Below are 278,315 nucleotides of genomic sequence, written 5' to 3'. Positions count from 1 at the left end.
GATCGTGTGGAGAGTGGATGAGGTTCTGGGGAAACACAGACATCCAAACGCAAACTACACAGAAGCCAGGCGGGGGTAAACACAACGACATGAAACAACGATCTCACAAACACAAGACGTGAGACAAGCCATTATATAGTGGATGAGTAATGAGTGGCAGATGTTGCTGATACAATTAACGGAGACACCCACAACCAATCAGTGCAGACCAACCGTGACAGTACCCCCCCCCCCCTCTAAGAACTCCTCCTGGAGTTCCCAGAAGGGCCTACCTGCTGATTGAATTCATCAATAAGGGAGTGATCCAATATGTCGCTAGCAGGTACCCAACTCCTCTCCTCCGGACCGTAACCTTCCCAGTCCACCAGATACTGGAATCCTTGTCCCCTCCGTCTCGAGTCCAGAATACGATTAACCGAATATGTCGGTTCCCCATCTACGAGACGCGGTGGCGGGGGAACCGGAGTAGGCGGATTAATACGTGCATAAAACACGGGTTTAATTTTGGACACATGAAAGGCGGGGTGTATCCTCTTGTACGCAGGAGGTAGTTTGAGGCAGACTGTCACCGGACTAATGATCTTGGTGATAGTGAACGGGCCGATAAATTTGGGAGCTAGTTTATTAGAAACGGATCGCAATGGAATGTTACTTGTAAAAAGACAGACTTTTTGACCAACGACGTAGACGGGAGGCTTTTACCGGTGGCGATCGGCCTTGGCCTTAGTGCGCTCCCTCACCCGGAGCAGAGTCTCACTGGCTCTGGTCCAGGTGTGGTGGCACCTCTGGATAAACGCGTGAGTGGAGGGGACCGCGACTTCAGATTCCAGACTGGGAAACACTGGTGGCTGGTACCCAACACTACACTGAAACGGAGAGAGGCCCGTAGCTGACACTGGCAACGAATTGTGGGCGTACTACACCATAGAGAGTTGTTGACTCCAGGAAGAAGGACGTCCTTTCTAAATCTTGGTTGGCTTGCTCAGATTGTCCGTTGCTTTGGGGATGATAACCCGACGACAAGCTAACTGACGCTCCTATTAACTTGCAAAACTCTTTCCAAAATTTGGATATGAACTGGGATCCCCTGTCTGAAACCACGTCTACCGGGAGGCCATGGAGCTGAAAGACGTTATCTAAAACAGTAACCACTGTCTCCTTGGCTGTCGGTAATTTGGGCAAGGAAATGAAATGTGCCGCCTTCGAGAACCGGTCCACTACAGTCAAAACGACTGTCATGCCATTAGAGGGCGGGAGGGCAGTAACAAAATATAGAGCGATATGTGACCAGGGTCTCGAAGGGACAGACAGCGGTTGAAGGAGCCCATCAGGAGGTCGGTTAGATGACTTACCACTGGCACAAACTGAACAAGCCAAAACAAAATCGCGGACGTCGCAAGCCATACGTGGCCAGCAGAATCGTTGTCTAACCAACCCATTAGTTCTACTTATCCCTGGATGAAAAGCCATGTTGGAACAATGACCTCACCGGACAACTTCGGACCTTAACTCCTCCGGCAACAAATAAGCGGTTCGGTGGGCAACCGGACAGAGGCGTTACCCCTTCTAAGGCCGTCTTGACCTTCGACTCGACCTCCCATACGAGTGCTGAGACTACTAATCTCTCAGGCAAAATACACTCGGGAGTAACGGGACGGGCGTAGGGATCAAAAAGACGTGACAAAGAATCGGGTTTAACATTTTTGGAACCCGGGAGGTACGATAGGGTAAATTCAAAACGGCCGAAAAAAAGTGCCCACCGAGCCTACCTGGAATTGAGTCTTTTAGCAGTTCTAATGTACTCTAAATTCTTATGATCGGTCCAAACAATAAAGGGAACCCCTGAACCCTCTAACCAGTGGCGCCACTCCTCCAATGCTAATTTGACCACCAACAACTCTCTATTGCCAATGTCATAATTACGTTCGGCAGGAGATAATCGATGAGAGAAAACATAGTCCTTGGGACCTCCGCCGTTCCCTCTCCCTCCAGGACAGCCGAGCTCGACCCATCTGCATGTGCTCGTGATCCTCGACAGAACCGATCGTGTTCTCTCGACTCAAGCGCCGCCTACTGGGAGAGAATGGAAGTCTGGAAGGACTGTGTTGGCGGCCCAGGCAATTAAACCTGGCCTCCACCCGCAACGCCAGGTCGATGAGTTCGTTGAGAGTAGGGGGCAGCTCGAGGAGGTAGATCTCCTGCTGAACACGGTCGGATAACCCATGCAGGAATCTATCCCACTGCGCCACCTCGTTCCACTGGCACGGGGCCGCCAGGGTACGGAACTCGATGGAATATTCGGTGACAGATGAATGTCCTTGTCGGAGTTCCGAGAGGCGATAGGCGGTCGCGGCCCGGTCGAAAACTCTCTTCATCTCGTCAGATAGGAGGTGGAACGAGGCACAGCACGGATGTTGATTTTCCCACACCGCCGTTCCCCATTAGGCAGCCTTGCCCGATAAAAGGGTGAGCGTGAACGCTACCTTGGATTCTTCTGTGGCGAAAGTGTGGGGCTGCAGGGCAAAATGCATAGAGCACTTGTTAAGGAATGTTCTGCAAAAAGTTGGCTCACCAGCGTAATTCTCCGGCGCCGGAAGTCGCGGCTCTAGCCGGAAGTGGTCCTGGGGAATCCCTGGGGAAACGGTCGGCGCAGGCGGCGCGATGGCCGCAGTGGGAGACGTGAGCTGATGGATCTGCTGGGTGAGCTCGGACACCTGTGCCACCAGTGCTTGGACAGCGCGTCCGGTGTTCGAGATGCTCTCCTGCTGCTGATCCATTCTCTTGACGCTGTGGTGCATGAAATCGGTGAGGGTGTTGGCTTTGACACCCAAGAAAACAGAGACTCACAGCGTGACATTACCCTCTCCTCCACGGAGCAGCTGCCAGATGCTCCACCCAAAACCAAGGGAAAACCAACAGACAAAGAAACTAGGAGGGAGGTGGAGCGGCGGAGGACTGGGGGGGGGGGGCGGAGGGCCAGATAACATGGTACACAAAGACAGGAGGACCAGGTAGAATGGGGAAACAGAGACAAGACAACCAGGTAAAATGGGGAAACAGAGACAAGACAACCAGGTAAAATGGGGAGACAGAGACAAGACAACCAGGTAAAATGGGGAGACAGAGAAAAGAGAAGTGCAACACAAAACAAGGAGTCCAGGAGGGTGGTGGACTGGCAGAGGATAAGGGGGAGGGACGGAGGGCCAGGTCCGAAGGAGGAAAAAGACAGAAAAAAAACAAAAGAAAACAAAAACATAAGTCCATGAAGGACATCGCGTGACACCCACCAGGGCGGAGCAGAAGACCACCACAACCATGTGGTCAGGGCGGATGACCCCCAGGGCGGAAGAGAAGACCACCACATCCTTGTGGTCGAGGTCAGAGTCCCCCAGGACAGAGCAAAAGACCACCACCACCATGTGGTCAAGGTGGAAGCCCCCCAGGGCAGAGCAGAAGACCACCACCTCCGTGTAGTCGGGACGGATGCCCCCCAGGGCGGAACAGAAGACCACCACGTCCTTATGGTCGAGAGCGATGTCTCCCAGGGCGGTGCAGAAGATCACCACAACCGTGTGGTCAGGGCGGAAGCCTCCCAGGCCGGAGCAGAAGACCACCACATCCTTGTGGAACGGGAACGGGAACTCAGAGGACGAGAAGGCAAGGGTAAGACTCGGGAGACGAGAACAAAGGTAACAAGAAGGGTAAGGACTCCATACAAACAACAGGGAAAGACAGGTATTTATAAGGAGAGTAATGACAATAGATCTTCTGCACCTGGTGCAATTAACTGGAGTGCAATTACTGTGAAGACAGGACCAGACTAGAGGAATTATAGTGCCTATGGTGAAGTGCCTAAGGAGAAGTGAGCTCACTAGTGGACACCCAAGAAAACAGATACTGACAGTGTGACATATTTCACCCAAAAATCTAAATCTAAATCTAAATTCGTCTGTTTCTTCCACAGAAAAGATTTGGAGAATTTAGCATTACATCACTTGTTCAAGAGTGGATGCTCTGCAGTGAATGGGTGCTGTCCAAATGAGTCCAAACAGCTGATAAAAACATCACAATTATACACAAGCAATCCAAAAGACTCCAATCCAATCAGCTAATGTATTTTGAAGTGAAAAGCACATTTGTAAGAAACAAAAACCCCATCATTATGACATTTTAGCTTTAAATCATCACTGCTGGACAAACGATCAGTCCATAATCCATAATAGCACTTCCTCCAGGGAAAAAAGTTAATTCCCTGGTGTCATCAAAATCCACCAACACATTTGTTAAGAGTTGTTTTGGATATTGTCGCTTGCAAATGGTGCTTTATCTGTGCAGATTTCTCTCCTGATTCAGATAAGATTTTTTTTCACAACAGATATGGTTTATGGACTTGTATTTTATCTGGCTAGAATTGTGTTTTGGTGCTCAGTCCCATCCTCTTTTAACAGGATTCTCAGAAAACGCTTACTGCACCATTAAGAGTTCAATGACCTCATGAAGAGCCTCTAAAACACTGCTCTCTTGTGCATTCATTGGAGAAGCAAAGTTAGCAGCCTGTGTCAGATTTGATTTCAGGATGGACTCATATGAACTTAAGTGACATTCAAATATGAAAAATAAACAGTGACTTTGATGATTTTTGTAAGCGTTATTAAACAGCTGTATACACAAAATAAATAACCACGATAACTTTTAATAGTTACAGTGTTAAATGGTCGCGCGTGTCAGGTGCGCTGTCCAAGCGCTCGTGCCCGTGTATTCTTGAGCACTCAGAGCGCGTTCTTGTGTTGGTCTCTAATGTGTAATATGTAATCTCTTACTTCCTTCCTATGAATACATATGCAAAAAAATTGGCCGATGCATTAATGTCTATATAGGCAAAACATTTTTTTTATATTTATGACGATATCGATATCGCACATGTCAGAAGCTGATGCTTGAGGTGAAGCCGATGACGTACAACTTCTGACATCAATATTTGCATCAGTATTTGCGTCCATCAATCACATTTACCAGAGACCCAGCGAAGAGAGACCAAGGGATTCACGAGAGCGATGCACTGTTTTATTACGCTGAGCTATAAAGAATAATTCGAAAATACACTAACAAACTTTTGAGCTTATTTATATATGAAGTTGTCTCACTGATTTTATAAAGAGGTTGTTTTTTGGCGCTTTTGAGAAACATGGACGATGGAGAAAACGAAGTGGAACCCTTGCCTCTCAGGCACAGATTGAAGGATTTTTTGCTTCGAGAGCAGAAACGGCAAAACGATGCCAAGTAAGTGCTCTAGATTCATCCGTGTTGACTCACAACTGAAAACCTTTTATATTGTTATTGTTTCATTGTGTTCAAAAACAATATAACTGTATTACATAATTCCAATTTGATGAAGTGCAACCTTTCTACAAACAGAAAATCAAAACATCAGATTTTAAAAAGTAGCTTATTTATTTATGAGAAGCATAAGTTCTGTTGTTTAATCAGTAACTGTGCCCGTGTTTTAGGGTGCAGGTGGACTTTTCCGTCGATCAGAATAGTTTCAAAGAACGCCTGCGCTTTTACTGCATCAAAAACCAAAGATCTAGTAGGCTATCGTTTTATCTCCCTTTACACTTCATTATCAGATCATATGTTTCCAATTATACGTTTCTTGTTTCCATAATACAAGGACCTCAGAACATTATACAAATATATTTTTATAATTTCACACTGATCTAAACTTAAATTTAGTTAATTGTGTTTTGTTCCATTTGTGTTCCAATAATTTTGTGTATCCTACTTGTTGAGTGCATGTTTTTATAGCGTATTACCATGTTTAAAAGGCTTTATAAACACAGTTGTTATATTTTTCAGGTCTCAGGGTTCGAGTGTTTTATCTTTCGCTCAAGGTGTTGAGCTGCATTTTGTATATATTCAGAGCGCTGACCGACACAGAAGATCAACATAAATGGTAGATTATTTTTATTGTTTGATGGACAGAATTTATAGTAAGAAGGCTCACTTTTAGTCATATGTGATGTTACCCTTAAGATTCTTCATCACTTCCTTGATTCACAGTGCATTTTTGAAAAGGCTTAAAGAAAAATGTGCTTAGGTCTATATTACAAAAAGTCTTGTTGGACTATGAGATACAGTAATGGGCTGAAAACGCAGCTCATAAAGTCATTATGCAGTCTCTAATTTATTGTCTCTAATTGCCAATCCACAGCTGAAGGGACAATGGAAATATAAGACTTCCTTTAAACATATATATGTGTGTGTGTGTGTGTGTGTGTGTGTGTGTAAAAAAAACTGGAAAAGGAATATATTGCTTCATCATGTAAAAGTAACCTTTGCTACATTTTTCTATTCAGTTTACATACTGCTATAAAAATGACTGGTCCATAATGATATTTGATATTTCTTGTCTCCTCATAGCTTGGGCTGCACATACAAAAATTATACCCTGCTTGAAATCAACTGGTATGTAGAGAAAATTCAAACTAAAATATAAAATCAATATCAATATAAAAAAGCTCTGATTTATTCACTTGCTCCATTTAAAAAGAAAAAAAAAAACCTTTATTTTTTCCAGGGCTTCAATTATTTGGGTTAAACGAAATCACTCGCTTTGGGCTGCACAGGTAGTCTTGCAGATAAATCTCATTTTTTAATTATTTTGTGTAAGGCTTGTTGTTGTGGAATTGATTTAAGGTTATTAATAATGGAATAATGATTGGTGTTTAGTGTATGGATGTATTAAAGAGTTATTTTCTTTAGGTGTCTGTTGCAGTCATATGTTTATTCATAAGAATCCTGCTGACATATCTACGATACAAGGTATGAATTTTTTTTAATAAAAAGTTTACATTTCCATTCAACTGCAAACTGCTTGTCCAACAGGATTTCCCAACATCCTTGTCTCCTGCTCTTAATCAGTGTTTGCCTGTTTGCTCTAATTTCATTGAGACTGAAATATTAGCCATGCAACATGATCAGGGTCAGAAACTATGGAGCCCTAGACATGACATGAACTTTTGTCAGTTCAGAAAATAAACAGAACAGATTGATAAATCATGCTCACGATGTAGCTACTTGAAATGAGGTTACAAGTTAGTAAATCGTTTCTAATTTTCATAGCTGTGATTCTTAACAATGACCTTAAAACAATGATGCACAATGAACAAACAATACGGGCAACCTACTGATATATTTTCCATGCAACTCTTGGTAACATCTGTGATCCTTCTGTATGTTTGTGGTCTCTCTAATGATATAGGGGAACATATGGCAGCAGGTACTTCAATTGGCGTTCATCTTGGAAATGATTAATACAGTGCCCTTTGTGATCGGAGTAAGTATATATCATTGGAAAACTGCTGACACAATATACAACTGAGAATAATAGTGCTGTGATGTTGGTACTGCCACTTCTGAACACAACTGTTTTCTATCTAGAGATTAGTCCAATCGATTTAATGCTTGTATTTTAACTTATACATAGTGTTAGAGATTTTCTAAGTATTTAACGTTGGCTTGTAACTTTTACAAGGATAAAACAGAAAAATTGTTAAATTGTGCAGCTTGGTAATGAGAGGTGTGTTTTTCTAAATGATTGGATTGTTGCCTGGTGGACAAATAAGTGAGCGAAAAACCCTTAATTTGAGGGACAGACTCAAGCCATATCCAGAAACCAGAATATCATTAAAACTCCTTTTGACTTGGGCTTATAATTAATCTCGTAAAATACAACATAGCAAAACCCTGGAAACCACCAGAACAGCCTAGCAACCACAATCAACTTCTTATCACCTATCCTGCCTGAACAACCTAGAAACCTCATAGCAATGCCCTGGAAATCACTCTGAACAACCTAGGAACCAAGAAACAACTGCAGGGCAACTGCCTATAACACCCTAGCATCCAGAAAGCACCTACTTAGCAATTATCCAAAACACCTTATCCAGTACATAGCAACACCCCGGCAACCATCCTGAACAACCTAGCAACCACAAAACAGCTCCCTGACAACTAAACAGAACAATTTAGCAACCACGTAGCAATGATTTGACAGCTACCTAGAAAACCCTAACAAAAACAAAGCAACTTCATTGTTTTTATATGGAACATTGAAGACAAGATGATTTTTGTAATGTAGAAATGTTTGAGTTCTGAAACTCACAGAATGTTTAAATAGTACTTTCAGCCCAAAAATCTTTTTTTTTTTTTTTTTTATTGAATGCCTTTTTTATGCTCATGTTTGTTCTTCCGAACTTAATTTGACTGACCTCTGTAGTAGTTTTACATATAACATGATTACATGTATTACTTTTGCATTTTGGTGAAATGCTTCCATTTTTAGTAAAGGTTTACTAAGTGATCTTTATTGTAACAGATTTTTTATCAACCTCTCCAAAACCTCTTCATCCCTGTGTTTCTGAACTGCTGGCTGGCAAAACGTGCTTTGGAAAACATGGTTGTGAGTATATATTTGGAAGAAACATTCATTTGTTATTCTGTAGTATTATTGGAATGTTGCAAATTGATCAGACTGTCTGCCTGTATAGAGAGGGACAGGTCATCTACAAATTCACATATATAGTATCTTTAATATATTTGCATCTTTTCTCTATGGCTGTCAGAATGATTTTCATCGTGCTATTCAGCGGACACAGTCAGCCATGTTCAATCAGCTCCTCATCCTCATCTCCACCATCATCTGCCTCATTTTCACTTTGTGAGTCAGTGATAATCCACTCATGTACACATTCACATATAAAGCACACACACATTAATATTCGACATTTCCTTTCAATCACAAACTGCTTGTCAAACAGGATTTCCCAACAACCGTGTCTCCTGGTCTTAACCAGTGTTTGCCTGTTTGCTCACATTTTTCTGAGACTGCAGAATTTGCCATGCAGCATGATCAGGGTCAGAAACTATGGAGCCCCAGAAATGACATGCAAGAAAAAAACTTATATTGTGACAATGAATGAACCACGATTCCCATGACTGACTAATACTTCAGCATGATTTACTAATTTGTTCACTCATCTTATAGACATATTTTGCTTCTGTTAGGAATAAAGTATGACAGGACTGTTACTGGGATGTAGTCTGTTCACAAAGATGGTGCAATAGGATATTCACAAATCACTCAGTGAACAAAACTGGATTAGTAAATCATTCATTGCTCACAGTGTAGCTACCTTAAACAAAGTAACAATTTAGTAAACTGTGCTCACAAATTAGTAAAATTAGTAAGTCGTGAGAAAAAAATGTTCATTCATGACCATGATATAAATATTTTTTCCCACGTCATATCTGGGGCTCTGTAAGAAACACTGAATTGCAGCTTATTTTTGTGGTTTCTGCTTTTGAAGAGAGAAGCACTTACTCACCACAAATGTACTTTTCCTCCCATGTTCACATCCTTATTAATCCATTATGTATTGCCAAGCTAATTGTAAAACAGAGTGGCTTTAAAAATTGTTTGGACACTTAGGGCTAGAATACACTGCACAAATAAAGGCATCACACACATGCAAACATTGTTTTTGTCGATCACCTCACAAATTGACAAAACTAAGTACAGGTGTAAACAGATAGTTGAAAATATTAGATTGGATTGTGTTGATATAGTAGATGCTCATGTTACTGAATGTGTTCAAAGAACCAATGAACTACTGGTCTACTGACCAAATTCTTAAACATTACGGGATGTGTTTTTGAAAAGCACTAGCCAGATGGGATTTAGACTTTGCTTGCTGAAATCAAAAGTTTGGTTTAAAGGCAAAAAATGTGAAAGTGCATCATTGTCTTACCAGTCCTGATTCTATCACAAACCCTCAGCCAGTGTTGTGCCTGAACGCGTTCATTGAACGATAGTTCATGAACTCGTTTATATTTTGGGTGAACGTGAACTGAACGTGCTGCATTACTGCCTGATGAACGTTACTGTGAACTCGTTCATTCTGGTGTCTGTGAACGGCACGCTCTCTCAGGTTGACTTCATTCAATAGGGTGCCAGATTTCTATAGAGCCTTCCAGACGAAAACCTGGCTAAAACACACCGTAAACGGGTCTTAATATGTAGCGGAAAAACACCCAATCTGGCAACACCAGCCACCAGTGTCGCACAGCCCTCCGCCGCTTGCGTGACGCGTCATCAAAAAAAAAAAGCATGGAGGCAACAGCAGCATGTAGCAAGAAGGCGTATGATCATTTAAAATAATTTTATGATGTTTATGACAAGCTCGGTGAGAATGGGAGACAAAGCATTAAAGCAACAATGGGGAAATGCTGTCCCCTCAATGCTAATGTAAACCCTGGTTGGATAAGGATTCAAAATTGGATATGAAGATGAAATCTGACGCATAGCTTCATTGTTAAAAGTGATAAAATAATTGCTGTCTGTGATTCTATATGGGCTGTTGCAATAATTTTGAAAAATAATAGCTCAAAGCAACATATGGAAAAAAAGAACTTAGTGAACTTAGTTCAAAATTTTGTAGTTTGAACTATGAACTGAACTAGTTCATTTTAAAATTTGTGAATTGAACTTTGAACTAGTTCATGTAGAAAGTGAACTCTCCCAACACTGCCCTCAGCATAGTTTTGCAGCTATCAGTGCAGGAATAAAAGTTTGCAGCAGTGGTGAAATTAAATCACTATATTCACATCTCAGTACCCCTCCATTAAGCTTAAAATCAAGAAAGCTAGTGTCGGTGTAAAGAAATGCCACCAAAACACAAGATATTAATTGCTCCTTTATTATTCTTTAAAAATATATTATTTTTGCTCTATTTTGCTTTTATTGGCAAATATTCACTCAGAGTTAGCAACTCATAGTGGTGCTTTGTTCTTGAATGATTCTGTATTTTTGAGCGAATCATTGTATTTTTGAGTCAATGACTATTCATAAAGCCAGTTCGAACAATCGGTTGAATTCATAATTTTATGATTCACTTATATAAACTTGTAATTTCTATAATGTAACTATAATGTAATTTCATTTTTCCTAACATTTCTACTAATTTCATTTCTATTTATGTAGATTTTTATATTTAGAACATTAATAACATTATTTTTTAATTGTAATTGAAGTTTTAATGGATTTTGATAAATGGTAATAAGGATTTTCATGATACTGATTTCATTTATTTGGTATAACGTGTATAGTGTTAATTAAGGTATATTAAGCAATTCAAAAGTATGTAACTATTTTTTATTAATAATTAAGAAAGGTGCACTTTTTTAGTTATTGGCACAGTAACACTGATGTAATGAGATCACAGACTTTAAAAATGGCTCAGCCAATCAGAATCAAGGACAAGAACTGTCCATTTTATAAAATGTGATTTTCTAAAATGTGTTGACACATCCAAGCTAAAAACTGGTGCAAATAACAAGGCAAAATTTGCAATGTTTTCCAGCCTTGAGCCTTACTTTAAACTGTCTGAATGTTTAAAATTAAGACTGTCATATGGAGGGTAGGGATGAACTCAATCGCAGACAGGATGCACAAAACACAGGATTTATTATGAACAAAAAGGGGAAAACAAAACCCACGAGGGGAAAAACAACGACTACGGCGGAGACTAAATAACTTAACAAGACTGGGTTGACACGATAAACAAAGACTCTTGACACAAGAACTCTTACTAAAGACAAACACTCACGGGTAATACAACGACTTCTTCAAAGGGTAACAATGATACAATATCTCATAAGGAAACAATGAACCGCACAGGACAGTGAACACAAGGGGATATAAATAGGAAGACTAATGAAGACACAACAGGTGGCACGGGTAAGGCAATCACGACAAAACTAGGATAACAAGGGGGCGGGGCAAGGGAACGAGACATACAAGCACATGGCCCAACAACCAGGCACACAAAACACGGGTCTGTCATGATCCTGCCTCAAGACTAGAAGAAAATCAATGACACGAGGGCAGAATCATGACAAAGACAAAAAGTATGGGAACTGTTTGAACTTGAAGAGAACTGATGTCATACACCACTAAAAAACACCAATCCCAAACACCCCTTGGTTAAAAGTCACTTGGTTGTCAACATATTGGAGGGTTTTTCTTTTATCTCAAGACTAAAGCACACTAATTGCTCTGTGGTCAAGTGTTCATCATTAGAAATCCACAGACAGCACTACATGATCACTATTACATTTCCAGTAAGTGCATCTTAATGCTTTTAGAGGAGATTTTCACAAGCTGTTTGCTCATCGACTTGGTGTCATTTGGAGAGCTAATGCAGACAGTCATAGCAAAAGATGAGTTATCTGTCATTTCCTGATTCCATCACTTTATGAGCATTTGCCACATAAGTCAATGTTTGAATATTTTACTAAGCAAAGGAGCTTGCTTATCTCACATATCTTCAAAGTGGATTTGTGCATCATGCACGTAATGTGTAACATAGTCATATGCACTGCAAAATGAATATTTGGTATTCCATTGTGGAATAAATATTTAAATTATTTTCCATAATGAGTAAATGAGTAAGTTTTAAACATACATTAATAGTTTAATAGTAATTAATATATTAATACATATATTACTGTAGTATATAGTCCCTCATGTGCTGCAAACTTAACATGGACTCCGTTGTGTTGTCTACTTTTGTTAATTTGTTCCTCTCTTTAGCATTTGTGGTGTGGAGCACTTGCAGCGTGCTGGGAAAAAACTCTCTGTTTTTGACTCTTTCTACTTCTGCATCGTGACATTCTCTACAGTGGGGTTTGGAGATGTACTTCCTGACATCTGGCCCTCCAAGTTACTGGTGGTTATTATGATATGTGTCGCTTTAGTAGTCCTGCCTATCCAGGTAAGCTTGACTTGATAGCTCACTTTGAAACAGAAATGAATGACTATTTTAGACTATATATAGCAAAATATACACTGTATGCTGGCTTATAAAATGTCATTTTGAACTGTAGGAAGTTTGAGTTCTGAAAGTAACTTTGTAGCTTTAACTGAACAAACAAAACCTAATATTCAAAACTTACTAGGGAATATGTGCAGCATAACTTGTAACATTGTGAATCACCAAAAGAAGTCTCCTTAACCATTTAAGCCCAGGACTTAAATGGTTAAGGTCAACCTACATAGTTTTTTGGGTGTGTTCCGCAGCATTGGCTCTAGTCGGACGTTGTTTTTGTTAGTTTTTTTGGGGGGACGGGGGGTCATGTAGATTGAGAATGTAGAATTGGTATCAGGCTATCAGTGAGAGAAAGAGCTAGTAATTGCAGGAGAATAATAGCAAAACAGCGATCAAGAAGTCAAGAAGGTAAAGACAGAAGGCTGTTCTAATTTGACAAATGTTCTAAATTTGTTGACTAAGTGTACGTGTGCGAATATATTAATGTTAAGTGGAGTGAAGAAAGTGATCAGCATAACTGATTCTCAAAATGGTAAGCATGCTCTGTTTACAGTTTGTGTATCTGCAGCCTGCAGAGTTGGTTTCCCTTTATGAATGATGAATATATATAAATATATTGATCGTTGCAAAGCAGCTTTACAGAAAATTTAAGTTTCTATATTATATTTAGGAATAGCTTATCAGTGGAGACTATCTCAAGTTGATGTCCATATGGCAGAAATGTACAGTAAAAATCAAGCAGTTAGTTAACGAGATCAAGGAGATGTTCCATGGATGGCTGGAATACTTCACTGCCAGTGGAAATCCCGTAAGGCATGTGCAAGAATCTAGACCTGCCAAAGGGTATCGGCTTAGATGATGCCTCATCTAAAGGGATTTGCCAAAGCCTGCATTTTGCTTCAAGGCTACTGAAAATCTTGGCAGCTGGCATCTATGGATCTATGCATATACTCATAGAGCCATCTTCCTTTTGGCAGTGACCATAGCAGGGTAATGGCTGGTTCCCAATTTAGTCATTCTCTCTAGCTCTGCCATGACTTTCTCCTTCAGTGCAATGGGAGCTTTCTTGGATGCACATACAGTGGCGGCTACTTACTCATCTAATCGCATGTGATAAACAACAGGCAGTTTTCCAAACACTGTGGTGCTAAACAGATGACTGAATTCCCATACCTATGGTTCTTGGTTCTGCACTGTATGCATATGTGGTCCTAACTGAATCAGACCCATTGCTATGCTGTGTTGCAATCCAAACAGTGGTCTTACTTTTTGACCTACATCATAGAATTTGATTTGGCCTTGTTCATGATCAGTCTAATGTTGTAGTGCCCTCAGTCTTGTTAGTTTGCCCACCATATGCAATGAGATTCACATTTTTAGCAGTGTTTATGTGAGCTGAGGGTACAATGAGGTGTAGCTGTTGGTTAGATAATGTTGGATTTGGCTCCTGTGTCCACTTTTAACTGGCCAAATTGTTTCAGATGCAATATTGTGAATATTTCACCTTTTTGAGAAACATCATCCAACATCTTCCAATAGAAAATGTCCTCAGGGGCATCCAGAGTTGTGTCCAATTAATTCACTTCGTTAGACTGAGTTTCTGAATTGTGCTGCAATTCACTTAGGATAGTAATCACGACTTTGAGACTGAGGGGCTGTTTTGTGTGATGGAGCCAATCTATAGCACTTTGCAAAGTGGTTCCATTAACTACTGTTGTTACATTGTTTATTGAAGCAATTGAATTTATAAAGGATGTGGTATCTGTTGCAACTGATGCAGTGATCTTGTATGGTACTCATACTTCAGCCTTGTGTTTCAGTTATTTTGTGCTCTTTTCAGATTGCTCATATACCAAACATATATTAATCTTGTGGAGCGGTTGTTTCCGAACACTGTCACATTTAATCCCACAAACCGTGCGGCCACGTATTAGCTCTAAAATTAAAGTTCCAAATTAACATTCATTTAAATAATAAAGTATTTTGAGTGTGTAAGTGTACGACTGAATGGACTCACCAGGCTTTTGGTTAGTTGTATTGAAGATGTGTCTGGCCATTATTATATTCATTCATTATTATATACATCTTTTGATGATCCTGGATCAACATTATTGTCCAAAAATATAAACTTAACCCAATTCCTACCCCTAAACCTAACCCTACCCAGGAAATAATAAACTGTTGTGGAAATGTTGTTAAAGAATGAGAGCTAATTCAGTGCATTATGGTGTTTTCTCTGTGTGCTGTGATGCACTAGTTTGAGGAGCTGGCCTACTTGTGGATGGAGCGGCAGAAGTCAGGAGGAGATTACAGCAAGCAAAGAACAGAATCCGAGAGACACGTGGTGCTGTGTGTCAGTTCAGTCAAACTCGACCTGCTGATGGATTTCCTAAATGAGTTTTATGCTCACCCCAGACTTCAGGTACATAGAAAAAAATAAAATATAGCTGCAAGCAGTAATCATAATTTTTTCACATTATAATGCCACCTATGATTTGATCTCCATAAAAGTTTGCGTGCTTCTTTAAAATCATGTTGCATTTTCTCACCTAATTTTGTTAATGTGATTTATGAAATTTGGACATTTTGGACGGTACCCAAGAACGTAATTGATGTAATCAGCGTTGTTTACTTTCGGGGGAAAATGCATTCATTAACGTAATCTGCATAATAAGCGTTGTTTGCGTTTAGGGGAGTGCTTGCAAATGCATTGTAATACTCTCTAAAATGGCGCAAGGGATAAATTGTTAATTTAGTTTTCTTTGCGCAAAAAAAAAGTTGAGCCACTGATGTCACATGGAATGTTTTACCGATGTATTTACTATGTTTCTGGACCTGGGAACATTTCACTTATGTTACTGTCTATGGAGGGTCAGATTTAATCTAAAATATCATAATTTATGTTCCAAAGATGAACTAAGGTCTTACAGGTTTGGAACGACATGAGGGTAATTAATTAATTACATGATTCAAATTTTGGGGTGAATTAACCCTTTAAATTATCAGGGCCCGGTTCACTGATAACGCTCACTCTTAGCGCCATAAGAAGACTAGAAGAAGACTAGAAAGATATATTTTACTAAAGATATATACTTACTAATCTTACTCTTACTAAAGTTGTTTATGTTCCTAAGTGTGTTCCTCGAAGTGTCCCTTAGGAAGCTTCTTAACATGCTGCCTTTTACGTCCGATGTTACAATGGCTCTGTCCTGAGTGAGGGTGCTGAATTAGTTGGCATCGATTGCTCAGGAATCGATTTTCCACTTCACGCAAAGGTGTATTATAGCGTTAAGAAAGATGGAAAGATACAGATGGTCGGGACGCAACGTCTCAAATGGCACCTAGCTTAGGCCGTAGCCCTCTCCCACGACCTTGATGAAGCTCTCTGTTTCAAAAAACCTTAGCGCTGCAAGCAGCTAGAATTCAGGGCTTAAAGCAAAATTAAGAGCAGCTCCATAATGGGGGATTTTTTTTGTATATATATAGCCACGTCAGGCAAAATGTCAAAAGGAATTAAGTTTTGCCAAAAAAAAACTGACATGGACTAAACGCTCCGCGGCCGGCGCCGTCTTTGATTCAATACAAGGACACGTTGGATCATTGCCATAGTTCGTCGTTTATTGGACACCACCATGCTTACCCATTTATAGATAGATTATCCATTTAGAGCAAAATTGTTTGGAAGATTTTCATTATCAAAAGTGATTGCCAGTTCGCTTTAATGACATTATGAAATAGCCTAGGCTAATTACCACCATATTAGTTCTGATACCAAATAAAGTAAACTTCATAAATAGGCCTGTATCCATTGCGAACATATTTTATTATCAGTCTTAAAATGTCAATTGTTGAGCCTCAACATTGTCAACATACCATAGTTTGACTTGTACTGTTGTCTTGAGCTCAAACAACGCTAAGAGAGAGCTTACGAATGGTCCAGACCAACCTTACAAAAGTGTGACTTACAGAAGATATACTTAGAGTACGAACGTGTCGGGAATCGTGCCATAAGGTTAAGAGAGAGGTTAAGGAATAGGTTAAGAACTACTTAGTGATAAGAACGTTTTGGGGAACCGGGCCCAGGTCATTTATCAGGTAACACAAAGTAGGTATTAATGTCTGTTAGTATTTTTAATTTGAGTCTTGACAAACTTCATTTATTCTACCTGTTTGATGTTGTTGTCTTCCAGGAGTACTATGTCATAATTCTTTGCCCAGCAGAGCAGGACGTGGCAGTGAGACGGGTGCTGCGGATCCCAATGTGGTCACATAGAGTCATATATCTGCAGGGCTCTGCCCTCAAAGATCAAGATCTGGTCAGAGCAAAGTGAGTTAAAGAAATTCACGCCTGTTTCCCATTCCACATCTACTCTGGGCTACTGCGGTGCAACTACTACCATATACAGAAATTATCATGATTTCAAGATTATCACATTTTAACACTTAAAAATGATTATAGAAATGGCAATGGCATAAGAAACTTAATTCAAGATGTATTCTCTGAGAACATGTCTTTTCATACAGGATGGATAACGCTGAGGCTTGCTTCATTCTTACCTGTCGCTGTGAGGAGGACCGCAATGCAGCAGTATGTATTACTGAAATTCTTCATCAAAAAGTGAAGAAATACATACTTATGTTTAAAACATTAGAAATTATTATCGTCTAGTAGTCGGTAAATGGATGGGACATATAGAATATATTTTTATTTATGATAATGTATATGAATATTCCACCTTTTATTACTAATTCGTTTCTTCTCAGGATTACCAGACCATCCTGAGGGCTTGGGCAGTGAAGGACTTTGCTCCAAGCTGCACTCTTTTCGTTCAGATTCTCAAACCAGAAAACAAATTTCATGTGAAATTTGCAGGTACTGTTAAATCTGTCTTTGTAATTGATTCCAGAACATTTCAAACAAATGCATCAAAAGACTTTGACACAGATCTTTTCTAACACAGTTGTACCATAATATTCCCCTTCAGATCATATTGTCTGTGAGGAAGAGTTTAAATATGCTATGCTGGCCCTAAACTGCATCTGTCCTGCGACGTCCACCTTCATCACCCTGCTGGTGCACACATCTCGAGGCCTGTGGGTACACCATCATCAATCCTTAAAGGAATAGTTCACCCAAAAATTATTTGGGGTCCTCTTTTTGTGTTAAAAAAACTACTAAAGTCACAAAGTGAAAAATTTGAGATGAAAAAGCATGGACAGTTATTTTTATTGCTTATGCATTTGTGGAAGTTACTCTTACAGATGCAAAATTCATTGGATTAAATAAGGGGGTGTTCACAAGAGACCATCCAGAAAACTTTGAATGTGTTATGGCCATTCATTTACATGACAGAGGCGATTTGGGGGCTTAAAAAATACAAGTTTTTGAATAGATAACGTTATCATCTCTGCGAGGAATTTGCAAGCACAACGAGGTTATATGCATGCATATTACATATTTGTGTAGTGTTTGTTACAGTGCCAACTACTGGCCTGGCATGCATAATACAGTGTTTTTAGTAATTTCTGCAGATCAGTGCGAAGAGGGATTGTTTTGAGGACGTTTGTACGTGAAACTTAGGCAAGGCATATCTTAACAAATGTTGTGCCTGTGTTGTTATTAGATTAGACATGCTTGGTTATCGTTGGCTCTGCTTTTTGACTGCGACCCTATGCTAATAAGTGCCGCTCTTGGTAAATCCATTGGTCATTATGAAAATATTGTGGCTGTCTCTGTGTTCTTTAATTTGCCAGTTGTCAGTAGATTAACCGCAGACTTTCCACTCCCATCAAAGATTGCGATCTCACACTAATTTGACCTGTTTAATCAATCTGGCCCTGAACTTTTGTTATTTACTCAACCTAATGTAATGGAAATAAAAATGTTATATATTGTATATTATGTGATGTGTGTATCTGTGCAGGGAGGGTCAGCACTCTCCTGAGGACTGGCACAGAATTTACGGAAAATGCTCAGGAAATGAAGTGTACAGCATTGTTCTGAAAGATAGCATCTTCTTTTCTGAGTATGAAGGAAAGAGCTTCACCTATGCCTCCTTTAATGCGTATAATAAGTGAGTATGAGATAAAAGCATATTTGAGAATTGCATTAAATGCCATAGTACAGTCAAAATGGCATTTGATTCCACAAAAATGGCCACTTCTCACCTCTGGACCAGAAATGTAATTTGTATAAATATCTCTCTCATTTGTAGGTATGGCATCTGTCTCATTGGAGTGTGTCCTGACAACACTAAGAAGAATATACTACTGAACCCAGGTCCTGAGCACATCATGAACCCCTTGGACGTGTGCTTCTACATCAGTCTCACCAAAGAGGAGAACACCTGCTTTAAATCTCAGACAGGCTGCAGAAACAGCCCCAAGACTCAACCTCCAACCTGCAGCGCTATTGCTAGCATGGGTCAGACAAATTAGCATTATATTAATTCAAAGATAGACACTGTAGATATCACAGCAATATCATTCAAAAGTTTGGGGTCGATACGTTTTGTAATGTGTTTGCAAGAAGTCTCTTATACTCAACAGGGCTGTCAACTTACTAAATGTCAAAAAGCACCATAATATTTTTCTCAGCCTTGTTCAGCATGAGGTTACAATCACAAGAGGTGTATTTCTAAATGCTATTGGACGAACAATTCTAATCATAATTTGAAAGTATCAGCAGACGAGAAGCATTTTTGAATTCTCCCAAAAACATGTGGATGAAAATGTAAAGTCATTCCATATTTTTGTCTAAAGATTTTTGTTTGTATTTCCTAAAGGTGCGGTGGCCATAGACCTGCAGGAAATAAGCATTGCGTCCAGTTTAGGTGCATCGCTCTCAAATGAAACTAACATGGTTCCTGTTCTAGAATTGCCTGATTCACCTTCGCTCCAGACTGCAAACCTGTTCAGCAATCAGTCAAAGTGTCCATGTCAGCCCAACACTGGAGATGAAGGCAGCAATGAGTAATTTCTGCCTTCACTGAGAGAGAAAATAATCTGTTTATGAAAGTTCCAAGTTCCAAACAGAAACACTGGACAATGTTGAGACTGAACTTTTTTTTTGGTCTTTTTTTTCAGTTATGTTAAGGGATATCCTCCAGATTTACCCTACATCGGAAGCTCACCGATACTTTGCCATTTACGGAAAAAGAAAACACCCAAATGTTGTATGAAGCTACAAAAGGTATCACATGATTACACTTTGGTGGACAGTATCTAAGTTATATGTAAGTCTACATATAATTAATTTATGTTGAAGCATATGTGTCCCCTCAGACATTTGAGTTTTTAGTCCAGTTTACAAAATGTTTCTTTGATAATTACAGTATGTTGCACAGTAACTGCAAGTAACAGTGTTATCTAAAATGATTATGCAGAATTTTGAGGTCAGTAGACTTAAATTTTTTTTAAAATAAATTACTACTATTTTTTTTATCAATATTAGAACTAATTCTGATGGACCATGTGACACAAAAATCCACAGAATATATTACATTTTAAATAAAATACATTCAGATAGAAAATAATTGTTTTAAATTGTAATAACATTTCACAATTATGCAGTTTTGACTATATTAAAAAAAATCTTTTGAATAGTAGCTTATGTTTTAAAAAAAATAGGTGCCTGGAGATCACTAGTTTTATGTTGAATTGTAATATTGCATTGCTTGATCATCTTATTGTAATTTCAGTTTTTGTCCAAGACCTGCTACCACAAAGACGAAGAAGATGTCAAAGCGTACGGTTTAAAGGACAAGCTCATCATTGTGTCTGCTGAGGCCACAGGAAATGGCCTGTACAACTTCATCCTGCCATTACGAGCCTCTTACAGACCAGAGAATGAACTGTGTCCCATCGTGCTGCTCTTGGAACAGGAGTAAACATCCTAATTTTACACTTCACCTTGTTCATTGGGCTTTACCAACTCTTCTTTCGTTGCCATTGTCCTGCAGTCTTGAAGTTATAGTCACATCTCCCCTGATGTCTACATAATATTGTGTTTCTGTGTGGATTGTCTTTGTTTTAGGCCAGACGCAGAGTTTCTTGAGACTGTCTGTTGGTTCCCAATGATCTATTACTTCCTTGGAACAATCGACAGGCAAGAGTCATTATTATGGAACGTTATCGTGTTTGTTTGTATTGTATTTTTGTATTTCTACCCATCCATCCATATATCTCCGTACAGTCTGGATGACCTGCTGCGTTGTGGCGTCTCTTTTGCTGCCAGTATGGTGGTTGTGGATAAGGAGAGCACCATGTTTGCTGAGGAAGACTATATGGCTGATGCAAAAACCATTATTAACGTCCAGACTCTGTTCAGGTTAGAGACTGCTCGAGATTTTGAGATTCTCCAAGGGTTAAATATATTTGTATATACCCATTTGTAATGATGAAGTTACGATTTAGTACATTTAAAATACATACATTCCTAAATCCAGTACTTCACATAAACACAAGTATGTGTATTTCCGTAAAGCACAACAAAAAAATAAAATAAAGTGCCCCATTATGCCATTTTTAAGGTTCATAATATGAACTTTTGTTTTCTCAAAATATGCATTAAATATTACCTTATTTTCCAGAGATTCTCAAAAGTTTTGTTTGAAGCAGTTCAAAGATTCACTCTCTCTAAACCCCTCCTTTCCGTGAGCCTGCTCTGCTCTGATTGGTCAGATGGCATAGTTCTGTATTAAGTGTACACATCTATTATTGATCATATTTACAGGTTGTGATTCAGTGGAGCAGCTGGTCCAAATAAACTGGATTCTGATCCATCTTTCAACAGCAGAAGTTTTGTGAATCCTGCGTTGAACTCTCTGAGATTAGAAAAGCAGTCGTCAGTAGAGTAACGTGTTTGTGGGCGGGGTCAAGTTGTTTGCGGCTGGCCAACATAGAACATACAAGGCACGCATTATGCAAATGTGTTACCCCGTGACTCGTTAGGCTGTAGAAAGTTGATTCTTAATTTTGGAAGACAATAACTTTATTTATCGTAAATTATTAGCTCTACAACTTTGCAGATCGTTAATATTCACATACAGCTACATTACACACTGCATGAAATGCATTATAGGAAATCTCATAATAGGGACAATAATTTAACATTTTCTTTAAAACTTTAAATTTGACGTTATTACAAAAAGCCCTTTTATTTTTACCCTGAAGTTGTACAAAACCTGTATGAGTCTCTTTCTTCTGTTGAACACAGAATAATATATTTTTAAAAATGTGGGTAACTAAACAGAAGTTGGATTTTTTTTATTTATTATGGCAGTCATTGGGGACCAGAAACTATTTGGTTAGCAACATTCTTTAAAATATCTTATTTTGTGTTCATCAGAAAAAAAAGGTTAAAGGGGGGGTGAAATGCTATTTCATGCATACTGAGTTTTTTACACTGTTAAAGAGTTGGATTCCCATGCTAAACATGGACAAAGTTTCAAAAATTAAGTTGTACGTTTGAAGGAGTATTTCTGTTCCAAAAATACTCCTTCTGGTTTGTCACAAGTTTCGGAAAGTTTTTTTCGAGTATGGCTCTGTGTGACGTTAGATGGAGTGGAATTTCCTTATATGGGTCCTAAGGGCACTTCTGCCGGAAGAGCGCACGCTCCCGTATAGCAGAGCACTGAGAGCACAGACATTCACTGATCAGAGCGAGAGCGTCGCGAAAAGTCACAAAAGAAGTGTGTTTTTGGTTGCCAGGGCAAGACCACCCTGCACAGATTACCAAAGAAAAAACAGCATTAAGGGACCAGTGGATGGAGTTTATTTTTACAGAGCATCAACGGAGTTGTGCAAGTGTTTGTGTTTGTTCCCTGCATTTCGAAGATGCTTGTTTTACAAACAAGACCCAGTTTGACGACGGATTTGCATATCGTTTATTTCTTAAGGATAATGCAGTCCCAACGAAAAAGGGTCACGATCGTGTGTTGGAACCGCAGGCGGTGAGTAAAACTGCTTCAAATATCTCTGCCTCCTTGTTAGTTCGTCCCCTCCCATCGGAGACCCGGGTTCGAGCCCCGCTCGGAGCGAGTCGTTGCTGCTGCTGCTCTCGTTCAGTTTCAGCCTCGGGATCTGATTCTGGATCATAAATATACGCTGAATCTGACTGTTAGCCATGGTTTGTTTTGGATGATGGTTTTTTTCCCTCACGGTAATGTCACAGCTTCCAAACGCTCTCAATGCAAAAGCCTACTCGCGCTCATGATTCTTTAGCTCCGCCCACACGTCACGCCTCCAGTCGGTCGTGTTTTTCCGGGAAAAATCGGTACAGACTATCTTTCTCTTATGAATATAATAAAACTAAAGACTTTTTGGAGTTAGGAAGGATGCAGTACTACTCTATAGGTACTCAAGATTAACATGATATTGAGTGAAAAAGAGCATTTTCACTTTCACCCCCCCCCTTGAGAAATATAGTCATGAAAGTACTCTCTTTAAGTGGCCTTTAATTTAATTGATATTTTACTATCTGAATTTTTTGTGCAAAAATATCTTAAACAAGGGTTTATTCAGATCAACTAAGAGCTCTTGTTTCTCAGAAGGGAATTGAAGATCTTAAATAACTGAAATTGCTGACTGCTCTGTAGGTTGCTCTCTGGCCTCAACATCATCACAGAGTTAACTCATCCCGCTAACATGAGATTCATGCAGTTCAGCGCCAAGGACTGTCACTCGCTGGCTTTCTCCAAACTAGAGAAGGTGAGCAGACATTATGGACATGCTTTTTTTTACTCTTATTAAACTAATCATAATATAATGCTTTGCCTTGATTAGTCAGTTTGGACCTGAATCTTCCTTTCCACATTTTTCCCCATGGCTTCACGGAGCAGAAAGAAAGAGAGAAAGGCTCAAACCTGTCCTTCATATTTCGCCTGCCCTTTGCAGCTGGTAGGGTGTTTAGCATTGGGATGCTGGACACACTTCTCTATCAGGTACTAAGAGCTGCTGCCTGTTGTGCTGAAATCATTTTTGCCTGTGCATCTGCCAATGACCACTAGATGACAACATTAGCAACTGGACTAGTAAGTCACACTGGACTATAAGTCGCATTTATTTAGAACCAATAGAAAACATTACCGTCTCCAGCCACGAGAGGGCACTCTATGTCTTCAGTGTAGACTACAGGAGAACTGAGCAGCATAGAGCGCCCTCTCGGAGCTGGAGACGGTAATGTTTTCTCTTGGTTCATTTCTCTCGGTTCATGTTAAATTAATTTATAGTCCTTAACTATAAATTAACTTAACTTATAGTCCGGAAAATATGGTACATTTTAAAATGACATTAAATATCAGAAAAGTAAACACTTCATTTAAACTGTAATGATTTTAAAACATTAAAACATGTTTTTGATCAAATAAATGAGCAAAAGAGACTCTCTCATAGGAGACTTTCAAAAACATGAAAAAGTCTTATCAACCCCAACCCCAAAATTTGTAAATGTTCATGCCTTTAAACTATCTGTCATTGTGCTAGAAGTGCGTCTGTCGTTTCAGTGTTTCGTTAAGGATTATATGATCACCATCACCAGACTACTGCTTGGACTGGAGAACACACCAAAATCTGGTTTTCTTTGTTCTGTAAGTGTGACGTTTAACATTAACACATTCCCCACATCCTCATCTAAATGACTTTTGTTAGATGCCTTTATTTCATGTTGTTTTAGTGTTAAAATATGGCATATTACATTTCAGATGAGCATCACAGAGGAGGACTTGTGCATCGAGACGTACGGCAGACTGTATGAAATGCTCTCGTCCACTGTAGGAGACATTCCCATCGGCATCTACAGGACTGAGTCTCAGACGCTTGAACCTCCTGAGGTTTCATTAACACTCAATCCATCCACAACACATGTACTGTACACGTTTAGATCAGGAGAAACAAGAGTTTTACTCAGTTATCACTTAATCATCAGTTATTTTGAATAACTCCAATAACACTTGATACATTTGTTTTCCATTTATACAGTAGATGAATAGAATGTTCAAAAGAACTGTGTTTTCTTTTTAAATAGAAACATTGTGAAACACTATAAATACCTTCATTGTCATTTTTGCATCAATTGAATGCATCCTTGAAGAATACAAGTATTTATTTATAATAAAAAAAAACTCCTGAATTTAGTTTCAAAGTTACTAATGTATGAAAGATTGTTTCTCGATAATGGTGTCTTTTAATCTCACAATTCTGATTTCTTTTCTCAGAACTGAGAGATAAAAACAAGCAATGTTGATTTAATTCATAGGGGGATAAAAATAAAAATCTCACAGTTTTGACATTTTCTTTCAAAAGCCGGTTTATATCACCCAGTTCGGACAGAAAAAAAGAAATAATTGTAAGATAAAAAGTTGCAACTATCTTTTAAAAAAAATTATTTACTAGCATAAATGGCCTTCCATATTAAGAAGGCTTGAAACTGTCTAATATCCAATTTTTCTACAAATGAGAGAAATTCAGGGAAATTGAGTTGGCACACATTATGTCTACAGTAGTTTTGGGACCAAAAGTTGGCTATTGCTAAATATTTTCCCATAGCTTGAAATTAAAAATTTGATTTTTTTTTCTCATTATAACATTGGTAACAAGGTTACATATAACGAAAATTGAGAAAATAAAAAATTTGATTCATTGCCATTTTTTTATTATTACTTTATAAATTAATAAACTAAATAACCAAAGTTCTTCAGATTAAGTGGTTAAAATGAAGTTGAAAATATGAAATTGGAAATATCAAGAAAGACAAGCCTTGGTTGTTTCCATCTAGACTCCACTATCCCAGATGTCAGACAAAGTGTCAGTCTTTGAGGAGGGAAAGGACCCAGAGGAGCAGCATCAGGCTCTTCACTGTGAATCGCCAGACATCCAGACTCATTCTCTGCGTCGAAGGAGCATGCAGTGGGCTTCCAATCTGCTGGGGCCGTGGCACGCTGAGCGAGATGCAGACAGACAGCAGCGCGGCGTCCTGCTCTCATGCTCCGAGAGACTGGAGCTCACAGAGCTGGTCAAGAAACGCATGCAGAACCTGGGGCTCTCCACACACGGATTCGGTGAGACGAATATTACAGTGAAATCATTTCAGAATTAATTAGGATGTTTTTTTAGAAAGCTTAGACATTTTATTTAAAGAACTCTGGAAGCAACAATTAACCCTTTACCACACCTGCTAATCACGGCAGAATGCAAAAAAAAAAATATATTGGCTATTTGATTACAATTGTATTCTGCATTTTTACATATTTCAAACATTTATTTTAAATGAATTGCAAACTCTAATGACTGAAATGCTCTAGAAGATTGCTGTTATATTATGAACATTTGTCTCTTAATCCAGATAAGATGAATAATAACCAGAGCAGTCACTCATACGCCTTGATCAACCCGTCACCAGATACAAAACTGGAGCTGAATGACATTGTGTAAGTGAAGCTGAATCTACTGTACTTCATAAGGAAGTTTCACTGAAGACAAAAAAAAAAAAACTAAGAAATTGTTATTTGTCATGTTACCGTATTTTCCGCACTATAAGGTGCACATAAATCCATAAACAATGCGCTCCGGATTATAAGGCGCACTTAAAAGCCTTTAATTTTCTCAAAAAACGACAGTGCGCCTTATAATCCGGAGCGCATTATTTATGCGTGCGGAAAATACGGTTTTACTTATTATAGTAGTTATAGTAGCTAGTTATAGTTTTTTTGCATTGTAATAGACACAGTTTTATTGTTATTAATTTATACATTTTTAAATAAATATCTATATACTTTATAATTAAATTAGAATTATACATACATTTTTTGGATAGCCTAAAACAGGTGCAACTGTGATGGAAAATACAGTCATAGTCAAAAATATCGGCACCCTTGGTAAATATGATCAAAGAAGGCTGTGAAAATCTCTATTGTTAATCCTTTTGATCTTTAAAAAAAAATTACAGAAAGCTAACCTTTCATTGAATAATAATGACTCATTGGACACAATTATTGGCACCCCTAGAAATTCTTATGAGTAAAATATCTCTGAAGTATATTCTCATTCATATTCACAATTTTGAGCACTCCGAGGTGATAATGAACATGAAATTATCCAACCATTGCTTCCTGTTTCACAGAAATATTAAGAGGAGGGAAAACAAAGCCCAAATTCCCTTAATCATCCATCACAACGAGAAAAACCAAAGAACATATTTCTGATGTGCACCAAAAGATAATTGAGCTTCACAAACTGGTGAAGTGGCTTTAAGAAAAGAGCTAGAGAAAATCCCCATTTCCACCATCAGGGCAATAATTAAGGCATTCCAATCAACAGAAAATTTTATGAATCTGCTTGAAAGAGGCCGTGTGTCTATATTGTCCTAATGTGCGATGAGGATGTCAGTTTGAGTGACTAAAGACTCTCCAAGGACCAAAGCTGGAGAACTGCAGAAAATAGTTGAGTCTCGGGGTTAGGAAACCTTTAAAAAAAACAAGTGTCAAACAGCACTTAATCACCACATGTTGTTTGGGAGGGTTTCATGAAAAATTATCCTAGCTCATCCAAAAACCATCCCTAGCATTTTCAGTTATCAGACATGACTGGAACTTTAAAAGGGACTGGCTTCTATGATCGGATGAAACTAAAAAATTAGCTTTTTAGCAGCAAACACTCAAGATGGATTTGGTGAACACAGAGATAAAAAGTATATATTATTGATATTTTTGGCCATGACTGTATGATTTAAAAAAAAAAGCTTTTTTGTTATGTATGTATATAATGTATATAATTATGTATATAATTCTATATATAATTCCACATGTGTTAATTCATAGTTTTGATGACTTCAGTGTGACTACAATTTTCATAGTCTTGAAAATAAAGAAAACTCTTTGAATGAGAAGGTGTGTCCAAACTTTTGGTCTGTACTGTATATATATATATATATATATATATATATATATATATATAGATGTATTATTCCAGTATGAGTATTTTTTCATGCTAATGTCAATTTGGAGGTGAAATTTAGTAAATTGTCATGAAAACAATGTCACTATGAAAAAAAAACTTTATCGTTTTAAAAAAGGCTTTCTTTTTTTTTTTAAATATAATTTCTATTTATTATATTTCTGTGTATTATCCATCGTTTTCGTAATGTCTGTCAAGACATGATAATCAATGGTAATTGCAGTACCATATGTGGCTGTGGTTTTTATGGGTTTATTTATTTATTTGGTTTCAGGTACATCATCCGTAAAGATCCTCTCTCATTAGAGCTGTACGATACTGACATCAAGAAAAGCTGGAGGAGTGATTCACAAATAAGAGAGAGGAACACAAAGAATCATCTGTGAATGAAGATCTGTTTGTCTTCACTGTGACATGAGTAAAGCTTGTTCTTCAGCATCAGGTTAAGCAGCTGCAAACCTTTAACGCAGTACCTATACATCGCTTAGAATAATGCATGTAAAGTCTCTACATTTAAAAGACAGAACAGTGCCAGTGTAACCCACCTACAAAGACCACAATAATATCTCTCAATAAATAAAAGCCTATCTAAATAAAAAAAAAAACTGGATGTTAACGATCACTTAAAAAGGAATATTTCACTCCAGAGTTACATTTGTGTCATTTTATTTGTTAAACCCACGTAGTTATTGTTCTGTGGAGCAAACAAGGATAATTTTGCCCATAGTTATAGATTAATCTTAAAGCAAGGTACTACAAAACAGGTACTACAGTGATTAGTATTGGTCTATCATAAACAATAAAAAGTATCATCTGATTGCTGTTCACTAATCAACTTGAAAAAAGCAAAAACAACATAACTACAAATTTGACAGCCTCAACAAAGTTTATTACACATCTAATGCTCAGAAAGACAGAGAGGGAGAGATAAAAGTAAACCAAATTCAACAACACATTTAGCACAATGCACAATGAAACATGAGGCTGAATATTTAATATGCAGATACTGCCACTAAGTGTGACTGGGGAGTTTTTAATGACAAGTGTGAAGTGTCCAGGACTAGTTTCTATCACATAAGAGAGAGAAAGAGAGAGTTCTTGCGCACTATGGCTGCCGTCGCATCGATGCTGCACACTGGTGGTGGATGCAGCAAAAATATAGTGCAAAAAATGATTCTTTAATTAATTAGAATTGTGATGTAAAAAGATCAAAATGAAGTCAACTATAAAATAAAAAGTTATATCTGTGAGATAAAAGGTCATTGATAACAAAAATGTTGAGCGTTTAAACTGACATCATAATTGGCAATAAAAGTATGATGAGATAAAACTTATAAGTATGACAAGTCTAAATTGATTCAATTATGACACAAAGTTGAAACTGACATGTAAAATTATGAGATAGTTGTTATGAGATAGAAGTTGTTAGGATTTGACCGTGGGGATATGAGGCAAAAGTGACACAGAAGCTTCTTGGAGTCGGGTGAAGGGGAGTTTTGTTGGCACACACACGTGGTAACAAACCCCAACACATGGTGTAAAAGTAACAAAATAATCAAAAAAAAAATAGAAATGTACAAAATATACACTTTATACAAAGTATTCACAAGCTAGTTCAGCTAAATCAATTGATTTGAACCCCATAAGCAAGAAAAAAGCTATTTACTCCGTATACAGACTACAAACACAAAGTCCTACAACAACCCACACTGACTAACTGTGTGGGAGCCATGTTATACTCTTAGCTCTGCCCCAGGATGGAACCATTCTGAAATTGGTAGGGGGCTTTCTCCTCTGGGTATAGAAACATACATACATACAAATCACTTGGCAACAAAATATACATTAATGAAAATAATTAAAAACTCACAATTCAACACACATATCAAACAACCATCAAGACTTTAAACACCAGAAACAATAAATTTTTGTACAGGCATGAGCTGGTGACCCATATTAGATTAGATTAAACTTTATTTTCACTGCACATGTAAGGTACGGGGCAAGGAAATGCAGTTAGCATCTAACCAGAAGTGCAATAAGCAGTAAGTATAGGATATACAAAGTCTTCAATATGTACAATAACTATACAGATAAGTATTATGGACATAATTTACAGATTTTAAATACTATCAGCATGATATACAGATAGGTGTACTATGAACATACCATACAGATGGATTTTATAAAAGTGTATGTACACTATTGACAGAACTATTAACATATGAACATCATTTACACTATTGCAATGGACAGTAAAGTGCATAGAAAACATTTCAGTGTGCAAATGGATTACTCCATGTTTCTGGATGAACAGACAATAGTGCAAGTAATAACAGGTTCACCATATGATGTCACAGCAAAATGGCTGCTCAGCATGGTAAATGTATAAAAGTCCCAGGTTGAATATTGCACAGGTTTGGTTCTGGAAAATGGAAACTGGTGAGTGTTTGCAATTTTTTGTGTGTTTAATGCCCAATAAATGATAGTAGATAGAGAACTTGTGTCTGTGGTTATTTCAATGTTTTATGGCAGATGATATGAAATGGTGCTTGGATCAGTTTGGTTGGAAAGTAACAACAGTGATCACTATAGATTAAACAACATAAAACATACTCATTAAACACAGATGCACAATACACTACGCCATTACAGATCCGTGTATCCATTTATATGCTGGCATTCGAATCATGCTTGATGTTAAAATGTTTGCCATGTATTAATGATTAACTGTGTATGAGGCTAGTCACAGTGCCTTAACCTAATCTTAAACTTTGACATTTCCTAACCCCTTCTGGTGACACTCCCTGTGGTGTCCTAGACAAAAAAGAATCAGGGCCAGATCTATAGGATACTTTAAATTGAAAGGGTTGTATTGGTAGAAACCACAATTTCCTGTAATACAGGCATTTGTGTTTTTCATTTGGTTTAGCCAAGTTAAGGCTCTTTGATCAGTCTCCAAGCTGAACTCTCTACCAATGAGGTAGTACCTAAAAGAGTCCAAGGCCTATTTAACTGCCAGGCACTCCTTCTCCATGGTTGAATACGGTGTTTCACGGGGAAGAAGCAATGGGTTGAAGCTGTATTTTTTAAGTGAGTTCAGTAAGTGCTAAAGCCCTTTTTAAAAAATTGGGGATAAATCTCCTGTACCACCCTACTAAGCCAAGAAAAGTTTGTACCTGCTTCCTGGTTGTAGGACGTACCGCTTGCTTGATGGCCTCGACTTTCCCCACCTGTGGGGGTATGACTCCATGTCCCTGCACATGACCAAGGTAACACACTTCCTGCTTGGCAATAGCACACTTGTCCGGACGAATGGTGAGTCTTGCTGTACAATGTTTCCTACAGATGTTGCAAATGGTCCTGCCAGGATGTACTGAAAATTATTACATCAAGATATGCTGCAGTGAAAGCCAAGAGGAGCTGATCAATCATCCTCTGGAAAGTTGCAGGTGCCCCATGAAATCTAAAAGGCAGAACCCTGAAATAATAGTGGCCAAATGGAGTTTTAAAAGCTGTCAGCTCTTTGCAGACTGGACTTAGTGGGACTTGCCAGTAACCTTTGCATAGGTCCAGTGTTGTGAGGAACTTTGCATTACCAAGTTTCTCAAGTAGTTCATCAACTCTTGGCATGGGGTAAGGATCAGATTTGCTTTCTGAATTGAGTTTTCTAAACTCAAGGCAGAATCTGAGAGACCCAACCTTCTTTGGTACAAGCACAATGGGGATGCTCCACTCACTAGATGATGACTATGACTTCCAGGTTCTGCATTAACGCCAACTCTTGCTTCATTGGTTGCCGTATGGCTTTTGGGTCTTTTAAATGAATGTGGTGTTGGACAAGGTCTGTTCTTCCAGGTTTGTCTAGGAACAGTTTGTCCGAGACGCATTCCAGTAGTCGTTGGCGTTGTTCAGTTGACAAATGTTGAAGGTCTAGGTGGCACTCACTTTGATGAACAGGTAAGTATTGCTCCTCTATTTTATCCTCTTCCTATACAACTCGAACAAAGAGCTCTTTCACAGCCTCTTGTGGTGAATGTGGCTGAGAGGAACATTCATGCCACTGTTTCAACATGTTAATCTAGATTGTCTGGATATGTTTTGCTTGCCTGGCTTGTCATTAGCTTCCCAGCTGTCCTTCAAGACATCCAGAGGACCTCTGACCTGTTGGGCAAAAAGCAGTTAGAAGGACGAAAACCTGGTGGATGCCTGGGGAAACAACAGCAGATAAGGTAACCATTGGTCCCAGTTTTTGCCGGACTCTGACACAAACGTTTTAAGCATGGATTTTAATGTTTGGTTAAATCTTTCGGATCAGATCTGCAAACCAATTCCTTCTTTTCTGCAGTCTGTATTCTTTTGAGACCCCTGTCTCACCTACACTTTCCTCAGTGAAAAATGGCATTTCTCTAAGGGTGCTCTGTACAGACTCTTTGGATGACTGGTTTACATTTTGTGGTTGAGCTCTAGTGACTACTCCACAACACGCTGTCTTCTGCACTAAATGTGCTAGAACTGGCATATCTGTACCTAGCAAAACTGGTTAGGCAAATTAGCTGTAATACCAACGTTCAAGTATGGTTGCTTGTTCACCTCTATACAAACGTCAGCAGTGGGTAAATCTGCTTTGTCCCCATGGACACAACATACCGAAACTGTGTCCTCAGAGCACAAATCTCTGGCTATTTACTGAGCCTGTACTAAGGTCCTTGTACAACCTGTGTCTACCAGGGCTGTAATTGGTTTTCCATTTAATAAAACTGTAATAGTGGGCTCTTTGGTGGAACTATTGTCAGTTGTAGGGGTGGGTCTGGGTACGTAACACAACCTTGCTGATTTAGGCTTTTTAAGTGGGCAATGTGTGCTAGTGTGACCTGGTTTATCCCAGTTATAACAGATAACATCAGTGTTGGGCTGGGTCGAATGTGTGTCTATGGGTGCTGTAGCTGTAGGTGGTGTGGGCTTAGGGTGGGTGGGATGTAATATCTGGGCTTGGCTATGAGAGTACAAACTTCCCCCTGACCCCTCAGACTTACCTCTTGCTGCTTGAAGGCTGACTGCATATCTGAAGTTCTCAGAGAATCCCTTACGAGCTGCAACACATGCTTCAACCAGTTTAGCTGCCTCTTCTGCTGTAACGGGATCTCTCCCTTTCACCCAAGTTTTCACCTCTGGATACAGCACACCCATATACTGCTCCAACACCATGGTGTCCATCAGGTCCCTCTTGCTGCTTTCATTAAACTTCACCCACATAGAGAACAAATCTTTTAGGCGGACATACAACTCCATCAGTGACTCGTTAGCAGGTGTGTTCAGTGTTCAAAATCTCAGTCTGTAGGTTTCTGCTTTGATTTCATATTTCTTGAGGATGTCTTCTTGACTCTCTCATAGTCAGAGGTATAGGCAGGTGACATGGCAACAAATGCATTTCTTGCATTGCCAGTGAGCAGGGGAACAAGATGAATAGCCCACTCTTCTTTCGGCCACTTGTATACTTCTGCCAGTCTCTCAAAAGTAGTAAGAAAATGTTCAATATTATAAGTGTCTTGCAACGTAGGCAACTGATGTATGTGATCAAAAACCTGAGCCACTGATCATCCAGAAGAGAGAGCTCCTTGTCAGGCAAGCTCCAGATTCATCTGCATCTAAGTGACTTGATGAGTGAGGACCTTGTACTACTGTTCCTGTTGAGCCGACTCTTTCTCTTACCTCTCATCCCTGTCCTTCTGATATTGTAGGAATGATTGAAACATTCCTGCCAGGGCTGCAAGGGTGGAATCAACCGTGGGGTTAAGGGTTAAGGGCTGCACTGGATCTCCACGTGTGTCACCTTGCTCTTCCTCCACATCAATGTCAAGCTGCTAGCTGACGTTTCCTCTTCACCTTTAAATGTTAACAAAATAAGCCAATGAATGTTGGCGTGCAAGATTGCCATCACGCATCCTGCCCCGCAGCGCCAGCATATAAGGAGAGCTCATATGGTCACACATTCAGTTTTTCGCTGATGAACTGTGATGGTGTGCCTCAGCCGTACAGCGGTGGTACATCAACTGTTGCGAGGGAACGTAACGTATCAATTCTAACCTTCAGGGAACAAGGGTTACCATACGTAACCAAGACTTTCCCTTTCAGTCAGTCACATTCAACGTTACGTCAGTGACCGACAAATTGGGATCCGTAAGAAAAACACCGCTATTGCTGATCCCCTCCAATGCCCTGCGAAAGCTGGCAAGTCCCCCCACACCAGTCAGGACAGATGATAGGACAGGGCCTAGGCAAAGGGACCTGCCATTGCTGTTCCATACAGTGCGATCTTTGTCCAGCACAGAAGTGAACTGGATGCCCCTGAACTTAAGAGGATACCAGGCGAACTGAATCGCATAGCCGAGTCTGATGGTTCTCGTGAGCCAGCAAGATGTCTGGAGAGTGCTTGCCAGGCCCCCAGGAACCAACCACTGTTTTACCCGTAGTGGTATACTGTCCAACCAGAGGACTGAATACACTGGATCATTGCTACACTCAGTTTAAGAATACCTACTGTATCAATGTAAAAACCTTCATTGTCACATGAAGGAGGAGACGGGAACTGGCAAACATTTAAATGAAACAAGCACAAAACACAACAGCCCATCGCTGACGACTGCTGTGCACAAGTAAAACCAAAACACAAAACCCAGTCCTGATCCTCTCTCTTCCTTCACGTAACTCCTCTTTTATCCTTCTGGATCTCTTCCGTGGGACTCGAGACCGGTGAGTGGCCCAGGTGTCCCTCATTTCCAATCACTCCACTGGCTGGCCTCGACCCATTCCCACGACTCTCGGCCCCGCACCCACTCATCACACCTACAAAGCTCACTCACTATAGGCTTTTGGCAAATCGGACCATGCCCCCATTTTCCTCACACCGGAAAATAAACAAAGGCTCATTCAAGAACCCCCAGTGCAGAGGTGGTGACGCGCTGGTCCGCCCACTCTGAAGCATGCTACAGGTGGCTCTTGATGATGTAGACTGGGACATGTTCTGAGCGATTTCCTCTGACATCAGCTAGTTCACGGATGTAGCATTAAGCTTTGTAAACACACTAGCAAAGCAAGCAACTGAAACAGTAACTATAAGAATCTTCTCATACCAGAAATCGTGGGTGGACAGAACAATCTGTGCTGCAGTAAACAAAGGCACTGCTGCGTACAACGCTGATCTCTCGTAGGGAAACATGAGCGAGGGGCCATGGATCAGCGTACAGCATATGTATGATTTCCATCAGCCAATATTTCCCTTAACCATCACGGAGCTACCAGTATAATTTTCAATCCCTCCTTCCTCACTCTGTAAAGGGCTGGGGATATCGACGAAGTTGATGGGAACACGTAAAGGAGAGTGAGAGGCACCAGCGCATCTATTCCCAGAGGCGCACTCTTTCAGAATAAAGAATAGAGGGCATTGAGCATTGTCCTCTGTCAACATGTGTAATGGGAGTGATCTTAAACCTCCCTGTGTTTATGTAAGCCACAACCACAGTGCTGTCCATTCTCACGAGAACATGATGATCTTTCAGAAAAGGGAGAAAATACTTAAATATGGTCAGCATTTCCAGGTAGTTTACATGACAGCTGACCTGTCCTGCCCCCATGAATTTTCTGTGTTTAATTTTAATTCCAGCTTCTGTATATGTTCTAGGACCATAGCTGTGTGATCTCTCGCTTTGTGCTTCAATTCACTAGCCAATCGTCTATGTAATTAGCAAGAATAAAAAAATTCCTGTGGGGTAGATATATTCTTATGTTAAAATATGCAACCTTCAAGTCAATTGGGGTAAACCAATCGCCTGAGCACAGTGTAGTTTGTATGAGCATTCTGAACTTAAGTTTTCTTCAGGATGAATTTGAAACATGGTAACAAAATGTATAGACTTGTGGCAAAAAAATATAAATAAATCCCGTGTCCAGGGACTATTATTCTTTTCCATTCATTGTTCATAGAGCTCATTAATTGTAGCGGTGCCTCAGGTGTTTAAATAGATTTTGTTATACATTTTACAGGTTCACACATACTCTGTCTGCAGTGCGTTTACAGTATGTGTATGCGGTGCAGAAGCAGCAACGAAAGTGCATTAATGTAACACGAATGACCATTAAAATAATGCATGAGTGCGAATCTCTCTGTTCGCACCTAGATTTCATTAATTTTTGCATTTTTTTTCTAACCTTTTACCGTGTGCAGTGTGAACGCTCTGATCTGTTAACATGGGCTCGGAAAAAAGGCACATCACAGACAGTGTGTGAACCTGGAGTTACGTAGGCATATGCCCAGTCTGTTCTGTTCTCACTTTAGGCACGTTGCATTCTGATTGGATCGGATAGCATATTGTGGGAGGTTAAGGCCGCAGAAAATCATGCTATAAAGCGATTTAGAATTCGTGCACGCTCAAATCGTGATTTTATGACTATTTCTATTAATTGCACAGCCCTAGAATGAACTGGCAATGAACAGAAAATAATTTGGGCTCGCACCGCTCAGCAAACCGGGAAAATCAGATCCAGTTAGAGCTCAGCAGTGGGTAGACAGTCAGCAGAGCAAGCAGTCAGGAGGGAACATGTTGACAGCCATTTATGTTCACCCTGTTTAGTCATTTATACATGTTTGAATTTATTGTGCCGTAGCATATGCAGCAAAGACATCTAGGATAAGTTGGTGGTTTATTCTTAAACCAATCAGCAAGCTCAAATAGTGGAAATAGTATTTATTTTTTGTCATTTAATTATATATATGAAATGATGTTATGTTATGACTTAAGGCCAATTTATAGCATACGCATTGACGTGTACCATACGTTGTACCCTTCGCCGTACCCTGAAGTGCACCTCCTTAAAAATGTAACTACGCGTCGCGACGACGCGGAATGCAAGATCTGTGATTGGTCGGCTTGGTAGTATCACGTTTCCTCCTACGGATTTCTGGAATGATCTTCTGCACCCTGGACCGGCCGCCATTTTTAAATTCCGAAATTAGTAATTTAACTAAAATTAACAGTTTTTGGACCTCAATAAGCTCCAGCTCCAACATGATCCGCTCTCTTTCAGTCGCCATTGTTCGTAGAAGCCCGTGAGGATCGAGGAATGTAAACACAGTGGAACCCGCTCGCTTCAACTAGCGTTTCGGCGGTGTAACTGTAGAGCAAAACAGACATACGCAGAAGTATAAATGCTCACGACGGCATCGCCTACGACGTACACTCGACGCAGAAGTATAAATTGGCCTTTAGACATTTTACATATATTAACAATATTATTTATTTTAATAGTAATTGGCGGCCCACCTGTACCACCACAACCCACTAGGGGGCCACGGACCACAGGTTGAAAACCAATGCCGTAGGTATTTGTTCAGTGCATGAAGATCTTATATGGGATGGAGAGTTCAAATCCCTTTTTTTTGGTATATCGAGTAAAAACCCATTGTGATCTTCCTCGGGTGGAACCACTCTTACTTCCCTTTTGTTCAACAGGGGACTAATCTATGATTAGAAAATTAACTAATCATACTCGCACCCGAGAATAAATTATTCCTTTGAACTGCAGTCTGTGACCACACTGAACTGCTGTCAGTACCCAACAGGACTGTGTGCATTCGGGTCAAATGTGTTTGTGGCCTGTATTGTTGATGTGCGAACACTTAGCACCCAAGACAAGAGTTTACGTGGCTCATCATGTATGCAGAAGCGATGACTTCCTGAGGTGGTGTTATGCTGTGTTCTGATTATGTGTTTTGCAACATTTGTTGAGGAAACAGCAAAAACTTTATGGAACTGTGAGCATGTAAAGTGCTTGTGACTAGTGGGTGGGTGTGCCTTTTACTTTCTCACCACCTGGTTGGATGAAGGGCTTGCTGATCCAGGTGCTGTAGCAGGTGGATCATTTTCCTGGTCAAGGCAGGTTCCCGCTCTGGTGGACCTCTCTGACATACTCCATTCACACGCGGTCTCTGCCTTGAAATGCGATAGCTGAGGGGTGGGCCAACTGTATGTAACCTGTGCAAAGGTCTGCCAAGGAGGTGAAGGGGGCGTAGGAGGCATCTTCCTTGCTCATCTCTTGTCTTCTCCTCGCTTTTGCATCCATGTTTTTGATTTAAATAGTTTAATTTTAACATTTGATGCAAAAACACAATAGCCTAAATTGAGCTTTGTGAAATTAACAGGCTGCATGAGAGTGATCATGGAATAGCATATAAAGCATTTCCAGTTATTTCTGTAAACAAAGCAGCGCTGCTCTAATAAATACTGCATTATACAGAGGCAACACGAAAAGAAAATACCATCTATACTTTTCTGAAGATATTCAAATAAATCTCCTCGACCAATTGTAATTGACTTAAATGGTTACATAATTTAATAAATTTTTAACCAGTTCAGGGTCCATCACATCCCTACTTAAAATAGGCTTTTCTGAAACTGAGGAAAAAAAAATACATCACAATTTTTTTATACTTTTTATTATAATTTTTTTTATAATAATCCACATTCAACAGAAATGTTTAAAAACAAACATTACTTTCAAACGCATTTATACAAAACCATCCAAAAAAAAAAAACCAGTGTACCCTTGTAGAAAACTGACTTTGACTTATGGAAGCAACTGCAATTTCCATTTCAAAAGTTCTTAGATGCAAGCAGAACTTGGGTTTCTGGGTTAAACTGGGTCAATCTCCAATATACTGCTGAATTAGAGAGCAAATTCACCATGAACAATCTTAAGTACAGATTTTATATAACCACAGAATTCTGGTTATTCATATGCCTGCAGGATCTGAACAAAGCCATCACTTCCTAAACCACAAGGCCTTACTCTAATTTTACTTACATTTACCATTCACATTTTTGCAGTAAATGTCAATGCACCACTCTACACTTCATAGAACAGAAGGCAGAATGCAGAAAAAAAAAAGAAAGGAACAAAGTGAATCTATAATAACGAGATTTAGACATAGCAGTCATTTTATTTATATCAACAGGTCACCATTTTCAATGGCTTTTTCATCCAGCTCATGTTTTACAAAAAACATATCAAATATCTCCTTTTGAATCTGACTTGATCACCAACTGCTTTACAATCGAAAAATACAAATCTACTGAGAAAACATGACAAGGACCAACCCAAAGATCCTAATTTCCTCTTGCCCGCCCTGACCTGCTCATCTACGCGTGTAGGAAGAGACAACAAATCATACTGGTGTCAGCAGAAAGTGAAGCGGATTGAATTCCTAAGTGCTTTCAGGAAGGCTGAGAGCATCAGGTGTCTAGTAGTACATCTTGACCGGTCTCTGGAGGGAGGGAAGATCTCAACAGTCTCGATATGCTGACCGGTGGATGGCCAGCAGTCTCAGAACCTCAGATGGGACTTGTGTTTGACCATGTATCTGTAGAGGAGATGTACAGATGATGAACTATACATGATTACTATAAGGGTTGAAAAATACATTCAGGTTCATAAATATAGGGACATCGACAATTATAATCTTTTTGGCTTTATACACCACCACAATGGATTTGAAATTAAACAAGATGTGCTTTAACTGAAGACTTTCAGCTTTAATTTGAGGGCATTTGCATCCGAATCAGGTGAATATACAGTTTGTATATGTGCCTCCCACTTTTTAAGGGACCAAAAGTAATGGGAGAGATTAATATCATAAATTGTTGCAAATCCTTTGCAGTCAATTACAGCCTTAAGTCTGGAAGACATCACCGGATCATCATCCCTGGTGATGCTTGTGATGGTTCCTGCTTGTTCTTGGGAAATGTTCCCTTCAGTTTTGTCTTCAGCAAGTGAAATGTATACTTAGTCAGATTCAGGTCAGGTGATTGACTTGGCCATTGCATAACATTCCACTTCTTTCCCTCAAAAAACTCTGGAGAGTGTTCTTGATCTGGCCAACTGTTGTGAAGGGGGTTTTCTTCACCAGGGAAAGAATTCTTCAGTCATCCACCACAGTTGTTTTCCATGGTCTTCGGGGTCTTTTGGTGTTGCTGAGCTCACCGGTGCGTTCTTTCTTTTTAAGAATGTTCCAAACAATTGATTTGGCCTCACCTAATGGTTTTGCCATGTCTCTGATGTTTTTTTTTTTTAGCCTAATGATGGCTCGCTTCACTGATAGTGACAGCTCTTTGGATCTCATATTGGGAGTTGACAGCAACAGAATCCAAATGCAAATAGCACATTTAAAAAACTCTGGACCTTTTATCTGCTCCTTGTAAATGGGATGAGGGAATAACACACACCTGGCCAAGGAACAGCTGACCAGCCAATTGTCCCATTACTTTTGGTCCCTTAAAAAGTGGGAGGCACATATACAAACTGTTGTACACCGTTCACCTGATTTGGATGTAAATACCCTCAAATTAAAGCTGAAAGTCTGCAGTTAAAGCACATCTTGTTTGTTTAAATTCAAATCCATTGTGGTGGTGTATAGAGCCAAACAGATTTGAATTGTGTCGGTGTCCCAATATTTAACCAGACTACCTTAAAATAGATTTATAAGTGGTTTAACTGAATTCCTGCACACTCAAGTACCTACTAAAGGCACCACGACTCAAGTTATATTTTAGCAGGAACTACAAAAAGGTTGGAAACATTTTCACATTATAAACTTGAAAGACACTATGCAGCGATCAAAAGCATCTTAAGCATATTTACACAGACCAAAAAACTCAAATTTGATTGAGAGAAAATAAAAAAAGTGGGCTACAGGTCAAGGCAAGATTCAATAAGATGTAAATGAATGCCTCTATTCTGCAACGATGGCAGTAAAGGCATGTTGTTTTCCATTTTACAAAAACGCTGCTTTAACTGTAAAGTTTCCTGGAAAAATAAAATGAAGCATATGAACTGTTTTAATTTGATAATCAGAAATGTTTCTTGAGCAGTAAATCGTCATATTAGAATGATTTCTGAAAGATCATGTGACGCTGAAAACTGGAGTAATGATGCTGAAAATCCAGCTTTGATTAAAGGAATAAAAGGTTTTCTATTTTCATACACACTAGCAGTCTTTTTTTTTTCACTTCTGCTCACCAATCCTGCATTTATTTGATCAGAAATACAGCAAAGGCAGAAATATTGTGAAATATTTGTACTATTTGAAATAACTGCTTTCTATTTGCATATATTGTAAAATGTAACTAATTTCTGTGATTTTAAAGCTATTTTTTCAGCATTATTAGTCCAGTCTTCAGTGTCACATGATCCTCCAGAAATCATTTTAATATTCTGATTTGCAGCTCAAAAAACATTACAATTTAAAATGGTTTAGTGATTTGTCAAGATTTTGATGACTAGAAAGATCAATATTTATCTGAAATATTGAAATTAAAAGCTTCTGTAACATTATACACTAGAGCATTCAAAAGCTCAGCGCCTGTATAGTCTTCCAGGTGCATCCAGTGTGTGCCATGCTAAAGGTAGACTGAAAAGTCACTGTTTGACAGACACAGAAGTTGCAATCCTGACCTGTCCAGTGTTTCCCAGAAGCGGAGGAAGACGGGCCGGTCCAGGTGTCGTTTGTGGTGGCTCAGCTCCAGCACAGTCACGTCCCACTTCTGTACGTTTGGGTCCATCCGTGCCTCGTCGTACTTCAGGTGAAAGGCTCGGACTAAATGAACATCAGCATGAATAAAACACACTCTTTCCTTTATGTAATCAATGTGGTGTATAGTAAATGTGCTGCGTCTCACTTTTGGCAAATATGTCCACGGGGGATCCATCAGGCAGAAGCCACGGCCAGCCCTTGAACTGCCAGGCAGGACCCTGGACAAACACTGCCACTACACGATCCCTGTGAACAAACAACAAGAATAATCAGTCATTTATGAGGTTTTGGAGGGGTGAAAGCATTGACAAAACAATGGCATTTAATTAAGATTCTTAAAATCACAACATAAATATTTTAGTCTATAGGTTTCAGTTGAGCATCACTAAGCATTACTCCTAGCACATCACAGCTATCAAATAATCATAATAAACTGTCTCTAATATTATACGTGTCTTAAAACCTCAAAAAGACTAATTAAACTTTAGAGCATGTCGCTAAAAATATACAGTTCATTACATATTCTTTATATTTTTACTTAACCAGTTGGGGGTGTCTTCATTATTTAAAGTATGTCTTAATAAATCTGTCATGAAAAGGTATTAACGCCACAGCTTAAATGTTTACATAAAAATACAATGAATTGTTCATTAAAAAAAAAAAAAAAAAAAGTGTATACAAAGATTGACTTAATGTGCAATTTAAATGTATACAACTCAGCTTAATTTGAGTGTTGATTATTTAAAAATACTGCTTTTATTGTTTTTGGCAAAAACAAAATTCACTACTCAATAGGTTTAAGAACGGATCTATCATTAACAATGAACCAGGCAAATCCTGTTGATAACACCATGCGTTTCAACTATAAATCACAGATAATGTACTAGAGGAGCTCACCAGTCCTGTGGGGCGAGTTTGAGCGGCTGGTCGATCACTCTGTAGGGTACTGTGACACTGATAGATGCACCACCAGGCTGAACCTGATCTTTACGTCTCTGCAGCAGAACCTCGTTGTCCCGCTGAATGCCCTGCTTCTTCTTATCCTCTGACGTGACAAACCTGACAAGAAAAAACTATTAACAGCCAGATAAAGAACACTTTATACTATGGCTGTGCAACTAATAATTAAAAAAACAAAAATTCTATAAGAGGCTACAAGTATTTTGTTTTAGTTGTAACCGTAATTTGTCATTTTCAAGCCATCCCGACTGAAGCAGCAACCTCACTGCAAGTTTTTTTTTATCTTCCACTCCGCTCCATCCACGTTAATAAAGATCACACTACAGCCACATGTTTAAACTCCAGCAGAGCTGCTTATTTCATCTTAAGAAATTAACTATTCTGTAAGAAAGCAAATTATAAAGCCAATGGAACTGCATTTTCAAGCACTTTATCCAAAATCCAAGCATTTTTCAAACCCTGAAAACACTGCATTAAAATTCAAGCATTTTCAACAATTTCTAGCACCTTTAACCTGTTAAATGTTAAACCACTAGGAGACTCTGAAAGCTTCTCTTTTGTTAAATTTATAAACTATTCATCTTACAAAATTGAAAAGATGGTTGGTGCATGCTTGGCCTAAACGCATGAAGTGTTTGAATTGACAATTTCAAAGCTGAGACTCTTATTCATTTTTATTGTTTCTTATAAAAAGTAACTAATCTCAGTTCATTATAGGATGCGAGGAGCACTACAAATAAAGTTTAGTGAAGTTGTTTGGTTTGGCAGACACTGCAGATTTTTTCATTAAAGCTATAATACCCTAACCAAGTGCATAAACCGGTTTAAGCTCCCCTTCAGGAAATCAAGCTCACAAACAGACTAATCATCTCACATTTCTGTTTATCACCATTTGTTGATTGTCAAAATCATATCATCAAGTCAATCTGTTGTTTTTACTTAACCATCTTCCTCGTTCCATTATAGTTCTGAAATGGATTTTCCCGAGACTATAGAGGAGGAAGTTCTGAAGAACATCTGATGCCCAAGAACAGCTGGTTTGACAACTTGCTCCTTTCATGTTGTCATAAGAATGGTTTCATTTCAGTTTGACAGAAAACACCTCCAACAATAATGAGGGATATGTGTTGTTTGATAAAAATAAATAATTAATTATTTATATTATATTATAGTAGTATTATTAGCACTTACTTGAGGTCCTGTAAGAGTTCCTTGGCATTGAGCATTGTGATTAAAGATGTTGTAGCTGCAGGGATGATGATAATGGGAGTTCTAGAACCTGGGAAAAAAAAAATTGTTAAAAATAAACTAGCTAACTGCAGGGATCTTGCAGTATGATAAATGAATAATAAAAAAAAAAACATTTTAAATTCTGGTTTTTACTCTGGATGTTCTAGTCAACTCTAATTAGAATATACCTTTAGACCAATACAAAGAAAGGATTTTTAGAAATCTTGTCCAACTGAAAAGTATGAGCATGTATAGCACTCAATACTTAGTTGGGCTCCTTTTGTCTGAATGACTGCAGCAGTGCGGCGTGGCATGGAGTCGATCAGTCTGTGGCACTGTTCAGGTGTTATGAAAGACCAGGTAACTCTGATAGTGGCCTTCAGCTCTTCTGCATTGTTGGGTCTGACATAACATCTGACTTTACCAATATTATTTGTTAAAAATTATGTAGGAAAAGTAATAGATCAATTTATGACAAGAGTGCACCCTCAGAAATCTACATTACAAAAGGAGCTTTGACCTTTGTTTAAAAAAAAAGACTTCCTCGTTGCCTTTTTCTCTATCACATTTTAGAAATCATCAGAAGTTATATATCACTTGAAAACATAAAATCTCAAAATTCATCCTTTAAAACCCATTTTAAAATCAGACATTGCATTACCATGTAAATGGCACATCAAAATCATGTTACAAAATGTTTTCAGTCATGAATTGTAAAAATGTAGGTTTGTATCATGCACATTCAAGTGTATCTTCAAAAAAGTGAGTGACAGTTAACAGGTTAAACCAGGTACTGGAAGCTTTGGCACTGTGTTCAAGTGCCAAGTCCTGTTGGAAAATGAAGTCTGCATCTCCATAAAGTTGGTCAGCAGCAGGAAGCATAAAGTACTCTAAAACTTCCTGGTATACAGCTGTGTTGACATTGGACCTCAGAAAACACGTCTTGCATATGTCTGTGTGGTTCTTGAAGCACTGACTCCAGCTGCAGTCCACTCTTTGTGAATCTCCCCCACATTTTTGAACGGGTTTTGTTTCACAATCCTCTACAGGGTGCGGTTATCCCTATTGCTTGTACACTTTTTTTTTTAACCACATCTTTTCCTCCCCTTCACCTGTCTATTACCTCTCTGTGAACAGCCAGCCTCGTTTGCAATGACCTTTTGTGGTCATATATATATATATAGTCATCTTTTAGATTACATACATTCACACTAGAGAAAGATGTATTAAATACTTACATTTTCCTGAATTCTGTCTCCATATCCTCATGTGCTTTTTTATTTTGTTATAAAAATAAAACAATTTGATATACATTTGTTAATGTTGTTAAAGACATACCTTTCTTTTGGTTAGGCGGTGGTCTTGCTTGAGAGACTAAAGACAAGAAAGAAATAAGTAAATAAAAGAAAAACACTCCATATATGGACACATTGTAAAAGAAAATTAGTAATAAGTTATACACATGCTACCACTATGAAAATTTGTAGTAATTAGATAAATATATTGGATATTTTATACGTCAAACTAAAATGACAGATGTGACGCATGATTATTTGTGCTTTCAAATGCCATCTCAAACTCAAAAGAACATTAATAGTTTATCAAGAAGTCAAAATAGTGTCAAAGCATTCTACAAGGGTTATTACCTTTCTGGACATGGACAGTATACCGTACATACATTTTCAATGGAGGGACAGAAAGCTCTCGGACTAAATCTAAAATATCTTAAACTGTGTTCCAAGGATAAACCGAGGTCTCACGGGTTTGGAACAACATGAGGGTGAGTCATTAGTGACATTTAAATTTTGGGGTGAACTAACCACTTAAGTGAGCGATTAGATGATGTTCAGATTATTTTCTATAAATACTCTTGATATTATGTGGTCAAGAAAAGGGTGAATGTGAAGTGAGTAATTTCTAACACCACTATTGTCAAATGGAATGATATCAAATATCAAAGTAGAAGAAATTACTTTAAATTACAAAACATAAGTGAAATAGGTTTAGCTCAGGAGCATAAATGGTTCTCATAGCCTGAAAAAACAAATCTTGTTGCAGTTATGGCTGCAAAAATGATTCCCCTTTTAAAAAGTTACAGAGAAATTAAATAACTAGGGATGCACGATATTATCGGATCAATATCGGAATTGGCCAACAATGGCTTCAAATATAAATATTGGCATCAGCCCGACATGAAAAATGACACTAAAATGTCTTGCCAATAAGGGGAATACACCAACTTGCATGGTCTCTTACTGATTAATATAGTTTATGTATAGTTATTTTCAAATCAACGTACTGTCATTACAAAATAACTTTATTATTGCTTATTTAATTCACAAACAAATAAGTTATTGTTAAAAACTAACCAAAATTAAAAATAATAATTGTTATCGGCATCAGCTATAGGTCAAAATGAGTTGAAAATTATCAGCATATCGGAAAGAAATCCAATATTGTGCGCATCCCTATAAATAAATATCTATAAGTGATAACATCATGTATGGAATATTTTAGCTGTATCGCATTACATAGAATAATTCTTTAAACTTCAAGGAGTTCATCCATACCTGGTCTGGGAACAGGCTGCAGAGCTGGTGTTTGGGCCTTTCTAGCAGATGCACCTTCCTACAGAAAAAAGAAATCCAGAGAAAATGCCCATGAATGACGATGGTGACTCAGGTGAGGAAGATGCATTTCAATTAGCCTAGTTCACAGGCCAATCTGTGACAATATACCCTTTCCCACTGCATACAACATATACACGCATATAAATGTATTATAGATTGGGGTGTCGAACTTAATAGTCTTTTCAGTGCATCACGATGCATATAAGGACCATTCGGTTATGCGTTCAGTAATAGACCATAAACCATTATAATGTAATGACGCTTTTCTGACGTCATTAGTCACGGTAGCATACATTAGGCGCATTCGCCTTGAAGTGCTGCTTCGCAGAATGACCAGGGTATGACATCAAGTACTGCAAGAGTGATAGAGCAGACGGATCCTTATGCTTTTGTGATTGATGTCATACACTCATCCTACGTGGCGCTGCTTAATATCAGACGTTCCTAATGGCAGAGGGAGGCGAGACGCAAGTCCAAGTAATAAAAGATCCAACTACTTTAAAAGTCGACATCTGGCCACATTTCGGCTTTTAAGAACAACTTGAAGACATAAGCTGTTTAAATCATGTCACGTACAATTAAATATGTAGGAGGCAGTGATGGGTAAATGAAGCCTTGTAAAACACTGAGGCTTTCCTTTGTTTTCGGGAAAATATTTAAAGCTTTGAGTCTCTCAAACCGTGGCATCTGGTGGTTCTTAAAAAAAAAAAAAAAAAAAAAAAAGAGAAAGATGCTCCGTAACGAGGCATCTACCAGTGATGTGCGGGTTAATGTATAAACAACCAGCACCCGAACAACATTTTCAACTAACCGACCGCAACTCGGACGGCAAAAAAAGAAAAAGAAAACTGTACCGACTCGCTTCCTGAACCACATTTTTTAAGGGTGTACTCACACTAGGCACGGTTGCCATGAACCGGGCCCGAGTACGATTGCCCCCCTCCCCACTCCCCCTCTGGCCTGCACTCACATATAGCGTTTCAGCATTCGTGCCGGAGCACGCTTACGTCATTATGGTGCGACGGTTTCGGGATAAACAGGAAGAGCGGCGCTCTCTGAACGCAATGGAGTACATCGCGGTGTTTTCTTTGTGGATAATTTTGTGTCGTTTGGTCCACAGCCCTCTCACAACCTGTTGTTAAACAGATGCGTCGCCTTAGTGGCGCGAAAATTTTCACGTAATCGCGCTGCTCGTATGAGGATGTTTGCAATGTACCAGCTGAAGTGCAGCAAGGACTTTGCAGTTTTTAGTTTTTATGCGTTTTGCACCTCTGCCGTAGACCAAAGCGACCCTTTCCCTGGCATGTTGGTTTTGGAGCGTCGCAAAACCGTGATGCAACGCGTCCTTTTCCGTGCTCCGGCACGGTTAGCGCTCACACTGCATGCGAACCGCGCCCGAGTCCAACTGAACCGTGCCCAATGTGAAATGATATGATAATCATAAAGAAGCAAGCTCATTTATTCTCTACACAAACACTGCTTCCAATGTCACACTAGCAGGAGGTAATACTACTAACTTACGAAACCAGGTCAGGTACAGACCATATGTATATATATATGACTGCTTGAAAGTAAAGACAAAATTGTACAAATGTGAAGTCAAATTGAAAATTGAGGACGCAGCGCATTTTAAATGCATTGCGATTATAGATAGATAGATATAAAATATAAAAGCACATGTGCAGCTCAAGTACAGCATGCAAATAAAACGTTTCACTGGCTAGGCCTTCAAGCACATGCAAATAATGTACTTTTGAGATTGCAAATAAGTGCAGTGTCTCGTGAGTGTAACTCTACCGCTGAATTGACATTTAATGTGAATGTGTCTCTCCAGTTGCTTGAGGTATATGTTGTGTTTTGTTAGTAAATGTTTTATTATATTGCTAGTGTTGCCTCCATTCGCTATTACATTACTTCATATATGCACCTGACACTGGTGTCACTTAGTTTTGTAACAAGAGCCCACACTTTCGTTTCACTCTTGCCGAAATAACTGACTCCACACACACACACACACACACACACACACACGTACCATTCAGTGAAGGGAAAGGATGAGCAGCAGCTTCCAATTTCCAATTTGTTAAAGATTCAATTTATTAAAACAAAATTAATGTAAGGTTTTTAACTAATTTTGTAAGGTTTGTGCCACTGCGGCTCTTAACTAACAGTACTGGTAATTACCAAAATAATTATAGCTTTCTATATTGGTTAGACCTGAAATATGCTTAAGCTTTTTAGTAATAGTAGTAAACTATTTTTAATGCTATAATTATTGTTATATGTGAAAGGCAGAAAAAAAATGGTCAAGTGCTTTAGTGTTTTTTTTATTCAGATACCCAATTAGTCAAAAAGTACATAATGCCAGCAAGCATACAAGCTGTTGTCTAAGGAGGCCATTTTTGTTATGTGAATAAATACGATTTAGTTTTCAGTTTATCAAGTCAAAATTACATAGAATTTGTAGAATTAAATTTTTTGACAGATTCCTAAAATTTGTGTTTCGCCTTATGAGAGGTGGTCTAATAAATTGATTAGCACTATATGTTTTCATAGCATTCAGTTGGCACATTTGTTTTAAGGACATTGGAAAATTTTTAGATAAATACTTAATAAATGCATTATACTAACTAAAACTACTACTTCCACATTCTGCCCAAACTCATATAGGTTTTATATTAATATTTTAGCATGCAATATAGAAAGATCTATCACACACACAACATACCTTTAAATTAAAATTAAATAAAACCACTTATTTTAAGAAACAAGAACATTTCATCAAATGAAACAATGATCATATAATAATTGTTTATAACAACTTACAATAACTTCATAGAGACATTTATATAAATCAATTTAGAAGAATCCTTATTAGGGTTACTAAAGTAATTCAGTCAATAACAGTGAGTGATTTTCTCTCTTTCTTTTGTTGCTTGATTAATATTAATGACACAGACAACAGCAACTTACTCAAGCTGCTGTCCCCTTAAAACTGAATGCTCTGGTTCATTATACGGATACACATCCGATATTCTACAAACTATTTTCATTCACTTAAAATGTAACCAAACGGGTACTTGTCAAACAGGGCAGTTCAGCATAATGTTGTGTATTCCTCCATTCATGCAACGTGACAGAGCTGAATTCAGTACTTGTACGCTGCGAGAGAAGCACTTTTCTGTGTGCATGATTCAGGTGTGCGCACTCAGAAAACAGTCTCACTTTGTCATTTACCTTATATCTGCTCTTCTCTTACTCCCAGATATTGACAATTTTTGAATGTTTTTTGAGAAGCGAGGCAAGTGTATGCTAGCTCATGTCCCGCTGGATAGATCAACAGACTGTTACAGTTCAAATGTGCGCATCTAAACTCCCAACCACACAGGAGATTAGTTCTGACAAGATCTCTTCCCAAACAGTCCCTACCAAACATTTTCTCATTTTTATTAATGAAAATGCCAATAGATTTCCGTCAGTTTGTCATTTTAAAATGAATTTTTATTCTTATCATCAGTTTAAAAAATTGATACATTTATGAAAATTGTTTAACGAAATTAACGCTGTTCCACACAAAACTTTGACTAACCCGATCCTACCGCTTGCCTATCATTCATCAACCTAAAATTTGAGCAAACATGATGCACTTTCTACCGTCTCGGTCTCTGTGAACTTGAGTCTGTGTGGACTCAATGTATATTTTGCCTTACAGCCTTTTAAAAACATCTATTGAGAGTAAAATGTCTACTTTCAAAAAAATAATAATAATAAATTCAAATGGAAAACAAATGGCCTATTCTCAGATTAATCTGTATGAAACATGCTTACAGGCGAGTCTACTACTCTGGAGATGACGAGTCAGAGTCGCCGAGTTCATCTTTTAATCCGAAAACAAAGAAAGCACTAGTTTAGCAAATTATTAATATGTTAATGCATTCTGCTTACGTTTTTTTTTTCCTGACTAACTCAATCATTACTTCTGCGGTCCACTGTGGCAAGCTTTATGTGTGTGCTTGAGCACTTAGGCTACATAGTCAATTAAAGGCTCATTATAATGTTTAAATGGTTTATTAATAAACAAGGTTAGTCGACTAATGCTTCAAATGAACGACAAGTCGACCAGAAAAATCCTTACTCGAGGGCCGCCCTAGTTTTGACACGGAATTCACAATTCGATTCTATTATTTTACACAAGATTGATATTCGAATTAAATTAAATTCAATATTGATTTAGGATAAATATCAGGAAAAGGGCATGGCAAATTTTCTCAAGGAAGAAAAAAAACAAACTAAATTTACATTTAAATGGTGGTTGTCACAACTTGACAGATTTATTCTAAAATGTTATATTGAAGAACAGTAACTTTGTTTCACATCAAGCTTATTGCAGTTTTTTGGATGGGAGGCCATCTGTTCATTATCTGACAGGCTAGACTAAATTGATTCTTTGGATTAATGAATCAATATCATTTCATAAAAATAAGAATCTATTAAAATTGAGAATTTTTTTTTCAACCCAGCCCTAGTTTTAATTAAAAGAAATACCAGTAAAATTTAACTTTCCATTTTTTGTTGATAATTCAAAACTTTGCATGCAAAAGAGATGTTTGAAATTAAGAACCCTAATATTTTGTGAATGTAAAGGACAATCAATTTCATATAGAAAGTGCGTCAGCAGCATAATAAGCCCCAGATACAGATCCCCTGTAAAGACCTTGTCTCAGACAACCACCAGGACAGGACCACAGGAAACAGATGATTCTTCTGCACAATCTGACTTTGCTGCAGCCTGGAATTGAACGACTGGTTTCGTCTGGTCAGAGGAAAACTGATCCCCCAACTTAGCCTGGTTTCTCCCAAGGTTTTTTTCTCCATTCTGTCACCGATGGAGTTTTCTTTGCTCAAGCAGGTCACATGAATGAAGGGGTGTGTGTGTTTGAAGATGTCAACAGGGCTGTGTTCACACCTTTCCCCAACTCCTTTATTTCTTAATGATCAGAAAAGCAGACCACAAAAAGGAAGCCGCACCCTTGCAGCCGATCATCACTGTATGTGAAAGAAGAACGAAAGTATACCAGAAATAGGAGTGGACTGCTTTGCCTAGCTCTGAATCGCGTTTCAGTTGATCTTGGCAACTGAAATAGTTAACCCAGGAAATGCCTAAAGCCAAGCTGGGAGAGATCATCATCTGTGAATTCTGCAGGAAGAGGAGCAGCAAATCAAAGAGATGAAAAGCAAAGGCTTGACAAATCATAGGAGTAGGAACACCCTACAGGCGTTATAAAATGGTACAATGGGAAAGCATACAGCTTATATTTGAAACCGTACTGACAAAACAAAACGGTCTCATTCTTCACAGCAATCTGGGAGCAGCTAGCCCAAACTATGTTCATGTGCGTGGGCTTCATTATTATTATTTGGATGATTTGGACGTGACCAAGAATAATTCACATTGATTTCTGGCTAAACATGGAAAAGCATTCGGTCTCTGAAAGTGTACCTACAATTAGCTAGTGACAACACAAAGGCTGTAGTGTGCACTAGATCTAGAAAAAAGAGAAGAGGAAATGATCCATCAGTCACCTTTGGCTGTGTTTTCAGATGGTATTAAAAGGGGACTTTGACGAAGAAAAAAAAACATTAAGAAAACATCTCAAAATATCTTTAATGCATCACTAAAGAAAATCACACAAGTTTGGACTATTTTGAAGGTGAGTAAAGGACTGAATTTTCTCAAGCACCACACATTGATGATTTTCAATTTCATGAATATATGATTGAGCTGAAAAATGAAAGCTGTATCATACACTTGGAAAATTATGAGCTATATCACCGCTTATCGACACTAGGGGTGTGACAATATTTTAACGTTAAGAAATTTTCAAATGACAAAATATGTCTTTTAATCCCAAAGAGTAAAACAATGCAGTTGTATTTTGAAATGTTCTTAAGGAATTATTATTTTGCTAAATCAAGTAATCTACTGATTATTTTGACAAGCGAGTAATCTGATATATTTAGTGGAAAATAAACTTTAATTTGACCATTTATATATAAAGTAATACACTTGTGTCATCTAGAATGTTGCTTGATTGTGCTTCTTTGGGATGGCACAAAGCCACTTTTATGGACTTTTAAATTAAAATGTTCCCTCCTGGTGGAATGACCTCCCCAACTCAATCTGAGCAGTCCTTAGCCATCTATTTGCATTCTATTTTATTTTCATTTATACGGAGCCCCTAAAAGATCATTGTGGTGAAAAAAAAAATCTGAGTAAAAAAAAAACAATTTGGGGTGGGAAGAAAACATGTTTTTTTTTGTGATTTTTTTGCATCCTCTCGCAAAGATTTTGCATTCCCTCGAGAAACTTTGGGTTCCCTCGCAAAACTTTGTGTTTTCTTGCAAATCTTTTGCATTATTTCACAAAACCAGCTGAGCTTGGACATAGGCTACTCTTCCTGTTGTTATGTGGGACTCGACACCGGTGAATGGCGCAGGTGCTCCACGGCCTCGCTCCGTTCCCTGGGCTCTCGTCACACAGTGTTTTAGATTAAGCGTTTTATTATGGCACGGTTTTGGGACATACTAAGCATGCACTGACTATTTCTTCAAGTTCAAAACAAAACTCTTTGAACCACTCCATTCTGAACTTATGAAGCTGTATGAACCACTACAAGCTGTAACGTAAACAGGTGTTTGTCTGAACTCAACTAGTTTTGTGAGAGAATGCAAAAGTTTTGAGAGGGAACACAAAAAAAACAAAAATTTTTCCTTTAGGGGCTCTGTACATTATACAAAAAATAGCTTTTACACTAACTTGCTTTATTCTTTTTCTATTCTATCAGTTTTCTTTTTATTTATTATATTATTTAAAAGCCCTCGCTGCGTTTACTGCATTGAAGCTAACAGACTTGTTATAGCACTTTATATCATTGCTCTTTTGTTGTTTTTGATTGCTTCCATTGTACTCTATAACTGGCCGCAAATAAAGTATCGATATCAAGTACATGGTTTTATTAAACACTTAAAAATACAATACAATGTGCCTATATTATAACAAATACCTGCAGAGGGCACCAACGGCTTGGGGATGTTTCATGTGGTTCAACTACATTTAAACCCATTTAATTGTAATATATTGGCACATGCAAAGTAAGAAACTCACTTTGATACTGCGATATAGACAGATGGAACAGATGGAAATCTTGGACCATTGCATCTCGGAGCTTTTTTCAATGTGTCACGCACAAGACCAAGGCCTCTTTTTCATTCATCAGCTGCGACTCTGCAATTGGATACTATGGTGTGTGTCTTATGCTCTGACTGGCTATTAATGTTAGTTTGGCGGAGTATAAAAAAAGCTGTGTTCCTCACACATTGATAGGCAAACTCATTTAATTCAAACGTGATGATCAACAAGTGTTTTTAAATGTAGGACGACTTTTTTTTTCCGCAGCCAATCACAGAATGCTTGAGATCTGGCATGGTGCTTGAGAACTTAATGCCCTGGGTATGTGTAATCTAGATAAAAGATAACTGAGGCTGTATTTTAGACGACTATACACAGCTACAAATCTTTTGTCCTCGTCATTCATAACTGGAATTTTAAGTGTATTAACTTTGCACAACATGGTATTGGACATAGCAATAAATTCAATTATAAACAATTCGGACAGAACAAACACTTAGCCAACTTAACCATGTAAAAAAACAAACAAAAAAAAAACTAGTTGTTGGAAAGGTAAATCACATCATGTATACACTGGGTACGACAACAATTAAAGTCTGTCTACACTGGAAGGGACAAAGCAACCATTGGACATCCTTTGAATTCTGAGTCCGTACGTAATTAATAGAACGAGGCAGCAGCAGTTTACTGTTGGGAATGTCATGTCACAGCATTCAGCGTAGACAATCACTGATTATTATGGGCTCTATAGTATTTTTTTTGCATTGCGCTGCTTGTGTCCACTGTAGAGTGTTAATCCCCATTCACTTCAAGTGATAAAGCAACACAATCCCATTCTTTTTAATGGAGAGCTGGCGATTTCCGCGACAAGTGCCGCAGTGGTCATATCAACAGGAAAAAAAGACAAAAGGGCTCATGTGATCATTCTCTACTCCGCCATAGAGAAACCTATACAATGGAAAAAAAGTAGGCTCTGTTTCTCATTCATTACTGTTTGAATGTAGGGATTTGATTCATATTTATGAATTAAAATATGTAACAATATAAATTTATAAAAATATCAAGTATATATAGGCTGATAATTTAACATGTTAATTCAATTAATCACGGTGAAAAACATGTAAAAAATATAACACATTTAAGCCACTTCCCAGACCTATGTGGGTCATCTGACATTTCATACAGTTGACTGATGACAAATGAGGCAGGGCAAAAACTCACTTCATGATGGAGCCCAGAGAACGTAGGTAGAATTTCCCTAAAATTAAAGATAAGGCTAAGTGCAATATCACACGAGTGCAAATGTGATAACGGTCTTATACAACAGTTCAGAAATTAAGAAGTTAGTGTTATTTTAGACACAATGTTGTATGTTTTGCTAAATTTTGGCAACAAAAATATAAAGACAAAGCAGAACTGCTTGTCTCCAAGCAACATAGTGGCATTTAATTTCTCAATGCACAGTTTGAATGAATTGGGTGAACCATTAGGCCCGTTGGATTTGAAGCGGTGCTGCACAGACTGATCAGTGTAGGACATCAAAGTATAAGCATAAGCAGCTGTCTGCTTTCTGCAGCTCTTGCCTGTGATGATATGCTTTAAGATGAACAAGTAAAAAAAAATCCCTTTTTTATTTGCAGGTTTCCACATATCTGGACAGTTTACTCAAAGGCTTGACAAATCCAAAGAACCAAAGAGATCATGCGATGGAAGCGAAAGCACAGATACTGCAGTGTCGCCATTTTCCTCATTGTGCTCGTGTTTGTGGGAAGACTCGTTTATCAGGGTCAGTGGCACTGTAAAATCACCCAGGAGACACTTGCTGCTCAAGAGCTCCAAACCATAAAAACCTCCTTCAACTTCTCCATGACATATCTATTAAGGTTGAAGGAGCTTGAAGAGTCTTCTAAACTACTGACGTCAAATGAAAACATCTCAGCTACGGATGGAAGTTTGCAGCAGAAGTTGGAAAACTCCTCGCTTTTGAACATCAGTTTGAACGACGAGATGAGCGTGGCAAAGATACTTCAAGATGAACCTTATGAGTACATCCTTAACGAACCATTCTCATGTCTGCTGCGAGCTCCTTTCTTAGTGCTTTTGATTGCAGTTGAGCCCAAGAAAACAGATGCCAGGGATGCCATCAGGAAAACGTGGGCCAATGAAAGTGTGGCTTGGGGTTTGGGTATCATCAGGCTTTTTTTCATAGGTGTAAATCAAGACACCCAAAGAAATGGCAGCAAACTACAGCACACAATAGAAGAAGAAAGTGACCGGTATCATGACATCATCCAACAAGATTACAGGGACACTTACAACAACCTTACCCTAAAAACGCTGATGGGGATGTACTGGATCACAAAGTACTGTCCCGAGGCCAAATATGTCATGAAGACCGACAGCGATATGTTTGTCAACACCGAATACCTCATGGAGAAAATCCTAAAGCCCAAAGGGCAACAGACACAGAAGTATTTCACCGGACTTCACATGACAGGCTTCTTCCCAAACCGAAACAACGAGAGTAAATGGTATATGCCCCTAGAATTGTTCCCTGGAAGGCGATACCCCACCTTTTGTTCTGGGACTGGATACGTCTTCTCAGGTGATGTGGCTCAAAGGATATATGTGGCATCTCTGACCATACCCAGACTGCATTTAGAAGACGTTTACGTGGGTATTTGTCTAGCTAAACTGAAGATAGAGCCAGAGCCGCCACCAAATGAACATCTGTTCAATCACTGGCAAGTGCCCTACTCTAGCTGTACGTACAGCAACCTGATCACCTCCCATGGGTTTGAACCCAATGAGCTGATCCAGTACTGGCAGCACCTGCAGAGCAACAAGCACATTCCCTGCCAAACAACAGGATGAAACGTTCAATAAACAGGTTTTGTGTGTGTGTGTGTGTGTGTGTGTGTGTGTGTGTGTGGGTGTGTGTGCGTGCCAGGGCTGGGTTCTGTCAAATAAAACACCTTTTCCATTATTATTATTATTATCATCATCTTTTTTCCACAGTTATCTAAATCTTTATAATTGATTATTTTCACAAATCTGGTTGATTAAATTTGTATAAAAATATTCAGTTTTGGTTTTAAGTATTTTTTTATTTTTATATATAGGATTTTGAATATGGTCTTCAAGATGAAAAGCAGAAAAGGGTCTTCAAGATACAAAAAAAACAGTTATAATGCATTAAGAAAATAAGGCCATTTTGGTTCAACCAGTGCCTTAAAGAAAGGATCACAAGTGTAGCATTTGCCATATAAGGCCTGGTTCACAAGGGACGATTTTAAAATTGTCGGCCGATTTTCCAAACCTGAGAGACCCCACACACGGCGATAAAAAAAAATCACGGGTCTAACAGTTTTGGTCGTTCAGTGTGTGGTGTGCAGCCACACGGCAATCTCAACACATCACACACGAACCGATTTGTCTCCCGAGCATTCCCAGGTCAGACGGGAAATCTTGCAAAATCCCTCGAGATCAAACGTGACTTCAGAGTAAACAATCATGGCTGACGAAGAGGATGCAGTGGCCATAGTTTGTGCTTTGTTTTTAACGGGAAAAAAAAAACATAAGAAAAACAAGAAAAGGCGATTGTCAAAGAGGTGGAGACAACGCGAGCGTGGACTATACTTGCTACATCATGATATGGAGGAAAGTTGTTGTTTTATCTCATAGAAATGTTACGTACTACACCGATTAATAACCGTTGAAATAAACGTTCATATATTCTTTCCATGTACTCTGGTGGACTGCAGTTGTGGATATAGTTATGCCCATCGACTTTATTTGTATTTGTTACATTATATACGCCCGCTGTTTTGATTTTTGATCACCGCCTCGTCACCTCACTTTCTGATTGGATACACGCCACAGGCTGCGTGATTGTTTGTCCTCGGGGGACACCACACACGGCAGAAATATTTGATCAGATTATTTTACGATAATCGGAGCATCCTAAGATTGTCGGAAGGGGTGAATCGGGGCTAAAATCGGCCTAATTATCCTGCCGTGTGAACCAGCCTTAATAGAGAGTAAAATGGTAGTACAAAATATCTTTTGGATGTTTCTTGAACCTAGGTTCATGATAGAATTGCAGATTACGATTAATTTACTGCCATTTTGTGCACATGTAATCTCTAAAAAGAAACTGATCTGATTATAAGTACTTAAGTTAAGGAAACAGATTACATGTAAACAGTAACTACAAGGCATAGAAAGTACTACCATCAGCAAAGAGAACGGAGAATGATAACTTAAATCAGTTATATACTATGAAATATCCAGGTTATTCTACTTTGAGTCGTTCACATCCTTGGACAAGGAATCATAAATTTCTATCAACATTATCAATGCCTAAACATAACACCAAAATGAATCCGCGGCAGTTAGTAGGTACAACGTTCACATGGTGAAGTCATAATTACATGTTGTAAAAATTAGTTGGAATCTGGAAATGACATTGTGTGAACGCACGTACACATGACAGCTAATCCTGTGACTCACAAAAAAAATATCACAAGACTCTGGAATGTGCTACGAGACAATAAGCAAGAAGCTTGGTGAGAATGAGATAACTGTTGGTCTGATTATTCAGAAATGGGAGAAATACAAATTAACCCTCAATCGGTTTCAGCCAGGAGCTCCATGCAAGATCTTGATTCATTGGGTATGGAGTCATGACAAAGGAGAGGGATCAGCCACAAACTACACGGGAGGAGGCTGTTAAAAGATCTTAAAGGAGTCATATGATGAGATTAAAATTTCAAAATTCAATGATACAATATAAAACACCAAAATAAAATCAAAACCCTAATCAACAGCTTAATCATGATAAGAAATTTTAAAGAGGTGGGTTTTCAACAGTTTCTTAAAAGTATTTTGTGTAGGAGCACTTCGAACATTCAAAAGAAAGCATATTCCATAACCTCGGAGTGACACAAGAGAAGGCTCTCTGTCCCATAGTTTTTAATCTAGAGTGGGGCTGATAAAGAATAAGAGAATCAGCAGAGCGAAGAGGATGAGAAGGTATGTACGGGGTAACTAAATCACTAACATAAGGAGCCAATTTAAAACAAGTGTTTAAGCATTTTAAACTCAATACGTGATTGAACTGGAAGCCAGTGCAAGTTGCAGAGGACACCACTGATGTGATGAATGCAGAACTGTTCAGCTGTGCTGATGGCACATCGATATTTGATATTAATCTGGATCAACATATGCTACATCTGTGAACACACATTTTCTGCAATGTCACGTGTCAAGTCACGCTTCTGGGCATCCGTACAGACTGCAACTTTCAATCGCAACTTCATTTTTGTTACTCCTTTCATGCCAAATTTAGAAAAATTGGTCTGCTCCCGACAGCATTAGGGGTTTTATTAATGGCGAGTATTAATACTTATTAATTTATTTATGAGGGACTGGGGTCTGGTCCGTACAATCACAGATCACACAATCAACTACGATCTCTAATAAGTGTATAAATAAAGAATAATTGTTAAAACTTTTTCATTTTATTTTTAAGTCTAAATACTCCCTCATTTTGCTCATGTTGCGATTGGACATTAGGGTCCCGCCATTAGTAGGGTTGGGTATCGTTTGAGCTTTTTCCGATACTGGTGCCATTTCGATACTTTTAAAATGGTACCGGTGCCAGAAACGATACTTAAAAAAAAAAAAAAAAAAAAAAAAAAAAAAAAAAAAGCCACAAAACCTATGGATAACATTAAAGAGCATTACAAAATATTTAAAAGAAATCCATTTCCCAAGTTGTGCATCCCTTACTCTTAGGCTAATAAATGCATTTGATGATCTGGGTCATTGTTTAATAGAAAACCACATATGATGTTTCTACTGTATCTCGGTCAATCACTCTGATATTTAGTTAAAATGAGTGTGGTCTGTTACTGGCTTTAATCAGTTCTGTGAATTACTGTATGCTCATTCTTTATAAAGTAGCATCAATGTTGTTTGTAAAGTACAGTCTTAGGCACATTAGTATTTTCACCCTGAAAAAGGGTTTTATAAGCCAGTTATTTATATCTTTTGCTGTAGTATGTCAGCAGGAAATATCAGTTTACATTTACAAACATTTTGCCATTAATTTTAATAATAATCTAGTGAGATTGTTGAATGCACAAGCAGTCCGACAACAGACTGCCTAAGACTAAGACTTTTGCACAGTAGTGCATGTATAAAGCACGTTTAATTAAACTAAGTATATTTAAATAATTTTAATTAAAGTATGGTTCATATGTGTTAAGAGCTAGTTTTTCGCTGGAGGAAACAGCTGTGGTGTGAGGAGCAGTGAATGGATCGGAAACTTTACAGTAGATGAGAAACCGATTGCTCCATTGTGACCTTTTGTTAACTATATATGAAGAACTGCACAGATACAGATATTCTAACAATCTATAGATGAACACACACCTTGTGTCTTCTGTTTGAGTCCGCTTAGTGTTGCTCTTGTTTTATTATGAAATTTAAGTGGAATGACTGAGGCGATCGCGAATTTGTGTACAGTTTATGGCGCTAAATGCTATAAAAAAAAAGCTAAAAAAGCCTAGCGACGCCTGTACTTCTTGTCTACATTTCGGAGAACCAGGACAAATATTTCAATCGATTGCTCAGACATTTAAGAGACACCAAAATGAGGCTCCAAAATCTGCGTTCTGATTCGGTTCTGAGCATACCGGTTCCATAGGTACGCAACCCTAGCCATAAGTGACATGGAGTAAATGAAAACATGCAAGGACTGAGGTATCCAGATATACACTCTTTAAAATAATGTATTCTTCTGTAAGATAGTCATGACAATAATCTGAATTTGTAAAAAAGCTATTTTTTAAAGTCTATTAAAATAAATGCATGCAATTAAAGGCTTGGCAAACTGAATAAGAAACAGGCGGAGCATAGATTTGCCCATCTACACAAAATATATTTTTGATGAACCTATATATATTTCAATGAACTGGACCAAATAAATCCAATGAATAAACCGGTCTGTTTCATAAATGGAAGGCTTCATTGCTGACTTTATGTCAAAAAAAAAAAAAAAAAAAATCATATAAACTCACCGTCACAGACTTCAGTGTCATGCCATGGTAAGTTCCCATAGTGTCGATTTTGAAACCCTCCGTTTCTGTAAGAAAAAAAAAATATATATATATTCAACTGAAAAACACAAAATGCAAAGAAATCTAGGTGCATTCTGAAATCAACTTGTAGTTCATGAAATTAAACTTATATTATCTCATTGCATCATAACATTATAGTTGAACCACTGATGGCAGATGGGACTATTCTGATGAGGTCTTCCATGCATTTCTGGACCTTGACACTGTTATTTACTTGGCAGTTAATGAGACAGTCACAAGCCTCCCGGTTTTTATACAAAATATCTTAAATCGTATTCAGAAGACCAACTAAGCTTTTACGGGTTAGGAACGACATGGGGGTATGTTAGGCTGGAGTCTCCCTTTAACATCAGGCAAACATTGTATTCACAGGTGAACATATAAATATCTTGCATACCACTGCTGGTGAACAGGCTGGTGTAATACAGTTATGTCTAAAAAGGTCTGACATATACGAATAGAGTGAGGTTATCAACACATTCTGGCGAGACCAGTTAGATCTCATCACAACCCGATAAACTAGTGCTGTCAAATGATTAAATCATCCAAAATAAAAGTTTTTGTTTTCATGTGTGTGTGGTGTATGTTTATTATGTATTAAACAATACAGATACTTGGATCACTAGAATGTGACTATTTATACTATTTTTAAGATTTTCAATGACAAAATGGGTCTTTTAAACAATGTACAAAAAGTAAAACAATGCAGTTGTATTAAGACATTTTAACTAATCTAGGGCTGTAACTAATGATTATTTTGGTAATCAAGTAATCTACTGATTATTTTGACAACTGATTAATATGATATGATAATACACATGCTATGGCTCTAAAACCATTGGAATTATTGTACAAACAAGCAATTAATTTTAGATTAAAAAAAAATTGTTTTCACCATTGTCATATTAAATACACATAACCTGCTTAGCTGGGAAAACATCACATCATTATAAGAGATGGCTTCTTCATAACCAACTATGTGAACATTAATGTAATTTATATATGTTAATAAGCTGCTATTTATTTTAATTGTTTTGGACGTTGGTAGGTGCACTCGAAAGTGATCAAAATTTTATTTTATTTTTAAGAGAACTTTAAGCCCTGTATTTTTGTTTATATTAATACATATATATACACCTACATATATATATTTTAATATATACATGCATATTTGTGTAGTTATAAACATGTCACTTAAGTTCAATAAGATTCAACCAAAGATGGCAGCCTGTTTAAAAATGTTTTTTTTTTTTTTATTCAGATAGATGTTACGTCATACTAAAAGTGCTACTTCTACATTTCCTCGATCGGGTACTAAAGAAGAATTTTTTTTATTGGCTGTGCAAATATCATTAAAATCACCAGATTTAGTTTGGCCTTTGAAGCACCAAACATGTTGAAGTCCAACTTACCTTCTTTTCCTTTGAATCGCTCCTGATCGTATCTGTTGTAGGCAGCTGGGACTGGCTGTTTATTTCTTACTGCTGGATCCTATGGGATAAAAACAATTGTTAAAGGGGTCCTATGATGGGATATATTCCTAAAACACTTTAAACACGCCCCCAACATGTCTACATCACTGTGTGGGAGGATTTGCATAACACAGTGCAAATATATACTCAAAGAAAGAAGGCGTAACTTATTCCCACTGTTGTTTTGTTGCCGCCGCCACCATGTTGTGGAGACACTGTTTGTTTTGTTAATTGTTAGTACATTTTTTGGTCTTCCAAAAGAGGACAACTAGAAATCAGCAGATACGTTTTAAGTAACACCCAAATATTTGAGTGTGTGCAGCACATTTTACGGAGGAAAGTTTCCTGAACCTGTTGAGGGTCATAACTTTTTAAGTTGTCTGACAAGTACAGCTGAACCAATTTCCCTATTTTAAATACTAAACCTTAGAAAGTAACAATAAAATAATATAAAAATAACCAAAAGTGCTTTATTTGGTAAAGTAGTTGTATTTAATTGTAACACTCCATCATCATTAACTAACTCTGATTGTTTTAAAACCTTTCTTCTGTTAAACATAAAAGTTATGTTGAAGAATGTTGGTAACCAAAGAGTTGGTGGTTGGGACAACATGAGTGTGAGATAACGGAGTAAATTAATTTTGGGGTACACTTTCCCTTTAATGGCACGAGGCAGCAGGTTTGGCACGGTCACTTTCAGACCTGCACGTGTCTAAATATACAGGCACGCATCTTTCTCTCAATTGTTTACTTTCACTTTAGATACACCAACTGCGTTTATATATAAACCTTGCTCTTTTTTCTTTGCTTTTTTGACGGTATTAGAGCAATACGATGCGAAAGATAACTGAAAAATATTAAGAACCATTTTAAAAGCAGATTGTGGAAACATTTTAATCGTCCTTGATCAAAATAGCGAAGCCGCACACCCCTCCTTGGAACATATTCCTGATAAATAAAAAAAATGAAATACTACCAAAACAGATTTAGTTGAACAACTACACTTGTGTTAATCTTTCAAAATCATTATTTCTTATTTGTCTTTTTTGTAGATGGTAATTTTGCACTGTAACGTAAACGTAACAGTGTCATATAGCATCATTCTTGTTTTGTAATGAAAGTTTACAGACAAAAAACCCCACCAACAACTAATTTTTCCTGTTAAGTAGAGATGTAACGATTCACAACTCACGATTCGATTTTCTCATGATTATTATTTTTTTTATTAGATTGAAGACATTATAAAGTAAATGAAAAGGTGTCTTTTTTTAGGCTATTGGAGCACATTTCTTTGTGAAATTGAAATAATTAAACTAAACAGATTTTAAAACAAACAAGTAACATAAAATAAATCTCTATATATGAACAAACTAAGGCTTTGTCTGTGCTCTTTCCATTTAAAATTAACTGCTGTGCCCAGGTGAAAGTTTGTTATGAAAGCCAATTGAAGAGTTTTGAAAAAGTTTAAGTATTGAGAAATGTATCCAAGCAATTGTTAATTAGCGTTTGAAGTTCTATATATATATATATATATATAAAAAAAAAGCATCTATTCTGATATACAGCAGAGGAGGAAACGAACCACAAACACTCGCACATTAATAAAGCGTCTCTGATTGTGTACTCACCACCTGTGTTTGGTTCTGGGTCTGTCTCTGTTCAGGGGCTCGACCTTCCTCCCGCGCCTTCACTGATTGTAGGATGGCAAATATGTTTTTGGAGAAATTCTACAACATCAAAAGATCATCATGTTCAGTAGTTCATATTCTTTAAACATGGCTTTTAACCAAGTTATGAGTTAACTAACCATTCAAAATCCAACCCTAACAAAATAACCCAAATTAGAGAACAGCTTGATCAGTGAAACACCTCCACCCGCAGGACAACCGTTTTAGATTTCAGAACCACCAAAGCACAAGATGCTATAATCCAGATATAATATATCATTTTAATTAAACAATAAATCGTAGGAAAAATATAATAGTATTAACTACAGATGTAAATAATTTTATTTGGCCAATAAATCATTTGTAACAAATATAAATGTATATAAAAAAAGAAATGAAAACAATGTACAAACTCATCTGTGTACAACAATTTACAATATATTGAGATTTTTATTTTTTGCCAATAAATGTTCATCGGCTGCAAATTTTGAAAAATCAGAACAATTCACTCCAACTTGATACACAATTTGATTAAATGTTTATTAATTCATTAAAATACATTTAAAAGATATTGTGGCAGCAGAGTAAATAATTACAGAGACATTGGTAGGAAAGCCTAAGGTCCACAATGGCATTTATTTATATGTTTGTCTTAACCCTTTAGGCGCCAGAGGTTTTTTCCTAAAACGTTCGATTTTGACATCTTAATTTCAAAAGGCTATATCTTAAAATGTATAAAAGATAGAGACTTTCTGTCAATTATAAAAATATTAAGGATGACCCAATGTTTATGTAGTGATTTTATTTTCCCATCTAATTTGCATATTATGACGTCATATGGGGTGGTCATCTTGAATTATAGAATTTTCATGAAAAGTCACATGTTTAAATGATAAAATGGAGCACTTCTTTCCCCCAAAAAATTTCCCTAACCTTCTGTGTGCTATATTGCACAATACTGAATGCTCAGGTAAATAGTAAGCAGTAAACAAACTGTGTAAATCATTACTAATAAATGGTAGAAACAAACCGAATGTATGTAGCGGTTGGGATTTTCAATTTACTACATGCAGCAGGCACTCTGATTCCATGTATGGGGCACATATATATTATTCATATGACACACAAACACAAGTAGACAAGACCTGTTTAGTTCAAAATCTATGCCCCATGTCACATCGCCTCTGCTTCTGCTATGAGCAGCGCGGCCAGATCTGCCTCGCGCACGCGCCGAGTGTGCACAGCTCGGACTACTGTCAGTGTCATTGCGACTCCCCACCTTGCCTCCTAACTGTACTATGAATACTTCGACCTCGTCTAACATACCCAGTGGCATTAGACAAAGTCTCCACTACAATACTGTCGCCGCGATTGCGGAGAGGTGCGGTCAGAAGACAAGTATACATGTCTAGCGCGGTAAAAATCTCCCGCCTCGTCCCCGCAACAAAAACATGCCTGATAATTTCGCGATGAACACTCCGACCCCGGCTAACATTGTTCACACCTCTGACATTTGGCAAAGGACCATTTATTTACATTGGGCAAATGATTCACCGTCTGTGCTTGGTGTAGGGCTATACTTTCACTTTCAGTATGACCGTCATCTTCTGAATGCAGATATTCCCCTTCAGAATCAGTGTCCGCGAATAAAAGTTCCAACACCTCATTGCGGCTTTATTGAAGCTTTATTGATGCCACTAGATAATAATAATAATGAAAATAATAATAATCTAATGCCAATACTCGCTGACGTTGACAATATTGGTCAGATAAAATGGCTCACTCTCACACAAGCTCCGCTTTTTTTTTGAACTGATTCAATGCACTCTATCTCGAAGATTTTGTATAGGAGCATGACGTTTTTTTCAGTCAGAGATGATGTATTACATGTCTGCTATCTAGTGCAGGGGAGGTTGCATGAAATTTGACACCCTATTTGACAAAATCGGCCGTTTTATTCAGTGCCGCATCTTGTTGAGTAAACTCGACCGTGGCGCCAAGAGGGTTAATGGACAGCCCTGAGTGTCTCCTCTTACCTTGCCGGTGCTCTGTAAAATGGTGGTCCTCGTCCGCCACACTCTCTCTCGACTCACAATGTCTCGGGTCACGTCCACTTCAGCATCCACGAAGCTTCTCTGTTTCTGGGTGATGTCATCGTCCAGGTCAGTCTTGATGGTGGAGCGCTTCTTGGCCATGATCTTGGCCTTGATAGCAGCGATCTTCTCCACTGACATGGCTTCGGACAGAGACCTGAGATCAGAAGAAGAATTACAAACTAGGAGAACTAAACAGTTAAGATATGACAAGCTGTTATATTGTGATTTATAATAAAAAGGCAATGTTAGGTAATCGCTTCAACATTGATTAAATTTACTGAACTACACAGCTTTACTGGGTTTATATAACTAATTACACACAAATTATAAAAATGTCATTTAGAAAACGTATTGAAGGGAATAGTCAATCTAAAAATGAAAATGGTCATCATTTAGTATTTTTCCAAACCGGTATGCATTATCTTCTGCTGAACACAAAAGACAGAGGAAAACCTTGTGTCCATATTTTTGCTCACGATGTTAAAACGCTGGATCAGTTTGATCATACCTGATCTGATCTGTCTGCACAATGCTTTCCTTATGACCCTCGAGACGCGCGGCCAGACGCTCCTTATCCAGACGCACACGTTCTTCATCCTGAGAAGCACATGCACAAATCATAAGCAGCATCCAGGCATATTGCTTTACAGCATTTCAAACAGATCTTTTTTTTGTATTGAAGTTTTAAAACGCTTCTTACTTCAACCCGAGGCTTTTTGGCCTCTGAAGACACTTCATCTGCTGCCCTTTTAACTGTTAAAACAATTGCAATTTATTGCCAGGATACGGCTCAAATAGAGGCACTTTTGACTATTTTATCATATTATAACATGCCCTAAAATAAAGAACAAATTATGGCCTGTTATGATTTTTTTTAATATCAAAAATACACTAAAAAAAACACACACCTTGCGTCGGCCTTTGTAAACCAATCTCAATGGGAGCACTTCTGTCGATGCTTGTTGATGATGCTGTAAAATTAATTGACAAACAGATAAATAAGTGTTGTTTAATAAAGAGCTTGAACACTAATGTCTGTGATTCCTCGTCACACTTACAGCTTTCTCCATTGAGATAAGACAGCAAGTCTTTTCTATCGGGTCGTCTTACAACAGGGATGTTCTCTGTCTGCAATCACAAAAGCAGGCTTATGTTTTACTTTCCAACCACCTGTGCACTCAAACAACACTATTAAAGAAAACCATTGAGATTAGGATATTTCCTTTTATAGATTAAGCTTTAATTGAAACCTGAATATAAAAGAACACTTGCATCACAAAAAAAACTATTGACTTCTCTGAGGGGCAAGGTTTAAATGTACGTAAATATCATGAAAACAAAAATGGCAATAGTAATAATAAAATGAATACACTTTGATCACATTTTAAAGTGCGTGCTATAAACTGTGCATCTGTACTCACTGCAGCTCTCCGCACATACGAAGGGTGAGGAAGATGCACATTGTTGAGCAGGAACAGAATCGAGTCAAGAGTGTAGTACTCTTTAGGCTGTCCCTCTTTTCCAGTTCTGTAATTAAATTGCATGTTTAAAACAAATCTGGGAACCTTTCAAAAAGATACATTTTCATCAAACTGGGTTACAAAGCACAGCAACCTCAGACAAACCTTAAACAGGACACATAAAAATATATATACACATTATAACATTACCATAAACACAACAAACAAAAGAACAGTGTTAGGTGATACTTTGATTATCACATGGGTCTTTACGTGTTACTCCAGTGTACCTTGAGGTATATTATGTCCGAAAACATTGCGGTACCAAGTTAGTTTGGATTATAAAGTTTGAAACAATAACGATTCAACAGTGTCACAAATGAGAAGTTGTTGCGCAAGCCTAAATGCTTTCTGTGCAAACAGCTCAGTGTGTTTTAAACAACAACCAACAGATTAGTTACAGTCTCCCAGTGTTTGACACGTAACTACTGTGACTTACAGACACAGAACTCTTTATTATGTACAAGAACACTTCAACACAACACGAGTTTAGCAGCAGCGTATTAGCAGCTAAAGCAGCTCGGCTCAAAACAACACGAAGAACCGCGCGGATGAAGCGCACACTTACCCCCAAATAACATAGTTAGTTTTGACATTTTTAGGCCAGGAGAATTCTCCGAAAATAACTTCATCCCCTTTCGCAACGATCTCCTTTTTCTGGATGTTGTACAGGCGAAGAACACTCAGCACGTCCGCCATGATCGCGCCTCCTCATTACGAGTGTTTTATTTAAGACCCAGAAACTTCTCAGCGGAGGGCTGGCTCAAATAGCGCCAATATAAAATTAATTAATCAGAATGTTATTTGATCGTATTTTTTGATCTTCGACCGTAAAATATACAGCGTAAACAGGTTAATTAAACGGTTCATTTATAAGCGAATATAATTTAAGTATTAAAAAGTATTTAAGACTTGAATGGCCAGCTCAGGCAAATCTGGGGCAGCTACACCGAACAGACTCGGAGACCACTTTCAAATATCAAAACAAAAACAACACAAATTAATAAAAATAAACTTTGTTAACTTGTTATTATGTTAACTACAAGGACAAATAAAACAGAAACATGGAAAATAAATTTCATTTTTGTAAAATCATGAGAGCACAGCCTTTCATTATTTGTTAGATTTATTATACCTTAATTCAAGAGGTTTAGATCTAAATGATATGTAATATTACAAAAACAGGAACATTCAGTATTATAGAAGTTTTAGTGTTTGTTAGTTTGTGTCTACATTTTCTTTACGTAATAATAATCACCTACTATCTTGACCTTAAGAGACACAAAGAGCAACAGACAACGGAAAAAAAAGAACTTTCTACACATTTAAAATGAATCTAGAAGCAACATCCATTAACAAGCTCTATCAGTCAAATGCATACACCCCTTAGTTATTTAGTTGATCGAAAAGTGTGCCAAAGAGAAGACATTAAAATGTTCAAGTCTTAAGACATGCGTGTCAAGGCTCTATTGATTCATAATAAAAGGTTATTTGCATATATCAAATATCAAGTTACAGGACCACAGAACACGTGCGGTATTTCAATATTAAACATTAACGATGAGTCTAGTAATTTAGGCTACATGGGTTTCTGAGAACACCAGATTTACATTTCAGTGATCTCACAAATGTATTTTGCTTTATATTTCTCGACCATTTTTGTGGAAGACCTATGGAGTAGGGATGGGCGATACCATACATTTTGTTCTCGGTACGATACCGATACTTTTGATGGCCATTATCATCGATACCGATGCGATACTTCTAAACTGAACTTTTAGATTACGAGCACAATGGGTAATAATACCTACTTAACTTTATATTTGAAATACATTTTAACATTCAATACGCCTTAATTGCAACTTATTAGGTTATATTTTTGTTTACACATGGTGTAAATATGTTTACTGTAGTGGTAGCCAAGGAAATCTACAAATACTATAGTTAAACTATGTTTACTTCACCGTGGTTCATTGTCATAAGGGACTGCAAGTAATACGCTGTTGCATGCATAAAATACAACCATTTTATTCAGAGAGCATTGATACTTTCGATACTCACATCAGTATCGATTTATCGCTACTTCAGGATCGATTTGCCCATCCCTACTATGGAGAACTTTCAGCTTGAGGTGTAATTTTTCATGGCATCTAATTAACATGAATTAACATGAATTACACACAATGAGAAAGGTCTCTAAATATATCACAATCAGTTTAGAAAATACACTGCTTTTCTGAAAAAAGAAAAAAGACAACACAAAAAGGACAAAAAAAGGACAAAAATGAACAAAACTACAGTAGAAAAAGTAATTTATGAATTATCATTATCATTATCATTTATGAATTATTACATGACAATTTTGAAGAAATTCCTGCTTTTACTCAGCATAGACAAATTAAAGTGATCAAAAGTGACAGTAGGCTAATCCAGAGAAATCCAGAAACAAATGAATGCTTACAGTTTCCATAAAAAAAAAAAAAAAAAAAAAAACATTAAGCAGCACTGTGTTCAACATGGATTAAAATTATGTCTGTCAAAATTAATGCATCGTATATATTATACATTTATGCATTTATCAGACACTTCTATCCAAAGTGACTTACAGTGTGTGACGAGTGGGGCGGGGCCGAGGGATGTGGGAACCATAGACAGTGAAAGAAATGAACACAGCGACCCCATTGGAACTCAATTGAGACAAGTGAAGCCCGTTTTTAGCTATCTTTAGCACTTCCGTTTCTGACGCGCAGACTCAAACGAAGCTTGACGACATCAGCAACCTGTCTGACAGATGTAAATCTTCTATTAGCTGTGCGTGCAAACTGCCATCGTTAATCTTGCAGAGACGGCGAGCTTGAGCGGGGAATTCTTTGTCGTGAGTGAGCAGGAGTAAGAATTCAGATTAATTATTTTGTATAGTATTTTAAAATGTAACGCCAGTATGCCATATTAAGTTAATTGCCTGCGAGCTTCTCCTCCTGTCTGTACGGTAATGCGACAGAGAGTCAAGTGGTTATGACGCAATCGTTAGCCTATTTTTTTACAAAAACTGTTTATACGGGGCCATAATGTAACATAGAAGGTAATGGAACCCTTTATTCATCGTCGTGTATCTTTAGAAATAAAAAATGGACAAACGGAGTCTTTAAACGCCTCAGATGTAAAGTTATTCGCTGTCAAAGTGACGCCAAAATGAATGGGAGTCAATGGGAATGCTAACACAAGTGAAGTTCTGCTACAAGATGGCGGCACGCAGCCGACTTCAACTTCCGGTCGACTTCCTTGCCGCCTGGTGGGAACGAGCGAGGCCAGTGGAGTGATTGGGAAATGAGCGACACCTGCGACCCACCACCGGTCTCGAGTCCCACAGAGGAAATGGAAGGATATAAAACTGGAGCGACGACAGTGAAGGACAAGAGAGGACCAGGCCTGGGCTTTTAGTTGGGTTTGATTTTTATTTGTGCGCATCAGTCGTCCGTGAGGGGCTGATGCACTGTTTTGTGTTTATTTTGAATTATTAAAGTTTCATTTGATTGTCCGCCGGTTCCCGCCTCCTTCTTCCGGATGAATATGGAGTTTTTATTATTACACAGTGCATTCAGGCTATACTTTTTTTTCCCTGGGAATTGAACCCACAACCTTTTATGCATCTAACACAACTACCACTATGCAGGAACAATGCATGACTATATGAACTATATGAGACTATATGAACTAGGGCTGTGCAGTTTGTCAAGCACATCTCGTCAGTAAAGCCAGTTCCGTGATTGGTAGTAAATTGCCATCACCTGCTTTCAGATGGAGCGGCATTTAATACACAAAGCCGTAGTTCACTGACAAACAGGCAATATCACGGTTATAATTGAATGCGATTATGAACATGATATTTCCTAGCTTGTCAGTGAACTACGGCTCTGTGTTTTTTTTTTTAGATTCAGTGTGAAATTAATATAATATTAATGTAATATAAATATATTGATATGTGATTAATTACAAAAAGGTGAGATTAAAGGAGTCATATGATGTGATTTCTATTTTTCCTTTTCTTTAGTGTTTTATGTAGCTATTTGTGCATGTATAAGATCTGCAGAGTTACAAAACTCTATGTCAATGAGGAATCATTGGTTAAGATTTATTTACAACCGAACAGCCAAGCCAGATGTTTGAATTTGTGCAAAGGGGCTATTTCTAAAGAAAGAAAGAAAAAAAAAATGCATAAATGCGTTTATCATATGATATTAAATGCCAATTAACACATATATGCGTTATGAGGCATTTTCTCCTGATAACCCCGAAAAGAACTTAAAGGGTTAGTTCATCGAAAATGTTTAATTATGTCATTAAAAACTTACCCTTATGTCGTTCCAAACACGTAAGACCTCCGTTTATCTTCGGAACACAGTTTAACATATTTTATATAATGTCGGTATATACGGTATACTGTCCATGTCCAGAAAGGTAAGAACAACATCATCAAAGTAGTCCATGTGACATCAGAGAGTCAGTTAGAATATTTTGAAGCATCGAAAATACATTTAGTTCGTTATCTGACTCGGCTCGGTGTTCATCTTCAGTTCTCTCTTCACAGCAGTTCAGTCAGTGTACTGTTTGAGTAAATGAATTACTCCGGGATATTGGTTTGTTTGAACTCAGAGGAGTGTCAGCCACATTAAAAAAGTTAACAGCTTAAGTCATTTGTGGATTAATGCGTATTGGAGACGCGAACAGTTTAAAACGATTCAGTTCGATTTGGTGAACTGGTTCAAAAAGATTCGGTAACATCGAGTGATTCATTCGTGAACTGGATATCACAAACTGCTGTGTTTTGAACTAGCTCACAACAGACACGGAAGAGAAGACAATGTTGAATAAAGTCGTATTTTTTGCTATTTTTGGAGTAAAATGTATTTTCGATGCTTCAAAATATTCTAACTGACTCTCTGATGTCACATTGACTACTTTGATGATGTTTTTCTAAACTTTCTGGACATGGACAGTATACGGTATACAGTATAGAGCTCTGGGACTAAATCTTAAATATGTTAAACTGTGTTCCAAAGATAAACGGAGGTCTTACGGGTTTGGAACAACATGAGGGTAAGTTATTAATGACATAATTTTAATATTTGGCTGAACTAACCCTTTAATATTATATAGCATTTTTTTTTATCCTAGAATTGTTTTTATATGACTTTAAATATTTAAAAAATGTATGTTGTTATTCTGTTTTACATGCTTTAAACTGCACAGCACATCTGCCTTGTACTCTTTGCCTTGTATGTGACGTTAATGGACCTAAAAAAAACGTTTAATGTCGCAATTTATATATTTATTTCTATGATGAAAATCTGTCTAATAAGTTAGTTAGTTCTCAGTTCAGCAGAAGTAAAACAACCAACAAAAAACAACAGGCGAGAAAGACAAACTTGGGTCGATTGGACCCTGTCTTCACTAGAGGGCTCTATACTGCAGATTTTCTGTCCATATTAAACTAAGCAGACAAACTCTAATTAATCTGTCGTAGTTATTTTATACTGCATTAATAAAGTGATCGCATTTTATATAACTGCTGTCCAGTTCTCTGAGTAAACCAGTAGTCATGTATGTTAATATAGACATTAAAGCGTGCAGGCAAAAAAAAAAAAACAACAAACAAAAAACAAAAAAGAATTCACTGGTACTCCATATAAAGATGACCAACTAGATAAAATGAGTGGAAACGCTAATGCTAATGAATAATAAAGATAAAAAAAAAAAAATACAAAAATAAAATAAAAATAAAAAATAAAATAAAACCCTGGACGACACCAAAAGCAACACTGAATATTAATTAGGTTGCGCTGACGTTGCTTAGTAACCTTCTTGAAGTGTCCACTCACGCACCCTCATTAATATTCATGACCAAGTAGTATTTTTACATCCATCGCCGAGCCGCATTTGAAACTCGGAACATTTTAGTGACACGCAAAATGAAAATCTGCCCAAGCAGTCCTAGTAAAATGCGCATTCGTGCAACCACAGAAGATTCTGATTGGCTACTTGCTCCTATGTTGAGTAAAGTAACACGCATCACGTGACATCGCTTTACAGTAAGAATTACAGAAATTCTAAAAATATAAATATATACAGGCTCTGTTTTAGTTATAAATTTCTCTAAACTTATTTTCATTTATTTTGGCAATGCAAAAACAAAAGCACATTAACCTAAACTCAACCCATCTTCACGGAAAAAGGAAGCATATAAGATTTAATAATAATTAAAAAAGGACTTTACATATCTGTAAGATTTCCAGAATATTTATTTAGGCCTAAGTAATTTGTGTGTTTTAAGCTACTTAGAGTGGTGTATGTTTCTTGTGTGTTTTAATTTTTTAAATAATATTTGGCAAAAACAAACATACCAACAAACAACGTTTCATGTGCAGGCGTTGTTTTTCGGGCACTTTTACATCAACCGCGTGGCTTTAAATGATCAATCCAATCAAGAAAAAGAAATGCCGAATCCTAAGCCCCGCCCACTTCGACCTGTCTCTGTTTTCCGCTCTACAGGGTTGCATTTCTCCGGGCTGCACTGACTTTCCTCGCAGAGCGCCACCCATCTCCTCATCTCTAAACTCCTGTCTCCGTTCACCTCTGCATTCGGACGCGCATCCTCTCATCCAGCAGCAGCCCGAGTGTCTCAGTGGCCGGAACCGAGGGCCTTATAAGGAAATGATCTCACCGGAGCTTAATTTTAATTTATTTACGAGTGACCTTTCACATTACTTCAAAAACCAAGTTAAAGTCGGGCTATTTGGCTCTGGGGTTGGACTGTCAGTGGTGCTCGGATTCAGCGCCGCTTATGCCTGCTATTACCTGATCTCTGTGGCCAAGGTAAGGTGACTGTGTATCCGAGTCGGCTGCGTTCACATGACCACATAAATGGACTGATTCGGATGCTCGTGCACGCGATTGGGTCATATTTGCAGAGAACTGGTGGCAAATGATGTCATAATGCATGCCAGTATTTGACTCAGTCCGCATAATGTAATCTTACGCGAGTGCACAGCGGATATTAATGTCATAATGCGCCTTGGAATATGTATTCAAGCTTTCATCTGTCAAAGGAATTATCTTGCTGCCATGTTGAAACATATGCACGGGTAAAAATAGTGCCCTAAAAGCATATTTCCCCTTTTTTACAGCTAAGACAGGGAAATAGATTTTAAGGTAGTGACTCTGCATATTGTATAATAGTTCACTAGTGTTCTCATTTTCACCACACTGAACAAAACACTGATTGGTTTTTAAAGGTTGATAGACAATAATGAAATCAGTTGTTCAGCAAGATTGTCTCTAGACAAAGCTCAAATATATCTGTATGGTGCACACAGAAATATAAAACTATACAATTATAATTTATTTAGCAGACTATTAAAACTACTATTATAACATATTCATAAGCTATTCTATCAAGTCACTCGGTTTCTTTAGGGTTAAAAGTTAATTTTCTTGATAATTTTTTTTTTTTTTGCAAATATATGTCACAATTTCATTCTATTTGTATTATAATAAAATAATACAATATATTTTAATTTTATATAAAATTATTTGTATTTAATTTAATTGATTTTATTATTTATTAATATATATATGATTGTTATTATTATAATAATAATATAATATTTTATCATAAAATAATACAGTATATTTATAATTTGATATCAAATGTATTTTTTTTATTAACCATCATTATAATAATTATGTAAGATATATTATGATTGTTATTATTATATTATATTTATTATTATTATATGTATTTTATCAAATAAAGTTGTAATAGAATTAATAAATGTGTATTGTATATTATGATTATAATAGTAATTGTTATCATATATTTACTAAAAAGTCTTAGTATTATCAAAATAAATCAATCAATTTCTATTCTACAAATATTTTGAACTGTCTCAACTGTCTTGCTCTTTGCAGAAGCCCATACTGATAGCTGGAGGAAAGAAGTTTCATCAGTTCCTGAGGGAGAAATGCCCTGTGGTCTCAGAGACGTACTATCCCACGTTCTGGTGCTGGGAGAGCCGGGTGCAAACGCTGCTCAGACCCTTCGTGACCGCCAAGCCCTTGGTCAACTACAGAAAGTGAGCACATTTCCCTCACAGTCAGAATGTGTTTAGTGTTGTGTTTGTGGCAGGATGACGGTTTACAAAGCCCATAAATGCTTTCGACGAAATGCACAAATATTGGTATTATTGGTCAGAGGAAGTTAGGTTAGTTTAGGCAGGAAATAAGCATTTTCTCTGAATTTGAATACTTACTGTATATGCCAACTTTATTCATAATAAAGTAGACATACAATATTTGCCATTGGGGTTCTTTAACAGTCCTGAGGAGCAGGGAAGCAGTCGTTGTCCTTCTGAAGTTAATTTTGCAGAAAGCTGGGTCTCCTTTGGCTGAAAGATACTTCAGAATCAAAGCAGGTTTCGTATTTATGCTGAAGTTGCCACCGTTTCTCCACTTGAACACTTGTTTTGCCTTCTTTAACATATGAAAGTGCTCTTGATAGATGATCAGAGAGCTCCTTTCAGCATTCATTTCATTGATTGTCTGATGCAGAAGGAGAGTAGCTCTAATGTTCAGAGGAGTCCCGTTCTCAGCAGTATAAAGAGAGAAAGAGAAGGTGTAGCTTATATCAGCTTTCATATTCTGATGATTGCATGTAATGGGAATCAAACACTGATGCAAGTATAGAGGGTCATATTTCACCCCATAACCAAAGTGACAAAAAATAAATAAATTATGTTTTATAGAAAGAAAACATATTTTACAAATTAATTCAGTATGTATAAAGAAATTTACTGTACATAAAAAAGCATAGTTGAGAAAAAAATGCATGAAATGAAAATATATAGTCAATGTTATATTTTTTTTAAATATATTTATTGTAATTTTTAGATGTATGTTTTTGATTGCATTGCAAAAATATATATTTTTTTACTTTGTAATTATTTTTACTCTTACAATTGATTGCAAACTTGCATTCAGATCTGCCTACAATCCAATCAATACATTGATTCAATGCAGCTTCACCGTAAGAAACATGAAAATATCAGTAATAATGTTGTAAAATTCTTCAATTATGAAACAAATCAGTTGGAAATTAAGAAATTAATATTAGTCATGTTGCAGTTGTACTGTAAAATAAAGTCATTATTACTGTTATTTGTTGTATTTTACATTGAAATTGTATTTTTACCTTAATTTGTTCAATTCAGTTAAGAAATATATGCTACTTCTGTTATGTCACAACTTTAAAGCATCTGATATTTGAACATTGTTTAAATAAAATACTCAACATTTGCTTTAACTCAGTTTGTTGGTGAAATAGTGTATTGTGTGGTGAATAGCAGCATGTTTATGTATATCAGCATGTATAAACAGTCAGTTATTGATTTGGTTAAACTGATTCAGTGCTGCAGTGTATCTCTCACTAAAGCAATTTAGAGGCTAAAATGGCCCCTGCATTTCTGCTCTGTGATCAGAAAAGATGCATGCACGCAAAAACAGTAGTATCCACCATTCTGTTTCGACTCGTCACCTGCATTGCTTTTAGCAGAATTATAAGCAATAGTTAATCTGTTTCCTCTGTCTCAATATGCAGTGGTCGTGAGAGATGCACATGTGTCTGAGTGAGCAAATCTGCTTACAGATCCTGCTGTTTGTATGGAATAATCGAGGACAGTGTTTGAAGTCAAGGGCATCTGAGTTTGACCGTCCCAGCAGCTGCACATTCCCATTAGGACGGAAGGGTGTGATGCATGCTGGGACTCACTGACTGCTCTTGTGTGTGTTGCCATCCATCTCTGACACTGCCGACGAGCTTCAATGCCATGTAGTCAGGTGTGAAATGGGAGCTTCTGTTTTGGAAACTGAATGTTCTAGGAGTACAAATCCAAACGAGAGAGCAACATCAAATACCAGCAATATTTGTGCATTCTATTCAGATATATTGTCTAAAATCTTGGCACCGAAGGAATCTAGGTTTGTTGAATGTCACAGATAGTAGTTTTGACTAAATAACCAAAGTATTTTGATTTGTGTTTGCTGTACAAAACTTGCAATATAAGTATATTTGGCAAGGCTTTGATAAACATTAAAACTCAATGTATTTCAAAGTTATATCATTTATTTAGTGTTTTATATATTATAGTTTGTTTAAAAGTTTGTAATAAACAGTATTGACATTAAAAATACTTAAATTATAAAACACAGATCAAATACTTTCAACAGTATTGCAGTGAAAAAACAAATGGAGTAATGCAGGTAAATAAGTCAAGCAATTTAGAGTATAGATGGAGAGGTAACTGGTGTTTACTGTCTCTGCAGGTCATAGACATGAGGTACCAGGAATGCACATACCTTGTCTTCTTTTAGGTAAGTATCCAGGTTATGTCAAACACAGGAACTCAGGTGAAACACCGGAGAACGAAGGAGACAGGAACTCTGGAGAATACAGTCTTAACCAGACAACTAGGGTATAAGAGCTGTGTGCTTAAATAGGGCGGGTTAACAAGGTGAACGGTCAGGTGTGGTTCAAGTGCCGGTGTGAATCAAGGAGCATGATGAGAACTGTAGTCCAGATGTGACCAAGGGAAAGACAATAGATCTTGACAGTACTCCACCTCCAGAAGGTGTGTCCTCGTGCCAAGAAGAGGACCACCAGAGAGGAAGGATAGATGCCCTGGACACGTGGTAGGTGCTAGGAAGGTAACCAAGGCTGTGCCAATATACTGGAGTGACTCCAGGGTGGCACCGGTAACTCAGGGAACCAAGGAGGTGCTGGTAGCTCAGGGAGGTGCCAGCATTACAGGATACCAAGGAGGTGCCTGCAGCAAAGAAGGCCAGGGAGGTACAGGGGGCACTGGAGGCTCAGGGAATACTGGAAACACAAGGGAGCAACTGGAGATACAGATGGCGCTAGAGAATTCTATAGTGAAAGTGTGCTCCGGGTGAGTTTTGGGGCCACCTGGCTGAGCACTGGGGTGAGAGCAGGCTCCTGACTGAGCTCTTGGGAGAGAGCGGCCCAAACACAAATAATTACCAGAGCCATTACAGACAGCATTGTAGACTCTGAGATGAGCTCCGGGCCTGAAGTGGACTCTGAGATGAGCTCCGGGCCTGGAGTGGACTCTGAGATGAGCTCCGGGCCTGGAGTGGACTCTGAGATGAGTTACGGGACTGGAGTGGACCCTGAGATGAGCTCTGGGGCTGGAGTGGACTCTGAGATGAGTTACGGGACTGGAGTGGACCCTGAGATGAGCTCTGGGGCTGGAGTGGACTCTGAGATGAGTTACGGGGCTGGAGTGGACTCTGAGATGAGCTCTGGTGCTGGAGTGGACCCTGAGATGAGCTCCGTCCTGAGATGAGTTCCGGGGCTGGAGTGGACCCTGAGATGAGCTCTGGTGCTGGAGTGGACCCTGAGATGAGCTCCGTCCTGAGATGAGCTCCGGGCCTGGAGTGGACCCTGAGATGAGCTCTGGGGCTGGAGTGGACTCTGAGATGAGCTCCGGGCCTGGAGTGGACTCTGAGATGAGCTCCGGGGCTGGAGTGGACTATGAGATGAGCTCCGGGGCTGGAGTGGACTATGAGATGAGCTCCTGGGCTGGAGTGGGCTCTCAAATGAGCTCCTGGGCTGGAGTGGACTCTGAGATGAGCTCCGGGGCTGGAGTGGACTCCGAGATGAGCTCCGGGGCTGGAGTGGACTCTGAGATGAGCTCCTGGGCTGGAGTGGGCTCTCAGACGAGCTCCTGGGCTGGAGTGGACTCTGAGATGAGCTCCGGGGCTGGAGTGGACTCTGAGATGAGCTACGGGGCTGGAGTGGACTCTGAGATGAGCTCCTGGGCTGGAGTGGGCTCTCAGACGAGCTCCTGGGCTGGAGTGGGCTCTCAGACGAGCTCCTGGGCTGGAGTGGACTCTGAGACGAGCTCCGGGGCTGGAGTGGACTCTCAGATGAGCTCCGGGGCTGGAGCTAACACTGGAGCCAACTCAGGGGCTGGAGCCGAAGCTGGAGCAGATTCAGGAGTAGGAGCCGAAGCTGGAGGTGATTTAGAGGCTGGAGCCGACGCTGGAGGGGACTCAGGGGCAGGAGCAGACTCCGGGGCTGGAGCCGAAGCTGGAGGCAATTTAGAGGGTGGAGCCAAAGCTGGAGGGGACTCAGGGGCTAAAGCAGACTCCGGGGCTGGAGCCGAAGCTGGAGGCGATTTAGAGGGTGGAGCCAAACCTGGAGCAGACTCAAGGGGTTGGAGCCAACACTGGAGTAAACCCTCGATGGCTGGAGCTGACGCTGGAGGCGAATCAGGGGCTTGAGGTGAAGAATGTGATGTTCTGGAGAAAGATCGACTGAGCAAGAGTGCATAAGGGATATATTGCTCCAATGAGCAGTTGTTACTATCCAAGGGCATTGAGTATAATGATTCATACAAACCTCCATGGAAGATTGTTATAAAAAATTTAACCTCCAAATAGACGGAGGAGGCCAAGCCCAAGAATTCCTCTGCATATTGGGTAAGGTGACGGCCATTTTGTGAGAGGAGTATAGCAGTTCAGCTTAATGGAGAGGAATGCTTGTACTGTGATCAGTGTAGGTCTGGTCTTCTGTTACGGATCACAGACAGATGGACAATTCAACAACAGTTCAGTTTTATTGCAGTGATGAGCAAATGGAGTAATGCAGGTAAGTAAATAGAGGTAAGAGCAATTCAGAGTATAGATGGAGAGGTAACTGGTGTTTACTGTCTCTGCAGGTGCTGGAGAGATCATAGATGTGGAGATGAGGTACCAGGAATGCACACACCTCATCTTCTTTTAGGTAAGTATCCAGGTTACGTCAAACACAGGGAGACTCGGGAGCTCAGGAGGAACTGATGGAGAAATGATGGAGACATGAACTCTGGAGAATACAGTCTTAACTCTAAACGAGACCAGCTTAGGGTAAGCTGTGAGCTTAAGTAGGGTGAGTTAACGAGGTGAATGGTGTTGGCAGTGGTTCAAGACTGACTGAGTGCAGGTGTGGATCAAGGAGCATGATGGGAACTGTAATGCAGATGTGACTGAGCGAAAGACCGGAGATCGTGACACAAATTCAATTGAACATAAAGAATTGAAACAAAAATATAATATAATTTTACAGTTACAAGATACAGTACAAAATAAAATGAAGCCTTTTTTTCTTAAATGCACACAGTTTTTTATTTTAAAGTGAAACAGTATTTATGCAGTATTAATATTTCCTCTTTTCTTTATTATTTTCATTTATTAATAATATGTATAATTGTTAATAATAATACTAAGTATTATTATTATAATAAAAAAATATAACAAACCTGCTTTTTTAATACCATTTTTAATTGTAGTAAATTAAATAAATAAATTAATAATAGTAATATATTTGCAATGGTAATATTTCCTATTTTATTTAATATTTTAATTTATCTTGATACATAATCACAACATTTTGACCCAAATTGTGAAGCCCTACACAAAGTACAGCAAAACTGGAGCTAGTTATTAAATATAAATTTGATTTCCCCCCAAAATTGTGCAGAAATAGTGTCATTATTTTGGCCTTAGTGTCAGTATACGTTGAATTAAATTTTGTTAGAAAGTAAGATGTTTGATGAAAGAAATAAGCACTATATTTTTTATTCTTCTGCAGAAATATTTCTGAAAGTCGATAGATTGTCATTGGTAGACGTGCCAGATTGGTTTCTCATTCTCTATACGGCATTTTGAAAGGTGGGATTTACATGTCTATAAAAAACTTTCCCACATTCAGAGAGCAGGCTGTTCTTGATGGCAGTGACTGCAGACAGACTTGATCTAGAGTGCATATTTCATGATGGCTCTGAAATTACATCGCACACATGTAGCTCTGCATGTTATCTGCTCGCTGAGAAAGCTGCTTTAGTGTAGAGCTGTAAGACAACACGAGAGCCCTTTGACACAGATTCTCTCCTCAGCATCTCTGCAGGACTACCAGCAGAATCATGATGAGGCCAAATAAAACAACAGAAGAGGCCATCCACTGTAAATACATCATGAGCAGTATCGCGTGAATTTAGGCAATTTTGTGAATATATATCAACTGTATCTAAAGGTTGACCTTGATATAGAAGACTTACTTTTTAAAAGTAATTTTTAGTAAATAGCGTGTCAAATAAGTGTTTAACAGTTAATCTGTGTACACATTATATACTATGATTAAAGTTTGGGGTCTGTACTAATTGTTTTAATGTTTTTGAAAAAAAAGATTATGCTTACATATGAAGTATTTATTAGACAAAACACTAAAAACAGTAATATTATGAAATAATGTTAAAGTTTTTAAATAATTGTATCCTATTTGCATATATTTAAAAATGTCATTTATTTCTGCGAAGAAAAGGCTCATTTTTAGTGTCTTCAGTCTCACAGGATCCTTCAAAAATAATTATATTTTTTTCTATTTGCTGCTCAAGAAATACTTCTTATTACAGTTGTGCTGCTTCATTTTTGGTGAAAAAATATTTTACAGTCTTTTACAGTGGATTGCACATAAATATCTGCTTCATTCAGTGCTCTTTTTGTTTTCTGTCTTATAAAATATCCTGTTTTTATTTTAGTAAACCCTTTTGGACATTTTCGCATTTTCCTGTTTGCTGGATAAGATCGAATGATTGATTCAAAGGCGGAATGATTCATTTTTAATGGGGCTTGAGCTTGCATATAAAAGCACAAACTGTTTTAAAGGCATTTGCACATAAGAACAAAGCACATTATTTTGTTCCCAATCCAATCCAATTGCATTCATACTGTACATTTTAAGTGGCTTAAGAGGCCGCTGTGGTGTGATACGGATTGCTATGCAACCCTTGTACTACCATGGGACTTTGTGATACTTTTGTTAGTTGAGTAACATTCCTATAACAGTTTCTCTTTGTACTATTCATGAGCGCTTAAGCTAGTATTAACACACAATTCCACAGTTTAACTGAATGTTCCTCTGACTAAATTAAGCTGTTCTGTGTGTCCGGCAGTGAGCTCATTACAGCACCAGATGGAGGCCAGATCTCTCTGGATTGGTTTGACAATGATGACAGCGAGTCCCACCCGGACCAGTCCACGCGCCCCACTGTGCTGCTGCTCCCGGGACTGACGGGCACAAGCCGCGAATCCTACATCCTACATATGGTACAGCAAAGCCGGGATCTGGGCTACAGGTGAGCAGCCTGGTTCACAGCCTTTCATTTAGAAAAGGCTCATGCTTGCTCTCTCGACAAAGAATGCTTGTGATATATAGAACACAATTAAGCAATTTCCAGTCCAGCCACAGTGCAAAAATGATAACACGTCAGGGTTGCCATATCTATTAACAAAACTAGCCCAAATAGTCAAAACTCTTCCACTCCCATTGAATTTAGCTGTGTACTGGAACAATGACTCACAGACAACTTCTATGATACTTGTGATCATCGTATGGTGCTCAATTCTTTAAGTCTCATTAATATAGATAAACTGATGTGTGGTATGCTTATATCAGATATTTTACAACATCTTTGGACCTGAGTCATCACATCACAATTTCTCAGTTTCAGTAATGCACAATTGTGCTCTCCTTTATCTTCAGCTTCAACTCTACCTGCATGTGTAATGGACTTCAGAAGCAACATAATTTCCATTAGCTGTGCATATTTTGTACTGAAATATTCAGAAAGGCCTGAACGGATGCTTTTGTAAGCTTTATGCCACAACTGTGCTAGATCATATGTAGCTGTGATGTAGATCAATGCATTACACGTGCCTACAGTAACCCTGGAACATCTTTGTCAGACTCCACTTTTAAAGCTGCTAGAGAGAGAGAGAGAGAGAGAGAGAGAGAGAGAGAGAGAGGGAGAGGGAGAGGGAGAAACAGAGAGAGTCAACAAACAGCTGAGCTATGTATTAAAGCCTTCAGGGATGCAGAGACGGGCACTTTCTCTCCTTTTGGGCATCTGTCAGGAGCTCATTCTTGTAAACCTCGAGAGGCGTGAGGCAGTGGGGGCTACAGCAGCTCACTCAGCATTTTTCTTTTGCCTGTTCTCTGCTTAATGAATTGCAGCTTTGACCAGCTTTGCAGCTTAGCTAAGACTTTCCATGGCGCAGCAGAAAACAGCCCACCAGCCGCTAAAGATACACTAACACATAAGCAGTGACATATGTTAGTAGATGTATACTTTTTTTTGCTGCTGAGCATGTAAGCTTTGTATTTTAACCTCTGAAAGTTTAAAGGAGTCATTTGGTGCTGACTTAATGGATGTTTAATCTCAAAAAGCAGCAATTTTGTCAGATGAAGTGCTTATAAATTATGTTGCGGCATCTTAAGCTAAATGAAGTGATAATCTGCATTCAAAATCAATGCAGATACAATGCAGCACTTATTACACAACAAATTAGCAATACATTTATTTATATGACAAGAAATAGACAGCGGAGTAATGTGAGAGGTGTTAAACTAGAGGAAAAAATACAAATAATACCTTGGACAGTGGTCTCTGATACAGTTCAGCAGTCATATTTGATCTCTGAATACCATGACTGACTACACAAAATCAATCATTGCACAGATCCGTGTAATAATGTGTATTATTATGTTCTGGGAGGAAACAGACTAGGTTGGCATAGGAAAATGATACAGGAAAACTCTCACGATAAGTGATTTCAGAGAAGGTGACACCAGTTTTTAAGTGTACATATTTATTATAGGAATATGAAAACCTGGAAATATAAGAAGAATTTCAAATGTAAAGTAATGGGGAATTATTTAAATATTAAAAGTTCTGTAGAATTGACTCTGACCAAATTATTGTTGGGCATTAATACAAATACATAATCTGCTTGGCCTGTGTGCTTATCTTAGGTTGTGTTCCCTAAAATGCTTGTATAAATGTAAGAACCATTTATATTTTTGCAATTATTCATTTAGCTGATCACGTTCTAAGTCACTTTTATCCAAAGTGACGTTCAAATGATTGACGTACTTCCTTAAACTACTAATGAAATATCTCATTTAGAAATACACACCTTTTCTTGTCTTTTTTTTTTACTTGTCAGTAAGAGTGTGGTTTAGTGATTTAAAACTATAATATAATCAACAAAACTGGAAGTAATTTATTTATATAGATGGACGCCTTTAGAACCAGTCAGAATCAAGAATTCCACTATGTTCAAAAACTGTCAAATGTACCATTTCTATGAGTCTTCTCTTGTGTTTTTCAGATGTGTGGTGTTTAATAACAGAGGAGTTTCAGGTGAAAAGTTACTGGTAAGGATCATCTTTTATCTCCTCTTTGTTGAACTTAAACCGAATGTTGTAAAAGCTTTGGCACAGGTGACACACGCTTCTGTCAGCATGAAAATCACCAAATATATGGAGCTTGAGTCATTCGAATTAAAGTTATGTAATATCGTGTGAACAAGCCTTGTATACAAGAGCCTGTCAATAAATCCTTTCCTCTGACTCATGAACTTTGTTGGAATTCAGATGATAATGTTTCTTCATGTGTATTTGCCATCAGAAGAGGTGTAAAATCCCTCAATTCTTCATGTGCTTGAACAAGTTGAAATGTGTTGAGAATGTGTTCATAGAAACCTCTGCAAATGCATGTTTTCCCATTTAAATAACCTAAGGAAATTAAGTTTATGAGTTTCTATTATAATATATCAGCGCAGGTGCATATATTGTACAGTGCAATGTTGCAAACTCTGAGATCATGTTCATACTGTTGACTTTATATAAACCGCATTCGTGCACGGAGACTGTAAGATTCACTGAATATAAAAAAGGATGATATGAGCTTTGGTGTATTTGTGTGTAAGAGCTCTTTCTCTCTCTCTTATGAGTTTATATCTTGTGCTCTAGACACCTAGGACTTACTGTGCAGCGAACACAGAGGATCTGGAGGTGGTCATTGAACATGTCCAGCAGACCATTGACAAAGCTCCGCTCATGGCAGCTGGGGTTTCTATGGGCGGGTGAGTTTAACACACACAGGGGTTTATCCTGCCCTTAAATGGGAATTCAGCTGCTGTGATCACACACACCAGGACACTCTAACACTGGTTTTTTTATAGTGCCTTTAATTAAACAGAGAGGCAGCATGCATTTGCCTTTGGGAAATACCATTTTCAGCATCATTCCTCCAGTCTTCAGTGTCACGTGATCCTTCAGAAATCCTCCTGATATGCTGATTTGTTGATCAAGAAGCATTTATATGATCACTGCTGAAAACAGCTGCTGAATATTTTTGTGGAAATCGTGATTGAACTCTAATTTGGCCTGCGAACTATATGAAGTCTGCTTGTATCTCTGTGAATGAGCGCTGCAGTTTTGTCTACTACACATACTATACTTCATTAATACTTCAAATGTGCAAAAGGAAACAAACCCATACACAACTTGGTTGCACTTTATTTTACAGTACGTGTACTAACATGTACTTATGGTATACTTACAGTGTATTTATCTAAGAAAGTTCTGGTAATACAAGGTAACTACATGGGGTCGGGTAAGGTTTAGGGTTAGGTTCAGGGTTATTACCTAGTTATTACATAGTTATTGTAATTACTAAAATAAGTACATAGTATGTACATGAGGAACAGGACTGTAAAATAAAGTGCTACCCACAACTTAAACATTGCTGTTTCCATAAAAAGCATTATATATCATTCCTGTCTTCTATTATAAAGTGTTCTCAGTTCATGCTTTGTTCATGCATTTATTTCCCTGTCATGTAATGCAGATGAAATTTCCCAGATCCTCACAACATCATTTCAACCTAAATGTATAACTCTTTCTGAGTAAAAGCTGAGTTGGCAGCACAGGGATCTAATCCGCTCTTACAGAAAGAAAAGGGTCAGCTTCACACAGCTTATGTACAGTATATATATATATATATATATATATATATGTGTGTGTGTGTGTGTGTGTGTGTGTGTGTGTGTGTGTGTGTGTGTAGGGCAGTAGCTGAGGTATGCGGGCCCTGGTGCAGACTGTACCCGTGGGCCCTAATAAGCTAATACAGATAAATTAATTATTACAATTAAAATTATTATTAATAGTTTAGGTACAGAAATTTAATCAACGAATGTAAAAGCATTGCATAGTTTTTACTGTTTAAATTATATATAGATTAATCCTTGTTAAAGCTACAACATTCAAGTTATTCAAGAGCTGTGAGTAATTTTCCTGCTCTCTTTTTTTTTTCTTGTATTAACATTAACAATACATACAGCAGCTAGTAAATTAGGCGCAGTTACTTTCATGGATCCAGTATAAAGATACACATCTTTATAAGCTGTTCACTTATGCCATAACCAACAGTTTTCGAGGAGACTCGCCAATAATTTTTTAATGGATTTGTCCATTCAAGCACAATAAGACACAAAAGAGAACTCGATTCTGTGGTTGCGTACAGCATGCGAGTACTAAATTAAGTTCTTTCATGTCTTCTTGCACTTTAAAGTCTCTTGAATGTTTAAACTGGCAACGGGCAATAGTTCGCTTTCGTGACGACATGCAACAAAGTCTCATATCTTGACACCTTGCAGGATGATGCTGGCGAACTATCTGGGTCGGAAGGGCTCGGAGGTGCGTCTGAAGGGAGTGGTGGTTTTCTCGGCAGGCTGGGATGTGTTTGAGTGCACCGCTTCACTGGAGAAGCCCCTGGACCGCTTCCTCTTCAACTCCTACCTCACCAGCTGCCTGCAGGCATCCGTGGACCGGTCAGTGGGGTCAGAAGGGGATAAACCCGGTTTAATTCACTGTAGTCTAGAGTGTTTGTATGTAATGACATCGCCACGTCCTCGACCGCCCCTCTTTTTGGGTCTGATCTCTTTTTGAGTGTTAACAAATGTGCCAAATAAGATTAAATGGAATTTATGTATTTTGCTTCAGTTTCAGAACAGGCTGTTGTAATGAACTGAACACTTCGCACATAAGGGGCTTATTCTACTTTAATTAACTCTCAGTCAGCTAATCAAAAACTTACCACAGAAATGCAATGGCGGTGCCATGGTACAGTTGTGTTTGATATATACTATGATACTACTGAATGGCTGTCTGAAATAGAACACTGGTGTACTACTCTAACTATATGTGTAGTATGCGGTATACTGGGCACAGTATGCACATTTTCTGTACGCATATATTAAACCAATATCCTTCCACATTTGGAACAGAGCTCATTAGTACACATTGGTACGCTCTCCCACAACTTGACCTGCCATTTCTAAACAAAATCTAATTCAAAATGCTAAATATCTTTTGTAAGGGATGACAAATCTGAATTAAATTTGCAATATGATTTTTGTAACATGCCTCACTACATGGTTTGTACTGTTTCCACATACTATTTTTAAGAATTAGTATGCATGCAGTACAGAATAAAATTGAAGAACCATATTTACCACATGGTAAAAAAGTTTCCAAATCTAAATGACCTTTAAAAAGGTGTGTATTTTATGCCTTATTTAAATAATATCCATCCATCCATTTTCCAAACTGCATGTCCAATGCAGGTTTAGAGTATTTGAATAATGTGCTTAAAGGGATAGTTCACCCTCATGTTGTTCCAAACCTGTATGAGTTGCTTTCTTATGTTGAACATAAAAGAAGATAATTTTAAGACATTTTCCTCTTTTCTTTTTGCAGTCACAGAACCATTCTTGAAAAAAAATATGACATAGACCATGTGATGAAGGTGAGTTATTCATTCTGACTTACACAATATTGTGTCACATTTGTCACATGTTAATGTAGTCGTATTACTGCTTGCATTCCACAGGCTAAAACAATCCGAGAGTTTGATGAACGTTTCACATCGGTCATGTTCGGTTATCCATCCAATGATGACTACTATCGAGACGCGAGCCCCATTCACAAGATCAAGTCTGTGCAGGTGCCAATGCTGTGCCTCAACGCAGCGGACGATGTCTTTTCCCCCAATCATGGTGAGTCGGCCAGGTTTATTAGGCCTGCATGAGAGACTATAGCCCATTAGAAAGTGTATTTTCCTTATTTTTAAGAAAATGTGACATTTAAGTTTAGGGCTGAAGTGAAAGAAACTTCAATTTTGCCCAGCCTGTTGACTTTGTCCCATCCATGTTGAGCTAAAAGAGGTCTTTGTTCTTTCAGCCTTTCCAGTAGAGGCAGTAAAGCAAAACCCCAATGTGGCCCTGCTCATTACCTGTCACGGCGGCCATATTGGATTTCTGGAGGGTCTTTGGCCACGGCAGAGCACCTACATGGACAGAGTTTTTCGCCAGTTCACCAAGGCCATGTTTGAGAATGGCAGCGGTCTGGATGATCTCCACTGACCTTCTCTTTCCATTCCCTCTACAGCCATGAGCAAAAAAATCTCAAAATGAAGGCCACAGGTTCACTTGAGGGCCAAGATATTTTTTTTTTGTCTGTTTTTTATTTATTTATTTAAGTAGTCATATTTGATTTGCATTTCTGAAACAAAGGTTCTTCTTTGGCTCACATGTTCCATCCGTCCATCCATTGGTGCACTTATTTGTTTCTTAATTGCATGTCTGTGTATCACTCTCTTAATTATGGATTTTTAAACATGACTAAACATCCACCTGGACCACTGAATCATTCACTAGGTGATATTACTCAACATCAATCCACATGAGAGCGAGAACATCCAGAAAAACATCGTTAGTAGCCCTAAAACCTATTGGGACCATGTCAAAAAGAAATGTCCTGATTCACTAATAAAATAATAATAATAAAAAAAGATATATATATATTTTTGCATAAATAAAAATGAAGCTTCATTTAAGAAATACTCATGTTTTGACATTATTCTCAACACAATGAAGTACATTTCCTTTAATCCTTTTGCATATAATGCGTAATTAAATCACCATTATATTTTATTTCAAATATTGGCATGCTGTATACTTATAATAGTCACATTAATTAATCACATTACCTTAACCCTGTAAGTCAGTAAGATCGAAGATCAAATCTTTAGTTAAGCATTAACTGCTTCCTCAGGAGCAATTTTTAAATAAAGAAAAATTAGTTTTTAAATTGTTAAAAATGTAAACATTTAAATTTAAAAACATTATTTACCTCCACCTCCATTTAATTGAGAAATGGACATGTTTTTATAAGATTTTGTCAAATTGCACTACTGTAGAAATGATTGTAGCCAAGAATGTTTGAGGGAATTTGTGCAGTTGTTTTGTGCAAGTCAAAAGATTTTACCTAAAAGATTGATGACCCATGATGCCGTAATACCACGTCCAAGCAAAGAGGTCACAGTCCAGCAACACATTCACCTTCTCATGTAAACGTAAAGGTTTAACTCATTGGTTTCCATTGCAATTGATGCACTGCATCCAGGCCTCCAGTTCAGTTCCTATAGTGTTAAGAAAGGAAGATTAAGCTATTATTGTCATTACAGTATCATTGTAGTGTGTGAAGCCAGTAGATACTTGTGGTCATGTATTTACAGAGAGTATATTTCCAACTATAACTTAATGTTTCTTTAAAGTATCTTAAATGTTACTTTCTTAGTTTCTTTTTAGTTTGTGATTTTTTGGCAAAAAAAACAACAACCAAAAAACAAAAAGACACATATGTGGCTTCAAGGATTCTGTGAATGTGAAAATGACTTGAGCTACTGTTTGTCTAAACTAAAATATGCTTGCTTTGAATTGCCTTTTATATGATGGTGCCATTGAAATCCTATTAACAGCTCCTTAAATGATCTGAAGAATGAAAAAAAAAAGCTATGTGAGAATGGCAGGAATAGTGATGGCAGTGATTTTATGAGGAAGCTCTTTATAATAAACGATGTAACTGTTCCCGAATATAAATGTATGTAGGGATTTTCATGCAGGAATGATATGATGTCCAGAACTAGACATTAGTTATTGAAACCTATGAAACCTCCCAGCCATGTGTTGTATATTAACCTTTGTCTGTTTTTATGATGGCTTCATACTGCGCTTCTAACTTTCAACGCCTTTGCTTCTGTAGACTTTAAAGACGCTTTCCTCTCTGCTTCCCGTCCATCCTGTTCCTGACTGAGTAGCATGTGTCACTGTTCTAAGTGTCTCGAGTAACTGTACTGATATGCATCATATAACCTGTAGCACAACAGACATATTTTTCCATGAAAATATATTTCCTTTTATAGATTTATAAAAGGATTGCGTATTTAACTTGTGCAGCAATAAGTTTTAATACAGGATCTATGTCTGTGTAGAATAAATATATGCACATGTACTTGTATGGATTATAAGTGCATTTGTGGTCTTAAATAAATTCTGGAATTCAACCGTACAGTTTTTCTTTCTAATATATATATAATATAATATATAATATATATATATATATAAGCAATGTGGCAATTATTCATTATTTAATGATTAATTAATTATGCCCTGTTGTAATCTGAATATCACAGTCAAATATCAAATTATGAAATTTCCATGAATACAGTATAAAATAGACATTGCAGATCCATTTTTATTCTTTTTTAACAGGTAGGAATAAAGGAAGACAAATTAAATGTAAAATAATAATAACAACAACAATAATAATAACAATCTGTGACTCATTAGAAAATAGTTTGTTTAGGATTAAATCTTAGTTTTTAGTTATTTATGAACATTAATTATATTTGATTGCTAATTTTTTTTCTCACAATAACTTGAGTAACAGTTGAATATTTGAGCTTGACTTGGTATAGTAAAAACATCAATTTGTACAAAACCTAATAAAAGGAAATTATTTACTTATTATTTACTAAATTATTTACTTAATCCTGTCATGCTTTAGAAAAAAAAGAAAAAAAGAATGGAAGGCTTTCAGGATTGGAATGTCTTTCTTGTTGTGTTTTCTCCCTCATCTGCCCTTATATGGTCATTCCTGTCCTGTTCCTGTCCTCGTTGTTTGTTAATTAGTCATGCTGTTCACCAGTTACCTCGTTAACTCATGTATTTAGTTCCAGCCTGTGCGCTCTTCTGTTGTCAGTTGTGTACGTGTGTCTTCCTTCCCTTCCAAGTGTGGAGTTACCTTGTGTGTGGGATTTAATAAATTACAGTTTTGTTTATCTTTAGAAGACCCTTCCTCCTCCATGGATCCTTTCTCTGTTGGCTCCACATTGGGTTGCCATTATGGCTGCATGCTCCAAGTCCCTCCTGTCATCTCCCTTGCTCCTTCTTTATTACAGAGGGTTTGGACCTGTTTTTATCATTCCATAAATCAGAAAATACTGTCATAAAAACAATACATTTTTACAGTGTTTTTAGGAATAAAAGGTTGTATAAAATCTGGTGTTATATGAACGGACCCTTCTGTAAAAAGCTTCAGAAAATGAAATGGTGCATGAAAGTACAATGTTTTTGCCTGTAGTGTCTCACCTCAAACACTAATATGTTGTTTTAACAGCTGTGAGTATGATACAGACATTGTTTGGAGGAACTTTGACCCACATTACTTACCAAGTCCTTTTCTGTTTTAAACCTCATCCAGACTAGAAAACAGGCTCATGAATGCATGCATAATTATAATCTCATCATAAACATCTAGCCAGATGGAGAAGTTGCCAAGAAGATGCGTGTGACATCAGCATCATCAAAATATTTTTTGGTTAATATGTTTACCTCAGAGTGTTTATATACAACATAATGATTCACTGAAAGAAAACAAGTGGAAATGTACAATTGTAAAACTACTGTATGTTTTTGGACTTGGACTACAAATACCATAATATTCTTTGAATAATCTTGAATAAAGCAAATTACCATGGTATTATCTGATTCCAATACTTAAGCATGGTACAGTCATTGTACTTATTTGTAACAAACAATTATCTTCAATTCTTTTTACCTTTACTGCATATATTTGAGCCTTTTATTGTCAGCCAGTATCTGTTTCTAACAGAGCATATGTCTGCATCTCAGATGTACCAGTGAGGAAACGGTGTGTGTTTAGGCATGTAAGTAGGGCATCTGGGCTCTTCTGACTATAATAGGATGTACCCATGCATCAAAACACCGCCTGCCAGATTTATTTTGGACTGTGTGTTTCACACTTCAACCAAACGCCTCACTCGAAAACCACATAAAAACCACCCACAGGTTTTCACCCTTGACAGTCATCATAAGGATATCTTGTCAACCTGATTGGACTGAAAAAGTTTGACAGCTTTAATAGGGTTAAAGTTCACTATTTCTCTTTGGTTGAACCGTGGTGTGATTTTATACAGAATCCTACAATATTGAGGACAGAGGTGACTGCATACAAGGTTCATTATTGGTTGATGATTGATAGTTTTACTCAGCAAATAAGCACAGCAAACACATAAGACTGTGTTATGGAAACAGGGCATTATAAAAGTGTTAGAACATTTTATCATCAATAGATATATAACAGTACCAAATAGCATTTTGCTCAATTTCTTTCTTTCTTTAATATTTATTTTATTTAGATTGAGCAGGAGTTTTAAACTTGTCACACAGATTTGCCATGTTGACCTAGACAGAAAGATGCCTGGGTTGAAATGTATCTCTCTGTGAGATGCTCTTCATACATCTCAATGCTACTGACAAGCGGTGGATTTATTTATTTATTTATATATATATATATATTTTAAATTCTGCCAAAAGCTCTTTTCATTACCTCATGACATATCGAATACGTTTTGTTAAGGTGACACTTTTCCCAGGTACGTGTGCAAGATGTCTGTTAAAGATGGCTTTATCTGGAAAGCATCTGCTGTGTACAAACATCTGATAGATATCTCTAAGATGTCAGTTTTATATACATTCTAAATCCTAAACATCTTAAAGACATCTTCTAAACGTCTATTTGACATCTGATAGGAAACATCCTATAGATGTATTGCAGATGAGCAAACACTAAAAAATACATCTCACAGATGTAATACAGACATCAGATAGATGTCTCCATGATGTATGTGTGCTATCAGGGTTTGCTTTGCCACTTAATACTATTACAAACACAGCGTAATGAACGTTTTTTTGTTCCCAGGTTAGTGTTTTTGAACGAACCAGTTGCAGCTCATCCAATCAAATTTGAGATACAAACTCAGGTTTATTTAGAAATTCTATTTTGTCATTTTATTTTGTTCTCAAGAGGCACATACAAGTCATTATGTGAGGGTGAGAAAGTCACCGATTTTTTGATGCTATAAGGTTGTTGATAACACTTTATTACATTCATTTATCTCAACAGCAATAAGAACATTTTTCTGAAACCAGATGTTTACTAAACCAAAGCCGGCCAGTAGATCACGAGGTAGAAGATTTCAAATGGTTCGGTGCTACATATGTTCAGAATATTCACAGCTGACAGGAAAGATGCCAAGGTTGTGAGAAGCAAATTGCATAATTTATGTGCACATCAAATAATCTACAAATGAGACACATTCGTTGTCCAGTGGGCATTTGGCTTTCTTCATCATTACAATCATTATGGGAACTGATGCATTTTATTCTAGACGCTCCAGTTGGTCCATAATAATGTAAACCATATATTTGTTAGGCTTTGTTTACATTAGTTAATTTTTAATACATCATCTGAAAGTGTGCAAAAGCTTTTGGCGATGAATTCAAGAACTTGCCCTAGCAAAGCATTCCTGATATTTCCATGATTATCAGTCAAAGAAGCTTTTTCAATAAATAAAACAATCGCTCAAAAAAGGATCCATTTTTCTAATTTAGAAACTAATGGGTCCTAGGTAGATTCTCTGTGCCACGGAAAAATAAAAGAGCGCGTTTGATCCGTGACACACCCGAAGTGTCCAGACATAATCCAACGTGACAAAAAGTTTGTCATATATATTAATATCGGCATTTTTCGAAATGTAAACAAAGCTTTTTTCTTTTAACATCCAAAAAGTCAACATAAAAAGATAAACCAATCCAGAACATTCATCTTCTCAGGCATATTATATTACCAATAGCCATCTTTATGAAAGGGTCATTGTCTCGACTGCTTGACTGATATTAATAGTGCGTTCTGGAGTGGAGTCTGGGTCATCAGGGTTCTTTAAGGCATTTACAGTGTGCAACTACAAAACATTCCCAGCGACTTCATTAACAGTAATGTTTCACTGAAATATGATGATTAATAGATGCCAACTTTAGACAACATGACCTTTTAACTCTGTGGTTGACACTTAAGATATGTACCAACTAGCATTTACAATCATAAAGAACATCGGCACACATCGTCTGATTCAGGAATCAAGAAGATCATAAATGGATTTCTTTAGATACTGTATAGTGGATGTTGGCTTCAGTAATTGAACTTTGTAACCTTGTGGGTCCATTGCAATGCCCAAACTTAAACGAGGAGCAAGGAATGGTTTGGATTACGTCAGGCAAGAGATTATAAAAGGTTTTGCATTGGTGACATAAATTTGGATTACCTAATAAAATGCTCCCAAGACGGCACACCTAAACGCATCATGTGCTGCTGTGCAAGCGTCCAGCTTGAGCGGTTTATAAGTCTTTGGTGGATGGCGTTGATGATAAGCAATACATAAAGCAGACATAAAGGAAAAAATAGCAGTGGTAAGTCCTTTTGTCTTGCGACAAAACCCTGAGATCACGTGTAGAAGGACATATCCTTCGCAATGTTCTTTTGTGTTAGGACATGCAAAATCACAACCCTAACAAACAAAGTTTACACAAAAAGGAAACACACAACATCTGTATCCAGCACAGTATCTATGTCATCAGTAACATCGTCTGAGGTGATGCACAATGCCTGAGAATCTCAAGTCTTATTCTCTTCAGAAGCAGAAACTCTCAGTGTTGGAGAGCTATGGTGCTCTCTTCGTGTTGAACAAACAGCTGAAGGAAAGGGAGATGTGCAGGTCAGATATGGCGGCCTGTGAGGAAGTAGAGAGGACGGTCCTCACTGCAGTTGGCCGTCTGAAACTCGTCCCGCAGACGAAACTGCCACTCGTCCTCCAGCTCCAGACGCACAATAGTCTGACGCAGAGAGCTGCGGTCCTGACAGATCACACACAGCGTGGCGCCTGCAAGATGAGCCACAGAAACAATGATCTAAAGCTTTTTATAGGACCACAATGTGCTAAGAGAGTTGTGCTATTACTGTTCTGATGGCTCTGATAAACTTTAGTATTAAATAACTATACGGGGTGGGATTTTGGACCATTGAGATTACATTGTGTCCAAGTTAGAATTTGCAATTTTAGTCATGAAAACAAGTTTTGTGTTTGTGATTCTGTTCAAAATCATAAACATTTGAAAGTCTGGGGTCAGTTATAATTTTTTTAAGAAATAAGTTACTTTTATTCAGCAAGGATTCATTAAATGGTTCAAAGGTGATATCAAATCCCCATGATTTCTGAAGATCACGTGACTCTGAAGACTGGAGGAATGATGCTGAAAATACAGCTTTGCATCACATGAATAATTTACATTTGAAAATATATTCAAGCAGAAAACAGTTATTTTAAATTGTCAAATAAATGCAGCATTGGTGAGCGGAAAAGACTTTGTAACAAAAAAAAAAAAAAAACTTACTGACCCCAGATATTTTGGACTTTTTGATAGTGTAAGTGTAGTTTGGATTTATATATTCCAGCTGTAAGGGATCTGGACTGACCTTTAAGGAAGTTGAATTTCTTCAGGAGGCTTGACACGACAAAGGAGTCACACAAGTAGAGCAGCAGTCCACCGAACATCACGCCTTGATGATCCACGTTCACCGAGTGCGGCCGGGAGCTCATGTAACACATCTGAATCTGGAAACACAAAGAAAATGAACAATTTTTACAGAATGAACTAATATGCAGAATATAAACTGTCGCTATTGTCTTATTCACTGATAGTTAGCTGTGGTTTAAGCTGCTGTCGAACAGGTTTGGAGTGATATTAAGGTGATTAAATAATCAAAACGTTACTTCTGGGTGAACTATCCCTTGAAGTGTGAGACTCCTAGTTTATTTGTACCTGTGGGCCGAGGTTGAGGTAGCTGTCTATGGAGAGCACGGGGTTAGCGCTGTTACAGACGGCCAGAGGAAAGAGCCGGTGGCTGCAGGACTGAAGAAACTTCTCCAGCAGGAACTGAGCCGGCGCCGACAGAAGTGTGTGTTCAGTGTCCGGAGCGCACACGTACTGAGACGCACACACACGCACCGGGGTCTCCAACCTCTGCAGAATAAAAGAGAGAGTCTCTGACAATTATACTTGCTCTTTACCAACTGTAAAAAAAAAAAAGTTGAATATATAGTTGAATATATTTTGTGATTAAAAAGTGATTTATTCATCTTATCAAAGCTGACATTTCAGCATCATTACTCCAGTGTCACATGATCCTTCAGAAATCATATTTGCAATCAGTTGCTTGATATTATTGTGGAAATTGTTATATTTTTCAGCATTCTTTGAAACTCAAAATATATATATTTTTAACTCTTTAGTGTCAGTACATAAATCATTGCTGAATAAAATTATTAATTTCTGACCCCCAAATTTTGAATGGTAGTTGTAATATAACATATCATATTGATTTATAGTCTATATCTATATTTAATTATAGAAATTGCAAATGCAGACATACATTTTGAATGAAAATAGATTAATTTGAAGGTCAACTGTTTCAGTCTGTAAGAGTTGAAAGAACTGTATTTAAATGCATGAAATGTTAAAAAAAAGCCATCACTATAATGACTGGTTTCGTAGCGCCCACTAGTGAAAGAACAGTATAAATGCAGTTTCCTTTAACTCCAAGCTAATATTAGTGTTTGGATGTAATTAAAGCTCTAAAGGGACATTCTGAAGCTCACCATGAGTTTGGGCTTGATGAGGAACTCTTTATGTCCTCCGATAGGGATGTGTTTCTTCATGACGCTCAAGTGATTGAACCGACAGAGCAGAAGACCGCTGCTGTTTGCCCTCAGGTTAAAGTCCACCTCTTCACATGTGAACCTACACACACATTTAAACTGTTATTTATCACATAAAACACCTTAAAACACCAGTACTCAAAAACGACATGATCGTCCCCCTCGAAATGCAAACACTCACCTGTTGAGGTCGTACTGGACGTTCTGGGTGAGGTCGACGTTCAGCATGATGAGGTCGTGGAGGTGGCAGCGAGAGAAAGGGCTTGTGGGTGCTCGAGAAGACAAAGCACTGCTCCATTTGCGCAGGCCACACATGGCATACAGAGAGATCTTAGGAGTGGCCTCCATGTGCTGCAGGACGCTCTTCAGTGACACGCTCATCACCTCGCTGAGAGACAGAATCCAGAGATGTCAGACAATGAAGACATTCCCACAAATCCGTCCACGGATCCATCCATCATTCCATACCTGTTGCCCTCGGGTCCAGGCTGATGGGCGTTCCACAGGACGCAGGAGTCGTCCATCATCACGATGAAGGGCCACACGTCCTGTCGTTTGACGCCCTGCTCCTCTTGCCTGTTCCTCTCCAGCTCCAGGTTGTGGTAGGACAGTTCCTTGATCATGAATCGAGCTGCTCCTGAAACGCCAATAAATACAATTAATCACAACAAGAAAGAACTACTGAAGCTGGTTTCCTTGCAGTTCCAGTTTGTTTCTCAGAATTCAGGATATAAACTGCTAGAAAAAGGTCAGGACTAGGAGTTTACATCATGCAATTCTGAATTTGTGACTCGCAATTGCAAGCTTATATGACACGATTATTTAAAAACATCCTGTACTTGCATATTTCACAATTCTAACATTATAACACACAACTCCGAGTTACACAGTTGTGAGATGTAACTCGAACTGTAAGAACAAAGTTAGAATTGTGAGATTTATTCATCATTTTATACATTTTTTACTCAGTGGCAGAGACAGGCTTTCCTGAGGAACTGTATCTGTTACATACAAGCTGAATTACCCAGTACAAAAAAAAAAAACACATAAATATTAGACTAGATTATGCTTGCAATAAAAAACTGAAAATCCAACAACTAGTGTCCTGCAATGGCTTATAGCAAATAAATGTGCATTATTAATGGTTTGCTATTTTATCTAAATAAATTAAAGCACTAAATACTACGATTAATAATTTTAATTAATCATCACAATTTTTTGTCACTATTTATTTAATCTTAAAAAAATAATAAAGTACTATAAATAGCTTAAAGTAAATATAGGCAACATTCTTATATTTTTATATTTTTAGTTTTTTCAGCCACAATAATGTAATATGTGATCTTATTCGTCATTCTGGCCAGTACTCACCCACTCCAGAGTTGTTGAACATGGCGGGCAGCACTAGAAGGATGTGGTTGGGCCAGTATTTCCTGTAGAGAGGCATTTCATATTGCTTGACCACCAGAATGTGCAGGTGCTCGGCTCCCTCCATGGCATGGTAGATGTTGAGAAGGCCGTGCTCATGCCGGCCCGTGGTGGGTGTGAAGATGGGACTTTTAAGCAAGCCGCACTCCTGAGTCAGCAAACAGAGCAACGCTTCATTTTAAGACAATTTGTGCATTATGACAAGAAAACAGTGCAAAAAAAACATGAGCGTTTACTCAGCAACCAGCGGGATTTTTTGCATTGCTCAGGTATCCAGGTGCCCCTGACATCAGGATGCATCTCTATATGATTTGCACTGCACTTGAACACAAGGTATTTCCAAAAAACAAAACGCTGACGTTGGTCAGTTTTTTTAAGCTTTTATCTGTTGTTCTGGCTAATGATACTAATAATGCTATTATGCTAAATATGATTGTAGCTAATTAGAAAATAAGTCTAGTTTAAAAAGTATGCTTTAATAAAACGCTAAATTATCAAATATTATATTATCAAATATTAATCTCATATTTCTTGTAATAGATTATAAAATGTAATATGTTCATGTGATGCAAATGTTTTAATTATTTATTTCAAATATATATATATATATATATATATATATATATATTTACATTATAAATGTCTTTACTGTCAATTTTGATCAAACTGTGCAAAAGTAATAAAAGTAAAAATTTCCATCAAAAAAAAAATTCAACCAAAGATTCACCCAAATATTCTATCATTTATTTGACCTTTCATTCTTTCAAAAGTACTCAACTTACTGGACCTGTCTGCTGCTTTTGACACAGTTAATCACCAGATTCTCCTGTCCACCCTCAGAAAGATTGGCATCTCTGGAACCGTACTCCTGTGGTTGAAGTCCTACCTCTCTGACAGATCCTTCAGCGTGTCTTGGAGGGGTGATGTTACTAAGTCACAACAACTTGCTACTGGGGTTCCTCAAGGCTCAGTACTTGGACCACTTCTCTTCTCCATCTACATGACGTCACTACATTCCAACCAGATGACCCGACGGTAGCTGCTCGCATTTCAGCCTGTCTGAGTGACATTTCTAGCTGGATGAATGACCATCACCTTCAGCTTAACCTTACGAAGACTGAACTCCTGGTGATTCCAGCTAACCCATTGCTTCTTCACAACTTCTCTATACAGCTGGGCTCGTCAACCATTACTCCTTTGAGGACAGCCAGAAACCTAGGAGTTGTGGTGGATCACCAGTTAAGCTTCACAGACCACTTTGCTACAACGACCCGGTCCTGCAGGTTTGCCTTATACAACATTAGGTAGATTAGACCCTTCCTGTCAGAGCAAGCCACCCAACTTCTTGTCCAAGCTCTTGTTCTCTCCAGACTGGACTATTGTAATGCTCTCCTGGCAGCCCTTCCTGCATGTACTGTCAAGCCTCTGCAACTGATCCAGAATGCAGCAGTGAGGGTTGTCTTCAATGAGCCAAAAAAGCTCATGTTACTCCTCTCCTCATCAGGTTACACTGGCTACCAGTAGCCGCTCGCATCAAATTCAACGTCTGATGCATGCCTACAAGACGTCCACTGGCAAGGCACCAACATACCTAAACTCACTAGTTCAATCTTATGTGCCCTCCAGAAGTTTGCGCTCTGCAAGTGAACGACGCCTTGTGGTGCCATCTCAAAGAAGTTCAAAATCACTCTCACGGACCTGTGCCCAGCTGGTGGAATGACCTCCCAATCTCAACTCATTTTCAAGATACATCTAAAGACTCATCTTTTTCGCCAGCACTCAAGTAACTAATACTAGCACTTTTCTTTCTTTTCTTGTCTTTAATATATATAAAAAATGCCACTTGTATACTGTTGTTGTTCTCTTGTTGATCTGATTTCTTCTATTGTTCTCATTTGTAAGTCGCTTTGGATAAAGCATCTGCTAAATGATTAAATGTAAATGTCAATGTAAATGTTTCAAAACCTGTGTGCTTTTATTTCTTAACTATCATAGAAGACATAATACACATACACTATTTTTACAGTGTTTTTCTTGGGGTGTTATTTTGAACACAAACATGATCAATGTGTGTATTAATGTTCCACAGAAAACAAAAACAGACAACACCACATGAGTGGGGAGTATATAATCACCTTATCTGAGATCAGTGGGAGCCGCATGCTCTCTAGATGACTGCCTTGCTGACTGAACACAAAGTGAGGCTCTTTGGCTTTAGGAATGATAAAGTGCAGCTGGACTTCCTCTCCCAGCATGGATGAACAGAACGTGAAAGCATGGAAGGTGCAGTCGGACAGCTAGAATCACACACACAGAACATCTTTCAGCAGCCATATACCTTTCTAGACATGCTATTGCTTTAGTGAGGGTTTTGAAATTATGTAATTTAAAAATATGTCAATAGATGTTGATGCATCACATGATCAACCACACATGTCCTCACCTGAGCAGCAGGATCAGGCTCGCTGTAATGGTGGCACTGCTCACAGTGGTGAAATGCATTATGGGCCGCAAACAGGCTGAGTCTAACAGACACCATGTTTCTTTTCGGCGGCTCCTCTTCTTCCTCCAGTCTTTCTGTTTTAACCCCTGTGTTTTCACACGAGGATGCAAAACAGCACATAAGCACACGTGCTATTTTGAAGTTGCTTTGGAACGAGGCACACAATAATAAAAGAGCAGTTCAATACCGTTCAGTGACTTTGGCATCCTGTCTGCATACACTGGACTCGCATATCTGAACTTGGGGTCATGGGGGTAGAGGTCAAAGGGCAGTTTGCGGATGTCCTCCTCATCAGGCCACTGAGCCCCACTGACAGCGGGAACCTTTGATTTGTCTTGCACATCTAGAGATTTCAATTGAAGGTCATTAATAAAAAGGTCAAGGGCAGAACCATTGGGTGAAGTAGTATGGAGATTGCTTTTTTACCCTCCTCCAGCTCTTCTTCATCATACACGTCCACCTCCAGAAGGCGAATCAGCATACGGAACAGGATTCGTAGAAACTGCAGATATGCACCTGTTTTTCCAACCTTAAACAACCAAAGAGAGCATGAGACACTGGATGCTCGGCAAAGAGGCCAGTACGCAGAGGTCATTGTAAATGGATGTGGCTAAGTAACAGACATTGTCTTTGACTGGTCAGACACAATAAAGAATAATTTTCCTTAGACATAATTTAACTATTCCTTAATATTTGAATACTTAATGTTTAAAATAATTTTTTTTTAATGTTTTAAGTATTCTGTTTTTTTTTTTGGCACATTTTAACTATTTTTAAATATTTAATTTTATAAATGCTTTATTTAATTGTTTTATATTACTTGTATATTGTACATTTATATTGTTTTATGTTTAATGTTAAATGTTTTATTATATGTAAAATACATTTATATAATGTTTATATTTATTTTTTATAACATTTAAAACACATCTATTTTAACTTTTTAAACAATTTTTGAAACTTAACTTATTAAATATATTTTTTTAATTTTGTTCATTTTAACTATGTATTTTGCATATTTTAACTATCCCTTTTAATACTTAATTTTTGTTGTATAAACCATGTATTTTGCATATTTGTTAAATATGTAAATATTTTTGCGTATTTTTTCAGTGTATTCTATAGATTTTAACTGTTTTTTAATATACATTTTAAAATAGGTGTGTGTATTTTGTGCATATTAACTGTAATCTGTATATTTAATATTTTTACATTTAAATATCTATTTTACAGTTTGCATTTAAACTATATAATTTTCTTAATTTTGATTATATTTTATAAATTTAATCTTTTAAATATTTTTGTATAATTTGTCTATTTTTACTGCATTTCTGTATATTTTAACCATTAAAAGACATATATTTCAAAATATTTGTGCATACTTTGTGTATTTTAAATGTGTATGTCATTTCAGTTTTATCTATTTAATAAAATGTTACATTTTTAAATATTTTTGCATTTTTCTCAATACTCTACCTATATTTTTGATCCCTGTGTTGTCAATAAACACCATATTACAAGTAATAGTGATGCTTGCCTTAACAAACAAACAAAACATTTTCTTTTAACCATTTAGCTACTGCTCACCTGTGGTGGTCCACTCAACAGCAGTCTTCTGGGATGGGGCAGAGCTGGCCCTTCATAATCCGCGTGGTGCTGCCTGGCTGTGGTCCACTGGCGGTAGTACAGGGACTGCTCTGCCCCTCCGAGAGCATGAGGAACAGGTGGTCTGAGCGGGCTGCTCCACACCACATCTGTGTGAGGCAGCAGAGACGCTGAACTGGGATGACCCAGTGTCTCAGGGGCCAGCAGGGCGTACGCTGCCCGGGAGAGCACCACTGTCCGGGGGAAGACCTGCGTCCTGTTACATTCACGTGGAGCCTGCGTGGACTGGCTTGGTTTCTGAGCTCCCGGAGAGGAGGAAGAGGATGAGGACGAGGAGGCAGAGGAGAACGAGGATGTGGCAGAAGAGGAGTGAGCATGGGAGTCACACTCCTGTTTGAAGCGAATGGGAGAGGAGTAAGAGTCCATTACATTTCTGCTGCTGGAAGGGTCACTGTGTGAGGATGGTTTGTCCAGTACACTTGAAGAACTGACGCCATTTTCTGTGGTAGAGCCTGAAACATAATTAAGATTAACTATATTAGATCATGTGACCACACAAGACAGCTATCAGGCCCAGCTTGTGTTCAGGGTCCCTCACCAGAGGTCCTGGTAGCAGCGCTGGCATTGCTGGGTGGTCTCTCCAGCTCCATCTGGAGCTCGTCATGGTCTGCCATATCTCCTGAGCTCCTCTCGTCATCTGTTGGTCTCTCTTCTCTACCTGCTGCTGTTTTCATCTCGGGTATTACTCTGTGTGTCACGTAAGAGCAGGCCAAACCCACTTCCTGTTCCAGTGCCGTACGTGTCAGGTAGCTGGAATCGATCAGTCGCAAGTCACAGTACTTCAATGACCTGAACAAAATACACACATAAATATGCTCAGTCTTCCTGTGTCCTTTTAGAATAATAAAAAAAAATGTCAATTTAGTTTATCCAGCAGATGTTATTTGACCTTTATTTATAGCACATAATCTTTAAAAAGGACAAGCATGAAATGTATTGAAATTATGCTACTGAACAGTTAAAAGTAAATATGTGCATGGGAAAGATTTTAGAACTGTAGCTGTAACAACTGTAGTAACCACAAGGTGGTACTCTTGGAAAACAAAATATTGGAAGTCACTTTGAAGCATTTATATTAATCAAGGCCATCATATGATGTCAGATAATTAACATCTGTTTTAGACTGAAACATGGCTTAAGCCTGAAGATTTAATGTATTACTTCAGGTTTGATTCCAGGTAGAGCTTATACCAAGTACAGAATGGAGTACCACAAGGCTCAGTACTAAGACCACTGCTTTTCATGCTTTTGTAAAATGGCATCTATGCAAATTTTAGTCTGTTTTATAAATGTAAATGTTTTCTACTTGAATATAATTTAAAATGTTAATCATTCCTGTGATAAATGTTAATATATAAATAATGTTGGTAACACTTTATTTTAAGGACCAATTATTGCTATTAATTAGTTGCTTATTACCATGCACACTGGCTGTTTATGAGTACTTATAAAGCACATATTAATGCCTTATTCTGCATAACCCTATTTTAGATGTAATCCACCCCATACCTAAACTTAACAACTAATTTACTAACTATTAATAAGCAGCAAATTAAGAATTTGTTCAGCTAGTGTTACCATAATGTTTCTCTTGATTTATAGTCATGTGTGGTTGAGTAAAACAATGTTTGTTTTATTCTGTAAATCTTAATTTTAAATAAAGAATGTATACTTTAGTGCATTTTTTTGCATAAAATAACAGTTAAAAAAAAAGTTGCCATGTTTTCAGACGTGATATACATGTATATACATGTATATACATATATGTTTTAACTTTGCGAGAGTTAAGAAACCAATTATAAAAACATTTGTTATTTTAAGCAACTGTCAAGAAAACATTCTCTAAATGATAATATTTTTCTTTGGAATTTGGAAGAATTTGGAGGCCTTTACAGAATAAAACAAATATTTACATTTTACTCAAACTCATACCTAGTAAATCTAGAAAATCCAGATATATTTTCAAGTGGACACAACTGTGCATATATAAAGAACAACATCAAATGGAATACCTTGGGAACGTCTCTCCTAGAGGATCTTTTCCTGTGAGGATGACAATGCATGGAAGTCCTTCCAGATCTTCATATGAATGTGGGACCCACTCTTCATTCCTACAGCCCATCCAGGCCTGAAATACACAGATGGTTTATTCCCAGCTTATTCTGGTGATTTTAAGGAGCCCATATTCATGAGGGGATCTAGTTCTTACCCGCAGACGGGCACAGAAGTGGACCGGCAGGCTGATCTCGGCAGCAGGGCTTCCCAGCAGAACAGCAAAGCGGTACTGTAGACCCAGCTTATCCCGGGCCTCCTCCAAACGCTCCTGTGCCAGCCGTGCAAGCTGCAGAGAGGGCACACGCACCAGCAGCATGTGCCCGCACCCATGCCTGCTGCGGCCCGGGACGCTCAGCAGATCCTCCACCATGGCGAGGGTCTGAGGGGTCACGTGATCCCGCAGTGAGGGGGCTGCTGTGAGGGCCATCAGGGCCTCTGTGTACTGCTGAATCAACAGATAGCTGCGGATCACCATGCTGTGCAAATGCGGGTGCCTGAAATTAATAAGGAAGACACAATGAGGGATATAAATGGAAAGATACAGCAAATGCATATGGTTTGAAACATACAAAACTGCCAATTTTGATATGGAACTGAGTCCGAGACAGGATTATTAGAGTTAACTAAAAATAAAACCATAAAAATAAATGTTAACTAAAAACAACAGAAACAACAACAAAAAACATATTTATTTTAGTACAGCTAGTTTCCATGTATATACGGTAAAAGTTTACATTAGGGAACACTATTCACTATTAACTAGTTGTCTAGTAGCATGCATATTACTAGCATATTGGTGGTTTATTAGTATTTAATAAGAACATATTAATGCATGAGCATATTTTAGATCCTTCACCCTACCCCATACCTAAACTTAATTACTGCAACTACCTTACTAACAATAAGCACCAAATTATTAATAATAATAATACATTTGATTTAGTAATGTGCCTTTAAAAGAGTACTTTCTCAACACAGGCAAACACAACAATCCAAAGTTACTGAATAACAATCATTTAAAAGCAAAACGAAAATAACAAGTTTTAATTTTTTTATATTAAAATACTTAAATATCCCTAATGACTTTGCTTCTCTGATGTCAGCCGGCAGAGAATTCCTCAATTTGGGGGCATAAGATGAAAATGTGAGATCACCCCCAGAATGCAGCCGTGTTTTAGAAACGACTAAAAGACCACTCTGAGAAGAACGCAAATTGCGACTAGGTGAATAATAGGGTATTAAAAGCTCAGCCAAGTACCGAGGAGCCAGACCATGGAGTGCCTTGAACATTAACATGAGAGATTTAAAATCAATACGAAATCTAACTGGGAGCCAGTGCAACAATTCCAAAACAGTAGTTATATGATCAACAACCCTGGCCCCTGAAAGAATTCTGGCTGCTGAATTTTGGAAATGATGAAGTTTATTGATACAGGATTTTGGGACTCCAATAAGAAGGGCATTACAATAGTCTAAAAGAGAAAAGGCAAACAAATGAATGAACCTTTCAGCAACAGAGAAAGACAGCACAGGTCCTAGCCGTGCAATATTTCTGAGATGAAAGAATGAGGTCTTAACAGTGTTCAGCATGAAAGGCTCAAATGACAAGATGGGATCAAAATAATGCACAGATTCTTTTATTTACTTTAATTTACACCATCAACAGACAAAGCTAAAGATCCACTATTAAACAGTTTATGGGGAGAGCCAAAAAATATAACTTTTGTTTTGGAACTATTTAAACACAATAAATTTTCAGAAATCCCCAACTTAATCTCAGAGAGACAATTTGAGAGATGGGAAATATTCACATTTTGGCCCTAATTAGAGTGGATGTAAATCTGTGTATCGTCAACTAAAAATGGTAGTTCAGTTCGAGAGATCTTAGCAAGAGGAAAACATGTAAATGCTAAAAAGAAAGGGACCGAGTAATGAGCCCTGAGGGACCCCAGAATTATCAAGAACGACCTTAGATCTGTGACCATCCATAAAAACAAAATGACTAGGATCAGTTAAGTAGGATCTGAACCAATCCAGAGCAATCTCCGTCACCCCAAAGACCAATTCAAGTCGACTAAGTAATACTTTATGGTTGACGATATCAAAAGCTGCACTTGGCTCCAGAAGGATAAGGATTAACACAGATCCAGTGTCAGATGCTAATAACAGGCCATTAGTAACTTTGACCAAGGCAGTACTGTGCAGTTTCTGAAACCCAGACTGCTATGGATCAAAAAAGGTTGTTAACAGTCAAAACGATTGTGTAATTGAGAAGCAACAACACCCTCTAAAAAAGTTTAACCAAGAATGGAAGATTTGATATTGGACTGTTTTTTTTTTTTAATTGTTCTCATTGGTATTTTGCTTCCTTAGGAGTTTATTGAGGGAAAATATGTGTAACCTAAACTAAAATGTTACCAGAAATGTTTATCAATTTTATTTAACCTGAAATAAAAAAAGAAGAAAAAAAAACAATAATGAAAACGACAAAAATACAAATGAAAAAAAGTAAAATAAAAAACAAAAAATATAAAAGTACTAATAGATATAAAAAAAAATTCATTAATACGCTAATAAAAGTTGTCTGAGATAATCTTAAAGGTATAATTATTAATTTACATTAATAATTATGCATTTTTGCTTTAAATCCTCATTTTGTTCTCGTAATGTTATTTTAGAAGGACATTCTGAGTAAATATGTAAATTGGGACTGACCTCTCCAGCAGGGTTTTGACCATCCGCTCAAAAGCGTCGTCACAGCGAAGGATCGGACTCGCGACTCCCCACTGAAGAGACCTGCTGTAGTCCTTCAGCCCAAAGTAGACCAGGTCCTTGGGAGAAGCCTCAGCCTGCTGTTACATGCAAACAGTCATCTGCTCATTTTACTTTACTGAGCAAAACACAGTGTTGTTCTCTGTTTACTCTATGAACACGTCTTGGTCATTATAAAATAACAAGAATCCAGATTCATTTTAATGTGTCTGATGAATAGGAATCTCTGATATTAATATCATATCACAGTGTGTTAAAAATGTGATTACTTGTGATTGTGTGAATTTAGATTGAAACTGCTGCAGTAAACTGCTTAAATTTTTTTTAAGTTACAAACTTCCTGGGATCCAAGCTGAACTGCAGTGCACAGAATGTGAAAACACTTAAATATTGAATATTGAAAATATTAACCCCTACTAACCTTTTTAAAAACACCCAAAATGGCAAACCAAAAAACTTGAACAATACGACATTAAAAATCAAGGCTGTAACCACATATTTAGAAGTGTGGCACAAAATATAAAAGTTTTAAAATCAATTATAAAAAAAAATAAAAAAAATACTGATTGACCACCATTCTTGAGATTACTTTCCTCAAAATAGGAAACCTACAGAAATCTAAATAAAAGGAAAACGAGGAAAACCTTTAAGAAAATGGATCATCTTCAATTCAATTTTACATTATTAAAAGCACCTCTAAATCTGTGCATGAAACTGTGTTTATGTATACCACCATTCGCAAGTTTGGTTTCATTCACATTTTTTTATGTTTTTGAAAGTCTCTTCTTCTCACCAAGGTTGCATTTATTTGTTAAAAAGTTCAGTAAAATAGTACTATATTGTGAAATAGTATAACAATTGAAAATAACTGGTTTCTATTTAAATATAGTAAATATATATAATTTTTATTAAACATTGTTAACATTATAAATGTCTATTACCATCACTTTTGATAAACTCAATGCATCCCTGTTGAATAAAGGTATGCATTCCTTTAAAAAAAGAAATAAAGTAGTGTGCAGTGTAATATGCACATCTAAAATCTAATTTAGCTGAAGTCTTTTCTGTCCTCCATAAATTCCTTCCCAGTTGTTCTCGGGGTCAGTGACACTCACCAGGTCGTCAGTGTTGGGCCAGTGCACTTCATTCTGGGTGCTGATGCGTGACTGACGGCTCTGCAGGGTGAACGGGAAGCAGCTGACTTGCAGAACCAGCAAGTTTGTTGCTTCCAGAACCTCTGGACAGTTCACCACGCGGTCGGCCAATCCCTGCAACTCTCCGTGACACACCGACCCTGACAGAGCGCTGACGGAGAGAGAGAAGAAAGACAAGACGTCTTAACACTGACAGTCCTCACAGTCCCTTTTACAAACCGCGTAGATGTTTTCTCACCTGGTTAGGTCGACGTGTGAGTTGTCATGAATGAGGACGAAGAGCGTGTAAGGGTTCTGCTTGACCTTCCTCATGAAGGCCTCCATTTTTGTGTGGACCTCTGCATCCAGACGTACCACATACTTGTCAGACTTCTGCAGGGCTAATGAGGCGTCCTCTATACCTAGATCAATCAGGACTCCTAGCAAACACATGAAGACGACAACCATGTAAAAAATAGCTGCAAGCACAACAGAGGGAAAATGAGGAGATAAACATGGCTGGGAGCATCGGACCAACTGCAACAAAGAGTGGTTAAAGATATTTTTATATTAATTTAGTCGAATTGGTTGAAAAATCACAAGTACAGTCACTTATAATTTGATTTAAATGCTTATCACTTTTGATCAGTAGGTGGCGCTTTATCAAATTATTATGGTGTGGTCAGCTTGAGGATAAAGTTTGGTGTGAATATGACAAAGTGTTGCAGCATCAGAATCAGCTTGACATCATGAAAAAAAGAAAAAAAAATCATTGATGTGTTATCTGAGAAGAGTTTGGTTTATCGAAAAGTTTCTGATGACTTCTTGCCACCATGGTCTGAAGATGATCTGGGCTGATTTCTATGAAAATCTGATCAATGGTATAAATTCGAAAAGGTGAACTGCAAGTTTGATTGAATATGGCATAACTGCTATCAATGTGATCTAAGGAGTCTATCAAGACCAGTTTAATTAAATAAGTAAAATAAACTGGCTATTAGCTATAAGCATTTTTTGAAAGTCAGTAGGGACAAAAAACTGTTTGTTCACCCACATTCTTCAAAACATCATCTGACAGAATTTCCATTGGTAAAATATCCATTTATAAGTACACAAAGCAGTATTTGAAAAAACTCTTTTGACCACAGAGTCTGAGTCCAAAAACACACTCGCTGTCAATCAGCAGTAAGGGGGCGTGTCTAGTAATGATAGGGAGAAGAGAGCACTCTGTAAATGCACAGGACGGATATTAGCTGATCGACTATAGATAGAGAGATGGCAGATAAAAAAAGAGGAATATTTTGGAGGAACAAAACATTAAAAAGCACCCACGTAAATTTTGTAGCAACTTTCCTGCGGTGGAGAGTACTCAAGGAGTGGGAAGGCCTGGAATTGGATGCAGAGGTCGCTTTGTTTCTTCTTGAGTTACATAGAATTTTCTTTTTCACACAACTAATCTGTGTTGGCTTTAGCTTGAATATGCTGCGGCCGGCAGGCATAACAGATTCCACAACAGTCGCTGCCAGGGTTTTTTTTTTTTTTTAATGTCTTAAAACAGTGGGCTTGATATTGAAAACCAGTTGAATATTTTTTTTTAAATACGCGAAACTGTGGCTTCTGCTGTGACGTACCTGATTGGTGTATTCGCTGGACTGTTTGGTGAACCAGGACGTGGGACGGTGGCACCAGAATCAGGAAGTCCACTTTACAGAAGCGTCCCAGATCTAAGCTCTGGCTCCCCGAGTCAGCGATGGCACACACCTGCGACAGAAGGCTGCGTGCAACACTCAGCTGAGGAGGATGTATCTGAAAGCCCTCACTCAGCAGATCTAGAACACATCAAAAGTCACTCAGTGTTCTCAAGTGCCAAATATAAAGTTTATCATAAATCAGGGCAACCAAATGAAGGGTTTGAGATGTATGGAGACAGCAAAGGCTCACCTGGCCCTGATTCTGGCACCATGTCTGCGGCCTCTCGAGAGTGAATGTACTCGGTCAGATGTCCCTGAAACGGCTGAACCACACGCTCTTTGCGCTTGCGCTGGTACCGAACCAGCTGTTTGTCCATGTTGTCACCTGTAGCACCACAATCAATTTGAAATTAATAACGAAGACACATGCATGTGATACAGTTCAAAATCTGAAAAGGTTTTTTTAAAATAAAGTAACACTTTTATTCAGCAAGGACATTACAAAATTAACAGTAATAACAAGTAATAAAAAAAATGTCTGTTTCAAATAAATGCTGTTCTATTGAACTTTCTTTTTAATCAAAGAATCCTGAAAAAACAATGTATCACTGTTTCCACAAAATATTCAACTGTTTTCAACACTGATGATAATGTTTTTTGAGCACCAAACCAGCACATTTAGAGTAATAGCTGCTGAAATATCAGTTCTGCTATCACAGGAACAAAATACATTTTAAAACATATAAACATAGAAAAGTTTAGATTGAAATCATATCTCACAATATTACAGATTTTACTGTATACTGGATAAAAATGTGCTTAGTGAGCATGAGAGACGTCTTTCAACCAACTTTTGAACTGTAAATGTACAACTGATACAGTCAATGTCACTGAGCAAAAAAAAAAAAAAGAAAACCTAAGGCTTATAAATCTTAAACAGTGTTGCCTAAAAACAATTTTTTCCTTGATACCTTAGGTTTGTACTCTTAGAAATATTTTAGATTAGTTTAGATCATAATAATATTTCACAATATTACTGTTTTTACTGTATTTTGGATCAGATAAATGCAGCCCTTGTGAGCATAAAAAACTAATCGACCACAAACTTTTGAACAATAAATGTAATTTCATTGCACAATAAATAAATAAATACCCTATTTTCCGGACTATAAGTCGCACTTTTTTTCATAGTTTGGCTGGTCCTGCGACTTATAGTCAGGTGCGACTTATCAAAATTAATTTGACATGAACCAAGAGAAATTAACTAAGAGACGTGAACCAAGAGAAACATTACCGTCTCCAGCCTCTCGTGGCTGTAGATGGTAATGTTTTTCTCTTGGGTCTAAATGAATGCGACTTATAGTCCGATGCAACTTAAATATGCTTTCTTCCTCATCATGACGTATTTTTGGACTGATGCGACATATACTCAGGTGCGACATATAATCTGAAAAATACGGTAGTCAAAAACATTATTTACAAGCTCTTCCTAAATTATGTTCCGCTTTTGAACTACTTCCTAAAATCACCAAAGAGGGCGCAAGAACCACACTAATCTACTGTACTCCACCTTGTTATGTGTGTTCCCCAAAACTGCTGCTTACATCTATATAATTAAATGAGTTTCTAAATAAAGGACAATGATAAGCTGATGAAAACTGCTGGATGCACTGAATAGTTGCACTGAGACTCACCTAACGAGGTGCTCTGGAAGTGCGAGGCGAGCACACTCACTTTCCCTGTGATGAGCTCATAGCTGATCTCCTTCAGAAACTCATTGGTAGTGAGCATGCTCTCTGTCAAGGCTCGAGACTGGTATTTACCTGAGAAAAACAACAGCACAGGCTCGCATACATGACAGTGACAAAAACAAAGCTTTCAACTAAATGGAGTTGAGTTTTCATGCACAATTTTACAATGTGTATACTACTTAAATGCATTCTTATATCACTGAAAGGCCATAAATGGACTAAACTTTAGACTAAGAATGGAGTCTTTGAGAGCTGGGAACGTACCCAGCACTAGCACACAGAACTCATTCGCTCCACTTTTGGAGGTGCAGATGATGAGCACGTAGTTGGGCAGACACTGCTGCTGCTGCGGTGGTGTTTCACTCAGTGAACGCAGCGACTCAGAGATGCCCTCGCCTAGAGAGCCGTGGCTGACCAGCACCTGAACACTGCCCCCTGACACACTGGCCTCCATTCGAGCTAACCAGGGCAGCTGGGCAGGGGACACGGGAGGGCCATTCGGACCGCACAGCATGGCCTTTAGTACAATCTGTTCAAACTCTTCCCGTAACGGGATCTGCTCCGTACCTGCATTAAAGACAGGAAAAGGAATGGTCATCTCACTATAGAAAAAAATAATCACTGCTCTTACATAATACTTGAGCTACATGCATTTGAAGTGAGACATTTAACAAGCTGTGCATTCTTATCTAAGTGTACAAATAAATTCATGTTACTGATGCACTAGTGTTGCTTACCCAGCCGAGCGAGGTACTGCAGTGTGAGCAGTATCATGGTCTCTGTGGTGAGTAACTGGCTTGCTGACATGCCCAGACTGATGAGGGTCTTCTCATTGAGCTCTCGGCCCTTATAGCAGCTCACCAGCAGGGGGCTCACCACCAGATCACCCACATTTCCAAAGAAGTACGGTAAAGTGCCTTGACCTGGACAGAGACATTCAAACAAACAAGTTCATACAAACCCACCCACAAACACACACACACGCGCACACACATACACACCCACACCCACACCCGCACACACGTACACACACACACACACACACATCCTTAACACACCCACACACACACCCACACACACACATCCAAACACACCCACACACACACCCACACACACACACACGTACACACACACACATCCAAACACATTCCACAACACCCACACACAAACACACATACCCACACACACACACCCACCCACCCACACACACTCACACACACACACACACACACACACACACACACACACACACACACATCCAAACCCACCCACAACACACACACCTACACATGCACACACACACACACACACACACACATACATCCAAACACACCCACAACACACACACACACATCCAAACATACACACAACACACACATCCAAACACCCCCCCCATACACACACACACACATCCAAACACACTTACACCGACCCACACACACACACAAACACACACACACACACACATACACATTCAAACACACACACGTCTATATTTCATCACTCTGACAGTTTTTACTTTATTCCCACTAAAAATATACAAATGTTAATTCAGAAATGAATATATAAATACACATACATATACACACACAGTTATATCTATGAGCTTTTAATATATAAGCCTGTTATGAAGACACAGTACTGACCAATGAGAAGCACTGGACGGACCCCAGAGGAGTTCAGAAGGTTGTCAGGGATGATGACCGTTTCTCCCGCTGTGATTGGTTGTGGTTGTATGACCCCTGACACTGATGGAGGCTGCTGATTGGCCAGGGACAGTAAAGAATCTGGAAAAAAAGAGCAAATCATTACATGTATGTACTTCTTGTACTGAACCATACAGCATGTGCTGTCAAGGTATTGTGGAAACCTAATAATACTTTGCATGGATCTCTCTATATCTCACGCTGTTACAGTGATAATCTAATCAATGTTGGGGACAAGGTTCCTAAGCTACAGGATCACAGAGGAAGGATCGGTTGTGACGCATAAACCCTGCTAAACAGTCCAGGACCTACTTTAGCGTGACCTTTCACCCCTATTCTGTGAAAACAATGAATAAATCAGCCTTGTGGATGGAAAATGTCACGTCCCTTAATACATGTTAAAAATAAGAGAAGGTAATCAAATTCATGGCTGTGTTCTGCTCAGGGACATGCATAAATAGCCAGGATGATGAACAGCATGAAAAAGCACATTAATAAACAACAGGCTGAGGATGATTCAGTCGAGACCCACCAGAGCTGCACGTCAGCGGACGGATGGCAGGCACAGGGACAGCTGTGGCCGGGACGGGGACGAGAGAGGCGGGGTGCCAGCTGCGGTGACGCTTTTTAGGTGGACCTGATGACATAGCAGAGGATGCTGCAAAAAAGTGTACAGGATGGATAATGTTTGTTAGCATCAAGCATCACTGCATAGTTTGAAGTTGCATTTGATGATGCCTTCTAAAAACAGACTATTGCATCAGCCAGATTTGACATTTAATGATATGCACCAGACAGCATTGTGATTGGCTGGTTTAATGCACACCTGGACTGTCTCCTGGTTCTGTGCTCCTATAGCCATGAGGAGGTGTGTCCAGTGGGTTTGTATGCGGTGGGCTCAGTAGACTGGACCGTCCATCCATACTCAGACCATTAGTTAGACCATTTACTCGCAGGGCAGTGGGAACTGAACAAGAAAAATATCAGTTCTGAAGTCAATAAAACAGTGAAGAGAAACAGATATACACAAGTGGTCAGCAATTCTCTTATGATCATCAAGGAATCATTTTTATTTAAATACAAAATACAGTAAAAAAAATATAAATTATTGAAAAATATTAGTGAAATATTATTACAATTCAAGACAACTGTTTTCTATTTAAATATATTTTAAAATGTAATTAATTTCTGTGATCAAAGCTGTATTTTCAGCATCATTATTCCAGTCCTCAGTGTCACATGATCCTTCAAAAAAAAAAAAAAAAAAAAAAAATATACAAACAATTTGTTAAACACCATTTCAGACTAAAATGTATTCAATCATTTCCATAGTACCCTGTGGGGGTCATGTTTGAGACATTAATGGCTAATGTCCACTCTTCTGGTGACAAACTATGCAAACACCATAACAATGCACATAAATTCAACAGGGAGGAAAGCAATTTCTGAAGGACGATGTGTCCTGTGGGGCACAGTTTATTGATTTCCTTTAACTGATGGCATATTGATAATGAACTGCTGGGCCACTTTTACATCTAGTATTCCTGACACACACATAAATAGAGCACATGTGTGTTAAATGTCAATCCCAGGGAGTGTGAAGCATGGGCTGACATTGAAATCCTTAATACAGAATTTCTGGACTTATGTTGATGATTTGTAGTGAGTTAATGTGTGTGTGTGTCTGTGTGTGTTTGTGTGTGTGTGTGCCCTTGTGTTTGTGACATATCAGGACACAACTCTGTATAATGACATGGGTATGACACAGGTATTACAAGGAGAGGGTGACTTATGAGGACATAACCCATGTCCCCATTTTTCAAAACGCTTATAAATCATACAGAATTAGTTTTTTTGAGAAAGTAAAAATGCACAAAGTTTTCTGTGAGGGTTAGGGTTAGGTGTAGGGCCATAGAATATACAGTATAAAAACCATTACACCTATGGGATGAACACACTTTTTACAAAAACAAACGTGTGTGTGCGTGTTTTTAAAAGGGTTACATAAGCAGCCGATACAAATGACCCTCAGGGAATTGATTCATTCTATCCTTGAGTGGAGAAAAACAAACCATGAAACAGCTAACAACGTGAACCACAAAGTTGATCATTATTGGTCGGTAATTATTTATCAGTGTATTCAAAATACATTTTAAAAATAGAATGCAAATGCAAATACAATAACATTTTAAAAATGTTCCTTGTTTGTATAGCAAAGTATTTAACAAATTTAAATGTACATTTGTAATTCTATGTATATTCTATTTAAACAATCTATTAATTTAATGGATGAAATCATAATCAATTTATTCATTTTAAGATAGAATGCAAATGCAAACTTGAATTTTCTATTAAATATTTACATTAATTTGATAAACTTTTAACTTTAATATCTGAATCTATTTCATGTTAAAATATTTAACAGAAACATATATTTTTTGGTTATATATAACAAGGATAATTAAATTCTGAAAGGCTCTTTAATACAATAATTGGTCGGCTGCTTAATGTTAATGTTTGTTTACATTTCTAATCCACAGCATGAGAAATATAGTGATGTTTTCTTTAGCAAACGCCTCTAATTAACAAAAACACTGTTAAATTCAAACCCTGAACGTTTCAATGCAAAAGCAAGTTGCACTTCCATGCAAACTGATATAGGGCTTTTTAGCTTGGTATTATGAGCAATCAATGCTACTTGAAATTAAAATATCTGGTACCGATCGGTAAAGTCTTGGTCCCGTGGGTCGGTGTGTTCAGCGGTTTGTAGAAGCCCAGCTCTGGGGGTCCGAAAATCCCTGAGGATGAGCCAGATTGCACGAGAGCAGGAGGCGAGTCTGTGGATCAAAGATTGACTTATTGTGATTGCAGCTTTGTTTTTTCACTCTTCATGGGAAATGAAGAAGTTATAGCATCTAAATGTATCGAAGATCCAAAATTAGTTTCATTTGGGTTACATTTCCTAAATCTGTTGTGTGCATTGTAAAAGACTGTTATTGCCACTAATGGACGCGCTCTGCTGCCAGCTGCTGAATGAATGGTGTTGTGAGAAAGAACGAGACAATGACTTGCTTTCTTTCTCCAAACACTGTTGAGTAAACACTGTGAGCCTCCAGCCAGATGTCACCAAATGCCCCCCCACACCTCTTTAACCCCGGGTTTCACCCCCTACCCCTTTATGCACCCTCCCCCAGGACAGAACATGACCTCTGTGCATGCAGAAACCAGCAGAAGATGGACATCCTCCACAGTCTCACACTGCTCCACAGCTTCAGTTGTGAGGCTTAAAACTGCATGTTTTTACATGAGAAACAACTCTGGGTGGTAAAAACAGAGACTTGTGTATAATAAGGCATGTGATATTTGATGGTCCGCACATGCACTCACCTGAGAGAGGGAAGGGAGAGGGACTGTGGCCATTTGTGTCTCCATTCTCTTTGCTGCTTAGCGAGGATGAGGAGCTAGGTTTGGATGAAGAAGCGCTGCTCGATAATGGCCTTGTCTTACAATCTAAAAAATAATAATAATCTGTTCAAATCAAACAGATTCAGTATCAGCTTTATGTTTAATATGTGGATGGAAAGGATGCACAGCAAATAGGGGACATTTTTTTTAATCTTTTTTTTTTTTTTATAGATTATTTCAGGGCCTATTTTCCCAATTTAAACTGTACGTCTTTTCTATAGTTTGTATGGAAAGAATAATCAATTATCAATTTGTGAGTTTTAAAATACAATACAAATGCAAAACACATTTACATTTTAATATTTTACCTTATTTGATGTGTAGAAATGCAGCAAAATAACCAACAAAAATGCTTTGCTAAATAATACACTGATGTTTAAATTAGGAAATTATATTCATATTATATTCCATTTTACATCATATTACTTGTTACTAATTTATTCTAACAAAAATAGAAGAAAACATTAATTATCATTTTATTAATAAAAAATATAATAATAATAATAATAATAATAATAATAATAATAAATAATATTTAATAAAATGTTGTTTTTGTTAAATAAAACAATGATAATTAAATTTGGAAATTATATACAAATAATTATATGTATACAATATTGTATACAAATAATTTATCTTAACTTTTATGGAAGATATCATCAATTATCAATTTAATTATTAAAAAAAACCCAATGCAAATATATTTATATTTAAAGTAAATAAATATTTAAATTAATTTAATTTATACTTAAATATTTTAATTTTTTTATAAATGCTGCACAATTTTAAACAAAACAATAATAATTACATTGGAAATGATCTTCAAATAATTACATGTATACTATATTCTTTGAAAAAAAGGTAATATTTCTGAAAGAAATAATCAATAATCAATTTATTAATTAAAAAATTATATACAATTCCAAATAAGTTTTAATTGCAATTAAAAGACATTTAAATGTATTTAAATATTTTACCTTATTTAATGTTTAGAAATGTAATATAATCATTGCTCTCTTGTTGTTTTTGATTGCTTCAAATGTCCTCATTTGTAAGTCTCTTTGGATAAAAGTGTCTGCTAAATGACTAAATGTGAATGTAGTAAAATACCACAACAAAATATGTTATAACAATATATGTTCTTTTTTTTTTTTGCAGAATAAAACAATTACGCTTGATATTTACACTCTGAAATTTTCTTCAATATTATATGATATGTAAACAATTTACTTTTATGGAATCAATCAACAATTATTAATTCATTAATTTAAAAATAGAATTCAAATGCGTATACATTTGATTTGCCAGTTAAATTAATTTGATACATTTTCAACTAATGCAATAACAATGCAATACATTCCCATAAAGTTATTTCTGATTCTTATTCTGATTTGAACTTATTGAGCATTGAAATTAATTGTAGCAAATAATTTCACAAAAACATTTATTTTTACATTAGAAAATTATCTTTAAAAACAATATCCTAATCCATTTGCTCATCATTAATCATATGAATATAAACAAAGAACGTCATCAAAATGTTCAAGCCACTGTGCCACGGGGCATTTTGCAGATTGTAAGTGAGGTACCTTTCCAGCAGATGAGGGTTCCCTTGCACAGAGCACCCTGGGAGTTCTTCACCAGGTAATACTTCAAGTGCTTCTGCTTCTTCGGCTGAGTGGACAGCTTCAGGTTGATGTGGTGAGAGAACTCAGTGAAGTAGCGGAACCCTTTCTCACCACAGCCCACACAGTTCCCCGAAAACCCTTCACACACACACACACACACACACACACACACACACACACACCCACACCCACAATCAGATAGACTTCACAAATAAAGGCTTCTCACCAAGACTGCACTGCATCTAAACAGCCAATAAAACATAGCCAGTATTGTCTTCTGATTGGCTGATTTTGTTACTGTACATAACATTTCATATACACAGTGAGCTTAGTATATTATATGTTTTGGAATTGTATTGGAACACCAACCTAAAAGTGCATTTTTCCCATTCTCATCTGGCAGGAAGCGCTTGTCCACCGCACAAACGAGGATGTGCTCGGGGATGCTGGGAGATTTGGCACCAACCAGCTTAAACCCCGTGGGAACCTCGAGAGACTCTGTTGCCATGGAAACCAGGCGCAGATCCTTTCCCGCTTGACAGAACCCTGGGCAAGATAATATAATGAAAACCATGCACTCTGATGTTGCAAAACACACGATGATTTACTGTTTACACAACTGTTCTATGACACTGACTCACGGTTTTGCAATGTCATTAACATACTTTTCACTTTGACACTGACTTGGCACTTCAAATTTGCCAATCACAAATTTGCTCTGTTCATAACTTCGTAATGACTGGATAAAGACCTGGAATACATGCTGTAAGTCTATCAGTTTCCCTACCATCAGCAGTGCAGCAGCCATCAGGAGCGGGTCCCTGCAGGAAAGGCAACGGAGGGCTGCAAGTGTCCGAATCCTCCTCTTCATCCATGTCATCAAGGGAGTTAGAGGACTGGCAGTTCACCAGCACATGGCTGGATAGGCCAGACCTCATGCTCAGGTCCATTTTGGGCTTAATATCTGGAGGGTAGAACCAGAAATAGGTGTTATTTACCATAGAGTATATGTCAACTATGTTATGGACAAACTGTATGGGTTTACAGGTAACATAGTCAACAGTTTCACCATCTGACTCATAATTTGGCCTTGTCTCGCCAACCAAATGCTATTTTCCTGATCATTTTAACCTTGAAATGTACTATGCATTTTAATTAAAATCATAAAAAATATTGCAAACTACCGGTATAACAATGTACCCAACATTCTGTAGTTTACAGGCAATCAATAGACTTCTTGGCAATAGGTCACTGGAGATCAAATTTAGAAATTTTTTCCATAATGTTTAAAAAGTAGCAGAAGAAGATCACATGATGCTGGTCATATGGTTTGGTGATTTTTTTTTTTTATGTATTTTTTTGGTTGGTAACATAGTTGACAGATTCTTTGTGGAGATCAGTAAAAGGGAAAAAAAAGTGGTATTTCGGTTGTAGAAATAAATTCAATATAGATAATCTTGATTTTAAAATGTTTTATTCATTATTTTGAACTCAATACTCGTTCAAAAAGTGGACATTGCAAACAGTATAGTTAGACAATTTCAAACAAACTGAAAAAACAGGGTGCACAAAATATATGTGTGAGAATATAGTATGTATTTTTTTTCTTTATACTGGATAAAATAAGATATTTCTGAAGAAAACTGTTAGAAAAAACAATGCATGACATGTACCTAAATTATAGAAGGAATAGAGCTTCTTTGACTAAGATTTAGAAAATCTCTACCATGTTTCTCCATAAAAAATGCAATTTATGATTAAGTACAAATCAAAATACTTTAGTTTGAAGGCAACTGATTACCTTCCAGTTTGCTAGGATACTGAAGGGGCTGGAGATACAGCTGTGTGAATATGGGCTGTGGGTCGCCGCTCGATCTTAATGAGGCCTCTATAGACTTGTGAAGAGCCTCCTCAAAGCGGGCCGATTTCAGCTGCCCCGCGTATGAATTCCCCATGATCTGAAACAAAACCTACAATTTTCACATATTCATTGTGTATAAATATGTCCTGCATACATTTTTTGACCTTGAATCTGTTTCTGCTGTATTTCAGCACAAATAGTCCTGAACATGTGCAGAAAGTACCTGAAAGCTGTACTTTATCAGGACAGTTACAATGCCTCATACTCTGATTAACAATATTCCAATAAAATAACACACTTCCACACTTACAATCTGTCATGTTAACCACCAACATAACCATCTTTATGACTTTTTTGCAGATCCTTGAATTGTTTTTGTTCAAAAGGGATAATGTACAGTCAGTCGGTCATTACCACAACATAAATACTGACGGGATGATCAAAACCCAGTTCTTAAATCACTTTTAAAGGGTTTATTTAGCAATAACACCAAAGCTAATTCCCAGAAATATTTGACTACAGAAAGCCACAATTGGTCAGTGATACAGAGAGTCATTTAATAAATATTGATAATAAAATAATGAATAACAACTGTATGCATTTATTAAAAATAGTCCCTGTCAGCTGTTAGCATGCTAAAACTCCGCTCTGCGTTGACGTTTTATTTAGCATTTCTGTTTGCTTTTTGAAACGACAGAAGTTCAGTATGGGTTTCTGTTTGTGGACAGCGAATGATGACAGATAAGTCTGTCGCTCAAAGACAGCTCTCCTATCTAATTATAAACTACTTCTTTGCAATAATACAACTGCAACAATAAACAAAAATAATTTTGGAAAAAATTTACCACCATACCTTTGATTATATTTCTTTAGCTGCAGAAGGACAGGATCACCTCTTCTCCATGGTGTATCAAAGTTGAACCGCACCTACAGACATACGACAAAGAGTCAGAGCTTTATTTACAGTATAAATACAAAATTATAAACCTCTAGATAGGACAATCCAGTGGGAATAACAGTTGCTTGAACTGCACAATTGAATCTAAATATTATTTTAGCATTAGAAATTTGCACTGGGGATTTAAAAGCACTGAATGGAGAATATATTGCCGTGTAAATCAGTAAAAATCATATGCAGTGAGTATTAATCCATGCGTTATCTCAGATCAGAGAGTTGTTTGTAAAGCTGAACAGATCGCAGTGATCTTCTACATGTGTAGCTGTTAACTGATAACACTGAGGGATGAGTTAGATGACACTGTGACCTCAAGGGAATGTTTGTGGAACGCACAGAGGAAAGGATCTCCAAGTCTCCTACTTTCAGGCTTACACAGAGACTGATGGGACAGGTTTTGTTCTTTTGACCTGGTTAAAACAAGAGTGAAGTGCAGTAAAGCCATCAATCAGTCAGTAAATACTTCTGTCAAAAGTATCCCAAATTTGCAAAGATTATATGACCTTTATACCTATATATACATTAAATAAAATCAGAAAAGTAGTTTAAGTTTAAAAAAAATTGATTTGTTTAGATTTAGGTAAATATACTGATCTCTATCAGGTGAAGCGCTGTGATTAGCTGCACAATAAATCTAGTATTAGATGTCTGCATTTCTTTGAACACTGCAAGATTTGTGAATGATTAGCATGCATATAATTGAGACCAAATTCAGTCCTAAGAGGCACATTTCAGAATCACTGAAAAGCTTCCTCTATGAAACTCCAATGCATATGGATAAAAAAAAAAATCCAACAAAGTCTATGCAGATCGACATGGAAAACTGCTGGTGTGACACATGAGTCATGTCGATTGATGCCACCATGAAATAACTAAAAAAATCAAGTAGCACACCCTGTTTGGCAAACAGCTCACCGGAGGCAGGTTGGGCCAAGTTTCAGCTTATCACTGTGATAAACAGAAGAAAAGTGTGGAAGCAGCACCTGAGCATAGTTTTGTCCTGCCTTCAGGGCTCTCAGGGTCCAGTTTGACTGCTGAAGACATTCAAAGGGTGTTAAATGCTAATGTAGACATACCTGCAGAGGGCCTGCCTTTAAAACAAGATCCAGTATATATGGATGATCAATATATTAAATGATTTAATGGCAAACTAAAAATAATATATTGTGTTAATATATTACTGCATATTGAATAATACATAAAGAATTGCCACTTTCATATACTGAAAAATATGCAACAAATATATTTATTTACATATTATAATATATATATATATATATATATATATATATATATATAATTGTATATTTAGTAATTCACTTCATAACATCTAGATGTACATGTGATAAGATACTGCATAAGATGGTATAAAATAATGCAGATGCATTTACTCATGCAGTAAACACACATATAGACAATACAAATATATTTGTTATATTTGATAATTATTTACATAATATATGTTTCATATTTTTATATATAGCTAGTTAACAGCACAAGCACACCTTGATGAATTAAAGCCTACAGCAAAGTCTGAAGAGTGCACAGCCAATAGTTTTTTAATAAAGTTTAATATATATATATATATATATATATATATATATATATATATATTGAGCAAAACACATGAAATAACAGTTCATTTTAGGAGTAACTCTCCTTTAACAGTCGGGAGCTAAGCATGCTAGGAACTTGAAATCCGCTGTAACTCGTTCTGTGAATGTGTGTATACATGTGTGTACATACATTTACGTGGGAACATGTGTGTGCAATATATGTGGACAATAAAGTATAAAACTATTACTATGCTATTTTTGTCTTCATTTCTAATTTTTTTATTCTGTACGTATCAATATATTGCAGTTTATTGAAAAATATAAGCACTAGTTTCCCAAATATGGAAATATATTCTGAAATACATCACATTATATTTTGCAAGATATTCCCATATATTTTTGTTCCATAAGGAGACACATCTAAAAATGCACCAAGTCCCTTCTATTAACAAGAAATTGGGGAAAATGAATGTAGTTCATTCCAAAAACAAAAATCAATCACTGAAGCTTCAGTATGACACTAGTAGGCAGTAAACATGCTTCTTTCACCAAACAAAACAAGTGTACCGACAAGCAAGGACTTGGTGTGACGCAAATGGTGTGTTCAAGGATGTCCAATCCCAACTAAAGAAACCCAAAGCTGTACAAGTATAAACTAGGGGATCCTGAAATAGTCAAGAAGGGAAACACAACACTTTAAGTAGCCCAAACAAACCAAACCACAGACATAGATAATTAGGTAAAGCTACAAGTTTGTTTGATTTGCGGATAATGTTTGTTTTGTCTCAGATTAACAATTTTACACTTACGTTGCCCAATAGACGCAACATGTGGAGATTTCAGTCACTGTTTGGGTGCCACGTGCAGTCTGATGCAATCATTTCTTGACCTAACTTTGTAAAGTAGATTTTGAATATGTCCATATAAAACTTTATTATTATTAATAGCAACCAGGACAAAACATTTAGCAAGAATGCACTTAGCTGGTGGAGAGATTTGGTTTATAAAACTGAACAACATGATAAATATATTTATGCCTTTGCAATTGTATGGATATTTTCAGAATGCAGATCTTTTGATTTCTTATTCTAGTAAAATCGTCGTATTTATACAGCAATGTTAAATTGCATAGAGAGTGATGTTATATTTCTAAATGAAATGCTAAATAAAAGGTTTAGATGAAATGTGCCACATGTTGCAGTAAATGTGGTTACAGTCACACACTGCACTGTACCACTAAATACCTTTCTGTCTTTCTCTCAATCCACTCCCTCTTTTGTTTCCTTCCTTATCTTCATAAATACATGAAACTGATCACAGTGGGAGAGGACATCTTGCTTTCAATGCACTTTCAGGCAACAAATTCAACATTTGTTTCACAAGAAAATGTCTGGTGGGATTTATAAGAACAGCTCCTTTATAAGGTACAACGATTTAGACTAACAACACAATGCATGATTTCAGCAATTCCTAAATTTAGGTACATCTGAACAAAAAGAGTAGTAAAACTGTTAAATAAGTTTTGACTCGGCATCCATCACTGACCAATTCACACTTTTTTTTTTTTTACATTCAGAGACAAGAAAGAGAGTTTAAAGAGCAAAACTTCAAGCAGGGGGATGGGACAGAAATTAGCCAATGCAAATATCTTTAAATAAATGGGGCGCTAAGAGCCATGGCCATTGACACCGTATTAGCAGGAGCCGGTGAGTGTCAAAGAAACTAACATGACGCTTCTGTACCTTATAAGCAGCCAGGGTGTGGAGTGTGCCTCAAATCCCTCTGAAGACCTTAAAGCAACTAAAACACAAACAGCCTATTTCCATAGCAAACGTCCTTCTGATATCCAAAAGCAGTGCCAAGGCTGAGCGCGACGTGACAGTATTCCTTGTCCCTGTTGCGAGCCAACAGCTCGTTGGTCATGATAGTCCAGAGTTGGGGCAGCAATGCCTGATTTCAGGAACTCGAGCGGAGCCACCTTCTCTGTCCTGTACTCAGTGGCTCTGAATACACAAACCCTCCAGCACTCACATACACAAACAACAGGCCCTCCCCCCATTCCTCTTGCCCCCTCCCTCTTCTCGGCCATTTGCTCTGTGGTGTGAGAGGGGCATTCTCTCAGGATTCATTCATCTTGGCCCTTGCTGACCCCCTAAGGTGACAGATGCTGTTGGGGAAAGGACCATACCGCCAGGCATGGCACAATAGAGACAAGGCACCTCCACACGCCAGACGCGTGCTGCGTTTGCCAAGCACGATGCGCAGATGCCCCTCTCTTAACGTGACACCGGAGACCCGTAAGTGCCACGCTCGCAGATGGGGGTACGACGTAAGGCGAAGGATAATTTTCCTTCCCTTCTGCTGCTCCCCATTTTACTGGGGCCATTTTACTGATAGGGCACACCAGTGGCAAACTAGGGATTCTCGCTAAAGAATGTGGGGCCACATTTTGTCTGTTGTCGCTGGAGGTTGACAATAAAATAAGAATTTAGGCCCATTGTAAATAGCCAAGTGTCAGGGACTCATCTGGTCTAAACAACTTGATAGGAGATTGACGTTTTGCATGTTACTGGATTGATCATTTCCTACAGCGTGCCGCGGAGAAGTGACTCAGAGGAAGTGAAAGAGATTTGAATGCAAATACAGGTGGATCGGGTTCCCCTGGTGCTCCAGGTTCTCTAACAATGACTCCATGTCTCTTCTTATCTCTCAAGATAATGGCAAAATATTGTAACTCAGTTGACCATGTTGTTTCAGGACCTTGGAAAACAGGAACTGTATTTAAATAAACCAGTACTATCCGTTTTGTGAAATGTTACCATTCATTATGAGTCACTATGTATCCAAGATCCAAAAATTTTAATAATCTCACTCTATTCTGGCATAAAGTGTTACCTTAAGTTTCATCAGCTCAACCCTATCAGATGACTTTAGAGGCTAAATATACACATTAGATTTAATCAACACACCCAAGATCCAATATTGTCTAGAGGGAGTAGTAGGATTTGTTAATAATTGATAACAGCCCTGTCCATGGAACAAAAAGTTGACTTGACGCAATGGTTCAAAGCGTGTGCTGAGAACTGCAACATGAAATGCATTTGTCAAAGTTAAAGACGCATTGAATTTGTCAAGCAAACAACAAAACAGCCATGTCAACAAAACAATGCATTACAGGCATATGCTTGGTGAGAATATTGAAAAACATTTAAATAACACAAATTGATAAAAATGGCCTCATTCAACATTATTATTATTATTCTCACCCTAATAAGAATAAGCAGATATGGGCTAAAGCAGTATGGGAGTCAGCTTTAAACAATGACCTCCCGCCCTCAGAGGGCTTTATTAGCCTCCCAGAGTCATTAATGCAGTCATTCCTGCTAATCTGGGGGCTTTGTCTAAACATTGATTCTTTTAATTGCAAGGTTTCTCCTTCAGATACCATTTGGACCACACAATGTGTACGGACTAAACTTTAAAACTTTAAGGAGTTGTGATTGACAAAAGCTTGATATTTTAGCTAAAAAGTACCTTTGTTTGTGGAAAATACTTTTTTACATACTATTTGTCTTTAAGATTGTAGAAAAAATGCATATGGAATGCAGCAGTTCAGTATTCTGGGTAACCGAAGTAGCGAGTCAAGTCTCTGGCTTTAACACTGTCAGACCTTAATGGGTCATTGGAAAAGGAGAAAGAGAGCAAAGCGGAGGGTTCCTTTGCTCAATTGAGCTTGTGGGTAAAACAAAAGAGTCAGTGAGTGAGCTGACCCTCCTCTCGCCCATCCTTCAGCACTGCTTTGAGTCTCCAGCCCTGGGCACTCACAATGGGAAGTATCTTTTCCACTGCCACCTGAGAATAGATGTGTCGTGTGGTTGTGGCTCTTTCAACATCTTTAGGAGATCTGCTTTGTTTTGTTCCCTACTTCCCTTTAAAAAGTGCTCCATTCTCTCGAGGTACAGAAAAACTGCCTGATTCCAGAGAGAAAGCAACATTGTTTAGATCCAGTGAGACCAATACAACTTGGTGAATCTTTTGACCAACAAAAGCCCAGAGTTTTTTGGAAATGTAATTTATTCTTGGGTTCTTTCTGGAGAAAAGCAAGCCAGACCCAATAGAGTCTGGGAACATGACGTCAGCAACGCAATGCATTCTGGGACTTTAGGACACGGACGCTGCTGTATGTATTGTATTGTATTGATAATAGACTGTTTTGTTTGCTCTCTACAGCTAAAAAATAAGTTACAATGGTAAAACCTTGTTGTGTAATTAACTGCCATACTCGTACTCATAACCGGCATGGAAAAATAATTTGAATGGAGTGCGATTTTTCAGCTTTCCCGTTGGAAAACCGCATCTTGATCTCAGGTCTCCAAGTTAACAAAGCGGCGTCACATGGCTTGGTTAGCAGCAGTAAGAAGGAAAAGAAGGATTGTCCCTTTGGTCTGATATATACACACGTATGTATGTGCATTTATATATATATATATATAAATATACAGAAATGTACGTTATATAAACAACTTTTTTTTGGATGTGATTAATCGATTTGACAGACTTAACGTTACATTAAATGTTACCTATGCATGAACCACATCTCCTGCATTATCAGTGTTATGCATATTGCATACCACCTGTTACAGTAATAAACTGCAAAATTGATCAATTCTGTATCTCTTTATTTGTGCATCATAACACACTGAGGTTAATTTGTACAGTTTACAATAACGCATATTAAAAAGTAAAGGGGCCGTGTAACTCGCTCGTTGACACGGAAAATGTGTAGGTTCTGCACCCATCCATTTGTAAACTGCAGGTGAGACTCGAGAGATTTATCATTTTTAAACTGATCAGAGGTGTACGCTCTGACACTACAAACAAGGTTAGAAAACACATTGGGGAAGGTTACGAGCGGCAGCTCTTTAAGATCATCCGACCACTCTTTGTGTTCGTGCAGATTGAGTTCGTTGATTGTCTTGATTTTTTTCTAAATACCGCATCTTTGCTTCCTTGTTGAGTTTTTCTTTATATGTAATCTTACACTGTATGTCATGTCACTTTCACTTTCACTTTTACTGATAAGCGTGTCCTCAAAAATGGCCGCGACTACCCAGAATGCAATGCGCAGTGACGTAGTTTCCCAAGCTCTATAAGAAAAACTATACAAGTGAGGCTACTTAATCCAAATTTGGGCCAACAACATAGTTTTGGGCAAACCAGACAGAGCATAAGTTGAGTTCAAAATGTACAAGGTTTCCCGACATTGGTTAGAAAGTGCTCGATCAAAATTCAATCGGACAAACTAAATCCAAATATACTTTGAATCTGGGCCAAAAAAAAAAAAAAAACAGAAGCAGAAGCAGAAACAATTACTGTAAAATGCAAGCTGTTAGAAATGTGACTCTAGTTCTCTACTTGTTTATGAGGAAACACGCAATTCTGATCAAATGCCACAAATTGAATCCAAATGGAGCAACTCAATCTAAATTTGGGAAAAACTGAATCCCAGGCTGGGGTAAACCAGTGCACGATTATTGAGACAAGTAAGCTTTGAAAAGAGTGGCTTTAGCTTCTTTATAAGAACTGTTTGATTGTTTTATTGAGTGTGTGTTTTTAGAAGTGCGATGACATCCTCATCCTTGCATGCTTATAAAAAACAACAACTAAGAATCACATGGATAAGGTGAGAGCAGAACGTGATTTTAACGCAGTGACAAATGAGCATCAGCTGTGTAGGAGGGATAGATAGAGGTGGCAATTGCCACACCTCATTGAGGTCTTCAGGAGCTATCTACTCAGCGTCAGAAAAAACAAATCTACTTTAACACAGGCCATTTACAACACAGCCTGACGATGTCACCATCACGTGAAAGCCAATGCTGCCCCATCATGTTCGGTCTCCCTGACCACGTAAGGGCTATTCCGGGCGTGAGGTCGCACGCCGCTTGTCACACCGCCGGCAGGTTGTTGTTCCCTAAGCCCTGCACTCATTTGCCTATTAAAGGCCTCTCTCAGACTTCCTGCGGGGGTCCTGAAGTGCAAATCTGGGCCTTTCCGGTGAGGCGAATATGAACCAGGGCCATGGAGATAACCCCCGATACTTGGCCACATGCCACTTGGGGGGTTTATGTGAGGATTTGGGGGAGGCAACACGACGAGCTGAAAGCCAAAGCTGAAATCGGCAGAGAGAGAGAAATCCCTGACTGGTCAATCAGGGATTGGTTTGTGGGGGGTGGAGGTGACAGCCTGGGGAGAGGATTAGTCCAACAGTGTACAGGGGGAGTGGTGGGCCAAGGTTAGCCAGGGTTTAAGGGGGTGGAGCCCTAGGAGGATCAACAAAAGGAGTATTTGGGCAGATGAAGAAGTCATCATCATTAAGCCACTGGAAGTTTACTGTCCAGTTATAAAAGTGACTGGAAAATAAGAGGGCGACCCCGAGATACGGTCGGCAGACTGCAGCGGGGTGGGATCGTGGGAGGGCTGGGCTCATTTATTAGAGTCAAAAACTGGCCTTTGTGTGACCGAAGCCCTGATTAGAGTGTTGACCTTGCCATACATTCAGCTGGAGTAAATGGCTTTAATTTAACCTTCAACTAAATCCTGCACTTAGACAAATGCTTTACGGCAGTAATTACCAAAGACCTTTTGGAAAACCTCCTATTAGTGCAATTCAGCAATACAAGCAAGAACACTTTGGAAAAGAAGCTATTTACAATATAAACAGTCGCTGGCCAAAATTTTTAATTTACATTTTTTTTCAGCCAATATTGTTATTTAATTGTGCATACTCATTTCTAGCATTTTATATTTGGATTACCTTTGCCATCATGTAAAGTTCACTTAAGGTTAATCTTTAAAAACACTAATAATTCAATAACACTGTTAAATGTAATCTTTAACACATCTCAAAATGAGTATTTTATTTTCATATAATGTTAATCTATGAACATTTAAAATGACTGATTTTAGTGATTAGTGTTTAGTGTTTTAGTGTTAACATCAGCCATTTATCAGTTATTGGCCAGAACATTAAATTATCAACCATAATTGGAGATGCACTTGAGAACTGAAGAAGCATCAAAACATCTGAGCCGGCTTCATTTAGGAGGTGATTGAATTGATTTGAACAAGTATAAATAATCAACGTGTGAATCTTTTGTGCACATCTGGCTAACTGGAAAAGGTCAAATACAATTTTACACCTCAAAGCCAAAGTGTAGATGCCACGTGCTCAAACAGCCAATGATCACACTAATTTTGAGACCTATTTGCATCAACATGACTAGTTTTCCTTTATAGGGAGTGGATTCTCAACGATAAAACAATGAGAACTAAGTCTTATTCCAAAATCTGTGATGTCCATGGGAAAATCAAGCGTCTTGATACCATGACAACAAACAAAAAGCTCAATCTGTGTGAAGAACCGCAAGGCTGCTCTGGCCAATAAACCGGAGACCTGACGATGAACCCAACCCTGCATTTTACAACACAGACCACAGCTGTTATTCACTAGAGACAATAATAGTTCAACTGGGTTAAATGCATTTTTTTTTTCAGTATGGTTTGTTAATCGGTTTCTGTTATGCACTGATGACTGGCTGACATTAGGAAATAGACAAACTGAACTGTTCTTGTTTCAACACAAGTGCTCATTTTGGCTTAAACATTTGTTAAACTCACACATTCACTCCTGGTTCCTAATGGTTTGTTTGTCCTGCTCTTATTCTTTATAGGCAGACATTTTTGTTACAGTGTAAAAAGAGGGATTGTTTTATAGTCCTGTGCCACATGAAACACATATTATAAAAACAGACAAGCCTTATCAGGTGACAAGGGCCAAAGAGAGGTCAGATGTGCTTCCTGACACAATTCCTCCTGCTTTGACGCTTCATCCATCATTATTCAGGCGAGGAATGGCAGTGCTGGTCAAGACACCATGTCGTTCAACCATATGAGCCTGAGGTCTTGCATTGTCATTTAATGTTTGTGATAGTTTCATAAAAGAACATTACAAACATTAAGAAGACAATACAAGGCTATTTCAATTCTTGACTGATCTTGCACATCTGGTTCACTGGAAAATCTCCACCAAAGTTTTACACCTTTTCCTCAAAGCCAAAGTGTTGGTACCAAATGCAAATGCTGTATTTTCATTGGTAAAACTGTAATTAGAAATCCCCGTTAGACATGATCGAAACAGATAAGCTGATCATTATTTTCATAATATGTCCAAAAACTGATAAGTTGATCAAATTTACTGATAAATGTAAATCCTGAATACTTTTTCTAACAGATTAAAAACTAAACTTTGTTTTATCAGTTTTAAATGGATGATTTTAGGCATCACAAAATGATATTCATTTTTTCATACTGTACAGTATAAAAACAGAAATTCATTTTGAAACTTTTATTAAGACTCTTATTAAATTATTAGTGTTTTAATTTTAAAAATGAAGTTGTGGCCAGTAGATGTCAGCTGAAGTAATCTGAATGTAAAAATATTGAAATTGGCACAAACTATAAAATAAATCATAAACCAATCAAATTTATTGGTATAGTTCTGATATATTGTTGGGATGTATGTAATTGGAACAAAGTCTGCCGTTTCCAATGAGTCAAAAAGGTTTACATAAATGCAATGCTCTAACTTTTGAATCTTTGGAAGTTATCAAATTATGCATTTTATGAAAGTTCTTATATCTCTCATTAGTCTTCTGATAACATTATAGCCTAAGTGTGACGCTGGAGCACAAAAGCAGTCTTGAGTCTCTGGGGTATATGTGTATCAAAAACCAAAAATACATTGTATGGGTCAAAATTATACATTTTACTTTTATGCCCAAAATCATTAGGATATTAAATAAAGATCATGCTACATGAAGATATTTTGTAAATTTCCTACCGTAAATATATCAAAACATAATTTTTGATTAGTGATATGCATTGCTAAGAATGTAATTTGGACAACTTCAAAAGCAATTTTCTCAATATTTAGATTTGTTTGCTCCCTCAGTTTCCATATTTTCAAAAAGTTGTATCTCGGCCAAATATTGTCCTCCTAACAAACCATACATCAATGGAAAGATGATTTTGCTTTCAGATGATGTATAAATAAAACATTTAAAAAAATTAGTTTTGTGGTCCAGGGTCACAAATGGTAAATTTCAGATTAATGTGCTATTTTATTATAACTAATGTCACCTGGTGCCCATTCTTTGCTTTTGAATATGAATTATATGAAATTAAGTATGTTGCTCAACAATACATGGATGCTATTTAATCAAAACAATTGTATGACTCGGCAGATCAACCTGTAATCAATTTCAATAAAAGCGTTTGTAACTTTCCCCTCTTCAGAGTCACACAGCCACCTTCAATGAGTGAGTGACAAATGAACAATGAGGGTCTTTAATGTTTACAGGAAAGACCCTTGTCCTCACCCCCTCCCCACTTCCTCGCGGAGCACTCAACTGTATCCATCATGATCCTCTGACCCCGGGCAGCCTCTGCTGCATCAGAACTGCTGTGTGTGTGTGTGTGTGTGTGTGTATGTGTGTGTGTGTGTGTGTGTGTGTGTGTATGTATGTGTGTGTGTGTGTGGAGGGTAACTGTAGTGTCATGCTGATAAAGCTGAGTGAGTTGCCCACAGTGATAGGGTTGACAATTTAAATCTTCTTGCTTTTTTGTTGTTGTTGTGACTTAAAAACCCTTATGAAACAAAAATATATTGCATTATATTGGAAAATATCATGTAATATATTAGCATATATTCTTATATATATTTATTTTTTTCCAATATATTGCAATATATTGAAAGCGGCAATCATTTGTATATTTTGCAATATATTATATAATATATGTATCATCAATATATTATTAAATGTATTCAAAAATATAAAATATTAGAAAATAAAAAGGGAAAATAATATATTACAATATATCACAATATATTTTAAGAAATATATTGGTAAATATATTTTCCTTTCGTAAGGGACAGGCAGGTTCAAACTATTGTCTAGTGCTGACACAGACACAAACCCCTTCCCTTGCAAATCAGCTGTGCTGGGAACAGTCAGACTGCTATCAAATCAGACCTCGGATGACTACTCTAGATGTGTTTTGTGATGAGATTTGAGTTATTGTAATCGATCATAAAGACATGTTACACTGATAGAAAGTTTCAGACGAAACTCTAAATTTAATCCAGTTATTGTTAGCTGGAACACAACAATATGCAATCTCCTATATAATCTCCCTCTGTACTTTAATGCCTTCTTTTATATATATATATATATATATATATATATATATATATATATATATATATATATATATATATATATATATATATATATATATATTTACTGAACATTTGCATCAATCAAGCTTGTTTGAGCAGTCACTGACCATATTTGTTGCTCAATGTACGTGCATTGATCAATGTTTATATATGAATAAAAACTTAAAGAGAATATTTTCATCATATAAAGTTCTCCCATTTCATCAGAAAACTTTGTTACATGCACTTTTACTAGTTGTTTGAACTGGAATGTGTGTTGGCAGTGTGTGTACACAAACACCTATAAAGATAAAAATCCACCCAGTGTTTTTTTTTCAATCTTCAATTTTTTTTTTACCCCTTTCTCGAATTTAGCCTATCTCGGATGCCTATCTTTGTGACTTCACACACACAGGCCCCTCCCACGATATTTTGATTGACAGTGGCGTTTCAGCACAGACTGGACTGGCGTATTACCATAGACACGCCCTGAGTGATTGTCATCAGTCTGCCATTGCAACAGTCTCTGTAGAGCAGCTGGAAGAGAGGGGCGGGGTCAGCAGAGCTCATTTACATTTAAAGGAAAATGCTATAAAACGGCTTCCTCTAAAAATAGAGATGTTTTTGACAGGGTAAAAGGGTGTTGTTTTCAGGGCCGGTTCTTGACTGCTATCCTAAAATCTTGAAAGCGCAAGACAGAAAAATGCTATTGTCATCACAATAATTATGAATTACATAAATCACTTAAATGACAGCCCAACTTTCATTTCAAAACAACAGAATTTGAGAAAATAAATTGTTGAATAGTTGGATAATACAGTCAAGCCAGCTGCTGCTATAGAAAAGTAATTCTTAGATTCAACATTAACAGCAAGTCAAAATGGGTAAGCTTTTAACTGTATAGCCTATGCATTTTAGACACTTACTGTATGCATGCTCATGCGCCGTAGTAATCTATGCATTAAAAATAACAACGTAATCTTTATCTAATTCAGATTGGGATTGGGTGGGCAAGACCGTTTTTTGGGTGGGCTCAGCCCACGCCTGCCCATGCCTGGAGCTGGCCCTGGTTGTTTTACTCTAGCATTGAGAAATTTTTACCAAACCATGTTACAGATTTTTCAGACCCTAAAGAATCATATCAACTTGTGGAAAATGGACAGCCGATATGCCCTTTAAGAATTTTTTGAAGTGTCAAAGTTTTAAATGAACGGACTTTCTCAAATTTAATTTATAAGTCCGCACCATGTACTTTAGACACGCGAAAGAGCAGCCAAAGAAGACAATCACTTGCCCTACTGCGTGTGCCGCACACCATTATAACTCAATTATCCAATAAAACTCAACTATCTGGCAGCAGCAGTTCTAAAGAAGTCTTCTAATGTGACATAAAGAGAGTTTATCTGAGGAAACGCGGCCATCAAGACCGTAGCATATGTTCCTCATGAGCAAATATTTGCCCTCTCTCTTATCATGAGCGGCAGGGCCACGAGTCCGGATGCTCCCGGAGGTCAGATGAGATCCAGCCAAAACACAACAGCTCCAAGAGTCCATTGGATTTGTATTTACTGTATTCAACTCTCAGAGATAAAAAGAAAAAAGAAAAAAAATAGGACAAACCCATAAATCTGACAAAAAAAGAAAAATCACCAAATTCATCAATAAAGGAAACCCTCACCAAACCACACTTATTAGGGCTCGTCGTCATGATTCTGCTGGAGTTTTCTGGGTGTTTGCTGAGGCATTGCTATCTATGAGGAAGCTGGTTTTGAGTGGTTGTTAGAATGTATTGTGCATTTTCAGCAAAATGTTCATCTTTCTGTGACATAAATGAAGTCTGTTTGCATATAGAGCTATAATAATCAGCTACGAGTTCACCAAGGTCCAGACCTTTTTTCATATTCAAGAATAAAATCTGAAGATCTCTGAATCTAACTATCATTTAAAACTCCTCCTATGAGAGTCTGCATCTATAATTCAGTTTAGACGGTTTGCTTAGATTGTTCAGAGTCCATGATGTGAAAACGATGAGGCTAAAGCGACATGCTAATCTTATTTCCAAAACAAAAGATTTCAACTAATTTTGATTTATTTTAATTTGGGGGCCTGATTTTGTTTGTTGCTCTAGCAATACCTGGCAAGCACTGCATCGCCGGCACTTAAACCGACAATGATCAAAAAAGCCCATAGAGAGCACAAACGCAAGACAAACACAAACATCCTCATGATATTATCTGTAAGAAACGGTATCAACACTATCAAAACAGTAGCATGCAATGCAATAAATTCCTCCAATAAAAAGGGATTTTAAAGAGAAGATGATGTGTGTTTACTGTTGGTGGGAGTCTAAGGAAAGCTGTGGCACTGAGCTCATTGGTAAGACTGATCTCTGTTTTGTCCAGAATCCATATATGCAAGCAGAGATCAGGCAAGGATTGAGAGCCAGTGGTCTTTTCTCTTTTTCTCTCAGCTAGAATGTGGAGTCCAGCACTGGGTCATGGTCACCGTGACTTTGGCAAACCCTCCCCGTTAGCTCTCACTCCCCACCCATCACCCCATCTCCCCATCACCCCATCTCCCCATCTCCCCTGTGCTGACCTTGGGCTTAACCGGCTTTGTGCAGAGCACAGAAGAGTTGGAGGAATGCTAAAACATTTGGACAGAGTTCTAGTTTGAAACAAAACAGCTTGTGGAGAGAGAAACAGTTACAGAGTGTGAATTTTATGAGGTTCATCCCCTTAGAGAAGGAATCTCCTGAACCGTTTCCAAGTCTGTCCGGTTCATTCAGTACCTCCAAAGAATTTAAAATGAATAAATAATAACTGAAAAAATCCTATGGGTTTTGTATTTGTGCACAAGTTTGATAATAGAGGGTATATAAATGCAAAGAGCAGGGCAGATGATACAGCTCTACTTGGGATTATAGTGATTTTGTGCTTTTTAAGTTTAGTTAAACTGTCCTGCAAAATAACAGCAATAACATAAATGCATTAAATCATGTTAGCAGTGGGTTTCCAGAAAGGGTACAGCTCATGAAAAACACACTCTGTACTCTATTAAGACATGTAAATCAAGTTACTCTTGCCTGCAATTTTTCAGTTGAAGTGAACAGCACGTACTTGAGCAGACAAGCCAAGATAAAGGGCAAGTCAGATTACGGCTGAAGGGAGAGAACGATTACATACTGCTAAACCAGAGAACTACCTCAACTGCCTTAACACCCAGGGTTATTAAACTGACTGAATAATAATATATCAAATATGCCATTTTATAAAAAATATGGGTCAAAGATAAGATGTCCCGTTTTGGTGTCTGAATCAAATTCGATTTACAAAAGTGATTTTATATACACAGAAAACATAATGCAAGTTAATTTTCTACTTTTATGTTTCAAATATTGTTTTTCTGACAATAAAATGAAAAAATATTGGTGAAATAAAGTTCCATTGTCATTCAGTGTAACAGATATGTTCATGTAAAAGTATATAAATTATTGTTCCACTGAACATCATTTTAGTGAGTGTCGTCATGGTTAAAATGTATGATTGCCTAATTTTTTGCTCAAAAAAAGCAGCATTTAACTTTTATTCTTTTGATGCTTAAAAAAACCCTATTGGTCTTTTACCCATATAAAAAGTTAACTCTTGAGTTAACACTTAACAAGTACCTTACTAAATATGAATTAGCAGCAAATTAGTTTATTGAGGAAAAAGTAATTGTTAGGTAATAGTGAGAATTGGTTCCCAAACTAAAGTGTTACCATGAAAGCTTTTTTTCTTATCTTATGTAGAAATTGTGCAAAAAAACTAAAATCCTTATCCAGCAGGATCAACTGGAGAAGTCATGGGGCTTTTCAGATACTGCTGTGTGTACAAGTTCTGTGTTCAACCATAGTTCATAACACTTACACACTTTGTCTATCAAGATAATCTTATAATATACTATGAATTTGGAAGCCTTAATGTAAGCGAAAGAACTAAAAAGCTAAACTTAGATTATGAATGAACTACACCATGGTCGCTAGCATTCACCATATTTCTGACAACTTTTTCAAACTTTTTTTTTAGAAACATGTTCCATGATAATGATTCAAATAATTATATATAAAAAATACATTTGTCTATATACTGTATGCTCTTTTTTTAACATCACTGCACCGATAGCACCGATTTTTCCCAAGGAAAAACTAATTTTTATTTTGAAACCACGTCTTCTTTCTTTGCGTCAACATTTGGCCGGCATTATGCAGATATTTCCACATCGTGATGTAGACATGTGGGGGCGTGTTTGAATGAGATGTTTAAAGGGGGCGTGACAGAGTCTTAACTTTTATAAAGAATATCTCTTCGGTTTTGAGATTTTAGTCTTTGCAACTTCAGGGATCTTATCTACGCACAATCAGCTTGTAACACTCAAAAGAGAAAGGACAACTTAACTGGGAGAACTGAAACAGGTGTGGAGCTAATTAAATAAAAAAACCATGGCAGGAGAACGGAAAAACTGAAAACTAAACCAAAAAAAGATCACAACCACAACACTCCTTGCAAAATCATTTAGAATTATAGGTTACTGTATAATAATAAAATAATCTCAATAGCATCTCCCCAGCAGTATATTTTTTCAAGGTTGTTTTCTTTATAGCCTTTATTTTCTCCTGATTTTATTTATTTATTTTTATATTTAGTTTTTTCTCTATTTTTCAACCAATTTATGTGAGAACCAGTGCTATAATAGCACAAGCACTTTATAAAAAGTCAATCTTTCACACATTTGTACTGAGAGCTGAGCAGAATGCACTATAGCAAGCAGTATCTTCAAATGTTTAACAATATATAAATAAATAAGTAAAAAACTAATTATTTGGAAATGGTTTATTAAAATAAATGTTAAATATCAACCATTATCATGAACTTACAGATACAGCTACAGATCTGTATTGTACACATGTACAAAAAATGTCACTGGAGCGTTACCTTTTCAAAAGGCACACCTTTGTACCTAAAGAGAAAATCCATCCATCTTTCTACTTCCTAACAGCTTCATTTGGCCGTAAACATGTAATTTTAGCGTGGCTTTAAGCACTCTGTATCATGGTGACCATGGTAAAAATGTGGTATTTGCACTGAATGATCAAAATATGAGTTTACCTTGTGTTGTGAACCCAGATCTGCATCTGTAGGAAAGTGGTGATGCAACGTGCATCTTCCATCCAAAGACCTTTAGTTGCATTTCGGGGCAAAGCAAAAATCCATTGTCGAACAACAGTATAAAATGGGGAAAAGTATTCATTGGTTATTCTAAAATTAATTGTACCATAAATTAGAAAATACCACAATTGAAAAAAAGAAGAATTGTCTCCGCCAATTCCTGTAGTCCCATTTAGCAACTTGTTAGCCACCGAGAAAAAAAAATTTGGAGTGGGATGAAACTGGTCTGCTTTATGATGTGAAGTTAAACGTGAAGTATCTTCAGATTGAGTTAACCATGGACCTTATTATATTGGATTTAACCAAAATCCCATAAAAAAACATTTACTTGGGGACGATGGAACCAGAAGTGTTTACAAAGAGACGTCATATGTCCAACAAGGTTGTTTTTTTGAGAACCACTGCACTAACTGAAGCAATAGTTACACAGATGCATATTTTATGATTTATCTAAAGAGTTCCTGGCTCAAATGCTCAGCTCAACGTTGCTAATGAAGTGTTGAAGCACAACTATGTGTGACAGTGCTCACAAAGCCTCCTCGTCCTTCATCGTGACATGTCTTCCTTCAAATCCAACTCCTTGGATTTGTTTCCAGACATGTTTCCTAGCAAATGACTGGAGGCTGGTGCAGATAAGCTGTGTGCGCTGAAAACCTCAGCCTTTTGAAGGAGAGGTGGAGGAAGAGGACCGGGACCCATGTGCTGCAGATAAGGACCGTCCTGCTCTTCAGTGCCCAGGATTACCAGGAGACGAGGAGACGCACATCCATCTGTGCCAAGTCCAAGCACACTATCACATCAACACAATCCTCTATGCTCTTCCTTCCCTTTAAACTGTACAAACTCAGTATAATTACAACAACTGGGGCTGGGATTCAAGCCTGAAATCTAATGTCTTCATAAACGCTGGAGCATAAAATTTGCATATTCACAGGCCTGAACTCAACATTACAGTCACAGCCACTATAAGACAACGAGGAGGACACGTCCTGTCCAACATTAGGTTCTTAAACATTTACATTGTGGCCACCCACAGCTTCGAAAATCTGGCTACATTTTATATATATATATATATATATATATATATATATATATATATATATATATCAATACTGGGATACTTGTCTTGTAAATATCATTTAATATTCTATCTATTTAGATCTATCTATCTATCTATCTATCTATCTATCTATCTATCTATCTATCTATTATTATTAAAAGTTACATTTTTAGAAAAAAGCACAATATTTAGTAAAATAGTTTCTGTCCAAATCTGCACATAATTTATTTTACTGTTGGTGCTGCTTTATCTCTTACAGTAAAATCTGTCATGTGGGAAAACAAAATGTAAGAAAACAGCTTTCAGGTCCAAACAAAGATATATTAGCTGATGTGAAGGGCTTTGGAGGGGAGCAGCCCACCCCCTGAGAGATGCTCAATGCACATGAAAGCAAGAGGTCAGCAACCTTTGACATCTCCGTTCAGAGGGGGAGGGGACGTGGTCTTTTGTAAAATTAGCTACATTGATCCAGTTGTGTGATATTGTCGAATCCAAGGCCAAACTGTGCGGAAGACACTAAAAATATATATATATATATATATATATATATCTATATATATATATATATATATATATATATAGATAGATATATATATAAAATATTGATAATCAAAGACTATATTGCTATTTTTGATACTTCACTATAAGTGTGGTATTAATAAAACTAATGAGAAAGAACTTTGTGACACTTTGACTCTTTTAAAGTCACTCAACATCCCATTTCTCATTCCTTCTGTCATTTTTACACATGGAGAGAAAGGCAACGCAAAGAAGAGTTCCATGCATTCTTGGCCTGTTATTAAAGAAGAGGACAGGTTAAAAGTTTACAAACGGCCAGGCAGAAGACAGCCAGGTGAAAACAGGACTGAGGACTGAGGTCACCGCAGATTTCCAGAGCATTGAATTCTCAGGATAACTTCAGACTTCAAGACTAAGGCCCCGTCCACACACGGAGACGCGTTTCTGTGAATACGCACAAATTTTTTATCGGATAGGCGTTTTGTCCACACTCATCCGGCGTTTTCGTAAGGTGAAACCGCTATTTTTTGAAACCGGGTCCCAAAGTGGATAAATTCGAAAATGCCATCTTTGCGTTTTCGTCTGGACGGCTAATCCGTATATTTTCAGAAACGATGACGTCATCAGCCCACGTCTCCTCCCTAGTCAGACACCTCTACGTCACGTAATAGCAACAAAAACATGAACAAACACTGAACGATTGTCTTTTTATTAACTAACATTAACACAGATTAATAAATGTATTATTCCATGTTCGATTGTGTACCACGCACAAGGTTTATGAGCATAGTCCAAGTCTTCTTCTCCGTTTTTAGTGTATCTCTGTGTCAGAATTACAGCGCCACATACTGGTCTGGCATGTATACTACATCATTATGCGGTTTCGTGTGGACGCGGATATTTCTTGAGACGAGGAAAAAAAAGATCGGATTGGGGTAAGCTCCTTCTCCGTGTGGACGGGGCCAAAATCTTAATCTCAAATCGAGCATGCAGTTCTGAGCAGAGGATGCTTTTCAATCTCAGACTGGACACTGAGCTAGTTTATGAAAAAAAAAGTTTTATAATTCTTTAATTTTAATTGAACTTTCGTATATTTACAGTATAGCTAAAGTAGCTCAGTATAGAAAAATCCTGAATTTGATTGGTCATTGCAACACTGCAACACTCTGCAGTGAAATATTTTGTATAATGACATGTAATAATTGGCATTAGCCCTCACTAAACTTTTAATAGAACTGAATCATTCAGACTGAACAGCGTGTCCTGAAAGATTTATATAAACACACAATTACTCAAATGGACTTCCAAACGTTCTGCCTCCCAAGAAACACCCCACACTGTCCCACAGTAATGCCATTAATTACCTCTCACTTTCAGCAGTTTCTTGGTTAACGGTAAACACAGAAGATCTGCAGCAGCTGACAGAATCTAAATAAAAAACAGCATTTAATAAAAGCAGTTCAAAGAACTTTTATTAACTCGAAGCGTAATTGCAATGATGACTTCCCTTCTCCTGCTCCCAGCTGAATGCTCCCACATGGAGAGGACTTATATGAGGATATATGCACATATATGAAACATATATGCAGTTTATATGCACATATAATATAGGAAACTGCCAATTTTATATATGTCACATATATCAAAACCTATATTAAAACATATATGTTTATATGTTATTTCGATGTGGGCTGAAGCCCTTCCTCTGACCTGGTTATCATGGCCACAGGAAGACGAAGCCTCTCGAGATCTGCTATCTTTTACAATTATCTCAAGGCATATTTCAAAACCAATGCAAAACTGGTCCCTGATCTGCTCAATCCAGCACTACCAGCAAACTTTAAGATGCCCCTAGCCACTGTTTGGCTCAATGTAGTTATTAAAATCTTGAATGAAATCCACTGAAACAGGCTGCTTAAGAAAGACCAAGATGTTTATCTAGAGAAAGAAACACCTGCTGTCTGAGTCGTGGTCAATCTATTCCAAGAGTTTCAAACAAGAGGGTGGTCACTAGTGGTCAAAAGAGCAAAGAAACAACAAATGCACAGAGGACGACAACAGAATAAGGTCTTAAAAAGACCTCTTTTAAGTGCATTAATTGCCAAAGTACGCTACGGTAAAAAAAAAAATGTTTCTTCTTTTTTATGTCTTGTGCTCACCAAGGATGCATTTATATGAAATGTTATTTATTCCTGTGATGTGCAGCTGTATTTTCAGCATCTCCAGTCTTCAGTGTCACATGATCTTCAGAAATCATTCTGATATGATGATTTTCTGCCCAAGAAACATTTAATATTATTCGTTTTGAAAACAGTTGAACTGCTTAATATATTTGCGGAAACAAAGATAAATCTTGTGTAATATTATAAATGTCTTTACTGTCACTTCTGATCAATTTATTGCATCTTTGCTGAAAGCAAAACACAGAAAAAAAAAAAATATAAATAAAAAACAAACTTAGTGGCCCCAAACATATATTGTAAATATTATGGGTATTGCTTCTAGACCACTGTACACTATTTGTCCTACACTAATCATTAAAATGTTCATGCATTTCCGTATGGACTAAATAACTGATTATAATAGGATGATTTCAGTAACCGCTATCAATATAAACACACAAAAACACCAAGAATTCAGCATCAGCTGATTAACTGTCTGAAGAGTGATACTATAAATCAACACCAGAAACAGCATGTGTAAGTTTAATGGTCATTTAAGCAATGTAATTGTATGCTGATTCTGCTCTTCTTTGTTCAGTGATTGATTTTATCGTGTTACACGGATCAATACTGGAATCTGAAAACCGGCCCCTCTTGACTTTATTGATATCCAATGCAGTTTATATTAGGTTTTCTTCCAAACCCCTTCTGTTATGACAGAAAGAAGTTTAGCACACACATGGCCATGTCAAAACACATTAGAGTAATGACACATGACCAGGGGAGGAAGAGAGGAAAAGAGGAAGAGAGGAAGAGAGGAAGATCACAGAGGAGAAGGACTTACCAAACAGTTACCACGGTAACAGGAAAACTAAAAATAAGAAATCAATCAACAATGAAGTGTCCAAGTCACATTGAGCTGTGTTATCTGTGTAGGAGACGTCAAGCAGCTTTCAGCAGGATCTTTGTGTGCTCCCTGCAGGTTTCTGGCTCACAGAGACAAAGGGTTCGATGTATAACAGTGCACAAGAGCTTTAGAGTGAAGAACTCACTGACGATCAACAAACAGCAAAAGAAACTCAACACAGAGAACCTTTCATTTCACGTTATTGATCAGTGAACAAATGATCCATTCATACAGTAGATGTTCGATTTTTTTAAAACATTGTTTTGACCTCATTATTTTTAATAACACCATAACTTGATCCTGGCTTGGCTACAGTGCCATTTAAAGTCAATGCATAGTGAATGCAAAGGGTCTAAATATATCCCCACTTGTCAATGAATTCTTTTCTGGCTAAATGGCTATAGTTGGTAGTCCAGACCTTCAAATAGCAGCATCAGATCAGAACCTGGACTCCTGGAAAGAAGGCCTGTTTTTGTAACACCTCCTCTGAGATGCCAGCCAGTCAAAACCTCTTTCAAGAAAGAGATGTCTCGTTGCATGCTACGTGAAGCTATTCTTATCTCCTTCAGATTAACTTCCAATTGTTTTGGGCAAACAAAGGCAGCATCTTAGGAAACCACCCCCGAAAGGTCCAGATGGTCACCGTCCAAGACCCCTGACCTAAAGGCTCTGCCAGGGGACACAACTGTACATGCCTCCAGCACCAAAAGGCCACCCAGAAAACCTCGTTTTTTCAAGGACTCACACTTTTTCATAAGCTCTAAGCTCGTGCGGATACAGTAGCAGCTTGGAAAGTTGGTCTGTCTTATCAATCCCCTCAGAGTGGTAAATCAGAAGCAGGAGGAACCAGATTGAATTACCACTGAAGCCTGATTGCATTGAGAGTGTCGAACTTAATACCTGACCAATGCCATCTTGATTAAAACCTGACCTCACTTGAGCCTCAGCTCCTCACACGGTGCTCATCTTTAACTGACTGAAACACAACAGAGAGGTCTACCTAAAGAACTGTAGCTTTGTGCTGGGGATTGTAAAGGACTATTCTTTATAAAGCTGGAAAATATATTTCATATTATGAAAATGCTTATTTTTTTTACTATAAATATCACATTATGGAAACAAAATTGCAAGTTGTTTCAAGCAGACACCACTAAAAGTTACTATTTTATTGTATTTGCATGATAGTTTTCAGCTAGGTCATCAAAAATGAGATTTTTCTTCACTTTGAAAGTCAAAGTCAACTGTGATAGCTACAACAGCTAACAGTTTTCCTCCTTTTCTGAGGTGTACTTTCAGTTTCATTACCAAATGCATGTTTGGGAGTCCAGCTTTCTCATAGCTGGCTTTTGACTTTGGCTCCGAAGTGTCTGTGACCTCTAAAGACACCGAGCAGAAATGTTCAGGGGGTGGGGAAGAATGAGACCACGAGGACACAGGAATGTGACCAAAACATTGCTTTAAACCTTCAGGTCGTGGGACCTTGAAGGACATCAGATGAATGTCCAGTTTAGATGGGAATGTGATCAAGACTGGTTCATAGGCGCTGCACCAAGAATGCAACCCAAGATTCCCTGAGGATCACTGAATCAATACAACACCTGAAAATCTCTAGATATAAGATATAATTCAGTTCATGATTATCTACTAACAGCTAACTAGAGAAAGTAGCTGACATTTTCAAATTTGAAAACAGTATTGCTGTGTACTATGATATACAAAAAGCTAAAAGGTATAAAATGGTCAGTTTTATTTTATGAAATGCTGACCAGTCAAAACAGCTAAAATACACCCCACTATTTTTCCACTATAAAGACCCTGGATGCTAAAGGTTCTTCATGGAAGCACCGATGCTATTAGAACCTTTATGTTTGAGGGAGGAACATTTTTTACAGTATGATGTTAAAAGTCATCTCTTTGTCAAAGTCTTCAGTTTACAGTTTGTCAATGGTCTTAAAAAATAGGAAAAGTTATATATAAAAGAAAAAAAAAATATTTGAACTTAAAACGATTTATATTTATAACAATTATTAAAAATGTTCCTCTAAATTCCTGCTTTCCCTTATTGAAAACTCACTCAGTGACCGCAGAACCACAAGCAGAGACTACACATCAAATGTCCAGCTAATTCTCAGTTTTGACAAGCTTAGACTTGTTTATTTTCTACAACAACGTTATGACCCCCAGTGTGGTTTAATTTGACACCCTAAACACGTGATCGTTTTTTAAACTATGCGTTTTTACGGTACGATTATTTCATTAGGAAAGCAAAAATTTTAACAACATTAAAAGCATTTGAGTAAATTTTGCTTGTTCTATATTAATCTATATGTTTTTAAAATCCCGGTTCCGTAAGCATCTGTAAATAGTGTTTTAGATATACATGATGCTGATAGAGGTAAAGCCACATGATGTGCTGTCAAACTTCATTGCTAGTAAACTAAATATATATTGCGTAATTTTAGTAAACCAAGCTCAGATAGAAAAGTCAAGCTGTCAATAGACAGCAGTATTTATTTTTTATTTATCAAACTCAGTCTGTTTGGCATCAAAGTAGGTATTACGCACGAGAAAAATGTAATTCATCATCCTATGTGATAACCTACCGAATCCTGTGAGCAGGTAGCGGTTTAGTCCAGATGTGTGACGTCGTCTTTTTCTTCGGCAGACTTCCCTTCTTTTTATCTCTCGCGCACTGACTGTCTCCCGCTCGAGCTCGATGTATTGACTGACTGTACGTTCTGTCACGTCACGTACATTGTTTCCACTGTGCATATGATTACCCAAAACATCCAGCTCCGGACAAACGGATTTTATAAGGGTTATTATCCCAAGGATGGGCAAACGATATTCTTAATAAAAGACACATTTTAAAATCACAATGAACTTGACAAACATTCACACAAACACTATTCTTAAAATAAATAATATTGCAACTTTCAGAATTTAGCTGTCCAAAGTTTCAACGATTCCCATCTTGCTATAACAAAATGTTTTAGTATGTGCACAGACCCAGCACAGGAGCAGCGATTTATGAACTATATGCTTTATTTAGGAATGTGGAAAATAAATATGATGCATAAAAAAAAAAAAAAAAAAAAAAAAAAAAATAAGACTAGTCAAATTGTTTTGGCTTTGTGTTGTATTTCTCAGCTAACAAACTGCAAGAGTATTTTATTTTGGATGGTGCTCGTTTTACAGCTTATTCTAAATGCCTTTTTAATTAAAGGCAAATCAAACAAATAAATTAATCCTGTTCATAAATCCCCTGGACCGAGACATATAGGCTAAAAACACTTTTTATGTGAGTCTTGAATAATGTAAACAAGAGATACAAACATCTAGTCATCGTGCTATATGTGAACATAATGATACTAAAACAACATGATTTAATTTCTTAGGAGCCGCTTGATAAAAATAAGGTAGGCTCATTAATGCAGACGGCACTTTACCGCCCCCTGCTGGACATTAAGGTTTATCAAATGTTTTCTTTCACGTGACCGCATTACTGCATCAACTACTGAAAGATATTAGCTATTATTATTATGGTTTCAGTTTCTGCTTAGTAAATAAATATTTTAAATGTATGTCATCCAGAATATTTTAAAATGTATGTCATCCAGAAAATACATATTCATGTGTGAGAGACTTTTTATTTTATTTTTTATTTTTGAACTGACATTATATACAACATAAAATACTTTATAAGATACTTCTTTCTTTTCTCTGTAACATATGAAGAATCTCTTATCTACATTGTTAGATGACACAGTTTCACTGATGATCCAATATCAAACACATATCCAGGATTGAGAGGCTCAGTAAATGATGTGGATGAGGCTCATTGTGTCAAATACACACTCATTAAGCAGTTCCTTCCTGCTGATGCCCTTATATGACACTGCTATAAACACACCATTGCTTCCACTGCCCTCAACCGCTCAATAGCAGCGTCCACACACACACACACACGCACGCACACACACACACACACACACACACACACACACACACACACACACACACACACACACATATATATATATATATATATATATATATATATATATATATATATATGTGTGTATGTGTGTGTGTGTTTGGGTCGATAGGACTAATTATAGTTTCATGTCATTTACTGGTCTTGGTCCACTGTGTTTTCTGAGGCCACTATTAAATCAAGGCTATTTCAATCTGGGCGCAAATGGCGGATGTTGCATCAAAGCACAAACATCTGTGTGATGCAATTTTCATCATCAGGAGGGTCCACGGACGTGCATGCAAACCATCCACACACAGCCCAATTTTTGTGTTCGTGTGTACATATAACACATGTGCAAAATGTTTTTTAAAGCAGTACAGTCCACTATGTAGTCCTGCGCATGTGTCAAACTCGCTCATCTGCCGTTGAGTATACTCTCAAAGCTGCGCAGACATGATTGTGCATTGTAATGTAACATTGAAAAACTGGGATTTTTTCAGTAATTTTTTTTTATTTTTGTTATAATTGTGATTTTATAATATTTAGATATGAATCCAACTGAATCCAACTTGTGAAAAGATAACTTTCAGGTAGTCAAATTGCAAATAGCATATAGTGGAGCTCTATAACCATCTAGTGGTTTTTTTTTAACTTCATTTTCCCAAAAATGGGTAGGCCTATAACTGTTACATTAAATCATTTAAAATTATCCATGTTATCCCCATGAATGAAAGTTAGAAATCTGTGTCTTTTATAAAGTGGATTTTACATAAAATGCAGTTTTTTTTGTTGTAAAAAGCTTATTTAAATAAATATTTATTTATTTATGGAACTTTAGAAGATATCATAAATCCTCCAAAAACTACACAAATGTTGAGTAAAAACATTAACAAACAGAGTAAAATTACATAAAAAAAAAAAAAAATATTATCTTGTTACAAAATTAAATGTTATTGTCAAAAAACACGAGTGTGGACAGGAAACGAAGACCATCAGATAACAAATAACAATAGTAGTAATAATAGTAATGTTAAATCATACTTGTGAAAAGTAATCCCGAGCCATACTTGCGATGGTCCGCTGATTAAAACAGGAAAATGCAGGACATCTTAACTGCTGTTACGCAACGAAACTAGAGTATGACCGGTTCAAGATGGCGGCCGCAAATCTCGTCGCCCAGCGGCCAATAGGGCGTCTACTTATATGATGTCTATGGTTGAAACCGTCTATACATTTAAACTTGATCCATACATATAAACACTCGCACATATAATATCCATAAAACACTCGCGCATACATGCAAAAATAAAATTCACTAACGTATAAAATTCAGATAAGAAAGACGTATCCTTTAGTTGTGTACAGACATATATGCAAGTGATTTCATATGTGGATATGCGTTAACCTTTCCGGGCCAACAGAAGGCATTTCAGTGTAAAATAAATTTGTTTAAGCGTAAACGGAAGTAGCCTGTGTAATTGGCGAATTTGCAAACATGGGACAGGGATCGTACAAGTGAAGCAATTAGCATTTGCGAAGTGTTCATGCTTCGCCCACTATTCCAACGTGTCGCCTAATGCTCAACTGCAGTCAGAAACAGAATCTGAATTGCTCACTTTGTTTCGGCACCGTGTACAAAGAATCAATAACAGGCAACCGATGCCCAACATCATCTATCGGCAAAGTTCACGGACCACGAAATCAGACTCGCCAGCAGTATGATAATTGGCAGTCTCGATCTAGAAAAAGGTACAAAGATAAAAAAAATCTTCTCTGGGGAGGGAGAGGGACACACAGACCCAGAGTACAATTTCCGGCCCCTATAGTTAAAATGTATATAATGTCTTCCCAATTAAAGTCCCAGTCCCACACTCACTAGAGAGCTTAGCCGTTTTCAGAACTAAGGATCTCAAGTAATTTATAATTTTGTAATTTTTTACTTTTTTTTTACAGGCCAAGGACACAATACCATCAGACTTTTAAAAAGGATGTTATACTGTTGGCCTCCTCTGATGATAATGCTGTAGCAAAGCAAAAGAAAAAACAGCACTTGCATGAGATTGGACACATATTAAATGCGTTTGAATTTGACAAAGCATGGGACAGTACAACGGTTTTAAGAAAAACCTAAGAAGGCCTAAAAAGAAAAAGTGCCATGATGTAAGATAAATATGTTTTATTTTTTTTGTTAAGAAGTTATAGTTATTGTAAATATTTTACTGTGTGATCTATTATTTGATGGTGTATTAGTACCACTGGTTTTCATTGTGAGCAGTTTGGAAATACACCAAAGTTAAGTGAAGGTCAAGAACTGGATGGCAGCTTGATTTTAAAGGTGTTCAGTTTGAAGATCTTATACGTAAAACCCTCAAGACCACTACTCTTGGTAAGACTGGTGTGTTTTTTTTAATGAAGTTTAATTCTTTCTTATTATTATTTTATACATATACAATTGTGCTCATAGGTTTAGTTTGCAGAATGTATTAATAACTGAATTGATGAAAATGACCCCATTCAAAAAAGTTTACATACCCTTCAATCTAAATACTGTGTGTCATTACCTGGATGATCCACAACTGTTTTTATATTTTGTGATAGTTCATGAGTCTCTTTGTTGGTCCTGAGCAGCAAAATTATTTGGTTTTCCAGCATCTTCTGCATGTTTGAACCCTTTCCAAAAGGGACTGTATGATTTTGAGATCCATATTTTCACACTGAGGACAACTGAGGGACTTCACAACTATTTCAAAAGGTGAAAACATGTACCGTACAAAATTCAGATCTTGTAATATTTTTCTGTATATAATCGATATTACAACCAGTAATATTCAGTATATCACCCACCTCTAGAAATAATGCGTTTTTTTGAAGAGCGAGATGGTCCGATACTGCTTGTGTTTGTAATATGTTTCTGCTTATTCATTTTTGCAGGTTCAGTATGGTTTTGTTACTGGATTCAATGTGGAGACACAGACCAGCACTGAAGAGGTGATGTTAGAAGTTTTTAATGAATTGTTGACCAGTCATCTCACCCTGATGATCACACATGACAAGCTAAAAGTGATATATTAAGTCAGTTTTCCTATGGATTTGAACTGCTTTGAATCTTCTCCATTGCAAGTAATATATTCCCACCTATGCATTTACAGACCCCCTCTAATCATCATATATTTTAAAGGCATATTCAAAATGTAAAATGAAATTTGGGTTATATTTATACAGTTATGTTTTATTCCCTGTAATAAATGGAATAATAAATGTTTGTAAAAATGTTATCTATTTCTAAAGCCCAGTGTCAGTGAAGATGGTGTGATCAGGAATTCTTCTGTTTATGGGAAATCTGAAGGAAAATCTTCCAGTTTTCTTCTATGATGTTGCCCTGATGATTGAGGTAATTTTAATTAATCTCTTCGGTGATGCAGATGTGGTTAACACACCTTGTAGAATTTACTACTTCATCAGGGCAGTAATTGCAGTGTATTAATGTTTCTACCTCTCTACACTGTTACTGCTTCAATGATTAACATTTTGCTGATACTGCAAGGTGTATATAAGCTTTGGACTGCAGTTGTGTCTATTGCTTTAACTCAAATGAACCATTAATAATGACTGGATATGTTTTATAACAATGGTTGGTCTTGTTTTTTTTTTTCTCAAAGTATTTTTTTCTGACTTTCCTGGCTCTTTGGATCATTTTTCCGTTCACACAGACTGTGGAGAGATGGTGTCCAGCTTCATGACGTGTGAAGTTTCCTGCTGATGGAAAGCTTCTGGGACATTGACAGACAGCACGTCCCAGCAAGTTCATTTGAGTTTTTTTTTTATTATCATTATTATTATTTTTTTTAAATGTAATTTATTTAGTCAAACTTGCATTCACTAATGCTGGAGTAAGATTTTAGAAGAAAACTTTCGGTGCTGTTTAATGTTGGTAAAGGTTTGAGAACTAATGGCCTGGTTTCACAGACAGGGCTTCGACTAAGACAGGATCATAGTTCAGTAAGGACATTTAAGTCATTTTCTTTGACACGCCTAAGAAAAAACATTACTGATGTGCACCTTGAGACAAAACAAAGGCATTTATATCTTTAAAGATCTGTCAATTTTCTATAAGTTGAAACCGCTCAGAATTACATTTTAGTCTTGGGCTGGTCTTAAGCCTTGTCTGTGAAAACAGGGGTACAAGTAACACAGTTTGTTAATGTTTTACACTAAGGTCTCTTTTGTTGTACATGGAATGATAATTTTCTTGATAATTTTTTTTCTTGTATTAAGTGGTGTTTGTGTTTAAATAATTCTGTATGGTATGGGGAGCAAATGACTCCACAAATATAGTAATACCAGTAAATTTTGACCTTGTGGACATTTTGAGGTCCCCGATGAGGAAACAGGCTTAAACATCATACAGAACGATGTTTGCCGAGAATAGGTACTTTTGTATGTAAGAGATTTTGCATTGTTCTCCAGACTCTTTCTAATAAGTGAGTTGAAGTGTTGTAAATAGTGTTGGGTTTTTCTTGTGCATCAGCAAAGAGCGTTTTTGTGTATTTGTTTTACAGATTTAGTTAATAAATAGAGGGTTTTACATTAAGTGTTTGCGTTGATTGTAACTAGGTTATTCTGTAAATGCATAGGTGGGAATATATTACTTGCAATGGAGAAGATTCAAAGCAGTTCAAATCCATAGGAAAACTGACTTAATATAGCACTTTTAGCTTGTCATGTGTGATCATCAGGGTGAGATGACTGGTCAACAATTCATTAAAAACTTCTAACATCACCTCTTCAGTGCTGGTCTGTGTCTCCACATTGAATCTCCAGTAACAAAACCATACTGAACCTGCAAAAATGAATAAGCAGAAACATATTACAAACACAAGCAGTATCAGAACATCTCGCTCTTCAAAAAAACGCATTATTTCTAGAGGTGGGTGATATACTGAATATTACTGGTTGTAATATCGATTATATACAGAAAAATATTACAAGATCTGAATTTTGTACGGTACATGTTTTCACCTTTTGAAATAGTTGTGAAGTCCCTCAGTTGTCCTCAGTGTGAAAATATGGATCTCAAAATCATTACTGCTGATGCAGTAATTAAGATATTTTGTTTTATTTTATTTAAATATACTAAATTTCAACTTCATTGCCAGAAATATGACACTGAAGTATATTTTAGTTCACATTAATTGCTTATTCAGAAGTACATATTTACCATATTTCAAAGTACATATAAAATATACTTAAGTGGTTCAAAAATATCGCTCAAAAGTTCAACTAATTGCAATTAATGTAATTTTAAACTATATATTTGATATTTAAATACTGTAATATGCATTTATGTGGTTGAAAACCACACTTAAGTGTATTATTAACTGTCAGAGTTAACTTACACAGTTAACAAGACTTTAGTAGTACACTTAACCATATTTTAAAGATATTAGAAGCAATTATGAACATATAATTGTACATAAAAAGATGTACTAAAAGGTCCCACTTTAGTCTGTTATATAAAATCACTCAAAAGTTCAACTTATTGCATTTAATATAACGTTAAAATATGATTAATTTAAAATGAATTACAAATACAATGTATTTAAGTGGCAAAAATAACATTTAATTTACACTTATGTGTGTTTTTTCAAAGTATATTATTCCTGCAATAAGTACACTTTATAAAAGTATACTTAAGTGCACTTATTTTTCACAAGGGGAACTACGGTTCTGTGTTGTAAATTAGTGATTACTAAATGCTCAGAGCGCAGAGGGGAAATTGCACATACTCTGATCTGAACGCACGTGCTGGAGATTAACCACTAAAAACAGGAGCGGCTTTACTAATTCCAAGGGCCCTGAACAGAGAGGGAGCAAGATGCAAACAACACCCCAGAACGTGATTTCTCCTGTGTAGGGGGCCAGAAAGTGTTTGTGTCAGAGAGTAAAATGCTCTTTTCCTGCCCCTCCCAATGCTCAGCCAAGCATATTTCCTCTCTTATTGTTGATAAAGATCTACCCCAAAAAAGTGCTTTTGCACAGAAGACTTCTCTGATTGCCCGAAAAGTTCAGGTGGTGATCATTGCATACTAAGTTTTTTTTTCCATGCTTTTTGTTTTGTTTCTTGGAACTGGGATTTTCCAGGAGAATGAAATGAATAACGCTTAAGGGCAAGTGTCCCAGGGTTTTGGGCTGATGTGGGAGTACATTCTTAAGTAAAAGGGAACTGATACTCTCTCAGAAACAAAAATTAGCAACAAAGACTCTGAGCTGATTCAAAACCATGGATGCATTAAACACAGAGGACAACGGCTATGAGGACTATTATAATTCTGAAGAACTTGAGGAATTTGGGGTCTGCAAGAAGACACATGTAAAGGAATTCAGCCGTGTGTTTCTACCGGTGTTCTATTCCATCACCTGTGCATTGAGCATTATTACGAATTTTACTCTTCTTACATTGTTTATCAAATACAAAACTCTGAGGAAGGTGTTGCCTCTGCACATGGTCATATCAGATATTCTTTTCACACTTAGCCTTCCCTTCTGGGCAGTGTATGCCAGCAGCGAGTGGATCTTTGGTGATCAAATCTGTAAGGCAGTCTCATTGGTTTACATGGTGAGTTTGTATAGCAGCAACCTGTTTGTTGCTAGTCTGAGCTTGCAGAGGTTTATGGACATGGCATGTGTTGTTTCTACCACCAGCATCTTCAACAATCCCAAGAGGAACACTGTTATGTGCGTTTTGGTCTGGCTTTTCTCAATTTTGGCAGCAGCTGCTCACATCAGCTTTGTTGGGACTCAGAAGTTCCACGAAGCGTTCATTTGCACTTATCACTTCAACGATAACATCGGCTGGAAAATCTACACAAGATTTCAGATGAACATAATTGGGTTCGTCGTACCGTTCCTGGTGCTTCTGTTTTGTTCCATCAGACTATCCTGTGTTGCTGAGGTGAAGAGAACGTTTACGGTGTTTAGACATGAAACTGGATTCACCCTCGGGTTTTTTCTCATCTGGTTCCCCTACAGCGTTGTAATTTTCCTGCATACTTTGCAAGACCTCCACATTTTTTATGCTTGTACCATTAACATACACTTTGACTTTGCTATTCATGTGACAGAATGTATTGCTTTCATGCATGTTTTCATCAATCCTGTTTTGTTCGTTTTTTTAAACAAAAAAGTCTGGAGACGACTCAGAAATGCCTGCAAAACCCCAAGGGAGTATCTGCTGGAGGAATCCAACAATTCAACAGTTATGTCAAGTCAGGAGGGAGCTATAGAGCTGAAGGCAGTTCAGCGATATCAAGCTCATGACCTGAGCATGAGTGGTGAACAACCTAATAATTTCTTACCTGAGCTCATGTAAAAGCTTTGGTTCGTTTATCGCAGTTTAGTAGTTAGGCCAACAATGCTGTTTATACTTCATTAATCTCTTAGGTTTATTTTGGTCTTACCCCAACATTCTTTTCATAAAGATAACAGTAGCCTTGACCCTTCACATTTAACATTAGAACTTAGAGCCTATTAAACAATGCTCAAAGGATATTTTGATCTTTTTGCTTTTATCTTCAGGAGCTTCAGTGAAGCTGGGATAGACGTGATATATTTTGATATCCGAATCAAAAAGAGTTTTATTGCCAAGTGTGGCACACAAGGATAAAAAAAAAAAAAAACATAATGTATATAAGATGAAGGGGTGGGGGGGGGGGGGGTTGGACTAAGTGAAATAAGCGATTTTCTAAAAAAAAAAAAAGGTTTATTGTTTAGTCACGAATTGCTGAAAAAAAAAAAAACCTTTTTGTTAGATTTATCAAAATATAAGATACTCTACCAGGGATGTCAAACTCATGTATGGCCGGAGCCCTGCAGAGTTTTGTTTTGAACCCTGCTCCAACACACACAACATGTTGCTTTCAAATAAACCTGAAGGATTTGTTGGTGTTTAATTAGGGCTGAATCTAAACTCTGCAGGGCTCCAGCGGCTGCTTCATATGAGTAATATTTTGCTTATTGTATGTTAGCAGTTTTATGCAGCGCATATTATTATTATTTGGTCTTATCACTAAAAATTACAATGGAAGGTCAAATTCAGCCTTTGTATGTTTAATGGTTATGTGTCTCATAGCAAAAAAGAAGAACAAAAAAAAACTTATATCGATAATGCAAAGTTCAAGGCCTATTTAAGTGTTAACTCTCTGGCTCAATCTGTCTTTTTTATCAGCTGTTTTATCAGAACTTAAAGTGGCAATCATTAGGGGCTAAAAAAGTCTAAAAGAGTGTTTTTTAGCATAGATATACAGTAATGGTGAATTTTTGAGGAGCTACAATTTCTATAATTGTAATTGTCATGTTTTCAATAGTGACAAAGGTTTAGAGAAGATGTGTTGCAACACCCCCCTTTCATATATAATTGATAACTCCTCTCACTTCCACAAATTCTTTCATTTTTATCAATTAACTGGACGGACTCACCTGACTTAGTGTCCAGACTCCTTAACAGACTCGTTTGTGTGTGTGTGTGTGTGTCTGTGTGCCCTATGACCCGAGTAGCAGTAGTTTTTTACTGCCAAAAGAGTATTTGCGCTGGTGCTAGCCATTAGTAAATTTTTATTGAAAGATAAATAAAGAGTTTCTCTGATGGTTCATTGGAGGACTGAACAGTGGTCAGGCGGGTAGAGGTCAAAGCTGTGCATTTAGTCCACACGCAGTGTCAGTACATGAGACGAGATCGAGAGCAGACATTGGTCAAGATCTCACTCATAGTCCATGACAGGCACAGTTTAGAGCCTATAGGCAGTGGTAGTAGTGTTTCTCAAGTGAACTGGAGACATATAGTTCATGACATTCATAGAGTCCTCCACCCATCATGATTTATTGTGCAAGGGAGGCGAAGTCTTACTAAATAAGGCATTCATTTATGACCTGTTTTAGTGTTAAAAAATATACACCAGCTAACTGGGCTCAGTCATAAAGACACACAACATCTCTTTATACAGATGTTTTATAGTGTTACCTGCTGTTCCAACTTGAAAGCCTCGTGAAGACACAGCTCCTTGTAATCCCAGCCAACCCATCATCTGACCACAACATCACTTTACAACGGTGTCCTACAACATTAAAGCAAACCAGGACAACCAGGAGCCTGGGGTAGTGTTTGCTGAACAGTAAACATTGTATTCTTTTTTAGTAATTTTAAGGGATTTATAAGTATTTATAAGGCACTGTAATACTGAGAATATGGTTGACTCTTAATGAATTGCTTGTGTTGTTCCTCAATTAATAGTCACTTTAGATAAAGACCTGACTAATGTGAATATTATGCAATAAATAAATAAATCTCAACAGTGTTTGAAATCATGGGAGTGTTCATTCTGAATATTTCACATCATTGACATTTAACTAATATATTACTTTACCTAACCCTAACCCTAACCCTAGACCTATATTACAAAATATAATCAAACTCAATATTTAGGACAATTGAACAATTCAAATTTTTACTAAACTATACTGAGTAATTCAACTTATTTGTTATTACTCTGTTAAATTTGTTAAATTAGCTCATGAATGTATATGTTTTTTGTACTTACAATTTCAATCCTGTTTTGAACACACTTTAGTTTGGGAGGAAAATCTCATTAACTAACCATTTAACTACGAATTTAGCCAGAATAAAGATCTAACTAGCTGCTTATTAATAAACAAGTTGTTAAGTTTAGGTATTGGGTAAGACCTAACATATGGTCATACAGAATAAGACATTAAATATGTGCTTTATAAGTACTAATAAACAGTCCATATGCTATTTATATGCATGATAATAAGCAAATAGTTAATTGTGAAAAATAGCCCCTATCTAGTGTTACCCCTGTTTTTGATTTTCACAGACCATTTAAAAAATAAATATAGCATTTGTTTGAAAAAAAAATTTATTTTTTTCCTCAATTAGAGAAGCCCTGATTTAAACATTATGGCAATCTAATAATATGATTAATCTAACATTTCATGCTGTTCATAAGTGTCATAAGCAAAATGTTACATAACTTATCTGAATAGTGTCAACTAAAATAGAGCACAAAAAAGGACATAATTACAAAGATGGTAAGTACAGACACAAAAACAATATACTAAAGAAACTTGAGAGTCCCTGACAGTCATTTCCTGTACTGGATGAAGTCACATGATGAAAGCAGGGGTTGGGCATAAACAGCTGCCAAGAAAGAGGAAATGGCAAACAGAGCAGAGTTCAGCGAAGAGAACGCTGAAAAAGGAACATGGACAACCTCTTCCAGATTCTGCTTGCTCTATTCATCTCTGTCATAGGTGCTCTCTACCTTCTGGGGTCATTTCGCCGCAGACGAGCCGGAGAACCCCCTCTAGATAAGGGCCCTATTCCGTGGCTTGGCCATGTGCTGGAATTCAGAAAGGACACGGCCAAATTCCTGCAGAGGATGAAGGAAAAACATGGAGATATTTTCACAGTGCAGCTGGGAGGCTTTTATTTCCATTTTATCACAGATCCATTCTCTTTTGGCTCTGTGGTCAAAGAGGCCAGAACAAAGCTGGACTTTACTAAATTTGCAGAACAACTGGTTGCGAGAGTATTTGGCTATAAATCCATAGGAAACGGCCACAAGTTTCTCCAGGTATCAAGTACCAGACATCTCATGGGAGATGGTCTGGTTGTCATGACTCAGGCCATGATGTACAATCTTCAGAATTTGATGCTCCACAGTGTTGGATCTGGAGATGACCAGAAATGGCAAGAAACTGGACTCTTTTCGTACAGCTACAATATTGTGTTTCGTGCTGGGTATCTGGCTCTGTTTGGGAACGAGTCTGTCAAAAGTACAGGAAATTTGGACAAAGCAAAGGAAATCGATCGGCAGCATTCGAACGAACTTTTCAAGGAATTCAGAAAATATGATCAGTTATTCCCGAATCTGGCTTATGGTGTCCTGGGACCCAGCGAGAAGATGGAGGTCGAGCGTTTGAAAAGGCTGTTCTGGAGCACGCTTTCAGTAGAGAAGATGAGATCCAGAGACAACATCAGCGGCTGGGTCAGTGAGCAGCAACAGATGAGAGACGAACACGGCATGCAGGAGTTCATGCAGGATCGATACATGTTTCTGCTTCTGTGGGCCTCTCAGGGAAACACGGGTCCTGCTGCGTTCTGGCTGCTCTTGTATCTGATGAAGCACCCTGACGCAATGAACGCCGTTAAGAAAGAAGTCGAGGAGATTCTCAAAGAAACGGGACAGGAGGTGAAACGAGACGGGCCGCTGATTGACCTGACTAGGGATATGCTCCTTAAAACTCCCATCCTAGACAGCGCAGTCGAGGAGACCCTCCGTCTGACAGCTGCCCCGGTCCTTACGAGAGCTGTTTTGCAGGACATGACCATCAACATGGCCAGCGGACAAGAGTACAAGATCCGTAAGGGTGACAGAGTGGCGGTTTTTCCCTACACAGCTGTTCAGGTAGACCCAGAAGTTTACCCAGATCCCTACACCTTCAAGTACGACCGTTTTCTCACACCAGATGGAAGCAAAAAGACTGATTTCTACAAGGGTGGAAAGAAACTCAAGTACTACAACATGCCTTGGGGAGCAGGAACCACTATGTGTCCAGGAAGATTCTTTGCCACAAATGAGCTGAAGCAGTTTGTCTTTCTCATGTTGTCCTACTTTGACTTTGAGTTGAGCAATCCGAATGAAGAGATTCCAGGTATTGATATCAGACGCTGGGGCTTTGGCTCCATGCAGCCAAATAAAGAAGTCCAATTTAGATACAGACTTAGATTTTAAAATGTGTCATGTTAATGTTGTTCCATAATCTCATACACTAATTATGGATACACATTAAGTTATTAGGCAATATTCCTCAATGAAAGCTATAGCTTTAAAACTGACATGCTCACATTTCCTGTGCATTATATTTTTTTATCTCACAACCTGAATGTCTCAACAGTTCAGTGAGCTTTCATTTACTCTGTGTTACCCAAAGACTGTATCTACGCAAAGAACAGAAATCATACAGCAGGAACAATATATTTTAAAAAAGGTAATTTTGTGCACAATAAATCTATATATTTTTTTAAATATCTACACATTGTGTCATATATATATATATATATATATATATATATATATATATATATATATATATATATATATATATTCTGAACTGGGGAAAAGACTTATATAGATATTAATCTCTTTGTATTTTTGTTGTTCTTTATTGTGATTCTGAACTGGGGAAAAGACTGATATAGATATTAATCTCCTTCTCTTTTTGTTGTTCTTTATTGTGATTCTGAACTGGGGAAAAGACTGATATACTAAAGGGTCAACTTTATTGTTTTAAACTTTGCACCAAATAACTCTGTAACATAAAAGTTCAATCTGGAAGGTCTGGAAATAGTTGAATATAGTGGTCAAATAAAACATTGGTTCTGTAAAACCTCATTTACTTAATTTATCAGAGATACATTTTCATATTATTGTTAAAGGTGCTGTATGTAAGAGTTTGACTCTACTAAAGCATAAAAATACCATAATATGTTTGCAGATATTTATGGAACATGCTAAGTTAACATAATTGTTTATCTGAAAAACAATGCTAAAGTCAGTTATTCTCCTTTGAAAATGTGTGCTCCGGGCCAGAATGTCAGAATCTTTATTTTGGTTTGTGAAACCTGCCCACTGCCAGTTTACCCAATTGTATTTTAGCACCTCTGGCTGCCAGTTGGCAGGAAACACAGCATATTCATAAATATATTTCATTCATCATCAGTGTCATTTCATTAATTGTCTAGTTCCTGTTTGTGTCGTCAATCTGGCAACCTGTGTGTTTCAAGTCTGAGGAGCAGGGGCCAGGTGAAAAAAAAAAACACTCTCCAATATTTAGAATTTGGACTGCAACCTAGTACAATTATTCTGCGTCAATTGTGTCAAAATTATACCTGACTATTTTCATATAGTTTTAGATGACAAAAACTGATGACATTTAGTCTAGTTTGAGTCAATGGAAATTGTATTTTAGTCTCTTCTTAGCAATGCAATTCTATTTAACCTAGTAGTATAGACGAAACCAAAGTATTATTAACCCATTTCAAACTAGGTTATCTTATTATATTATTGTTACCTTACAGACTTAAGACTCTGATTTGAATTAACAACATTTATCAACCAAATATGTTCACAGTATACACACATCGGTCTCTTTCTCTGTGTCAGACTTTCTGTGTAAGCCCCTTTCACACTGCGATTCCGGATAGAACACAGGTAATGTGTCCCGGCGCTTGTTCCAGGATCGTTTGATTTTGGTTCATGCACACTGCCAGTGATTTGCTGTAATCTGTGCGTGCATTCACACACAACCCGTAAAGGTCCTGTAATGTTGTGGCATCAGGATGTGACGTGTACGTAATGTACGAGTTGAAAACGAGTGGAAAAGCTGGCGAACGATCTCAGCTTCAGCGTGAGGAGATAACAGATCTCTGCTTCATTACAGTTTGCACATATTTTTCCGTCGCGAATGTTGATCTGCCTTCAAAACACCCTGCGCTCTTGTCTGCGTGTCCTGTTTCATGTTGGAGCGTGGTGTAGATCCCAGCACTCATGTCTTACTGAGTTTCGGTTTCGTGTCGGGGACCGAACACTCGCGCTCCATGTTCAGTCTTGTTTGTTGTGGTAGCGTGCGGTCTCTTTTGTCTTGTGACTGCGGTCAAGCCAGTCGCACTTCAGAAAAACACCGTCAAGCCAGCCGCGAGTGAAATTTAGATGCGCGTGTATTACTATAATTACGGCAATAGCAGGAACAACAGAGAGGGAACGCGCTTTCAGAGCGCTTTTCATCTATACGTTCAGATTTGATATATGACGACCTTTTTTGCCCATCTGCTCTAATATTCGTGTAACTTATTGTTTTCCTTGACTGCTCTGTACTACTATAATTTTCAGCCTTTCAAAGCATTACAATTATTAGTAGAAAACGAGATATGGGACATTCATTGATTTAGAAGACACTTTTTTTATGATGAGAAAGAAGCAATTAAAGGTCAGTTCTTAAAGAAGACATCCCATACTATATCCATACCTCACATAAAACCATTTTACTGGAGCCTTTTCGAGATATAGGATAGTATTACACTTTACAAGTCTATTAAGATCCCATTTCTAACAATTAGAAAAAAAACAATGGTCAGTTCTTATAAGGGACATCGCATACTATATGCAAACTTCATATCAAACCATTCTACAGCAGCATTTTGGAGATATTGGACATTATTACACTTTAAAGGGCCATAAAAGATCCAATGTCTAATAAGTAGAAAAAACAATAGTTGGTTCTTATAAGGGACGTCCCATACAATATGCACACCTCATATCAAACCATTGTACAACAGAATTTTTGAGATATGGGACATTATTACACTTTAAAGGGTTATAAAGATCATATTTCTAATAAATATAAAAAAACAATGGTCAGTTCTTTTCAGGGACGTCCCATACTATATACACACGTCATATGAAATCATTTTGCTTCAGCATTTTTGAGATATGGGTCCATATGGCGATTTAGAGGGCTATAAAGAACCCTATAGCGGAGTACAAATCTTTTTATCCACAGGAAGAAGGAGGCGGAAACCGGCCATCAATCAAATGAAGCTTTTAATAACAAAATAAACACAAAACACTGCGACAGCCCTTCATGTACGACTGTCGCTTACAAACAAAAACCAAACACAAACTAAAATCCTGGCCTGGCCTGGCCCTCTCTCGTTGTTCACTGTCGTCGCACCCTCTTTTGTATCCTTCCATCTCCACCGCGGGATGCGAGTCCAGTGAGTGGAGCAGGCGTCGCTCATTTCCAATCACTCCACTGGCCTCGTTCCGTTCTCATGCCTCGCGGCCCCGCCCCACTCATCACAACCCTATTTCTAATAAGTAGAAAAAAAACAATGGTATGTTCCTATAAGGGATGTCCCATACTATATGCACACCTCATATAAAAACCTTTTACTGCAGCATTTTTGAGATATGGGTCCATATGGCAATTTAGAGGGCTATAAAGACCCCATTTCTAATAAGTAGAAAAAAATAATGGTCAGTTCTTATAAAGGACATACCATACTATATGCACAAATCATATCAAACCATTTTACTGCAGCATTTTTTAGATATGGGACCTTATTACACTTTAACGGGATATAAAGATACCATTTCTAATAAGTAGAAAAAAATAATGGTCAGTTCTTATCAGGGACATCCCATACTATATGCACACCTCATATCAAAACATTTTACTGCAGCATTTTCAAGATATGGGACAATACAATGATTTAGAGGGCTGCAAAGATCCCATTTCTAATAAGTAGAAAAAAACTAAAGTCAGTTCTTATCAGGGACATCCCATACTATATGCACACCTCATATCAAACCATTTTACTGCAGCATTTTCAAGATATGGGTCCAAATGGTGATTTGGGGGGCTACAAAGACATCATTTCTAATAAGTAGAAAAAAACTAAAGTCAGTTCTTATCAGGGACGTCCCATACTATATGCACACCTCATATCAAAACCTTTTACTGCAGCATTTTTGAGATATGGGTCCAAATGGTGATTTCGATGGCTATAAAGACACCATTTCTAATAAGTAGAAAAAAATAATAGTCAGTTCTCATCAGTGACGTCCCATACTATGAGCACATCTCATATCAAACCATTTTACTGCAGCTTTTTCCAGAAATGGGACATTATTACACTTTAAAGGGCTGTAAAGATCCCATTTCTAATAAGTAGAAAAAAACTAAAGTCAGTTCTTATCAGGGACATCCCATACTATATGCACACCTCATATCAAACCATTGTGGGTGGCACAGGCACACCCTGGCACACCCGTGGCTACGCCACTGGTATAGCCTATTTCCTGACAGCGTGTAAATTTTTTCTGCCTTTAATGTGAATGGAAGATATCATGAAGCTTAAGTTAAATGGGAAGGAATGAGTGTCAGTTTATGTATGCAGGAAGTTATAAAAAAATAAATACAGCATTAACCAGAATGGATTTCTTGTTAGACTCAGATTGATTATAATGGTTAGTTCTGGTATATTTTTACCAGCATACTCTTCCTGGTGAAATCCAAATAAAGATGGGCCTTATTGATTTCCTAATGTGGTAATGCAGGGATCAGCAAACTCTAACTCTGTACTCTAAGAAAGAAGAGAAGGGAAATAGAATACATTTTACTGACACTGACAAGATCAAGCTCTGAACAGAGCTACAGTTGTCCTCATCTGTCACTTTGGATTAAATCATCAAGTTCATAATTTGAAATGCTTTTAACATGCTCAGAAACTCTTAAAAATTTGAACAAGAATCAGAAAATTATGGCCATTAGCCAATAGTCAGTTTTGTTTTAACTTACAGTCTGAGACTGCTGGCCTGGTTGGTGCTGCTGTCTTGAAACTGCTGGTATAACAGAACATCTCCACATTATACATGTAGCCATGGTTCCTTGAGGGAACAAGACTATGTGTACAAAAAATTTAGGAACACCTTCAGCGTGATAACGCTCTGATTCACATGTATAATCAGTTCAATGGATGGGCTAGATATCACTTGCGGGGTGATGTAGGTATCAGGAAGCTTAAAAGCAAGTGTGTCGAAACTGTCGTCAGCTTCCAGAAATGAAGCAGGCAATGGCAGGGATGCCATAAGTCTGGCTTTGAAATGCAGCTTCTCATTCTCTCTAGGAACTAAAGTTACATGTGTAACCTGGAGACATTCCTCTTTAGGAACTCAAGCTGTGTCAAAATGCTTTGGGAACGAGAATGACCATGACAGCAGAATGACAAATCCCTGCCTAATGTGTGATTGAGCACATCTAGGGCGAGAGAAAAAAAAGAGCCTGGAATGGCTTGCATATCTGATGAAGGTGAGGAGCTTGGAGTGTTACCCATAATTTCCACAGCTCCTGTGAAAGGAGGTCCTTCCTGATGGGAATCTCCAATGGAGAGCTGTCGAGAAGGAAAATCAGGTCCGAGAACCATACTCGGTCTGGCCAGAATGGGGCTATTAACAACTCCCAGAAGCAGAGCAATTGGGGTGAAAGCATACAGACAAAGACCTTGGGGTGAAGTCTTCATTCCCTATTCCTCAGCCCCTGCCTTGACAGGATATCTGCTCCCATTTTGAGATGCCTGGGATGTAAACCACTCTTACAGAAAGAAGTTTCCCTTGAGCCCACACAGTGATCTGGTGCACCAGCTTGTACTAGGAGCGCTGCACAAACACAGACCTCCTAGGTGGTTGATATAAGAGACCACCCCTGGGTTGTCGCTGCATGCCAACACATGTCTTTTAGGTCTCCATGGAGGCGGCGAGGCTCTTAGTTCCGTGACATTTCTGGGAAGTAACTGAGAGAAGTGCTTTCAGGAGACCGCTGTGCCACTGGTAGGGTTGGTAGATCAATCTCCTGAGGGGTGAACCCCGCTCACCTCAGGGGGGCCTACCATCTGAAGTGCAGTGCCACAGCATCAGGACACTCATAGCTAAAGTTTCCTATTGAAAATGACGGCCCTCATACCTGCATCCTCAGCTAGGAAGACTAGACCAGAGCTTTCTCGGGGCAGAAACCAATGAAGCATGCTTAACAGGAGCTCCCACTAAGGGACCTACTAAGGGAACCAGCCTCTTAAAACTGGCCTCTGTTGTAATTGCTCTAGAGACCTCCTTGGAGGCGGTGAGCCTCTTAGTACCTCTACGTTTCCAGCCGGTTGCTGAGAGAAGTGCTACTGGAAACTGCTGCAACCTGTCACAACGGCAGGGTTGGCAGACTAATCTCCTGAGGGCACTGAGGATAGACGGGCACCATGTAATGTGGTGTCCACCACTCTTCCCCAGAGGGGCTGGCCCACAAAATTAGGAGCTGATTGAGGAGCTGGAACACAGTAGGTTGGGACTGCTCCCGCCCAGCAGCCACTGCTCAAACTCCTAAGAGGAAGAGATGTAAACATGTTTTCTATCAGGAAATGTTTGTCCCAAGAGCCCCTGAATATCTAACTTCTCATAGTCAGATAAATACTTTATTTTATTTTATTTATTCCTCAGAATTGAATGCAATCAAAGAACCGAATGAGTAAACATGGTACAAGGTCTGGTGTGGTAAGATTCACATAGAAAGCAGAAAATCATGTAATACACGTGTTGCCTCAGCATCGTGTGAGCCACTTGGTGACACAAACAAATTCAATCTCCTCTGAGAAAATTAGATGCAGCAGTGAGCTCTCACTCAAAATGGGAAGAAACCACAGTATGGGCTTGAGAACTAGTGAACATGGGTGGAGATATGAAGAGCCATCTCCAACCCATCAGACAGGTCATGTGTGATCCTGCGATCTTAGTTGCTACTGTGCCTAAATAGCAGCGTGACTGGAATCACAAGATTGAAGGCTTGGACACACTTTTTGGAGCGTGAGTGGAGATAAGGCAAAAGTGGAGTGCTTAACAGTGGGAAAAGCATAATAACTACGTGAGCTCCGCTCCCCATTAATGCTGCTCAATATAACATAATATGCTTGTGTAACTGGCAAACTCATCGACACCATCTGTATCAATCTCAACATAAAAAGACAGGTGGAGCATCGCGCCATCTCCCCAGGAGCAAAGACCACAGCACAGGCTTCCGAAACCCCAGAGAGTGGGTGTTGGATCTGCTGTGATTAAGGAAGAAGATATGGACTCTTCTGTTTACATTACTTCCACCGGATCCAGCTAAACCTGGGCCGGCACAATGAAAAACACTAATGAAGGTTCCTGAGAGCAAAGCAAGTCAGTAACAAAACGCTCACATTTGTGAAAGCTGACTCTACGTGCTTGTGTCCCCACCCGAAATATAGTTCAGGCAGGGAGGAACAGACAACCTGAAAGCTGCCTTCTTGCCCAAATGCTTCTCTTGACTGAAGCTGTGACATAATGGAGCTTATAAGTGGACAAACAACACTTAATGCGACTCACAAACAGATAGCAACTGACACACACAAGAGCACTTTTTCGAATGACTGAAATTTGACACCGTTTTCACCTCATGTGCTTTTAAGCTTCCTGATCACCACATCATCCCACCCGGGACGTCTTGCCCATCCATTGGACTGATTACACGTGATTCAGAGCATGTGTCACAGTGTGACAAATGGCATGTGGAACTTATTTCCCGCTGAAGCAGTGTTCCCGTGGGGAACGCTTTGAGTGTAACCCTGTTCCCAGGCCTGTGTGTGCGTTTGTTGCTGTGACAACCCCAAATGATGGATTGGCAACAGGTGTGGGGGATTTACTCAGAGTTTGCGTGAGGCCTCATCAACAGTGGAGAGGATAAAAAGCAAGAGAGAGAGGTGGTGCGGGTGGTTTTTTTCCCTTGTGAAAAGTCGTTTTATTGGGTGGTAATAGTTATTGGAGGTCGGGTGAATGAAGAGGACAGTGTTGCTTGATGAGGGATTCGAGAACAACAGCAGGAGAGTGAATTACCCTGTTTGCATTGGAGAGGAGCTGAGTAACTGAAAACTGAGTCTTGTAATTGCACACGTTTGACACTGAATTGGATGTGGTTTGGAGTGTTTGGATCACGATCATAAATATCACTGAGTGGATTGTATTGATTCATTACCGATCTCTTACCTCTCCCTCCTCTATAAATGGTGATGTGAACTCTGCCTGCGACTGTGAAGAAAAACATCTCAGAACATCCTCAGTGGCAGTGAGGATTGCGCCCTCCCCCTTCCCCTCGGACAGAAACCCGAATGTGAGTGCTGGCTTTAAATTGCATGTCGTGAAGTGAGTTTGCAGTGGCTAAAATTGATGTTTTCCCCCCACAATATATGTTTGAAGTGGAATTGTCGTGTGTGTGTGTAAGCTACATTCCTGTTTGCCATGCACTCTCTATGTGTCATGAGGGCTGACTGTCAATAGTAAGAGTCCTGCGACACTGATTTGTTTCAACTGTCTGGATGTTGAGGATTTATCATCTGGGATGTGAATTAACCCCTCTGTTGTGCTAATAGGAGAAGAGATGCCCTGTTGAATTATTTACTGTCTGTCTCAGAAGAAGCCCCATTCAGCCTGTTGACTTCGAGTCTGCTGTATCCCTGCCATTCCACTGTATGGTGAGAAGTGTTCGCTCCTTCCAATGCATGTGAACTGTATACTTGCCTGAAATATCCATTCTGTCTGTCTCAGAAGAAGCCCATTCAGCCTGTTGACTTCGAGTCTGCTGTATCTCTGCTATTCGTCTGTATTGTGAGAAGTGTTCGTTCCTTCCAATGCATGTGAACTGTATACTTGCCTGAAACATCCATTCTGTCTGTCTCAGAAGAAGCCCCATTCAGCCTGTTGACTTCGAGTCTGCTGTATCCCTGCCATTCCACTGTATGGTGAGAAGTGTTCGCTCCTTCTAATGCATGTGATTTGTATACTTGCCTGAAACATCCATTCTGTCTGTCTCAGAAGAAGCCCCATTCAGCCTGTTGACTTCGAGTCTGCTGTATCCCTGCCATTCCACTGTATGGTGAGAAGTGTTCGCTCCTTCCAATGCATGTGAACTGTATACTTGCCTGAAACATCCATTCTGTCTGTCTCAGAAGAAGCTCCATTCAGCCTGTTGACTTCGAGTCTGCTGTATCCCTGCTATTCGTCTGTATTGTGAGAAGTGTTCGTTCCTTCCAATGCATGTGAACTGTATACTTGCCTGAAACATCCATTCTGTCTGTCTCAGAAGAAGCCCCATTCAGCCTGTTGACTTCGAGTCTGCTGTATCCCTGCCATTCAACTGTATGGTGAGAAGTGTTCGCTCCTTCCAATGCATGTGAACTGTATACTTGCCTGAAACATCCATTCTGTTTGTCTCAGAAGAAGCCCCATTCAGCCTGTTGACTTCGAGTCTGCTGTATCCCTGCTATTCATCTGTATGAGGAAGCCCCATTCAGCCTGTTGACTTCGAGTCTGCTGTATCCCTGCTATTCATCCGTATTGTGAGAAGTGTTCGTTCCTTCCAACGCATGTGAACTGTATACTTTGTCTGAAGCATCCATTCTGTCTGTTTCAGTAGAAACCCTGCACAGCCTGTCGACTTAGAGTTTGTTGCATCCTTGTGGCCCACCTGTGCTGAGAGAGGTGACTGTCCTTTGTCGCGAACGTGAGATGGGCACGCTTTGTCTGGAATATCCACTCTGACGGTGTCAGGAGAAGCCACCTTACTGTAAGACCGTGCACCTGCCGTATACGTACTTGACTGATATCATTCATCTCAAATTCCGTACCTGTGGAAGAAGGAAGGAAGGCTGGAATTACATACTTACCGGAGGAGACTTACCGGACCCCTCACTTGCCAAACACATCCCCACCTCAAGGCTGTGTATCTGCCGTGTACGGACCTGACCGATATCCATCCGTCCCAAATTCTGCATCTGTGAAGAAGGGAAGGGAGTTTGGAAGTATTTAATTACCAGAGGAGATTTACCAGACTGCGGGCTTGCCGATTGTATTCCCACTTGTGAAATACCTACTTGACCACCCATCTGTCCATCTATTGCGGGGCCCGCACAGAGGAATAGGGCGGGAGAGTCCCCGGTCGCTGCATTGTTTACCTTCAAGCCCTGAGGGTAACAAAGAAGATTTTAGGTTAGGATTCCCAATTTGCTTTTACTTCAAAATAAAACTTGTTAAATTTATTCTCTGTCTCCGACTCTTCCCTCTGATACGCTCCTCGAGGTGGTCCTGGTTTAGGGGTGGGCGCAGTCCAGCTTGGCCCTCCTGACCTGTGACAGATTGGCGTAGTCGGCAGGGTTCTACCTCGAGTTGAGCGACCAGAGGTCGAGATGGCAGAAGAGGAAGTGCTTGGGGCACGGCAACCCGTCGTGCCAATCTTTATGGGGGCTCCGTGGGCTCCGAAGTATGGAGGCCCGGGATCCGAAATGAGCTTGTCGATGTGGAAGGTACAGGTGGAGTACCTGGCAGGGCTCCAAGGTCTGAGTGCCCCGCAGCAGGTTCAGTTTGCTTTAAACTCCTTGGAAGGGGAAGCGAGGAGAGAAGTTCAGGCAGCACCGGCAGCAACTCGAGCGACTGTCCAGGCCATTTTTGACTTCCTCACGGGACAATATGGAGACACCACCCCGGTAGCTGTTCTGAGGACGCAATTTTTCAATTCTCGGCAAGGCCCTCGGCAATCTGTTCGGGCATTTACCCTACAATTACGGGAACAGTTTTCTAGACTTACAGGGAGACAGGATCATGGCCTGGGGGGCGAAGAGGTTTTACTACGAGATCAGTTTTTAGTGGGGCTGCGGGAAGGCCCTGTGCGTCAGAGTCTGCGGGTGCAATTTCGACGAACCCCGAACCTGACCTTTGAAGAGCTTCGACAAGAAGCACTGGCCCTTGAGTGTGACCACATGGAGAATGTAGATCCTCCCAGCTGCCTAGCCACGAATGTTGTTAGCACCCCTTCGACTACTACGACAACTGACTGGAAGCAGGCCCTCCGGGAAGAGTTGAAGAGAGATGTGCGGGAACAAATGTCTGACCTATCTAAATCTTTTATGGAGGAGCTTCGGCGAGAGCGCCTCCAGTTGTCCTCTCTACCGCGGGAGCGGGCTTACTCTGATGGGAACCGTCCTCCCGACCGCCGTCCATCCCGACCTTCTGGCTCGCGATTTCAGTGGGATGAGCGTGGGCGTCCCATCTGCAACGGCTGTGGAGAGCCGGGACATTACTTCCGTCAGTGTCCTGCTCGACGTGCATCGCAAGGGGGTTTTTAGAGTTTCCGGCCACTGTGGGTCAAGTGGTCGGGACCCCCTTATCAGACCCCTCTCTGCCTACAACTTCTAGGAGCCGCCTGGTGGGCTGTTGCCCAGTGGTGGTGGTTCAGGTCAATGACCAGAAAGTGCAGTGCCTCTTGGATACAGGCTCCCAAGTGACCCTATTCACCGAAAGCTTGGCCCATGAGTTGTTTGGCACCGAAGGTCGTCCACCTGCGGAAGCCCCCTGGTTGACGCTACGTGGGGCGAATGGTCTTGACATCCCGTATGTGGGATACCTTGTGACTGATCTAAAGATTCAGGGAGTAGTGGTGCCACAGAAAGGAGTGGTGGTCGTACGAGACACATGCCTGGGGTCTCATCGTGCCCTGATTGGGATGAATGTCATTTCGGACTGCTGGGAGGAGCTGTTCCGAAGTAGACCGGCTCGAACAGCTACAACATCAGCCGGGCAGGAGTGGGACCGCATCAGGGCCGACTGCCGTCGAGTATGTCTGGCCGAACAACAGGGGGATCGGGAAAGCACGGGAAGAGTAGCCTGCCGTTACGCCTTGTCCATTCCAGCTCAGAGTGAGGCTTTGGTCGGGGTCAGGTTGCCTCCTCGACTTTATAGTCCGGAAGATTGGGTCATGGTGGAACCCCACGAAGATGGTCCCAAGGTGGAAGTTGCTCGAGGATTGGCGACTGTTCAGGGGGGCCGGGTCTCAGTGCGAGTCAGGAACATGAATCCCTTCCCTGTTCACTTGTATCGTCACCAGCGTTTGGCCCGGGTGACCTCAGTGAGGCCCCAGCAGGTTCGTGAACAGGGTGAAGTCAACTTCAATCGGGTAGGCCCGACAGTGGTAGAGGTGGCCCTGACACGAGCAGGTTCGGGGGCGGGAGAGATAGGAGGAGGGTTGCCTACCCACCTGATGGGGGAGTCTTTACGGGGTGAAGGACTAGGAGAAGAGCAATTGGGACAACTCCAAGAGTTCTTGATGGAATGGCAGCACTTGTTTTCCACTCACGATGAGGATTATGGCCGCACGGATGTGGTGCGACATCAAATCCCAACTGGGGATGCTGCACCCAGCCGAGAGCGCTATCGACCCGTGCCCCCGACCTTATATTCAGAGGTCCGCACCCTTTTGCGAGGGATGCTTGACAAGGGGATTATTCGAGAGAGCAGTAGCCCTTGGGCTGCCCCGATAGTACTGGTTCGAAAGAAAACTGGTTCCTGGAGGTTTTGTGTGGATTACCGAAGGCTGAATCAAGTCACCAAAAGGGATGCTTTCCCGTTGCCTCGAGTTGAAGACTCTCTCACGAGCCTCACACAAGCCACCTGGTATTCCACCCTTGACTTGGCCAGTGGTTACTGGCAGGTGCAGATGGACGAGCATGACCGGGAGAAGACTGCATTCACTACCCCCTTTGGCCTATATGAATGGGACCGGATGCCGTTTGGCCTTTGCAACGCCCCAGCCACGTTCCAACGGCTGATGCAGCGTTGTCTAGGCAACCAACTGATGGATTCCACCCTCGTCTATTTAGACGACGTCATTGTCTACTCCCCAGATTTCAAGTCCCATCTCGAGCACCTAGAGCAAGTCTTCCGTTCCCTAGAGCGATATGGGTTGAAGCTCCAGCCAGACAAGTGCCAGCTCTTCCGCAAAGAGGTTAAATTCTTGGGGCATGTGGTGAGTGTAGCGGGGATTTCAGTCGATCCCGAGAAGGTGGTGGCAGTGCAGGAGTGGGCTGCGCCCAAGACGGTGCGCCAGGTTCGTTCATTCCTGGGCTTCGTGGGTTACTATAGGCGATTCATTAAGGATTTCTCTAAAATCGCTAGGCCGATCAACCAGTTGCTGGGAGGTATGGGACGAGTTCGTGGCCGAGGGTCCCCTTCGATCCAATGGGATCCGGCCTGTGAAGCTGCCTTCCAGAAACTCAAGCAGGAACTACTACAGGCCCCGATCCTAGCCTACGCTGACTTCACACAACCCTTCATCCTGTATACCGATGCTAGCCACCTGGGCTTGGGGGCTGTCTTGGCCCAGAAGCAACAGGGAGAGGAAAAGGTAATCGCCTATGCAAGCCGAAGTTTACATCCAACGGAGAAGAACGACGCCAATTACAGTTCTTTTAAGCTTGAGTTGCTGGCAGTGAAGTGGGCGTTGTGTGAAAAGTTCAAGGATTACTTGTGGGGAGCCAAGGTACGGGTCGTCACGGACAATAACCCGTTGGTTCATTTGCAGACTGCTAAACTGGGGGCGGAGGAACAACGCTGGGTGGCACAACTGGCCAATTTTGACTATCATTTCCAGTACCGGCCAGGAAGAGAACACACTAATGCCGATGTACTATCAAGGTTACCCGGCGAAGGATCGGCAGGGCAGGTACCAGCACCAGAAGCGGGGTCCGATGAGGGACTGATGGTGGGAGTTGTAGAGGCACCAGGGCAAGTATCGGAGGAACCCCCCCCTTGTTGGGGGTGGGACCCACAGCGATGGAGGCGGTGGCAGGGCGAAGACGGAGATGTAGCGTTGGTTCGAACGTGGCTAGAACAGAAGGCCTGGCCTGAGGGTGTGGGACGCCGGACTCAGACTCGGATTGTGCGGGGCCTGCTGGGACAGAGGGGGAGACTCTATTTGAAGGAAGGTGTGCTCTGTAGGGCCCTCCAGGACCCAGGTCGGGGCGATGAGGTCTGTCAAATCGTGGTCCCTGAAGGGCGTTGTCAGGCTTTATTGGAGGCATATCACACCAAGATGGGACATCAGGGGCAGGAGAGGACATTGGCACTGGTGAGGCGACACTTCTACTGGCCCGGAATGGAGGGTGCCACGAGGACTTACCTTCAGAGGTGCCCACGCTGCACGTTGTTTAAGACCAAGAAGGACGTACGGGCACCGCTGGTTCCGATGCAGGCCAAGGCACCGCTACATATGGTGGCCATGGATTATCTGACTTTGGGACGGCCAGTGGATCGGATCCAGAACATCCTTGTGGTAACCGATCTGTTTACTAAGTATGCTTGGGCCATCCCAACTGTGGACCAAACCGCCATTACGACTGCCAACGCCCTTTGGAGGTATGTGATCCAACCATTTGGATGCCCTGAAATTTTCCACTCCGACCAAGGAACCAACTTTGAGTCCAGGGTGATCCATGAGCTGTGCCAACTGTACGGATGCAAGAAGACCCATACGACCCCCTATCACCCCCAAGGGAACGGGGGGTGTGAGAGGTTTAATCAGACCTTGCTGAGTTTATTAGGAACCTTAGAGGAGGAACAGCAAGGCCATTGGGTCGACAGACTCCCGGCGATGGTACAGGCCTATAACAACAGTGTGCACAGTACCACTGGTTACGCCCCCACCTACCTGATGTTCGGCAGACATGTGAGACTTCCGATGGATATGCTTCTGGGGACCACTGCAGGGGAAGAGGGAGGTAGTTTGACAGATTGGGTGACGGGACATCATCAACGCCTCCAGTCAGCATACGAACGAGTCTCGGGCCGGATTAACCGAGCAGCGTTGAAGAACAAGAGGTTGTATGACCGGACGGCTCGAGAGGCACCGTTACTACCAGGGGAGAGGGTGCTGGTGCGGGATAATCGCCGACAAGGGAAGGGAAAATTGAGTGACCGGTGGGAGGCTCAGCCGTTTGTCGTTTTGCGACAGCAACACCCAGACCAACCCGTATATGCATTGCGGCCAGAAGGAAAGGCGGGCCCCGAACGGGTGTTACATCGAAATTTGATCCGCCCTTGCCCAAACTACCCAAAACGTGTTGTAGAGAATCCACCGGTTGAAACGTCCGGGATGCCCCCGCTGGTAGGATGGGCGGTGATTCCAGGAGGCCTGGGCCTAGGGCTACGACCTGAAGCACCCATTTCCCCACCTCGACGGTCCCAGCGTGAGAATCGAGGTCAGCCTCCAGCTAGGTTTGGAGACTGGGTGTCTGGAGACCGTTCTCGGGACTAGAACGGTTTGGCGGGGGGGTATGTCACAGTGTGACAAATGGCATGTGGAACTTATTTCCCGCTGAAGCAGTGTTCCCGTGGGGAACGCTTTGAGTGTAACCCTGTTCCCAGGCCTGTGTGTGCGTTTGTTGCTGTGACAACCCCAAATGATGGATTGGCAACAGGTGTGGGGGATTTACTCAGAGTTTGCGTGAGGCCTCATCAACAGTGGAGAGGATAAAAAGCAAGAGAGAGAGGTGGTGCGGGTGGTTTTTTTCCCTTGTGAAAAGTCGTTTTATTGGGTGGTAATAGTTATTGGAGGTCGGGTGAATGAAGAGGACAGTGTTGCTTGATGAGGGATTCGAGAACAACAGCAGGAGAGTGAATTACCCTGTTTGCATTGGAGAGGAGCTGAGTAACTGAAAACTGAGTCTTGTAATTGCACACGTTTGACACTGAATTGGATGTGGTTTGGAGTGTTTGGATCACGATCATAAATATCACTGAGTGGATTGTATTGATTCATTACCGATCTCTTACCTCTCCCTCCTCTATAAATGGTGATGTGAACTCTGCCTGCGACTGTGAAGAAAAACATCTCAGAACATCCTCAGTGGCAGTGAGGATTGCGCCCTCCCCCTTCCCCTCGGACAGAAACCCGAATGTGAGTGCTGGCTTTAAATTGCATGTCGTGAAGTGAGTTTGCAGTGGCTAAAATTGATGTTTTCCCCCCACAATATATGTTTGAAGTGGAATTGTCGTGTGTGTGTGTAAGCTACATTCCTGTTTGCCATGCACTCTCTATGTGTCATGAGGGCTGACTGTCAATAGTAAGAGTCCTGCGACACTGATTTGTTTCAACTGTCTGGATGTTGAGGATTTATCATCTGGGATGTGAATTAACCCCTCTGTTGTGCTAATAGGAGAAGAGATGCCCTGTTGAATTATTTACTGTCTGTCTCAGAAGAAGCCCCATTCAGCCTGTTGACTTCGAGTCTGCTGTATCCCTGCCATTCCACTGTATGGTGAGAAGTGTTCGCTCCTTCCAATGCATGTGAACTGTATACTTGCCTGAAATATCCATTCTGTCTGTCTCAGAAGAAGCCCATTCAGCCTGTTGACTTCGAGTCTGCTGTATCTCTGCTATTCGTCTGTATTGTGAGAAGTGTTCGTTCCTTCCAATGCATGTGAACTGTATACTTGCCTGAAACATCCATTCTGTCTGTCTCAGAAGAAGCCCCATTCAGCCTGTTGACTTCGAGTCTGCTGTATCCCTGCCATTCCACTGTATGGTGAGAAGTGTTCGCTCCTTCTAATGCATGTGATTTGTATACTTGCCTGAAACATCCATTCTGTCTGTCTCAGAAGAAGCCCCATTCAGCCTGTTGACTTCGAGTCTGCTGTATCCCTGCCATTCCACTGTATGGTGAGAAGTGTTCGCTCCTTCCAATGCATGTGAACTGTATACTTGCCTGAAACATCCATTCTGTCTGTCTCAGAAGAAGCTCCATTCAGCCTGTTGACTTCGAGTCTGCTGTATCCCTGCTATTCGTCTGTATTGTGAGAAGTGTTCGTTCCTTCCAATGCATGTGAACTGTATACTTGCCTGAAACATCCATTCTGTCTGTCTCAGAAGAAGCCCCATTCAGCCTGTTGACTTCGAGTCTGCTGTATCCCTGCCATTCAACTGTATGGTGAGAAGTGTTCGCTCCTTCCAATGCATGTGAACTGTATACTTGCCTGAAACATCCATTCTGTTTGTCTCAGAAGAAGCCCCATTCAGCCTGTTGACTTCGAGTCTGCTGTATCCCTGCTATTCATCTGTATGAGGAAGCCCCATTCAGCCTGTTGACTTCGAGTCTGCTGTATCCCTGCTATTCATCCGTATTGTGAGAAGTGTTCGTTCCTTCCAACGCATGTGAACTGTATACTTTGTCTGAAGCATCCATTCTGTCTGTTTCAGTAGAAACCCTGCACAGCCTGTCGACTTAGAGTTTGTTGCATCCTTGTGGCCCACCTGTGCTGAGAGAGGTGACTGTCCTTTGTCGCGAACGTGAGATGGGCACGCTTTGTCTGGAATATCCACTCTGACGGTGTCAGGAGAAGCCACCTTACTGTAAGACCGTGCACCTGCCGTATACGTACTTGACTGATATCATTCATCTCAAATTCCGTACCTGTGGAAGAAGGAAGGAAGGCTGGAATTACATACTTACCGGAGGAGACTTACCGGACCCCTCACTTGCCAAACACATCCCCACCTCAAGGCTGTGTATCTGCCGTGTACGGACCTGACCGATATCCATCCGTCCCAAATTCTGCATCTGTGAAGAAGGGAAGGGAGTTTGGAAGTATTTAATTACCAGAGGAGATTTACCAGACTGCGGGCTTGCCGATTGTATTCCCACTTGTGAAATACCTACTTGACCACCCATCTGTCCATCTATTGCGGGGCCCGCACAGAGGAATAGGGCGGGAGAGTCCCCGGTCGCTGCATTGTTTACCTTCAAGCCCTGAGGGTAACAAAGAAGATTTTAGGTTAGGATTCCCAATTTGCTTTTACTTCAAAATAAAACTTGTTAAATTTATTCTCTGTCTCCGACTCTTCCCTCTGATACGCTCCTCGAGGTGGTCCTGGTTTAGGGGTGGGCGCAGTCCAGCTTGGCCCTCCTGACCTGTGACACATGGTCACGCTGAAGGCGTTCCCAAAGCATTTTGATGCAGCTCGAGTTCCTGATAATTTGCTGAATTTTTAAGCTGATCTTTCTAATACATACCATGAACATACGGTGTCAAGCTCTAAAAATGAAAAGTAAATAAATGCCTAAATAATAAATGAGTAAGAGGTGTGAGGAAGTTATTCTTCTCTGCTCTTACATTTTATTCATGTTTCTACTTTACTTGCCATGGCATTCGGTCATTGCACATGCAAGTTTGATATTACCCAGACTTATTTTCGAGAATATTACTATTTCCTTGAATTATGACATGACATGTCATATGATATTTCAGATCATTGTAAACAAAAAAGATTACAATTAGAATGACTTAACTATATAATTCACAATAATCGGTGTTAAAATCAGTGCCCCATTTAGGACTTTTACAAGAAAATTAATTGAAAGAATAAATGAATGTAATTGAGAGCTCTCTGACTGAATCACACCGGAAACCACAATCAAACAGAAGGGAGAACAATGGCTCTATTGGTCTGTGGTGTTGCTCCTGATTGTCACTGCCTGTACTTGGTGGTGAATGGTTTTGAGGGAAAATTATCCATTGTGTCTCTTTACTTCTCACTGGTCTGATAGCCCTAATGAAAAATAAGTTTATTCAAGAGTGCTATTAGTATATGTCTTTTAAACTAAAAGTAGGAAAGTATTATTTTAGTTAACTTTTTATGTACTTCTCAGAAATGGGCTTTATGTACTTCGAAATATCTCTAAATATGTCTAAATATATTTGAGCTATACTCCTAGAATCCATGTTTTCATTATTATACCCTAAAATGTTTTTGTTTAAAACCTAAATAGGGACATAGTACTATACTTAAAGTGCATGATTTAAAGTTCACTTAAAGAAAACTTACGTGTATACTTACAGTATAAAACTGCAGTAGTTTACTAAGACTAAACTTCAAAGTGTACAAAGTATTTAATTGGTAAACTATCAGTAAACTAAAAGTTCACTTTTAGTATAATTGCAGTACACGCTACAAACATATTCTATGAATATATAGTTGGGTACTCAAAGTTTGCTACTGTTATACTTAAAGTATACTTTTATATAATAGAAAGTGGGCCAATTTAGTCCCAAGGAGTACGGAGTACAAGTATAATATTGTAATATTATTTAATTTTTTTTAATGGTACAAGGTTCTGTTTTTATGTTTGCTTGTGTAGCGAATCAGCTCAAAGGGGAAATATGAATAATCAATCATAACCAGTTATGATAAATTATAAATATTTATATTCCACTGGCCTATCAGTGTCACCTGTCTGTCATTTCTAACAATGATACTTTTCTGTTTAAAGGGGGGGTGAAATGCTCATTTTCACTCAATCTCCTGTTAATCTTGAGTACCTATAGAGTAGTACTGCATAAGGTCAAACCTCAACTGTGATACAAATAAGGCTTTATTAACTACATAAACACTTAAACTAGTCTAACATACACACACAAGTGCATACAATTGGCATTGGAAAAAAAAGTTTAAAGGGATAGTTCACTCTCAAATTAAATTTTGGTATGTTTTAGCTTACCTCAAGGACATCCAAGATGTAGGTTTCTTTGTTTCCTCAGTATTTCCCATTTTGATATTTTTAGGTCAAACCATTCTTGTCTGTGACTCACATAATGGATGTCTATGGTCACCAACTCAAAGAGCATGCACAGAGGAGTCCAAATTAAACAATTCCCCATCGTAAGTACACATTGGTGTCCTAAGACACGAAACCGTATTTATATAGTTTTTACCTCTTGTACACAACCACGTCCAACTGGTCTGAGTGCCCGAGTGCTTCCTGATGTGACGTGCGCGTGCGTTCTGGCTTAGTCTGCCCAAGCACGGAAAGCGCAGGAAACGATCTCTCGGGCGTGTACATCACTCATTGTTTACACTTACTGCCTATGGTTTACACAGATTTCGGAAGTATTACTTGTCACTGTGAAGATCTAAACATATTTAGACGTACAGGAAATTGCAATGGAAGACGATTTCAATATATCCATAGACAACGTTGAATTTTTTTCACAACCATATTTATTTGAACCAGAATACACAGACCAAGTACTCAGGAGCGATCCGCTGCAGCGGCACGTCTTCAAGCCTTAGAGAGACAGAGATCTCTTCAAAATTGGTGGTGTTTTAGTAGCAAGTGTTGTGAGATGCCAACAGAAGTGGAGAGCATATGTTGTCACGAATGGAACAACTACAAGACGACGACATTGACAGTATCGCATCACACACCTGCCTGACTGAAGATCCTGAGTTTTCCCTGCTGTTGAGACCCAGCGTTTTGCACGTTGTGTTTAGTTAGCCATGTATAAACTGGAGGCGACATCCAATGCCAGAGGGACCCAATGGCACGCTGTCAATAAAGTGAGTAATGTGTTGTATTTTTATTATAATCGCAACGATTATAGGGTGCATTATAAACAAATTAATTACAATTACTGCATTATATTTCAGACAGTGCAGATTGGTGGCGTAGCGTGTAGTGAACAACGATTGATGTGCATGAGCGAGAGATCACACTTTCCGCGCTTGCACAGACTAAGCCAGAGCGCGCGCGCACGTCACAGCGGGAAGCACTTGTGAGTTAGTAGAAAGTAGAAAAAAAACGTAACCAGAGCTTTCACAACAGCTTTCGCTTTTAAAGAGTGTAACGGTACCGCCTCTGGATAGCGAGTAGTCGTGCACATGAGCGCAAGCAGATAGACATGCCCCGATCTAGTTCGCGGTAACGGCTCAACACAATCCAAGATTATCCGAGCAAAAGGCTCTCCCAAAACAGGAATAGGTTGAAGAGGTGCAGGACGGATGATTTGATTAGGCTTTCCTACAACCTGGCACACGTGACACGAACGACAATACTGAACCACATCAGATTTAATACCAGGCCAGAAAAAATTACGTAAGATTCGATAATAGGTTTTAGTAATTCCCAAATGGCCAGCAACATTATCATGAGCTATGCTCAAAACCTGGTTGCGTAAACATTTCGGTACTACGAGCTGGTAAACCGTATCCCAACTTAAACCATCCGACCTTGCTGGACTCCACTTTCTTTTCAACACATCACTGTCCCAAAAATATCCCACTGATTTACCTTCAATGTCTGTAAGAGTAAGCGCCCTTTTCCTGCAGCACAATAAAGAAGGGTCTTTCTGCTGTTCAGCAGAGATCAGAACATTGTCAGCATGTGACACGTTATGCAACGGTACCTTCAACACACCCAATTCAATTCCTTGAATAAGAACATCAGAACCACAGTAACTTTTCTCAGAAAATGGCAGCGCCCTAGCTAACACGAACGATTGATTAGACCCTGTATCACGCAACATGGTTGCAGGAACCAAATCTTCTTCAGATCCACTAAGAGAAATCATTCCCTCACACACAAAAGGATCAAACGCTGCATCAATATACGAATTAAGTTGGCCACCGATCTTATGGACAAAACCGACACTTTTAGTTGACTTCCCCTTGTTTTTCTTTTTCAATGATGGACACGTCGCAATCAAGTGGTTAGGCTCATGGCAGTAAAAGCATTCACGAGTTTCGACAGGTAAAACTGGCTTAGGGAATTTCGAAACTTTAACGCTCTTCTCCAAAGGCATAGCAGAATATGTCTCACGACGTGCAGCAAACAGATTTTTGTGAGTCAACGAAAATTCGTCTGCACAAACGGCAGCTTCAGCAAGGGTACAAACTCTCTTTTCGTTCAAATAAACAACAATTTTGTCCGGCAAAGAGGTTTTAAAATCCTCAATCAACATCAACTCACGAAGTTGTTCTAAGTTAGCGACTCTGCTAGAACTACACCATCTATCAAAAAGCACGCTCTTCTCCCGAGCGTACTCCACGTAAGTTTGACTGGCAATTTTAACATGTGAGCGAAACTTTTGCCTATAGGCTTCTGGCACTAGTTCATAAGCCTTTAACACAGCATCCTTCAATTTATCATAATCCAAGCTGTCACTAACAGACAGAGTGGAGCAAATCTCCTGGGCTTTTCCGCTTAATTTGCACTGTATCATGAGAGGCCAAGCCTCTCTCGGCCAGCGCAACGCAGCAGCTATACGCTCAAATGCGCCAAAGTACGAGTCCACCTCATTATCCCGAAATGCGGGCACCAAAGTGAGATGACGACTAACATCAAAATCATCTAAGTTAGAAGCCCCAAACAAAGGCGCCGAAGGTGGAGAATTCCCAACATTGGGAAGAGTAGAAAGTGGAAAGTGAAAAAACTGCCAGTCAAAATATAGAATATAGATTGTACTTACCAGCAGAGCCGCAAACCTCTTAATTCGCATCGAACGAATAACAAAAAAAAAAAAAAGTCAATAGAATTGGACGAGCCCCCAATTATTACGCCCTGCGCCTAAGGGTAGTAGAAAACTCTAAATAGGGCATAATAAGACTGGGTTGTGGTGATGGAATCCCAAGAACGAGTCACTCCGGTCGATAGTCAAACAGGTACAAGATGTTAATCAGTATAAGTTATTAGATTTATTAAAAGTTAACAAGTGAAACAAAGAGCAGCTCTCCAGGGTGTCCCAAAGGCCAAAATAACAAACAAAACAAATCTCGAAAGGAAAAGAGTAATAACTAACCTCAAATAATAAAAGTAAAATACATCTTACTTCCCTAACTTCCTAACACAAAACAGAACCCAAACAAGATAGCCAAAACAAATCGGCAGGACACCCCTTTGCTCCACGTTCTAAACACACAAGGTTGAAAAGGCAAGAACGTGATCACTAGCATTTACTTCCTACTCAAAAGTGACAAATTTGATCATCGGCCGGAGAAGGGATCTCAACCCAACCGCGTCCGAACCAATGATGAGCTCCCCGTTGAATGCCGGCGTCCTTTTTAAAGTCCCCGCCTTGTCTCCACCACCAATGGCGATCGTACATCCAATCAGTAGGCATCCTATCATAAACCAGATAGAGTAAGAGGGAGGAGAAAGTACACACACACACAGCAGGAAAATCAGGTCGTAACAAAGCCTCAGAGAGACAGAGATCTCTTCAAAATTGGTGGTGTTTTAGTAGCAAGTGTTGTGAGATGCCAACAGAAGTTGAGAGCATATGTTGTCATGAATGGAACAACTACAAGATGACGATGAGGACATTGACAGTATCGCATCACACACCTGCCTGACTGAAGTTCCTGAGTTTTCTCTGCTGTTCAGATGCAGCGTTTTGCACGTTGTGTTTAGTATGCCACATATAAACTGGAGGCGACGTCCAATGCCAGAGGGACCCAATGGCACGCTGTCAATAGAGTAATGTGTTGTATTTTTATTATAATCGCAACGATTATAGGGTGCATTATAAACAAATTAATTAATTACAATTACTGCATTATATTTCAGACAGTGCAGATTGATGGTGTATCGTGTGGTAAACAGTAAACAATGAGTGACGTTCACGCGCGAGCAATCCCTTCCTGCGCTTTCCGCGCTTGCGCAGACTAAGCCAGAGCCCGCGCACGTCACATCAGGAAGCCCTTGTGCATACAGTTCGTTTTCTTACACAAACCGATCGTTTCGTGTCTTAGGTTATCAGTGTGTACTTATGATGGGGAATTGTTTAATTTGGACTCCTCTGTGCCTGCTCTTTGAGGTGGTGACCATAGACCTCCATTACACAGCAGTTTGGTTTTAGATCAGGTTATTCCACTGAAATTGCAAACTGCTGTTTTATTGAAAATGTAAAGAAATCACTGGATAGGGGTGATGTGGTGGGAGCTGTTTTCCTTGACCTTAAAAAGGCATTTGATACAATCAACCATACTTTACTTTTAACTAAAATGTCATCTTTTAATTTTTCTACTAAGGCAGTACAGTGGTTTGCGTCTTATCTTCAGGCTAGAGTACTGTGTGTTAAAGTTGACCAGGAAAAATCTGTCATGATCCTGCCCTCGTGTCCTTGATTTTTCCTAGTCTTGAGGCAGGATCATGGCAGACCCGTGTTTTGTGTTCAAGCACATGGCCTTGTCTTTGGGCCATGTGCTTGTGTTACACAGAGGGTTTATTAACAAAAAGGGGAAAAACTAAACCCACGAGGGGGAAAACAAGGACTAGGGTAGACACTAAATAACTCTACAAAACACAATAAACAAGGTAAACGAAGACTCTGAACACTAACTATTAACAAACACTCACGATAGTACAACGACTTCTTTGAGGGGTTACAAGGACACGATATCTCAGGAGGCTGACAGGCAGGAACACATAAGTAGAACAGTTTGAGGAAACAATCACAGCGACAATGAACCGACGAAAGACAGAGAACACTGGGAGATCTAAATAGGAGAACTAATCAAGACATGACAGGTGGCACAGATAGGACAATCACGACAAGACTAGGATAACAAGGGGGGCGGGGCAAGGGAATGAGACAACACAAGCACATGGCCCAAAGACAAGGCCATGTGCTTGAACACAAAACACGGGTCTGCCATGATCCTGCCTCAAGACTAGGAAAAATCAAGGACACGAGGGCAGGATCATGACAAAATCCTCACTCTTGAACATCAAAAGGGGCATACCACAGGGCTCCGTACTTGGTCCTTTGTTGTTCAGTCTTTTTATTAATGACCTACCATTACACTGTTCAGGTGCCAGCTTCCAGCTCTATGCAGATGATGCAGTTCTTTATGTACCCGCTAAGTCACCAGAGTTGGCTGCTGATGTTCTCTCTGCATGTATGGCTGATGTCGGACAGTGGCTCAATCAAAATCAGTTGGTGCTAAATTTTACAAAGACAGTCTCTATGTGTTTTTCTATTAAGAAACTTGATCTAAATAAAAGATTTAAAATTAACTTGCAAAATGAAAAAATTCAATCTGTAACAGAATTCACATACCTTGGGTTGGTTATAGATCCTCAACTTAATTTTACTAAACATATCAAGAAAATCTCTAAACAATACAAAGAAATCTCAACTGTTTTAAATTAATCAGACACTATTTACCAAATCAGGCAGCCTTACTGTACATGCATGCTATGGTGTTTTCACATCTGATATTAAGGCCATATCTGAAAGTACACTTCCAGGATTAAGCTGTGGCTAAAGACAAATCAAAATTGTATACATTTTTAATTGTTGTTATAATTGTGTATGATTATGTATGTATGTATGTATGCGTGTATGTGTATATGTGTATATCTATATATACATAGTTTTGTAGTATTTCTTGTTTTTATATATGTATTTGTTTTATAATATTCTTAGAAATGCCCAACCAGGGACAGGAGTTGAAAATTAGCACTAGCTATAATCTCTACATGCTGCACATCAGTTACAGGCTTTGTATTGTAACTATGTTTGCTTGTATGGTCCCTGTTAAATAAACTTTAAATAAAATAAATAATAAAATGTTAGTCACAGACAAGAATGGTTGGACCTAAAAATATCAAAATGGGAAATACCGCGGAAACAAAGAAACCTATGTAACGGAAACAGGTCAATTTAGCTCAAAGGGAATCATTTAAGATTTTAAAGGGAATTTTAACAGAATCACTGTTTCACGGCTGTTCACGGAGACGCCCTGCGATTCAGTGAACTAGCCGTTTAACATCAAATCTGCGCTGGATACTAATATCCAAACTATAGTGAAAACACTATTAATTAGCACAGTAACAAGATCGGCAGTTTAAGACATTAACTTGTAAGCACAAAACACAAGATACTTCTCTTTTCAATATGAATAAGGCTTTATTAGATAAATCTAAGACATATAAACTAATCTAACACATAAACGCACGCACACACACATTCACACAAGTTGCAGGAAGGTTGAAAGTTAGGGGAAGATGAGTTTAAGAGAATGGAAATATGGAATCCCCAAGTTCACAGCAATACGTTAAATTGCATAAACATGAACAACCATCAATCACGTAATTAGCGCTCGCATTGAGTTCCTCAATGGGGTTAAAATTATGTTAGATACACCAGCACAACAAATATCTGGGAATACGCTGCCTTCGTTTGCTGTGAAAGGGACTCCCGTTGAAAGGGGTATCCTGGTGTCGCTGATTGGCTGGAAGTTCAGTCGCTGAAGTGACGTCTTGGGGAGCCCGTGCTTGGGCGTTGGCTGAAGCTGGAGTTGTGTGGCTGGTTGGAGTTCAAACGCGCAGACGAGGTCGACGTTACAAAACTTAACTCAGAACACGAAACTCTCAAACGGAAAAGAAAAGAAATAAAGTTTGACGAGACTAGGTTGTGTTCCTTCTCATCGTGGCATAGTAGCAGCAGGCAGGCACGCTGGAACCGCGCTCAAAGAACAATGATGACTAACCGCATGGCTAGATGCTACAAGCTAAAGCTAGGTAGCAAAGCTACAAGCTAAAAGCTAAGAGCAGGCATGACTAATAGCATGACTGATAGCACGAGCAAGGCTGGAACTAAAAGCTGACTAAAAAGCAAGGCATGACTGATAGCACAAGCAATGCTAGAACTAAAAGCCAAATTTCATGGTGTCCAAAGTATTTAAACTTCCCTGTTGGCCACCCCTCAAATGTTGCCTTGACCAATCAGATATGGTCTTGGCTGGGAGGTATCATAAATCATTTGTTTATCTTACCAAGCATGTGGTTCCTGCCTCATAGGGTCTAATTTTGGACATGATTCCTATAACGCGATTATGATATATTTTACAAATAAATGATTGTCAGGACAATATCAAGCAAGAAAATTCGATTATATCAATACTAGACATGACTATGTATCCTATAGTTATCAAAAGGCATACACAATAAGTGATTATACATGATAGTCAAATGTGTGGGTTACACATAAATGAATATGGAGTTAAGCAATGGAACGATTCATTTATAAGTCTTTTTGAGTTCATTCTGGTCCTATATAATGTACAAAAAGCAGTTTCTTTGCCATTCTCTGGCAAAGGGACTTTTCTGTGAAGACAAAGGTTTAAAGCCCTTCACCCTTAGGAATTTCAGTCTGGTTTCACTGGCTGGGGGGGGGGGGGAAGTCAATGCAAGTATTTAACTTGATCTCCTGGGTTTACATGTGATGTCCAGCGTTGCATTTCAGTCACGAACAATAAATTTGACAAACTCTTCTTCGAATTAAAATTGTCAATAATTGTTCTATTGGTGTTAATGTTGAAAGCTGTTGTGTGAACAAGTTGGTTGGTTGGTTATCTTGCTTGGTTCTTGTGGGACTAGAACTGATTTATGACTTCCTGAGGAGTTCGGCTCTCGTTTCAATGCACACAGCTCTGATAGGCTCTTTAATTTGTCTGGTTCGACTCATTTCTGCTACACCTACATCTTGGATGTCCTTGAGGTAAGCTAAAACATACCAAAATTTAATTTGAGAGTGAACTATCCCTTTGAATGAACACTTAAAAACATATAAAAATACTTTTGCAAACAGTGTATATACTGTGTGTGTGTGTGTGTGTCTCTATCTCTATATGTATAAACACATTTGTAGAGAGAATTCTATATTTGTTGTATTTTGTTGTAAAAACAACAAAATCACTCATTACATACACTAAATTTTTGTTACTTTATTTTGGTACATTCATTTACTATAAAATATTGAAATATAAAATAAAATAGTGATTTGAGTGTTAACATTTAATATAAGTGAAAACCTCTAATACACTGTTTTACCAATATTGTTATATGAGAAATATGTATTTTTGGAATGTTTTTACAAAGATAACTCCCTTGACAAACTCACCTTTTCGAAATGATGGCTGTGTTCCAATCGGCATGATTAATGTTTTCAGAGGGTACTTCGAAGGGAGAATAATTGCGAGGGCCATGCTGCTATGTACAGGTCCTTCTAAAAAAATTAGCATATTGTGATAAAAGTTCATTATTTTCCATAATGTAATGATAAAAATTAAACTTTCATATATTTTAGATTCATTGCACACCAATTGAAATATTTCAGGTCTTTTATTGTTTTAAAACGGATGATTTTGGCATACAGATCATGAAAACCCAAAATTCCTATCTCAAAAAATTAGCATATTTCATCCGACCAATAAAAGAAAAGTGTGTTTAATACAAAAAAAGTCAACCTTCAAATAATTATGTTCAGTTTTGCATTCAATACTTGGTCGGTAATCCTTTTGCAGAAATGACTGCTTCAGTGTGGCGTTGCATGGAGGCAATCAGACTGTGGCACTGCTGAGGTGTTATGGAGGCCCAGGATGCTTCGATAGCAGCGTTAAGCTCATCCAGAGTGTTGGGTCTTGCATCTCTCAGCTTTCTCTTCACAATATCCCACAGATTCTCTATGGGGTTCAGGTCAGGAGAGTTGGCAGGCCAATTGAGCACAGTAATACCATGGTCAGTAAACCATTTACCAGTGGTTTTGGCACTGTGAGCAGGTGCCAGGTCTTGCTGAAAAACTTTCATCTCCATAAAGCTTTTCAGCAGACGGAAGCATGAAGTGCTCCAAAATCTCCTGATAGCTAGCTGCATTGACCCTGCCCTTGATAAAACACAGTGGACCAACACCAGCAGCTGGCATGGCACCCCAGACCATCACTGACTGTGGGTACTTGACACTGGACTTCAGGCATTTTGGCATTTCCTTCTCCCCAGTCTTCCTCCAAACTCTGGCACCTTGATTTCCGAATGACATGCAAAATTTGCTTTCATCCGAAAAAAGTACTTTGGACCACTGAGCAACAGTCCAGTGCTGCTTCTCTGTAGCCCATTTCCTGTACACGCCAGTGCACGGTGGCTCTGGATGTTTCTACTCCAGACTCAGTCCACTGCTTCCGCAGGTCCCCCAAGGTCTGGAATTGGTCCTTGAGGGTGTCATCGCTTGAGGGTGTCAATGATGGCCTTCTGGACAGCAGTCAGGTCGGCAGTCTTACCCATGATTGCGGTTTTGAGTAATTTTGCAGGTGTTTAGAGTTAATTAGTTGATTCAGATGATTAGGTTAATAGCTCGTTTAGAGAACCTTTTCATGATATGCTAATTTTTTGAGATAGGAATTTTGGGTTTTCATGAGCTGTATGCCAAAATCATGAGTATTAAAACAATAAAAGACCTGAAATATTCCAGTTGGTCTGCAATGAATCTAAAATATATGAAAGTTAAATTTTTATCATTACATTATGGAAAATGAACTTTTATCCAAATATGCTAATTTTTTTAAAAGGACCTGTAGTTTCAAACTGAATTTGTAATAATAACAAAGAAGGCGAGTTAGGTAATAAACTTAAACCACAACTTTAAGTCTTTTAAATCACTCAAAGTGGATGGTGAAATCTTCGAAAGGAATAGGGCATAGGGTCGACAACTCTGAATAGAACACAGCCCAGGTGTGGTGCAATCAATGACGTCGACACAGCAAACTAACAACGAACTATGCCTCTAACCACAGGTGAAGAGCTGTCGTTCCAAGGACACAAGTTTGTGATGCAGTTTGCGAATGTTCGTTTGAACCATGGTTTTGGGAAAGACAGAATCATTGAACTACGTTAGTAACAACTGAACTTACGACCATAGTTGGCTAAAGATGCTTTTGGGAAATGCACCCCTGGTGATCAGTGATCTATATGGGGGATGATGTCACACCCTCAGGATTTGAATGAGCCAATGAGGAATGGTACCTTTTGGAGGGAAGTTTTCAAAATCTTTGTTTCTAGTATGGTGTCTTGCATATGAAATTAGATTTGGGGGTTCAAGAGAAGAATCTTTAAGATTCTTATGAAACTAATGTGTTGCATAGGCATCAACATATACACTCTCATTTAGAAAAGAAAATACGAACTCATAGATAACGAACATCATATAGATAAAACACAATATAAAAGAACAGTAACAACATACACACAATGCCCTAAAGTATATCTGAATTAATTCAAAGAAAGGTTTTTCTATTAATTAATTAGAAAAGAGTGTCTTTTTATGTGCATTATGTGTCTGTTTTTAGAGACTTGAGTTTAGAGTTGCTTAGCCACATTCCTGGGCGCTATAAACCTAGTGTTATCAGATAGTGTGCCTTTGGTTGCTATGGAACCAGAGGCCTGTTCTGCCTTTATTGAAGTGATAGTTGCATTTTGGGGGAAGGGTCATAGACCCTTTGGTTAGATGGGAAGGCGTTAGATATTATTTGTTAAATATAACAAATAGTTGTGTGTCTGATTGGTCCAAATGCTAGACTTGTAACCATTGTCAAATCGTGTTTTTGCAAAAATCTAGATAATTCTGTTATCAGGCTGGTACATCTAAGAGGATGTTTCTCAGATTAAACAGCAATCTAAACATGTTATCTCGGGTGTAAGAGGAGTCCATTGCAACAGTTTTTAATTGTTCAGAAGTTGGAAAATAGCTATTATAATTAACTGAAAATAAAACAACAAAATGTTCATTACTCAAAATTTAACAGACAATCAAACATGAAATAAAAAATAAAAAAACGTATGGGAGTACAATATTTCAACCATTTAAATCTGCACAGTTAATAGCGGACAATGTTATTATAAAAATAAGTGCATGTAATTTAATAAAGTTCATTTAAATTTTTACCAAAAGTAACCCTGATTGTTCAGGATTGAGTGTATCTAGTGTGTGAAAAAAAGTGTTTTTTAATAAAGAAAATGTATTTAATAAAATGTATTATGAAAATTTTATTTAAAAAAATCATATCTGATCATAAATCCCTAATCTTAAACATTATGGCAATCTAATAATATGATTCATCTAACATTTCATACTGTTCATAAGTGAGATATGCAAAATGTTTCTTAAAAACTAATAACATAACTTCTGAATAGTGTCAACTGATGTTGTAAAATAGAGCACACACACACACAAAATTAATAAAAAGGTCTTATTTACAAAGAGAGTAAGTGCAGACACAAAAACAATATAGTAAAGAACCTTGAGAGTCCCTGACAGTCATTTCCTGTACTGGATGAAGTCACATGATGAAAGCAGGGGTTGGGCATAAACAGCTGTCAAGAAAGAGGAATGATGAACAGAGCAGAGTTCAACCAAGAGATCACCGAAAAAGGAACATGGACAACCTCTTCCAGATCCTGCTTGCTCTATTCATCTCTGTCATAGGTGCGCTCTACCTTCTGGGGTCATTTCGCCGCAGACGAGCCGGAGAACCCCCTCTAGATAAGGGCCCTATTCCATGGCTTGGTCATGTGCTGGAATTCAGAAAGGACACGGCCAAATTCCTGCAAAGAATGAAGGAAAAACATGGAGATATTTTCACAGTGCAGCTGGGAGGCTTTTATTTCCATTTTATCACAGATCCATTCTCCTTTGGCTCTGTGGTCAAAGAGGCCAGAACAAAGCTGGACTTTACTAAATTTGCAGAACAACTGGTTGCGAGAGTATTTGGTTGTCATTCTATAGAAAGTGACCACAAGTTTCTCCAGGCATCAAGTACCAGACATCTCATGGGAGATGGTCTGGTCGTCATGACTCAGGCCATGATGTACAATCTTCAGAATTTGATGCTCCACAGTGTTGGATCTGGAGATGACCAGAAATGGCAAGAAACTGGACTCTTTGCATACAGCTACAATATTGTGTTTCGCGCTGGGTATTTGGCTCTGTTTGGGAATGAGTCAGACACAAGTACTGGAACTTTGGACAAAGCAAAGGAAATCGACCGGCAGCATTCGAACGAACTTTTCAAGGAATTCAGAAAATATGATCAGTTATTCCCGAATCTGGCTTATGGTGTCCTGGGACCCAGCGAGAAGATGGAGGCCGAGCGTTTGAAAAGGCTGTTCTGGAGCACGCTTTCAGTAGAGAAGATGAGATCCAGAGACAACATCAGCGGCTGGGTCAGTGAGCAGCAACAGATGAGAGACGAACACGGCATGCAGGAGTTCATGCAGGATCGATACATGTTTCTGCTTCTGTGGGCCTCTCAGGGAAACACGGGTCCTGCTGCGTTCTGGCTGCTCTTGTATCTGATGAAGCACCCTGACGCAATGAACGCCGTTAAGAAAGAAGTCGAGGAGATTCTCAAAGAAACGGGACAGGAGGTGAAACGAGACGGGCCGCTGATTGACCTGACTAGGGATATGCTTCTTAAAACTCCCATCCTAGACAGCGCAGTCGAGGAGACCCTCCGTCTGACAGCTGCCCCGGTCCTTACGAGAGCTGTTTTGCAGGATATGAACATCAACATGGCCAGCGGACAAGAATACAAGATCCGTAAGGGTGACAGAGTGGCGGTTTTTCCCTACACAGCTGTTCAGGTAGACCCAGAAGTTTACCCAGATCCCTACACCTTCAAGTACGACCGTTTTCTCACACCAGATGGAAGCAAAAAGACTGATTTCTACAAGGGTGGAAAGAAACTCAAGTACTACAACATGCCTTGGGGAGCAGGAACCACTATGTGTCCAGGAAGATTCTTTGCCACAAATGAGCTGAAGCAGTTTGTCTTTCTCATGTTGTCCTACTTTGACTTTGAGTTGAGCAATCCGAATGAAGAGATTCCAGGTATTGATATCAGACGCTGGGGCTTTGGCTCCATGCAGCCAAATAAAGATGTCCAATTTAGATACAGACTTAGATTTTAAAATGTGTCCTGTTAATGTTATTCCATGATCTCATACACTGAAGCTTCAACAATACATATTATTAGGCAATAAATTGTATCTACAATATCCGCTGTGTCCAAAATTTTACTGGAGTGAATTTTTTTTTTTTTTTTTTTTTTTGCTTAACTCACAACCATGAATGTCTCAACAGTTCAGTGAGCTTGCATTTACTCTGTGTTGCCCAAAGACTGTATCTATGCAAAGAACAGAAGTCATACAGCAGGAACAAGATATTTGTACATATATGTGCTAAGATATATGTGCACAATAAATCTGTATGTTTAAAAATATCAACACATTGTTTCGATTGCTTAAGTGCATATATATATATATATATATATATATATATATATATATATATATATATATATATATATATATATATATATATATATATATATTGTCTTGACTTGTGCTCAAAAGAACTCTTTAACATAAAAGTTCAGTCTGAAAAATGACTCATATACTGTCAAATTTATTGTCTTGACTTTTGCTCAAAAGAACTTTTTAACATAAAAGTTCATTCTGAATGCCTGGAAAAAGCTGAATATGGTGGCAAAATAAAACATTGGTTCTATCCACTTCATTTACTGCACAATATATCAGAAATATAGGACAGATTGGGACTTGTCACATGGACCAATATTTTTTTAGAGCATGCTGATTTTAAGATTTTACAGTTATACATTTATTTTCTCCAGCAGAAAATGTATTGGTTTCTAATATTTCAAAATGGTCAACCGAAAAAACTAATTTAAGTTTAACTAATACAACTTGTTCAATTGAATGCCAGAAAATGTTTGTAATGACATGAGGGGGATGACAGAATTTTCATATTTGTGTGAAGTGTCAAACTCTGTTGGATTTCCAATCCTATTTAAATTAGAATATTTTTGTGAATTGCCCTCCAAACAAAATAAATTAATAAAATAAATTAATTAATAAAAAAAAATGGTTTAATTCCCAGGTAAACAACAGTGATAAAGTGACAAAAGAGGGATGTCTCTATACAGAACCTGACTTTATTTTAAATACCTGAAAAGTCCGAAAGTCCTCGCTGTTGTATCAGGCAATGACTTTGCAGGCAGTGTTTTTGCATGAAGGCACCTCATGAAACTTATTTTGGAAAGGCTTCTGAGGCAGAGTAATGGTTTAATGATCTACAGCAAAATATAGAGGGCTTTGGTGATAACTAAGTGGATATTTAATTACTGCAATATTAATTTCTCGCTAGAAATGACATAAAAAGTGGAAAACGTTGATCAGAAACATACATTTACACACAAACCAACCACCGACCACAACTTTCAGACGCCATATTCTTTGGCTTAATTGACACAGAATGGAACGCACAGGATTGTGGGATATCAAAGGCAGCGAATGACACATCTATGCTGCCTTCAAAAATCGGCCAGATGAAGGCATCTCAGGAGACATGAACTGAAGCTAACACTCAATTCGGTCGTTCCTTGATGCCTTCCTACCTTGGAATGTGTCCTCCCAAGACAGCATTTTTCAGTTTTCGGGTGCAGCCCTTGACTGGCCTTAACTGAGGAAAGATTCTATAGCAGTATTCTGTGGTTTCTGATGTTGGTTCATAGTGTTTTTGATGCTGGTTCATAGTGTTCTTGATTGTTCCTGAAGATATTTACCTGTTGTTCCTACGGCTATGGTGTGCACTGTCCAGTTTTCATTGCCATCATTCCTGTAAGACAAGAGACCGTTTATATCTAAATTCCTTATCATAATCAAGATGTGCACTTCTACTTATCTGTTTATTTTCTGCTTAAAATAAAGCTGTGCTGGATTCACTTCACCTTGCTAGTGTATATTTTCTGACAGCATGTACATTCTGCCTTTTAAGGGAGTGGAAGATATTATAAGATCTTTTATTTAGAAGGCATGAAGCATCTCTTAAATGGGAAGGAATGAGTGTTTGGTCCATTTATGTAGCCAGGAAGTTCCCTGGTAATCAAATAAATAAATCCAATATGGGTTTCATGTTACACAGATCAGTTATAATGGTTAGTTATGGTACAGTAGTGTACTTTTTCTGGTGAAAGGCCAAAGAAAGATGGGCCTTATTGTTTTCTTAATGTGGCAATGCAGTGATCATTTTATCTTAAAATCTTTCTCTTAAAACCTATTTACAAAGCTGCTGAGACAAACTTTTACTAAGGAACATAGAGAAGTAAGGGCGGGGCTAAACTCATTGCTATTGATGATGTCAGCATACTTACTATCCACACAATGATTGGCTGAATTCATAGAAATATTATAGAGCAATATTTTGTTACCACATTCAAATTAAGATTTTAAAATGCAGGCTAAGTATCACTAAACAAGTAGGCTACATATTCAGCTAATTGTCAGCCTCTTATGCTTCTCATAAACAATTAGTCAATACGCATTGGGGCTTCCCTCAACTAAATTATTATTATTTTTTCCTGGTCGACTAGTAGTCATTTAAGCATTAGTTTACTATTAGTTGCACTTTTATTAATAAACCATATAAATCATAATAATGAGCCTTTAATTGCCTGCATAGCCTAATACTGTATAAACGCTCAAGCGTGTTTCATTTGGATTTCATCATCTGAGAATATTTGTTTCCATTTGAATTGATTGAATTAAAAGTTGAACTCTATATAGATATTTTTTATGTCTTTTTTATGAGTTTCGAAGTAACACGCTCAAGTTCAGAGTCTGAGACGGTAGAAAGCGCATTCTGTTTGCTTTTGTTGTTATTCTGAGTGCACACAAGTAAACATAGAGTCTTTTCAGATGCAAAAGATGCATTACTCTTATCTGTATGACCAAAAATTTAGTATTTTAAGATCAAATGATCACACTGGCGCCTCCAACAGTCCTGCAGTAGCCCAAGCGCACTACTGTTCAGCTTCCACACTCCGCACAAACACGTGAACTGCGCACTTTTTTCTAAACTAACATTATATTTTTCTGCCATGTAAGTTGCTACTACATACATATTTCAGGTGATAAGCCATATTTGAGGTCAATGAATGTTAGGTGAGCATATTGATGTCCTGCACGATGTACTATATATCCACATAGACCACTCTTTAACTTGTCCATCACGGACTGCGTGATTTTTCCAATTCATGTGGAATTTTTTATTTTTTTCTGCGACTAATAAAATTTTGGTAATATTCGTAAGCCTTTTAATTAGCAGAGTACAATAATCATGGCTGATAGTAAGACATGCAAACAAAAAGAAAACAGCTATACGATACAATAAAACATTTGGAGTGGAGATAACCTCCAAACCAAAGCCAGTACCTTTTTAAAAGCTCATTATCATCACGTGTTTCTAAAGTGTTTATAGTCCGAGGTAGATTGTTGGCAACAGCCATTTTAGAATAATTCAGATTTGGTTTTGGTAACTTCGGAGTCCTCTTCACTACTTTTAATGTTTCACACATTTAAGAGCTAATTTTAGTGCTAAAATGATTTGTGAAATATTCTTAGAGCTAAAATGTAAGAGTCCTAAATTTTGGACTGACACACCCTTTATTAGCCTTCAAGTCGGCATGAAACAGAAGTTGAGATTGTCCTTTTTTCCTTGTTGTTTTAATGATGAGTCAGAGACAAATGCAGCACTTTATTTAAGAACGGTCAAACAGGCAGAAATCAGGAATTGCGTCAGGTGTGTCAGGGAAAAACAGCGTCAAAACCAGAAACAAGCAGAGATCGGGGCAGGCAGCAGAGAATCAGAGTCGGAGTACACAGTCCAAAGATCAAACACGGGAATGACAAACACAGGGAGAAACGCTCGGAAATGTTACACAGGCTAAACAAGACTTTGCAAACTGGTGGAGTGAGTGTGCTGCTTGTATGTGTGTGTGTATTAGCTGAAATGAGGTGCAGGTGTGAGTGCAGATGCAGGTGTTTGTGTGCAGTCAGTACCAGGAATGATGCAGGATGGGAAATGGAGTTCTTGAATGAGTCCTGAGTGGAGTGCCCTCTACTGAATATCATGGGCACTCCAACTAATGATCGTGACATGTGGAAGTGCAGGGGCCGGGGACCGGGGCAGAGCAGGTAGAACTGGACCCCTTACTGGGCCTAACATGGAGATCAAGAGCCTTTCCTGGACCTGACATCGGAAAACGGGGCCCTTCCTGGGCCTGACATGGGAAAAAGGGCCCGCCATGGGCTTAACTTGGGAACAGAGTTTAACTCAGGAACAGGGACCCGCCGTGGGTTTAACTCGGGAACAGGGGCCCGCCCTGGGCTTAACTCGGGAACAGGGGCCCGCCATGGCAGAGCAGGTGGCCTGGAAGCCCACCAGAATGGAGCAGGTGGAGCTGGAGCCCACCAGGGCGGAGCAGAGGACCACCACAGCTGAGAAGATAGGACAGGAGCCCACCAGGACGGAGCAGAGGACCACCTCAGCTGAGCAGATGAGACTGAAGCCAACCAGGGCAAAGTAGAGGACCACCACAGCCGAGAAGACTGGACAGAAGCCCACCAGGGCAGAGAAAATGACCACCGTAGCTGAAAAGATGGGACTGAAGCCCACCAGGTCAGAGCAGAGGACCACCCCAGTGGAGTCGATGGCACAGGAAAGCAAGTCTGGTCAGGTGGGACTGAAACAGGGATCATAAACAGGTTAATAGTGGCTTCCGTGGCCGTGATGAGATAGTAGCTGGCCTCCATGGCTATGACAGGGCAGGAAGTGAGTTCATGGAGGACCTCCGTGGCCATGACAGGATAGGACGAGAGCTCTGGAAGTTCGGCTGAGATGTGACGAGGCTCTGGGGGTTCGGCTGAGACTTGACTAGTCTCTGGGGGTTTGGCTGAGATGTGACGAATATCTGGTAGACCCGTGGTGACTCAACTTAGTTCATAAAGATCAACTGTGACTTGACTTAGTTCATAAAGATCAACTGTGACTTGACTTATTTCATAAAGATCCACTGTGACTTGACTTGGCTCATGAAGATCATTGGTAACTTCACTTGGCTCATGAAGATCAACTGTGACTTGACTCATGAAGTTTAACTGTTGTTTCACTTGACTCTTGGGTGTTAGTGGTGACTTGACCTGACTCTGGATGGTCAGCAGTGACTGGACTAGAGTCTGGGAAATCAACAGGGACCTGATCAACGGGGACCTGACCTGACTCTGGACAGTCGACAGGGACCCGACCTGACTCTGGACAGTCGACGGGGACCCGACCTGACTCTGGACAGTCGATGGGGACCCGACCTGACTCTGGACAGTCGACAGGGACCCGACCTGACTTTGGACAGTCGGCGGGGACCCGACCTGACACTGGACAGTCGGCGGGGACCCAACCTGACTCTGGACAGTCGGCGGGGACCCGACCTGACTCTGGACATAATCGTTCGCTCAACTTAGCTGCGTGAGGAAAGTGAGTCGTTCGCTGCGTGACTCGTGAGGAAAGTGAATCGTTCGATGAGGAAAGTGAGTCGTTCGCTGAGGAAAGTGAGTTGATCACTGCGTGAGGAAAGTGAATCGTTCGCTCAACTTCGCTGCGTGAGGAAAGTGAGTCGTTCGCTGAGGAAAGTGAGTCGTTCGCTGCGTGACTCGTGAGGAAAGTGAATCGTTCGATGAGGAAAGTGAGTCGTTCGCTGAGGAAAGTGAGTTGATCACTGCGTGAGGAAAGTGAATCGTTCGCTCAACTTCGCTGCGTGAGGAAAGTGAGTCGTTCGCTGAGGAAAGTGAGTCGTTCGCTGCGTGACTCGTGAGGAAAGTGAATCGTTCGCTGAGGAACGTGAGTCGTTCGCTGCGTGACTCGTGAGGAAAGTGAATCATTCGATGAGGAAAGTGAGTCATTCGCTGCGAGAGAAAAGTGACTCTCCGGCTGCGGAAAGTGACTCTCCTGCTGCGCAAAGTGGGTGTCCGGCTGTGCAAAATGAGTCGCCAGCTGCTTGAGGTAAGTGAGTCGTTTGCTGAGGAAAGTGAGTCGTTCGCTGCTTGAGGAAAGTGAGTCGTTCGCTGATTGGCTTATAAGTAAACAATCCCCCACGTGGGGTGCATTCTTGTGATTGGCTAAAACAAGGGAGATATCTGATTGGTTGCAGATCATTCCCTGTTTAAAAAAATGCATTTGTGTGTCGAGCCAAGTCAGGGGAGTCTCAAAATTCACACACAAATGCAGTGAAGTTCACAGACCGCAAGCAGTTTTGTAAATCAAGATATATGTGTGTGTTCAACAGAAATACATTTGTGAATCTTGTCCTGTGCATTTGTGAATCTTGAGTGCATTTGTAAATGTTGTTTGCATTTCTGAATTGTGTGTGTATTTCTGAATTTTGTGTGCATTTCTGAATTTTGTATGCATTTGTGAATCTTCTGTGCTTTTTAAATTTTGTGTGTGCATTTGTGAATTTTGTGCGCATTTGTGTATCCTGTGTGTGTATTTATGAATCATGTGTGTGCATGTATGAATCCTATGTGTGCATATGTGAATGTAGTGTGTGCATTTATCATTATTGACACTCTTTTGGCTCCATACCCGAAGAGAAGATGAGTCATTTTGAGGGGGAGGGGAGGTTTACATTTTTGATTAAAGATTATTAGGGCACATGATATATAAAAAATAAATAAATAAATAAATCAAACGAAATACACATATAAGTTATTTATAATAACGACTACAATATTCCATTAAAAAATAAGACTTTAAGATGTTTGTGAATACAGGCCCTGGACTCTAATTAAGAAGAGAAGGGAAACAGAATGAATTTTCTGACTCTCACAAGATCAAGCTCTGAACAGAGCAACAATTGTGTTCCTCATCAGTCACTTTGGATAAAAGCTTCTACAAAGTGAATTAATTTAGTTGAACTTTATATGTTTTTTCAAGAAATGTGGCTCTTTTGGGGGCCCTCAGCATGCTCAAAAAATTTTCAACAAAAAAGTTGCATGGCCATTGGCCAGTTGTCAGTTCTGCCATAACTTATAGTCTGAGAATGCTGTCCTAAAACTGCCGGTATACTAGAATCCCATCTTTGGGACAAGGAAGACCAGCATCACAAGCAAAGCACTATTTATGCTGGTGAGCAGTAATGATCAGCTGTGATGTGCGACTCGACTCTAATGCCACTGAGGCAGTTATATTTAGCATAGATGGCTTGTATTGCCATTGCCTGGGCAATAAAACTGGAAATTCTCCTTTCATTTACTTCCTTCTGTGTAATTCCAAACCTGTTCCTGTGCTGTTCTTACATGAAACACAAAAGCATAGTTTAAAGAATTCCTAAACTGATGTTTTCCCTTACAACTAATACATACCATGAGAACACAGTGTCAAGCTCTAAAAATTAAAAAATAAATAAATACATAAATTAAAAGTAGTCCATATACTTGTTATTCCAAGTCTTCTGAACACAAATGAAAGGTGTGAGAAACACACCTTTATTCTTACTAATAAGTTATTCTTGTCTGCTGCAGTTCTCAAATCTCATTCATGTTTCTAAAGTAATTGTCAAAAATATCAGTTATTGCACATGCAATTTTGATATTACCAAGACTTATTTTCCTTATGTTCATCTGTAATCTGTTTTTTTTTCCAAGAATATTGCTATTTCCTTGAAATATGACATGACTATATGATATTTCATATCATAGATTACAATTAGAAACACATAACATTACAATTCACAAAAACCAGAGTAAAATCAGTCCCCCATTTAGGACTTTAACACTAACAACAACAACAAAAATAATAATAATTGAAAGAATAAAGGAAAGTTATTGAGATGAGAGCTCTCTGACTGAATCACGCCGGAAACCACTATAGATACACAATCAAACAGAAGGGAGAACAATGGCTCTATTGGCCTGTGGTCACTGCCTGTACTTGGCGGTGAATGGTTTAGAGGGAAAATTATCCATTGTGTCTTTTTGCTCCTCACTGGTCTGATGGTATCAAAAGTTGTGGGTTGATGATCAATGCCTGCTTATTCTACAAAGAATCAGTGAAGAGATCTGCCATCGTTATGGGGAGGTATGTGAACTAGTCAGTGTGTTCTGCATTTATCAGTGTTTGGGTGTTTTATTCTGCATATACTATGGAAAAATTATCTTGAAGAAGTATTATTTCAATGTTGTTATTTGCATTTGTAACATTATTTAATATGTTTAATGGTACAAGGTTCTGTCTTTATGTTTCCAGTGTCAAATAATCAGGATAATGTGTTTTTATGCAAAAATAATTCTGATATCAGGATGCTATAACTCAGAAGATGTTTCTCAGATCACAACCTGTCTTCCAAACAAAAAGTTGTATGCAATGTGCTTACAAAGTCGAATGTGCTTTCACAGCATATAAAAAAAAATGGCTTGGTTTAATATTTTACAATACACACCTGGTTGATGTAAACTGCAATCTAAATGTGTTATCTAAGGGTGTATATAAGAGGAGTCCATTGCAACAGTCTTTAACTGTTCAGAAGTTGGAAAAAAGTGCCTGTTGCTATTATAATTAACTGAAAATCAAACCACAAAAATGTTTATTGCTCAAAATTTAATAGACAATCAAACATGAAATAAAACAATGGCAGTACAACATTTCAACTATTTAAATATGCACAGTAAAATGTTCACATAGTTGAAAACCTTATTATAAAAAAGTGCATGTAATTTAATACAATTAATTTACATTTTTACCTAAAGTGACCCTGATTGTTCAGGTTTGAGTGTCTCTAGTGTGTGCAACAAGAGCTTTTTAAGAGTTCTTTGCTATGCTGTAACCGAATGCGGTGTTTGAACAACAACAATGACCTAAAACACTAAGGTACCATGGCAGTGTATTCTGTACTTTTTTGCCTATGCTAAAAATAATATCAAATACTAGTATCAGAAAATAAATTAAGCATTTTTAGCTGTTTTGCATATCCATGTGAACAAGAATCATTTTGATAACAGTGTCATATGTACACGAAACTTCAAAAACACAAAGGAAAAAACGTTTCCACTTGTAGTACATTGTTGTTGTATAAAGGTACCCTAAAATGGAGTCCTTTCTGCCTCTTGTGTGGCCTGGATCCACTGACAGTGCCAGGCACAAACATGAGGGTAATGGACTTCACTGTGAGCAGATTGCAAAACAGATAGTTTCACCCAAACATTACACCAGAGTAGAAACATTTTCACTGTTTGGACATCTAATGAGCACTTTGTAAACTAATATCATGAGCTTTTACTGTTGTTTATACTGGGGCCGGGAATGGTGGCTGGGCAACCTCCCTTGAAGGAGGTATACTTTGGGTATTACAACCAGTTTTAGATTTGTTTTTTTAAGGTTTATCCAGAGCAATGATTGCCAGGGTGTACTTAAGCAGGTTCAAAGAGGTACAAACACACTGTGTTCACTTGTGTTTGATATTTCATTACTTGTTGAGCTTCTTTTCATTAAGATGCCATTTCTGTGCTCAGGGATTCTGCCCTCTGTTTTCCATTTCACCAAACTTAATATACTGGGGTTATGTGAGCTCTTCAGTGCTGGTGTTTCAGCAGTTTCCAATCCTCCCATTACCAGACGACAATGTTTCATTGTTACCACCTCTGCGGAATACTTGATTGTGATTGGTCAGTCATGAGTTGCTACTTGATAATAACCAGTAAAAGCTTGTTTATCACATGAGCTTTAATCCCCTTAATTATATATATGTCAAAATGTTGTTTAATAAGTGGTATGACTGCACAGTTTCCCATAAATGTTCATCTAGTTTGAACTTGTCACTTGCTTGCAACTGCTGTGTGGGTTAAAATATTTAAACTATTCAGTAAAATGTGTGCTACTCATTTGTTCTTTAATAGCTTTTTACATTTGTGCTGCCAGGATCACAAAAAGGTCTTTGATGAAATGTGGAACTCAAACTGTTAAGATGTATATGTGTGGAGTTGAACTCATGCACTATGTAATTGTCAACTACTTGTTGATAAGTCTATTCACCTTTGAACGAATCAGAACAGGGCAAGACATTCCTGTAGGCCTGGTTGTAGATTTTGAGCTCTCATGTCAATGGCTTTAGTGGTTTTACTATTAGGGCTTCGCTTTTCACAATTCCAGTTTTTGACTTTAGGGTGGAATCTGTCAACACAAGTCGATTACGAAAGATGCCCCGTAAGTAGGTTGGGGTGCTGTTTACAAAATTTGGCCAGCCTCCAGAGTTTTGAAGGGCGATCATATCACATGGCACATAAATTGCCTGGAAACAATGGCAGTTTTTCTAGTTTTGAGCTATTTCCTTCAGGACATTCAAGAGTGTTAAGAAGTTGTCAGGACACCATCGAGGGGAAATGTGTTCTGGCCTCATGTGGAGGTTAGCACACACTTTTTTTGGATGCAGAATAAGTCTCTGACACTCAGGGCTGTGCATATCCTCGGACAGTTGAATTTGGGAGCAGATTCTGACTTGAGCATGAGTTGAGGCCTGGAGAATGGAGGTTGCATCTTCAGACTGCAAGGTACATCAGGGAAGAGGTGGATCTCCTTCAATTCGAGCAAGACAGGACAGTGCTCCCTTTAGTTGTCTCTTTTTTATCCTTTGCATCTAAGGCCTGCTTATTGAGGCTTATTTGAACACTTTTCTGTTCGTTCAGTGCTGGCATTACTTAAAGCCATGGACATGTACCAATTGATAGAGTTTTTATGGGGAGGTATTTAGCAGCAGACAGCTGAGATCTTTCCATTTAGCTTATGTTTCTTCTAGGGACTTATCTACAGTCTTAGAAGGTTTAATGGTGTGTCCTTTTGAACATTTGGAGATAGCTTTGAAGAACATTCCAACTCTTAAAGGTATAGTTAACCCAAAAGGAAAAGGGCCATTCAAGATGTCAGTCACTTTTTTTCTTCAGAAAAAGAAGTTTAAGGAAGAAATTAATCTGAAACTTTGGTCCTTGGTGTTTCATAAAATGCAAGTCAGTGGCTATTACTTTGAGAGTCAAAAAAGCTCATCAATGAATGCAAAATTAATACCCCTGACTCCTGATGCTATAATGGGGTCTTATGAAGTGAAACGATCAGTCGGTGCAACATTATTATTACCTGTAATCGATGGATCAGTTGGACTGAACTGCCTGAATCTGTTTGTGGCTTGAGTCAGTGCAGATCTACAAGTTACACAATCAAAACTCACTTTCTCGATATAAGCCTATATGTGTATATGATCCTATGATGCTGGATTTTGCAGTGTCATTAGCCATCCAGTTCCTCCAACAGCTAGTGAACTAAAGAAACAGTTCTGACTTGAACTGAAGACCAATGAGCTGCTGATATATGCTTGTGTAACCTGAGCACTTCAATGAATTAAGTTTATATATATATTTATATTTCCTTTTATATGCTTTAGACATGTGGTAGCCATGTGTATTAATTACGTCTTACCTGTAAATGCTTTTTGTTTCTTTTTTCCCATTTCTTTTCTTTTTTTTTTTTTACTTTCAAGTGCTGGTAGCCACTCTGTAGTATTACACCATTATAACATAGCATCAGCTATTGAAGCTGACTAAAATAGTACAGTTTATTTCTTTGCTCGGTGTTGACTTGAAAGCAATCAAGCAAGCTATTGACTACTGGTTGTTTGAAAAATGTTTGCTGCAAAATGTGCTTATGCGTATGTCTTTTTTAAAATAAATACTATATTTTGAATCTCATACAATAATATTCATACATCATTAGGTGTGGCTTAAGTGGACATCCTAATATTTAGGGACACTGTATACATATACTGATGAATTAACTGTATATTCTCTAAGCTTTATAACATTAAACAAGATAAACTTGGAAATGAGGCTTTTGACCTTTTCAATGGAAAACATGTGACAAGTTCAAACTTTATTTAGATTTGCTCCTACATTTACAAGAGAAGGTTTATATCCGTTTTTCTTGTTTACATACAACAACCACCTACAAGTGAGTGATGGTTTCCTGCACATTCATCTATTTTTTGTGCTTTTGGAAGAGGTCCTTTAACATTTTTAAAATCCAGTCAATAACATTTGAACCCCATTATTAATTTAATCAAACTCTACTTCAAATTAGATCTTTAAAAAAATTTGAGATTCTATTTAGATTGATAATCGTTTTAGATGCGTTTGTAATTTAGATATTTCATTAATCTAGATGTTCTCAGAATTTAAAAAAAAATCATTAATTAGGGTCTTATGGTCACAACCTGGCTAGTTTAATCATAAATCTGCCCTACTGCTTGCTCACAACTAAATTATAATTATAATTAGATCACGATAGATCTGGTGGAGAAAGGACCACAGCAGAGCTGGAGAGCGGAACCGATGTGACTCTGAATCGTGAGATCTCATTCAAATTGGTGATGAAGCAAACAAAAGCCAATGAGCTCTAGATAACAGAGATTTAATGTCATAATACTTTTTGAGGCTCCATCTTAAAAAAATTCTAATGAGTGCAGAATTTGATGATAAGAGAAATATCACTGAATAAAGACTTGCATTTGGGTCTGTTCCTCATGCAGATCAATGATACAGATTCTGAGGATTTGGATTACAGTGCACAAATACAGTGTGTTTGGTTTATCATAAACCATCAATCAGAATATATCCAGACAGTTTCCGAGTACAAGTCAACAAGTCAGTTCAAGCGCTCTTCGAGTGTTGTCATTTGCAGCATAAAATGACAGTTATGTCAAAAGCTATTGTGGTTTTCATTTTACTACTCAACCATGGGGATTTAGGGAAGTGATCAGTTTGTGAGGTTATTTGTTGTTGAGACATTAGAGCACAGGTCACACTCTTCTTCGCACACACATTTTCTGTCTTCAGCTAATTGAGTACAAATGAATAAATATGTTTTTTTGGTTATGGATCTTTCTAAATGAACACAAATGGGAACCATTAACCTATTCACAGTATATGAAGAAACGCAAGTCACTCTAAGCTCTAAATTTTACAAGGCCTGCCATCTAGTGGTCAAATTAGTAAAGTTGCAAATTCTGATACTGTTTATACATTTATGTGTATGTACTGAATAATAATTAAAAGAGAATTCATTTTTTTTCTGTTATTTGCCATAATGTTATGCTTCTATTTTGAATTCTAGCTACAAATTAGTTTCTCATCATGTCAATTTGAGTTGAAAGTCGATTCTAGGGAATTTCTAGTGAAAATTTCTCATGTTTGCGATAATGATCATGCACTCAAGCTGACATGGACTTCACAAGTTTGTACAAAGGCTATATGTTGTGCAATTCAACAGAATCAGGGAAATCTAACAAATGGAAATTTTGTTTCTCAGGAACTACCACCAAATATTTTGGGACCAGCATGCCTTCCAATATGTTTATCAGTATCACTGCTTTAATTATGCTCATATCTACTGCTCATGTCAGGAGATATTTGATGGCCTGAGATAGCAGTCGTGAGCTAATAATCTTAGTCAGTGATGGCTGTTATTGCTGTCAGAGCTGAAGTCGGGAGGCCTGGGGTAAGTTCATCCAGAATGCTGCAGCTCTGAGGAGGAGATCTGGCTCTCTGTTGCTATTACAACTCTGGTGAACCCAGGAGTGAAGAAGAGTCCTCAGGCTTCGCCTCACCCCCCGCATGACATGGGCAGTTTTGACAGGATCATGTGAGAGAGAAATAACCCCAGGCTTGCTGAAGTTGAGTGTTAAAAACTATTCTGTGTGACGAGCGCAGCGTCTATGATTGTGTTGGCATGCGTGCAACAGCTGCTTTAAACAAAAAAAGTCAAAATCCACAGACTTAACACAAGCTATGTCTACAGACCAAAATATTGTATAAAATCATGCTAAAAGCAATGGCTTGGCAACAAAATATAACAGTTAACCTGTGGCGGCGAGTTTTGCATGGGCACACACTCACATTTTCTTCAAAATATGTAGTTTAATCTATTAATGCTTTTATTTAGTTTTATGTTTCTTATATGCAATGCTCATCTGTGACTTTAAAAATCAGATGTAGTTAAGGTCAGTGTCTGTTAAACTGCTGTCTATGAAATATTGTTTTTAACTTTAGCTGGACTAAATGAAATGGAAAAAAAGATTCTTATCCAGGAAACCTCTCACTTTTCCGTTATTGGACATCTGCAGATGTTGAGTTAACAATTCCAGAACAACAAAGTTCAGTAAGATAGCCGCGATTTAAATGTGTTTTACAGTTTACATGTTTTTAGCGGTCTTGTCTGAAATATGGTCAACAGTTTCATGATGAAACCATTTCTATCCAGACACTTATACTGTTCTATGCAAGGAAAGTGAAGCATTTTATAAATCACTGAACAGACAGGAAAATATTTCCTTCAGCAGCTAAGTTTTGGAGGATAATTACTGAATTGCTATAATCTGTGATTTTACATTTCCAGGGTTTACAAAAATATGAACATTTCCCACTTGAAATGTCAGAAGTGCACAAGAGCTCACTGGCAGTGTGACATCGTAAGTGTTTTGACAGAGTTCAGTTAGACCGCAGTGTCTCAATGCTTCAACACTTTCTAAATGGATTCATTTAACTCTAGGATACATTAAACTTATGAGCTTTATAATATAGCATTATATGTGATGGAACCAGAAAAGTACAAAAGTACAAATACATTTTTATAATTCTTAATCTTTTGCAGATTAAGGTGCTGAAAATTCAACTTTTATACTTATTGTACACTGAATATTAGTATATAGTATCCAGTAGGGAAATAATGTAATCTTTCATTTAAATGTAATAACTTGCTCTGTCTCTGAAACATCTTATTATTATCTTATATTATCTTATTATTAAATTTGGTCCCCAAACAACCAGTTTAAGTGAGCGCTCTGATCTTGGATATGAGAATGTGTTTGTAACGGCATGCAGAGTTGGCTGCAGCTGTAGATATACATTATCTTCTAATTTGTGTGATGGTCCAGCGATGTCCTTCTGTACTTGATTATAGTGCTAGCCGGATGAGAGACTTCAGACTTCAGAGGGAAGTTTCTCTGGCAATGATGGCATGAACCTTTGGGCAGTTGTTCTAAGTCACCTCAGTAGATTCATGTTTTTATCAAACTCTGTAAGTGGCACTGACCCAAAGGCAGCCCTGAGCCTGGCTCAGTGAGGAGATGTAACCAAATGAGACTGCCACAACAAAAAAACGCCTATAGGTTAGCCGCCACGCTAGCTGATGGTTCCACAGTGTGTGTGTGTGTGTGTGTGTGTGTGTTTGTATTTGTCTGTCACAGAGAGAGTCAGTATATGGAAGCGGTTCTTTGGAAGGACTTTGGAGAGACATGCTTGTTGTTTAGATGAGGGTTTTGTGTCAGTGTTTCTCTGAGGCCACTTCTCAGTTGAACTTGATTTATTACATAAACCCTGACATCTGCGACCTAAGACCGTCCCCATCAACTTAAGATTTTTGGAGAAACTAAAGATGACATTAGAAAGAACAAATACTGGTTGCTCACTTCACCAGCCAGTCCAGCTATATCATTGTGATGCAGCAACCAAAAAATAAAATAAAAAATACAATGAATAATAGCATGAATTTGCATGTAATTAAAGTGATAATCTAAATGCTGTTATCATTTACTCACTCCCATCTCATACCAAACCTGCTTTATTTATTTATTTATTTATTTATTTGTTTGTTTGTTAAACACAAAAGGAGAATTTTTGAGGAATATAGTGGAGTATGAATTGACGTCCTGGACAACCATGATGTTGTAAGTCAGTAGATCGCAATAAATATTTTTTTTCATTACATACATTACAAATGAAATAAATTATTGATTAAACCTACATTCACCACCGTTTATTGGAGACTGTGCCCATTTAGTCAACCCAAACTCCACCTTTTACACTAGATCATGTCATGAATGTACACTTGACAATCAAGAAGGGTGGATTTGCTCTCGGTCTGTTGTGTTATACTTATATATACATCATACTGAAGGTCCATTTTGGTCATTTTGATCTCCAGTCTCCATTTCATTACATGGAATAGATAAACTATTCACATTATGTGTTACATGAGAGAGAGAGAGAGAGAGAGAGAGAGATATTCAAGCAGGTTTGGAACCACAAAAGAGTGTGTAAGTGATGAACTTTTACAGATTACTTTTAATTTAAGAATTCTGAATTCATTTATTTTTATATAATTACAGATTGACTAAGACATCTAGCAAATGTCTTCTCTGATCACGATAAACCATGGGCATTTGCATAATACATACATTTGCATACAATATCAGTATTTATTTATTTATATTTGATGCTTGGTGATTGCATATAAAATTATTTGAATGATTTTGGTGATTGCATATGTTGTTTGCATTTTTGTAGACACAGATTTTGGATGCGTTCTGTCATGGCAGTGGGCAGAGAGGCATGGTCTCTGGAGGATAGAAGCCAATGGCCCGTCTGAGTGAGTGGGCATCAGTTCACACATGTCCATGGAAGTCCACGGATAGTTTTCTGCTCACTGAACATACAATGCTCTGTCATAGCACTATGTTTATTGTGAATGAGTAAGGCACTCCCTCTAGACAACAGCCTTTCTTCTGTAGAGATGTGATGAGCAGAAAAAAATTACAACACTTACATAACACAAGAAGATATTAGTGTTTGGCTCTGTCTTTCTGCATTCATGTTGGTCTGAACAACAATTAATTTGGTTAGAATTACAGGTTTATACAGCAAATACAACACTGCATCATTTCTTCTGATGTTCAAGTGTAGTCAGATGTATACAGAATATTTACAATTTTAGTTCTCTGCATGGCAAAAATGGCACCAGAATGAACAAAAAATTATACAACAAAAGAAGGCAAAACAATATTTAAAAAAAATCATGATTAAAGTCATTGACAACTTCAGGGATGGGAAATGTTCAGTGCTTCAATGTTCAGTGTTTTGTTTTTCACGCTACTATGATAACAAAATTAAAGTAAAAAACAAATTTAAAAAATAAAAAGCAATAAGCTAAATTAAAACAGTTCTTAGCTTGTTTTGTCTATGTAGCCTATGAGAATATGACATGTAATTTCCTAACAGATGTTGATAAAGTTTTAGCGATACCAGCCCACAGTATTCTAACTGATTAAATAAATACTAGAAGAATATTTGACCTAAAAAAAAATACAAATACATTTAATAAGGTAATTCTAAAAATGCCTTTAAAAGGGTTAAAAAAGCCCCTGAAAATCCATTACATGGTGAAAATATAGTTCTTTAATGAAAAAGTTCAACAATCTGAAATGCATGAATGATGGGATACTCACTGACCTTCCTATAAGATAAGAGAGCAACTGGTTTCTTCTTGGTGCCTGGATGGTAAAACAAAGAGAAATCAAACCAGTCAAAGCCCATCAGTAGCCCATCGAGCCTAATAAGGATTCAGTGTTTAGCTTGTTGGAGATACTCCAGGTTGCAATGATCTGTCCAAACCAGGAATGCATGTTGAGCCCTGTCCAACCAATGTCCCGGCTCTTCCAAGGCCATCTTAACAGCCAACAGTTCACAATCACCAATGTTATTCCTGGACTCAGTGGAGGTCAAGTGATGTGACAGGAAGACACAAGGATGAAGCATGTTAGAAGCTTTTACAGATGATCAGGGGTCAGTCAGATAGAGCTCTCCAGCAGTGTGTGGCAGGTCACTGATCAGCTGCTCAGGTGTTTTGGTGAAACAGAATGGGCACTTCTTTTTCTAAGGATAGATTATTTCATTGGATGAAAGAAATACAGTAATAATCCTTGCTTACTTTAATGCAGGACATACGATTCTGGCCTCTGTGAAATGCAATTCGATACATGCTGTGGCCACTTCCCAAAATGTTATATTTTGGGTTGTGAGAAACAAAATATGCAATTGTGGTTCACTGGGTAATGCAAAAAAGAAGAAGAAGAAAAAAAAAGATAATTGTGTTCTAAATTTATATTTTTAGGTTTTTTTGGTTATTAATGGACCTCATACACACTGAGCCACTACACAGGTCAGTCACACTTTTATTAAAACATTTTAGGTTTTCTTTAGTAAACTCTGTGTACCATTTTCTAGTGATTTTATATGTTGACAGCGCATGAGTGCATGAGGCACACACCAGTGGTCAGTCTGGGAGTTTAAACCCTTGATTCAGGGCCATTAGCCGGAGGAACACTTTCTCTCCTCTCCCGGTGGTGGGTGCAAAACAAGCTCGAGTCAGAGATGAGCGTGAGGCGTCAATGAGACTGACGCTCTCTCGTGCGCTGTCCACAGAGGACACGCAGGATGCGGAGCGCGCTCTGTGGCTGTTAGATAATCATGGATCACTATATTCACTTGACTGTGGACAGGCGACCGCTGCATTGAGGACACCTGAAGTGGACTGCTGAGAGTTCGCTGCAGTTTGGCGGAAAGTTATGAACGGATGGAGCGCGCATCCTCGGGAGGTGTTTCCTCGGCGCTGCTTCCCAAGGTCCGTATGTTCTTTACTCGCAGTCTATAACACGTGTGAGAGACGAATGATATCTGCGATCTAAAAATCACACTATATATATATATATATAACATAGGCCTATTTATTTATAGAAGGTAATGCAGATTAAAGTTCAAAATACAGAAAAAAAATGTAAAAATATAAATACGAAAAAATCATTCATATTAATACAACACCCCAATATCCTGATTTTCATTTTTCAAACTAAACTTTTTGTTTGTTTATTCCAGGTTTAATGGAAAACCAACTACTTAGTCTCTGACTTTGTTACATTTAATATTTACATTTTGCAGTTCTACATTAATGTAGAATATGTTTTAAGTGACTTATTTACAAGACAATTAAGTCATATTTAAAGAAACATGAACAAATTTGTGAAATATACAATATAATGTCATCAACAATCAAGACCATTAACATAGAAATGTAGATAACCAACTTTTATGTTATAAAATTCGTTTTTATCACACAATTAATTTTTTTTTTCTTTTTTTAATTGAAAGGCTACTGTCATCTGATTTTGTTTATTTATTAAGGGCATATTTCTTTGTTTAATTCTATGGCGAATCAAGCACAGCTAGGTTTACTGAATTGGCTGTGACAATATTTGTGTTTAGTTGCACACTGTGGTTCAGATTTTTTTTCATTTTGTCTGTGTTTTGCAGATTTATGGACAGAACAGATAGCACACATGCACCGATTCACAAAGTACTGTAGCTGCCTAAGATTTAGTCCCTGTTCACAGACATGTAAATATTTACAGAATCATCTAATCTCTTTTTCAAATCTCATCTGTAATATTAACTTCTGGAAAAAGAGAATGGGGTAATTATTATAACACAATATAAATTGTTTGTCTTTATTGGACAGCATCCTCTGTCATCCTTTGACATATTTATATTTATGATCTGCACGTTTACTCAATGCTTTTGTAATAGGCAGTTATTACACATATACATTCTTACAGTGGCTTATACAGTGTGTTTAAGAGATAGAAGACAACTTATTGGGCCAGTATGCCAAAGTCTTTTAATGTCACATTTGATTCCACGAATGAGATTGAAGTAATGAGGTTATGAAAGATACTGAATCTAATGTAAAATGTAGTTTTAACAATGGGACTTATATTGTATTTAATTGACTGATAATGATTTGAGTGGCAAAATATCGACTAATAATAATGCACAACCATAATTGAACTCAAAATGACCTTATCTAAATTGACCTTGATACCTGATAACAGAAAACATCCCATCAATTATACTGAGCAAAATTATTCATTTCATTTCAGACTCAAATCCCTACTGAGCTTTTAGTAACTGCATTTAAAGATTGCACACTTTTTTTCACATGTTCCTTTGAAAGTATCCACTCAACCAAACACCTATTTTCCCTGAGGTGTCTCAGGCTGAGGTTCCATGAATAGTGAGTACCATCTGTGTCCAGATATCCTTGCTTTCCTCTAAGATACACAATGTGAGCCTGTGGCAGCCATTCGTGCAGGTTCAGATGGTATGGGAGAAGGCAAATCCCACATTAGGGAATGTCATGTTGATAACACAAACAGGGGCCAGGTCATATATTTCAGGGAGAAACCTTTTTTTTTTTTTTTTTTTTACAAACATTACAAACATATACTGTATCACAATGCAACATGATTTTGATATCACAGTGCAGATTATGTGAAGTAACCCCCCCCCCCCTTACACAACTCTAGTGAATGTAACTCCATAATACTATTTTTACAGTAATCTGTTTGTTAATTTATTGTATTGCTGTTTCATTTCTTCGTGCAATATTTTTCCAACAGCCAAAGCAGGAGGGAAAAAATAAATAATATTTAAAACAAATTAGTAAATCAGCTCACAATTGGATCAAGAACCAGAATATAAAACATTAGGTTAAAAAAACAAAAACAAAAATCGAGTTTCTGGTTATGTTTGGGGTCAGGGGTTGGTTAGTACAACATCTCAATTAAATGTAAATAATTAAAATAGTAAATAATTATATAAAAGTAAGTAAATATTGAATAATAACTAAACGTTTAATACACTTGATTTTTCAAATAGTATAATTTTTTTTTCATGAAAAGAGTCATAATTCATGAATTGTAATGTTTTCTATAATATTATTGCCTTATTTTCCAAAGAGCTGAAGACTCACCCCTATGTGCTTGATCATGTTCTGAATAATCTCTGTCAGACATTCCCATGGGCTGAGCTTTGACTGAAATTTTGTGGCTGAGTTTTGTCCTTAGGGTCTTGTTTAGGAACAATTCTTCTGTGACCTGAAATAAACTAGTTCGGAAATTACTTGATTTGTGTGTAGTGAGAGATTTTGCTGCACCATTTCCTGACAAGCAATATCAAAGAACTGCACATCCTGTTAACTTACCTGAGAAACAGAAAAATCACACAAAACAACATCCATAGGAAACTATTGATACGTAATCCAAGAAGAGTTACATTTACATTCTCTGTATGCATTTAGCTGACTATTTTATGCAAAGTGACTTACTCTGGCTATGCATTTTATACCAGTTTGTGTGTTCTCATTTCCCAGGAATAAACAGAGCGAAGTTCATTGATAATGAGTATAAGGTGTTTATACAGTTTGTATTATTCACAGTGCTCCTTTCTGCAGTTTATTTGATTGATACAAAGAATGTTATATCTCTTATTGTATTTAACTTGCGATAGGCTATTTTAAGGATTTAAATATACATGCATGTATTATGCATATAAATATACATGAAGCACAGTCCATTATGTTCGTTCTCCACTACCTCAAAAACATCAGACATCAATCAGTTATTGAAGGAAAGTAGAGGTGTTCTTTCAGCTTTACACTAGTCACGTGTTGGTCCAGAAGAGAGTGATGTTAAGGCAAGGATCTATTTTTAACAGTCTTTATTTACACAATGAAGGAATCCAGCATTGTGGAGCAGAGGAACACCAGGCTTGGGATTGTAGGCGCATTGACAAACTTGGGTCCACTGGCATCGTACAGAATCAGCTTTACTGTAGCAAAAGTGTCTTTGTTCAGTTCAAGTTTTGTTCCCAACCGATAGTCTTACTGCAGTCAAAATGATAATATTACTAAACAAATCAGTGTCTTTTATACCCCAACTAAATAAGCCAGAGGCAACAGTGGCAAGGAACCCAAACCCAAACCCAAAGTTAGCACGGGTGACAGAAACGGAGAAAAAAATACAAAAAGCCATGGGAGACACCAGGCTCATTCAGGGGGCCAGTTCCCCTCTGGGCTAAATGAAATGAACACAGTGTGATTTATGATTATAGGCTGCATCACAAGACAGATGTGTGTACATTCTTAAAAATATAGTGTTTTTGAATTAATGTGAATGTTTTTGAACTATTGAAACTTGCAGTATGGTTTTATAATACAATGATCTCCTATATTTCAAAAGATCATAAACAATGTGATTTCTCAATTCATGACTCTTTTTAAAAAATGGATCATCTACTATCATAATTTTCTACTTTGAAAGCTGACAAGTTGAAGTGAGATTTCAGGGTGTATGGTGCCTATTTGGATTCCCTAAAATATTATAATACATATAGTGTGTGAATCTGTTATGTCTCATTTTGCCCATCAGTTTTGCCATGCTTGACATGTTTATCTAAATATCAACTATCTTTAAGATCTTTTAGTAGGCTGACCATATGCGCCATTCATATGGGACACATCCCAGCCGGGATTTTAATAATGCCTAAAACATCCAGAGCAGTTTGACCAATAACATGCAGGTATTGTATATAATCGACCAATCGTGGGGCTGCGTCTGAGAAGGTGAAAAAAAGCGATGCAAATATGCGCACGTGTTTGTTCGTTCAATTGACTTGAAGTGTCGCTGCGCACAAATAAATAAAAACAACAAAGTGCGCCACAATGCTTCAAGTCAAACGAACGAACAAACACGTGAAAGCGATTCGAAATCATAAGGAGCTGTCTGCTCTGCTCTTTATAGTACTCATGAATGTTACACAACGATCAACCTGCACAGTGCAAATAGCCAAAACCTGGATATTTTAGGCAATATTAAATTCCTGGCTGGGACGTGTCCCATTTGAACGGTGCATATGGCCACCCTATCTTTTAGATATTTGAGTGTTTGTTATATCTATTTTTTGATATCTCAATCATGCACCCTGCAAACATCAACAGAATGTTGCCTCATAATGAAGCTGCAGCAAATAAGTATTTTGTGTTAAAAACTGAAATTTTAATCTTGTTAATGTACAGTATGCATGTAAAATTTGTGGCTTACATTGCTCATTTGTCTCTATTTGCAGAACATAAGTAAAGAGTCTCTGTCACCAACATGAGTTGGAGCTTTCTCACTCGACTACTGGAGGAGATCCACAACCACTCCACGTTTGTGGGGAAAGTTTGGCTGACTGTGTTAATTATTTTCCGGATCGTTTTGACCGCTGTGGGAGGTGAGTCAATCTACTCCGATGAGCAAACAAAGTTCACCTGCAACACTAAGCAGCCCGGCTGTGACAACGTATGCTACGATTCCTTCGCCCCGCTGTCACACGTCCGGTTCTGGGTGTTCCAGATCATCATGATATCCACCCCCTCTGTCATGTATCTGGGTTACGCCATCCATAAGATCGCCCGTGCCTCAGAGGAGGAACGGTGCAAGAACAAGATTAATCAAAAGAGGAACTGCCACAGTCGGTGGAGAAATGGGCACCACCTAGAGGAGGTCTCGGAGGAAGACGACGCCGAACCAATGATCTATGAAGAAGACATGTTGGATGAGCAGGAGGTCAAACCACAGACAGACAAGGGCAAATGCCAAGATCCAGCGAAGCATGATGGCCGGCGTAGGATCGTGCAAGAAGGCTTGATGAGGATGTATGTGCTTCAGCTTTTATCCCGTGCCATCTTTGAGGTGGGGTTCCTCACTGGTCAGTATCTCCTTTATGGCTTCCGTGTTAACCCTTCGTATGTCTGCAACAAGATCCCATGTCCGCATAAGGTAGACTGCTTCGTTTCACGACCCACTGAGAAGACCATCTTTTTACTCATCATGTACGTGGTGAGCTGTCTTTGTCTGCTGCTCAATGTTTGTGAGATGTTCCATTTGGGAATTGGTGCCTTCCGTGACACTCTTCGTAAACGTCGAAGCCATGCTCAACAACCTCCATACGGCTACCCTTACTCCAGAAACATTTCTAGTTCTCCGCCTGGATACAACCTGGTGGTTAAATCTGACAAACCGGGTCGCATTCCCAACAGCATCATCCTACAGGACCAGAACATGCCCAGAGTGATTCCAGAACAGCATTGCACAAGTCCTGATGAGAACATTCCCTCTGACCTGGCTACTCTGCATCACCATTTACGAGTAGCTCAGGAACAACTTGACATGGCGTTTCAGACATGTAACACGAAAAGTGCTCATATCTCCAGAGCTAGCAGCCCTGTGTCTGGTGGCACAATGACAGAGCAGAACCGGGTCAATACAGCTCAGGAGAAACAGGGTGCACGACCGAAAGCCAGCACTGAGAGGGCAGGGACAACAGCAAATAATGGAAAGACATCTGTGTGGATTTAATGTTACCTGACTCTTACCTGACTAGTCATGAAACATTATCCTCAGAAAACACATTCTTCCAGCCAATGCAAACTTAAATCAGTGAGGTGACATGATTGAACATTATGTACCTAAGTTCTGTTGAAAATTAAACAATACTGAAACATAAATATATTGTAGAAGGGTAAGCTCTTTACATTGGTTTACTGTGTTCTCTATTTCTCAGAATAATTAGATATAGTATACAGTATGTTACATATATTAAGTATGACGTTTCTCTAAATTCAAATGCATGCAAGTGTATTGACCATATTGGAAGTCTGTCAAACAATTTATTCTTTAATGGATCATTGCTTTAATTTGACTAAGAACAACCCCTATGTATCTACTCCATTCAATATGTTCACATATCTTCTCCTATTATTTTTATTATTAGTAGTAGTATTATTCTGTGGCTCAGTTCAAAACCAAAGTGAGCTGCCACCCTATCCCTAAGTGTTAAAGTATGTGCATACTGGCGATTCAAAGGCTGTTCCAGTCTGTAATCAGCAAGATTATCCTGCATTATAAAATTCCTCATTTTGATTCTGAGGCTTCACATGGATACCTTATGGATAAAGTAATCCCAGAATGCATTATGATGACAATGTGATCAAAGCACTTTCACACACCTTGTATGTGCTAAATGTATTTTTGGCTCGCTGAATTCAGTTGTTTGTGCTGATCAGTATTTTTACTACCTACAGTATGTAAAGTAGCTTCTCTTTGTATAGGGTGCTTAAAAGACAGTAGAAAATGAGACAGCTCACAAGGTTTTGGAACAGAGTCTTTAAATTAAAAGGAGATTTCAGCCCAAAATTTAATTGTTATTATTTATTCAATTCCATGCCATCCCAGATATATAGGACTGTCTTTCTTCTGTGGAGAAATAATCCATCTATGTGAGTCCATATATTGCAAGTGGATGGGTCCTTCAAAGTTGATGCTTCAAAAACCACGCAAAACTAACACAATGGTTATCCATGCAGCTCCAGTCGATGAATCAGTGTCTACTGAAGATGAATGATAGAAAATACTATTTTCAACTTTTCAGACCATTGCTTCCAGATGTTAGCCTGCTGTGAATGTCAGCATGATATAAGTGCATAGTAAAACTGACACTCCTCTGCGTCCGTGTCACTTCTTGTACAAGTTTCACAACACACTTACGTCACACATCAAGTGTGAACTTAAGGACCTGCATTTGACAGTTTTTATTTTTGAAGTGTCAACTTTAAGAGATTCGTTCCACTTACATTATATGGTCTTGCAGAGATGAACTATTTCTCTAAGAACCTCTGTTTGTGTTCCTCAGAAGAAAGAAAGTCATATCTAGAATGGCATGGGGGACAGTTCTAGTGGAGTATCCCTTTAATTAGTCTAAAAAAGATGGTTCTGTCTTTCCTGGTTTCTTCTGTTTCAAAAAAAAAAAAAAAAAAAAAAAAAAAAAAAACCTTGGTGTGCATATGACCTGGACATATAATATTCCTGTGCATTTATAGAATATATATGCATTTATATTATGTGGCACTAAAATAATGGATTGAGACTGCAATGATAAGTTGTCTTACGAAGGTATTTTAAAGGAGCAGTTCACAACAAAATTTATCGAACCTCAACTTTCTTTCTCCGGTGGAAGACAGTGACAGTGAATGAGGACTGATCTATGTGACTTGTGTGTTAAATTTCAAGTCTTCCAAAGCAGTTTTCCAAAGCATTTTTCACTGAAAATCGTAAAATTTTTATTCAATGTCAAATTCATGAACAATTCACTCAAATGATTTGCCATGTTCTTGTTAAAGCGGGTGGAGTTGATTAAATTCAGCTTTTATCTTTTGATTTTTTTTTTCTAATCTAATCAACATAAATGTCTTTTTTTTTGTATACTGTATACTTAAACATTATTTCAGAGATGTGTATTAGTATTATGCTCAATCAAAATATTTAAAACAGGAAGAGGTGATAACGTTCTTCAGAAAAGACAATATACAGGTAGCATGTAAATTCATTAGTAGCACCGTTTCACTGATTACTGTAAAAAAAACAAAAACAATGGAAAATATGAATAAACTAACAGAGTGTGTATGAAGTGAAAACAGTATCTAAACATAATAAATTCAGGTATGCGAATGGTAATCCGCAAAAAGACACAGGAGATCCATGTACACTTTCATAAAAAAAGTGCAAAATTTGTCAGAATTTTTATTATTTTATTTATTTTACTTCTGTGCCTGGGTAAGGTATGTATGGATAAGCACATTGATAACAAGCCTGTCTAATAAACATGACATTGTTTATTACAAGTATTGTTTGCTCTTTGACAAACTGCTTTATTCTTCCTCTTTTGTAAGTTCCTTTAGCTAAAAGCATCTGCTAAACATATAAATGTAAATGGATAATGTACTTGTGGATAAGCATATGAATAACACTGGATAAGCAAATATTAGCTTTATTCTGCCCCAAGGAAGAATGATCATCAAACCTGAAGGAAGCACTACAAATCTGTCTCCCGTCTGCGACTGAAATCATGAAGGCTTTAGTGTAGGGGTGTCAAACTCACTTCCTGGAGCCCTGCAGAGATTCAAGCCTAATTAAACACACCTGATTCAACTAATCAAGTCCTGCAGGCTTATTTGAAAACAATAGGTGTTTCTCAATGTCAAGGAAGGATCCTTGGAAGCCAGTATTTCGAGGATGCTATGTCATCGACATCCATCGAAGGACTGTTCCAATGTCGAGGATCCTCGGAATTTCAATCAAGGACTGAGTCCTTCGTTCGAAGAATATCCCATACACAGGAAAGGATGCACATGTGTATCCTTCGTGCTCTTCATGCTCTCAAATCACCCACAATCCTATGCACGCAGCTTTGCTATCTAACGTTAGTTCGAAAATGCAAAAATGTCGGAGCGTTAACGGCTTTTATTTACGTTACCAAACATTTGTTATAACTGTAGTAAATATAAGTAAAGTTCGACGTTTAAATGCCAGTACTAATTACTACCGTATTGATATTGTAAATTATACAAATACAAATGCTTAACTGTACCGGACCTGTCTTTTAACAATTGGTTTAACAAACGTCATTGGCATTTCTTTTATAAATAACTAGTTAAGTTGTCCAAAGTAATTTAATGATACCATTCACAGCGTTATTCATACGGACCATTTCACTGACGTAATGACGCAATTACGTGCACTTGCTAGGCTTTTCCATTTATGTGTTCTCCGAATGCGAAGAGGAGTCTCATCTAGCCTCTGAAGGAAGTGACTTGGAAGGATCAGTCCTGCCAAGGAAGTATCCTTGACATTGAGAAACGCCTTTTGTGAGGTTTCAAGAATGACCTACTTTCCATTGCAACTTGTAACAAAGAATTTCCCAGTGTGGTTCAATAAAGTAATTCTGAGTCTGATTCTGATTAAAAAGACAGTGTTTTTCTAATGCTAAAGGATTTATAATTTCATAATGTAGAGAGTGTTCACTTATCTGACAGGCCAACCATAATAAATCCTGAAAGTAGATGAGAGAAAATGTTGACAACTTACAAGTTTATATGCTCTTGATTTGTGCTTAAAGGGTTAGTTCATCCAAAAATGAAAATTATGTCATTAATAACTCACCCTTATGCTGTTCCAAACATGTAAGACCTCCTTTTATCTTCGGAACACAGTTTAAGATGTTTTAGATTTAGTCCGAGAGCTCTCAGTCCCTCCATTGAAACTCTGTGTATGGTATACTGTCCATGTCCAGAAAGGTAAGAAAAACATCATCAAAGTAGTCCATGTGACATCAGAGGGTCTGTTGGAATTTTTTGAAGCATCGAAAATACATTTTGGTCCAAAAATGGCTAAAACTATGACTTTATTCAGCATTGTCTTCTCTTCCGTGTCTGTTGTGAAAGAGAGTTCAAATCAAAGCAGTCTGGATTTCCGGTTTGCGAACAAATCATTCAGATCACCAAATCGAACTGAATCGTTTTAAACGATTCACATCTCTAATACGCATTAATCCACAAATGACTTAAGCTGTTCACTTTTTTAATGTGGCTGACACTCCCTCCCTGAGATCAAACAAACCAATATCCCGGAGTAATTCATTTACTCAAACAGTACACTGACTGAACTGATGTGAAGAGAGAACTGAAGATGAACACCGAGCCGAGCCAGATAACGAACAATAGACTGACTCGTTCACGAGTGAAGAACCGGTTGCATCGGTTTTCGGATCACCAGTAGTTCTTTCGGACAGTTCGATTCAATAAACCTGTTGAAGAAAAAGGTTCACCGGTTCTTTTGTGCTTGACGTAATGGCGTCATTTGCGATGATTGCCCTTGATTCAAGCCTTCGGTTTACCCGCGCTCATAACAATAGCACAGAATCAGTTCAGAATCAATCACCAAAAGAATCAGTTCAGTTCAGACGCCCTGTGTGTCGGTCTGCTTCACGCTGAATCACATATGCGCAGTATCATCAGCTTCTCGGTTCACGAATTGGACGCGTCTGACAGAAACGGTTCTTCACTCATGAACGAGTCAGTCTATTGTTCGTTATCTGGCTCGGCTCTGTGTTCATCTTCAGTTCTCTCTTCACAGCAGTTCAGTCAGTGTACTGTTTGAGTGCATGTATTACTCGGGGATATTGGTTTGTTTGAACTCAGAGGGAGTGTCAGCCACATTAAACAAGTTAAGAGCTTAAGTCATTTGTGGATTAATGCTTATTAGAGATGCGAATCGTTTAAAACGATTCAGTTCGATTTGGTGAACTGAATGATTCGTTCGTGAACCGGATATCCAGACTGCTTTGATTTGAACTCTCTTTCACAACAGACACGGAAGAGAAGACAATGCTGAATAAAGTCGTTGGTTTAGCCATATTTGGACCAAAATGTATTTTCGATGCTTCAAAAAATTCCAACAGACTCTCTGATGTCACATGGACTACTTTGATGATGTTTTTCTTACCTTTCTGGACATGGACAGTATACCATACACAGAGTTTCAATGGAGGGACTGAGAGCTCTCGGACTAAATCTAAAACATCTTAAACTGTGTTCCGAAGATAAACGGAGGTCTTACATGTTTGGAACAGCATAAGGGTGAGTTATTAATGACATAATTTTCATTTTTGGATGAACTAACCCTTTAATGCGAAAGTTCAAGATAAGTGAACACTCTCTATATGAAAACAAGAAGCTTCTCTAAAAGCAAAACCTCCAGATGTTGAGATCCATATTCAGATGTATTAAAGTTCATCATCAGCGAGAAGGTTTGATTACAGATTTAGTCGCACTTTAACACAAACGTCTGTGCAAAGGAGCCCAAACTTTTTCAACCAAGCAGATTGTCTCAGAAGAGATCGCTTGACTTTTTAAATATCAATTTTCATAAAGATTTAATACATAATGGAAAAAGTGTGTTAGTGTTTTTGTGTGAACTACACATTAAATTGTGAATTAGAAAAACAAAGTAAAAGTTAAAGTCTTTTCTTTCTATTTTGTATATAGTGTTTATTTGTTTAGTCATTGTCTGACTGAAAAGACCTTATAACTAATTTATCAGATTAATATATATATATATATATATACATAGTTTTGCAGGGAAACCAGCAGAGAAACACAGGGCGGGAATCGACAGGCTGAGCCTCGTACGTTTGGCTCATGCCAGAGAGCCACTAAAACTTAAATCATCTGATGGCATGGCAGTGACTTTACAGACTACTGTACCTGACTGGTGGCCAAAAAACAGTAAAGACAAATTAATCGGCATCACTAGAAATGTTAAAGGCCCACCTGAATGCTATAATTGTTATGCAGATAATATTTATTTAGTTAACTTAAAAAAATTGTAACTAAAACTTTTACACAGATGTTTGTTGATAACATATCAGTTGACACATTGAAATAAAATGTTTAAATGTTTATGTGCTCATAACCAGGGTTCTAAATTAACACCTTCCAACCCGCCAAATGTGGGTTAAAATTCATTTTGGTGGGTGTTAATAAAAACTTACTAGCCAGTCTGGCCAGTGATACATGAGGCTCTGTTCTCGGTCATTTACATAGACAGTAAAAGAAATGGACACAGCGACCCCATTGGATTCAACGGAGACAAGTGAAGTCAATTAGAAGCACGCACTTCCTGGGGGCCGAGCGTACTGCACAGACTCAAACTGAGCTTGATGACGTAAATGTCATGTGAGCAACCTGTCTGACAATTGTAAGTCTTCTAACCGCTGTGCCAAAGAAACCTGAATCACACACCGAATATTGCAGAGAATGTGAGCGTTAACAGGAGCACATTTTGGTAAGTATTCTGATGAATTATCTCCCTTGACTTTACGCCTCCGCATCCCCCTGATAGCTTCATAGACAGTAAAAGATTGCCTGAGAGCTTCTCCTCCTGTCCATACAGTAATTTCTCTACTGTGCAACAAAGAGTCGCAGGTTATGACATAATCGTTAGCCTATTTTTTTTTACAAAAACTGCTTCTACAGGGCCACAACGTAAGATACAAGGTAATGGAGCCTTTTATACATTTTCATGTTTCTTCAGAAATAATTAATGGGCAAGTGGAGTCTTTAAACGCCTCAGATGTAAAGTTATTCACAGTCAAAGTGACGCCAAAATGAATGGGAGTCAATGGAATGCTAACAGCAGATGGGGGTCAGCTAGCCAATGGCAGCGCCCAGTGATGCTTCAATCAAATATGAAACCCTGCCCCCCTGGTCATTTATCCCCCATGTGCCATAATTCTACGCGATAACCATATGCTCATTGGTTGCACGCAGTTTGCAGTGAAACCAGCTCGAGAAACCTTGGAAACTAACAGAGCGTCCATCAGAAAACACCAGGAAGAAGAACGAACGTAGCCAGTACGGAGCCAGAGCAGGGAGCATAGACTGAAAGAGGAGGGAGTTAGCTATTAAAGAAAACAGTTGAAATTAAATTAAATGCGACGGTGGTTGGGACAGATTTCTGGGAGCGAGAAGAGGAACGAGACAGGGGATGAGGATATCGACAGAGAAACCAAGAAAAAAAAATTAAATGTCAAATGGCTGACGGGTCGTGAATGGCTTGTGTTTCATCAAGAGAATGTCGTAATTTTTTGTCAGGATTGCCACATGTACACGAAAAAAAAAAAAAATGTATATAGCAATTTTGTGGTGGGAACTAATAATTTTAAAGTTGAGGCAGTTAAGGACCATGAGAGTTCATCAGGAGAGCCTAAGTATTAAAACTGCCAAGACAGGTCGTATTGAAGAGAGCCTTGCTGGGAGAAGCCTCGCTTTATTGCAGACGTCTGAGTTGGAGAAGATGCAGCTACTTTTTCGATGCCCATGCCATCGGAAAATAGGGCAGGCCTTTCACCGACTTCGCATGGATTTGTGAGTAAATTAACGTTACTATTTAGATGTTTCAGAAACAGTGCATTTAATACGATTCAGAGTGCTTCCATAGACACAGACGAAACTTTACATTTGGGAGTTTCAAGTGCTTCAAAAGTTCCCAAGCTCTATAGAAATCTCTAATATTGTGAGACAGTTTTATTTTGTTTATCAGGAATCAGAGTAAATGTAATTTGTTAAAGGCACAATCCAAATTTGATGCCATCTTTTAATAACTAAAGTTGCATATGAAAATGTGTAATTGTTTGCAAGTGCATAATGCCTATGTCTGTCTCACCCTGCTACAGGAACCTTTGAGAAGACCTGGCCTACTGTGAACAGAATACTGCGCCATCGGTGTCCTCATGTCCTTGATCTTTTTGGTGCCCTCCTCACAATCCCTGCAACTACAACTGATTGTGAAAGAGGGTTCAGTGTTATGGAGCAGATAAAGAGTGACTGGCCCTCACGCCTAAAAGGTGAGACCCTCTCTGACAGGGGCGTCGCACCCGTGGGGGATGTGGGGGTTTTAACACCCACACTTTTCCCGGTGAGAGGGTTCGACACCCGCACATTTTCTGCAGTTTTTCCGCAATTTTGCACAAACGTCTTACTACAGTTCCTCCGTTTCTCTGACCGCTCTGTTTTTGTGCTCGCCGCGGCTGCCTCCTCCCCCCTCCCTCTAAAACATGACACCTGCTTTGAGTGTGATCGGCTGATGATTGGCTGTTTTGCCTTAAGTCCCGCCTCTCTTGGGGTGTTATCGGTAGGCTCGTGCTGAGGAGGCGGGAACTTATGGTTATTTACATCTCCCTTTTCCAGGTACTTTGAAATGAGTGTTTATTCTTTAGAGGTTTTTAAATAAGCTTGATATGTGTTTGGGAAGATGTTCTGTTAATCGTCTTGTTGACATGTCGAGTGTTTTCGGTATTATATTTCGTTTTTAGACTAATGCTATTTGCTGTTATTGGGATATTGTTTGCATACCTGTTTAAGAACTATGAAATTAAAGTGTATATTATTTTAATGTTTAAAAACAGTAAATTGTTACATTATTTATACCACCAGAGAAAAAGCTTTGTGTGGGCGTTTTTTTTTTCTCCCCTTTTCTGATTTTTTTTTCTTTTCTTTTTTTTTTAATGTAGGATTATTTTTTTCCCAGCCAAACGCTGCAAGCCGGAAATCCCGCACAGTGCCAGAGAACTTTTAAGCCCTACATTTTGTACCCCTCTGTCAATGTGTTCATAATTTTTATTGTTTATAAACAAACCACATCCATCCCCCACACTTTTGAAAAGCTTGCTACGCCCCTGCTCTCTGATCTCCTTAAAACCCAGTTGTGCTCACCTGACATCAAAGACTTTGATCCAACCAAAGCCATTGACATCTGGCATGTTAACAGTTTGCACTCATGCAGGCCTGAATTTGTGCAAAAGGAACAGAGGGTGGCTCAGATTCTGATGGCACCTCTGAAGAAGAAGAGCTCTGAAGACATAATTCAAATGATAGATGAAATGTTTGCACTTTCTCTGTATATTTTGTTGTAGGAATTGTACTTTTTATGTGTTTTTTAATACCAGCAATGTTAATAAAATGATCAAATGCATTCAGTGGCACTCATAATTTATCTTATTTTCACCGGGGAAAAAAAATTGGCTAGTGGAAATTCCGATTGGCTGTTAAGTTTAGAAAGTTACCAACCTCATTGGCTGGTGATCAAAAAAGTTAATTTAGAACGCTGGTCACAACCTCCTGGTTTTCATCCAAAATATCTTAATTTGTGTTCCGAAGATGAACAAAGCTTTTTTTGGAACGACACTGGGGTAAGTGATTAGTGACACAATTTTCATTTTGGGGTGGAGTATCCCTTTAATATCATTACTTTGAGTTGAGGACAATTGACTCTGTTCTGTGTTTGCTTCCAGACAGTCGAGAATTGATTTCCACTTAAAACTTGAGCTCAGCAATTTGAGTTGTATTTAAAACTAAATCCGCAAGTAATCCACATAATTATATATTGTGAATATGTTGCACACACAGAAGAGGCGGAGACTTCTGGTGGCACATATATTGTTTTACTGCTGTATACTGTCTGCAGAAACACATAAACAGAGAGAGAAAGTAGTAATCTTTCACTTCTTCATATATAAATGAAGCTCTATGTCCTGCGGCTCATGATCACCCTCTAGCGTCACCTGCCAGCATCTACAGGTCTAAGTGATGTTCAAGTTGGCATAATTATACAGTATTATATACAATTATATTTTAATATACATTTAACGCAAGAACCATATTTAACAAATGATAAGTAATAATATTAATGAATACAATACAAACATGACTACTTGAGTCCATACCACTACAAATATCATGAACCAAACTACTGTTTGTAAGAAAAAATAACCCTCTTGAGGTCTTAGGGGGTTTTGGGGCATGGAGAAGTTTTGAAATACCCTGACTTTTGTGCTTTTTTCAGTTGCTTATACACCTATACATAGCTAAAGTCTGAAAACACTGTATTCGGTACAAACTGGGCTACAGTAATATATAAATAGCATGTACATGATTGTGTTTTTGAGAAGACAACAGTGTGATTTACACCTAATACAAAGGCCCTCATAATGAGGTGGGTGACTGATAGGGAAGAGAGACAAGAAAGAATCGGAGGACAAAATAAATTTAGATATTATGTTTGTAGTTTATTTAGAATATACTTAATTATCCCACAAAATCATTTGAGATTCACTTGCGAGTGCAGTTAAACAGTTTATTAGGATCAAAGTTCACTTTCAAAGCTGATTTTTTTAGCATCACACGATCCTTTAGAAAACATTCTAATATTCAAATATTCTACTAAAAAAAAAAAAAATAATACAAAAAAAAAAATTGAAAAGAGCTAAGAATATTTTTAAGTTCTTTTTTTTTTGAGAAACTGAAAGAACAGCATTGTAACACATCGTATTAACTGTTTTTATTCATCACGTGTGCTAAATAACGGTTTTAATTTCTATATATACACACACTGACTCCAAGCTTTTGAATGGTATGGTGTATATTGTTACACTTGGAGTAAATGATGCTTAAAATGTAGCTTTGATCACAGGAATAAATTAAACTTAAATATATTAAAATAGAAAGATTGTTTTAAATCATAAAAATATTGAAAAATATTACTGCTTTAGCAAACTGGTATTTTGGTATTCTTTTTGGAGGTAGTCCTCTGCACATTTTCTTGGGGTGAATTAGGTCTTACTCCTCTCAGCGCAAAGCAAACAGTAAAAGTTTTGGGGAGCTCGTGCAGTAAAAAAAAAACAAAAAAAAACCCTTGAACAGTCTCACTGCTTTGTTTTCTATGGTATGGCCGTTTACAAGCTGTGAGCTTCATGTGGAACATTATATAATTAGCATGTGGTCGAATTATATACATGATATAATGAAGGGAGAAATGAAAGATGGACATTATATTGTTTTCATATGGATTACTTTCAAAGAATATTGGGTTTTGGTCAGAGGTGGGTAGAGTACCCAAAAATTTACCTCAAGGAAAGGTACTTATAGAAATATTTACTCAAGAAAAAGTATTTCATCAGCCTTTACTCCAGTCTTCATGGTCACATAATCCTTCAGAAATCATTCCAGTATGTTGATTTACTATCAGTGATGCTCTTTTTATCTTTTTATTCCTAAACAAATCCTAAACAAAATCTCACAGGTTCCAAAAACTGTTTCCAGCACTGGTAATAAATCAATATATGTATTATATATATGTATAAATAACCTCTGACACGAAGTGTAAACTCCTAACATGACCGCTAAGTTACTGAACATCACGAACCAAAAGCACATTGACTGATCTTCTTTCGTCTGTTCTGCAAAATGTAAACAAATGTATATTTCTGCAAGCGTAAATATTGTGGAAATCATTGTGTCTAGGCATAGGCATAAAAATTTAAATTTTCCAATATGCTGTGTCACATGACAACCTCATGTGACACAGCATATTGGCAAATTAAGATTTTTTTTTTTCCTCATTTTTATTAGGAACATTCCCAGAAGCATGAACTACAATGAAATATCTGGATTCTCACTTTTCATAAGTTGTTAATTAGAATATGCAATGGTCAAAGTAGCCTAGTTTATTATAAAAACCTGTCTGTTTACTTATTAGGTGTCATGCCATAACATTTTCGTGTATTGTAATCGAGTGTAGCCCAAGTTATACCGGTTGAACTGTAGAGAAAGCAGGTGGCGTTCATTGAATACAGAGCTTCATCGCAAGCAAATAATAGCCTTCAACGCTCCGTTCTTAAATGTTACAACTCTTGAGTGAACGGTTTCAAACGCTCAGCAGGATACTGAACAAGTCATTTAAAACTAATTCACTAACCAGTTCAAATGGTTAGCCAACTGGTTTGAACAATTGACTCAAAAGAATGAATGTCACAAATGGGAATTTCTCATTGCCCAGAGAAAAGTAGACTGTGCATTTGGATCAAACTGAAGCATTTATAACATTTATTGCATTAAGTAATGAGAGGAGCGTGGCCCACAGTAATGACGTTAAAGTACCCCTCCCCCCCAAAAAAAATAAAATTGAGTAAAAGTACCCATCTTTAAATGTACTCCAAAAAGTATTAGTTACCCCAAACATTTACTCAAGTGAATGTAGCTCGTTAGTACCCACCTCTGGTTTTGGTAGCTTAGTTTAAAAGTATCAAGCTTTCTATAGAGCTCACTCTCGATTGTATTGCCCTTTGGACAAAGAAAATTAAAAAGTGTAATTAAAAGTTATTTTCAGGGTTCTCAAGAGAAGAAAAAAAAAAAAACAGACAAAAAGATACCTCAGGGTTCTGCAAAGTTTATTAAAAACACTAGATTTACATGACCACAGTAACTTCTCCACTAGAAACCACAGTCTGCTCCCCAGAGACAGCCTTGAGATGGGTGTCTCTTCCTGAAAGAAAAAGTCAGCCATGAGAATGCACTAAAAAAAAAAAAAAAAAAAAAAAAGTTCAGTTCCTCCTATCAAAGAGAAAGCAAGAACTCACGTTTCCTGGTGCAGCTTTGCTCACAAGAGCCAGATAATGGATGGCACACCTCTGTACTGCAGTGGATGAAGACCTGACAGGAAAGGAAGAGGATCAAGTCCTAGAATCCACAAGTATTAACTACACAAATATTCAAGTAAAGGGAGGGGGGGCATACGGTTTCCTGCAGAGCAGCCAGTGAGGCTGGATCTACAAAGGTGAACATCTTCACAACAAAACGCTTGTAGTGGGTTGGGAACTGGAGACCAGACGATCCAGTCACTGGAACCAGTGTGGTCAGATAGCGGTCGTCCTGGTAAGGGCATCTGAAGACAAAGGAGAAGGTTAGAAAGTGACTCCCAGCAGACTAACTGGATAACTGGCTGTACACTGACCCGTCGATCAGAAGGTCCCACTGGGGGAGACTGAGTGGACTCGGGGTTGAAGTTGTCCAACAACGTCCCAGCATCAGGACAATGTTGGGGTCAGTCCTCTCCATAATGTGCACCTCAACATACACAGGCTCTCGCAGGACTTTTGTGATGGGATAATCGGAGTCACTGTAGTAGGACGTGTAGGCCTCATCCCCTGAGGAACACCGGGGTTTAACCAGACTCAAGTTTAAAAAAGGCTTTAGGCAGACACAGGACAAGACCTTACCTTCAGCACAGCCTTTGGTGACACATTGGCCATTGGCCAGCCGGAGCTCCACCCGGAGAGGTCCAGGAGCAGCTACTGGTGGAGGTGGAGGAACAGAGTTGACCTCCACAACCAGAGCTTCCACAGAAGTTCCAGAGTATCTACACTGGAAGAGAAACCTGGACAACACACAGCGAGCTTGTAGCATTTACCAGGGATTGATGTTCACACCAAGCCATAGATCACCTACTCAAAATGACTGTCCCTTGTGATGGAACCATACGGTCCAATCTCCACTTCATACGATGAGGTCATTCTGTTTTCATACACCACATATCCGCTGTCCTCCTGTGAACAGAACAGTGTCAGAATCCTGTCCAACATAAGCCATGCAGAATAAAACCAGCAGCAGCTGCTAACCATCACGCTCGTGCCACATGCCGTCACAGGGAACTGGTATATAGCAAAAGAAGGTGTGGACCCCACAGGAGCACAAGGTGGGTCATTTCCACCCAGTAGACGAACCGAATCCAGACTCAGTCGAGGCAGAGTAACATCTCTAGACACCACTACCACAAACTGACCGTCTCTAATACACTGTACGGTCACTAGAGAAAAAAAAAAAAAAAAAAAAAAAAAAAAAAGGGTACAATAGCAGGTTAATGCAGGGAATCAGTTTAACACGAACAGCATAATATTGAGAACACTTACCCGCCCTCCCATAGAAACACTGCGGTCCGTTAAAGCACTGATCCCAGGTAGACCACATTGGATTTGCTCATAATCAGCTACAGCACATTTATCAAGGGGCTCCGCCTGCACTACTGGCTTCTGAAACTGCTGTTTAACTGGCTTCTGAAGAGGAAACTGCAGTTTAGGTAGTTGTTGAACTGGCTTCTGAAGCGGAAAGTGCTGGTTCGTTAGCTGTTTAACTGGCTTCTGAAGAGGAAACTGCAGTTTAGGTAGTTGTTGAACTGGCTTCTGAAGCGGAAAGTGCTGGTTCGTTAGCTGTTGAACTGGCTTCTGAAGTGGAAACTGCAGTTCAGGTAGTTGTTGAACTGGCTTCTGAAGTGGAAAGTGCTGGTTCGTTAGCTGTTGAACTGGCTTCTGAAGCGGAAAGTGCTGGTTCGTTAGCTGTTCAACTGGCTTCTGAAGTGGAAACTGCAGTTTAGGTAGTTGTTGAACTGGCTTCTGAAGTGGAAAGTGCTGGTTCGTTAGCTGTTGAACTGGCTTCTGAAGCGGAAAGTGCTGGTTCGTTAGCTGTTCAACTGGCTTCTGAAGTGGAAACTGCAGTTCAGGTAGTTGTTGAACTGGCTTCTGAAGTGGAAAGTGCTGGTTCGTTAGCTGTTGAACTGGCTTCTGAAGCGGAAAGTGCTGGTTCGTTAGCTGTTCAACTGGCTTCTGAAGTGGAAACTGCAGTTTAGGTAGTTGTTGAACTGGCTTCTGAGGTGGAAAGTGCTGGTTAGTTAACCGTTGAACTGGCTTCTGGAACTGAAATTGCTGGTCAGTTTGCTTGATCATCAGGGCTTGAGCGTCCTGTAGTGATTTACTCCACTGTGGAACAGCATGACAGAAAACACAAACCCCCAAAATCTGAACCAGACACCAACTTCCAGCCATTGTTCAACAGCTAAACACAAAGTGGAGAAGCTGCCCTTTGGCCTTTTTGTATTCTATAGATTTCAGCTAATTAACAATAGTCCCTCCTTCTTCATTAACAACTGGGTGATTCTAGTTGAATCTCAAGATTCAATTCTTATTTTTTCCCATTTTGAACATAGAGTAAATGCACAAAATATCTTACTAATCTGATTGTAATTGGTTCTTAAATTCTGTTAACATGGTGTTTCTTTAGTTAGTTAGTACCTACCAAGTTAGTTAGCCAGATATTGCTATTAAAACTGATAAATAAATCAAAAAAGACCAAAATGTTTTCAAATATTTAGCAATTAAGATAGATAAAGATATCGCTGTCCTTCTTTATTTACTTTCTCAATTGTCAAAAAAGTGGAAAAGACAAGTCCAAAAATGCTTATGACAGCAACACAGACGCTGCGTCCACATCTTCACTGACAACTCTCTCAAGCCTCATTCACTCAGAGGTTAGGGTTAGGCAAGTTCGGTCCTGAGCCGCATACCTGCAGAGTTCAGCTTCAACCCTAATCAAACACACCTGAACATGCTCATCAATGTCTTCAGGATCACTAAGGCTACAGGCAGGTGAGGGTTTATAATAGAGTAGAATAATGGTGAAGTGTGTGGATATATATGATAGGGGAGTAGGAGGGAATGGGGTAAATGAATATATGAACCTGTTTTTCTGATCCACACTCCGGAGCAGAGGGTGGCGGTAATGCACCAATTATGCTGGATGCCAACCGCCGTTAAACATTAAAAAGAAGAAGAAGAAGAAGAAGAAGAAGGTGAGGGTTTTTTCAAGTTTGGAGCTGAACAGTGCAGGACTGCGGCTCTCTAGGACTGAACTTGCCTACCCCTGACTCAGACGCTAAACATTCCTGCAAAATCTCTCAAAATCTGGTTCTTCGTCTGATACAGGCTCAAACAAATCAGGTTGGATGCCTAATCTCTTCATCGTTCACACTGGACAGAAGAAAACTGTGCTGTGAAACAGCCAGTCAGCATTATTATTCATGACCCTTCCAAATAATTCTAGGGACAAATGCAGGGTTGTAAATGGACATGTAAATCCATTTCTGGAGATTTTTTGCCTTACCCAAACCACATACCTTTTATGTAGATATTTAAAATATTGTATCAGTGCATTCTTTGGCACCTTTAACTGGGATTATGAATAGTTTGCAATAGTTTGAAGTTAAAAACTTCTTAACGATGGATTTGTTTCTTAGAAACACACAGCCTTTCCCTTCAAAAGACAGTAATTGATGTGAATTACTTGTGAATTTTTGTGATATTTATATCAGCTCTTTGGACTTTCATTCTGATGCCACCCATTCACTGCAGAGGATTCTTTTGGGAGTGATGTACTGTAATTCTACATTTTTCCAAATCTTTTCCAATGATAAACAAAAAAAAAACTCTAAAAAAAAAAGAGGGATTTTTATGAATATTCTCTATTAATTGAGTCATATCAGGTGCTTTTTAAATGACATTCATTGTCTACCATAGACAAACTGTCAAAATGTAATAGTAAACTTCAGAAAATCTCAGAATTTTATCAAGCCTTCCATTGGCTAGTGACATTCCAGAACGTTCTCATTTGTTAATGCATAAACTCTACAGGTCCAGAGGAGAATCAAAGGTAATCAATCAAGCTGAAAGGGGAGGAGCCTAGCTACTGTGCAAAGAAATAGCAGACCAATAAAAAAAAAAACAGAATCAATGACCTGAGCAGACATTTGTCCATTGCCTGGGTATCAAATAAAATATGTTTCTCTCTCTGTCTGAATTTACTTGTGCAGAGAAAACTGTCACATACAGTTCATTCATTATTCATAAATTGTTTGGATAGTGACAGTAGGAACAACAAAAGCGAGACTGTGTTGAGTGTAGTTCTTATGGTGGAGGGAGTGTAATAACGCAAGTTGCAACAGAAAAGTGTGGGGTGGGAAAGGTTAAGAATTGTTTCTGGTGTGTTTTGTGCATTAAACTGCTACTAGTTTTAGTGCAGTGTTGTGCTTATGGGACTGTGGATTTAGAGGAACAAACTGCAACACTGCAGTTTGGGGTGGGTGAAGGAAGGATCACACATTCTTTTTATTGAGGAACAGAATTTTTTCAAGTGTGTTGGGGCTTCCTCCTTTTGGACAGAACCTCTCCAGCCTTGGAAAAGATCCTTTCGCATAGAACAGAGGATGCGGGGAAACATAAAAATGTCAGTGCCAGCTGTAAATGAGGATACAGATGTTTATGTTGAGCCCAATAGTGGATCCTCAGATCTTGTGAGATTCACTTTGGATAAATATTGATTTGATTTGATTGATAAAGATTGTTAGTAGTCTGTGCATGCTCGTGCAGTGCTCGATAATGCCTGAGCATGGAGGAGGTGTAATTGTTGTATGTCATCTCCTTTGGACACAGCAAGCATTTCACCTAGAAACATAAACGAATAGACATGAAATATAATACAGCCTTATAGTGAGTATTATTATTAGATCAAGACAGTTAAACAATAATAATACACATACCTTATTGTGACCAACCATTAAAAAAAAATCCCAGACAGGGGAGGATTCCTCTTTCTTGCTGGCTCCATTACAAGGAAAAAGGAAGAGGTCACAAAAAGCAAACAAATCCAAAAGGGCAATCCAAATCAAAAAGCAGTCCAATCCAAATCCAAAAAAACAAAGCAATCCAAAAAACCTGATCTAATTCATATAACAATACTGTAATATAACTACTTTAATTAATATTAACAATATACTATTACTAATATAACCTGATAATCTAATAATATACTGCCCTAACACATATATGACACAATAACGATGACGACACAACTATCTAACTCTAACTCTGACTCTAATACAACTGATTAATTTACTCCTGACAACACCCACAAGGTTGCGTGAGTTTCGAACCCCCTTTATCCGGAACGGACACTCAGACCGAACCAAAGACGTGTCCACACAAACAATAATTTCTTAGCATTTGGTATGTCCTCTTTTGCTTCAGTAAAAGCACATTATTCAGCATTATTTAAGAACGCTCGAAAGAGCAATCCTGTGTTTTCCAAAAGACAATTTTGTGCAAATGACAGTCCAATAATACATATTTCTTCATTTTACATCAAAATGTTCCTTTGTTGTACATTTTGTCAAAATCCAAAGACTTAAACGTGGATACAGACTTTTACACCCAACTGTACTGTATATGACAAATGTATATGACAATCGATAATCATCCACTTCAATTGTGTCCCAATATTCATTCAGCCAATCAGAGGAGAAGTAAATTGGGGTCTTGTAAGTATTATGTTCAGAGAAGTTCCTAAAATGAACATAAACACACTTGACATTATGTAAAGTACAAAAGCCTTTTATACATCTATTTTTCCTGTATTTTACTACAACGGTTCCAAGCTAATCTTATGCATCACATTCAAAGCTATTGAACAATAATCCATGCTACACTCTTCTGAAGAGCTGTACCTTTGCATATGCCAATCCTTTAAGTAAAGACATCCTTTGGGTGAAGAATGCCCATTCTGAATGTACTCTCTCCAGTACTGGATAAACTCCTTAAAAGGCAAGATCTGCTTCGGGTTGGAGTTGTATTCTTTTGCACTGCAGTTTGCAACAGGCACAGGAGTCTCATCTGCATTATAAAATCAGGCTATTTATGCATATAACATATTGATTATATATTTAGATTTTATTTTATTTTGTTATCACATTGCATTAGCTATTTTCCCAAGGGGTCATCTTAAAAATGCTATTCATCAATGCACAACAAAATTATCTTACAGTTTCTAATTTAGTTGATTTTTAATCCAGCAATGCAAGATATGTTACATGTTTCAAATATGCCTTAGAGGAGCTGAAAGGGAAACGTTACAGTTCTGTAATGTGAGGCTATCACATTTATTTCTTCAATCTAGATTTTAGACCTGGAGCAGGACCTATTTATAATTTCTAACTTATAATGCATGACACATTGATGCATGTATAATTTAAAAATGCATTCTCTGCTCACCAAATTCATGTAGAAGTCTTTGGAAGTTAGGTTTGCCATCAGCTGTGATCCAGTTTTTTCTGCAGTTCCAGTCTTCTGTGAATTTTTTGGAAAAAATGCAGGGTTGATTCGGGATCAAGTAGTTCTTGAAGAATTTTGAGTAGGGTATTTCTCTCCCCATGTACTCATGAAATGAGATGAGCAGTGCTGTTGATGGATCTGCCTGGGCATTTTGACCAAACTGCTGCAGTTGTGAAAGGTTTCTCTATCCATGGCATGTCAGAATCGAGCACAGCCTTTGTTTATTCACTAACATGAAGTTTCCCCACGTTATTCCACATACAGTCATCAGCTAATAATTAATAATAATAATTCCTTACATTTATATAGCGCTTTTCTAGGCACTCAAAGCGCTTTACATAGACAGGGGGTATCTCCTCATCCACCACCAGTGTGCAGCATCCACCTGGAAGATGCGACGGCAGCCATATTGCGCCAGAACGCCCACCACACACCAGCTTACTGGTGGAGAGGAGACGGAGGTATGAAGCCAATCAGCGGATATGGGGATTGTTAGGAGGCCATGATGGTCAGAGGCCAATGGGCGAATTTAGCCAGGAAGCCGAGGTCACACCTCTACTCTTTTCGAAAGACATCCTGGGATTTTTAATGACCACAGAGAGTCAGGACCTCGGTTTAACGTCTCATCCGAAGGACGGTGCTCGTTGACAGTATAGCGTCCCCATCACTACAATGGGGCGCTAGGACCCACACAGACCACAGGGTGAGCACCCCCTGCTGGCCTCACTAGCACCTCTTCCAGCAGCAACCTAGCTTTCTCAGGAGGTCTCCCATCCAGGTACTGACCAGGCTCAACCCTGCTTAGCTTCAGTGGGAAACTCCAGGGTGATATGGCTGCCGGCTACAACACATTTTAACAGCCTCATGGTTCCCTGATGATGACAGGTTTGCGTAATGTTAGTTATTTTAAACCAACTTAAAAAGTTAATGTATCGACGGTTCAACGTCAAGTTTACGTGTTATTGAAATATCTATACGAGGCGATTATATTTTTCCATATTTTCTGCGCTGACTTTGGAACATGTCTACGATACCCAGTTGCCCACCGGAAAAGAAACGTGTGCACACCTACTCAATGATTTGCTCATCTTCGTGCCTAAAAAATGAGCTGTCTAACACAATAAAGCAAGTTAATTAAATCTCTGTAAATTACCTTTAAATAAATAAAAGACTGTGTCCTTAACTAGACATATATAATGCACCACCGCCAGATTTGCGGAACCTTTTATAAATTATGTTTGCACATCGGAGTGTAAACATGAGCGCACTAAAACACTCAGTCTTTTGGTTCAGTCTTGTTTACATTCGCTGCTACGTGGCATAGAAACAGAGTCTGATGTTTTTACTTTCTTATTGAGGGCGTTGTATTAAACTTTAATGGGAAACAGTGAGTTGGAACAATAAATAAACTGACTACGATGCGAAGGTAAATGATTATTTAATGCGTGAAACCCGTCACACCCTGCTGTAGCTGTCACTATCAAGTCAATATCATCCTCAAAGGTATGACATTAAATGATCTCCGCGGTGTTTGTTTTGCGTATATCACGTATTGCCAGCCACACCAGCATCTACTGTCACTACCACGTGAAAAATAAATGCAAAAGGTTTTTAAATAATGATTTAAATCAGAAATTGGATTCATTATCCACAGTTTATTAAATGCATGTTCTTCAATAAAAACGAAAGATGTGAAGCATGATGTACATTGCACTAGAGTATGATATTCATATATTCATAGTACACCTATCTGTATATCATGCTGATACTAGTATTTAAAATCTGTAAATTATGTCCATAGTACTGCCTTATCTGTATATTTATTATACATTTGTAACGTATTGTTGACACTGTATATCCTGTACTTACTGCTTATTGCACTTCTGGTTAGATGCTAACCGCATTTCATTGCCCTGTACCTTACATGTGCAATGACAATAAAGTTGAATCTAATCTAATCTTATAATATATTAATCAATGTAATCTTAAATCCATTGACTCCCTTAGATTCTTTCTGTGCCTTCTGTTTTTGTGTTCCTCTAAAGGAAGTCAGTTGATGTAAATAAAAGTGGCTGATGACTGCTTATTAATTTTCGGTTTACACCACTCTCTTGGCAGGTGGGCTCCCTAAGTCAGGGCAGCTGTGCCAAATCATCAGAAAAAGATGAGCCAGGAGGCATCCATCCATAGCTGGCCTGGCTCTTATTACATCAACAGCGAGAAACGCTGGGCCAGCGGCATCCTCTCCTTAACTCGCACAACCCTTCGCTTCAACTCCGAGCCGAATCAGGAGAATCTGATCAGCCTGAGGCTCTCCCGCATCATGGAGATCAAGATGGAGACCTCCGGCTTCATTTTCAGTGCTCTTACTGTGTTGGAGCAGGGAAACACCAAGCACTGGTTTGGCTCTCTCAAGCCTTGCCGTACTGCGGTTTACCACGTGCTAGAGCACTTCTGGAGGGAGCGGCTGCTGTCACCCACAGAGCCCCGTGGAGCTGAGGCTGCTCTCAGTAAGGGCCAGGAGCTGATCAGCCTGATATCTGGAGCCCAGCGGAGGCTGGAGGACACTGGAAAAGTCCTGGACCACCAGGGAGAGCAGTTTGACAACATGATTCAGGGCCTGGACAACATAGAATCAGACCTGAGCGTGGCAGATAAGTAGGTTTTGCTCCTGTGATACATAACATTTACTAGAGATATGAATGCTGCTTCAAATTTTAATTAGAGCTTTAATGGAATATTTTGCTTTATAATAAATCCTTTTAATATCAAGCATGTCCCACTTTATATGTTCTAATTCATTTATGTTTATTTGTCGCTCTAATGTGTTTTTCTTCAAAAAAAAAAAAAAAAAAAAACCCTTCCAAGCTGACAGCTTTGCAGATATTTTTTTTTTTTTTACTTTTTTGGTAACACTTTAGTATAGGGTCCAATTCTCACTAATAACTAGTTGCTTATTAGCATGTCTATTATTAACATATTTGCTGTTTATTAGTGCTTATAAAGTACATTTAATGCATGACATCCATAATCCTACCCAGTACCCTAAACTTAACAACTACCTTATAAACTATTAATAAGCAGCAAATAAGGAGTTCATTGAGGTCATTTTTTTTTTTTTTACATATGGACATAAACAAGAAAATAGGAAATTAACAGGTCCAATAATCTCAGAGCTTCTCGATATTATGGCCTTTCATAGTTTAGCCATTTCAAAATTTAGTTTGTTGCATTATTCATTTGTAATCAGTCAAGTGTCTGCTAAATTAATACATGTAAATTATATTCATTGGGATGTCAAGAACACCCACTGATTGATTTACTTAATGATGACTTAATGACTTAATTAAATGATGCCATATTTTTCTCTCTTTTGTGCAGACTTCTCTCTGAACTTGAGTGTCCTTCTTGGTGGCCTTTTGGCAAGCTGCCATGGAAGAGCCACCAGCAGGCTAAGTCTGAGGCAGCGGCCAAAGCAGCCTGTGCTAAAGGTTCAGGCAAAGGCCACAAAGTCATAACCAGCATTCCAGCTATTGTCTCCCATGTTGGAAGCTCTGGAACCATGAAACCAGGTAGCTTGATAGTGTTGGTCTCCTCTCTGGAGGTTCGAGATGCAAACGGACAGCTCCTCCATTGCTTTGAGAAGGAAGAGGTGGATGATGTCTATGTGCACAGCCCCTACGAGATCAGTGTTCGGCAGCGCTTCATCGGGAAACCTGACATCTGTTTCCGAATTCTCTCGGCCAGGATGACTGAAGCTTTGTCTGTACTGGAGATGCAGTATAAGAAGAAAGTTGTGATCACACGTGACTATGCAGCATTTCAGGCAACTTCGGCAACCACACCAGGAAGCCCAGAGGGTGGAGGAAACATTTGGAGTGCAGGTACACTTGTTTTGACAGTCTTATTTCATTTAAGAACTTCAATGCCAGCTTTTATTTTAATCTAAATAAAAGTAAATTATATAACACATGGGAAATAACTTGAGACATTTGAATTAAAATTATGGATGGGTTATGAATGGAAAGAGAGCAGAGTATCATTGCTCTGCAGCAGAATTTCAATATGTTACAAATGAAGTCTAAAGTCTCAGTTGTTAGTCTTTTAATCCCGAGTAAATGTCAATCTCAATGCATCTTTTTCACTATCTATATCTACACTTGTTAATATAGCCTACAATTAAGACTCTAACTGCATTCAACACTAACTCGGATAGAAAATCATTGTGGTGGCCTGTACAAATATCAAAAGGGATTTATCGTTTATACAAAATAACATTATATAAAACAACATCACTTCAAATAAATTGCACTTGAAACCAGACCTCTGAGTAATACTGAACGTTCTACTATAAATTAGGGCTGTCAATCAATTAAAATGTTTAATCTAATTAATTGCACATCATTTACACCGGATTTGTTGCATACTAATAATCACACACCAGGTCTGGCTGAACAATTACCCACAAAAGATATATATATATATTAGTATATTTAGTAACAAAATCAAACATTGTGTCTGTGTAAGTTTCTGATATTTGGTTGATCTGAATGACCCAAGTGGCATAAGGTAAAAATAAAGAGAATATTTAAAATATAAATACAGTGCAAGCACAGCAACTAAATCTAAACATGATTAAACTTTATATGAAACTACAGGCCCATTAACTCGATAAATTTGTATCCTTGATTTTTTACACTGAAAGTCATGAGGTATTTCTACCACATGGTGGCAGTCCCGCTCCAACATCTACTGCAGCTCATTAAAACACCAGACAGTTCCCTCTGTAGGCTGCTTGGTTAATGTTTAGCAGCATTGTCTTCTAATCTAAATATCAAATTCAAGGAAATATAAGAGCTCCTTCTGTGTGGCTTCAGGTCACGGGCAGGACATGGAGGGGACAGTGGAGCTGTCTGCTGGTGAACTGACACAACTGCAGCTTCATGTGCTTCAGCCCACTGTGACTGAAGCAGAGGCACAGGAGCTGAGACAGGTCTGACAGAAGTTTGGTTTCAGTTTTACACTAACACACAGCGTTTTCAACAATAGACAAATATATTAGAAGGATATGGCCTCATGGGGGCAGAAATGTTGATTAATATGATGTTTAACATCACAAATATGCTGATTTCAGTAAGCAAGAACTGATATACAAGTGATTTAAAGTGTAGATATTCTCACGTATCCAAGATTATCATCATTGCATTACTGTCAAATTATTTTGTTTTTTTGTAAGAAGTCTCTTATGCTTACTAAGGCTACATTTATTTGATCAAAAATACAATAAAACAGTAATATCGTGGAATATTATTTCAATTTATAATATTTTTTTTTTATGTGACTGTAATTTATTCCTGTGATTCAAAGCTCAATTTACAGCATCATTACTCCAGTCTTCAGTGAAACCATTCTAATATTCTGATTTGCTGCCTGAAGAAACATTTCTGATTATCAATATAGATATAGAAAACATCTGTGCTTATTTTTATTAATTTTTTTTATAAATACTTTCATTCAACAAGGACAAAATAAATTGTTCAAAAGTGACAGTAAAGGCATGTATAATGTTAATAAAGTTATAGTGTTATAAAGTTTCATTTGAAATATTATTTATGCTGAAATTTATGAAATTTATGCTGAAAGGTTAAATGTTTCATGATTTACACAAAAATAAAAAGCAGAAAAAAATGTTGCATACTGATTATAGTAACTGTTATTAATGATTGAGCACCAATAATTATAACAGAGCAGCAAATCAGCATATTAGAATGATTTCTGAAGGATCATGTGACACTAAAGGCTGCAGTAATGATGCTGCACATTCAACTTTGATCACAGCAATTAATAACTCACATAGAAAACATTTATTATAAATCTAAAAATATTTCTCAGTATTAGTATTACTGCAGCCTTGGGTCCTTGAATTTGAAGTTAACCAAAGTGTGGGGACCCTGTATTTAATTATATGTAAACATATGACCTGGAAATAATTTTTTTGTATATTACTATAAAAATAAATTATATTATTGTTTAAACTATGCTGGATGCTAGAGCATTACTATGTGGTTGCAGAAAGGCCCAGAAGAGCCTATGATATTCTGTTCCCTCGGTTCTCTGTGGGATTTTGATTTTCAGGTAATTTCGTATGTACCAGTTCACATCTTTTCAGCAACCTGCACAATTGTAGGAATAATAATAATAACAGGTTGGGACAAGTTACATTTAACAGGCTCAGGGGTTTGTTCAAATCAGAATTTTGACAAAAAATCTGAGCGAACATACTTAAACTAGTGTGGCGTGTCTGTGGCTTGTATTTTTACGAGACAGGAGTGGGAAGTTGACTCTAGGCATTCCCCCACCACACAAAGATATAAGGTCTAACTGCCATCATCGTCAGACGGCCGCAGTGCCAGCTGTAAAACCCTCTCAAGAGGTGCTGCATGCTACACAGCAACCAGACATAAACACTGACGCAAAAACAGTCGACCGTTTTTCATTGAGTGGATTATAATGGGGATGTGCGGAATGGTGCTCTTCATGCTGAACCATTTCAAAACACAATATTATTGCTATGACCAGACATAATTGATGGTTGGTCAACCATCACAAATATCACTTTTCAGGATGGCTTTGGGTTGAGAAACACTAAAAACAAACGTGTTAAAATGCCACAAGGAGATGGAAAATATGTTTTTAAGGAATGAGGCAGGGCCATCGCTTGCCGTAAAGAATGGACTCAGCACAGACTGTTTATAATAATGCAAAAAAAAATATTTGTCTTGCTCCATTGGTGTTAACCCTTCATTAGCAATTGATTAAGTGGTATTATATTTAAGGATAAGTGGTATTGTGTCTAGGGCTACCAAAATAGATTAGGCTTATTGTCACTTTCATCACATTCACACCTTGTATTGAAATCCAGATGGGAAGAAATGATCACAAATGGACAGCACTAAATGCCTTATTTGTGATCTCTTCATTCAGAGCATTCAAAGGTAGCTAGTAGATACACACGTGACTGAATTACTTATTCGCCTTGACGTCTGCTGAACACCAGCATCTAGACTGCAGACTCATCTGTCAATCAATCAGTCTGCCAAAATAATTAGTTAAAAATGTAAACTTTGCTCAAATTAAGAAGTCAACCCTCAAGGCCTGTCTTATATCTGTATTTGAGACCCCAAGTATTCATTATCTACATGATTATTTTGTATGCTGTGTTTGTTCAGATGCTCCAGCAGCTGAAGACTCTAGCTCTGGAGGCTGAGACAGAGCTGGAGCGTCAAGACGAGGCTCTGGATGTACTGAGCTGTTCTGCTGACCGCACCACCATGAACATTAACAGACACACTCGCCGCATGAGGAAACTACTGTGAACTTAAAATCGCTAGATTAATGGTAAGATATGCACCGGTATATACACACAAAAAGAAATTAAAGAGTGTATTTCTCAATAGAGCACTGTTTGTACATTAAAACAAAAATAATCTATATGAGTAAGGTTTGGATGTTTAGAAAGCTGTAGAGCTGAGAGAAGAAATGTGGTTCAGGATGGATGTTTGATCATGATAGCATATGATAGCAATAATAACTGAAATGTTTTTTGGTTAAAAGTTATGCATTTTATAGGCTAAATATAAACATACATTCCCATAAGTGAAGTGTCATATAATATTTGTACTGGTAGGAGGCAATACCAGTAGTACTGGTAGTTTTGGTAAATATATGTGAATAACACACATGGCTATGCAACTAGATCTGTACATTAAACTTTATCATAAGCATAATAGATAATTAATAAATGTTTTTATTTATTATGTCATTATTTAATTGGCGCTATTGGCAAGAACAACAGAAACCTGCCCTTAATTTGTTTCTTGTACTGTACACTTGAATATTAACATGGAAAAACATGAGGTTTAGGGTCCTTTTGATGTTACCTTGATTACCTTGAGCTATATTGATTGTTTTAAATTTTTCTCCTCAGGTCAACATAGATCTGCAACCAGTGTCATTTTGCGTGGTTAAGCACCTTCACCTAGCTGGAAAGAAACAACTGTAACTGTAATCAATTTACTGTTGTTGTGTAAATTATGACATTTCAAAATTTCACAAGATGCTGTACATTGTCAAGCCTTTAACAGTAATGCACTCTATCTAATCCTCAATTATTTTCATTGTTTCATGTGTGCTGATTTATTTTTTATTTATTGATAAGTGTAAACTCATAATGCTATATTTATTAACTTGTTTTGTGATCAAGGGAAGTGTAAAATAAACTCAGACACTTTTTATTGTCACTATTTGTTGTCACTCTTATGTAAGGGGATTGATTTGTTGATAAATGAGTTAAACTATACAATAAAAATGGTTTTAAAGCAGCTTTACATTAATAAACAGAAAAATATGATTATTAAGGTTTACTCTACAGAAGACAATGTCATTATTTAACAATTTAGTTCAATGTGTATTCAGTGTGTAGTTCAATAACTGTGTCGATGTTCCGAAGTTAATAAATTATGAAACAAATTCAATTTAGCGATAAAGCAGATCTACAAATGATAATAGTGTCATTATTGATCTCAGTTTAGTTCAGTGTTGATTCAACAATGTGCTAAAAATGGGAAAGATTTTATAAAAAATTCAGGATTATTAATGGCAGGCCAGTAGGTTCTTTATTTTTATTATTATTATTATTATTATTTATTTATTTTTGCAAAGAAACACTGCATATCTGCACACATACGTACAGACTGAAAAAGTAATATGTGACCCTGGACCACAAAACCAGTCTTAAGTGTCAATAAATAAGCACAAGATAGTAACTCATGGCCTCAAGATACTAACTCGTGGCCTTATGATACTAACTTGTGGTCTCAAGATAGTAAATCGTGGCCTCAAGATACTAACTCGTGGCCTTAAGATACTAACTTGTGGTCTCAAGATAGTAAATCGTGGCCTCAAGATACTAACTCGTGGCCTTAAGATACTAACTCGTGGCCTTTAAGATAAGTAACTTGTGGCCTTAAGATACTAACTCGTGGCCTCAAGATAAGTAACTCGTGGTCTCAAAATACTATCTCGTGGTCTCAAGATACTAACTCGAGGCCTTAAGATACTAACTTGTGGCCTTAAGATACTAACTTGTGGCCTCAAGATAGTAAATCGGGGCCTCAAGATACTAACTTGTGGCCTCAAGATAAGTAACTCGGGGTGTCAAGATACTATCTTGTGGTCTCAAGATACTAACTCGTGGCCTTATGATACTAACTTGTGGCCTCAAGATAGTAAATCATGGCCTCAAGATAGTAACTTGTGGCCTCAAGATACTAACTCCTGGCCTCAAGATAGTAAATCATGGCCTCAAAATAAGTAACTCATGGTCTCAAGATACTATCTCGTGGTCTCAAGATACTAACTCGTGGCCTTAAGATACTAACTTGTGGCCTCAAGATACTAACTTGTGGCCTCAAGATAGTAAATTGTGGCCTCAAGATACTAACTCGTGGCCTCAAGATAAGTAACTCGTGGCCTCAAGATACTAACTTGTGGCCTCATGATAAGTAACTTGTGGTCTCAAGATAGTAAATCATGGCCTCAAGATAAGTAACTCATGGTCTCAAGATACTAACTCGTGGCCTTAAGATACTAACTTGTGGCCTCAAGATACTAACTTGTGGCCTCAAGATAGTAAATCGTGGCCTCAAGATACTAACTCGTGGCCTCAAGATAAGTAACTCGTGGTCTCAAGATAAGTAACTCGTGGTCTCAAGATAGTAAATCGTGGCCTCAAGATACTAACTCGTGGCCTTAATATACTAACTCGTGGTCTCAAGATACTAACTCGTGGCCTCAAGATACTAACTCGTGGCCTCAAGATAAGTAACTTGTGGTCTCAAGATAGTAAATCATGGCTTCAAGATAAGTAACTCGTGGCCTCAAGATAAGTAACTAGTGGTCTCAAGATAGTAAATCGTGGCCTCAAAATACTTACTCGTGGCCTCAAGATAACTAACTCGTGGCCTCAAGATAGTAAATCGTGGCCTCAAGATAGTAACTTGTGGCCTCAAGGTACTCCCTCGTGGCCTCAAGATAAGTAAATCTTTCAACTCTAAAGTTTAAAGTGGGACCAGAGGGGCTCCGTACAGTAGCTTTCCATTGAAGTATGGTTTGATAGGAGGACAACATTTGGCCAAGATACAACTATCTGAAAATCTGAGGGTGCAAAAAAACCTAAATATTGAGAAAATCACCTTTAAAATTATCCAGATTTTTTCTTAATAATGCATATTCCTAATCAAAAATTAGGTTTGTGATATATTTACTGCAGGAGATTTACAAAATATCTTAATGGAACAAGATATCCTGGATGGATACTCAATATCCTAATGATTTTTGTAATAAAAGAAAAACCTATAATTAAAAAATAATGACTTAAGACTGGTTTTGTGTCTACTGTATTATAGGGAACTTTTTGATTTTGGACATACCATCCAGATGTTTAGCCTGCTAAATATTCCTGTGGAATTTGTGATTCAGAGCTTCTCTCAGATAGTTTCTCTGATTCACACCATGTGATCTTCATGTGCATGTACGTGCAACAATTTGCCTCAGATTTCAGGCTTTTGTTGATCTCCATAAAATTGTCATCAAGTGAAAATCGGGCCTAAAATTGTGTACTGTAGTGTATATCCAGCATAAGCTAAGTGTAGTGTTTGCCTGTTTCACTTCTGTTGCGTAAAATCTAGGCACATTGACTCATCCTAAGCATCAAACACAAAGATACTCCGCTTGACTGCCCTCCTCTCCATTGCGTGATAAACAGCACGCTCTTTTGGGATTTTCTATGTAAACTCTTTACACGTAACTTTCAGCTACTTGTATTGGGAATCCTGAAGACATGGAGAGAATGAACACATACTGGTGTGGTTAGAAGCAGCCATGCAATGTGAGGAAGTGGCGGCGGTCTGGTCCAACCACAGTCACTGTACTTGAGATCCGGCTCTGCCTCGCAGCGGATGGTGCGGAGACGCTAGTGATTTTTACTGGCCTTGACTTACTGGTCTGTTTACATGGTGGACTTGGGGTGGACAACTCTGGGAAGATGGGTGTCTCTATTGATGGTAAATCAATCAGTTTCAGCCTCAGTTATGGGAAAAGGTTGATGAGAGCATGCACTTTGATTCTGTAGAGTGGTTTTGATTGGTCCCAGTTTAAGTTTGGGTAGCCTGACTATGAAATTGAGTACTGTTGGTTATAAATTTGAGCTTGTTGAGTTGTTGTTTTTTCTGCGTAAGCTACTTTGACCTCCAAATATTCTTGCTATTACCAAACATATCAAGAAAAATCTTGGATATCATTACCAGCTAGTTTTGTTAATGTGATCCTTTTCCTTGAAGACAAACACATGTATTTCCATGCATTAATATGACATATGGTGTAAGATATTTAGGACTATTATTAGCAAAAGAATGTTAATGACACCTCAAATCATGACGATTGTTGTGGAGAAGTGTCCTAAAGAACATTCAGAATAACCCTAGCATTGTGGTGGAGGGGTTTTCTTAAGAAATGTTAAAATCTAGTAAGGCCCACTAAAACTAAAACTGATCTCCAAAGTCTGTGACATTTATTTTTGTCTGTGGCTCTAACCCATGCAAATATACATACACAGCTTGCACATGAGAACAGCCCAATTAGAACATGTCTGAAAGTGGAACCTGACTCATGTGTTGGCTGCCCCAGGCTTGCTGCAGGTCTTTCTCCCTCTCACTCTGGTTTGCTATGAGAGGTTTGGGTTTCAGGAAATCAGCTTTGTTGTTTTATGTTTTACCTCAGCGAAGAGAGCAAAAAAAAAAAAAAAACTTTTGTGGAAGGTGCCATTTTTACAGTGAATTCTGGAAAAAAATATATATATATATATAAAAAAATAAGACCTAGTGTAAATACATTGTTTTTAAAATGTCTAGTTTGATTAGCTGCATCTTGCTTCTGGCAGCTGGTTATTTATTATTTTTCTCTTCCATTTGATATTTCATCTTTAAGTAGCTAGCAAATACATTTATTTAGACATGATTCATTTGACCAAATATATTTATCGACTGCATAAGATCTTTATAATCTGTCTTTGAGTCAAAATCTTCTGAAACAAATGTCTTTTTCAACACTCCATTTAGACCTAACTGCCTTTTGGGGCTAGTTAAAGATCTTGGCTGGTTGAGCGGTTTGCCCTTGTGCCCTTGAATAAGAAACCTATCCCAAGAAACATGCAGATGTCCCTGTCTGCGGTTCAAATGGGAAGTTATCTGCTAAATCCCAAATTGGTTCCAAATGCCATGTGGCAGTCAAAATGTAGTGGGTTTTTTTTTTTTTTTTTTTTGGGGGGGGAAAGAAATGAATGCACTGTAATTTAGTTTGAAATATATATATATATATATATATATATATATATATATATATATATATATATATATATATATATATATTTTTTTTTTTTTTTATTATATTTTTTTTTATTATTCATCATCAGTACAAGTGTGACTATATTTTTTTCAGGACTATTTAAACATTTCGAATCATGTCCGTGTGTGTGTGTATGTGTGTGTGTGTTCATATATCAATAACCAAACATTACCAAGTGTTCGATCACAAAAAAAAATATTGTAGTAAAAAGTAAAAAAAAAAACATCTGTTTCCTTGAATTATCCCTCATCATGAGATTTTCTATTATACCATGTTACATAGAAGAACGGACCAAAACCGAAACAGCAAGGACTCACCTGCTGTGCTGCTGCTTTGCCTCTAGTGGATAACTTATGCACTACCGTCGAGTTTGTATTGGTGAACTGCGGCTCAGCCTACACCATCGGCCCCACTGAGGATGACATATTCCCAATCCCCACTCTAAACACACATCAAGTCACCTTTATTTGCATAGTGCTTTATACAATACACAGTGTCAAACAGGAAAATAGTTTGTAAATAATGCAAGAAGACAATAAGAAAGAGACTTTTTTTTTTTCAGCTAAATTCAGTTAATTGATGATTCACTGATGTCATTATCCAGTTCAGCACACCATCAGAGACCATCCCTCCACCACCAGCAAGCAACTCAGCAGAGATGTTGTACAAGCCCACTGCAGACCGTGGGATGTTGTGATGCACAAGCCAGAACCTAAGAAGAGGAAATGAGAGGACTTCGCCGCGGAGCCTCTGACAGTGTCTGACCAGGTGCACAAGATGGCAACACAACAGATCGCAGAAGTAGTATTAGTGGAGATCGACTTAAAGGGAAGCCCTACCCACACACCCGCCCCTGTAAGTAAGTTGAGTCTGGCCTCTAGAGCCTATTATGAGGAACTTAAAGACATTTTAATGTGAATTTAATACACTGGTCTGGGGAGGTAATACCTTTGTCTGCAGAGTCTCCGCTGGTTCCATCCACTTCATGTTTTCCAGTGTACCTTGCCAGCCTCCCTCTCCCACCTCCTCTCCTAAAACCAGCCAGTTCCTCAGCCATTCCTCCAGTGGTTCCTGTCAGTCACTCAGCTCATCCTCTGTCCGCTCCATCCTGTTGGGTGGGGCCGCCTCGGACCATCCAGTCATAGACATGAAGATCCAGTCTCCAAGTTCCAGACTCCACCTCGGCCCTCCGATCCATCGGCTCCGCCTTGGCTCCTTGCTCCCTTGTCTCCACTGTAGCCGGTCATCCCACTAGCTCCACCGGGCTCCCTTGTCCCTCTGGCTCTTTTTTGGTCAGTCGTCGACCTTCCTTCGGTATGGCATACTTCTGTCTGACTCCTCCTTCCCTCCGGCTCTACCGCTGTCCTCAGTCGCTTCGGCTCCGCCGTGGTCATCCAGGTCTGAACTTAAGCCTTCAGTCTTAGTCTCTGTCCATTCTTGTTTGTAATACTGTATTTTTCTCCTGCGTTGGTGCCCGATTCCTGAGTATTTTGTCATTCAAATCTGTCTCCTAGAATTATTCCTCATTGTGAGAGTTTCTGTTATACCAAATTAAGTAACAATTATACTCGGGTGATCAATTTTAAAACATTTGAAAGGTAAGTCATGGAAAGATTGTTTGTAGTTTATGATGTTAATACCAACTCCAACCAGGAGAGGTCACTAGTTTCCAGCCGCTTTCCCTGTATTAATTACAGCGTAGTAGGATGTGTTATCTGATGTGAACATTCACTGACCTTAGCAACAATAAATGAAAAAATAAAATAAAATGAAAAATAAAAATTCCATTGACCCCTTATTTCAGTCAAGATAGTAAATTACATTTTTTTTACACCAGTGATGCCAGAGTCGCACTTGCCTCAAATTTCAAAGGTAGAACGCTTAGTAAACAAAACCTTTTTGCCAAATTCAGTTATGTACTATAGTATGTAACTATGTTTTTTTTACTTTATTTTTTCTTTCTCTTTGTGTTGAGAATGTTCTATAGACTACTAACCAATCATGCAAATTTACAGACAATGAAGACTGAGATGCTTAAATTTGCTTGTTGGGGTAATATTGCTTGTGCAATGTCAACAAAGTTTCTAATTTGAATTAGCATAACTGCATAATATTTAAAGTTAATAATATCTTTAAAAACTAATTGCATTGATTATACTTTGATTTCCTTAACTAAAATAAAATCAAGTAAGACAGTGTAAAACACGTGGATGTGGATTAGAAATCTGGCCTCTTGGTATAAAGGAGAATAAATGCTGGCCCTTGTCATTATTAAAAGTTGCCCATTCCTGATCTACTAGAAGGAGTTGATAAATTATATTATTATTTTTTTTGAATTTCATTTAATTTCATTCATGTATTTATTTTTTGTTAGTCATTTGTTTTACACAGTTATAAGTGAAAAAACATCTTTTAAATTTTTTTTTTTTTTTTTTTTTTTTTTTTGAGAGCTGCTAATTAAAAAGTAACAACATGTATCAGCCCCAGAAGGTCTTCAACATGGTTTTTGTAATTTGTAGGGAAAATATTTTTATTTTTATTTTTTTATTTCCATATAACTGAGCCTGTCACTGGTCTACAGTCCACACCAAATCAGTTGTTGGTTTATGCACGCATACATGAGGCACATCTTTCGCCGTTGCATTGCATCTCACACCATGAATCATGAACTGAGCCAGGTGGTAGTAAAATTCCTTATAATGCACTTTGGGAATGACAGAAGTTTTTACCATATTTTGCTTTTCATGTTTTATGTACTTCATAAAATTTCAGTACAACCCATGGCATGTGGCATAAGGGTAACAAAGATTTATTTAAGATGATTTGATTTCAGCATTTTTGTACTTCAGTGGGAAGTAACACCTTGCAAAGATGCCGGTCTCAGCATGATTGTCCTCAATGTGACTGCAATGTACATGCCTAAACACTGAAGGTCCATGCAGAGATGAATCCGATATCACAAGCCTCCTGCAAATATTATTGTTATTATTCCTTTGGCCAGGAATGGGTCTTTTTTGTTTGTTTAGAAATTCTATACACTTGTTCCACTTCAGCTTAGCTGATCTACATACAGACCAAGACTAACAAACAGTAATGTTCACCTCTAAATTATGTAAAGATACAGTGTACAGTAGATCACAATTTGTTTAACCATTGTAGAACTAATGTATTTCTTATTGTGTCATGCATTATAATAAAAATGTCATTACCATTTATTTTTATACCAATGCATGGATGTATCATACAATACAAGACTGCATGTCTTCACAATGAAAACTAGTTTCCAACTTTCATGGCTCTTGTGAAATACTCACTCATTCTCTGCATGACTTACGATCCATTTCTGCCAGAACACCTCCTTTGACCATTCACTGAGTACTGACAAAGCACAAAAAGTGGAAGCAATCAATCTAGGAAAGTCCCAGTTGCCTCAAAATACTTTCCCCTCGATATTCATTCATCTAAGAGTAGCCAAGTTTTTTTATTTGCTATGATATTACACAGTATTATGATTTGACTTCAGTTTATAAGGAAGTATAATTAGGTGGAATTGCTTGTGTCATTCGTCATGTTTTGAATGTGTAAAGGGAAGGCAATGCAACAAGACCAAAAAAATATTTAGCAGGGCAAGAATTACTTTCACTATTGCTCATGGTTGTTGATATGAGCAAACCCCTAACCTTTATTATTAAACATACACTGATACAATTAGAAAACAGAAATTGAATGATTTATTTACTGTATATTGCTGCTGCCACACTGATCTAAAACCTTCACAGACATAACCGATTGTTTTTGTAACTCATGTGTTTTTTTAATGTGAACTTGTGTGTGAATGAGAACTTAGTTTAGTATTCACATGCTGTGACAGCCGCTTTCTCTCCATGTGCTTCAGGTGTGTGCACTCAGAAAACCCTATATCAGAAGTTTAAACTAATATGGTTTAAAGCGCATGATTTCTGCATGAGAAACATGATAATCAGAACCAAAACAGATGTTTTTAGCAGGTTCAAGCTCAGCTATAAAGATGCAGCTCTATTCTGGAAAAGGGGGCGGTGAGAGGCAGCTCATTTGCATTTAAAGAGACAGGCAAGGAAACATTGTGTTTCTGTTTCTACTCAAAATAGGCATTTTCAAAATGATATAATAAATAATCTGTTGGGTATTTTGAGCTGAAATTTTACAGACACATTTTGGGGACACCAGGGACTTGTAAAATGTAAAATGTAAAAAGTGCATACTATGTCACCTTTAACCTTTCACATGTAAGATGTGAGATGAACATGATTTTGAAATACAGAACTAAGTGGTCTCTTTTAAAGAAAACTATCAGCAGAATATAGAGTGGCCTTTTATTGTGGTCAGCATAAGGCACAAATGCATAATGTTTTGAGATGTTAAACATAAAAATGTGAAAAGATTTAAGAATAAAATGAAAACATACATTAAATGTGAAATTAAAACTGCCAGTAGGTTGCAGCAAACCACTGTAAATATGTGAGCCATTGTGATTGAAACAATTCATTCAAACAGGTGATTTATTTAGGAACAAAACACCTTCATGTTGCGTAGATACTCAAAACAGTGCTGTGGCTTTGTTTGGAACTATTTTTGTTGGCAAAATAGAGTAAAAACAATATGGAAATATGGTGTCTAAAACCAAACTTATTGTACTGTAATAAAATCAACATCACATTTGTAATAATTCTAATATTTGGAGAAAAAAATACAATATTTATTAATTTAATTTTTTAATGTTGTGAACGGTGTGAAAACAATCATGGCCAAAATACTGAAGGGTCATTCCAAAGTGCTTAAACTAGCCATTTAAAAGGGCCCTTTGGAATGGATTTTGAAAGATACAACTGATGGGCCCCTATATCCTTTGCACAGGGAAGTTTTTTGCCATCTTCACCTATAAACATATGTATAGTATTTTTCTATACTACTGTAATATTTATACAAGTTAGATCTGGATCATTATTATGGTCAAAACGACATTGTACATCAACAAAATAGCTACTAGTCCTTTCAAATACATAGACACAAAATACATTACAAATGCATATTACATTACTTATACATGATATTTAATATAAAAGACGTTTGGGCGTGAACCAGCATACAAAATGTGCGATGAAATCATCTCCTTGATTGTAAGTCTGGAGGGTAAACCCTTTGAAGGGATAAGGGCAAAGGCATGAGCCTTTCTGAATAGAATGCAGGGCACATCACCCAATAAAATAATGCACTCTAATTGTACATGCGCACTAGTCTAAACCATTGGACTACATAGTTTATGCATGCACTCTGTAGATGTGTTTTGTTTGGTTTTTGCAAAATACGATATACAAATGTCAAATCGCCCATCATTAAAACAACAATTATGATATTATCGTATTATATATATATATATATATATATATATATATATATATATATATATATATATATATATATATATATATATATATATATCACACACACTTAGCTATTCATATCTAAGTAAGTTATGTTCCAAATTTGAAGTTGATGTTTAAAAATTAAAAAAGTTCCTGTGAAATTTCACAAAATAACCATCTTGAGACTTCCAATGATATTTGTTTTGTTAAGATTAGATTATGTTTTTGATTAGAAAATGTTGTAGTAAATTTTGTAATATGACACTTGAGAATGCCCACTAGGCGGAGGGGCTTGCTAAAAAGATTTAAAGTACCAATTTTCATGGTAATGCAATGATCATTTCAAAACGGTTTTCACAGGATGAATTTAGAGTATTTAAGCTTTCTAATGATATTTACATTTTTATGATTATTAAAAAATGTGATGGGGAAAAGGCAATAAAAAATAGTGCCAATGCTGCTTTGCTTAAGGAACAGACTTGCTATGTGCTATTGTGTGCTATTGCCAACTAACAGTTTAACTAATTATTACTGTCTCACAATTCAGTGATATGATGTATATACAGTAAGTTTATATAATATAAAATCAAATTAATATTAATTAAATTATCCATATAAAATTTCAGACTACTTAATTTGATTACTTCAAAATAACTTAATTCGATGATGTGGGAGCCACATGAAGAAATTATGTTTGTGTTAATTACTTGATTCATGTGTAATCAATGTACAGTACATGATTATATAATGTAATTCAAGACAAAAAAAAAAAAAAAAAAAACTTGAAACGGATAGATTTTGGACTGCTTTCATAGACATATAACACCATATTTGATTTTATGAGAGGGCCCTCCAGAAATCCTGATCCTGCTTGTTTTTAGTGGCCCTGGATGCAAATGGAAACACTTAGCTCCCACAATAAATTATTCAGCCTCAGTGATGCCATAGCGCACACAGGGCTCTCCACCTCTGCCGGGCCACAGGGTGAGTCATTAAGGAGCGTTCAGGAACATGTGGCTGGGAGGGGGCTGCACGGTATCAGCGGTAGGGTGGAGATAAGGTTTCAGGACAAGGGAGGAGGTGGTATTCTCACATAGCTCTTAAGTGTAGACTTGGCCCTGTGCAAAGTGCTTTGAACTTGATATGAGGAGATTTCTGTTTAATTTGTGATTGTTTAAACAACAGGTTTAAGTGAATCTAAAGTCAGAGAACATTGTCATTTTATTAGAATATACTTTTAATATTAGAATCATTTTTCAATGATTTTCAAATGATTTGTTCGAAGCAGTTCTTAGCTTAAGGTCTGTAAACTCCTCCCTTCCATAGGTCTACTCTGCTCTGATTGGTCAGCTGGCCAAGTATGTTGTGATAGGTATGCAATGTGTGTCATAAACGAAACATATATTACAATTTTGTTTTACAAAAATAGTATCGATATTGTCAATTCAAGCTCGAGGCCGAGGATGATACTGATGAAGTCGCTCAACCAGAAACTCCATTGCAAACATGACTTGATCAGGAAGTTTCTCAATGGTAAGTTTTAACTTTGTATGTGGTACTTTATGTGACAGCAGTTTTATAGCATTCAATATTATTATTAATCATCATTTGTGGTGTACATATGGGAACTGTGTTAGAATGCCTAGTGAGGCTGAAATGAGTAATGCAAGTTTTTGTTATATATCTATTCACAGACATCTCCTGTACCCCTGTTGAGAGAAATCAGGAGTAAGGTGCAGAGGCACTTCCTTCAGGCTGAAGCTTTGTAATATCACTTTTGGTGTGAAAGGGTATTTACAGTTGCCAAAAATATTACTTTTTGTTATTAAAAATAAATAAGCAAGCCCAGCTCAAGCAACAAAAAGTAATGCTAAAGTAACACATTACTTTCCATAAAATGTAACTAAGTAACACAATCAGTTTTATGGAGTAACACAACATTTTTAGTGCATTACTTTTAAAAGTAACTTTCCCCAGCACTCGTGGTGCAAGAAATCTGAATCAGAATAAGAATCACATTTATTGCCAATTACTATATGTATACATGTAAAAGGTATTTATCTTGGTAAAGCTAAAACATCTGTTGAGTTCAAACTCCAAAGTACCACAATGATTTGTCTTTTGTCTGCTCCAGTTGGTATCACCTCAGCAGACTGAAAAGATTCCTGGAGTTGCTCATGGGAAAACAGATTAGGAACCAGATTTTTGGCGATTCAATCCACTGAAATATGCTTTACAACCACAGTGGAAATAAGGTGTAAGACTTAATAGTACAACTAATTTGCCGTTTAATGGCAGAAGAACTAAAATGTCTTCCTGGAATTGAAATGCACACCCAATGAAACATACAGTGTGTCCCAACAGTTGATTTGTAGACATAACTTGGATTCAGTAATTTAGGTATGAACAATGACTTTTCCAGTGTACAGTAAGTCATAACCTCGGAGACTAACATTTGAAACAGTTACAGCAGTGTGTTCGAATGACACCAAACTTCCTCAAAGATTATTCTCTGGGTACATTATAAAGGGAAGAAATATGAAAAGTTATCAAAATGGGAATGGCCATCATTGTCAAGATACAGTTTAGTAAAAAATTATTACTGAAAAGCACAGTTGACATCACTTCCAAAACATAATGCAATTTATGAGTCCAAAACTAGAACCTATGAATAATAATGAAAAACTCACATTTAATAAAAAATGTGTTGAGTTGTGCGCACTGGCCAGTGAATGTTTGCACAGCAGATTATCCTTATGAATTGGTAATATTTGCGTATATGGTATCACACCTGTGTAGAGCAATTTCTCCATAACCAAGTTTTTAATCTCAGCTGAATGTCGTTTTTACACTTTGGGATTGTTAATGATAGGATACTTGCAAAGGCACTATAATATCACCATTAATTTGATATAATTGTTCCTTGATCTTTTGAAAAAAATAAAAAGGTTGTAATATGACAACATACAACATTTAGAGCTCTTAACCTCTTCATCAGTTCATAAAGCCTATTTATTGGAACTAAAGTAAGCTGCAAAACAGCAGTCTGGGATTATTGCTAATTACTGTCTCATTTACACATACACAGCTTGGCCTGTTGGCATGTTCTCAGAGTGTTGGTGTGGGATTCTCCTGGGTGCTTCAGTCTCCCCCTCAAGTCAAGTCACTTTTATTTAGATCACTTTATACGACACAGATTGTTTAATAACTAGGAAAATAACAGAGTCAAGGATGCAGACTTGATCAAATATCAGACAAATTCAAACTTTGCTATAAAGCAGCGCTACAAAGAAATGTTGTCATTATTCAGCTCAACTCAGTTCAGTTCAGGTTAATAACTGTGTAATCATTAATCATTAATTATGAAGCATCTAAGGATCATCAAATGCAAACGGTGTGTTTTGCTTCAAGAGAGCAATCATACATTTGTGTTGTGTTTTATTTTATTTTATATTTATTTATTCTTCATTCATTCATGCTTTTAGAATTATTTATCATTTTATAAGTACATTTAATCATTTCATTATTCAATTTAATCATATAATATTGTATAATAATCATTTTACACTATTTATATACTAATTTCATTCATTTATTAATTGAAGGAGATTAAATTATTATCTTTTTATAGTATTTTTCTATTGTTGTTTAGTATTATGATTGTGTGGTTTCAGTGGATATTTGTGTTCATGAGAACCTTTCTGGGTTTTTAATGTCATGGCGTGTTGTTGTGAAGAAGTAATTTTCCATTGCTATTGCTTGTGTTTTAATAACATTTGTTGGATTTGTGCTGGTTAGATGGAGTCTGGGCACTGAAACATAAGCAACTAAGATTATACATTAAACTCTGCTCCTTTTTTTGATCATCATCACTTTATCTCATACTTCTGCTCTTCACTAGCTTTTCTCAGTCAACAGTATTGGGTACCAGACAAGACTTGCCATTTTGGATATTAGATAACTTTGCAGAATAGTTGTTCTGTTACCAGATAAAACAGATATTTTCTGACAGGATCTGGTGTTCAAGGCTGGATCTGTTATTTCTAATGTGGAGGCATGATATAAAAATTATGAATTTAGTTCAGTTACAAGCTGCTCTACAGAAAACAATAGAATCATTTTTCATGAGTCAGTTCAGTGTTGATTCAATAGCAGTGCCAGTATATGTTTCCGTCACCCATCTTCCATGCCCCGTTAATTGCCATTGGCTTTCTATCTGATCTAGGTAGCACCGAACCACAATTTCTACCGAGGGGAACCACACCATGATCTCCCATGATTTTAAATTCATCTGGTGTGTCCAAGGCTTAAATCTTGAAACTCAAGGGAATCACTCATAAAAAAAACTGGACAGAGGAGGGTCTGCTGGCAAAAGTTAATGTGAAGGAGCTTGTAATAAAACAGGAATCAACCTGTGGGTATCTATTGGTGATTTGTTAAAACCACTAAAAACATTTTTTTTTTTTTTTCAGCAGGGAGAGTTCATTGTAAAGCACTGTCTGTTTGTAAAGGGTAATTTCATTATGGGTTGTTGTAGCACTGTGATGAAATTTATTTTCAAGGAAGTGCTGTGTCAATTAATTAAAATGTCTTCAGTGAGTCAACTTTTCATTTAAATTGGATATATTTCTTAAGCCTAGAACTGAATATTTTTATGAAGAAATTAATTCCACTCTAAGCAAAACATAACTGCCTCCTCTACCACCATTATCTTCAGTTGGATCTGACTCAGATCAGTAAATTATTTCATTTGATGTCTCCTAGTGAAGTCGAAATACTACTTAAATCACACAATATTTTTTATGTATATTGGGCATTGCAGCAAGTTTTTAGGCAGTGGAATTAGAGCAAAGTGCCGTGGACCACATTTATCTGCAGAGTCATTTATCTGCAGAACCGAAGCACAACCAAAACAATGTTCTTCTGTAAAAAGGCATTTAGTTTTGTTTTTTGAGTGCTAAACAGCCAAAATTTACATAATGTATCTTTAAAGGTGCTGTATGTATTATTATTGTTTTTTTTTATTGTACTAAAACATAAAAATAACATATGATTAACAGGATGAATTCACATACTTATTTATCTGAAGAACAAAGCTACTTTTAGTCTCTATAGTATAAGTCCCTGTCAAGTAACAACACAATTACCAAATTTGTGCCAAATTTCTAGAAAGAACAGCAGCATCGCCAGCATCTTTTTAACAGATCAGGTCTTCCTCAGAAACATGTCCAGTTGTCTACAAAACTTATTCTGTGGACACCACTTAGACATCTTGCCATTCAGTGATGACAGTCTTTGTATCTCATCACCACATTAAGCAGGCAAGGGACCAAAGCATATTACAGTGTTTGACAATGTAAATGAACACACCTCTTTAATCCAAAAGACATGCACCATAGGTGAACTGCACACTATAAATTGCCTGTAAATGTGAGTGTGTATGTCTGTGTGTGATCTCTATAATGGACTGCCCAGTGTTCTCTGCCTGTGTTGTTGACATATACTTGACTCAGGTCAAGGCTTAAAAAATGTTCTATCACATTTTAATCAAGGTTTAGACAACTTTTAAGTAAAGAATTGTTTCAAAACAATATTCATTCTGCATTTAATTGACCATATATCTTCTCAGGCAAATAAAACACTGTTCAATTTGTTACTGTCAAGATCCTTCCCACTTGAGTGATTTAGAGTGTAATGTGTTTCAGCTAGAATACATATGGGGAAAATCACAATGAAGGTCAATTGCCTTGCAAAATTTCAGCTGCCTGAGATCCCTGAGCACATTGGTGAAAAAGTTCACCAATTGTCCTCATCTGATTCTCTATTGTAACATTCTGCTTTAGGCTCAAATCCTCTCTCCAAATCTCCAGTGTAATGCTTAACTCTAGTCTGATGCTCAACCAGATGTCTGTTTATGAATCACAACAATCACTATCTGAAGACCTTTCCAAAACTGTCAGAGGTAGATTTATATCGAAATTATATCCTGTCACATTACAATATCAGATGTTCATTATTTGAGAATGGAACATTATGGGGGTGACTGCTACTAAACATGTTTAAATTAAAAACAAATATGTCAAAAGAAATTGTATCAATTCTAGTGCCATGTGAATTGTATTTATTTTCAGACAATTGAACAGGGAGTTTAATTTTTGGCTTCTTAAAATACATAATCAGAAACAGAGCAAAGTTGTACCTTCCAATTTATCAGGATAGAGAATTAATTTCCTCTTGGGGTTTTTTAGAGAAAACACACCGAACCAGTCCAGTTTTTTTATCAAAAAATCCTCAGACCTCACCAATTTGATGAAACTGCATCATACTTTAGACTAAAAGGCTTTAGACCTCAAGAAAAACTAAAACACAAAAGCATAGGAACTAACTCAGGCAAAACATTAAAATATGCCATTCATGCTTTAGAGGTTACAAGAGAAAAGGGAATCCAGTGTACCATATTATTATTACTACTACTACTACAAGCAACAATTCTACTTTAATATCTGTGACTGTAAAGTGGGAAATAATGAAACAGACATGAGGATGGCGATGAACCCAATAGTAGGATTTTATTGCACAGAGGTGATAACTGAACTTAACTGAACTGAATTAAAACTGAGGATAAAAACACAACAGTGGGATGAAAACACAGGCCGATCGCAGAGTAGAAGCAAATGGAAAAAAGTAGATTAGTGGTGGCAGTAGATTAGCTTTATTAAGGAGAGCTAAGTGTTCGCTTGTGAAACCAGACATTATTTGGGAGTTACTGGTGAGCTTTTGAGCACTCCTTGATGAAGTCCATGGCTACCATCATCCAAAAAAAAAAAAAAAAAAAAAAAATATATATATATATATATATATATATATATATATATATATATATATATATATATATATATATATATATCAGGCAACACAAAATTAATACCTGTGGCACACTGATGAGGTCTTATGAAGCGGAACAATTGGTCTGTGCAAGAAACATTATTTACAACATTATTACCTGTAATCTATATCATCAAGCAAACTGTCTGTAAAGATGTGCAGTTGATGAACAAACCATTCTTTTGAATCAGTGTTTATTATTTATTCATTGAGGGACCATTTCAGGAATTATACTTCATTTACATTTATTTTTGAGACCATGACCTACTCTGCCAAAGAAAGTCTTCCCGTGCTGAAGATATGCTAATGTGTGCATGTGTGTATAGAAGCCCACAGCGCTAACACCTCATCGTGACCTGTGTCTGAAGCATACATTGAAAAACACCAATGACAACCTCTGACGTCACTACTGGCGCGACTATAAACAGGCACCGGGAGAACACGTCTGAAGCATGGCAGGGAGCTAGAGGATACAGTGTCTCGTTCCCTACTCAGGAAACCATGGTTACATTTGTAACCTGAGACGTTCCCTTTCAAGGGAACTTCGAACCGCATCCTCTAGGGGGCGCTAGGGGGAACAGTATACCCACGCCACCATGCTGAAGAGAGTGCAAGCCAGGATAATGGCGAACACTAAGTACCAACTCTACCATTTCCTTGGGAGTTGCCCCCGGAACGTTTTGACGGCTGTCTGTGACAGTACCCCTTACAGCCGAAGGCTAGGGGTGTGCCAATCACGATCAGCCAATCATTATGTGCACCTCATCAGTAAAGCCGGTTCTCTAATCAGCGGTAAATTCCATCAGGTGCGTGATTTCACATAGAGCAGCTGTTACTACACAGAGCCATTGGTAATTGAGAAGCAGCACAAATCCACGTTCATTTTCAGCATTTATTTGTGTATCTGTATAATATTGCGGTGATCCCCTGACTCAACTGTATCTAACAAACCCCGGACTGTGCCAGCTTCAGCCGAGTATTCAGGCAGAATTATTCATTGTCCCTTATTTATTTTTCAAGCCATTGTACGTGCCATTCTGAATCAGCTTCAGTTACAACCCTAATTATTAAATTACATATTGTATTTTTACATGCAACATAGATAAGGTCATAGAAAATAACAGCTCCATGGAATATTATAATCCTAAAATTCACATTGTACTTGCAAACTCTTTGTATGCATTATGGTTAATGTGTGCTCAGTCGATTGTTTCCGACAGCGCCGACTAGTCTATGCGAAGCTCAGCTACCTGATCATGAGAAAAGCCCCCGCCTCTATCCAGGTCTCTCAGCAGATCAGTCTGATATGCTTGAAGCACCAACATCGTATGTAATAAAGCCACAGCCTGACCTGCTGCTGAATATGCCTTGCTATTTAAGCAAGATGTATATCTTAAAGGGGTTTAGATGGCAAGGAGGGAGATTAAGAGAGGATGTCTCCCCCGCAGAAAGAAAGCATCCTCTCATACTCATTCCATCTCTAAACATTCAGACAGATCCACCTGAAATTCTCACGAGCTCATTCTCCTCTGTGTTCCAGCAGTGGTGGGTCATGAACTTCGGGAAGCAGATGGCCGCCTTTTTCATTGAAAATAAACTCACAATGCACCCAGATTGCCTCCTCAAAGACATCGCATGCGTGTAACGAATGGATGGAGGGGACAATAGCAAGTAAAACAGATCTTTATTAGAATGAAAATAACACCAGTCTCAGAGTGAATAGGGAAGCAGACACAGTTCTCAGTAGTGCTGGAAGATTGCAGATGCAGTACACAGATCCTTCTGAGTGTGATGGTAATCTCCGATGATGATGATGACTAGGCAGCCCAGGCTTGCATGGACAACTCGATCCGATTGTCAGACGTGAAGTGGTGAACCCAGTGTTGGTGAAGAGTGAAGACATAAACTGCAATGGCGAACTTCAAGCCGGAGACAAAACAGGAGACACGAGGAGCTGAAGAAACAGGAACACAACAGGCAACATCCATAAAACAACAATCTGACAAACACAAGACGCATGAGGTGAGTATAAATAGACAGTGGTGATGCACAACACCTGTCGCTGATTTCCCCGCAGGATAATCAGCGACCACGCCCACACACACACATATTCATTCATAAAATACACACACACAGTGCAAGGGAGCGTCAATGAATTCCTCAACCGTGACAGTACCCCTCCTCCTAGGAGCGACTCCTGGAGCTCCCAGAGGAACCTACCTGTTGTTAGTGATCATCAATAAGGGACTGATCCAGAATGTCCCTTGCAGGAACCCAACTTCTCTCCTCTGGACCGTAACCCTCCAAGTCCACCAGATACTGAAATCCGCGTCCCCTCTGTCTTGAGCCCAGAATTCGATTTACCGAATAAGTGGGTTCCCCATCTACGAGTCGCAGTGGTGGGGGAACCGGGGCTGGCAGATTAATGGGTGAATAAAATACGGGTTTCAATTTGGAAACATGGAACACGGGATTAATTCTTCTGTACGCAAGATGGAGTTTGAGGCGAACTGTCACGTAGTGATTTTGGTGACAATGGGCCAATGAATTTGGGAGCTAGCTTATTAGAAATGGAACGGAGTGGAATGTTCTTAGTAGAAAGCCACATTTTGGAACTGACAACATACACGGGAGGTCTTGACAGGTGGTGATCGGCCTTAACCTTGGTGCGCGCCCTTACTTGGAGCAGAGTCTCAAGGGCTCTGGTCCATGTATGGTGACACCTCTGGACAAAAGCGTGAGTGGAGGGAACCGCGACTTCGGATTCCAGACTAGCAAAAATAGGTGGCTGGTACCCTAAGCTACCCTCAATCGGAGATAGAACCGTGGATGCCACAGGTAGCGAGTTGTGAGCGTACTCCACCATTGAGAGTTGTTGACACCAAGAGGAAGGATTCTTGGCGGCAACACATCGCAACATTCTCTCCAAGTCTTGGTTGGCTCTCTCGGTCTTCCCGTTGCTCTGGGGGTGGTAACCCGAAGATAGACTGACAGTGGCCCCCAGTAATTTACAAAATTCTTGCCAAAATTTGGAGACAAATTGGGATCCCCTGTCAGAGACCACGTCCGTCGGGAGGCCATGTGACCAAAAGACATAATCGATGACAGTCACCGCTGTTTCCTTGGTTGAAGGCAATTTGGCCAAGGGAATAAAATGAGTCGCCTTCCAGAACCGGTCCACTATGGTTAAAACAACTGTATTGCCTTGGGATGGCAGGAGGGCGGTAACAAAATCTAGCACACTTGGGAGTAGCCGGGCATTCGGATGGATCAAAAATACGAGATAAAGAATCGGGTTTGATGTTTTTAGAATCCGGACGGTACGAAAGAGTAAAGTCAAAATGACCGAAAAAAGAGCCCACCGAGCCTGCCTGGAGTTGAGTCTTTTGGCAGATTTAATGTATTCTAAGTTCTTGTGAACAGTCCAGACGATAAAACCCCCGACCCTTCTAACCAATGTCACCCTATCTTCCAATGCTAACTTGACTGCCAACAACTCCCTGTTACCAATGTCATAGTCATGTTCGGTAGGCGACAAACGATGGAGAAAAGAATGCGCAAGGGTGCATCTTGTCGTCTGAAGAAGAGCGCTGAGAAAGCACTGCACCTACCCACAACTCTGACGCATCGACCTCCACTACGAACTGACGTGACAGATCAGGGATCGTAAGAATGGTAGCCGAAACTAAGCGGCTCTGCAGGTTGGTGAATACAGCTTCGGCTGTTTCGGACCACCTGAACGTCGTTCTGGGGGAGGTCAAGGCAGTCAGATGTGTGGATAGTTGGCTGTAATTACGAATAACACGTCGGTAAAAATTGGCGAACCCCAGAAACCTCTGTAGGGTGTTACGGGAATCTGGACTTGCCCAATCCACCACAGCCTTAACTTTGTCAGGATCCATACGCACTCCCTCAGACAAAATGACGTAACCTATGTAAGGGACAGACTGTGCATGAAAAGCGAATTTCTCCGCCTTGACAAAAAGCCCATTCTTTAGCAACCTCTGAAGCACTCGTCTGACGTCCTGAACGTGTTCCTGGAGAGACAAAGAAAAATAAATATGTCATCCAGGTAGACATAAAAGAACTGATGTCTCTCACCATATCTCTCAGTACATCATTGACGAGTGGCTGGAAGACCGCTGGGCTATTGGAGAGCACGAAAGGCATAATCAAGTATTCAAAGTGCCCCCTTGGGGTGTTAAAAGCGGTCTTCCATTCATCCCCCTTCCTGATGCGGAACAAAGATAAGCATTACGTAAGTCCAGTTTTGTGAAGACCAATGCTCCCTGCAACCTTTCGAAAGGCTGAAGACATCAACGGCAAAGGATAAGTATTCTTTACCGTGATGTTATTCAGCCCCTCTGTAATCAATGCAAGGTCACAGAGAACCGTCCTTCTTCCCCGGAAAAAAGAACCCCGCCTCCGCTGGAAGAGAGGAAGGTCGGATGAATTTGGATGCCAGAGAATCAGAAATATATTTCTCCATGGCCTCCCTCTCGGGAACAGACAGAGAGTACAGCTTGCCCTTAGGCGGAAACATACCTGGCAGTAGATCTATAGCACAGTCATAGGGACGATGCAGAGGAAGAGAAGCAGCTCTGGACTTGCTGAACACTTCCTTCAGGTCGAGGTACTTAGCGGGCACATTTGACAAATTCACCGGCTTTCCTGCAAGACAGAGCAAGACAGAGACGAACCAGCAGACACTAAACAAGACGCATAACACTCAGTGCTCCAGACAGAAACAGAGTTATGTCCCCAGTCCACCCTGGGGTTATGCTGCACCAACCAGGGGTGACCGAGGACATGGGAACCTGAGGGGAGTCCATGAGGAGAAATGACAGTTCTTCAGAATAATTTGCCGGATGTGATGAGTGTTATCTGACTGGTGGTGTGAGATACTGTGGGTAACTGTTGACCATTGAGTGTGTGGACTGAGATCTTGTTCGTGAGTGGTATGGTGGGTATCTGAAGCTGTTGTGCAAATGACCAGTCCATAAAGTTACCTTCTGCCCCCGGAGTCAAGAAGAGCTTGACAGTGATGTGATTGAGTTGCCCACTGCAATCTCACCGGGAGGAGTGTGGAAGAGGTTTTCTGGATGGAGATTTTCCCCGGAGGATAATCAGCGACCTTTCAGATGCACGTTTCAAACAGAACAGTCAGTGAAGACAAAAAAGAAGAGAATGACGTGTCGCCGGCAAACTCAATGGTGTTTTTTCAATGTACTGTAGGTGTTCCCCCTAGAGGACGCAGTTCGAAGTTCCCTTGAAAGGGAACAATTAACATTTCTACAATTTTTATTACTCTTGTGAATTTTTGACCACAAGATGGTGCTGTCCCAAAACAATAAACTGCATACCTTTAGGGCAGGGGTAGGCAACATTGGTCCTGGAGTGCCGATGTCCTACATGTGCATCTTTGGTGCATAACAAGATTGTAAGATAACAGTAGTGATCCTTTGTTTTGCAAGCAAATAATAATAATAATAAGCATGTGACATAATAACAGTGATGCTTTGCTATTATTGTCATGTTGGCAATATCTTATTTCAAAGGTGCTGAGTCATGTTCCCGGAAGTCTGCCTTCCTGCAAAGTTCAGCTCCAACTCAGAATACACCTGAATCAGCTCATTAAGATCTTCAGGAGCACTTGATAATTACAGACAGGTGTGTTGGTGCTCAGTGCACAGGACAGATATTAGCTGATAGATTCGGAGGAACAAAAAAGAAAGGGTTAAAAAGAATGGTTTCGATCAGGCAAGAGGATGGGCTGCATAAATATTGGTGAAGCTTTCCAGTGGTGAAGAGAAAGAGCAGAAGGGAATCAGATGCCAAGGTTGATTTGTTTCTTCTTGATATGTGAGTTGTGAGGCATGGCAGATTCCTCCATTTGCTGCAGGGGTTGTGTACATACATGTGGGGTGGAGTTAAAATAATAAGAGCGAGGTCCTATAACTTATTGTCCACTGTTGTTTTCCTTGTCATCTTCTATGCCTCTGGGATAGAGGCCTTGGCAAATGTATGGTTGCAAGCATGACTCTATGGCTTTGCACTGTTCCCAAGTTAATATTGGCACTGTTGGTGAGAGTCTGAGAAAATGGAGTTCACCATCTGTTTTGGCCTGGCAAAGTCTGGTTCGTGAACATGGTTTCCATCCTGGTGTTTCCTCTCTTAAGGGTGTGTTGATGGAAGAATTTATTTTGCAGCAGCTGGGCTTCCCCATATATGTTAATCACGATTTAGACTTAGAAATGGATGCTCATCCATCTCATTCACTATTGAAGGAACCAAGGTTTCACACTGTATGTAATCAAGACATTCTCTGTGTGAAAGCTCACATGTGTTCTTGATCTGAGATGTATGGCTTAATGTTGCTATACGGTTGCTAGGGCATTCTAAATGATTACTAGGCAGTGGCTACACAGTTACCAAGGCTAAATTTTCAGATTGGTTGTCTTCCCTAATGAAGTAAGTTTATCACATAAGCAAGAGTATTATTTTCCGAAATACCAGCACAATTGCAAATGGGATAGTTATTTATATAAGATAATTATGTTTTGACTGCTTTTGCTCTGTTTTCCAACGACAATTGTTCCAAACAAAGCAGACCACTTGCACATCCCAGCAAAACAGAGTGGTGTTTTCCTGTTGAACAATTTAGCATTTTTGAATTAATCAAGTCATTGATTCGACTACCTATTCATGAAGACGGTGGTCACCTGCTTAGCTGGCAATGTTTTTTTTTTTTTTTTAATTTAACATAGAGTCTAAGCAAAATAATAATAATAATAATAAAAATGTTGCCTACACATGAAAACACATGAAAAAAAACATGCAAACCCTTCTAATAAGCCTCAGCTTATTTCCAAGTTCCTGTTGTGTTTTATTCCCCGTCTCAGGAAATTTAAACAGGCTTGTAAATTTCTCCACCTGTTCGGAAATGTCTTTCAAGCACTTGGTCTCTGTGTAGAATCATAAAGGAGGCAGCTATTAAATATATAACATTTGCTTATGCTGATCGCTCCTTCTGGGCAGAATGAGTCATTCCAACAGATCTCTGCTAACCATTCATGTTTATTTTACATCATGTTTACAGTCAGTGTCAAATTCACCAAGAACACACCTACTAATGACATGGGATAATATTTGTCACCATACAAGAACAGTTGTATTTTGCCAACATAAATCATGTTTAATTACTTGTCAAATGACTAATAAAAACAAGCTAGACTAATCAGGCTTGTATGTTCAACAATACAACACAATACAATACATCTAGAGTTGTGTTGTAATATAAATCTCTGCGGTAATGTCTATAGGGGAAATGTGTAAAAAATAAAAATGAAGATTGTATTTTTTTAAAGCATGAATCACTCAATACAAAAAATATTTATTAAGTTTTCTAAATCATCCATTTAATAAGGGGCTGTACTGTTTTAGGTGAATCAGTGTCTGACACAATTCCTACAGCTGGTGTTTTGTTTTGCTCAATTAATAGGTGGCTTATGAATACTGTAGTTGCATCACATCTTGTCTTGATATCCTCATAGTTATGATATTAAATAAAAAAATGATATACATTAACATTTCTGTGAAATTATAAACATTCTGTAACACCAGTCTCATGTTCACACATGCCTATAGATAAAGTTTAGGAGCTATGGTTAAATATGGTGAAATAGCGCAAAATAGTTTCATACAAACAGTTTAATGTAAACTCCCAGTAATCTGTAATAACCACACATAATTTTAGTTTGTTTTTATAAACTTTGACAATTTATATTCTCAGATGAAAATGTACACAATAACCATAAGAAATAAAAATTAAAAGTTTTATACATTTCAGTCAAAAATGTATGATTCCACCTCTAACATAATTGGATCTTTAGAGATCTCCATCTCCCATAACCTTCGCAGTATGTCTGCACATTAAAATATTATTTAAATATGGCTGGAAAATTTTTACTGTAAACCTGTAAAAATAATTACTATAAAGTATTTTTCTGTGCATTTAATCCACCACGGGCCCTTCATTATGTGACAAAACTCCTGAAACACTTACCTGTTAATTCTACCATTAATTGTGAAATCTCCCTTCAATGAAACAGGAGAAATGAAGGAAACACCAGACCTCAAATGGTCAACCACAAACATTTGTTTGGCCAAAACCTCTGAGTGTATACCAATTTAGTTCAAGAAATTCAAGGAAGTGATGCTACTCATGCAAATGGAGTGAAGGATTTTACATTATTTTTCCACATACTTAGCGCAATACATTTTTGTATACATGCAACATACATGGGTACAATGAAGACTTAAGATATAAATGATGCTCTGGAAAAGCTTTCAAACTCCACTCATGTTCAAAGCCAGTGAGAGTCCTAATACAGTATATACAGAGAAAGTTGCAGTCAATCCTGACTTTTGAAAATTATATTTATTTTCTTCAACTTGAATTTCTTGAAAACTGTTATAGCTATAGCGTAGACCTTTCCTTACACACTATGTACAATTACTATAGTGGTGAAGGCCAAAACCTGTCCAGAAGCCACTGCAGGTCTGATTTGTTTTGGCTAGGCTCTGCTCTGACATGCCTGGGAAGGGCAAGGAAAGGAAATGGGTGGACCAGCAACTCTCAGCTCCCCAAGAGAAGGCCTGAGAGAAGCCAATGAGAAAGTGTGTGTGTTTTTTTTCTCTCTACTCTGAGCTTGTAAGACCCATCTGGATCTAATAACCTAGTCCAAGCTGCTGCCCAACTAATTCATACTAGATTGCCAGCCCGGTCAGGGAATGCTGCTTTAAGTGCGGTCACACTCAGCAAGTGAGGTTAGTAGGGAACGTGCCATGCATGTCAACTCCATGGTCCCCAAGCAATATGTTATTTCAACACTGATGAGCACCAGATGCAGGCGTGTGAGAGCACCCTTGGGCCTTGTGGTGGGTACAAGGCCTGATGACTGTAATGATGCATGTTTGCCAATGGTGGGCAGTGTAGCAGTTTATCTGAAACTGTTGTGGAAACATGTTGACTGGTTTGTCAAAAAATAATTCAATGAAAAAGGATTCAGTGAATCTCAACATTATTCTACAAATTTATATTGACCAGGGGTGTCCAATCCTGTTCCCGGAGATCAGTCTTCCTGCAAAGTTCAGCTCCAACCCTAATCACACACATGTGAACCAGATAATTAAGATAGTAGGATCATACTTCCTCATTTTGGCCAGAACTTCTAAACTGCCTGAGATGTGTGCAGTTTTGGCTTTGTTTTCCTATTGATGTCAGGTGTGTTTGATTTGAAGGACTGCAAGAGCAATTTGAAAGCATAAGGAGCCATCTGCTCTGTTCTCGAGGTACTTTGATGTCATACACAGTTCGGACTGCGCAGCTCCGCTTCAAGTCAAACACACCTATGCTCTCTACAGTCTTCATATAGTATGCATACATATTCTTTGCTTTGACCGAAAGCCATTGGTTAATTATGCCTGCACTTTATTGGTCAAATCTCTTTTTCAGTCATTACCTTTGGCAGCTATGAAAACGATGGCATCATAAAGCCAAAGCCCACCAATTTAGAAATACTGGCCAAGACATGTCCAGGCAGAAGAGGAAGTATGGTCACCTTAATTAAGATTCAGGAACACTTGATAATTACAGAGCTGGGTTTGCATTGAAATCTGCAGATCTCCAGGATCAGGATTATTCTTTATACTCTCACTTTTGCCAGTCCACACAACAAACTAGACATTTATGATTTTGGGCCACTACCCTGCGTAAAACATATATCAAACATAAGCTAAGATATTAGTTCAAAAAAAAAAAATAATAATTTTGTCCGCACTGCCATTTGTATCCGATATTTACTTTGGTTGCCATAGTAATGACCTAAGTATCAACTCAACATCAAATTGCTTTCCTTTACAACAACCCAGTTAGCTTTCATTGTGGAAAGAGATGACAGAAATCTGGAAATACTGACTCTGCCCATGGTATTATGACATCTTGCTTCTATGTGGATGATATGAATACATGTAGTTTCAAAAAAAGCCTTTTAAAATCGGATTTAACATTCTGAATAGCATTTGTCGGTTCATTTATAAAAATCTAAATCTAATTTCAAACCACACATAAATGTTATTTTGAATCTGGTTTGTAATCTTATTTAGTAAGTGTTTCTGAAGTGCGACAAAAAATTTGAGTTGAACATATACCAACAAATCAGACCTTTGCTGCTTTGTCTGTATAAAGTCTGTGAGTTTTGCTCAATTAAAAAGTGATTTAAGTATGGTTATGTAACATAATTAATCTAGCTTCACACTTCTCATATTTTAACCTGGATTACCAATTTATCCTGGGTATTTATAAGCTGGTGTTTCATGCTGTACATCCCAAAACCTTGGGGTAACATATTCCATATTTGCCATGTCAGTGTCACTGACTGGACAAATGCAGCACATTATGTTTACATAAAGGCTATACAGTTGCACATCTTATATATTGCCGACTGTAATAATATAAATTTTCCAGATTGGACTTTTCAGGCTATAAATGTAATTCAGTTAAGTTCAAATATTTTCAAAAATAAGTGTTTTCATAACTGCACAAACCACATGAATATGAGGCACAGAAAGTCTGTTGCAGAATAACATTCTAAAAAAGCATAGTTTACACTACACATGTGGCATTAACACCACAAAACCAGAGCTAACCCTGCTAACCAACTTCTAAATTACAAATCTACTGTGGGTTTAAAGAGAGTTTAGAATGAAAATAACCCAGGGTTAAGTGTGAAAAGCCCTTTAGAAAAGAAATAGCACACTTCTAAACGAGAACAAAATTTCAAGAAACTATAGATTCAGAATTAAGAATTTAAGAACGGAGTTTATAATATATATTATGACTGTTAAAATATAGAAATTATTATTGTTGTTGCTATTATTATTATAATTATTATTATTATTATTATTGGCAGTTCAGGGAACTTGATCTGAATGAAATATTTTCCTGCTGTCATCCACCTCATCCTCCCTAGATCACAGATTTTTAACCCTGCTCCTGGAAAACCACTGGTCTGCAGAGTACCTTAATCTAACACACCTCAATAAACAGCTTATCAAGGTGTCCAGAATGACTTTAAAATTGCAGGCAGGTGTGTTGGAGCAGGTTAGAAATAAACTTAAACATTTCCTGGAGGACAGGTCTCCCTCATCTAACAAATAGATTAAACTCATCAGCCAATTAGTAGAGACTTCAAGACTTGAATTGAATGTGACCGATGAGGGAGACATCCAAAATGTGCAGTGGTGGGGGTCCTCCAGGGCAGGATTGAGAAGCACTGTTCTAGATCAGTGGTCTCTGATACAATTTCTAACAATCCAGCTCATTAATATTACTAAACTGGTGATGGTTGGGATTACCCCCTTAACAGATACAAAAGAGAACAGAGCATGTAAGAAGTGTTATGTGACTCTCTCTTATCAGATTTCAAACTCAATACACACAATAAAAAAAATAAAAAAAATAAAAACAATATATATATATATATATATATATATATATATATATATATATATATATATATATATACTCATTACTTTTGATGATGTTATACGTTTACTTTATTTGATAATTTTATCACTTTTAAGGAGGGTGGGATCATTTGCTGGCTACCAGATTGTCATTAGCAGCAACATTGGCTGTGCAGCAGAATGATAAAATGTCAAACAAGTTTTGGATAGAGTTGATTCATCATGTCTTAACAGACCCTTGAGACAATGTGTTTAGTAGACAAGTTAGTGATAAGATGTTGCCCAGATAATCCCAAATAGGCTTGCTGTGTATGTCAGTGTAAAGAGAAACATTTGGAATGTTAATCTTTACTAAATTGTTGTTGCTGTGTAAATATTTATCATGGCAAATTTGCTGTTGTTTTAAAAAAAGACACCAATTGCTTCAGTTCCCAGGCTTCCAGTACTGATCTGAATTACAGAAAATGCACTGCACACTAGTTAAAAAAGAGGAGGGTAACGTTTACTACAGGTTTACATATTTTATGAATAATGCAAATTCCTTAAGTGGGCATGTACTCAGACATGTTGGGATGTGCTCTAGCATCCCTGTGACACAGACACAGACAGCGTTCTTCTCTCTCTGGATATCTTAAACTTACAAATAAATAATTGGAAAAGTTAACACACACACACACACAGAAAACATTTTTCCAACAGTTCTCATTCTTGTTTGTCTTTCTTGCATATTGCAGTTTGAGTCACTTGTACCTTTCCTTGTCCATCACTCCACCCAGTGCCTCATGGTCATTACTCTTGTACATGTCAATTAACTCCATAAATAAATAAAAACAATCAGGCCAAGAGGTGTGGAAAGGTGAAAGAACCTTCTGCAAGCTCTCCCTGATGGAAGTCAGACCTGACAGCATTGGGTATGACAGTAAACAGGAGGGAGGGAGTCTTGTTGTTTTTGAGTCTCTGTAAGTGTTGGGGGAAAGACTGAGGTGGAGAGGGTTGCGCCCAATAACGCAGGTGACTCATGGGATACTGTGGTTCATGGTCAGGTCAGCACAGGCATTTGGCTGCTCTGATAGCTATTGGGCTCGCAGCTGAGGTAAGAGAGGTCTGTGTGTGGCTCGCTTGTTCACAGGGGCGGCAGTGGAAACATAGCAGTGATCGCTACGGGAAAGTTCCAGTATCTAATGTGTGATCTATAATGCATGTTTACTAAACAAGAGTGGCAACACACTTATTGAATGCATAAGAGTAAAGTTTCAAAATCTTCATTAAAAGACAATCAGTCATGTTAATCAGGGTTCCTGGACTTGTTTAACACATCAAATACATGTGAATTAAATCTAATGCCTAAAATCAAGTTGAGTAGGGCCTGGACTACTAACACAAAGGCTGCTATTTCAATCTTAAAGAGATTGTGTTGAGACAGGAATAGGGTTGTATTTTATTTAAATTTTTTTCATTTAATTTTGCAGTTTGAGCATAGTGAACGCACTCCATCGCACATCTGTAAGTGATAGGTGCGTAGAAAATTAAGACCAGGAGGGTCGTATCAACATATAAGGAACTCCCGCACACTATCTTAACTTGCAAATTAAAATTTTAATCACACCAACGTTTCGGTCACACGACCGTCATCAGGAGTATACAAATGTTCAAATTCATCTCTTTTAAGATAAACACATGACCAATTAACAGAGCTCCATCTGCACAGAATTAAGCTCATCTGGGATACATAATTAGCACCACATCATAAACAATTACAACAATCAAGATCCCCTTATAGGTTAACAAATTCATCCAAAAATAAACACAATCAACACATCGTCATCAAACAGCATCAAATTGTAATTCTAAAAAGGTAGTCAGGCTCCATAATTCCTCAAACTCATCGTGAATACACAGTAAAAAACAACACCGCATTCAAAACAATTGCATGACTATAACATTACATTAAATAATGCTTCATCGTTCATACCCATAGGTGATAAAGTTTGAAGGGTGTAAATCCAAAATAGTTTGCGTCTCTGTAGAAGTAATTCAATGTCTCCACCTCTAGGTGGCAAAGTTACTTTCTCAATCCCACAAAAGCGTAAAGAGGTTACATCGTGATTCAAAGTTAAAAAAGTGTGCCGCAACTGGATAATTTATATATTTTCTTCTGATCGAACTCTTATGTTCACTAATTCTTTGTTTCAATTGACGTGACTTTTCCCCACATAGCCTATACCACAAGGACAACGGATCAAATACACCACGTGAGTGGAAACACAAGTAATCACAGATTAGATGCTATATTTTTTGCCAGTTTAGACTGACAATAATATTGATTTCTCAGTGCAGGGTATGATAGCCATTGCCTTGTTTGTTGCCATCTTTGACGTCAAATGACGTTTGTAACTGAATTGGGCTTGATAGATCTATAGCTGATCTTGAGCGCCATTCCAGTCATTATGTGCAAATAGGAAGTGGCAGAATTCTGAGTTCTGATTTGTCTGGGAGACAGTATAAGAGGGGAATGGGGGGGCGAGAGCTCAGGGAACAGAAATTACAGACCATCAGCAGATGGATCAGCACTTCTGTACCATTTTCTCACAGCCTGTCCTCGTCATTCTGGGATGTCCTTACAGATACTATCAGCCTGCAAATGTTTACTAATAATATCTGAAAGCCATAATAAAATTTCCTGTATTATTTCATTAGATACTTTGTTTGGAAGCAACAGCAATTGAACACTTGAAACTTAATCCACATGCCAAGTTCAGATGGATCCAGTGTTGATGTATTATAACTATGAAGTAAGGACACATCTAATAGATCTAGGACCATTTGAGCTCTATCTCCATGAGCTGATATAAGAGCTAATCCAAACAATGAACGCCCTGTAATTGAGAATAATAGCTCATTGTGTACCACCCACCACCACCACCCAACAATGTCTGACGATATCATTCAAACAATGAATTAACTTGAATGAACGATGAATTCAAAACGGAGAATCCCTTACCCTTTGAACCCCTTAAACTGACTAAACTTGTATATATTCAAGTAATTCAAAGTTCGATGTCAAAATGTGTCAAAATGTCAAAATGTAGTACAACATGACAACATTCAGATTCATTGTTGTATGTTCTAATATGTATGTAAATTATGTAATGACAATGAAAATGTTAACAATGTTAACTTTGGTTTCTCTCTCTCTCTCTCTCTCTCTCTCTCTCTCTCACTCACTCACTCACTCACTTACAAACACACACACACACCCACCCGTTTGTTTTTGTGAAAAGTGGGGACATCCCATAGGCGTAATGGTTTTTATAATGTAGAAACTGTATATTCTATCGCCCTTCACCAACCCTACCCCTAAACCTAACCCTCACAGGAAACTTTGTGCATTTTTACTTTCTCAAAAAAAAAAAAAAAACTCATTCTGTATGATTTATAAGCATTTTGAACACGTATATGTGGTTTACAAGGGTTTTTATACTGCACTAACTATATTTTCTATCCCCTATTTCTAAACATAACCCTGAAAATCAATGATTCAGTTAATAAACAACTGATTACAAAATAATTTAATAGATTTACTGATCCTTTTAACAGAATAACTATATAATGCTGTAGTAGTGAAGTAAATCAATTTTATGCAATATACAAATGATTGAGCTACTGCAATTTTCTTGTCTTTCTTTTCTTTTTTATATCTTGTATTTCTTATTGAAAAGTTGAGATGGGACTTGTTATTGAAGGGCTCATATTCTGTTTTAAAATGTATATTTCAAATTAAATAATAGCATTTATTTCATAGATTTATAAAACAGAGAAAAATATAAAGTGTATATATAAAGGCTTTAGAAATAAATATTATATATGATTCAACATAAAATGTATTAAATTTAGGCTACAACAGCCTAATATAAACTATGGGACATAAAAGAAGAATATCTCTGTATTTTTGTTCATGCAATGAAAGTCATTGGCAACCAAATCAGGTTGAAGTAAACTATCAGTTTTCCATCTCCCCCCTCTCAGCTAGCTTGGAGAAAGAAACAGTAATGATGAGGCTGAGCAACTGGGCCTGACTGATCTCATTCACACACAGGCCCTGTGTGCTGACTCTTCCCGCAGCAAGCTAATTAATCTACCAGTGTGTTTTACATGTGATGATTAGCGGCACTCGTTGGCAATGAGCAGTTTGATCCTTTTAGGCAGATCATAGGAAAATGCTGTCACCAATGATTCTGTAACACTAACAGCTTCAGATTTGGTTGTGCCGCTTGCCTGGGCCATACCCACAATGAGGCTGCCACTGAGACAGACTGCTCTCATTGCAAGAGCATGAGTCTTGCGCTATTTCACTCACGGATCACCTTCTTCACTGAAGTTGGCCCTGCTCCGTACCCTTTATAAACCACTTAGGCAGTCTCAGGTCAGGTCAGGTCTCAGCAACAAGATACCCTGGCCCACAATTGACTCAGGGCCCATCTGTATGACTTCCCTCTCAGTTGCTCTGCTTCATTAGAAGAGTCAGAGAAGTTGGAGGTTTGGTCCACCCGGTGGCCCCGCTCTGGAGGAATCAGACGTGGTTCTCCAAGATGATTCAGCCGCTATCAGCAGCCCCATTTATGATACCATTGAGGACAGACCTGCTTTCGTGAGTGAGGGGCATGATTTGGCACTGCTGGCCAGAGTCGACGAGAGTCTTTACAACTCCAAGCGAGTGGTACCTAATACCATTTTGTAATTTCTGACTGTTGTATAGAATGGAATGAGGACCCATCATCTTGTGATGCATCTCATGTGCTAACCTTTTTACAAGAGCTACTGGACAAGGGCGCTTGATGCTGGACGCCATTCTGCCCTCGCACAGAGCTCCCCAACTTGAGTTGGAGGCATCTGTCATGACGACCTTTCTTCTGGAGGCCAGTTCAAATGGGATGTCTGATCACATAAATAACCTTGTTTCACAGGGGGGCTCAGAGATTAAAACTGCCTCTTCTTCATACTGTGCCGACTTAAAACCACCCTCCTTTTGATAGCGTTGGTCAAGTGAGTGGGTGACCTGCTAAGCACTGTCGGTCAGTGCTTCGTGTCTGAATTTGAATAACTTGGATGCCCCTGCCCTGCAGGCATGGATTTTTGTCCACTTAAGTTGACCAAATTCCCCTTTGTAAGTGGAGAAGGTTTTATTACGTAGTCCTCAGCATTAGCATCTTGGGTCTCATTGTTATCTCGGACTTATAGGAGCCAATATGAATATGAAGAGCTCAATACAATCGCTTCGGGTCTGGGCTTGCAAAGTGGCTTTATTCTGCACTTGCTTATAGCACTGTGCTATTGGATGCATTCCCCATAAGCATCAAAGATCCAACAGGAGAGATAATTCGAAAGGGAACATTCTGGTTACTAACATAACCTTGGCTCCCTGAGATAAGGAAGTGAGTGTTGCATAGGCTGCCATGCTATAAGACTACACACGATTCGATGACTGTTGCCTCAGTCGAAAGATTCTGGTGAAATGGCACTCATTTTCATTTGACAAAATTGAGTAAAACAGATGATATTGCAGCCTTTCTCAAAATAAATTGATTTAGATTGTGCAGATAACACAAGGCACTCCATGAGGGAATGTGGGAACCAGGCAAGTGACCTTTGCCCAAGTGCATGTCTTTGCCTAATGTCAGAAACTCTGGGCCATCCTTTCCCCAGGTTTTATTTTTCTTTAGTCACTAAAGGAAACTATTGAAAAGCTGCTTGTGTTGATATCCAGCTCTCTATAGATGGAACAGTAGGCTCACTTCCAACATACACAGTGGGCAATCACCACTTAAAACACAGAGCATTTAAAAATAATTTGACATCAGACCAACATGGATGCACTGAGATTAAAAATTAGGTTTCCTGGCACTTTTAGATCTACTAAGTGGTTGTTTTTATGTAAAACAAACAAACAAAAAACAAACAAGCTCCTGAAAAAAACTTTAAGTTGGAAAGAGCAGCTGAGAAACTGTCTGCTGTGGCATTTCCCACATGCACTGTGTTTGCCATAAAGGAAGTGATACTGGCGTGAGGAATAAATGTTTATAGCATCTTGAATTTTAATTAAATCAATCATATTCTAACAAATTATCTGTTCTGTCTATGGCTTGTGAATCCCATGTCTTCTAATTCCCTTCTAGTCTGAAAATAATTGCTGAGTGCATTCATTTTATTTTCATGTTTATATTTTTCATGTAAGTATTGATTCTTTTTTCATTCTAAAGGGTCAAAATTTGGCTAGGCTGCATGCAGGGTGATACTCTCATCAAGGTAAATGGGAATGCTAAAAAAATGCTGTAAACATCTGTAAACACAAAATATGCAATCAAAGATGCCCTTCAAATTTACTCTACTTTCTTTGATGTAATTTGTCTTCCTAGACTATTTGTGTGTGTGTGTGTGTGTGTGTGTATAAATATATATATAGATATACTGTAAACTCAAATAAAAACATGTTGTATATGCAAAGAGCTGTGCAATAATATTTCTGACTTATGTCAAGAATCTTAAACATGTAAATGCATAAACACAGGAATATTTTGTGTAATTGTTCAAAAGTTATTGTTTAGAAAAATGTAGTTTTAAACTAATACTTATAAATTATTATCGCCACTGTATTTATATATGTTTTTAATTATTTGATGTTCTGCACAGCTGCAGTAATATACACTGGGGGGAAAAAATCACAATAATTTCTGCAGTCACTACAGCTAGACAGTACAGTATGCATTTGCTTTAAATCAATTATCATGATTTTCGATTGAACCACTTTCAAAAAAAAAGTACTTTGTTTTTTTCAGTATACAGTAGTGCTACTGTAGTTACTATGATACATTTTCGTAAGAGTAGTGCCATTAGGAGCTGCTTGTTTTTTTTTTTTTTTTTTTTTTTTTGTTTTTTTACCAGAGGTCAAGGATGTCAAGAAAACAAAAGGATGTCAAATGATTTAAATCGGACATGCTCAATATCCATCCACCAATTTTCCAAGCTGCTGTTTGCTCAGCCAAGACTCAAACCATGGGCCTTCTTGTAGTCAGGCAGCAGTGCTACCTACTGACCACCATGCTGCCTTATTCAACATGTATTATGCTAAATTAATGCTCACACGGAGACATGGGGGAAGATAGATGGAGAGAGTCTTAAGAATGATAGTTGTTTTTGTACTGGGCATTTTTTTTTTTTTTTGTATTGCAGTTCTTGTCTGTTTCCTGTTTCCCCCTCTTCCTTGATTGTTTCCAGGTGTCTTACTAGTCTGTGACCCTTGTGTGTTTAAGCCATTGTGTTCCCAGTGTAAGCTGATCATGTCTTGTCCTGGAGGTTTTGTGTTGGTTATTCTCACTTCTGTTTCTTTATTTCCTAGTTCCTGCACTCCTTCTGTATCCTTCTGTATTTTTAAATTTAGTTTAATACAAGTTATTCTGCATTCAGATTCTGTTCTTCCTCATCTCTAAATTCACCCACACATTACAGTAGTTCTTTGACAAATGTTTAGCAGTGACATCTCCCTCAGTGTAATCGAGTGCAGAGCCCCTGTGCCAAACACAATAAAATGTATGACATGGG

At 38.3% G+C, this 278,315-nt stretch overlaps 11 protein-coding genes, 2 long non-coding RNA genes and 1 pseudogene across 18 annotated transcripts; 10 read left to right on the top strand and 4 right to left on the bottom strand.

The window, feature by feature from the left end:
* Nucleotides 1-7,259: 7,259 nt before the first annotated feature.
* LOC113111153 (uncharacterized) lies at nt 7,260-8,694 on the top strand. Its single transcript, XR_003293266.1, has 3 exons — nt 7,260-7,336; nt 8,378-8,461; nt 8,625-8,694. It is a non-coding gene; the product is annotated as an uncharacterized LOC113111153 (long non-coding RNA).
* Nucleotides 8,695-11,724: 3,030 nt separating this feature from the next.
* On the top strand, nt 11,725-28,515 carry LOC113041212 (potassium channel subfamily T member 2-like). The gene is made up of 21 exons (XM_026199629.1): nt 11,725-11,741; nt 12,653-12,833; nt 15,145-15,309; nt 17,078-17,214; nt 17,412-17,475; nt 17,652-17,760; nt 17,873-17,981; nt 18,812-18,961; nt 19,103-19,311; nt 19,673-19,859; nt 19,974-20,079; nt 20,600-20,772; nt 20,923-20,994; nt 21,082-21,216; nt 23,486-23,597; nt 23,729-23,830; nt 24,392-24,475; nt 24,590-24,718; nt 25,663-25,945; nt 26,230-26,314; nt 28,114-28,515. Exons 1-21 carry the CDS (start codon nt 11,725-11,727, stop codon nt 28,223-28,225), a joined length of 2,721 nt encoding a protein of 906 aa, XP_026055414.1. The 3' UTR covers nt 28,226-28,515.
* A 10,285-nt stretch (nt 28,516-38,800) lies between these two features.
* On the bottom strand, nt 38,801-68,058 carry LOC113038771 (parafibromin-like). Its single transcript, XM_026196418.1, has 17 exons — nt 67,902-68,058; nt 67,235-67,340; nt 66,872-66,941; nt 66,722-66,784; nt 66,514-66,566; nt 66,322-66,410; nt 65,754-65,967; nt 63,679-63,777; nt 61,991-62,069; nt 60,519-60,583; nt 46,185-46,242; nt 44,953-44,988; nt 43,576-43,663; nt 42,322-42,483; nt 41,570-41,670; nt 41,346-41,487; nt 38,801-39,255 (listed from the first exon to the last, which is right to left on the bottom strand). Exons 1-17 carry the CDS (start codon nt 68,030-68,032, stop codon nt 39,219-39,221), a joined length of 1,593 nt encoding a protein of 530 aa, XP_026052203.1. The 5' UTR covers nt 68,033-68,058; the 3' UTR covers nt 38,801-39,218.
* On the top strand, nt 51,726-56,419 carry LOC113038780 (beta-1,3-galactosyltransferase 2-like). Its single transcript, XM_026196430.1, has 2 exons — nt 51,726-51,955; nt 55,074-56,419. The coding sequence occupies exon 2, from the start codon at nt 55,135-55,137 to the stop codon at nt 56,305-56,307; it is 1,173 nt and encodes a 390-aa protein (XP_026052215.1). The 5' UTR covers nt 51,726-51,955; nt 55,074-55,134; the 3' UTR covers nt 56,308-56,419.
* Nucleotides 68,059-73,855: 5,797 nt separating the features above from the next.
* LOC113038764 (phospholipase ABHD3-like) lies at nt 73,856-90,694 on the top strand. The gene is made up of 9 exons (XM_026196408.1): nt 73,856-74,206; nt 75,302-75,465; nt 82,399-82,581; nt 84,617-84,662; nt 85,260-85,372; nt 86,948-87,121; nt 88,050-88,098; nt 88,183-88,348; nt 88,533-90,694. The coding sequence occupies exons 1-9, from the start codon at nt 74,045-74,047 to the stop codon at nt 88,712-88,714; spliced, it is 1,239 nt and encodes a 412-aa protein (XP_026052193.1). The 5' UTR covers nt 73,856-74,044; the 3' UTR covers nt 88,715-90,694.
* A 2,784-nt stretch (nt 90,695-93,478) lies between these two features.
* Nucleotides 93,479-146,249, bottom strand: greb1l (GREB1 like retinoic acid receptor coactivator). Of its 3 annotated transcripts, none has more exons than XM_026196390.1 (34): nt 146,176-146,249; nt 121,781-121,854; nt 120,868-121,024; nt 119,854-120,030; nt 119,436-119,612; nt 119,028-119,204; nt 117,361-117,483; nt 116,694-116,810; nt 114,800-114,940; nt 114,506-114,631; nt 113,914-114,054; nt 113,005-113,190; nt 112,532-112,834; nt 112,211-112,339; nt 110,767-110,901; nt 110,457-110,654; nt 109,085-109,265; nt 108,808-108,997; nt 107,636-107,772; nt 105,075-105,414; nt 104,878-104,993; nt 103,404-103,654; nt 102,788-103,317; nt 101,627-101,729; nt 101,388-101,543; nt 101,141-101,286; nt 100,833-100,994; nt 98,641-98,845; nt 97,738-97,906; nt 97,451-97,657; nt 97,210-97,351; nt 96,374-96,574; nt 96,027-96,165; nt 95,270-95,433 (listed from the first exon to the last, which is right to left on the bottom strand). In XM_026196390.1, the coding sequence occupies exons 3-34, from the start codon at nt 121,019-121,021 to the stop codon at nt 95,270-95,272; spliced, it is 5,823 nt and encodes a 1,940-aa protein (XP_026052175.1). In that variant the 5' UTR covers nt 121,022-121,024; nt 121,781-121,854; nt 146,176-146,249. The 3 variants fall into 3 exon arrangements, with proteins under 3 accessions (XP_026052183.1, XP_026052175.1, XP_026052165.1); XM_026196380.1 differs by lacking the exon at nt 146,176-146,249 and adding an exon at nt 125,181-125,458; XM_026196398.1 differs by lacking the exons at nt 121,781-121,854; nt 146,176-146,249 and having other exon boundaries at nt 93,479-95,433; nt 120,868-121,021.
* A 7,421-nt stretch (nt 146,250-153,670) lies between these two features.
* Nucleotides 153,671-155,235, top strand: LOC113111145 (atypical chemokine receptor 2-like). The gene has a single exon (XM_026275644.1). The coding sequence runs from the start codon at nt 153,832-153,834 to the stop codon at nt 154,918-154,920; it is 1,089 nt and encodes a 362-aa protein (XP_026131429.1). The 5' UTR covers nt 153,671-153,831; the 3' UTR covers nt 154,921-155,235.
* Nucleotides 155,236-157,629: 2,394 nt separating this feature from the next.
* LOC113038733 (5-beta-cholestane-3-alpha,7-alpha-diol 12-alpha-hydroxylase-like) lies at nt 157,630-159,670 on the top strand. The gene has a single exon (XM_026196368.1). It carries the CDS (start codon nt 157,829-157,831, stop codon nt 159,359-159,361), a length of 1,533 nt encoding a protein of 510 aa, XP_026052153.1. The 5' UTR covers nt 157,630-157,828; the 3' UTR covers nt 159,362-159,670.
* A 30,373-nt stretch (nt 159,671-190,043) lies between these two features.
* On the top strand, nt 190,044-191,682 carry LOC113038725 (5-beta-cholestane-3-alpha,7-alpha-diol 12-alpha-hydroxylase-like). The gene has a single exon (XM_026196358.1). The coding sequence runs from the start codon at nt 190,060-190,062 to the stop codon at nt 191,590-191,592; it is 1,533 nt and encodes a 510-aa protein (XP_026052143.1). The 5' UTR covers nt 190,044-190,059; the 3' UTR covers nt 191,593-191,682.
* Nucleotides 191,683-199,525: 7,843 nt separating this feature from the next.
* LOC113038709 (gap junction gamma-1 protein-like) lies at nt 199,526-218,147 on the top strand. Of its 2 annotated transcripts, none has more exons than XM_026196329.1 (2): nt 199,526-199,612; nt 214,366-218,147. In XM_026196329.1, exon 2 carries the CDS (start codon nt 214,395-214,397, stop codon nt 215,637-215,639), a length of 1,245 nt encoding a protein of 414 aa, XP_026052114.1. In that variant the 5' UTR covers nt 199,526-199,612; nt 214,366-214,394; the 3' UTR covers nt 215,640-218,147. The 2 variants fall into 2 exon arrangements, with proteins under 2 accessions (XP_026052114.1, XP_026052122.1); XM_026196337.1 differs by lacking the exon at nt 199,526-199,612 and adding an exon at nt 209,778-210,028.
* Nucleotides 218,148-222,415: 4,268 nt separating this feature from the next.
* LOC113038721 (uncharacterized) lies at nt 222,416-224,621 on the top strand. Its single transcript, XR_003274809.1, has 3 exons — nt 222,416-223,042; nt 223,351-223,864; nt 224,188-224,621. It is a non-coding gene; the product is annotated as an uncharacterized LOC113038721 (long non-coding RNA).
* A 3,264-nt stretch (nt 224,622-227,885) lies between these two features.
* On the bottom strand, nt 227,886-230,364 carry LOC113038688 (zona pellucida sperm-binding protein 4-like; annotated as a pseudogene).
* A 142-nt stretch (nt 230,365-230,506) lies between these two features.
* On the bottom strand, nt 230,507-234,813 carry LOC113038698 (jmjC domain-containing protein 4-like). Of its 2 annotated transcripts, XM_026196312.1 has the most exons (4): nt 234,382-234,813; nt 233,838-234,003; nt 232,875-232,932; nt 230,507-232,779 (listed from the first exon to the last, which is right to left on the bottom strand). In XM_026196312.1, exons 1-4 carry the CDS (start codon nt 234,539-234,541, stop codon nt 232,636-232,638), a joined length of 528 nt encoding a protein of 175 aa, XP_026052097.1. In that variant the 5' UTR covers nt 234,542-234,813; the 3' UTR covers nt 230,507-232,635. The 2 variants fall into 2 exon arrangements, 1 of the variants encoding a protein (XP_026052097.1); XR_003274808.1 differs by lacking the exons at nt 230,507-232,779; nt 232,875-232,932 and adding an exon at nt 232,943-233,676.
* An 861-nt stretch (nt 234,814-235,674) lies between these two features.
* On the top strand, nt 235,675-242,864 carry LOC113038678 (synaptosomal-associated protein 47-like). Of its 2 annotated transcripts, XM_026196280.1 has the most exons (6): nt 235,683-235,944; nt 236,560-237,099; nt 237,823-238,325; nt 239,319-239,434; nt 241,671-241,839; nt 242,429-242,864. In XM_026196280.1, exons 2-5 carry the CDS (start codon nt 236,606-236,608, stop codon nt 241,815-241,817), a joined length of 1,260 nt encoding a protein of 419 aa, XP_026052065.1. In that variant the 5' UTR covers nt 235,683-235,944; nt 236,560-236,605; the 3' UTR covers nt 241,818-241,839; nt 242,429-242,864. The 2 variants fall into 2 exon arrangements, with proteins under 2 accessions (XP_026052072.1, XP_026052065.1); XM_026196287.1 differs by lacking the exons at nt 239,319-239,434; nt 242,429-242,864 and having other exon boundaries at nt 235,675-235,944; nt 241,671-241,835.
* The last annotated feature ends 35,451 nt before the right edge of the window (nt 242,865-278,315 follow it).

This window comes from Carassius auratus, chromosome 2 (assembly GCF_003368295.1).
Source record: "Carassius auratus strain Wakin chromosome 2, ASM336829v1, whole genome shotgun sequence".
NCBI classification, from domain to species: domain Eukaryota; kingdom Metazoa; phylum Chordata; class Actinopteri; order Cypriniformes; family Cyprinidae; genus Carassius; species Carassius auratus.
The sequence above is the reverse complement of the archived record's forward strand: the minus strand, read 5'-3'. Positions and strand labels throughout refer to the sequence as shown.

Excerpts from the sequence above, each read along its gene's own strand:
- LOC113038733 (XM_026196368.1), top strand. The coding sequence starts at position 157,829 with ATGGACAACCTCTTCCAGATTCTGCTTGCTCTATTCATCTCTGTCATA.
- LOC113038678 (XM_026196280.1), top strand. The coding sequence starts at position 236,606 with ATGAGCCAGGAGGCATCCATCCATAGCTGGCCTGGCTCTTATTACATC. Across the intron at positions 237,100-237,822 it reads GACCTGAGCGTGGCAGATAA|ACTTCTCTCTGAACTTGAGT; the intron begins GTAGGTTTTGCT and ends TCTTTTGTGCAG. Across the intron at positions 239,435-241,670 it reads AGGCACAGGAGCTGAGACAG|ATGCTCCAGCAGCTGAAGAC; the intron begins GTCTGACAGAAG and ends GTGTTTGTTCAG.
- LOC113038698 (XM_026196312.1), bottom strand. The coding sequence starts at position 234,541 with ATGGGGAGAGAAATACCCTACTCAAAATTCTTCAAGAACTACTTGATC. Across the intron at positions 234,004-234,381 it reads AAGACTTCTACATGAATTTG|ATGAGACTCCTGTGCCTGTT; the intron begins GTGAGCAGAGAA and ends TTTATAATGCAG. Across the intron at positions 232,780-232,874 it reads TAATGGTTGGTCACAATAAG|GTGAAATGCTTGCTGTGTCC; the intron begins GTATGTGTATTA and ends TTATGTTTCTAG.
- LOC113038725 (XM_026196358.1), top strand. The coding sequence starts at position 190,060 with ATGGACAACCTCTTCCAGATCCTGCTTGCTCTATTCATCTCTGTCATA.
- LOC113038709 (XM_026196329.1), top strand. The coding sequence starts at position 214,395 with ATGAGTTGGAGCTTTCTCACTCGACTACTGGAGGAGATCCACAACCAC.
- LOC113038780 (XM_026196430.1), top strand. The coding sequence starts at position 55,135 with ATGCGATGGAAGCGAAAGCACAGATACTGCAGTGTCGCCATTTTCCTC.
- greb1l (XM_026196390.1), bottom strand. The coding sequence starts at position 121,021 with ATGGGGAATTCATACGCGGGGCAGCTGAAATCGGCCCGCTTTGAGGAG. Across the intron at positions 120,031-120,867 it reads GTATCCTAGCAAACTGGAAG|ATATTAAGCCCAAAATGGAC; the intron begins GTAATCAGTTGC and ends TCTACCCTCCAG. Across the intron at positions 100,995-101,140 it reads AGCCTGATCCTGCTGCTCAG|CTGTCCGACTGCACCTTCCA; the intron begins GTGAGGACATGT and ends GTGTGATTCTAG.
- LOC113038764 (XM_026196408.1), top strand. The coding sequence starts at position 74,045 with ATGATCTCACCGGAGCTTAATTTTAATTTATTTACGAGTGACCTTTCA. Across the intron at positions 82,582-84,616 it reads AGCCGGGATCTGGGCTACAG|ATGTGTGGTGTTTAATAACA; the intron begins GTGAGCAGCCTG and ends TGTGTTTTTCAG. Across the intron at positions 88,099-88,182 it reads ACATAGACCATGTGATGAAG|GCTAAAACAATCCGAGAGTT; the intron begins GTGAGTTATTCA and ends TGCATTCCACAG.
- LOC113111145 (XM_026275644.1), top strand. The coding sequence starts at position 153,832 with ATGGATGCATTAAACACAGAGGACAACGGCTATGAGGACTATTATAAT.
- LOC113041212 (XM_026199629.1), top strand. Across the intron at positions 17,476-17,651 it reads AGGAGGACCGCAATGCAGCA|GATTACCAGACCATCCTGAG; the intron begins GTATGTATTACT and ends GTTTCTTCTCAG. Across the intron at positions 23,598-23,728 it reads CTTTCTCCAAACTAGAGAAG|AAAGAAAGAGAGAAAGGCTC; the intron begins GTGAGCAGACAT and ends TTCACGGAGCAG.
- LOC113038771 (XM_026196418.1), bottom strand. The coding sequence starts at position 68,032 with ATGGCGGACGTGCTGAGTGTTCTTCGCCTGTACAACATCCAGAAAAAG. Across the intron at positions 63,778-65,753 it reads TTTTACAGAGCACCGGCAAG|AATTTCTCCAAAAACATATT; the intron begins GTAAGAGGAGAC and ends TTGATGTTGTAG. Across the intron at positions 39,256-41,345 it reads TTCTGGGAAACACTGGACAG|ATACATGGTCAAACACAAGT; the intron begins GTCAGGATTGCA and ends TCTCCTCTACAG.